At 40.3% G+C, this 288,358-nt stretch overlaps 1 protein-coding gene across 2 annotated transcripts; it reads right to left on the minus strand.

Moving 5' to 3' along the window:
• Nucleotides 1–43,952: 43,952 nt before the first annotated feature.
• Nucleotides 43,953–238,248, minus strand: LOC104567929 (single-stranded DNA-binding protein 2). 2 transcript variants are annotated; one of them, XM_088533147.1, is made up of 17 exons: nucleotides 238,138–238,248; nucleotides 186,759–186,831; nucleotides 182,203–182,264; nucleotides 180,355–180,439; nucleotides 111,081–111,170; nucleotides 90,961–91,020; nucleotides 85,979–86,045; nucleotides 85,712–85,782; nucleotides 81,708–81,775; nucleotides 74,476–74,524; nucleotides 70,667–70,702; nucleotides 66,594–66,648; nucleotides 61,938–62,008; nucleotides 60,613–60,691; nucleotides 57,529–57,557; nucleotides 46,193–46,291; nucleotides 43,953–44,263 (listed from the first exon to the last, which is right to left on the minus strand). In XM_088533147.1, the coding sequence occupies exons 1-17, from the start codon at nucleotides 238,194–238,196 to the stop codon at nucleotides 44,234–44,236; spliced, it is 1,083 nt and encodes a 360-aa protein (XP_088389273.1). In that variant the 5' UTR covers nucleotides 238,197–238,248; the 3' UTR covers nucleotides 43,953–44,233. The 2 variants fall into 2 exon arrangements, with proteins under 2 accessions (XP_088389273.1, XP_088389274.1); XM_088533148.1 differs by lacking the exon at nucleotides 111,081–111,170.
• Nucleotides 238,249–288,358: the final 50,110 nt, after the last annotated feature.

A 288,358-nucleotide genomic window follows, 5' to 3' on the forward strand; every position in this document is an offset into this window, starting at 1 on the left:
AAATTAACCTCTCCATTGCTATCAAGCTGTGGTGTACCTTGGCAGGGGCTTTGCACAGAAGGCTCAGAGCCCAGAGAGTGCAAATATGCCTATTTTTGCTTGACTTCCATGGGCAGAGATCTAATTTACATGTTGTACCAAAAGAATGTATAGCTTAAGAAGTCCTAAATGACATGTCCATTTAAACTTAAATAAATTCGAATAGTCATTTTTTTAATGTTGTATTCATGTATTTTCTGGCAGAAAAGAAGTTCCGTGTTCACAGGATTAAAACTTTACTGGTGATGCCACTGCTAATAGCGAATCACTTCCTGCATTATAAAGCTCCAACTATTACTCACTTACTTTTAGAAATAATAGAAAAAGATCCAACAGCATTTCTGGGAGTTGCTGACAGCTGAGTTACAATTAAACTTTAATGACAAAAATTCTGCACTGAGGCAACATTTAGGGTGTGCCCTAATCCATCTAAGTTCAGGCTCATCACTATTAACTTTACGGCGTGGACACGATCTATGGTCCAGAATATCCACGCTAGGAAAACCATACTACTAAATGCAGTGCATCTAGGAATGAACATATGTTTTCTCCTTTGCTTTCCACTGCAACAGAGTCTAGGCTGTTTCACTGCTCTGTTGGTATGGCCATGCCTATCGCCCACACACCTCTGACATTTCAAATTCAGTTTGGACATTTCAAATTCAGTTTGGACATTTCAAATTCAGAGATTGTAATATCAAGAGATAATAAAATCCCTACAGGTTTTACAAAAATTAGTGGCTGGGAAAAGGAGGAAGACCCAAATCAACTGCTCTACAGCAAAATGTATCTGTTAAAACATTCTGGATAGCAACACATGATTGGCAAATCAGCTCACACACAGTCAGTCCACGCACTTTGCCTTGCCCAGTGACAAAGCAAAAGAGGACACAGAGATGCTATGGGCACTGGATTTGATGCCACAGGGAAGGGAAAAGACAGGACACTGGAACGTACGTCTGCAGGAAACCTGTCTTCTTTAGTTCTCCTGCTTGTGGGACGACTTGTTAAAAAAATTTGCAGATTCTATCTTAGAGTCATTTTTATGCTCTGTATGAAACTCAAGGTAACATCTGATAGAGGTATCTACTCTCTTAACCTTTTTTTTTCCCAGAAGAAAAAATAAATTTTATCTAATTACACATTTATCCACTACTCCATAATTACCACAATACTTAAGTACAGCAGGTTCACTATGGAAACTGCCAAAATTTGTACAACTGTTGTGCACATCCAAAATGTGAACAAATAATACACCATTTTATGCAGGCAGACAACAGGACATGGTCGCTTCTCTCCCAGAGATCAGAAGGCATGTCTTCCTTAGCAGAAAGCATGCATTTTCTAAAACAAAGTTCAACAGAAAATAGTAGCATGAATTAGTTCTTGCACTTTCTCCAATATGTGTTAATAACAGTCACTTCTATAGGCTAAAGTGGCTTCTAAATACTTCAGAAATACTCAAACAGTCTTCAGTTGCAAGACATATATGCAATACGCCCATTCTCTTCAAAAATGATGGGGAAATCAAAATACACTAGAGCTAAGAGCTAACTATTGACTTTGAGGAGAGGAATAGCCCCTAATGATTTCAAGGCAACTTGGGCAAAAAGATTTGAAAAATTAAGCAGTGCAACAAGTATGTTTGAGCAGATTTTGACAACTTAGCAAATAATTGCTTTTCCAGATAATATATTAAAAATTAAAGACTTTTCAAAATCAAGTTCTCCTTGTAACCCAGCCATACCTGGCTAGTCGAATTCTCCTTTGTGCAATAGCTCCACGATACCGCCTCATGCCATCCTTGTCAAAAAGAAAAGCAGACAATGAGAAACCTGATTAAATTAGTGCACATTCTATTTTGACACTTTTGTACAACTGAACAACAACTAAAAAATATTTCTTCTAGGTGGACGGATCCCAGAGAGGTATTAAAAATAAACTGGACACTGTACATTGGACTTTGCCCAGTTTAACCAGAGTCAGTGACTTATTTTTCAGCTGACAACATCCCCTAAGTTGGCAAATCAATCCAGTAAGAAAGTATCCTCAGAGCAGCACTATCCTAGCACTTTAGTCCTAGTCCCAGGAGAGCTGTGCTGTGCAGTGCTGCACAGAACAGTCTGTTCTTCTCAAATAATCCTTGTCTATGCAGGCTCTCAAAAAATCATATAATTGGACCAATAAGTTGACAGGTGACAAAAGAGCAAACAATTCAACAATATTTGCACTGTTCTGAGTGCTTACTGAACCATTTGCAGGGAAACACTTGCTGAAATCTCCATGTCCAAGAACCAGACTGTCCACTCTGTCATGGGAGTGGATTCCCATCGACTTCTTAACTAATTCTGTTTCTTGTGTTTATTAAGAGTTTATAAAAGTAACTTTATCCACTTAACCCTTAAGAGCTTCAGTCACTTTCTTGCTGTCTCGGCATCTTCTGCAGTCAGTGGAAATGGTAACAGACCTGGAAGTACAGACAGGTGCTTCCAAAAGGCAGATTTGTCCTCTCTTTTCATCATCTAAAGACTCTTCTCCACTAGACTACTCAGATTCAGATGGCTGAAGTCTGACAAAATTCTCACTTAACTGCAAACATTGCATTGGGATGCTTTCTCAGCCCTCTAAATGAGGCTGTGCCTTCCCCAAGAAGATGCATTTCAGTGTACTGCCTTGCTGAGTCCTTGCTTTTCCTGGAAGACTGTCAGTAGCTGGTTAAGTGACACACAGGCTGCTGGGCTGGACCACATAATCCCATGTACATATTTGTGGGAAACTGAGAAACCATGAGAAACCGTGGGAAGCTGTGGGAACAGTGAAAGTTAGGAGTGAGAAACTGTGAAAGTTAGGAATAACAGATTAGCAGATAGAGAAACCTAAAACACAGGCTGGACGCACCGGTCTCTGGTTGGTTACCTGTTGTCCGTTAGCAGGATTGGACCCAGATAGCAATAGAGTCAAGGAATTGGCTGGAGGCAGGGGGAGGGAGCACGTGGTTTGGTCTGATGCTCAATAAAAGGGCTTCTGGCTCCTGGTCCTAAACCTTAAGCCCCTGCTCCTTCAATGATTCCCACACATATTCACCCTGCTGAGAGCTGACCTTTGTAGTAGGTTTAACTCTGGGGAAGGTGAGCAGCTCTCCTTTGTCATTTACAGCATGAAAAATGAGAAAAGCACTGTTAATATGCTGTGCTTGGTCCTTGATTCATTCTTCACAGTTATAAGCCTCAACACGGACACCAACCTCCACACAGAAATAAGAGTTTAAATTAATTATTGAAGTACTAAGTGATGCAGAAGTAGCCCTGAGACATACTAAGCAGGACTGCTACAGACCTCAGGGGTGCAGGAAGTCTGATTCAAATACATTTTGTAGCACAGGAAATAAACTACTCAATCTGGACAGACATGTTTCAGAAGTGAAATAAAAGGTGGCTCTAGATAAACAGCTCTAGTAAAATGAGAAGAAAGGGAGCCAAGCAGCAAAATGTAAACGCCAACGAGCAAACTGAGAAGAGACAACAAAAGTCAGCAAGATGGTATCGATTTCAGAATCTGCAGATGCACAGCATGAAGGTGCCCTACTAGCCCTCAGGCAGGACCAAACATACCTACAGTGAAAGCAGCCACAAAACAGCTATGCCAGGACAGTGTTGGTCCCACAAAAGGTAGAGGAGGGATTGCTTCAGCTTGTGCCTCTGTGTATTGTCTTTCTACAGTTCATGACCTGCCCTGTGTGACTATGTCCTGCTGCTCTGGAGTAGGGCCCAGCTGAAGGAAGAGGGCTCAATGTAAGTTGTATCATAGCCAGGGTACAGGCCCAAAGGTCCTCTCTTGGCCCAAAGAACCATATCCGTGACTGGGAACCACTCCCAGCCTAGTAGACTAGTGTCAAAGTCACAATTCCTTTACCAGAGTTGAGGGGAGTTATTCTGTGTGGTGCAAACCCAACAGGAGTCTGAAATCTGCACAGGAGACAGCACATATGCATGGGAAAGAGAAAAAGCTGGTAACCATGAGCAAGCAGAATCTGCAGAAGACTGGTAAGAAGTCACAGCTGAATCCCAAGAGCAGGTGTTTAGCTTCCCCAAATGCATGCTCCACTCTTAAAATGACCCTACTCCACACCTTGCCTCTGTGAGGAAGGTAAAGGTTGGCTTTAGGCTGTAGCCATTTATTTCAAACGGCCACTGACAAAGCCTCACCCCTGCGTGCACTCAAACCATGAAGAAAAAAAACAAAACAAAACATGAATTTTGCCAAACGCCAGCAAAAACACAAACCCCAAACTGTCAACAAATGGCCAAACAGGAAGGGCCTGGCAGCAATCTGTAGCTTTCTGATCATTCAAGGCCCTAAGAGCAAAATGTCTCCCAAAAAACCCTGAAGTCTGGAGTCAGAATTTGCAGGATGAGGATTTGGCTATGAAAAAAATATTTTGAGAGTGAAAGTCAAAATACATTTTAGAAAACTTTCACTCAGAAAAGTTTTTAAAAATGCAAAAAAAAAAATTTCATTCAGTAAGGCAAAGCCCATTGACAGCTAAAACCTAAAACATGCAGTTAAGCTGGTGCTGGAGAATCAAGAAACAAGAAGCACAAGTACCTTTACCTATTCTGAAATGTATTGTTCAAAACTGCATTGAAGACAAGGTGGTCACCCACAACGGATGGTCCCTGGAACTTAAACATATTGACCGATTTCAAGATGGGATACGAACGGCAAAGGCAGCTGAAAGCAGAAGAGACACAGAGCAAAACAGAGTCTTGCAAAAAACACCTTTCTTGGGTTGACAGAAGGTAGTGATTACAGCAACAAGTTTTGCATAGCCAAGATCAGTGTATAACTAATCCCTTCCATAACCCACGGAAACACAGCTAACATGTTCAGCTCCAACAGCATATAATTTGGGCCTCAAATGTAATAATACTACTTATGTCATGCTGTTTTGTCTTCAACACACTTTACAATCACTAATTAATTCTCACTGCTTTTTACTACCTTGTTTTGGAGACAGATAACGAGTCTCTTGCCTACAGAGTAGCTACTTGCTTCACAAAGTTTCATTAATTTCCATATGACTGCATAGGGAGTAGGGTATTGCTCAGTACATAAAGATGCCAGATCATAAAGCCTTTATTCAATTAAAGAAACCTGAGCAGAAATGTTCAGCATCAGAAAGACTGTTCAAGCAGCAGAAATTTCAATCTGTCAGTTCTTAATATTTTGTAATTTTCTGCTTGTTTGTCAAATTGTTTCTGGTTTCCCAAACACACAAAGGAACAGCAAGATGTTGAACGGCTTCCTTATCAAACTATAAACCCAGAATTATTGTCCTGATCTTTTAAAATTTAGTCAAAGTAGTGCATTAAATATAAACAAATCTTAATATTTTTGTTTCTTTTGTCCTTCCAACTGCATATTGCATGCACTCACCTGTCTCTCATTTCAGAACTGATGCTGTACAGCATTCAGTCACAAGCAGCCAGGTTCAACGGAGTTATCCTATGGATCTCTTTGAATTGCCAGTGATATAGGCTGTAGCCACTCTGGTTAGACTTTGCTGGACTAGTAAAAATGATTTCTTCTGCCAGGAGAGTGCCCTTTCCAAGACTGTACTAGGAAAAATGCTCTTTGGACCAGTATCGTAAAAGAAAAACAGACTCACTCCTGATCCCAATTACACTGCTAAAAGAGTAATCCTGCAATGTTATGGCATCTACACTAGGGAATTCCACTGATCCTCCATTCCTCTGACATTTATAGCCCTGACAGAAGATATCTGCAGTGTAGATGATACATCCTAAGAGTTTGCAAGCTCTTCGGAGCAAGTAACAGTTTAAGTGCAACCAGAGCCACACTCTTAATTGGGATCTCTGTGCATCACGTAATTAGAAGACAATATAAAATAATGCCATTTGCTTTTAGCCTTTGGAAAAAAACATACATTTTACCCACATGCATGTAAGCAAAGTCCTCTAAGAATTGCGCATGTACATGGGAATAGATTTTCACTGTGCACTTTTAAACTTGAAAATACAATTTTGTGGTGTTCTTAGCTTCTAATTCAATTGCATTCTGTAAACTAATGTACCGGTATTGTTAAGTGTGCACAATTATCTGTAGTTAAATGACTGGTACAACTTGTTAATAGACTTATACATTCAAACGACTTTGTAATTTCATTAAGAATAATTTGTTCTTCTTATTTAAAATGCTAAATGTTGACCTCATTTACAACATTCACAATAAAAATGCAAACATTGTATGACTGAAAATAAGAGAGGAACAAAAGGAAAGTTTAGACTAAATATCAAGCACATTTTTCCTGGAAAACTAAGCTCTGAATGCTTTTATTGAAAGTATAAAACATCAAGAAAGGGCAGATCTGTAAGATGTTCAATTACTGTCCAACTAAAAAAAAAGTGTTTTAGGGATAGGTGGGTGGGAAAATAACCTTTAAAATACTCTTAGAAATATATTTTTCAAGAATTACCCCTCCTCCACCATTTCTCCATCAGAATCTGGGGCCATAGCAACTCTTAACTGGCACCTTCAAAGGTCAGATCTAATTATGAGTTGCTTCAAAAAAGGACTGTAGTGAAACTAGCTATTTCTCAAGCCTAAAATACAGAATCTCTGCTTTCATCCAGTCACTGCCATCAGCTATTATTCCTGATATTTGCAACATGACAAATCATGTTTGGCATTCATAGTTCCAAAGAAAATATTTTCACTACCTGCTTTGTTGATGTTTCCTTCCTGTTTTTAAACCTAAATGTGTCTCTCACTAGGTCAAATTTATCAAATGAAAAGAGGTAAATATTATGGGTCAGATTATGGCCCAAATCAGAAACATTCCATTTGAAGTCAGGGAAATTACACACTGGGGTAAGGTCGGTGCATTCTATTGTTAATAAAAAGAGCTGTTTATCGAACCACTACAGAAAATCTATTGTTATCTGTACAACTACTAGCTACAAATCAAAACTACATGAATAATGAATGGGAAAGTCATTTAATTATTAAAGTTAAAAAATGAAAACGTGTCTAAAATCCCTGCAGTGAATTAGGTCATTTGGCATGCAAGGAGAATTCCAACGGAAACTCAAGTCTTGCTTACAAAGAAGCTTTGTATAGAGTCCAAGAGCAAAGAGGAAAAAAGCAACAGTTCGATTTCAGAGAAAGAAATTAAATGATTACATGCCTCAGCCATAATGGCAAGCAATAACAGAAAGTGTCACAAAAAATGTTTTGCACTTTTCACTTGAAAAAAAAACCTTAAAAAAAATTTTTTTAAGGGTCAAAACCCTTCAAATTGCTGGAACATTACAACCCACAGAACGTGGGACTTGGCATCCCTATCAGTTTTACCTTTCCTAAAATATTACTTCTGCTTTTAAAACACTGCACCAACCATGAGGAGGCCAGGTTTCTATTCCTATTTTTGATGATGACTGTCTGCAGAGAGCTTCAGGTAAATAATGCAGTCTCTTCTGCCATAGAGCCACTGTGTAACAAGGAGAAAAAAATTATTTCATATCCCAGGCTGGCTGGGGTCCACAGGAATGGATGCCATAGGAAATGTGCCAAACAAACAGGGAAGAGACCTGCAGTCTTAGGAGGAAGAGAAGTCACAAAGATTTGGGTAATTTAAAATAAATCCTGGTAAAGCCCTTAACTTTAAAATTGAGGAACACATCCACTCAGAACCTTATAAAAAGACTGTGACACAGAGCAGTACCTTGCCAAAATGCTAGCCACCATCTCCATCCAAGCCATGATCTGGCCACCAAAAGCATTTTTATGATGGTTTGCACAAGGAGGCAAGACAAGCTCAATACTCTGCACATGAGCAAGCTCAGTTGAAACCGCATCTTCCTCTTTAAGAGAATCTGAAAAAATAGCAGCAATGTATTAATGGTTTATTTCAGATCAGCTGGTAAGTCACATAGCCAAAAAAAACAGCAATTCTCCATTACTGAAAGGTGTCATTTGCATCAGGCATGATGAAAAGAAAAATCCTTAAAGATATGTAATGCCTCTGTCCTTTCCCAGGGCTGCAAGAGGCTGAAAATTTGCTCTGTCCTGCCAAGAATAGGTGGGGACGGAGCATGGCTGGGTGTATCACAGCACAGTGATCCCTCCTAGCCACCCTCTGGCCCTCAACAAGCTGTGTCAGAAGCAGTAATGTGGAAATCAGCTACATGAGAGTACCATGGGCCACTTGGCCCAGCACACATTTATGATGATTCATGGCTGCTAGGCATGACCTGTAAAGGACATTTAAAGCAGTTTATTCCTTATCTTATATTCACAGAATCACAGAATAGTTGAGATTGGAAGGGACCTCTAGAGATCATCTAGTCCAACCCCCCTGCACACACAGGGTACCTAGAGCACGTGGCACAGGGTGGCATCCAGGCTGCAGCCAAGCGGGTTTGGAAGATCTCCAGAGAAGGAGACTCCACAGCCTCTCTGGGCAGCCTGTTCCAGGGCTGTGTCACCCTCACAGGAAAGTTCTTCCTCACATGGAGGTGGAACTTCCTGTGTTTCAACTTGCACCCGTTACCCCTTGTCCTGTCAGTGGCCACCACAGAGAAGAGCCTGGCCCCATCCTCCCTACAATCACCCTTGAGGTACTTGAACATGTTAATCAAATCTCCTCTCGGCCTTCTCTTCTCCAGGCTAAACAGGCCCAGCTCGCTCAGTCTTTCCTCATATGACAAATGCTCCAGTCCTTTAATCATCTTTGTGGCTCTCCACTGGACCCTCTCTAGAAGTTCCACATCCCTCTTGTACGGGGGAGCCCAGAACCGCACCCACTACTCCAGGCGCGGCCTCACCAGAGCTGAGCAGAGGGGCAGGATCCCCTCCCTCACCCTGCTGGCAACACTCCTCCTGATGCAGGCCAGGATCCCATTGGCCTTCTTGGCCACGAGGGCACATTGTTGCCTCATGGGTAACCTGTTGTCAGCCAGGACTCCCAAATCGCTCTCTGTGGAGCTGTGTTCCAGCAGGTCAACCCCTGGTCCTCCCCAGGTGCAGGACCCTGCACTTGTCCTTGTTGAACCTCATGAGGTTCCTCTCTGCTCAACTCTCCATCCTCTCTAGGTCTCTCTGAATGGCAATGCAGCCTTCAGGAGTGTCGGCCACTCCTCCCAGGTTGGTGTCATCTGCATACTTGCTGAGGGTGCACTCTGTGCTCTCATCCAAGTCACCGATGAACAAGTTGAACAGCACCGGGCCCAGTACTGACCCTTGGGGGACACCACTGGCCACAGGCCTCCAACCAGACTTGGCCCCATTTATTGCCACCCTCTGGGCTCTGCCATCCAGCCAGTCCTCAATCCACCTCACTGTCCACTCATCCAGTTCACGCTTCCTGAGCTTCCCCATGAGGATGTTATGGGAGACGGTGTTGAAAGCTTTGCTGAAGTCAAGGTAGACAAGGTCCACGGCTCTCCCATCATCCATCCAGCCGGTCACCTCATCGTAGAAGGCTCTCAGGTTCTTCAGACACAACTTCCCCATGGTGAATCCATGCTGACTGCTCCTGATCACCTTCTTTTCCTTGACATGCCTAGAGATGGTCTCTAGGATGAGCTGCTCCATCACCTTTCCAGGGACAGAGGTGAGGCTGACTGGCCTGCAGTTTCCCGGCTCCTCCCTCTTGCCCTTTTTGAAGACTGGAGTGATGTTGGTTTCTTCCAGTCCCCGGGCACCTCCCCCGCCCTCCATGACCTCTCGAAGATGATCATAGAATCATAGAATAGAATCATAGAATGCTTACGGTGGGAAGGGACCTCTAGAGATCATCTAGTCCAACCCCCCTGCACACGCAGGGTCACCTAAAGCACATGGCACAGGACTGCGTCCAAGCGGGTTTTGAAGCTCTCCAGAGAAGGAGACTCCACAACCTCTCTGGGCAGCCTGTTCCAGTGCTCTGTCACCCTCACTGTTAAGAAATTTTTTCCTTAATTTCATGTGGAACTTTTGGTGCTTCAGTTTGTGGCCATTACCTCTAGTTCTGTCAGTGGCCACCACTGAAAAGAGACCATCACCGTCCTCTGCACTCCCTCCCTTGAGGTATTTATATACACTGATTAGATCCCCTCTCAGCCTTCTCTTCTCCAGGCTGAACAGGCCCAGCTCCCTCAGCCTCTTCTTGTAGGGCAGATGTTCCAGGCCCCTGATCATCCTTGTGGCCCTGCACTGGACTCTCTCCAGCAGCTCCACATCACTCTTATACTGTGGAGCCCAGAACTGGACACAATACTCCAGATGCAGCCTCACCAGGGCTGAGTAGAGGGGCAAGATCACCTCCCTCGACCTGCTGGAGACGCTCTTCTTAATGCACCCCAGGATCCCATTGGCCTTCTTGGCCACAAGGGAACACTGCTGCCTCATGGTCAACTTGTCGTCCACCATGACACCCAGGTCTTTCTCCGCAGAGCTGCTCTCCAGAAGGTCAGTCCCCAGCCTGTACTGGTGTCTGGGGTTATTCCTCCCCAGGTGTAAAACCTTGCACTGGGCCTTGTTTAATTGCATGAGGTTTTTCACCGCCCAGTTGTCCAGTCTGTCCAGGTCCCTCTGGATGGCAGCGCAGCCCTCTGGGGTATCGGCTACTCCTCCCAGTTTCGTCTCATCAGCAAACCTGCTGAGGGAGCACTCTGTGCCTTCATCCAGGTCATTGATGAAGAAATTGAACAGGACTGGACCAAGGACTGACCCCTGGGGGACCCCGCTAGCTACAGGCCTCCAACTAGACTCGGCACCGCTGATCACCACCCTCTGGGCCCTGCCATCCAGCCAGTTCCTAATCCACCTCACTGTCCACTCATCTATCCCATACTTTTCGAGCTTGCCCAGGAGGATGTTGTGAGGGATGGTGTCAAAAGCCTTGGTGAAGTCAAGATAGATGACATCCACCGCTCTCCCGTCGTCTATCCAGCCGGTCATTTCATCATAGAAGGCTATCAGGTTAGTCAAGCAAGATTTCCCCTTGGTGAATCCATGCTGGCTACTCTTGAGCACCTTCTTGTCCTCCATGTGCCTGGAGACAACGGCCAGTATGAGCCGTTCCATCACTTTTCCGGGGACGGAGGTGAGGCTGACTGGCCTGTAGTTGCCTGGGTCCTCCTTCTTGCCTTTTTTGAAGACTGGCGTGACATTGGCCTTCTTCCAGTCCACCGGCACCTCCCCTGTTCTCCAGGATCTTTCAAAGATGATGGAGAGCGGCTTAGCTATGACCTCTGCCAGCTCACGCAGCACTCTGGAGTGCATCCCATCAGGGTCCATGGATTTGTGGGTATCGAGGTTCCTTAGGTGCTCTCTGACCCAATCTTCCTCTACCCAGGGCAGGTCTTCCTCTCCACCAGCTTCTTCTCTTGTCCCTAGGGCCTGGGGCTCTAATGGGCTGCCCTTGGTAAACACCGAAGCAAAGAAGGCATTCAGCAACTCTGCTTTTTCTGTGTTATTTGTAACAAGGGTGCCCATCCCGTCCACCAGTGGACCCACGTTTTCCCTGATCTTCCTTTTCCTGTTAATGTATTTGAAGAAATTTTTCTTGTTATTTTTAACGTCTCTTGCCAGATTGCGTTCCAGACGTGCCTTAGCTTTCCTTGTCGCATCTCTGCATTCCCTGGCTACGTTCCTGTATTTCTCCCAGGGGGCCTCTCCTTTTCTCCACATTCTATATACCACCTTCTTCTGCTTGAGCAGTGCCACAAGCTCCCTGCTCATCCGTGCAGGTCTCCTGCCCCCTCTGCCTGACTTCTTACACACAGGGATGCACTGTTGCTGGGCGTGGAGGAAGTGCCGCTTGAAAACTAACCAGTTCTCTTGGGCCCCCCTGCCTTCTAGAGCTCTAGCCCATGGGATTCTTCCGATGAGGTCTCTGAAGAGGCTAAAGTTGGCCCTCCTGAAGTCCATGGTTGCAAGGCTACTTACAGCCCTGCCACCTCCTCGTTGGATCCTGAACTCCACCAACTCATGGTCACTGCAGCCGAGGCTACCCCCCACCTTCACATCTCCTACTAGGCCCTCCCTATTTGATAGCACGAGGTCCAGTAGCCCACCTCTCCTCGTCGGCTCCTCCACAACCTGCGTCAAAAAGTTATTGTCGACGCTCTGCAGGAACCTCCAGGACTGTTTGTGCCTGGCTGTGTTGTCCTTCCAGTTGATGTCGGGGTAGTTGAAGTCCCCCATGAGAACCAGGGCCTGTGACAATGAGGCAATATCCAGCTGACTATAGAAGGCCTCATCAACTTCCTCGTCCTGGTCAGGTGGCCTGTAGCAGACACCCACCATAGTGTCTCTCACATTAGCCTGCCCTCTAATCCTTACCCACAAGCTCTCAACTTCCTCATCATCCACTCCCAGGTTGAGCTCCATGCATTCCAGTTGCTCTCTCACATAAAGAGCAAATCTACCACCTCGCCTTCCCAGCCTGTCCTTCCTAAAGAGCACATAGCCTTCCATGGCAGCGCTCCAGTCGTGTGAGCTATCCCACCATGTCTCTGTGATTCCAATGAGATCATGACGCTGGGACCGTGCACAGATCTCCACTTCGTCCTGCTTATTCCCCATGCTTTGTGCATTGGTGTACAGGCATTTCAGGGAAGTAATCGAGCCTGCAGGTTTCCCAGGATGGGTGAAGGAGGACCCTCTATAATCATGTCCTATCCTCACTTCCCCACTACCATACTCCCGCTGGATGCCATCTGACTTTGGCCGCGTGGTACTGATTGCCCTGTCTGTGTGACACTCCCCTTCCCCCTTCTTGCTTAGTTTAAAGCCCTTCTAACCAGGCTGGCCAACCTTTTGGCAGATGCATGTGCCCCTCTTGCTGAGGTGGTTCCCATCATTCCCCACTAGCTGATGGTCATCAGAGTCCCATGGTCATAGAAGCCAAAACCCTGTTGCCAAGACCAGCGGCGCATCCAGTTGTTAATCTGCCATATCTGCCTTCTCCTTGAATCCATTCCCCTCGTTGGTAGGATAGAGGAGAACACAACCTGGGCTCTCATACCTTTGACGGTCATCCCTAGGGCTCTGAAATCTTGCTTGATAACCCTCAGTTTCCCCATGGCATCATTAGTTCCCATGTGAAACAGTCAGACTTCTGGTCAAGCCTTGGGAGGCCTTCCCCCTTCTTGTCTAGTTTAAAGCCCTCCTAACCAGGTTGGCCAGCCTTTTGGCAGAGAGACGTGTGCCCCTCTTGCTGAGATGGGTCCCATCATAATGGAGAGCAGCTGAGCAATGACCCCCACCAGTTCCCTCAGCACTCTTGGGTGCATCCCATCCAGACCCATAGATTTATGGGCATCCAGTCTGCCTAAATAATCCCTAACCCAGACCTCCTTGACCAGCGTAAAATCGTTCTCTCTCTTGTCTCCGGGCTCAGTAGTTCATGGGGACTGGCCTTAGCAGTAAAGACTGAGGCAAAGAAGGCATTTAGTAACTCTGTCTTCTCTGCATCCTCCGCCACCAAGGCACTCTCCCCATTCAGCAGCGGACTAACATTTTCCCTAGCCTTCCTCTTGCTGCTGATGTATTTATAAAGCCCTTCCTCTTGTCCCTGACATCTCTCACTAACTCTAATTCCAAACGGGCCTTGGCCTTCCTCGTTACATCCCTGCATTCTCTGACAATGTTCCTATATTATTCCCATGTGGCCTGGTCCTTCTTCCACATTACGTACATGTTCTTTTTCTCATTGAGTTTACCCAACAGCTCCTTGCCCATCCACGCAGGTCTCCTGCCCGCCTTGCTCAACTTCTTTCTTATAGGAATTCACCGATCCTGAGCTTGAATAAAGTGGTATTCAAATGCCTTTCACAGACTTTGGCCCCCATGTATGACCTGCACCTCTGCTAATGGGTCTAATGAAGGGGAGAGTGTGGTGATTACTTTATAACCTGCTACCTGCAAACCTTGTGATTATTAGGGACAACACACAAGATGCACACATGTTAAAGAGATAAATATTGATCTAAGTTAGTAACTGCCTCCCATTATCTGATCTTTTCCAATTCCACTTTCAAATGCTTAGCCACACATTCTGTCATCTTTCTTTTTTCAGTTACATTTTGCTACATTATGTTCAAGCATGAGATGGTGTCAGTCACTTAAAAAGCACTCACCTGCACTGCATGCTACTTGACCTGAAATTTACTTTTGATTTTTGCCCTAAATAACCTACCCTCCCTTCTAGCTACCCATAAACTATTTGTTGCCTCTTCTGTACTGACCACAGCAACCATCTTCCTTATTGCTCTCCTACATCAGGTTCTGAAAGACTTTCTCATAGTCCTGATGGATTCTCCTTCTCTCAGTAGCGAGGCTATATTCCAGGTGGAGCAAACAAAAAAGCAAACAAAAAAAAAAAAAAAAGAAGAAAGAAGAAGAAATCATCTTAATTGCATAATCATAACAAGGTGCACTCTGAACTCATAATGGCTCTTCAGATATAGTCCGAACAAGAGTTTGCATTAGCATTTGCTACAATCCTTTGCTATCAACTGTCCAAGATGAGTTGTTAATATTGATAACAGCAGTCAAAGTTCAAGGTAATGCAGAATCTCTTTCTGCCCCTTTCCCCTTTCATAACACGACTATTTGTTACAGCTCAGTGACAAAGTGCATTTACTTTAAAGCACATATGAATGACAGCATGTACTGTTTAAAACAGTTCTCATTAAAAAAAAGGGAAAAAGAAAGAAAATAAAACTTAATTTGAAAGCATAAAATTTTCACATCAGCAAAAGCAATCCAGGCACACTGAGCAGTGGTGCAGAGTGTGGGGAAGTATACCCCAAAGTCCACTCTCACTCACTCCACAGGTAGCTTCCTCTCACTCCTACCATTCACTCCATGCCCACACGGCCTGTTGCATCTACCCCTGACTACCTGAGCATTTGCACAGGAATGTTGGTTTTCTGAGGGGGTGGTTGGGGGATGCACAAACATACAGCAGTTGGTGCAGCTTCTGACATTACAGATTTATGCCCTAAATACTACTTGTGCCCACACGCACATTCTTCTTTTGCCAAGATATGGTCTTTTGCTTCTTAAATGCAAATTTCATGCATTGCACTTCAGGGCCAAACTGAATCTAATCCCACACTGGATTCTGGAAAGTATTATATTTAGTTAAATACCGCAGAGGCAGTGGCAGAGGTGTCAGTGAAAAGTCACTGTGGGATTTATCTGTGAGGTCTTCTCAGGAACTCTGCAATAAAGCACAGGAACTGCAACACACACAAAAAAAAACGATCTTTGGTGTCCTGAAGCAGTGCTGCTATCCGTTCTGAGCCTTTGAGCCTTCACTCAACCTTCTTCAGTTTCTTTGCCCCATCTCTGTTCCTGCTCAATGGCTTCCTAGCTTCTTTTCTAGCTGGCTCAGCTAAGAGTTAGATGGTGAAAGAATTCTGCTGCTCTGTACGCAACTTTAGGAACATTCATTCAGAAACATGCGTTTGAAAAGAAGTGTTAATTTCTCCGAGATTTTAAATTCTCATTTTGAGCTGCTCTCAGGTTTCCTTTGGACATGCCTGTCTTAAGCATTAGTTAACTGTCCTAGTTAACTGCCAGCAAAGTAATACTGAAATAACCTCCCTGGAAATGTGGACAAAAGGTAAATGGGCAATGTCATGGACAATGCCAAACCAGTAATAAATAATCCTTGGACTATTTTAGTGCTCTCAGGTTAACCAGTTTAGCTGCTACCTTTTCACAAACAGACTATGCTTTAGTTTTGGAAAAAAAAAAAGTTTTAATCTGTTTCTTTGGCAAACTGTAATATATCATTGCAGAAGAGAAAGCAGAAATAGTTGAACTGCTCACAGGATGATTGCTGTCTGCCAATCCGCAGTGGATGCTAAAAGGACAGATGTGCTTTCTTAACTCATAATACAGGACAGGAAAGTGAGAAATGGTATACGATTCTAGTCCTTCATGTTCAAGAAAGTAGAGTGCTTGATACAAAGGGATATTTAGAGGATCTGAGGAATATGTAGCCAACTGGTTTGGCTACATATATTGCATATGCCACACTCACAAGTTTTTCTACATTAGCCAACGTATCCTGCACTGTAACCTTGATGCCAACCTATAAGGAAGGAGGTAATGGGAGATGGGGACAAAAAGTAAAAAATATTACATCATTTTTAGCTGAGCTGATAGAAAGCAATGCAGTGTTTAGCAAATCAATCATGGCCTGTCTCTAACACCTAAAAAAAAAAAAAAAGAGGAAAAAGAAAAAAGGAAAAGAAAAAAAAACACAAAGACAAGACTACCGTGCTATCATCAAACATTTCTGAACGTTTCAGAACGTCACAAGATCCTCTCAGCCTCGGAAAAATCTTTAGTACCACAGGTGTACATGAATGTTTAGTTTGCTCATAAGGTAAAATATTAAACAGGACAAATTTCAGGACAAATCACCCAGATTTGGCTTTATATCTGACACGTATGAAAGCTTCTACTTTTTGAATTTTTAAAATCTTTTGGCATGCTGTCTCCTGGAGACATGCTCACGTCACTCCTATCAATACTTATGGAAAACGGTGATGGATGCCAGGTGGAGCAAGACCTCTCATGGTTCAATCCTGATTTCAGGTCAGTGATGAGGCAATGAATCTCCATGCCTGTTACAATATGAGCGGTGAGAACATGCACACACCTGAGAGAAATACCTTTGCGCCAGAAATTTCCAAAATATTTAGACCACCACCTATTCAGTGGACTCTGGGCTCTGATCCAAATACTGTTCAAACACTGGTGAATATCTTAGGACTGACCTACACCAACCATCTCATCCTGTATATTATACCTGCTAAAGAGGTTAAGCCCTCAGGGTCCAATTACCATTCTGCCACAAATTATCTGACAGATAATATGCAAATAAAAAAGTCATTATGAAACCAGAATTTCATTAGGAGGCAATATTGTTTAGACACCTGCACAAAGCTCTTTCTGAAATTAATAAGCACCTGACCACCGTTGCCTTCTTCCCCTCCCACCTTCCTCCTCTATTCCTCAAACATGATTAGGAATAAGAGTGATGCTCTCTCACCTCCATGCTGGTACTGAATGCTCTGTTCACTTTTGCTTTGATGGTAATAATTTGTCTAACCCTGTTAAGAAGAGTATCATCTTATGGTTTGTAATCACACAGCTTAATAAGGGGTTTGGACCTGGTTCTCAAGGTACTAGTAATAAAAGTGCTCTCTGGGAAAAAGTCTCATTAGCTGTGACCAGTTTATATCCACCCTAGACTACTGGAAATACAGTGAAAAAGGTTTAGCACAGTTCTTCAAAGGGCAGGCCTCACTGGTGCTTGGTGAAGACTGGCCCCATTTGAAAAACTGTGTAAACTTAATAGCAGCATTGCTTCACCTTGCTGCAAGCTGCATGACACCATGTATGATCCAGGCCCAAGGTTCATAAGAGTTGGATCCCCCTAGAAATTTTGGTCTAGACTATTTTTGCTCAAAGACACATCTTGCCATGAGTTAGCAAAACACTCAGCACATCTAGTTGCAAGAATGAACAAGATGATACAGATGCATGCACAACAGGAAGTATTGCCAGAACAAAAGTTGCTCTTTGACTTCTTTGAAAGCTGAGAACAAGCTTATTTTCCAAGTTTTGGCCAAGAATAGGGTTGCAGCATGCCCATTCCATCTGAATAGTAGCACAGTTGTGAACAACAAAACTGTAGCCTAATGTTTCCCATTTACCTACACAGAATACCTATGTAAAATTACATATATTTACCTGCATAGATTTAAATGGCTGAAAAAAATTATTTGTCTCTTTCCTCCTGGAGTTTCCAAAATGCACATTATGTGCTGATAACAAGAGTTAGCCTTGTCTGTAAAACTCTAGACCTTGCAAGTAACAGTGCTGAAACAGTGGGAATAAGGCAGTTCCCCTGAGTGTCTTATTGACTAGAACAGTAACAATACCCACTGTACGTGGTAAGTCAGAACCACAGCCCAAATAACTGGGCATCAGGCCACTGACTCCAGCTACTGATTTGGAGCTGCTAAGCATCAGTCCCAAAGCAGGCAAAGCGCAGCAAGCTACACCCATGACAATAAAATGTAATTCCAATTACTGCCCATTATCTATGAAATGGACAAATTCATAGCAGCTGAGGATTTGGCATTGTACGACCCCCATTTCTAAAACTGTTCTCTTTATAACTTCTTCTTAATTTAATGAGTAGGATCGTTATGTTTAAGGTAGCAAGGTAGCACTTATCTTACTCCTCTGACAGCCAGAACCTCAAATAGTTACTATCAAACACCAGGGCAGAAAATAAGAGACCTGCTTCTTTATAGCACCAGAGAGGAACAATCAAATATACAGAAACCTTTTCTTTCTCATTCTCACTAGAAATGCAAGTGGAAGCCTTTGAGAAGACAGGTTAAAAAAAAAAAGAAAGAAAGGTTAGAGGAAAGATTAATGACCATCTGCAGATATACCATCCTCCCTGCCTTTTGAGGAAGATATTCATGAGGAGTTTTTCCACCACTGCTTGCAAAGAAAACCAATGACATGATTAATTCTAAGTTGCACATTAAGGGAACCACCAGCCCAGCTGCAGAAAGGAAATGATGCTCAGAACAACAGTGCAATGTTTATATACAGGCTTGGAAAGAAATTAGAGCTATGGTCTTTTAAAAAAGGCCCTTAGAAAACTTGGAAACAGAGCTCAATCAAATACTTTGAACTCTTCCTCTCAACTCAAGAGAATTAGTTAGCACCCCAGTGCAGGTAATGACAAATACAGGGTGAAAGAATCATATTCAGTGGATAAATTCCATGACTGAACAAGACACACATTAATAGAAGAGTTTGAAGCTTTCCTTAAAAGGCAGGGTTCAGGGTCTCCATGGGTATTTGCAGAGGGTGTCAGGATCACTCTGCCAAACAGGTTGTGATGCCAGACTCGTGCCCATGGGGTCCCCTGCTCAGCACCTCACACTGACAGGTCACTGTTCTTCCATGCAAAGCTTATCTATCCAGCCCTGTCCTTGCCACTTCCCTGGGGACCATCCCTCCTCTCATGAGAGTGCTGCATGAGAGAGGCTCACAGGGCACAGCGTGGGTCTGGCCAAGCTTTTCCACAAACTACAGGCCAAGAACAACAGCAAGAAGCTGGGTGTGTGCCGAGGCCCACCCCGCGAGACGGAATGAACAACACTTCAATGTGAAGCAGGTTCAATTCGCTTTACTATTGTCTGCAACAGAGCTTTATACCTTTCCGACACCCGTACATGTGGACATGCGCTAAGCAACAGCATTCTCATTGGTTAGGCTATAGTGTCCATGCATAGCTAGCTTGCAGCTGATTGGCGCTCTTCTCGGTGCTCTGTTGCTGGGCCTCCCGGACGTCTATCTGGTTGTGGCCGGTTTAGTCCCCCTGAAACTGCCCACGAACGCTTTCTTCTTCTCTGGGTGACCTTGAATGCCATTACCTCATTTCCTTATATTCTTGCAAAACTGCCAAGGCTCCAACAGGTGTGATTTCACCCTGTGAAGTCAAGCCCACAAGAAGGTGGATTGGAACTTTGGAGATTGGACTCCCTACAGCCTGCACAGCCAGATTCCCCTTTCACTGCAGAAAGTAGAATCCTATGGGATCCCTGGCCATAGCAGAAAATAAAGATGTCAGAACTGAGATAGCAAGACAAGATGACAGGGAAATGTCTTTTCATGTACTTTTGGGAGCTGCTTCAAAATGAAGTGTTCCACATTCTATCAGCTACTCTGACTCTGGACAAACTGATTTATTTAAGCCAGGGAAGCCAATCAGCCCGGGCATTTAAATAGATATTTAAGGGCAAGAGTCACAGAACTTGGTACTTCCATTTGTAACTTACAGAGGGCTTCTGAAATATGCCAGAACAAACTGAGTAGGATTTACACATGGAACACTGACAAAATACATATAAATGTATTTTAAAAAATAATAATAATAAAAATCAAACAACATTCTTACTACCAATGAACTTCTGTACATTAAGACAAGGAATAGGGATTTAGCTGTTATCATGGAATAAAATTGAGTTTTGCAATATAGAGCGGTATTGTGAGAATTTCAGTGGGAATACATAGCAATATTGTGGGAATTTCAGTTTTCCATTTTAACTGGAAAGATATTTGAAAAAAATCTTTTTCAACTGAAAAGTATCAAATAGTTAATTGAAATAGTTAATAATAAAACTTATGGTAACCTGAAATAGGTGAATGAAACCTAACAGCAGGTAACTTACAAAATATTTTTTTATGTACTACTCAAGCTCTCTGTTATTCTTGCAAGACGTTTGTATAATCAACAAGATTTGGCAAAGTTTAGGAAATCATATAGTAAGCTACAAACAGGATGTTAGGTCTGACTTGAGGCTGAAAAATAATTACTGAAAACTCTTCATAGTTATAGCTCATATCCTAATTTCTTGTTAATAATGAAACATTGGCACCAGAAGCGAAAGTAGAACTAGAGACGTATTTAGAAATAGATTTAGAAGAAAAAGTATTTTCAGTACATTTTAGATGTCCAGTTCTGTCCTCAAACAAGACAGCAAATTGCTCTGAAGTTACTGAGTTCTAAAATCTTGAAATGCCTGAGAAGCAGGGCTGGTACTTGAAAATGCCCAAAAGACAAGCATTACCCTGATTGTAGGACCCTGTGATTACAGTTTTCATAGAGAGGACTTTTTCCTAAGGACAAAATTAAAAACACAGCACAGCCATGCTCAAGATAAAAACTTCAAAATTCATTCTGAGTTTTTTGAAACTAAGAACCTCTTGTGATTTCGAGATTCAGCATGACCACGTTCACTTACTTTTCTTACTGGTGCCAGTTTCCTCTTTTCAGTGGCTGCTAGTCTAACAATCCTGCTGTTCAAAAGTCTGCGTGCACTTATTTTACACTTACGTATTGCAAACAGTTTTAAATTGACATCACTTCTGCACCTCACGGACAATGTTGCTCAGCTCACAATCCTGACAACTGCCTGTGTCCATGAAACCAGGTCATTCCTACCTATGCATTGACCTAAACACTAATTTCTAGTTTGCAAGGCTGGGGGGGAATTCATCAGGTATCTTAGTTCCTCTTTTTCTTGTGTCCCACGGGGGCAGCAAACCAGATTCTGCAATGTAACAAACTTATTACACAGAGCCTTACTTAAATGCCAGCAAATCACGTTTTTTAAATAAACGCTTAAAGTCAGCATTAACTACAAGATAACGGTTTTCACTTTCTATTAAGATAAGATTTTGATTAAAACTTGCCATTTCTTCCCACACTGTCATACATCCCTCAGGAAATTATGAAAAACGGTTCAAGTTTTTGAAATTCTGTATCATCTTGTAGGTTCAGTAAATAGTCACTGTTCTCAAATGCAAAACACTTCTATTTTGTTACATGAACTTTAAGAGTGGAAAGAATGATATGGCTGAAAATAAACTGAAAGAACACTTGCAGTGATAAAGAAATCATGCAATAACTGCTGCAGGTCTGTATTCGCTATTTAACAGATAAGTAATGAACCATAGCGCTCATTTTAACCAGGGCCAAAGATCATTAGGCCATCAGTTTCTCACCTGGCTTCTAGTTTTCTGGGTGTATAGGAGATGGAAATTTCTATGATCTGTAGAGTCATAAAAATCTCCTGTGAGAAGCAGAGGCCAGACCTTGAGGAAAAAGATGTTTCCCTGCCTGGGCTGAGCGATAAGGAGCACGGAGGAGGCTGCTCAGCCCAGTTCACAGGCAGCCCCCTCCAAAACCCAGTTGAAGGCGGCCGTTCAACCAGGCGTGTAGCCAACTTAACTGCAGACGTCCTCCAAACTAGCTTTGGAGGCCAAACACCCGGAAATGAGGAAGAGGAGGAGGAAGGCAGGACCCTCGAATTGAGGGCTGGGACCCCCGACTGGTATGAGTGCCTGCGCACCCTGGGGGAGAGTTGCGCAACTGAAGGTGGAAAAAATTGAAAAAAAAAATGAAGAAAATGAAGTTTTGCATTAAAAAGGCAAGGATTAAATATAAATATACACACATGATTTTAAAAATTTTAAAATTACTGATTGTAAAAATTGTAAAATATTTGTACCAGAACTTGTACTATGTTCTTAATCTCCCAGTACTATGCTCTTAATCTCCCAATAAATACTTGATTATATAAAAAAATAATACCTCTTGTTTGTTTTAATTAGGTACCAAGGAGCTCCCTTCTAAAGTACAAGGGGCAAAATCCAGGCAAGCATGTCTGGAAGACACAACCAACTGTGATGACGGAAGGGGGCACTAACCGCTAAACGATTGGAAACATTGCTTTGACAGGTCATGCAAGATGATGAGTAAGGTGGTGGTAGATCATAGCCTCAAAAGTGGAGCAAGCAGCAGGATATGAAGTGAGGGAGCTGCAAAGCCCAGGCCTCTGCAACTGCACCAGCTGGTGCTAGTGTGGGGGAAAGGTGCTAAAGCTAAACAAATCCCTGCCTAGCCCTTGGAGCTTGCTGCGACACAGAAAGCAAAGTCAGGGAAGGTGTTAAAATATCCGAAGTGTGTGACAGGATTAACCCTGTGGCACGAATTAATGGCGCTGTCCGAAGACTAATCTAGCAAAAGCGATCACAAAAGGTGGGCTGAAAGCAAGCTGTGGTGGCAGATTCAGGACCGATGAGGATCAGGGCTTAACCCACGTCAAGGGAGCTCTGGCAAACGGCAACAGCCAGGCCCTGCCAATTCTGAGCAGGGAATCAAGCTAACAGGCTGACGCAACTAGAGTGGATCCTGTCTGTGCAGTACTGCTGAGGGGTACGTACCTGGCAGAAATCACTACTCATTAGAAAAAAAAATCTCCAGAAAACACGTGATTTTACTTGAAAGTTGCCATGTGCCAGAGTGAAGTAGATGCCAGTTCCTGTGCGGGACCGGCTCTCCAGCATCTTAACTCTTTCCATATAGGAAAAGTACACAAAATAGCAGCGCATTACCAAGCACCACAACACCTACCCAGCGGGAATACCGCAGTCACCGCATCATATGGAGCCGCCATCCAGGCAAGAGCTACCCAAATATATCCACGAGCTCCGCAAGGCTGATTATGGGCTGCTAATGTATGCAGCCGTACTTGGAAGCGGCACTCACTGACAACAGCAGCACCTCAAATATTCCCAGAGATCTGTATGTGGCTTGAACTTCTACAAGTTAGCTCGGGGATTTCTGAAGTTTTCGTTGCTGAACAAGCACAAAGCAAAACAAAAAGCACACCGTATCCTGTTTTATTTTTTTTTCTTTTTCTTTTTTTCCTGACGTTTTGTCAGTCCTCAGTTAGCAGTTTTCTCTTTTTTTCTGCCATCGTACCTCTAGTTTTCCTTCCTTTCCCCTACTCTGTTACTCTCCTTTTTAACCCTCACCGTTGCTACGGCCCTGGCTCTCCTCGCCCTGCCGCGTGCTGCCCTCCCCGCCGCTTCATGCTCCCTCTCATCCTCGGCCACCCAGCACCACGGCTAACCCCTCCACCCCACAGACACCCCGAGGGCTACCGGAGGGTAGCGCTTCACCCACGCCGCGGCTGCGGGAGGGGAGGTGGCGGCTGCGTGTGGGAGGGAAGGCGCCGGGGGGCAAATAGCGGCGGGACCAGGGCAGATCCTGGGGACAAATGGCGGCGGCCGCTGTCCGCGCGGTACCTGCGAGGCAGGCGGTGGCGTCGATCCACTTGAGGAGCTGCCCGGCACTAAGATCGCCGCGCTCATTGGCGTGTCCCAGGAACACGGTGTGGCAGCTCTGCGCGCCGCCGCCCACCGCCCCGCGCCGCTCCGCGGCCGCAGCTCGCCGGGCTCCCCGGGCCCCCCCGACGCTCTAATGTGTAACCGCCGGCGCGGCGGGGAGGCGGCGGCACCCCCGGACGCGCCGGGGGCCGCGCACGTGCTGCTCCTGAAGTATCTATAACGCTATGCAGCGCTCTGCAGCGCGGCTGGGTGCGGAGGGGCTCCCGGCTGGGCTGGCGAGGCAGACACATTTCCCACATCTGGTTTTCTGCAACTTTTCAGCACAGCTTTTCCTTTCTATGCCCTAGGTAAGGCTCCTTCCCAGCCGTTCCAGCCGCAGGCTTGCCATGTTTCTTAAAAACACACAGAAATGAACTTGTGCCCTGAATGTTCATCTAAACACTGTTAAAGATCCATCTTTACATAAAAGCAGGGAAAATCTGAATTTTAACCGACTAGCTTTGCCAAGATAGAGTTGCTCAGTGCAGTAGGGATTTTCTTTCTTCCCAAATGGTCTGTTACTATCATTACATCATGGCAAGATTGCTGTTTCTTTGTCATATACTCTTTTTGCAAGCAACAGCATGGCTGTACCAGCTGCCAGAGGATATTGGCTCTCAGCAACATGCTTTGCTGTTCCCTAAATTTACTTTTATGCTGCTGCTTCTGAAGAAAGATTGTGCTGAAATTTCTTTCTCTTTTTTGACTGACCTCTGCGAAGGAAAGAAGCAGACTTTCAGAAGTGGCAGCGACATAGCTCAGTCTTTACTACCATTTTCCTTCTTTGGTTTCTCAGTCCACATGATGAGAAGTCAAGTGTCAGCTTCTCTGCCATGGCTCCTGGATCTCAGAAGGAAAAGTCTTTAAACTGAACTAAGAATTTACTTAAACCAAACAAACAAAAAAACACTTGTCTTTTGGTTGCCTACAACAGCGATCTACAAATTTGTTCTCAAGTTCATCTTGTTTCGCTTATCACCTAGACTTTCTCTAAGATGATGCTTATGTGTTTTTCACCTCCTTCACCTCCTTTTAGCCTAGTCCCACTGATCAGGTATTTAGCCCATATGTACCTGTAGTCCATAGTGCAAGTAGGAGCAACAAAGCTGTTAGCATTACAAGTAATTGTAAAATCTAACTCTGCTCACTTTCAGAAATACTTAGAGTAGTACCTGCTTGGAGTGAATGGTCAGAAGACCTCTCTTAGGCTGTGTAGAAGGACATGAGAGAAATAGAGAAGGCAACTTGTCTTGTTTCTGCTGGGTTGAAGGGCAGCTGTTACTTGAAGACTGCACCTCAGGTCTGTGTGTATCTCCTGCTTTCTAAGGAAAGGATGCAATAGGAAGCCTGTTTTCCCATGTGCGAGCTGCCCATCAAGCACAGGTTTTACCATTCAGGATCTAAACCAGCCATGCGCATGGCTGTCCCTGTTCTGGGTACTTGGCAAACATGTCCTTTCCCACAACTAGTCTCTGTTTTTATCAGTTTCTGCATTCCTGCATTCCAGCTCCTCCTCTCTGACAGTCTGCTGAGGTAACCTGCTCAGGTGTCCTTCTTCCAGCTGGCTTGACTAACTTATTTCTCTGCATTCTCATATACTCCTCTAGGTTATTAGTCACCATTGGAGTAACTGAATATTTTACAGTCTTCAGTCTATTTATCCTCAGAAAATACCCAGAATGTTAGTCAGCTATGTTGTTCCCCTTTTACAGCTGGGAAATTAGTTAACCCAGGACCAAGTTAACACAGGAGATCGGGTCCACGAATGAACAATTTCCCTGTTGAAAGGTGCCTGCATGGCACAGCAGCCTATACCACAACCTCTGGATGTCACCACACAGGAGGTGGCTGGACCAACGCTCTGTGGTAAGGCAGGAGCCGGGAAGCCTCTTGGTGAGCCAGCAGATTTCTCGTTGTTGATCTTTTGTGAGGAGAGGCACAAGCAGTCAAAGACAGGTGGAAGATGCCCTTTATCCAAACCCTCATGTCACTGAGTTACAGTCTTCAGTAAAACTGCTCTTTTGAAATGAGAACTGGTGGTGAATTAGGACGAGCTCAACTTCAAAAGTTTGGTTAACTGATTAAGAAATTGGCTTCTCTTCAGAACTGTTCTTTCCTAATGCAATTTTTAAAAGTTTGTGTCAATAAATGGTTCTTTCTTAATGGCTTGAAGCTTCTTGTGCTGAACTGACATGGTGAAAACAACAACAGGTGCAGGATTGTTTTAAATACATTTACAAAGGAAAAAACAGGATGGATATTAGATTTTCATCTCCTGATAACATGCATTTGTAATCGAAGCAACATGATTTTAAAAACTTTGTGCAGCGCAGTAGCATATCTCCAGAATGCTGTGAAGTACAAGACACAGCACAGTGCCTTTAGAGAAATTGTGCCAGAAGAGGTAAGGCACTGCATTAATAAAAGATGAATTCAGTATTAGATGTGGATAAATATTCTGTAAAGTAAAGCCATTAGAGCTAGCAAGAAGCTGTACTCAGATGTACAGGAGGTAGACAGCTAGCAACTGGCTCAACTAACAACATAACTGCTCCAGACCAGAATTTCAGCCAAATTAGAATTCATTCCAAGAACTATTAAAGAACAAGGGGCTGTCAAAAGAGTTCTGGTTTAGAACCACATTTTCCTCACCATTTAGGAGAAGTCTGTGAGCTAAATTTGTGCTTGAAGCTTCTACCAAAATTCCTTTGGTATTTAAACAGATGTAAAATTGGAGACTTTTTAGTGTGCCTTGGAAAATTACATGTTTTAATTGTGACATAGTAACATATATAAAAGGCATTTACAAATCTTTCCTTACCAGCGGAGCAGTAGCATATGCCTCCAAAACGGTTCTTTTGTGTGGAGGCCTGCTTCAAGGGCAGTAGTATGGGATGTCTTGTTAGTCTTGTTAGTAGATAACCAACCTCAAGGATGGCAGTGCAGATGTTCTATCAGCAGACAAAGCAAAAGCAACTGTACGGCTGCTGTGTGACCAAGAAGCTGATTGGATAGTTTTAATATAATCCTTTAGATTATTATCTTATTTAGTAACTGTGTTTCCCATACTTGTAGACAAATAAGGTATTGTATCTGGTACAGTACAGTATATAAGTTTTGTCTCATGCTCAATAAAATGTCTTTGGTGCATTACACTGGAGTCCGTTCCTTCGCAAGTTGCAACAAATGGCGCCCAATGTGGGACCTGAAGACTAACTGTCAAATCAGTTGCATCGCCCAGCTGAACTCCATGATTCATGCTGAAAGGAAGCATCCTTTGTGCATGCACTAAAGTCCTTTTGAAAGGAAAGAGGTAAGCAGCTGGGAACTATGGAGTCACACCTAACGAAGGAACAGAAGGACATTTTAGAAGCTTTTCTCGAAATACTGAAGCAGCAAAAAAAAAAAAAAAAAAAAAAAGGTGGAGAAGATCTGCAAAAGGTTTTTGTGTGGGCTTCTAAAAACGATCCTTTGGTAAATAGTAGAATATTTTTGATCTAGAGATGTGGGACAAGATTGGGGTCCACTCGTGGGATAAAGCGCTATGCATGCCCAGATCCAGACCTTACAGGATCTGACTCGTCAATTGAGAGTTGATGATGATTGGAGTCCATTCGGACAGTGGAAGTGGGGTTGGCCGTGGCTACAGAAACTGTTATTAGAGCTATTATTTCTATTCGCTATATTCGTCTGTATTATATGCTGTATCCCTTGTAAAATGATGCTGACACGAGGTATGGTTGAAACTGCTATGAAAACGTTATCTGTTTGGGTCCTTCACTACAATAGATTGACCTCTACAGATCACAGAGGTGGAAATTTGTATGATCTGTAAGGTCATAAAACTATTGTGCAAAACAGAATCTAGACCTTGAGAAAGAAGATGTCTGCCTGCCTAGCCTGAACAATAAGGAGCACGGAGGCAGCTGCTCAGCCAGGTTCACAGCCGACCTCCCACAAAAGCAGTTGAAGGCGGCTGCTCAACTGGACTTGTAGCCAACTTAACCACAGACGTCCTCTAAACTAGGTTTGAAGGTCAAACGCCTGAGAAGGAGGAGGAAGATGAGAAAGGCAGGACCCTCAGGCTGAGGGCTGGGACCCCCTACTGGTATGCGCACCTGTGCACCCAGGAGGGAAGGTTATGTGACTGAAGGTGGAGTTTGTCCGCCCCCGGTCTGCCTGCTGGCACATACTGGCCCTACGTGGCAGGAGGCACCGGGCATAAAAAAAACAGTGCGGAGAGAGGAGGGGGAGAGACTCCTAACACGGAGGCCCACGTTGTCTCTGCGGGGACGCCCACCGAGTTAGGAGCCTGTCAGCAACCCTCTAATCTGCCAACTCGAGAGGATGTTCAGTCTCAGTATCCTGCCGGCAAGTATTACCTCATGAGTAACTATCCGTATTTTGCTTCTCTGTTTATGTGTTTTCACCTGAATAAATGCTTGACGTAGCCACCTTGTTTTGTGTGATTATTGCTGAATCCTGAGCCCATCCGCAATATAATTGGCGACGAGGATGGGATTTGGCAGTTGAAACAGTGGAACTCACTAGTGGAGTGCACAGCTACGTGAGGTTGTGCCTCTGGATAGGAATTGTGTTCGTGCTGTTTGTGTCTGGGGTCTTTATGTCTTTCTTGTGTAATATATATAAGCAGAGAGGGCTGAATAAGCCCAACAAGAAAGTGCAGAATTCTAAAGAAGGAAAGCCGGGAACAACTCAGACTGCGGCCCCCCACTACAAGTGGATCAGATGTTCCAGAGGAGAAGGAGGACTGGGAGCTGTACTCTGACCTGTATCCTTGGAGAGAGACTAGGGAAATAGTTCAGCATAGGAAACAAGAATGAAGCGACAGCCAAGCTCTAGTGCAAAGGGCACGGAAGGACCGGCGACCCCATGTAGAGCTTCAAATATTTTGAAAAAACGGTCCTCACAAATTGTAAAAGCCTCAATTGCTACTGGAGCAGAGGCCTCCTTAATATATAGATATCCCAAGAAATTTAAATGACAACCTGTAATTATTACTGGTTTGGAGGGCGAAAACAAGTTGAAGTTGTGCAAACACAAGTAGAAATGAAAATAGGCACCCTCCCAAAAGGATTGTATTCAGTTATGATTGTTCCTGTCCCTGAATATATAATTGGAATGGATATTTTAAAGGGACTGACTTTGAATCTTTCTGATGGCTTGTACCAATTTGGAACAAAGAACTATATTAGTGCCTGCACAATCTTAGTCAGAAAAGTAAAAATGCCCCCTGTGTAGATTCCTGCCGCAACTAAATTGATGGCCATGAAACAGTACAAGATTCTGGGGGAGTATGAAGACATTTCACAGACAATTAAAGACCTAGTGGATGCAGGAGTTTTAAACCCACTACCACAGCTTGGAATAACCCTGTCTGGCCCATCAAAATGAGTGACAGGTCATGGAGAATGCCTGTGGATTTCAGAGAATTAAATTAACACACCCCACCTCTTACAACAGCTGTACCAGATATTGTCACCTTGATGGAAAAAATCCAGAAGCATTCTGGAACTTGGTATGCAGTAACTGATTTGGCTAAAGCTTTCTTTACCATACCCATGGCTGAGGAGCACTGGGATCAGTTTGCCTTTACCTGGCAGGGGCAACAATATACGTTCACCAGGTTGCCCCAGGGGTGGTTGCACACTCCAACCCTCTGTCATCAAACAGGGGAACAAAATAACGTGTCCCTCACTCTTAGTTGCACCCAGGCCCAGACATGGGTGCAGAGTGTCGTTGCAGGTGTATTGAGAGACGGAGACAACGGAGTCCTCCCCACCGAGATCCAAAAGATCATGTGGGACGTGGCCACGGAGAAAGAGTGACAGCTTCAAGTGTGGTGGAGACCTGTGACCTTCACCCACGACCAGGTCCTCAGCACAGTCATCGCCTATGTACTGACCCTGGCGGATGCCACCATGGAGAAGCTTTACCCCATTGCAGCCCTGGGAATTAACACCAACGAATCTGTGCTCTACCCTGTGCCCCCGCCCCCGTCCACCGAATGTGGGCAAGGGTGTCTGATAAAAAATGGCAATTGGTAGATCTAGAAGTCTGTACTTTAGAACGGGGGCTGGGGTTCATATGTGAAGATGATGCCTCTAAGGCAAGCAATGTTTGCCTTGATACCAAGGTGTGTGATATTTTGAGATCAATCCACAGACTAATAACAAAACTGCATTATCTTATGTAGGGAAAAATGTGCATGTTTTAGAACAATGTGTAAATGCGTGCTAATTAATGAAATTTATAACCAGACTGTGCTTAATGACTCTAATACATGTGCTTGTCATATAGTTATGTGATAATAAAATGTCTTCGGTGCATTACACTGGAGTCCATTCCTTCGCAAGTTGCAACACTTTTGGGCAAAATCTTAAATGTAGATGTCAGTTAATCAACTATATGCAGCTGTGCATCTTTATAGACTACATATATATATATTCTAAAAACAAATGTATTACTGCCTGAGCTTGTAAATATTTTAGAGGTTAATATTTCTGTCATAACCCTTTTCCTGGAAAGGATTTTTTTTTTGACACAGCCTTTGAAAGTACAACTATTTCTTGCAAAATGAAACTTTATTCTAAAATGTATCCAAAATTGCAAGACACAAGCACCATTAAACAGATAAATAGACATATATTTATGTACAGAGAATCAAAACACAAAACAATTGTTAATATAATTCTTATACCATTTTAATGAGTATCCATCAATAAAACTTTACAATTTAAAGAAGACTTTTCAGTTGCAAAACAGTTATAAAATCATATGTATAAATTATGTTTACTACAATTTCAATAACAGAGGCAAAGTAAAATACAAAAATAATCAATACTGCAAATTCAAATACAAAACCCGAAGAAATGCTGCACAGGTACATATGTACACTGGATGAATTCATGCAGCTAGGCAGTGCAACAAATTAACTGCTTAGTTTAACTTATCACAAAATGGAACAACCAGGTCGGCAAACAGAGGAAAATATACTTTTGTAATAAATCATAGTGCATTTTGAAGTTAGACTTTATAAAATACTTGTTGAGTGTTAGACTTCTAAAATTTCCCGTATGATCTGACATTCCCCAACTCTTCTCCCACAAAATAAAATAGAAATGACAAAAGCTAAAAACCCCACTGTAGCACAGTCTGATGCACTGGTATCATCTTGCTTTTTGATTCTTGGTACCAGACTTGTTTGCAAGTGTCCATGTCCATAGGGACATATGTTACTCCTTGCTATTAAAAGTAAACCACGCTCCGGTGCTAGCTGCATATACTGCATAAACACAGCTGAGCTTGAGAGAAGGACTCTTAAATCCCTACAAATTAGAGAGAGTAAAATGTTGGATAGAGAGACCTCTTTATTCCTGTAGCTCCTATCCCTAATTACTTTGATTACATAAACACAGAATAACATAAAAGACTTTTATGGCTTGGATGAAGTTTCTGCTAATTTGCTGGGCAAGCACAAAGCCCATGTTTCTCCACAGAGCTTGCCTTTCACAGTGTAGAAGGCTACAGACTATTTTGGTTGGTGAAAGGAAGCCAAGCCTCAGGTAACTGTATAGAAAAATACTTCAGTGGTGAAATTGTTTTAGAAATAGTGAAACAAAATTTAAAAACAATCTCTTGAAAACTGCGATTTCTTGTGTAGCTGTGATACTAAAACGTGGCTGTTCACCTTTCATTTTTGCATTGGTTGCTGTATCAGAATCAAACATGTAGATACAACTGAGATTCATACCTCATTAAATAGTACTGGTGAGGTGTCAACATCAGATGAGATACAATTACAATTACAGCCTGACACTTTTATCTTAGAATCTGAACTGATAAGCACACTCAGTGTTTTCACTAGGAAGTCATTGCTAAAATGCTACATTTCTTTGTTGAAAATACATTAATTTACAGCAGCCTGTAAACTACTGAAGAGCTGCCCCCTGTACTCTTTCCGCTTCCAAACCTCCCTTTAAAGCCACCAGTAACCTTCATGTTAATGGGAGTTTTGGGCAAACAAGAGATGCAGATGAACACCTATATTAGATAAACAATGTAGCAGTTTATACAGAAACATTGATAAATTTTCCACATGCAGTCATAGGTAGAGAGAGAAAAAAGCTAGAAGATGGCATGCACTGCAGTGATATGCCATTGTGTTTATGCCTGGTGGAGAGTACTAAAGCATTTTCAGCTGGGAAAATATACACGTTAGCCCCAGCAGACTCAAATATCCTCTGTTAATGAAGCCATCAGTTACTAGGTAGTAAAGAGTATCCTAAAAGAGGGAAGAAGCTTGTCTGCTTGTAGTTTATAGATACTGAAGCTGAAGAGAATTACAAAGGCACAATACAAGCCTGTATTTCTTGTAAGTTATATATATTCATATATTTTTGCTCAAATGACCTCCAGATATTCAATGACAATAACTGAAAATATGTTAATTGAAAGTTAAGCTCTAAAAATAAACAAAGGCTGGAGAAGAGAAGAGATTAATTGCTACATTTCTGCAGTTCTTGGGTGGAAAGCATGTCCACCTCTCCTCTGGTGGCTGACAGAGATATTCAAGAATATGGTTATCTACCAGGAAAACTGAAAGAATACCAGCCAAGAGACAGAGTGATTTTATGCATCTGCAAAGTAGTCAGTAAGTGGCTACCAGTTATCTTGCCTGTTGCAACAACTTTACCTTTGGCCCAGAGTCCACTGAGACCCAGAAACAGCAACAGAAAATTCTTACCCATGTTCATGCAAGGACGTTGCAAAGGTAATTCTTGAACATAATATTTTGGTGAAATTTAGCTCTTAAAATATTGATCAGAGCAGAGATTGTACTAGCAGATCATAAAAAAACTTTTTACATTTTTTTCTATTCATAACTACACAAGATGCATATCATTTTCATCACCAAATGACTCACAACTCAGAAAACACATTTGTATACAATATTCATATTTTTTAACCTCAAGTGTTTCTCAGCTTGTAACAAGAATCGGCAGGACCATTGTTAAAATTCGGTAGCAGTGGTTAAGGAAGCAGGAGAGCAAGTTGAATGAGAACAAGGTATGTGGATGGTGCAGGCCAGCAGTAGCACCTGCTACAAACGGGGTTTGCTCTCCCAGACAGCAACACTGTCTGCAAGGAGCAGAAACCTCCATTGAAACTGTCTGCTTCCCCATCTCCAAATCAGGGTGTGAAATAACATACAGGAAGCTCACAAAAAACATAAACCACCATTTCTCACAATTCTAAATTATGAGCTGCTAGATTTCTTCTTTACAGCTCCTAGGAGAGGAATGTTTAGCCATCCTTAGGAAATACATACATTGATACCTTAGTTAAAAGCTCATGGCTGAATTTAAGAGCAGCATATGCTATTGCTGGTGTTGATTCATCTATGCAAGGGGTTCTTCATATGCTGCTCTGAATGAAAGGATCTCTTTGTGCTGCCAAGGAGTGAGAGAACCAATTTAACAAATAAAGGCTAGAATTTCTAGCCAGGGGTAAACCTCCCAGAAATGTTTAAACAAGTCAATTCAAGTTACACCTGTTTATAAAAAAAAAGGAAGTAGAGAATAGCAACCTATGGGGCAGAAATCTGATGTTTTTGATCAAGGGATTCAGAAAATTATCTGGAAGTCACACAAATGCAAATTCTTGAAGGCTCTGCCCAAGCTCATATGGGGCTCCAATAAACAGACTTTTGTATATAGGGAAGTGAGGCTAAACATAAACACTTAAATTCATCCTACCTAATTTTAGGCCCCTAAAACCATGCAGGATCCATTAACTGAGAGAGCAATTGATGCCATAATAAGATCTTCTGGAAGCATCTCTTCTTCTGACTCCCAGTGACTTGCTGAGGAAGCCTAGGCTGCTAATTTTAAGGCTACTAAAGTTAGGGTAGGATTAATCAGACTACAGGGTGAAATACAAACAAATGTGGCCCAGTGGTATGATAATATCATTACAAAACATAGTCTGTAATAATATTAATGACAGAGGCCCCAGCGCAAATATGCTTTGTAGTAAATGACCTGTGTGATCCATGTCTTTGCAACTCTCCAGTCTTGCCTGGAACTTTTTCAAAATGAAACAATGAAATTTGATTTTATGACCTCTGTGTGACTTTCCCATGTCTGGTCCTTGGACAAGGAGGTCTCTGAGCACAGAGAGTCCTGAGTGTTGTGCTACACGGGCCTTCAGCGACACTTTGTGTGTGGGAGGATTTTCTCAAGGTACATCAGAACATCTTGTGGTACAAGAAAACTAGTACCACCAAACCTCTCAGTACCTCAGCTGCTGTGGGAAGCAGCTGAATTATTTCAAAAAAGTTTTTTTTGGGAACAGCAAGCCTTCAGTGGAAGGTCTGTTTTCTGATGCAGTCAGAAGGCAAGTTGTGCTCCTGGCACAACGCCTTTCAAGGGTTGCAGCTAAGAGGGTGAGCAGGCCCTGGAGTAAGACTGTCAGGCATTTGGAAAGCGATGGTTGTCAGGCAGCTTGTTGGCTCCCTCATCAACACAGACTGCTGCCCTTTGGAAACGATCTGCAAGGGTGTTGCTAAAAGTTACAAACAAGCTCTGGAGAAGTTTGCAGTTGGAATGAGTATTCATCCTAGCACAAGACACACATGGCTGCATATGGATGAGCGTGGGGGACGTCTCTCTTCCTGTGCTTTTGAACTCGGGGTGTGACATGGATTGGCTCCTTGTCAATAACAAAGATCAGGCACCCTCCGAGGAGAGGGACAGCTGCTCCAAAATGCACCAAGTCTACAAGACTCCCACTTTATCAATATTAATAGTTATTCTTTGTCTAAAACATATCTACCTAATTATTCAGATGTGACCTGCAAATACTTCTCTTTATTTGGGATTATGCTCTGTTGCTCTCTGTAAAGGGCTTAAGTAATCTCTAGAAACTTTTTTTTTTTTTTTTACTTTAGCAATACAAGGAATTTATCTACAGTCTGGCTTGGAGGTGTGAGGAATATTTACTGCAAATACTCAGAGTTTTATGTGAAAGGGCGAAGGTGCAAAGTCGCTAACAAAGACTGCCTTTATTCAAAAGGCTAACCTCGTCATTGAAACTATCAACAAAAACAAGTAAAACACAATTTAAAATCAGGTACGTAAGAATCCCTTTCAACTTTCTCAGGTTGTGTTGCCAGATTTTTTACTCTTTTCCAGTCATAAAATCTTTCAGTCTAGACAGGATTTGAATTTCTGATGTCAGGAACAAGTAGAGAATACATACATATTTTCAGGTCTTTGTAGTATATCATAAAATAACAATATAAATGGTGGAGTTCAGAGGGTTCTTGTTTGTTTGTTTTATTTTGTTTTCCCTCTTTCTCAGTAAACAAAGAACAAATTTTTCTTAAAGACGCTGCCACACATCAAACTTGCGGGAGCTGGGGACAAGGGCACGATATAAAATGCTTCCTTACCTCCCCTCCCTACTCTGCAGCTGGGTTTCTGTTCTGGCACCAACACAGAAGTGCAAAAAAATGACAGGCTAGAGGAGAGGCCAGTACAGCAATGCTTATGTAGTGCAAGGAAGCCTGTAGGCTGGAAAAGCTCTCCGAGCCAGGCTGCTGAGCTCCTGTAGCCCCCCTTGAGCGGGGACATGTGGAGGGAAGACTTTCCTGCCCATGTGGTTCCCTGCCCAGGCAGGCTCTGCATGGGTACCTTGTAGGCGAAAGCACAAGCTTCACCATGAAATGTGCTGAACTGCAGCTGCCTCTTGTCCCCTCAAATCTAACCCCAAGCTCTCCAAAAGGACCTGAACTGTGTCAAATTCTCTTTCGTTACAGTTGAATTAATATTCCTGCAAATGGCTTATATATTTGCTGTTTGAAATAAATTTCTGAAACCACTAAGCGTGCTTAGCAAGGCTTTAACTATATGTGAACAGCAAGTTTTGATGACAGAACAAGTATTATTGTAGTATATAATACACATGGCTGTACAGTCAAAAGCCACCCTTTGCTTCAAAACAAGAATTTACAGTATTAAGCAATGGTGACAAGGTTTCTTACACAAAACCTACAGGAATTTACAGAATATGCATGGATCACTGAAATTATAATGCCAGCAGTAAAGAAAAAATATACATCTCTACACAGATTATCTTGTGCAATGTGAACAAAGTTGACAATAGTTTACCAATGCTTTAAGTAATTCAGATAAATACAATAACCCACCAACTATCAAATTTTCCTCCTCTCCCCACCAGAAATGAGTCTTTGCCAGATGCATGTATAGCAGGCCATAAAAGGCTTTTTGTTTTTTGTGGTTTGGGGCAAACATGCACAAAATGGATGCATCACAATAGTTTTGCACAGGGATACTTGCCACAAAAAAAGTCTTCCAAATGGTCATCAGATATATGCAGCATTTTGATTTACATTTCTCTAATAGCCACCACAAGGCTAAGAAAGCTTCTTCTAAGGATTCATTTTTGGGTTTGTCCTGAAAGAAAAATGTCAGTTCATTCCCAAATAATGAGTGCTCCAGCTTCCACTTTGCTCATGCCACTGTTCAAGTCTGTATTTCAGGCTTCTTTAGAAAGTTATATTACTCTTACTTAACCATCAATGTAAACACAATTCAAACGAAAACCGGGCATTAATTAGAAAATGAGAATAGAGCTAGGAACTTTTGAAGGTCATGTTTGTAGATGGCATTGTAAAAAACTGCTTTCCATTTTTGCTAAACTATTCAATGTGCTGCGTGTTTTTATTGGAGATGGACTTCAACACCAGATGGATGGGCACTTGGACTTTACTCATCTGTAACACATGGTGAAGCCTATGGATATTACAGCCCCTTGTCTATAATGTTCTTTCTAGACCAAGGAACCTCACCTTCCTGCAATCTCTTTGCTAGGGGTAAGACTGCAGGCTGCACCTCCACGTTAAAAGGGAGAGGAGCTACTGAATCGTAGCCATCAGTTTTGTTGATGGCTGCTGCTAACAAACTTATCATTGATTACATGCTTTTCAAATTCTTGTAGTAAATTATATATTTAGGAAATTTCTGCTTCAACTAAGTAGGCTTTATTTGGATTTTATTTTCCTCCATTCTGCGTGGCAAATATCAGCTTTTGTTTCAAGTGATTTTATGTGATTTACAAATCATCTCATCCAGTGCACAAGCCTCTGAGATGCTAACTTTCCTAATCTCTAACATCGAGGACTCTCAGGATCTTGCACAGTCACTCCTTGTTTGTTATTATGCACAATGTCTCTAATGAAATAAACTCCCTGCAAGTAAGACTCTATTTATGGATGGGAACAACTTTTCGTATATTTATTGAGAAAACTGTTCTTATTTTTGTGCAAACATCTGGCCTACTACAAGCAATGGGAAAATCCAAATGAGAGAGAAGAAAACACCAAGATTAAGCAACAGAAATAAAGCCTACAAATATCCAGTTTATCCAGCTGATAATATGGCTCCTCACTGATGGGAGCAGCATTCTGTAGTAAAAATTGTTCATATCCAAAATGATTATTGATGATTTCAGTTGATAGGGACAAGCATGGTTTCAGTCATGGCTACTGTTAAAATACTCTCCAGTTCTAAGAACTGTAAATATCTCTATAACAGACCAAACTTTTAACCTGTATGGTTTCTTTTCTAGCACGAGGGGACTGAAAAAATGTGCAGTCTTTCAAAAACCCCATGTTTTCAGATGATTCCTTATGAAAACTAATGCTACACTGCCAGAATTTTTGTCAGTAAAATCAAATCTCGTGTTCTGGCATTGTAAAATCTTAGGGAGTTCCCAGACCTAACTGCAAGAAAGCAGATTATAAAACTTCTTAGGAGAACAGTGATTTACTGCCAGAATATCCTGCTACTGAAGAGGAGGGTGCACTTTGCAGGTGTGTTATCCAGTACTTCATTAGCAGACTGTGTGGATAAGCCTGCTGGAACACTCAGTTTGGCCTCTGTGAGACAGACTCTTACACAGCCAAGGGACGCACTGAATCAGCTGCTAGATACGGTGAAAACATAGAGCATACAAATTAGACTATTGGTGAAATGAGCTCTTATAAAGTCATATGTATCAGATGTTAGGAAATCCACTTTTTTTTCTGGATGTGGAAGGGGCTTTCGACAAAAAGTTTAGTTTTTCAATTCATAGCAAGGATGTTTTGATCTGATGTCCTCCAAATCATGTCTTTCAGCAAATATTTATGATGCTGAATTAAAATGACAAAAAGATATTTGTTTTCTCAATTTCTTTTGCACATAGAACTTAAATAGTGGCTAGAAAGTGACCATTTCAAATTATAAATGAAAACTGTATTTTTATTAAATGTGAAACATGTACCCAAGAAAACCTTTATACATTTTTATGGCAAGTTTTCCCATTACATGAGAGGCTTCCTCACATATTTTAAGCTTAAATGAAGAACAGAACCAAACAGAAGTTTGGACTAACATTGCAATGCCATTAGCTATGTTGAGGGAAACTATGACTGCACAATTTAAAACAAGATGAAGGACAAGTTCACAAAAATAGTTCATGTAATAGTGAACAATGCTCTAACAAAATAAGAAACAGAAGAAAGCCAAATCTGTTCCATATATCAATACATAAACATGCTCCTGCACTTGTATAATCTTTAAAAAAATAAAAATGAAATGAAATAAAATAAAATGTCTATTTAGGGAAGACTTAATTTGAGCTTCTAGACTGTCCACACTCAAACACTATTTAAGCATATCAGCAGTCCAACTGTTCTGAAAAAACTACCTGTGTTCTTAAAATATGCTTAAAATTAAACACATATAGGTTTTATTTCAAACAAATGTGAATGTGTTTCAACGTGCTGAGTAGATGATCCACTTATGTACTCTAAATTCATTGTCATAATTTGTTTCCAAGATGACAGCACTGGCAGATAATTTGCATGCATGCATTCAAAGCAACATTTTAGATCAGTTTAGGACTTTTTCTCTCAGTTTTTCAAGTTGAAGCATCATTTTTAAAATTTCAACACACCTTTTGTGTTTTAGTGAATACATTTGCCAATAAAATCACACTTCGAATACACTATTTTGTCCATTTCAGGGTGAAATCTTGCAAACAATGAGCTTATGCTAGTGGTTTCATCAAAATTTCAGGAGGACAACTGGTATGAACAACAGTTTGTAGGACGGAGCCAATAATGTCTGGAAAGCAGAGGAAGCCGCACACAAATTTTAAATCTATCTCATTTGTATTTGACTGTACTGATTTTTTATAGCTGTTTCATACTATTAAATCCTGAATTAGATCCTTAGTGTGATCAGTTTGCTTGAAGAGAAATGAGCTGTCACTGTAGTAAGAGATTTTTGTTTTTTATTTGAAATATGTGCTTCATCAAAGTCCCCATCCCTGGGGTCCACCCAAACCCAAGTCTGTTTGGAGCAGGAGCCCTGCATCATCTCTTACAGTGAAATAAAGAAAACTAATTTTACCTGTACTGATCTTTTTTAATCATTAAACTCTATTTTAAGATATTCTCCAAATGCAAATGTATAGGGTCAAATCTTGAAGAATTCAGCCCATATTTAGCAACAACAACAACAAAGAACCAGACATGTCTAGGAGCAGGAGATAATATTAAAAACAATTAACTGATCTGAGAAATAGAAATCAATGCAACATTTATCAGCTGAAAATTCATTTTAATTAGTAAAAGAAAAAAAGAATAAAATGTACAACACTGAATACTGTAACAGCTGGTTTCTCATTAAATTACCCATCTAATTCCAAATCCTCTTTACGTGCAGTATTTCATTTGCTAACCACAGAACAGGGGAAAATTCAAATGATTTTTAGCCAGTTCAAGCAGCTATCCCTCTGATGCAGGGATTCTAAATTGCTATCCATAAAAAAGTAAGCTCCGCTCACTTCCTATTTTGAATTATTTAAATTAATCAGTCTACATACTTTCCGTTTTGTTTTAAAGGGAGAGAGATGGCTGCATGTCTTCACATGATTAGTCATGGGATATGGTGCTTTTAACATTATATTTTGTCCATCAAAATGGGAGTAGGCCAGTAAGTCTGGCAGTTGTTGTTGTATACATAGCACATAGGTGATCTAGGCTCTAATCAGAAAGCTTCTAAATAAGAATTGGCAATCGTGGCATTCAGCAGATTGAATGGTAACTTACTGATCTGGACGCTGACCTGTTCTGGCACTTGGAAAAGGCAGTCACTCCTAGTGAAGCTTGGGGCACAGTCTATTGGACACCGAAAGCTATGTCAAAGACTAGACTCAAGGTTATTTTAATGTCTTTCTCATGCACCAAATTCACTCTGCAATGAAGTGGGAGGAGAACATTGTGTTCAACTGCAGGTCTTCCACATGCCCAAGCAATTAATAAAATAATGCAAGCTATACATACAACTACAATGTATGTTTTTAATGCATGTCAGGCCACATGTTTTAGTTGTGATTCATACAACTTTCTGCTCACCTCACCCCCTTGTTCTTGTCTCTACAAGACTTACATATGGAAATAAAATCCAGTATGAATACTCCTTTTCATGGGTTTATGTGGCAAATAAAATACTTGTTTCACTAAAGTGCATCAGAACTTCAGGTGATTTCTACACAGCCAGAATTTTTGCCAGAGTTCTTACAGTAAGAGATCCACTATTCTGCTATTTCTGCTTCTTCTAAAGCTTTAATCACTTCTGTTTTAAAAAGCCTTACTTTAATTTTTCTTGAAAGACCCATTTAGAGGATCGTGATCTATTTATTTCTATATTAAAGAGAGAAATCTATCTAAAACCTCACTGTGAAAAAACTATCCTGCACCACTTACATATTTCTCCCAGAGCTGGACAAGTTCTGATATTATCAATAATGCTGTTGCATAAGCACAGAAGCAGTTACATTGATACCTAGTGCAATAACAGAAATATAATTGGGAGTAAAAACTTACTGCTTGCAAATATTTTTTTTTCTATACTAATACTCCTATATATGACAAAATCCTGTAAGGGTTTATAGGCAAAAGAAAGAAAACAAATGAACAAACAAAAGGTCTTATACAAATTAAAAAAAGTAAAGGAATACTCATAGTAGGGTCAATATTTAGCATGTAAGATTGTTTTCTATGGTTCAGCTGCAGAATCCAGGTATGGTTATGATCACCCAATCTTACCAACACACATGTATATCACTTTTTACCGATGTATGTAAGCACAGGTTCATTCCCTACAGAAGGCAAGATGATTAGGTTTACCTATATCTGATAAAATTACTGGTAAGATATGCACTGAGCATTCAAGCAGATCTCCCAAATATAAGACTTTGCAAACTTGCACATATTTATCCCACTGCTCTGTGGGGCTACCTAGGTATGAAAAGTGCTGGACCTATGCAGTAATGTGCAATATCAGGGCCCAGAATGACAGCCTACAAGAAGCAGGGCTCAACACTGCTCCTCTTAAAGCCAGCAACATTTTTGCTGAGATTAATATTGCAAGATCATTGCAACCACATTTAATTAAATATAAATGTTTCGAAAAGAAAATGGAAAAGAGGAAACAAAGATATGCTAGGAGTGAGAAAAATTACATAGAGGGACTTCAAAAGAAGAAAAATTATGCACCTGAAAGGAGTACTTAAATTAGGGTAGAATATTTTGATGGTAATATCCAATATGTATTGGCAGTTCCATTTAAAGGGGCTCTTATTTTTGTACTCTTATTTGCACAGTTTTTAATTTAATGATCCTACTTTTTCCTTAACAGGTGTCTATAAGCTAAAATATTGCAGAAGTCAAATTCAAAAAGAACAGAATTTCAGTTTCTAATTGATACTAAACCCTGCTTCTGCCTAATTTTGGCAGAGCGAGAAACTCCAGAGGCTGCATGCAGGCTGTCACATGAGAGGGCCCTCAGCGGTGGCATCAAGGCAACTTGCCACGTGGCCCCTTGCCACGCTACATGTTTGCAGGAGGGCCCTGGCTTGGCTTGGACAGTGCAGGGTGTTTCCCTAGGGACACAACAGAGCCAGGACACACTTGCAGATTGAGAGCTCACTCAGGGGCACACTTACCTGGTATGTGAATGGGCTCATCTACCTTAGTCCGGTTGCAGTGACATTGTATGACTGAAACCGGGCGGAAAAGAGTCCTGAGGTCCTTCTTAGAAGGCTATGAACAGGGATAACATACATGCCAAATGAAGGCTGCGAGGACACCTGAACTTTGCACCATTCGTGAAAGAAGCTGGAGTGTACTGGGGACATTGCCACTGACATCAGTGGGATGACAGCCAAGGCCAGGATCTCAGGAATTGAGACCTGATTTTGTCTTTTTATAATCAAATCACTAGTAGGGGCTTCTGTCATGTCTTAAAACATCAACAAATTGTTTTCCAATGATATGCAAATGAATTCAACCTTTGCAATGACTGAGAACAGTCAAAAAACCCACATAAGGATTATTAGTTTATGATTACAACAGCTCAAAGTAGTTATTCTTAATAAAATTAATGTTACCAAAATCTTTGTAACATAATTTTAAAGTATGTGTCTGTCTCCAAGAGTTTCATTTTTGAATATTCCTAGCAAGAGAATAAAAACCATTATATCTTTTTATTTTCATATATATATTATATATAAAAATAAAAATGAGTGAAGAGATTGTAGTACTCCCTATTACATTCTGTTGTGTGCATCTACCTTCACAATTAACCTGTTACATGAACTTCTTCATCACAATTTCATGAAAAAAATCTCTGTAGCCTGCATGGACATACCATATCTCAGAATTCTTTCCTCTATGTAAGTGACTCTTCTGTATGCAAAGTCCAGATCTTTACTCTTTGTTTGCAGCAGGAATTTTAGTTTAGTCACTCTGTACTCACAGACCATCTAACTTTTGACTGCTACACAATTGCAAACTTTTGTTTTCTTTGGGGGGAGCTGGATGTCATTAGAAACTAAATTTACTGCTATACGTGTTTTTGAGCTATGCTGAAGGAGACTGAGGACTGCTTCAAGAAGCTTTTTTTTAGGGCCATATGCCTTTCCTCAGTTTTTTTCCCAAGCTTCTATGTCCAATACCTACTTAAAAAAAAGGCTTAGAGATTTGCTTCCTTTCAATCTGTGGCAAAAGATGGGACCTTCACAAGACTAGCAGCCATCAAATGTTCACACAGTCATTCTGGTTCACAGAAATGGCTGCTTACTGGAAAGTTTTGGGCAATTCATACTAATAAAACCTAGTAAAAATACATAATGGAAGTACCAGGGTGATCTGAGTCTCCACTTGGCTTGGGAGGTGCTCTTCATAATCAGGACACTAGATTGTTATGATTCAGCTGCGAATCATTAAAAAAGGGGAAACATAATGGCAAATTGTTAGAAAAGGTTTCAGTAATAAGGACTCTACTGTATTTCCACTAACTATCACTCCTATGGAAGATCATGCTAAATAGAAAACTCTTTTCCAAGGGCAGAAGAAGCCCTGACACTTTATTGCTAGATTCTATAGCAATTGGAGCTCACTTACAGTAACCTTATAGTATTCTATATAATCTGAGAAGCTTGTATCAAATTCAGGCTTCCATTTAAAATAGATATTGTAGATATTAGGCTTCAATTAAAGAAGAAAAATAACCTTCAGTGCTTTTTTTTTTAAAGGCAAAGTATAAAAAAAAATCACCAAACTAGATGAGAATTATTAAATTTCTCCAAAAAATTAAGATGAGCTTTCTTCTATTTCTTGAGACAGTACAGTTTGTGATTCACAGGGTAACTGGTATCAAACACAAGTTAATGAAAGCTCTTATAAGCAATTTTATTCCTATTCATAATGGCAGACATTTACAAAATCAGAAGAATTTATCATTTGAGTTCACCTTAAAAAATAACTTATAAAGCAGTGATATATGTAACATAAAACAGTTCAGGAGGGGAGAGGGAAAGCAAATTTTAATAATTAAAATGTAAATGTGAAAAAAAGATGGAATAGAAGTCCCTACTTTTCATTTCTACTTAAGATGCCATGTGATAATATTTTACAATGTCCCGCAGGCCTATATATGTATGTGTGTATTTCCATATCACACACATACACCAACTCATACATGTACATACACAGATAATTGTTTGCAGTTCCATCTTGGGCAGTTCTGTTACGCCACTCTTTACAGTTATCTCAATCATGTTTGGGACCCACTTTCTTGACAAAACTGGGGAGATGGTAGGAAAAAAAAGGTGGGTCTGATTGTATTGTATCTGAGATCCTTTTGTTAAACTGTACATGGGGACGAATAATTTTCTTCTGTAGTAGCTCTCTGAAGAGGGCCAACTCACTGTGGTCTTCATGAGGAGACTTGATAACGGATCACACACTCATTGTCATGCTAGGGGAGTACTGAAAAAAGAGGAATCCACATTTTAAGAACAGTTCTTTCCCAGCTTTCATTTCAACCAGTTCTGGAGCACAGCAAGTAGTTTAAATAATGCCAATATGCTATTCGAATTTTCTCCTTAATTTGTACTAGAGCATATGCTAAGGCTGTAGTTCAATTTGTGGTATCATAACTTCTGTTATACTTCTCTCCTTAGGTAAAAATACAGCTATTGGTGATGAGATCAATTCACTTGAATTCAGCTTCAGTACTGGGTACTGCAGCCTGGGTGTTGGGGTAAAAGAGTATTTCACTGATGCTTTTCACACCTTTAACTTGTTGACTACTGGGAGAATTTAGTTGAGAAAATAGCTAATCTCAGGTTGACATCTGCAGTTACTTGAGCCACTTAACTATTTTGGAGAAAAAGGGAGTGAATATATATCTCTCTCGAATTAAAACAGGCTTAAAACAGGTTTTAAATTCTGCATGATAGACTTTAGGAGGCAAGCTGAATCAAGCATCAGTGGTCATTCTTCTTTATGTGAACTGAAAATACAGTTACCACATTACACTATTATTGTAACACAAATTGAACTGTGGCTCTTAAACAAGCTACAGTTGCCCTCATGTTAGCAATACTTCATTACCAATAATAAATGGGACACCACAATGTACATTTATACCATTTCAATTCTTATTTTAATTGAAACTTGCAGGTTGCAGAAATATTTAATTGGCCTGAAATCTTCTAAGTAGAGGAAAATGGTCAAATACAAAAAGTATTGATTACATTCATAAGTGTGATGAAAACTGATACAAGAAACAGAATGATACCAATTTGTCTTTTCAAAAGACAGATACGTAACAAGAAACTGCCAAAGCTAGAGTTTGGAGCTGGCCATGTCTAAGTGTCCAAGCATATGCAGAAAGCATTTTAGACCGATCTTCTCTTTCATATTAGCTACACAGAATTGACCACCTGGGTAAAATCCATTTTGCCCCATGTCATGTGTCTGATGATTCCTCTGCTTTAGGGCTTACTCCCATCATGTGCTGAGCCCTCTCATACTGAGCCTGCAAAGTTAGCAAGAACGTGCTTATCCAATGAGGGAGACCAACTCAAATGCTTTAAATTAAGCACCTATTCAAATGATTTCCTTATCAAAGCCAAAGTTATTGGTTCTTGGGTAATCACTTTGGACAAGCAATAAGTGGCATTTTAAATAGTGTTCTGTAAAGATAACCCAGTGCAATTAAACCAGTGTTTATATGTGATTTGTGAAGAATATGAAAATAAAAGTCTTATTCTGCAATATATTTTATATCATGTTTTGCAGCCTCAAATATTCTCTATTTTTAAAAATGTCATTTGGCTGATAACAAACACTAGAGGGCATCTTTGCTTTTTTTTTTTTTTTTTTCTGGTTCTAAAAGCATGCTGCATCTCCACAACATGGGATCTCCTGGACCTCTCATTATACACTTCAGTGTGAATCTCCTTCATAAAGACATTCTTGTCTGGCAAAATGCCTTGTTCAGAAGTTAAAAGTTGGGCCACTACTAGCTGAGACACTTAAATGTAAAAATGTGCCATCCACGCATATCTAGGTTCCTCTGATATTGTCCATTGTGTATTACTATGTGTGGCATGATCGTTACTGCTTGATACCTTTCCTTGACAAAATGACCTATCAATCTAGAAGAAGACTTTCTGCAGCAAATGTACACCTCTCCCACTTTGCAATTACAGCTCAACTTCTAACAGTATTTGGCACAATTCTTTAGTAAATCAATATCATAATTTCAGGAGCTAGTAAAAAACATGTAAGGTAAAGCACTGCATTAAAGGTATACTACCAAACTCTTTGTTTTGTTATTATTATTTTTTAAACAAATAACCAGAGATTAAAGGTTTGCAAAGTAAAAAAAGTGCTTAAAGAAATACTTACGCTCTCGCTCTGAAAAGGGTTTAGGAAGTTTCCACCCATCTCACTGTCATCCCTGGGAGTTCCAGGCTGATTACTCATGCTCATATTACTGGGAGAGTTCTGTTAAACAAGATTTTAAAATACAGATTTCAGCTCTTTTCCCAGTTTTACCAAGTGTGTCAAAGTATTAGAGTGTGTCCATATAATGCACTGGGATTTCTGAAGATGAAAGATAAACCTCTGCAGAGTTCTGTACGTTTTAATTACTAATTTTAACCTGCATTTTCTCTCCTGAAATAACAACCATTTACCTTTAATTCTTGCTTTCAGATAGCCAGCATCATCTTCTACTGCATTCAGGAAAAATTACAAATGGCTTTGTAGGAATAACAGTTAGCTCTCTAACTACATTAAATCACTACAGTTAAATTCAGGAAAGAACACCAGCATGTGTCTTGACATATGTGATTCTGGATTATGTTCTTAAAGGTAGACAAGTGAACAGATCCAGGCCACATGGACCTTTGCAAATCAAGATCTCCATTTGGAGTCTTTGTTCATGGTGTCTGCTTTGTTGAAATAGCTTCTAACTCAAATTTTGAGTTTCTAAATCACCAAAAGCAGTTATACACAGAATCTATAGATAAAAGAGTTAACAGAATTTTAAGATAAAAGATGCCTGAATAGCAGCCAGCCACTGGACTAGGTTTGCTATTTGCTTGCACAGAGCATAAGGCAGTAGGGTCTTAATTTACTTTTCGAGTGTTGAGGTGCTATAAATTGCTAATAAATAATGACAATAAGAAGTCTTACAAAGAAAAATTCTTTTCTGCTCCTGCACTACCACCTCTACAATGTTCAAAAATATTTTCACAATTCAGATAGAGAAAGAGCAAAATAATTCATAGCATCATAGAATCATTAAGGTTGGAAGGGACCTCTAGAGGTCATCTAGTCCAGCTCCCCTGCACATGCAGGGTCACCTAGAGCACGTGGCACAGGACGGCTTCAAGCGGGTTTTGAAGATCTCCAGAGAAGGAGACTCCACAACTTCTCTGCGCAGCCTGTTCCAGTGCTCTGTCACCCTCACTGTTAAAAAATTTTTCCTTAAGTTCCTGTGGAACTTTTGATGCTTCAGTTTCTGGCTGTTTCCTCTAGTTCTGTCAGTGGCCACCACTGAAAAGAGGCCAGCACCATCCTCCTCACTCCCTCCCTTGAGGTACTTATAGACACTGGCAGGATCACCTCCCTTGACCTGCTGGAGACCTTCTTCTTAATGCACCCCAGGATCTCATTGGCATTCTTGGCCACGAGAGCACACTGCTGCCTCATGGTCACCTTGTCGTCCACCATGACGCCCAGGTCCCTCTCTGCAGAGCTGCTCTCCAGAAGGTCAGTCCCCAGCCTGTAATGGTGTCTGGGGTTATTCCTCCCCAGGTGCAGGACCTTGCACTTGGCCTTGTTGAGTTTCATGAGGTTTTTCACTGCCCAGTTGTCCAGTCTGTCCAGGTCCCTCTGGATGGCAGCGCAGCCCTCTGGGGTATCGGCTACTCCTCCCAGTTTCGTCTCATCAGCAAACCTGCTGAGGGAGCACTCTGTGCCTTCATCTAGGTCACTAATGAATAAATTGAACAGGACTGGGACTGACCCCTGGGGGACACTGCTAGCTACAGGCCTCCAACTAGACTCTGCACCGCTGATCACTACCCTCTGAGCTCTGCCATCCAGCCAATTCCTAATCCACCTCACTGTCCACTCATCTATCCCACACTTCTGGAGCTTGCCCAGGAGGATGTTGTGAGGGATGGTGTCAAAAGCCTTGGTGAAGTCGAGATAGATGACATCCACCGCTCTCCCCTCGTCTATCCAGCTGGTCATTCCATCATAGAAGGCTATCAGGTTAGTCAAGCATGATTTCCCCTTGGTGAATCCATGCTGACTACTCTTGAGCACCTTCTTGTCCTCCACGTGCCTGGAGACAACGGCCAGTATGAGCCGTTTCATCACTTTTCCGGGGACGGAGGTGAGGCTGACTGGCCTGTAGTTGCCTGGGTCCTCCTTCTTGCCTTTTTTGAAGACTGGCATGACATTGGCTTCCTTCCAGTCCTCCGGCACCTCCCCCTGTTCTCCAGGATCTTTCAAAGATGATGGAGAATGGCTTAGCTATGACATCCGCCAGCTCCCACAGCACTCTGGGGTGCATCCCATCAGGGCCCATGAATCTGTGGCTATCGAGTTTCCTTAGGTGCTCTCTGACCCAATCTTCCTCTACCCAGGGCAGGTCTTCCTCTCCACCAGCTTCTTCTCTTGTCCCTAGGGCCTGGGGCTCTAATGGGCTGCCCTTGGTAAACACCGAAGCAAAGAAGGCATTCAGCAACTCTGCTTTTTCTGTGTTATTCGTAACAAGGGTGCCCATCCCGTCCATCAGTGGACCCACGTTTTCCCTGATCTTCCTTTTGCTGTTCATATATTTGAAGAAGTTTTTCTTGTTATTTTTAACATCCCTTGCCAGATTGCGTTCCAAACGCGCCTTAGCTTTCCTTGTCGCATCTCTGCATTCCCTGGCTACGTTCCTGTATTTCTCCCAGGGGGCCTCTCCTTTTCTCCACATTCTATATACCACCTTCTTCTGCTTGAGCAGTGCCACAAGCTCCTTGCTCATCCACGCAGGTCTCCTGCCCACTCTGCCTGACTTCTTACACACAGGGATGCACTGTTGCTGGGCGTGGAGAAAGTGCCGCTTGAAAACTGACCAGCTCTCTTGGGCCCCTCTACCTTCTAGAGCTCTAGCCCATGGGATTCTTCCGAGGAGGTCTCTGAAGAGGCTAAAGTTGGCCCTCCTGAAGTCCATCGTTGCAAGGCTACTTACAGCCCTGCCTCCTCCTCATGGGATCCTGAACTCCACCAACTCATGGTCACTGCAGCCGAGGCTACCCCCCACCTTCACATCTCCTACAAGTCCCTCTCTGTTTGTTAGCACGAGGTCCAGCAGCCCATCTCTCCTTGTTGGCTCCTCCAGAACCTGCGTCAAAAAGTTATCATCAACGCACTGCAGGAACCTCCAGGACTGTTTGTGCCTGGCTGTGTTGTCCTTCTAGTTGATGTCGGGGTGGTTGAAGTCCCCCATGAGAACCAGGGCCTCTGACTGTGAGGCAACATCCAGCTGACTATAGAAGGCCTCATCAACTTCCTCGTCCTGGTCAGGTGGCCTGTAGCAGACACCCACCACAGTGTCTCCCACATTAGCCTGCCATCCTTACCCACAAGCTCTCAACTTGCTCATCATCCACCCCCAGGTTGAGCTCCATGCATTCCAGTTGCTCTCTCACATAAAGAGCAACTCCACCACCTCGCCTTCCCAGCCTGTCCTTCCTAAAGAGCACATAGCCTTCCATGGCAGCGCTCCAGTCGTGTGATCTGTCTCCATGTGTCACCGTGTCTCTGTGATTCCAATGAGATCATGACACTGGGACCGCACACAGATCTCCAGTTCGTCCTGCTTATTCCCCATGCTGCCCACATTGGTATACAGGAATTTCAGGGAAGTAATTGAGCCTGCAGGTTTCCCAGGATGGGTGAAGGAGGACCCTCTATAATCATGTCCTATCCTCACTTCCCCACTACCATACTCCCGCTGGATGCCATCTGACTTTGGCTGCGTGGTACTGATTGCCCTGTCTGTGTGACACTCCCCTTCCCCCTTCTTGCTTAGTTTAAAGCCCTTCTAACCAGGCTGGCCAACCTTTTGGCAGACGCGTGTGCCCCTCTTGCTGAGGTGGTTCCCATCATTCCCCACTAGCTGATGGTCATCAGAGTCCCATGGTCATAGAAGCCAAAACCCTGTTGCCAAGACCAGCGGCGCATCCAGTTGTTAATCTGCCATATCTGCCTTCTCCTTGAATCCATTCCCCTCGTTGGTAGGATAGAGGAGAACACAACCTGGGCTCTCATACCTTTGACGGTCATCCCTAGGGCTCTGAAATCTTGCTTGATAACCCTCAGTTTCCCCATGGCATCATTAGTTCCCATGTGAAACAGTCAGACTTCTGGTCAAGCCTTGGGAGCCTCTCTGTAAAATCCCGTATTTGAGCCCCTGGCAAGCAGCAGACCTCTAAGAGCAGACCTACTCTACGCAGACCTGCTAAAGTAAGTGTCTCAGGAAATACTCAGGGTCAACAGCTAATACATGAGTATTGTAGACACTATAATTAGTTAGGTGTGTTTACAAAATTGATTTGTGGTAGGCTGCCATGTCTGGAGCATGGAAAATTCCCTCAGTGCTAGATTCCTTGTAATATAGGCTTTGTGGTGCAAAAGGAATAATCAGGGAAAAGGAGTGAAATCATGAATTCCACCTAAAACGTTTACTATGTCTACCACAGTTCTTCCCATGAATTTTTTAAATCCAGAAAGTTTAAACACAATATTGCTGTTGAGATTTTACATATACAAATGCAGCAGGCTTAAAGTTTGATGTGTCACAATAAACTTAACACAAACCTAATATCGTCAATAGGCAAGCCTAAGGAAATGCAACTCAAAGTAATACTTTTGATCACAGAGATCAAATGATACCAGCTGTAAGAACCATAAGTCAGTTTGTCTTCTCTTTCTTATGTTAATTCTCAATTACAATGGTAAGACAGTAGTTATGAAGCTTCTTAAGATATTGTCCTTAGAAAATAAATGCATGTTGTCTTCATTTAGTGCAACTAAGACTGCAAGAGGGCAAACTTGGAGTGAAGAATTTTGCATGGTTACTGAAAGGCTACTCTTAAATTTTAACCATAATCCTTCAAAGGAAGGCCACCATTTTCACTGGACTTAGCAAATATGTTTCTGGGTTCAGCTTGATGTATTTATTTTCAAGTATAGAGGAAATATAGAATTAATTACATAACCCCATGAAGGCATAACTGATTTTAATTAGTCCCTGAAACACAGCTTATAGTCAAGATATAAGGGGTCAAGATGCCTGCCTTAGCCCTTTGGTTTTCTTCATGGTTTAGATCACCGGTTTTTAAACTGTGATCCTCAGATCTCCATGAATTACTGGAGAACATCAGAGGGGTCCATCAAAGGCAATTAAAAGAATTAACTAGTTAACTAATATCAGGCAATTAAGTTTGCTATACATCAAAGTTAGTATAGCAAATATTTATGAATGCTCAACTTGGCAAATGCTGGCAGCTACTGCTTTAGTTCAACCACAGCTATTGTCCTTGAAGCAGAAATAAAGTCAGGGAAGTCCTGTTGCCTGTGTGTTATGCAGGAACTTATACTAGACAATCATCTCAGTCCCTTCTGGCTTAAAATCTACAAAACGCTAATAGACTTTAAAAACTGCTAGGGCCTTGTCACGATTATGTTATATGATGGTCCCACCTTTTTTTTTTTCATTCCTTGGTGATTTATCCTTATTTTATCTTGGTCTATATAGTACTAAGCTTTGAAATTTTGCAATTACTACAGTGTGGCACCCCAAAGGTTCAAATTCCCAAAATAAACACTTTTATAGCAACTCCCCTGTGTTGGGGCCTTAGTAAGAATATATAGGAAAGTGGAGTTTGTGGGGAACTGGACCGACGCCTAGCAACCAAGCACCTGGAGGAGAACCAATCAGCTGGGAGCCTGTAGCCAATGAGTGCTGCTCCTTAGCACATGCCCACCTGCACGGGTATAAAGCCCTGCTACAGACAACAGTGGAGGGGAGTTGACCTCACTTTGTGTGGAGGTGTTGTTTGCTCTGGCTTGTGGGGAGGGCCCTGGCACTTGGTGCAAGTGACCCTTGACATCTGGTGACCCCGATGTGATCGTGGGCGACGTGATTGTGCGAGAACGCGAGGGATCTTACTGGAGAAAAGCGGATTGTGACCACGACCTGGTGAGTCAGAATGGGAATTGGCGCATCTAGAGTGGAAGTTGCTGCAACAGCAATGGAACATGATACTGTTGAACGCTTTGTAAGGCTTGCTCAAAAAACTAAGATTGAGGTCTCGAAAACCGAGTTAACTGATTTATTGCTATTTTGTAAGAAGAGAAAAATCATAGAAGAAGCTTCCCAAGCATATAAATTTGAATCATGGGAGCGAGTAGGAAAAGAACTATGGGATGGTGTACAATTAGGCTCAGAGGAAGCGTGGCGCCTCACAAAAACATATCGTCTCATATGGCCTATGTTTGAGCGGTTAGTCGCTATTGCGTTCTGGGAAGCGCTCCATGGAGAAGAAGAGGAGAATGGGTCTGAAAGTTCTGAGTATACTAACAATACTGAGCCAAATCAGTGTGAGAAAATAGATAATAAGAAAAAGGTAACCTCACCTAAACAGGCGTGTCCGGTAACTTTGGCCGAACGAGAAGTATGGGGGGGAGTGGATGAGTATCTCCCCCTGTGGGAGGGGGAGGAGCGACCACCTCCCACAGCGCCCGAATGGGAGGGGGAAAAGCGACCAACCCCCACAGCACCCAAAATGGAAGTGGACCCAATTAAAGCACCGATCCCAGATGGATCGGACGATGATAATGCTGTGGTTCAAAAAATGCGACAAGAACTTCGGGGACAGGCAGAGAGAATGACAGAATTATTAGAACAAATGCGGCGACTAGACTGCGGGTCCAAGGCCAGAGATGTGAAGGCAGCCTATAAGGCTGCCCACAGGGCTATAGTGGAAGGGTTGGAAAATGTAGACAAACAATTGGAGCAGTGGGAGGCATGAAAAGATGCTCCTAAGATTCAAAAGAAAGCAGCTGGAGGAAGTGACCCAGCTGAAGAAGGATTGTTGCTGGAGCTCCCAGCCACTGCAGGTGGAAGTAATGATGAGGGAATGCCACCTGTTGATCCAACATTTAATGCAGGAGCATGGTATAAAGGACTCATAGAGAATGCTCAGTTACAAGGAGAATTTGTATTAACACCACTAGCAGCTCCTGTAGTAATGGGAGCCCAGGGCCCTAGGTGGGAACCTCTCGATTGGAAACTGGTTCAAGACATACAAAAAACAGTAATGCAGTATGGGCATGACAATAAGTTGGTGAGAAATCAGGTCTCTGCTCTGTTTAAATATTCCCATATGGTGCCTGCGGATAGCAGAGCGATAATGGAGCTCCTGCTTTCCTCTACCGCTTACATGCTTTGGTTAGCAAAATGGCAGGAAAGATTAGAGGAAAAACAATTGGAGAATCTAAATCGCAGTATGGATGATCCATTAAGGGTTGCCACCCTTGATCAACTGATGGGGAATGGGCGTTACCGGGCAACCAAGGCCCAGGCAGCGCTCTACCCCAGGATACTACAGCAATCAAAAAATGCAGCGCTAGCCACTTTTCTTGCACTACCACAAATAGGAACGCCACAGTTGTCATACACAAAAATAATACAAAAGCCGAATGAGTCTTTTTTCAACTTTGTTGATCGACTGAAGGAAGCCCTGGATATGGCACCTAATGTGCCTGTGGAAATGAAAGCAATATTGGCAAAAGATCTAGCAGTTCAGAACGCAAACCAAACTTGCAAGCAACTATTAGCTACTTTGCCACCAGGAACTTCAATTGTCCAAATGATAGAGACCTGTGCCCGAGCGCCAATGATGGAGGAAGAACAAAAAGCAAAAATACATGGTGCGGCTTTGGCTGCAGCAATTAAAGGAGAAAGAATGTCTAGAAAGGAAGACAAGAGATTTCATGGAACATGTTTCCTATGTGGTCTATTAGGACACATGAGGAGGAAGTGTCCTAACAGATTCAGGATGGAAGGTATGGGCCCAAGAGGATTCAATGGGACCTGTGCGAGATGCCAGAGGTTCGGGCACAAGGCAGCGGAGTGCCGATCACGGTTCCGCAAGAATGGCATGCTGATACAGGGAAACGGGAGCCGCCGCGTTGAGGGACGCGGCAAACAAGTATCCCCAGACGATGGCTGCCTCTGCGAACTCTCCGCCGCAACCCGCGGAAGCACAGGAGTCGACCTCTCTGTGGCAAAATCCACAGTGATTAGAGACTGACGTGCACATATTAGAATTGATGTGCACTGGTCCCCTGGGGAGGAGCTGAGAGCCAGCGACCCCCCCAACTGCTGCCCTCTTCTCCTTCTCCTGCCCCCCAAGCTGCAGTGTCGCTGGGAGCAGGCCAGGGTGGGCGGACAAACCGGGCAGGATAATGAGCAGCGGATGGAAGAGCAGATTTGTGGTCCTCTCGGAGGTGGCAGTGAGGTGCAACTTTAGCACGGGAAAATGAGTGAGCTTGACCAGTTACGCCAGGAGGCCGAGCAACTGAAAAACCAAATCAGGGATACTAGGAAAGCATGTGCTAATGCCACCTTGACTCAGATCACAGCCAACATTCTCCCCGTGGGGAGAATTCAAATGTGTACTAGAAGAACACTCCGGGGACACTTGGCTAAAATTTACGCAATGCACTGGGGGACTGATTCCAGGCTTCTAGTCAGTGCCTCCCAGGATGGCAAGCTTATAATCTGGGACAGCTATGTCTCCTCCTAGCTGGTTATGATGACTTCAATTGCAATGTCTGGGATGCACTGAAAGCTGATAGAGCAGGTGTCCTTGCCGGTCATGATAACCGTGTCAGTTGCTTAGGTGTGACTGATGATGGAATGGCAGTGGCAACAGGATCGTGGGACAGCTTCCTCAAGGTCTGGAACTGAAAAGAGCGGCAGACTCTGTGACTGGAAGAACTTTCCAGCGGTTGAAAACTAAAACTGATAGCATATCCAGTCTGACCATACTAACTTGGACCCCCATCCTCCCCAGCTCCAAAGGGCAAGATTTTTTCCTTCTCCTGTTGCTGAAATGAAGAGCACAATTACCTTTCCAAGAAGAATTTCTGTGGTTGTAAGCAAAATGAAATTGTGTATTCCTTTGGGACCATTTTCTTTTGTCTTGGGAATTTAAAAATGAAACACTATCATAAGCGTGACCAGAATGATTATATTTGTGTTTGCAACTATGTTTTTATTTGTAATATTTGATGCATGATATTGCCAATTTTTTTGTCTTTGTAAAAAGAGGGGAAATGCTGAGGCTTACAGCTATGTTAATTTGTTTTTTGTAAATGTTGCAATGTTTATTGCTAATTTTTCTTTTTTGGAAAAAAGAGGGGGAGATGTTGGGGCCTTAGTAAGAATATATAGGAAAGTGGAGTTTGTGGGGAACTGGACCGATGCCTAGCAACCAAGCACCTGGAGGAGAACCAATCAGCTGGGAGCCTGTAGCCAATGAGTGCTGCTCCTTAGCACATGCCCACCTGCATGGGTATAAAGCTCTGCTGCAGACAACAGCAGAGCGGAGTTGACCTCACTTTGTGTGGAGGTGTTGTTTGCTCTGGCTTGTGGGGAGGGCCCTGGCACTTGGTGCGAGAGTGACCCTCGACACCCCTGGGCTGCTTTTATGGTCAGTATGGGGTCTAGAATTGTTAGCAGTAGCTGAGTTTTTTAAGAGCAAGCATTTCTTTGAGTGCACAAATTCCATGGGCACTGCAAGAAACACTGGTTATTAGTCTTTATTTAATATGCATAATTTCAATTCATTTACTCCCCCCATCTCAATCTATTTTGTAAGAAAGAACTTTACGTTTTGCCATTGTGCCAATTAAAATCTCTGCTGGAAAATGTAGCTCTGAATTCTGAGAACTGTACTGATTCTACTGAGACTGGATTAATTTTCTATATTTCATGGGGATAGACAATCAGCTCCTCTAACATGCATTTTACTTCAACAAGATCCTGTGCCTGCACTTGAGCATCTAGCACCACATGCCCCAAACTGTGTTACTTTCAGAGAACAATTTGTGCCACATTAATCGGTGGTCTGGAAATCTACTTGTGAAAAAGCCAGTAGCACAACTAGCTGATGATGTATAAAGGGAGATGGAGCAAGTACAATCCTGGTAACTGTACAAAACTGGAAGGCAGCCACATATTAATTTTGCATGCATCAAACCCCAGAAACCTGCAGACATATATACTGCTGTGGTCCTACTCTCCAGGGAAGGCCATGCAAGGTTGTTCTGAGGCTATAAATCACCTATCAAATTTTAAAAGAACGGTGTTGCCCTATGATGAATTTATTCTGATGCCAGCTTATGGCTTCTACATTGGCAGGGACTGCAATCTCATTGCAAACAACACAGCATAACTCCACATGTAGACAAGCACACTTTTATAAGCTACACCTCTCCCATCTCCCCACCAAACTGGGGAAGAGTGTAAGGTTCTCCAGGTTCTCCACCTCCTCCACTTTGGATATACAAGTACGTGTCCCTATCTCAGTGGGAGCCTTGGATGTATCTACAGTGATATCCTTAGTGTGACCAGAGTATGTGCAGATGGGCCTTAGGCAGATTGGAAGTGGCAAAGTCTGTGCAGAGATGTTCAGCCACAGTACAGCACTGCTTAGCCCTGGCTCACCCAAGAACCACCAGCAGGTAGTTCGTTCATTCCAATCAAAACGCCATGTTTTTCTTTTGGAAATGGATTAGAATTGTTACAGTAATTTCAAATTAATGAGTTATGAAATTTTAACTGTAACAACTCTTTCAATGTCTATATTTATAGACTGAAGTGCAGGAGATGATTGTTTTAGCGGTATTTTTGCTAGTTCCTGTCAGTTACATCTGTAGATGCTGAGTACAAAACATTGTGTTTTACAGGGACAGATTTCTACCATTTTATCAACACCGAATAAGGTCATTAATTCCTTATTTGAATAAATTCCTAAATTAATAATGATCACAGATGTAGTAGGCTTTTATTTTTACAGAAGAAATGACACATTCAAGCATGATATACTTTTGGAGATATAATCCCCTGCAGGTTCAACTCACATTGCTATTTAATATACTCACATATACTATTTAATAGTTGTGGTATCAAAACAGTGCTTCTTCTGCAACTACTTTTAATCTTGCTTTTAGGGACTTAGTGATTAAGATATTAACATTGCTTTACAGAAGTGACAAATGCAATTATGCAGTGCATAAAAGTAACATCCTAATGACATTTTTCAAATTTATGTTTAACTAGAATTGATTATTAGACTGATACTCATTTGTCTTACCAGCATGGAAGAGTATAACATGACCAACCAGATTGTGAACTGTATATATATTAATCACATTAACTAACACAGGCCATTATGCAATAGGAAATAAGTCTGCTTATACTCTCTATTGATTATAGATACTGTTTTAAAACTTTTGATTAATGCTAATTAATGTCTTCACATCCTCCAAAGAATAGACAATCAAAAAATGTAGATACATAACAAAAATATTAACAAAGCCTAGCACGTGTTTAAGTATGAAATATCATTCTAAAAATTCCAAATATTTTATTAGATACTCACTTTGGAAATACTGTCCATGTCTCCTGAGCCTTAAATTAAAACAGATCATTATTCAATTAGTTTTGAACAGAAATTAATCTATGATATTGCCACATTTAAAAGTAGAACTTAACAGCAAGATTAACAGCAATGTTAAAACGTAAACATGCTTGAACCTTCTTCCATCCCATTGTCTCTCAGAGAAAGTTTACACTCAGTTGTTAAATGATGGTAGTTCTTCTTTGTGTACACATCTAGTACAAAAAGTGGGAAAGAATGAAGGATACAGTTCTGATCTGTATCAGTTCCTTCAATAGCATCCTTTAGGATGAGACAGCCTGGCACAGCGCAAGAAAGGATATGCCCAACCGCCCTGTTATCTTTAGCCATGGTAGGGTACAGCTATTGCAGCTCATTTGGAGGACATGCATCCAAGGGAAACATTGCTTCAGCTTGAGAAGAAAAGTAAAATCATGGATAACTAAAAAAGTTACTGTCTTGAAAAAAAAAAATGACCACCCTTTTTACTGAACTTTAGCTATCCAAAATTCCCTAGAAAACTGCTAGTGGAAGTAGCATCTTCAGGATCAGCTGGGGGTAGTGGTATTTCATCAGTGTCTTTGCCTCAAAAAATCTAAGTCTACAAGTGAAATTGGCTGATATGACATCACCTTTGGATGCAGTACAAATACTGATGACGATAATTTCTTTCAGAAAAAAACAGGTGATTCTAAGAAACAATGGAGTAATACAAACTAAATAAAACTTAGAATCATGTGTGCAATATTAGTAAAAAGAATTTTTCTAAGATGCAGTGGCTCTCACTTGGCTGAAGCCAAGAATAAAGGAAATACACTTTATCAATAAAAGTATTTCTAGCAGCATCAGACAGTAAACAATTCTTGTAATCTATTTTCAGGGAAGACAAATTCAAACTGGAAGAGTGTCAGAGAAAAACAATCAAGAAAATGGAGTTGTGGGAGGAGTGGAGTTGTGTGGAGTTTCAGGAGACTGAAATAGCATGGTATACTTAGCAAGGCAAATTAAGGCTGAGAAGGAATATGATTCCTCTCTCTAAGAAGTACTCCAGGTACTCCAGATACATAAACTCTGGGAAGAGTCATTTTATCATGGACAAGTGGATAAATTTTGGTGGAAATAACAGAAAGATTTCTTCCCAACTGTAAAAGCTGGGAATAGATATCCAGTAGCAGGATTGTGATCAAAGAATCTTGAAGTGTTCAAGATGGAGTCTGACCAATGTATGCTCTTGAGACAGAGTTGCCTACTGCAGCATGGAATGAAATGCAGGAGATCTCTTCCAGTCCTAAACTTCTAAGAGAACTCAGGTTCCATTCTAGAAATGAAATTAACCTTAGAAGGCAGTTGTAGCTAATTTGACTAACCATGTAATTATTTTCATTACAGAAAATAACTAACCAAATACTAGGTAGACATAGAATCCTTCTGAAACTGTTTCGACTGTCATTTTTCTTTAGCTAAGAAATAATTCTCAGGCTATAAGAAGAAACAAAAGAAGAAAAAACTTTTACCATTTTTTTCATTTGCTTTAATGTGCATCATTATTAATTAAAGCAGCAGCTTGTATCAGGATTGTAATATGTAATAAGAAAAGCTATAAGGTCACAAGATGGCCTTATGAAAGGTAATCTAGGAATTTCAGAAACCTGCTTTCCCAGAAGGAAACCTGTTCTATTGCTCAGAATATGTCTGTTTAGTGAGGTTTGATGGTCTCCAGTTAAAGCTTTTCTTCTTGTCATAGCTTTTTCCAATTTCTTGATTATACATCTTGTTTTATAATCTCCAGATTCCGGGCTATACCTATGGTAATTTTTCATCCACCATGGCAATATGGAATGACAAAGCGTTAGCTGTAGTAGGGAATTTAAGCTGGTTTGTGCTGGGAAGATGATGGAGCTTTTCTTCAGGGATAGAACCAGGGGGAACTGTGATAGCTTGGCATGTGTGTGATCATCATATATGTAACTTGCTTGGGTTTTTCACCATAAAGGAAAATGCTATTTAGCAGTGTTGCTGGCACCTTGTGGATGCATAAGATCAGCTCCCAGATGTAAAAGAGAATCTTGCTGGTTGGAAATGGAGATAGAAGAGGAAAGAGATGAGAACTCTTTCCCCTTTCGTTTCCCCTTGTCGTTGCCTGCATGACCTACACTGCTTAAGTGCAGGTAGAAGCAAAGAGAACACGGAAGCAAGCTGGATTCAAAGTTACTGGCCTGATGTTATGCTATAAGCACCAACAAATGCAAAGGATTTATTTATCTTGTCAGTAAGGAAGAGGAAGGCTTAAATACAATTTATTGAGTTGCAGCTTGTCTCTCACATCTCTTTCAAGCATCATTCATCCTTCCAGCAAACAGTAAGAAAAAATGTTCACTAGGCTAGTCAGAGGATAAAGCAGTGCATGTTTTGTAGACATGTGAAAGGCTTTTCTCCCTTAGATAAGCACCCTTCAAAAATCACTGTCTCAAAAGTCAAACTATACAGTCTTCTTCCTGCCTCTGCATACCCACATGAGAATGTATGTTCTTTACTGGTGTGTTAAATGATCACCATGAAGCTGCTTGTGGAGAGGGAATAATAAAACTAATATTTAAGAGACAAAAGGCTAATGTTGGAACAAGTGGCATCAGGCTGTTGGGATTACAGCCGCTTAACACATAGATCAATACATGTAATAACTTATTTCCATGTACTTGGTAAGACCTGGCACCAGCATGTCACAAAGAGATCTTCTCAAGTGTTTGAAAGAGGAAGGGAGGTAAGGAGAAAAGGGTCTTATGCCATCACTTCTACATTATTGTGATGATATGGCTTTAGAATAGCTTTGGTCAACTGTTTTACTGTTATATAGATAACATTCGGTAATTTTCTTCCAGAGATGCACTATATATGCCAATTCATATGCTTAAAAAGTATCTTAATATTTAATGTTTTGTTATATATACAGCTTCTTAGTTTCTATAAGATTTTTACATAGTCTTACACATAATTCAGAGAACTAGTGACAGAAAATGGCACTAGCCATTGAAAATTCACAATGTTCATAATACTTATTATCATTACCTAATGATCCATTCATATGATGTGAATCCATTCCACCCAATCCACTCATAGGTCCATCTGACCCTGGCCCCATTGGAAACTAAAAAAGGATCAGACATAAAAACTAGTGTTACTATACAAATTTATTGTAGATAATCTAATAAAAACATTTCCCAGAAAAATAGCAAAGAAAAAATGCACAGCTCCATCTCTGTATGTGAAAGTACAGTGAAAGTGAAGACTGCAAAGCTTGTTATTGCCTTTGTTTACTTCTTCTAATGTCGCCCTCATGATTTTTGGAGAATCTCATCTGTATAGGCTGGCATATGACTTAGAAATGATTTATGCTATATTTTTAATACTTTGTGTGTCAATTTCCAATATGTTAATAACTATATTCTCTTTGAAGTTAAAGACAATTTTACTACACACTTCTATGATTAAGTAATATTTTTCAAATCCCACCTTGCTTATACTGGAGTACTCTGCATTATTTTTGCAATATGAACAATTTCTATCAGATTTCAGCTATTAACCTTAAATTCAATGCATTAGCATTACAGTGCATTTGCTAAATTCACTGATTTTGCAATATCTAAATATCTTTATTCTTAAAGTTCCACTGGACATTTTTTCAAAAGGCCCACAACATAGACAAAATATTGTAGTAATCAGATAAATACAACTAAACTAAACTGAAGGCACAGAAATAGATGAGAAAAGAAACAAGTTCTACAAATCCATATTTTCTGTCAGTTCTAGAATTACTAATCATAGACAGTAGAGGAGTTAAGGAGGCAAATACTTGCATGTTATCATTAATTTTCATTCTTAACACCTTATTCAGATAAACAGGAAAGTTAATTTCTTCTTAATTATCTTATTATTAAGATACTAAATATATCACTTTTCATGGAGAGGTAGGGCAACATAACACTGGGTCCCTTTCAGTGGTTTGCATCTCCCTCTCCAGGAGTAGAGACTTTTTATAATTACAGTTTAAATCCTGCAGAAATTAATGTTTGATGGCAGCTCCTAGAATGGTTGCACTGTACTGAAGTCTACTGCACTGTGACAAACTAAGTTATCTCCAAGATTCACATGCACACATTTTAAAGGTCTTTTCGTTGAAAACAAAAAAACAAACAAACTAAAAGGCTCCAATGATTACTCTGTATGTATTAGCATGACCGATTTGCAAAACATTAAAAGTACTGAAAATGACACTTAGGTGTCACCCGTTATAATGGAAAACTTAGTATATTAATCATATGTAATGGAAATGTAGCAGTTTGGATAAAACGAGGCTGTATAATTCAAAACAATATAACTAGATTTATATTTACATTAGGTCTGTTGGGTCCAGGTGGTACTGCATTCATCAAAGTGTACATGTTGTCTCCAGAGTTGGTTGAATCTGTAATAAGAGATTATTATAAGTGCTAATATATACCTTTCAATAAAAAGACTCACCTAATACATTTCTTGTCATTTTGTTCATATTATTTCTGTGCCTGAATCACTGATACGCAGTGGCAATATAATGGAAGATTTCATTCCCTTGTTATCTATTTCTACCACAAAACAGAACTATGAAAAGAAATAATTGCAATGGTCCCTAGGTGACTACTTCTAGACTCTAGTTTTATGCGTGACTGTTAAAAGGTTTTTAAATCACAAGTATCTGTAACTATTTAATTCCTTAAACCCTTTTTTCCTGAAGTTTTAAATTACTTCACTCATCTTTAATATTCTCTATAAAACAGGAATTTCTGTCTCATAAATACTCCCTGAATTTTTTATTCCATCCGTAATAATCCATAAACAGCTCATTATACAGACTTCACATTTGTATAGCCAATGAAAATCTTTTGTTCTCATCTGTGTCATATGTGATGTGACACAGATGAGAACATCATGAGTTCACAACACAGATGAGAGATCTGTCATGTGATTTATTTTGGATATATCCAAATATTCAGTGGAATACTATGCGAAGGACAGCTGTAGCTCATTTATCCTCATGGTACAGGGTGGTGCAATGTTTCAAGACTGGTCCGAGTCCAAAAGCAACAAAATCATGTTGGCACTGGGTGATGTCCAACCTAGTAAGTTCTGCCAAGAGTTTTACTGGGCCTTACCAGACATTGACAGAGCCCCTATTGCTTCTTGGCCTGGGATTAGCTCCCACAGAACTGGAGGAGAGCTGTGTCCTTTTCCTCCACTCAGCGTATGTGAACTTTCAAACTGGATCACCTCCAGCATTGAAAGGCAAGGTTGATTGAAGAAGACATACAGAGCACAATCCATTTAACTCTTCTGGTTGAACTTAGAAGAAACCTACACCTACTGCTTACACACACACAGTCTTAATATTCTTCATCAGCATTTGTAAAGAGGAAAAGGCAAAAAATGCAGATCAGTATACAAATTAGGCAAAAGACCTTTCACAAGGGAATAGACAAGAGATAGGGCACATAACAATAAAGTTTACTGAGAAGAAAATGACCTCAGAAAAGGCTAAATAAATCCCTAAGGGGACTGCATATCTTAAAAAACTAAGCAACTCTGAAAAAAACAGTATCTCTACAGTGGTTACAAGAAGAGTAAAAGAATAGCTAAGCAGCTCAATACCTGTTTCCTCCAAAAAAACATTCCACCTCTTTGAACCATGAGTTTTGAGCTTAACAAAGCACAAAACACAGCTGAGCTGTAAAACTTTTTCCAAAACAAGAAGAGGGGAATTTTGAGTCAGAACTAGGGAAAACAAGAAAGCCTAGATGAGACTGAAATGTGTTGGAGATGGGAATGCAGCCTGAACACATGCAAGAGTGTATTTGTGCATTCACAGGACAGTTTAAATACTAGTCATTGACTATTCCTTTACTTCTCAGAGAGAGTTTTCTAAGCTTTAACTGTGGTGAATAAATAATTCAATTATATATGGAGAAATATAGGCTTTTATATATCCAAGGCTTTTGACAACATCCCTCACAACATCCTCCTGGGCAAGCTCTGGAAGTATGGGATAGATGAGTGGATGCTGAGGTGGATTAGGAATTGGCTGGATGGCAGAGCTCAGAGAGTGGTGATCAGCAGTGCAGAGTCTAGTTGGAGGCCTGTAGCTAGCGGGGTCCCCCAGGGGTCAGTCCTTGGTCCAATCCTGTTCAATTTCTTCATCAATGACCTGGATGAAGGCACAGAGTGCTCCCTCAGCAAGTTTGCTGATGAGACGAAGCTGGGAGGAGTAGCTGATACCCCAGAGGGCTGCGCTGCCATCCAGAGGGACCTGGACAGACTGGACAACTGGGCGGTAAAAAACCTCATGCAATTCAACAAGGCCAAGTGCAAGGTCCTGCACCTGGGGAGGAATAACCCTAGACACCAGTACAGGCTGGGGACTGACCTTCTGGAGAGCAGTTCTGCGGAGAAAGATCTGGGCGTCATGGTGGACGACAAGGTGACCATGAGGCAGCAGTGTGCCCTCGTGGCCAAGAAGGCCAATGGGATCCTGGGGTGCATTAAGAAGAGCGTCTCCAGCAGGTCGAGGGAAGTGATCCTGCCCCTCTACTCAGCCCTGGTGAGGCCCCATCTGGAGTATTGTGTCCAGTTCTGGGCTCCACAGTATAAGAAGGATGTGGAGCTGCTGGAGAGAGTCCAGCGCAGGGCTACAAGGATGATCAGGGGCCTGGAACATCTGCCCTATGAGGAGAGACTGGAAGAGCTGGGCCTGTTCAGCCTGGAGAAGAGAAGGCTGACAGGGGATCTGATCAGTGTCTATAAGTACCTCAAGGGAGGGAGTGAGGAAGATGGTGCTGGTCTCTTTTCAGTGGTGGCCACCGACAGAACCAGAGGTAATGGCCACAAACTGAAACACCAAAAGTTCCACAGAAACTTAAGGAAAAATTTTTTAACAGTGAGGGTGACAGAGCACTGGAACAGGCTGCCCAGAGAGGTTGTGGAGTCTCCTTCCCTGGAGATCTTCAAAACCCGCTTGGATGCAGTCCTGTGCCACGTGCTTTAGGTGACCCTGCGTATGCAGGGGGGTTGGACTAGATGATCTCTAGAGGTCCTATCCAACCTTGAGCATTCTATGAAAATTTTATGAAAATTCTATGAAATATGCATCACTAGAATATTCAAATATACTTCTTGAAGAAGAGGGAATCCAAAAGTTTTCTTACCTAAAATTACAAAAAGTAAAATTAGCATGTAAAAAGTTATTTATAATGTTCATGGAGGTTGAGAACAAGTGCTTTGACTACCAGATCCCTTTGAAAAAAACACCTTGGCTCTCCAGAGAGAAATGCATCCCTGTGCTCTATTGGATTTTGTAAAAAATATATATGGTTCGATTGGACCATGGGAACATTCAGAACTGGATTTTTTTTTTTTCTCAGAGGTGAATGAATACCTTTGCGAAATTCCCAGGTTGCCAACGTGTAAGTGTTTTTATACTTTGGAAAAGAGGAGCCTTAAAACACCGTAGAGTTTCTTCAATTGAAAATGGAAACAATTCCTTAACAGAGACTTTATTCAGAGTGCACACAGACAACTTACTCATGTCATAACCATAATGCTCATTCTTTCTAAAAGTGCAGGCCCTCTGTTGGTTTGTTTCTATGTTAAAAGAGATTTTAGTTTTTATCTACCAGCTCACATTAATTATCTTCTTCACTAATTATATGAACAAGGAAGTCCTACTCTTTATCTCAAATTGCATTTTTTTAAAGCTCTGGAATTGTATATAATGAAGGTTTTATAGTGGTATAGAAGATTTTATAGTGGTATAGAAGATTTTATAGTGGTGCAGGAAGTTTTCATAGGAAGTTAGAAAACTTCCCCTACCCTCTTGTGCTGTAAATAACAGCAAGAACATGTAGGACTGAGGACTTAGAGCATCAGGTGAAATGAGGTGAGATGGCCCCTTTTAGCTGGTGAAAGACACAGATGTTTGCCAAACACCTCTTACACACAGATGTTTGCTAAACACATCTTACAGACACAGATGTTTGCTAAAAGGAGCCCAAATAGCTAATGAATATTGGGTTACCAAAGATGTAACTAGTTTCTTTCCAACACATTTCTAATGCTATCCAAGGGAGAAGAGCATTCTCCCAATCTTGCAGTTTCTCTCTTGTGTCAGATATGTTGCACAACACTGATGGAGGGAGATACTGGCATCTAGCTGACCAACTCGGAGCCCTGAGAACCTAGTTGGCAGCCTTGAATGCTCGCATCCTTCTCCTTGATTCTTTAAACTTGAATAGGAATGGTGGCCAACCTTCTGGATGGCCAAGTTTTCCCTGCGGCCAGAATTTCAAGATACAGATCATGCAGCTGGGGGAAAACAATGCAGGAGTGAAGTGCTAGGAACAGGTCACAAATAGGACATGGCAATTGTCCCTCTGGGGCTTTACTCCTCCATTGCAGGATGGAGCAGAGCCGCTGTCCAGCACTCCCCTGCTGTCAGCCAGATGAGGTAGCCAGAGAATGCAATGATGCTTGCGGTTCATACGGAGCTCAAGAGCCATACACTGATCAGGTCTACCCACAGGTTACTACAGGGAAACTTGCACAGGATTCAGAAATTGCCTGATTTCCAAACTGGACTTGCCCTAAAGGATATGAGCAGAAACAAATACATATTCTGTCTTCTTTTCTTTTCTTTTTCTTTTTCCTTGCTATAGCTAAAATGATGCAAGAAAAAACGGGGTCAGGAGCCAGAAATGTGAATTGCTTTGAACTGTAGAGATACGGTACAATGCTTTCTATCTCTGCAACATAGCAGGGAGGGAAAGAATGAGCATTAAGAAAAACTGATACAGAAAGTACAAAACTAATACCTTTTCATTAGCTGCTCCTTGCTGAAAAATGTACATAAATTGGATCTATCCACTTGTCTGCATTAATAGCATAGAAAAATATGAAAAAATGAATTTGTGTACTTTCTAAAACCCTTAACAACTTGTTTTTATTTTTTTCTGAGTATATTTCAATACCTGCTGGACTAGGCATGATGGGTGTTCCTGGTGGCCCTCCACCTCCCGGAGGACCCTAGAGTGGGTAGAAAATTTCAGTTAGCATGAAAGGAAAAAATAACAACAAGAAAGCAATAACAAAAAACAACAAAACAAATAAACAAACAAGTGAACACAGTACAAACAAAAAAGAAGAATCATCAACGTCATGAGTTATTCTAGTAAAAACACACACATTTTTCTGACAAGCTAACAAAACAACCTATTAAAAGATTGAGACAATGTTGTTGGTCCGGTACAGAGTTCTGGTATATAAAGAGCTGTGGATCCAAGAAGATCCATTAGTCAAGAACGTTGAATCATGTCATGAGTCAGACGAGAAGGACACTTGATAAGGTCATAAGACAATTGTATTTAATTCCTTCAACCCATTTTTGTTACCACTGTTTTTTCCTATGTCCACATATTGATGGCAGCAGAACAGTGCTGGCAAAGCATAAAATAAGGTATCTTTCGGGTACAGAAGAGACTAGTTATCTAAAGATGCCCTAACAATCTTAATTCAGTCTGTATAATACTCTACAATTCTTTGATCCATATCCATAGATATAATTCATTCACAAATTAATGATAAAGGAATAAAAAAGTGTCAGGATGATGCCAGCTGCCAAATTGGGATATATTCATATCACTTGCCAACACTACTAAATCATAGAAAATGACAACAACAACAACAACAACAAAAAAAAAACCAAATAAAAAAACACAGAACATCTATTTTCTTAGTTTCAGGTATTTCTGTGTTACAAATCTATTTATGTACAAAGACTGTTGTAGTTGTTAAGCAAGCTTTTTAAGATTCTTTAAGAATGTCTCAAATAATGTTATTCTAAACATGCTAATAGTTTAGTAAGAACTGAATCATTGAATCATAACTTCTTGCTTCCTCCATTTGTAGATGCATTAATACTTTAAGTAACAGGAAATACTATCCTCATATAGCTTGATAAAACTATTCTAATGTCAATAAATAAATTGACCCCCCCATTTTTCATAATAGAAATTATGCAGTTCACTTACAGAAGAAGATTTTCATTGTTATATAACTTTTATTATATCTTACATCTTTGTTTTATTTAAAAATAAGATTTAGTTTTTCAAACAGATAATTTTTTTCCAATAGCACTGAATATAAAGGTTTGATTATTTCTGTATGTTTAAAAGGACATTGCTGAGATTTTTCCATGATACATATTCATTGAAATATTCTGGAAGGAGGCAGAGAACTTATAGAATTAAAACTACAGACTCTGTTTCTCAATGACCTACTAAAAATAACATTACTTACAAAACATTTAGCAGTAATACACTAGTGAACAGTATTTTCAGACAATTAAAATCAGCATTGCAGCAGCTTTCTGACTGATAGCACTCCTCCCCAGGTTCATGCAAGTAAAATATATAGCACTTCAGGGGGAAGCACCACGTCTCCCAGTCAGTCATTAAGTATGAGTTAATTGCAGATAAAAGAAATCTTTTACCCAGCAGCAACCAATACACATCTATACACCTCTATGCCCTTACACATAGCACCACCTTTCAGTTCTTCATAGTTCTTCATCTTGTGCTTCCCCTGTATTGTGAGCTAAGCAAGATCACAGAGTCTCCCTTTCAAAATCTCTCAGAAATAACTCATAATAATAAACATGTTAAGATGGGTTTTGCCAACAGTGTTTGAAAGGCTGATTCAGCCCTTGGCAATGGAAATTTTCTCCATTGAAGAGTTACAGACTCTAAATTCAAAAGGGACCTTTAGATCACATATTCTGACCTTTTGGGTATCACAGGCTGCGACATTTTATCCATGTACTTGGACACTCAGCTTACTAACTTCAGTTTGCTAGGTTTATATATATTTTCCAGAAGGATATCAAGAGATGTCAAAACATTAACTGGTGATTTATTGCAAGGACTAATTATCCACATTATTAATATTTGCATCTAATTTTCAATTTTATATTAACTTTACTAAGCCTCTTGGTATCAAGTTTATTTTCCCTGAGAATGTATTTATATGCAATTAAATAGTTTCTCAAAAATTTGTTTGATAAACTGATCAGATTAAACCTTCTAAGCATGTAGCTCAACATCACGAATCCGTCATCTAAAAGCTCATCCTAGAGCTGCCCCTTGCACAGCCTTGTCCCCAAGCCCTTGCTCTTGCTCACGGTGTTGGAAGTCACTGCCTCTCAGTTTTGCTTATTTAACTGTTTGCAAGGTATGTTTGCATGTCTTCCATTTTCCCCAAAAGTGGTGACTCTACTTTAAGCCTGATCACCTCCCTGTGAGAGGGCACACAGGCTGTGTGCTGTGCAAGCACCTCTGCTGGCTAAAGCACTTTTCAACCCCGGCCCAAGGGAGCTGCTCCAACACGACGCCCTGCTAAATCATTTACCCTTGCTGCCTTTTGGCTTGATGTGAATACACCAAGAGAATCCTGCACTACAGCACACTTTACTTAGATTTGCTTCTTTAAAATAAATTTCTGTAGTGTCTTTTTCTAATTTCTCAGGCCTTGATACTTCTTATAAAAAAAAAGGTCAAACATTCCAAGAAATATCTTCAAAATCTGCAATAAAAACTGATCACTAATGTCTGTGGCAAAGCCAACAAAGAATATTCTTCTCTCAGCAGGAAGACCTTTTCAAAATTCTTAAATAACTGGCTTGAAGATCAGTAGATTTAGACTGTTTCCACTAAACATGTAGCAAATAATTTCTAGAACTATGGACACTTATGGGAAATGCAACCCTTTTAGCAGCTATCGGTCTGAATAAGAGACAAAAAAAAAAGCTATTTAAATAAGAAAGGACATCCTTGAAAACTTTATCTCAACTCAGCACTAGCTAGTACAGGATCACCTCTCTAATGTAGACTAAAAGAAAACTGGAAGTAGCCCAGATACCACTGGTATACTGCCCTCCTCATGAAAGGCCTGCTACTTCCACATTCTGGTCTAGCTTTAGATTCTAGCTTCATCTTTCTTATGCTGATTTAAACCTTACAGTGCAGTTGTCTAATCTTCAGATGATAAAACATGAAATATCAACAGAAGAGACTACTACAACCTGACCCAGAAACAGAAGTTTGGAATCCAAGAACTAGTGAACAAAAATGGCAAATGTCAAATGTCTTCGAAGGGGAAGATAAAATTGTCTCCCATTACATCTTGACTCCAGTACTAAACATGTGATACAAACATGAAACAATATTCCTCAGAAAGAGTACATCAGAAATGCAAATAACCCAAGTACAAGAATAACAATCACCAAAAAATGCTGAAAGAAGAAAAAAAAAACTTAATCTCCTGGGATACACACACACACAAAAAAAAACCCACCAGTATGTACTCCAACAGAAAACACTTTGTTGATATGTAAAATGTGTTTCTGAGATTTCAGAGACTATTAGCACACTATGCTCTTCTGAATGAGAAATCGGTGTGGAATACTATTCTGAAGTGTAAGCTATTTCATTCTACAGTAGATACCAAGAAAATACAATGATATCAACTAATCTGTAATAAAATAAGACAATGACTATGAAATAAAGACCATGGGGAAAAAAAAAAAAAAGAGTTTTCATGTCTCCAGAAGGTAATTGTTCAAAAAAAGAATAAAAATATCTCTTAAAATGTTAGGTATGGGGACTCTTTTATATATCCTTGGTGAGAGAAAATCTTCTATTTTTTCAAATACTTTTCCTGAAGAAGTTCAGATATGCATACAGTACTATAACACCAAAAAGCCGGGGAGTTTTGTCCTTTATTATTGGACATAAGATATTGCATTGGTTAAAGAAACACATGCTGAAGTAAAATACTGCACTTAGAGCAACTTTGACCAGACTGCTAATGATTCTAGTAATGAACATCAACATGTGCACCATCACTGGCGGACAAAACAAGTAACTGTAGATCAGATGTTCAGTTCTCAACTCATACACGAAGGTTCTTCTTAACATCTGGATGATTTCTTTGCCTAAGTAAAACGTAACATTTATTCTAATGAGCAAACACATACAAGTGTACTTACTACATAGTTCCCAGGAGATGCTGAAGAATAAGGTATCTGTAATATAAACAGAAACAAGAGAGTAATTTCTTCAGCACTGAGATGGAATTCATATCATAGAATCATAGAATGCTTAGGGTTGGAAGGGACCTCTAGAGATCATCTAGTCCAACCCCCCTGCATACGCAGGGACACCTAGAGCACGTGGCACAGGACTGCATCCAAGCGGGTTTTGAAGATCTCCAGAGAAGGAGACTCTACAACCTCTCTGGGCAGCCTGTTCCAGTGCTCTGTCACCCTCACTGTTAAGAAATTTTTCCTTAAGTTCCTATGGAATTTTTGATGTTTCAGTTTCCGGCCATTTCCTCTAGTCCTATCAGTAGCCACCACTGAAAAGTGACCATCCCCGTCCTCTGCACTCCCTCCCTTGAGGTATTTATAGACACTGATTAGATCCCCTCTCAGCCTTCTCTTCTCCAGGCTGAACAGGCCCAGCTCCCTCAGCCTCTCCTCATAGGGCAGATGTTCCAGGCCCCTGATCATCCTTGTGGCCCTGCGCTGGACTCTCTCCAGCAGCTCCACATCCCTCTTGTACTGTGGAGCCCAGAACTGGACACAGTACTCCAGATGCGGCTTCACCAGGGCTGAGTAGAGGGGCAGGATCACCTCCCTCGACCTGCTAGAGATGCTCTTCTTAATGCAGCCCAGGATTCCATTGGCCTTCTTGGCCACGAGGGCACACTGCTGCCTCATGGTCAACTTATCATCCACCATGACACCCAGGTCTTTCTCTGCAGAGCTGCTCTCCACAAGGTCGGTCCCCAGCCTGTACTGGTGTCTGGGGTTATTCCTCCCCAGGTGCAGGACCTTGCACTTGGCCTTGTTGAATTGCATGAGGTTTTTCACCGCCCAGTTGTCCAGTCTGTCCAGGTCCCTCTGGATGGCAGCACAGCCCTCTGGGGTATCAGCTACTCCTCCCAGTTTCGTGTCATCAGCAAACTTGCTGAGGGAGCACTCTGTGCCTTCATCCAGGTCATTGATGAAGAAATTGAACAGGACTGGACCAAGGACTGACCCCTGGGGGACCCCACTAGCCACAGGCCTCCAACTAGACTCTGCACCGCTGATCACCACTCTCTGGGCCCTGCCATCCAGCCAGTTCCTAATCCATCTCACTGTGCACTCATCTATCCCACACTTCCGGAGCTTGCCCAGGAGGATGTTGTGAGGGACGGTGTCAAAAGCCTTGGTGAAGTCGAGATAGACGACATCCACCGCTCTCCCCTCGTCTATCCAGCCGGTCATTTCATCATAGAAGGCTATCAGGTTAGTCAGGCAAGATTTCCCCTTGGTGAATCCATGCTGACTACTCTTGAGCACCTTCTTGTCCTCCATGTGCCTGGAGACAACGGCCAGTATGAGCCGTTCCATCACTTTTCCGGGGACGGAGGTGAGGCTGACTGGCCTGTAGTTGCCTGGGTCCTCCTTCTTGCCTTTTTTGAAGACTGGCGTGACATTGGCCTTCTTCCAGTCTTCCGGCACCTCCCCCGTTCTCCAGGATCTTTCAAAGATGATGGAGAGCGGCTTAGCTATGGCATCTGCCAGCTCCCGCAGCACTCTGGGGTGCATCCCATCAGGGCCCATGGATTTGTGGGTATCGAGGTTCCTTAGGTGCTCTCTGACCCAATCTTCCTCTACCCAGGGCAAGTCTTCCTCTCCACCAGCTTCTTCTCTTGTCTCTAGGGCCTGGGGCTCTAAAGGGCTGCCCTTGGTAAACACCGAAGCAAAGAAGGCATTGAGCAACTCTGCTTTTTCTGTGTTATTTGTAACCAAGGTGCCCATCCCGTCCTCCAGCGGACCCACGTTTTCCCTGATCTTCCTTTTGCTGTTAATGTATTTGAAGAAATTTTTTTTGTTATTTTTAAAGTCCCTTGCCAGCTTGCCTTCCAGACGTGCCTTAGCTTTCCTTGTCGCATCTCTGCACTCCCTGACTACGTTCCTGTATTTCTCCCAGGGGGTCTGTCCTTTTTTCCACATTCTGTATACCGCTGCCTTCTGCTTGAGCATTGCCACAAGCTCCCGGCTCATCCACGCAGGTCGCCTGCCCCCTCTGCCTCCCTTCCTACACACAGGGATGCACTGTTGCTGGACGTGGAGGAAGTGCCGCTTGAAAACTAACCAGCTCTCTTGGGCCCCCCTTCCTTCTAGAGCACTAGCCCATGGGATTCTACCGAGGAGGTCTCTGAAGAGGCTAAAGTTGGCCCTCCTGAAGTCCATCGTCGCAAGGCTACTTACAGCCCTGCCTCCTCCTCGTTGAATCCTGAACTCCACCAACTCATGGTCACTGCAGCCGAGGCTACCCCCCACCTTAACATCTCCTACTAGGCCCTCCCTATTTGATAGCACGAGGTCCAGTAGCCCACCTCTATCTACATTTATTGGCAGAAAGATTATTAAGGTAACATGCTTTATAAAGTGTTAACTTTTTAGCAGCACATGCTTGCATTTTACTCACTGGACTTCAAAGGCATCTGGAACAGGAACTAAATTTGTTTGTTCCTGCATGTACTGAACCTTTATTAAAATCTAAAATCACTCTATTCTTTCAGCAAGAAGATACTCATTTTAGCTATTTGTACTATTCTGTCTTTTTACAAAAGGACAGTGTCCGAATTTGATTTCAAATTCAATTGTGGCATTTGTTACAGAGGATATTTGGAGAAATCCAGGTGCCTGTGAATAATCTAGTTTTCTTTATACAGTAGCCTTTGTGAAGATTTTGGAGGGGCAAGGAGTAATACCATTATAGTAGGACAGGGAAAGAATTTAGAAACTGAATTAAGAGACTACAAAACTATTTTGTTGAAAATCATCTTACAAGATTGTAGACAATCTATCAGACAACTAATTTTTACAAAGGCATCTAGTACTGGACTTCTCAACTAACTTCATAGAATGAAAACATTCCAAGTATCAGTCAAAAAATACCCTAGTATCTGTCCATTTTAGCAGATTAGAAAAGAAAGCAAAGAATGAAGAGGAAGATTTTCAGCATTTTTTTTTCCTAACTGGAATTCACTAGAAATAAAAAATCAAAACTGAGAACAGCAAAAAGAGCCTATACCCTCTGGCAAGCCAGACCCATCTTATCCAACTGTAAATGCCAGAAAGGGACACATTTTAATACTAATGATATATGTCCATTGAAGTAAAATGAAAACTTTACCTATGGGCTTTCTAAAGAAAAAGCAGCCAATGCTGTCCATGTGATATGCTTTACGAACTGCTTCTTTCTTTAAGCTGCTATTAAACAACCTCATTTTGTAGTTATTGGGACATAATCAAGAGAGTACACTGATTTTTACCAAAAGCATATCTAAATGTCTGATGCCTCATAAGGATTTCCTTTATGATTTCATGCTTCCTAGTTAAGAAGAACAAATGTGATTTGGTCTATGCAAAATATGTGAGCACACATTAGGGATTATCTTTTCAAGCTGTGATTTCTGTAGAACTGACTGGTCAGATACCATTGACCTAACTTTTTTGCCTTACACTAAAGGAAGCAAAAATATATTTTAAACATAATCCAGGATGACTTATTTGTTAAGGAAGTTTGGAAATGTTGTAGAGATGCAGAGGAATGACAGAGCTGAATATGTATGAAAAGAATGGTCAATGAATTTTCTGTTAAAATGTGATCCTTAGTGCACCTATGCTATTTGTTGAGCGAATTGGATTTTTTTTTTGGTGGTGGTGGTTTGGTGCACAGATGAGAGATAACTCCTTGAATATAAGATGGTATCTAATATATTTAAATATTTACTTACAGAATTGGCATTGGTCGGGTTTGGCCAAGGTCTACCACCCCCTGGGCCCCTGTAACAGAAGATGAGAGTTTAATTAAAAAAATAAAACAAAACAAAACAGGACAGACAACTCCCCTGCCAATTCTGACAAATTCTGAGGAAGCAAATGCTTCAAAGTAATCCATTCCCAAAGCAAGTTAGGAGACAGCTTTTTTTTTATTGCAATAAAATGTGATCATAAAGTGTAACTACACAAGTCATAAATTATTGTTGTTGCACTAGCTTCTTCATTTAACAGTTTATAAGATGATTAAAGATATCACATTTATTTTTACAATCCTGCCATTTATATTTAAGACATCTCAGATCCTCACTCATTCTGTAGACTTCTGTATTTTTAGGACACTACCTGCTAGAAGCCAAAGGTCTGCAGAATCTATAGGGAAGAGTGTTGCACTTGTCTTAGAGCACTTGAAGGTGTAGGAAGCATCAGATCTTCTCTTATCGTGTTCTCTGTAGAGTGACTTGAAAGCCACTGCAAATTTGTCTCCTATTGTGTTTTCCTCTTGTCCAGGGAGAACTTAATTCCATGTTATATAAACGTGACATTTCATTGTGGCACAGGTTTAAACAGTGTGAAAAAACAAGTTCCAAAATTTTTCTCATGAGGAGTGTTTTTCTTTGCACTTTGCACTTATTAAAATATTTGGAGGTAATATCACATGTTTTGCAAAAGTCTGCTTACAGTATGGATCAAAGCAGAAAGGTACTAAATACAATTGCAGTCATAGAAACTGCACTCTTGCTTACATAATTAAAATAACTTCCTGAAGGATTGTAAAAAAAAAATTTATTGATTATAGATCTAACACACCTGTGGTAGAATAAGGTTTCATTAGTAAAGGTTATGCTAGTTCCTTATAAATGTTTTGATTTAAACATTTTTTAGAAAAACAAGCCATTCACAGTAGAAAACGTTGCTATGATCTGTACCTAAGGAGCATAGCAATTATATATATAAGTTTACATATTTTATACATTAAAAATTGAAAACGTGCCTTTTTATACACACTTTTTGACATTGAGATAGGCATCTAAGAATAGTTTACTGTTGCAGTCAGCCTGGGGCCGGTGACTGGCAATGTCTCCTCGGCAGATGAGGGGACTAAGCAGGAGAGGCGGGAGCTGCAGCCACGCAGCTAGCGCGTGACCAGGCAGCTCATTGGACGGCCTCGCAGTGGTCGGCACAGGATCACCTGCCTGATTGGCTGGTTGGGTTGCTGGGCTCCGCGTGCTGCCGGGCAGGGCGGGGGCGGCTCCGGGGGCGGAAGCTCTGTAAGTGGCCTTTAACCCTAAATAAAGGTCTGTGGCTTACGCTTACAGGGACCCTGCTCCTTAATATGTCTGTAAGTGGTGTCCAATGTGGGGCCTGAAGACTAGCTGTCTCTGGTTGCACTGCCCAGCTGAACTCCGGCATTCACCTTGAAAAGAAGCGTCCTTTGTGCATGCACTAAAAGCCTCTTGAAAGGAAAGAGGTAAGTGGCTGGGAGCTATGGATTCATATCTAAGGAAGGAACAGAAGGACTGAGTCTGTTCCTTCACAAGGTGCAACAGTTTGCTGCTGTAGGGATTAAAGAGTTAATATAGAGTGCACTAATAAGCTAGTCAATACTTAGTCTCAAAGTGCAGGAGTTCTTGATATATGGCAGGTCAGGATGTTCTGCATGGAGGGGTTGCCTATCTGCAAGGATTCCTGATATATGGCAGGTCAGGATGTTCTGCATGGAGGGGTTGCTTATCCAGAGGTGTCCCAGTCGGCAGTAAAATATAGATAACATTGACATGAAAGCAGAACAGGAAAACGGGAGGGGGAACATTTTTGGGGTAAGAACGGTATAAAAGAGGGACGACCGAAGCGGTCGGGGTCCGAGGTGTGACCCCTGCGTGGGAAAGCCCGGACCCTAGCTAGCTGGTAATACTTATTATCTTTCTCTTATTATTAAAAGGCACAAAATATCGATGGTGTTTGCCTCTTTCTCTGTCAATTCAAAAACCGGACCTAACACTGCTTGGCTAGAGCTACATTATCTCCATAGAAATCACAGCCCTGTGACATGAACTGTAAACCTGGCAAAATGGAGCTTTCAAAACTGCCTGGCCTCCTTTGGTTCCACCTGGCCCAAAAGGGATCTTTTCGATTAAATAGCGGTGTCCTAGCAGCAGGGACTGGAGAAGAACAGGCAAAAGAAGCGTTTGATAAAGCTAACTCAGACTAAACATCAGACAGATCCTAAAAGCAGAATGGAGAAAAGAGAAAAGGAAAAACTCCTTTCCTGACAACAGCCAGAATCGTGAGAAAAGAATTGCTCTATCTCAGCTTTCTCAGTTTTAACTGAGTTCAGTAGAATAGTTTGGTGGCTGGGCTTCTTCTTTTAATAGTCTTGAGGCAACTAAACCACATGGAAGTTAAAAATCTCAGTGTTCATAGTCATAACATATGAATAACTATAATGCTGGTAGCATTAAGCATTCCTAGCTATTTATAAATAGGATGAAATCACTTTTTGAAGGCCTTGACAATGGAAAGGCAGAGCAGATGACAAAACTTTTGCTCTTAAAATGGGATTTTTGGCCTTACTGGCTTTAGAAAAGCTACATTACCCACCACTGCATCCCCAGCATGGCAGAGTGATTTAAATACTCAGAGGAAAGCAGACTTTAATAAAGACACCAGGCAGCTTCCTTATACAGAGTTTTGAGAAACTAAAAGCTACTACATAGGTATGTTGCCTTAGGGATTTAATATTGAATCTTTCTTATCCTTTTATTATGTTATTGATAAAACTACAAAGAAGTTGGCTAAAACAATCAACTAAAAGAAATAAAGTGAAAATTCAATGAAGCATTTCATTTATGCTGCTAAATTATTTGTGGAAAGTTGGAAAGACAGAAATGTGGGATTTTTTTTTTTTTTTTTTTTTTTTTTTTTTTTTTTTTTTGCTAAAATTTCCGCCCTGTTGGAAGAGGCAAATGTTCTCGAGTGAGCCCCAAACGTGTTCCTTGTCAGCTTAAATGGGTTATGCCTTTCATGGAAGAACTATCACTTCTATAGCTCTCCATGGGATACACTCTTGTTGGAAGATATCTCCATGAAGGATTTGAACAGTGGGGGTGGCAGCTGCCTTATCCAGCTGTGGGAGAAGGGAAGATAAAGAATGGAAAGGCACTTGGACTCATGCAAAAAATGCCCAACACAAGTAATTTTTGCAGACGTGATGCTCAGGACAAAAACCTCAACACTTTCTCTGCTGCTAAGAATGAAAGGTGAGATAATTAATGGGTTTTTTCCTTCTTTTCTATCCTGTACAATATTTGACCTCTCAACTCTTCTTTTGTCTGTGAAATCAAGAATATACATAAAAATACTGGAAGCTTCTTTTCATCCCCAAACTCTGTGATATTAAGTAATAAAAAATGTACCTGGTAAAAAGCATCAAACCAGATAATGCTGTGACTGTAAGGCAGCTTACTGGGAAGTATAGAGATATGAGAAAGCAAATTTGGATACCCAAGCTTAGCCACTGCAACATCGAAATGCAGACAGGGTCCATGAGGAGACTGCAACCTGAATTCCTGTTGGCTTCATGGTGCTTCTGGGTAAGCATGCCAGTTGTGGTTAGAGCTGAGCTGGGATAATGTCTGCTTTTTTCCTGCAGGCTGCACTGCAGACTCTCCTAAGAGGAAGCTCACCCTTCAGTGAAAAAGCTATTGGAATTTGCAAATTTACTGAAAGTCATGGGCAGCTCTAAGTATAGACTTAGAAAACTCTGCAGCAGATCCTGCTTGAAAGCCATATGGTTTATATAGAGCTGAATGTCGTTGGGTTTTAAAGTGCGTGCATGCGTACACACACACACAAAAAGCTATCCACTTTTTTTTTTTTTTAAGCAATGCTTTTTCCCTTTTAATAAAAGTTTATTTTGGATGCATCAACAGTCATAAAACATTACTATGAACACACCAATTCCAAATAGAGTAATTTGCAGAGGATCTACTGCTACGACTAATTACAGCTGCATTCCATCCTTTAAGTAAGTCCTATACTGTTAATCCCAGTATTTGGGAAAAAATAATGTATTTCAGTTTCCTAACAGGCAAAAATATTCCACCAGGAAATTAAACATCCAGACACAAATTTGCAAATTGAAGTCAAAATACAGTGACTTTTTTTTTCCTTTATTTCCAGGCATGAGTGAGATATTCTTAGTGCTTTATATGGTACTGCAGGTCACACAGGCTATTAAAAAGTGTCAGTGAAATTTAACACAGCTCCCTAAAATTTATTGTTTTGTTCCTGAAGATGGCATTTTCCATGAAGAAATAATATCTTACTAACAACTGCTACACCAAAGTTCAGCTTAAAAATCTTAGAGGTAAAATAAAGTTATTAGAGGGGGGAGAGGGGGAGGGAGATGAGAATATATATTATATATATATATATATATAAAATATAATATATATTCTCATCAACTCTTTTAAACGATGATTGGATACATATTAGCTAGGGTGGAACAAGTAGTTATTTATCAATGACACATTTAAGGAGTATGTGCTCTGAGACTGGAAAAAATTGCCTATGAGCTCTCTGGCTGGTTGTTGTAGCCATTTTTGACAATAGAGCACACTTTCATCCAGAAAAATGTAAAATTATATTTGGCAGATATTTTCCTCAAACAAAACTGCTTCCTTGTGGGCCTTCCCAGGAGAAAAGGCAGGATTTTAAAATGGCAATTGGTTTTGTAGAGCATACATATTTTTATATTTTACAGAAATCCAAAGTCATTGAGTACAACACAGGAAAATGTAAGAAGAAAAAAGTCTATGTGAAGACATGTAAATTAATATGTACAATACATAATATATGCAAGAAGAAAGTTCTTCATCTTCCATAGAAATGTAAGTACAGTAAATGACTTACATTGCTATTTCTTATGATTTATGTAATATGCAATACTAAGGGATAATATAAAGAATGAATTCTAATACATTTGGGTCCATTTGTTCCTACTGCCCATGGGCTTTTCTGAGGTGTACCTTGACTCATTCTGAATGTTGGAACTGCCCAGACACCAAGTTTTGAACAAGATTTCACAGTGGGAGAACTTACTACTATCAGATTTCATGCAAAATTGACACCACTAACTTAAAGTAAGAAGCCAAGCTGATGTTTAAAAAGAAAAAAGCGGTGCTGCCAAACCACCATTAAACCTTTATTCTCCTTTTGATGAGTATATGCCACTTTATATATCAGAGGAAAAAAATAATCTGTTTGACAGTAAAAAGATATGTTCTGAAAACATATGTGACAGGGCACATAACACAGCTCTGTACATGCTATGGCACAGTGCTCTTTTACTAGTGAAGCATTTAAAGTGCATTATATGGCATGGGACACTGTGAAACCTTGTTCAGAACCAGGAAACAGCTTCGTGTTCCTGCTTGCAGCTGAATTAGAGTAAAGATGAATTTGTAAGAAAGGTAAAGGAGCACAGCATATGCCTGACAGACACGCAGATATCTCTGGTCAACTACTCGATAGTTACTATTTTACATCATGTGACTCTCTAGAAGAACTCATACCCTGTATCAAAGCTCATGAATTTCCCAAGCAAGAGACTGTAGTTCAGGGCACCTGCTTCAGCAAAACACAGAAGTTCAAAGGAAAATGCACTTCCCACATCACTGAAGTAAAACAACACCCTCTAAGTATGTTTACTAAGCACAGGTGAAATGTGCTAAGGCTGCAGTGTGGAAATATTACTATTTCAACCCATAAGAATATTCTTCTCTGCTTTCTGGAAGACAAGCAGGTTGTGGGGTTTTATTTATATATATATATATATATATATATATATATATATATATATATATATATATATATATATATATCCAGAAAGCTGTTTGCTTATCTTTTATATGTAAATTCTCACTTATGTGGATAAATGTCCTCAAAATAGCTTACCTATCCTGAATCCAGAACACTGTATTTTAGAAGGTTGTTTTCTTATCATTATATTTCCTCCTAAGGAAATCTATGTACTGCTTATATTATACTTGCACTGAATTTCAAATATCTAAATATATTCTCTACATCAATTTTATTTAAAAGAAGAAATGCCTACCCTTGGGAAGATTCTTAGAATTGTCTTGAGTCTAATATATGATGTCTATGATAGAGTAACACCCAACTTTAGATTTTATTTGCTTCAAGAATTCAAAGTATGTCTGGAAATCAGAAGAAATTAAGGATATGCTGGATTAGATTTTTTTTTTTCTGAAAGTATTATCTAACTCAATACCTCTTTAACTGCTTCAGGTTGGTGTCTCTATTTGAAATGAAAATTATCATCTATTGCTTATTTCCTATAAAAATAAGAGTAAAAAGTTATCTATGATAACAAGCTTGTATAAAACCTGACTGCAAATCTATTCTTAAAAAAAAATAAGGCATAAAAGGAGTAAAACAAAAGTGTTCTCTGTTTTAGACTGTAATCTTACTACCTTGACTGTCACGCTGCTTTCTGTTATCCAACCAGCAGTTGCAAAGTGCTGGTTAAGAAACAGGAGTAATTTACATGGAGGTAGGGCCAAGATACAAGAATATCTTGATTTTTTTTTTTTTTTTTCCAAGGCTTGCTAATCATAGAAACACCTTTGAGCTACTGAAGCATTTAAAAAATAATAATAAAAAAAAACTCAGAAGATTACTCATTTTGGGCCATTTGTTACACTAAAACCCTGTTCTTAAATCTAGTCTACTTTAGATATGCTAACTTTATATCTGAAATTTTTTATGTGCTTAGAAAGGTTGGGTTGTCTACAGGAGAAAAAATAATATACTACAGTGACAAATTATCTTGCAGAAAGGAAGCATACTTGTACCACTCATTGCAAAGTATTTGATCAGCAGAACAAGAGAATAAATCTAAACATCATTTAGAAGAATATACACAAGTGAATATCGGTGACTATAGCTTTAAAATATTCCCAATATTAGAACTTTGACCTGTAGAAGAACCTCAGTATTTCCACAGACTTGTAGGGAAAGCAAAGGAGCCTGTAAGGAATGTATGCAGAAGAACAAAACTGCTGTAGGTTTACCTCTTTTTAATTGCATGTTACTACCCAAAACACATACTCCCTTGTCTTACACATCACAAATGTTACTTTGTTGCTTATTTTATTGTGCTTACATGTTCATTCCAGGCATCCCCGGGCCACCTAAAGCATTCAGTGGGGGTCTCATTGCACCTCCATAGTTCTGCAATGATAACCAAGGATCAGACTACCACAAAACAAAAAAAACAAAACCAAAGAAGAGGGGGAAAGAAAGGACAACAGGTTAATGATATCCCTACATAACTCCTGAATGGATAGGCCAATGTAATTCATCGTTTCAGGAGTTTCCATTCTTGACTTATAATTCTTTTTCCTTGGGGATAACAATATTACTTTTTTTATGTTCTATTCAAACAATAGGAACATGCTAAGAATACTTAAAAAGGCTGTTATTTCAGGAGGAATTACTTACATATGCAAAGGTTAAATCAATGTCCATTGTGGGGCAGGTTTTGTATGTATTCAACTTTGGTATCAGGAAAGCTCATTCAAAATCAGAAACATGGACTTTTCTGAGATTTCAACATTATGGAATTTAAATTATTTAAAATATTTTAATTAGATTCTATTAATAAATAGTACATCAATAAATGGTTCTATGAAATTACAATATATGATATCACTTTTATAACATACAAAATAACCACTACATATCGCTTCTAATGAACCTATCCTCATCACTTTAAGGTAACTAGTATGAAAATTATTTAATATGGTATTGAATGTCATAACAATGCTAATAAATGAATTGCCCAAGGTCTATATAATCAGAGCTCATGCTTTGATGATTTTATGAGAAAAGTCTAGCAATTTTACTATTTATAAAAAAAAAAAAAAAAAAAAAAAAAAAAAGGAAATTAGATTTTTTTTTTATTTAAATGAATGCAAGCTGAATAATCTACCTCATCTCACAACATTAATTCACACACTAGTTTGTGTTAATCCTGCTATATTTTTTCTGATATTCCAAAGGAATAATTCCTTTAGTGAATGCGTATGCTCTAAAATGAACAGCTGGGCACTTGGAAAGAGGGCAAGAAAATCATTTACTTATAAAAAGTAATTGCTGCTGTTTTCCAATAAAAACAGTAATAGTTATCCTACAAACTATATATCCAAACTATCAACTGCATAAACTCTATGACTCAAATCTATGGGTTTTCTCTACACTGGTATACAAGTACATGTTAACATGAAGTCATGAACCTCTGGGAGAAATGGGATCATGAGCTTTGGCCTGGTGCTGCATATACGTCGAGTGATTCAAGCCATAACATTTACCTAGATCTACAGCTGATCCAGAACCATGGGACAAGGTTCTGCTTCCTTATTAGACAGTCCCCAAAGTGTCTCATAGTTAGCTTGTTTGCAAAAATAGGTGAAAAGGCTGCAAACAGATGTCCTCTGCCAAATCCAACAGTGTCACCTGAAGATCACATCAGTCAATAGTTGCTGGCCATCAACCACTACTCATTTTTGCCTTTTCTTGTACAGCCAGCAAACTGATTGATGTGCACGCTGAGACAAAAATCAGATTAACTCAAAGCACTTAACCTGATTTATCCTAGATAATCTGCCTGATGCAGATTAGAGGACATTCACACTAACAACTCCTAGGTCATAACTGCAAGGCAATTAATTGTGGGTAGAAAAAGCAGCTGGGCACAGCAACAGCTTCAGTGCCACCACTAATGGATCGGGAAGAGGACACAGACTTATTGTAACAAAGTAGGACTTTTTTTTCCCCCCTCCTTCTTTTCATCTTGAGTTGTAGGGCTAAACTATTCTCCTTATTTGATCTGTCAGATGTCTCCTCTCTTAATTTTAGCTCATTTGTGCAGACTTGGGTTAAAGTTCTTTACTGAATCCTGCAGGACTGGAAAAGCTTCTTGCTCCTAAAGTAAGAGCATTTTCATTACGATCATTGACACACAGTTGCAGCTATGCTCCTTGCACAGGTTATTGCCCTAATTTGCTCCTTACAGTTATTTACTTGTAGTCACCATCGCCATGGTTGATCTTGTGGTTGAGTTATTTATCACTAATTTATCACAGATGTCACCTAACAGCTGGTGGTCAAAATAAGCCAGATCAATCAATATTTTTAAATATTTAAGATAACCCAGTTATTTTTGACTATAATACATTAGTTCACCAGCTAATATGAGAGATGGGGAATCAATAGCCAGGCACAGATCTGAGGCAGCAGCCTGTTCAGCTGGCATAACTGCTGCTTGAAAAAGCCTGAATCACATCCTTTGGAAGTGTTGACAGACTCATTTATGACCCTATACGGCTTTTTTTGCTTCACGTTGCTTAGTTTGAGAAAGTTTAGCCCTAATAAATAAATAAATAAACTGAGGTAACTCTTCTGTTTTGGGGAGACTTTAGTCACGCTACATGAGGTATGGCTTTATAATGAAAGAAACTGCTTACTGTCCTGATTTTTATTGCTATAAGTATATAGTGCAGACATCATATGGGCATTGAAAAGTTCCCACTGGTAGAACTTTGTATCAGCTGGGAAGCAAACAAATACATGCTGCATTTCACAGAATCCTTTCTGTATCCACACATTAAGAGTTTCCTTTTTTTTTCCTACTTAGGCAGTAAGGGAGCAGGGCTTCCCACTTAACACCTACTAACGAGGACCTGAAAATAAGTGTGAAAAATCTTATCACTTTGGTGGGTTTTTCTTTTCAATAGCTTTCAGAGAAGTTCCCAGCAGCAAGGTACAAGGATAGATGGTGATTCATCTGTAGAAAAAGATTGATTTGGGAACTTAAATTTGTGGTAGATTGGCTGTATTTTTCCCCATTTTAAGATGCTGTTCAGCAAAAGAAAGAAAAATCTTACCAAAAAACCTAGGATTTTAAGAGACAGCAAAAATGGAAAAATCATCCTTGTAAAAACTGGCATGAGATTTGTCTGCTGTGTGACTAATGGTGCTGCATAAAGTATCAGCTCAACCTCATATGGCAGCACTGCAAAGCTTTGCTTTCTACCTCCAAAAGGCAAGTGGTAAATATACTTCAAACCTACAGAAAAACTAACAAATGTATTTAATAACAGTTTGTTGGTCACACAACAGATGTTGTGTAGAACTGCACAATTAGTTTCTATCACGAAGACCCAAAACTGTAAAGGCAGTTATGAACAGAAATAAAGGCAAATCTATTTAAGCATTTAAAATTCAGTTGCTATTCCAAGGAACAAAGAAGTCACTAGAGAAATTATCTGAAATTGGAAAATAAAAATTTAAATGTGGGCACAATGAGCACACTGGAGAACAACATACTAGCAAGACCTGTAAAAACACCATCAAAGTAGTATTTCACCAAGAGAATTAACAAAAAAAAATCTTTTGGATTCATTTCTCAGGTATACATCAGTGTTAATTTATTTTTTATCTTAATTTTTTATTAAACCGTAACACTGATATCCATTGATATTTTTATACTTTCAAAGAAAAAATTCATATACAAACAGGTCAGCACTGGGGGGAAAGTTGATTCATGCAATTCAAGGTTGCTTCACTCCTTGAAAACAGATCTATGCTTATGATTGATAAGGAGGAGAAATGGCAGCATAAACTTTAAATTCTACAGCAGAAGATCTCTGGCACTCACCAGAATTCTAGCAGATGAAGAAAAATCTTTGCAGGAATTTTGGGGGATTTTTTTTTGCTACAAGGAGTTTAACTAATTTAGTTGTATTGTGAGATGGATTTTTTCCCTCCCAAACAGTTACATTAATTAGACTGGGAGGATAAGGAAACATCTCCTCAATCCCTGTACTCCTTTACAAATTTTACCTTTGATTACAACATACACAGGCTGTGGCACAAACATAACTTTTCTGAAGCAACTTATAATTTCAATTGTTAATTAAAATAACTGTTTTTTTGAATTTGAGATTCTATAGAACTGCAACTCAGAATTAACTTTTTTAAGAGAGATAAAATTTATTTTAAAATGGAATTAGACAAGCAGTTTCTAGCACACTCAGTCTTCAACTCCAAAAACACTATAGTGATAGATCCTGTCAAAATAAACAGACATATATCTGTGGAAGGTACCTGTGGTCCTAAAGGAACCATTCCTCTTGGAGGAGTCATTCTCTGCATTGGCCCACCCATGTTTGGATGCCCTGAAACAAAAATTAAGTATTCTGAACAACCATGTAATTTAGAAGCATCTTTGGAAAAAGCTTTAACAAATCACTCTTTCTTAGTTTAATGAAGAGCTTAGAAAACTGCAGTAAACTTTTAAACATAGAAAGAATAAAGTCTGAGATCATGGTACTTTTGAGCTTTCAATATAATTATTCTATAAATGTACTTTACCTTGCTGCCGTGTTGGGTCCATCCCACTAGGCAATAATGGCTGACTTCCTGGGACACCTCCAAGTGCCTGCAGACATAGAAAGTTGTTTTAAAAAGAGAAAATCCACTGTCACTTATGTTAGAATCAATTATACTTATTTTGTTTTTAATTCTGAGATGATTCTTCTAAATAAAGAGTAATATGTAAGAGTTAGCTCTTCTAAATGACTAAGATTCTGACTATGGTTTTGCACATCCAACTTTCATGGCTTGCATGGAATTAGGGATAAATAAATTTCCAATAATGTTCCTCTTTTTTTTCCCCCAGTTCTTCCTTCACTTTACCTTACTATTTTCTACTCCCAAACACTACCTATTTTGCAGTTACCTGACAATTTATCCTAAGCTTAATTTTTTTACCGAGCTTTTCCTCTTAACCATTATTCATAGAATCATAGAATGCTTAGGGTTGGAAGGGACCTCTAGAGATCATCTAGTCCAACCCCCCTGCATACGCAGGGTCACCTAAAGCACATGGCACAGGACTGCATCCAAGCAGGTTTTGAAGATCTCCAGAGAAGGAGACTCCACAACCTCTCTGGGCAACCTGGTCCAGGGTTCTGTCACCCTCACTGTTAAGAAATTTTTCCTTAAGTTCCTGTGGAACTTTTGGTGCTTCAGTTTGTGGCCATTACCTCTAGTTCTGTCGGTGGCCACCAGTGAAAAGAGGCCAGCACCATCCTCTTCACTCCCTCCCTTGAGGTATTTATATACACTGATTAGATCCCCTCTCAGCCTTCTCTTCTCCAGGCTGAACAGGCCCAGCTCCCTCAGCCTCTCCTCATAGGGCAGATGTTCCAGGCCCCTGATCATCCTTGTGGCCCTGCGCTGGAATCTCTCCAGAAGCTCCACATCCCTCTTGTACTGTGGAGCCCAGAACTGGACACAATACTCCAGATGTGGCCTCACCAGGGCTGAGTAGAGGGGCAGGATCACCTCCCTCGACCTGCTGGAGACCTTCTTCTTAATGCACCCCAGGATCCCATTGGCCTTCTTGGCCACGAGGGCACACTGCTGCCTCATGGTCAACTTATCATCCACCATGACGCCCAGGTCTTTCTCTGCAGAGCTGCTCTCCAGAAGGTCGGTCCCCAGCCTGTACTGGTGTCTGGGGTTATTCCTCCCCAGGTGCAGAACCTTGCACTTGGCCTTGTTGAATTGCATGAGGTTTTTTACCGCCCAGTTGTCCAGTCTGTCCAGGTCCCTCTGGATGGCAGCGCAGCCCTCTGGGGTATCGGCTACTCCTCCCAGTTTCGTCTCATCAGCGAACTTGCTGAGGAAGCACTCTGTGCCTTCATCCAGGTCATTGATGAATAAATTGAACGGGACTGGACCAAGGACTGACCCCTGGGGGACACTGCTAGCTACAGGCCTCCAACTAGACTCTGCACCGCTGATCACCACTCTCTGGGCCCTGCCATCCAGCCAGTTCCTAATCCACCTCACTGTCCACTCATCTATCCCACACTTCTGGACCTTGCCCAGGAGAATGTTGTGAGGGACGGTGTCAAAAGCCTTGGTGAAGTCGAGATAGATGACATCCACCGCTCTCCCCTCATCTATCCAGCCAGTCATTTCATCATAGAAGGCTATCAGGTTAGTCAAGCAAGATTTCCCCTTGGTGAATCCATGCTTACTACTCTTGAGCACCTTCTTGTCCTCCATGTGCCCCGAGACAACGGCCAGTATGAGCCGTTCCATCACTTTTCCGGGGACGGAGGTGAGGCTGACTGGCCTGTAGTTGCCTGGGTCCTCCTTCTTGCCTTTTTTGAAGACTGGCGTGACATTGGCCTTCTTCCAGTCCTCTGGCACCTCCCCTGTTCTCCAGGATCTTTCAAAGATGATGGAGAGCGGCTTAGCTATGGCATCTGCCAGCTCACACAGCACTCTGGAGTGCATCCCATCAGGGCCCATGGATTTGTGGGTATCGAGGTTCCTTAGGTGCTCTCTGACCAAATCTTCCTCTACCCAGGGCAGGTCTTCCTCTCCACCAGCTTCTTCTCTTGTCCCTAGGGCCTGGGGCTCTAATGGGCTGCCCTTGGTAAACACCGAAGCAAAGAAGGCATTCAGCAACTCTGCTTTTTCTGTGTTATTTGTAACCAGGGTGCCCATCCCGTCCACCAGTGGACCCACGTTTTCCCTGATCTTCCTTTTCCTGTTAATGTATTTGAAGATTTTTTTTTGTTATTTTTAACGTCCCTTGCCAGATTGCGTTCCAACCGTGCCTTAGCTTTCCTTGTCGCATCAAACACATTAAAACACAAACACATTTCCTTGTCGCATCAAACGTTATTCTAACACCTTTCTTTAAGAGACCAGAATGTGGAGGCTGCTACCTTTCCTGAGAGCGAGACATAGCTGAGCCAGCTTTGCAGTATGCGGAGGGTAAGATACAGCATGGCTGTGGTGTGGCAGATATTTTAGCTTCCACTCTGCTTTTCACTCTTTACTGTTGTAAGAAAATTAACACCAAGATAAGCCATTTATCCATCTACAGAAGATGAAGGAGTCGCGAAGCTCACTCCTAAATCTTGCCTTCAAGCATGGAGATGCATTGTGTTGTTGTATCACCTCTGGTCCAAAGCAAACCTATTAACTCCCCAAATTTTTATCTGCCCATTGGGTTTACACTAAGTGGTTTAGGTTTAAGGCTAATTTCTCTATCTTCTTACCTAAGGTTTAGTCAGCTAGGAAAATGTTGTTATAAATAGATCTTTGCTGGTAGATCATTGTGATAGGCCCACAAAGTGCTATTTAATATTTCAAAACAGCAATGTATTTTCAAGAAAAAATTATCTGCAGTGAGTAAATCTGATATGATGGAACTGATATACTCAGGCAATATAGGTGTTGCTTACTGAGGGAAAGTGGCAGGTATTCTTGACTTGGAAATACTGAGGTAGTCAGGGACACCCTCAAAGGGGAACTTACCTGCATATATTTTAAGGTTTATTTTCACAAGAGGTATGAAATTCAAAACTAAGATACACATTGTTACCTCATTTAACACCTAATCAAAAGGGACTCTGTTTTAAGACTTATGGAATATACCTAATCTGAGATTACATCATTCAAATCAGAGCTTTACACTTACTTCAGCATCTTAAAGTCAAGACGATATGAAAGAACATGTGAATTACACAGAGAAATGTCAAATCCTAGCTAGGCAGAACTGGTCACTTCTGTCAGAGATGCCAGGTGGCAAATAAGGAAGAGGAGGATGGAGCTGATCTAAGCACACAACTCGGGCAGTAACTCTGGTGTGGATAGTTACATAAGGGCCTGCAGTTCCTTTCCAACCTATCCTGCCACTTTTCAGGATATCTGGGTGCGCGTCTGTATAGCACAATGCACTGCCCAGAGCAGAGGCTTTTGCAAGATGAGATGTTCGTGTACAAGTGGTATCTCAGGCACACCAGTGTGTCACCCAGCATTTGCTGACTTTCCCTGCTAACAAGCCTACACCCAGCTCACGTATCCCTACACGTAGTGCAAGGCTTTGTGTTACTCTTCCTTGCCTTTCCTCAAAATACAGTCCCTGCTGCAATGTATTGATGGATAGAATTATAGTTATAATGGGAATTTTAACTGTGATTTTTACTGACTTTCATGTAATCAAAGCTTCAACCTTAAAGCTGCATTACAATAGTTTATTACTTCCACATACAGACCATATATATTGTAACTTACAGTATGGCAGCATTGCCAAAAGCAATAATTCATGAATGCAGCATAATGTAAATGAATCACAAGAGCTATAATTCACTAAGATTATGCTACAACTCTAAACTGGAAATAATGTAATGTTCAAACAAAAATAGCTTTTGAAACTAAAACTTCAGGTTGACAGAGCTTTTATGGCATTCACCACATCCAGTTTTACCTGCCAGTATTTACAGAATTCAGAAATGCAGAAAGAGAAATAAAAGAACAAGTGAAAGCAAAATGCTGGTGTATTTTTGGCAAACATTATTGAAAGGTGAAAAAAAGGAGGAAGGTGTTTAGTACAGAGTTACAATATATCTATAACAAATATTTAACTAAGGCACTAATTAAATCACACTCTTATATTGTCCCTTGGTGATCACTTCAAGAATATTAAGTTATGCTTTTCCTTTTTGCAAAAGTAGCTATGCTGTATGTAACTTAACCTGCTCTTTAACAGCAACAGAAACATTTGAAAAAGTCTTGCAACCTGAAGTTTCTAGCTACTTAAAAAAAAAAAATCAAACTTCAACTTTCTGGCAGCCATGTGCAGTGCTCAAGACCAGTTTATTGACACTGCATCATAACATACACACGCACACACACACACACACGCACACACAAAATAGCAATGGCTGAAGTTGGAGCAGAAGAGTCTCCTCATCAAGGTGCAACCACAAGAAAGGTAGTTCTGGAAGGCTAAATTGTGTGCACGTGCACACACGCACACACACGATTCCACTATCCTATCAACCTTTTCCAATCTTATAAAAGACTCAGTTTCTTTTTCAGATTTCAGCTGATATTTTTCTGTCTGCTTATCTCTAACTTTTCATCTGCTGATAACTGCTTTCTCCTCCCCTATCTATACTTAAGGAGTTCAGAACTTAAAAATACAAATGTTATCTGCTTCCAGAATCATCTTTTCACAGATGGGCCAATAAAGGTCTCTGCTGACGAGCAGCAGCTCATTACTCATTCACAGGCTTAATGCACAATAAAGTCTAAGGTGTAGACACCAATTAGGCATAAGCATGAGCTGAGAGTGGAAGGGGGTATCTATCATGCACTGTATGAAAATACACACTTAATGGTTAGATGAAATAGGATGGAGAGAAACTAAGCGAGTTCTGTATGTTAGTGAAAAATGTATGCTAGAGCCAACAAGAGAATATCCCCTGTTCTCAAGACTGCCCACATCCCTGGAACACAAATGCACATTAGAGACACATTCTTACCTGATTGGGTATTCTTAAATGTGGCCTTGGACCTCCAGGGTACCGAGGAGACATGAAAGGCTATAAAAAAAGAAACATTGCTGAATAATTCAAATTAGCCTGTAAAAACTGTATTGAGTCATTGGGCACATGGTTTGTATCATGCTCACATCTCAGGATTCCAGCTTACATATTTCCACAGAGCGCTGAGTACATTATTTTGCAGTATTTAGCAGAACTAAATAAATTTAAAGATGCTTATTGAATGTAGCTATGAAGATACATTATTTAAATTTTTGCTGCAGCTATTGTGAAAGCAGAATATAAACAACTTAATGCATGAGCTATGAAGAATAATAAACTATTCAGATCATAAAAATCACACATCTAATCTTTTCACTGGATTAAGGGTAAAGAATCCTGGAACACGAAAGAAAATTGTTCTTGGAAGGGTCAAGAAGTAAATAACAGCATAATAATTTGGAAATACTTTCCCTTCACTTTTTCATATTCACGTAGTAAAAGTAAAATACAAGATTTGACCTGTGAAAACAAACATTTCAAGTTTACGTCATAAATATCTAGAACTTTGGTGGTTTATATGAGCTATATTAACTCAATGTTGTATCTGTCTCATCCCTTTATATATAACTCCATGCTCAGTAAAACTCTTCCTCTCTCAAAGCCAAGCATCCCCTCAATTCTGTCATCCCATCCTGATCTCTATGATGCACTATTTGCGTTCCAGTGGCTCTTGCCTATACTACACTAGTTTGTTGTAGCCTAAAAACAAGGTCAGACCCTTACTTTAAAGCCAGAAATAAATGAATGTTTGATCAGCAAATAAATGTAAAATCTCTACTTGTTCCACCTCCAAGAGTGACAGCAATCTAGACATCTAAAAAGCAGGGAGATTAGTGGCAAGTTTGAGATCCATAGGAAAAAAAGGCACAAACATCTGACTAGACAGATGATGAAGAGGATTATTTTGGCAAGCAAATGTACCTATAACTCCAGAAGAAAACAAAGAGCTAAAAGTATGCTTTGACTGTGAACACAGAGATTTAAAAAAAAAAAAAAGAGAGAGACTTTTAAGCTTCTTATAAGAGTAGAAGGAAAAAAATACAAAAAAAAATCTTTCCTTCCATGAGGTTTCCTCTCAAACCTTCTACTAATAAACTAGCATCTTCTCTCCTATGTTTAAATTGTAAGGCACTAGCCAAGCAAAAATGCCATGCAACTATATATTATGAAACAGAAGCTCACTTCTGCTCATGACACTGCCTAAAGAGTCATAGGAGAAGTGAGAAATATAAAAGAAAGGATGTTTCCATGGAACTTCCCAAGAGGAATATCTTCTGAGAAATAAGCTATTGCACAAATCCAGTTTTTGGGGCTTCTTGGAAAAGAAACATGACTATTTCTTTTGTGAAATTTTCTTGGGAACCATGTGGTCTGCTATAGCTAATGGCCACAGACAGCTCACTAAAACTCTGGTTGACATCATCCTTTCAGGAATGAATGGCTTATTTGGGCTGTCAGTTGTATTTGTGTTTTAAACTAAAATGCCAGTGATGATCATTATTAGTAAGACATGTAAGGTTATTAGTAATAACTAGTAACACAGCTATAATCATATTACTAATAATTAATAATCTTTCCTTTTGTGTGATCTGCAGAAAAAAATTAACTTTCATTTCTCAGAATCAGACAAAACTTTTAGTAATAATCTGCTACAGAAACACATGCTCTAAATAGACACTAGAAAGTAAATTTTTAAGTAAAACTTAAAATACAGAGGCTTTGCAAATTAGAAAAGTGACAATTATGAAAAGACTGCGTAAGTAAACAGTTCATTTGAAATTATGCATTACAAAAGAAGGAGGCTTTTTCATGTCTTCTATCCATGAGGGCATATCTATGAGGGTGAGATTCTATTATAAGAAAGGGGGGGGGGGGAAGGAAGTTGTGTATGTGGCAAAGGATGTAAACAAAGATGCTCGTGAAAGAGTAAAAGCAGGAGAAAACTAGAAAATTATTTCCTTAAAGGTCAATCAATTGCATTGTATGGAGTTATATGGAGTGCATTGTATGCACTGGTGATTACTGTATATTCGGTTTACTACATACAGCAAACAAGACCTTACATTTATTTATATTTGTACCTCTCATAAAAAGAACAGGGTAATGTCTGTCAAGTCAAGCACATTTTAACACAGCATCACATTACAAAGTACTAGTAATACAATTACATAGTACTATTAATATATTACTGCATTATTCACAGAATGTCTACTCTCTCAACCTTCACATTTTCTTTCAAGCAAGATGGAAATATTTTATCACCTTTAACCTAATTATGTCCTCCTTTCTCCCAATGGGTTCATCATTCTATTCATTTTTATAAAAATCCTAAAAGTGATCTTAACATACTTCTGAATAGCAACAAAAGTATATAAAAAGTGCTTTTTATGTCCAATGCTGCAGAGAATAAAGGAGCACAAAGTTCTGAAACAGATTCCTTCCCCTTTTGCATTAGCCAGAGCAAGAGGTTGTTCAAACAAAAATCACAATTTTACTTTTCAAAACTTTTCCAATATCTAACAATTAGAATCCCTACTTTTTTTGGGTTTCAGCAGTTGCTTTGGATATCTGAGTAGATCCGGATATAGGAATGTACTTTTTTTAATAAAAAGCTCACAGAGTAAGTGTAGAACTCTTTTCTGGCATGATCTAACAAGTTACCAATTACTTCTTTGGAGGCATTGTTTCTAAACACGCATTTAGGCAGACTTTGATTTGAGCACTAACGTATATATTCCTGTTTATTTCTGTACAGTTTGTTAGTTCATTGCATGGAATAAGTATAGGAGCCTTTAAATATTTATATATTTCCCTTAAATTTATCTGTGAAAATTTTTAAAACTTCTCCCATTCTTTAAGCAATTCAGCCCAAGAGGAACTGAGATGAACAACTTAATTGCTAAATTTCAGCTCTTGATGATCCATGGATATTAACACTTTACAGTCCTATAGAGTGAGCAAGAAAATATATTAACAACTGGGAATCACAGTTAATGTTTCTCAGAATATACAGAACCAATATATATATTCTACCAACAAAGTATCCAACAAAAGATATATAATATATATATATATATACACACATATACACACAAAAATATCAGTGAAGTGCCATATAGCATTAAATAAAATGGCAAGAGAGTAATGTTAAAGGGCAAATCTAAAAGATTTTTAGCTGTGTGGAAGCAATATTTAGTATTCAAGGTTACTGCAAAGCTTCTATAATCAAAAGAAAAACTTTAATATTTTAAATTTTCATGTTACTTATTCAACTTCTCCCTTTCCACCATAAATGTGGTATTTGTCCCCCTAAAAGTCCTCCCAAGACACCAAAGAAATTCTGTCAAATAGTTTAATGAAAATGTATTCAACACCAACAGCTTCTCAGCCAGTTAAGTGATTAGGACCAGCTTCTTCACACTCAAGCCTGACACACATGGGACATCATGAAGCCTTAGCCATTCCAAGAAGGTAGCACTCATCATGCACAGCATTTCACCACTTCACTGACAGCTGATGTTCAGACCCTTATCTAGTTTTACATTAGTGCTACAGAGTAGCGGGAAGGAGCACGGTTTACGGAGGACCTACGGTGGACTTTTGTTTCTAACAGTTAGGAGCGCCCTCTTCCCTTGAGTTCTTGCAAACTTTGTCTTCTCTTAAAGATATTGCAACATATATATCACAAAAAGTAATAGGTTCAAAACAGGAGTAGTAAATTAAAAACAGTGACCATAGAATTTAAATCACCCTATGTATCTCTTGTGTTTTGAAGGCAAAAAAATAAATTCTTTGTATGAGTCAGACATCTCTCTCTGCTAACTCAGCCTTGTGTCAATTCAGAATTCAACACCTTGATAGTCTAAAACCTTTAATGGATGCCCACACTAAATTCACAGCAAGACAGCCTTCTTATTTGTCCCAAGGTTCAACTAAGGGGACTGGTTAGGTGCTGCATCAATGAATCAAACACTTCCCTGTTTACCCTCTCTGGCAAGTAGTGAGAGAGCCTATCTATCTGCAACGCATAGATTAAAAGATAATTTCCTCAATATATACTGACAGAAAGGATTACAAATATGTAACTCATCAAAAATAATAAAGATAAAAGTAGAAAGAAAAAATGAAATAGAAAAATATGCCAAAGATAAGTACCACAATTTAATAATACAGCAACAGATTTACCTTTCAGGTCTGAAGATGACAGGAGGGCAAAAGACATATCTCCCTGGAACTTTCTTTATGCATTAGGATGTATGATACTTTTCAGCCAACATATATCTGCCATTTCACAGCCAGATCTTGCTTAGGGAGATCTTGTCTAAGGGAAATCTTGAGCTATGTATTTGAGCATACAATCTCTCAAGGAGTAGATCTGACTGAGAAGAGAGATATCAACACAGTGGCTCCATTCCCCAGTAATTTCCAGATGCTGAAACAGCCCTCAAGGGCTTTTAGTAATTATGACTGCCTTCCAGAGCTCCTGGGGAAGGGGAGGCACAGGCAATGATTTTGTGCCCTACCCTAAGTTACAACTAACTCCTAAAATGCAATTCAGGAACTGCCACACAACTTCACTACATTATTAATAAAAGCAAAAACAAAACAAAAAAAAAAAAACAAACCAAAACCAAATAAGAAAATGAAGAAAAAAAAAAAGATGTAGCTCAGCATGCCTTATCTAAGGCACATTTGATAAAACATCTCTAGATGGAGATGCCACCAACATTTAAAAACATGTGAGTCACAGAACTTGCAGCAACACCAAAAGTGTTTTTGGGAACAGCTTCCTAAAGACTTCTGCAAACTCTAGTATATTGTAATTACTGCTGTTAGGTAGAAAATTCAATAATCTGGTTTCACAAATAGTATCTTGAAAGCTGTTGTCATGCAGCTGACGCCAAAGGAATATAAATGGTTTCTATTAAACTGGGAGAAAAAGAAATGGAATAGGAAAAAACTGTCATACAATTACCACAGAAAATATATATATTCATCATTTTACAGCAAATAAGATATTAAAGAACTGATACTACATAAAATAAAATCAAGATGTGAGGTATTAAATTGTTAGCTCTGCTCTAATCATATCCTATTATGGCAAAAATATTAAAAAAGCTCTGATATTCAAGAAAAATGGTTTTCAGATAAACTATAAAAATGAGATCACGCACACACAAAATTGTCCACCAAGAAGCTGAAGACATAAACACATGTTATGAAGACATAAACAAGCCCGTTTCTGTGCTAGTTGGGTAAATTTTATTCTGTCTTCTTTTAGTTGTTTTGGCTACTCTGGAATACAATGTGTTTTAGTTTTCTCCTACATAGCACTGGGAGAATGAGTTTTAAATATGGTATTTCAGTAAGTTACAAATTTCAAGAAATGTATTTTTTCCTTAAGCTTATTTTTTTCTAAAAGTTGGGAATGTAATGGGTCTGCTTCCAAATACAACTAAACTAGCTTTTTGGATTGACATTTTGAACTCTTACTTTACTTGCACACTTAATTACTCCATTTTTTTCCACACAAATTGCATTTTTTTCAATAATCCACATTCAAATAAATAACCTTGAATATTGTTCACATTTGATTTCCTATTTCTTGATCAGTGAGAAAGACTGAAGTAAATATCTGAACCTATCCTAATATTTATATATTACATGATCTCTCTTTATCTGTTAATCCGGACAGGAAAACTTCATGTAACCAATAAACCGTGATAACATCTAACCGTAGCTTAAGAAGAATTATGAGAGTTCCTGGGCCTGAGTAGTGGTGAGGTGGCACACATCTGCTAGCAGAAAAACACCAAGAGACAAAATGAGAGAAAACAGAGCTCAGGCTGCTTCCCTGAGGAGAATAAAATGGAGAGCCTGTCAGCACTGTATGGAAAAATACTTTTTCACACAGGTAGCTTAAAATAACAACATTCATCTACATTCACATTAACATCTTCCTAGCTAGCTCTATTAAGAGGTTTGTTTTAACTCCAGTGAAAATACAGATGTGTGGTCAAAGTCGGATGGCAGGTATGTTTTTAAAATGCATCACTGACCTGTTTTAACTAAATGTATTTCAGCTCAACACAGTCAGAAGAACAGGACTTCAACCAGCCTCAGCCGCCCAGAAGATGAGTTCAGGGGCCGACTGGCTGGTGCTACAATTACTTGCTTAACAGCAGACATGACGGGTATAGGAATTTATGTAGAATTTGATGCAGATTCCCTCCACAAATTCAGGCCATTTCAGATGTTGTGCACCCAGCTCATCCCTCCCAGGGGCCGTACTGGTTTGCTGGAGGTCAGTGTTTCCATGGAGAGCTTGGGAAAGGGACGGGTTTGGGTTTTCCTGTGCTTCACCACAACGCCACAGGCGCTGACCCTCGCCCTGTATCACAGCACGACATGTGGGGCAGCATCAGCTCTGGGTGATGGAGGCTCCAGCACTTGGATGGAGGCTTCGTAGATCCCCGGGCAGGAGGTGGCTGCCTCCAGAGGTGCTTCATCTCAGCTCTGGTGCAGACAGGGAACCACAGGCTGCCCCAAACCACTTCTACATCAAAGTTTTTAAAGGAAACAACAAGAAATGCTAACTGCTCTTTAGCATACTCTTTGTAAATGCACTGCCAAATTTAGAGTAATCTTTTACATTGTACACCTAGCCACTTTGAGAGGCTAAGGATATTCCTAACCTGAGGATGTCTCTTAAGGAAATGACAGGGCATACAACAAACTAAATAACCCAGGATGAAGCACAGCTTTAGCACTCAGCAGGGAAAAGGACCTGAATAGTTCTAATTGCTTTCTATGATTCAGGCCCCCCAAATCAGCACAAATGAAGTCTAAATACTATTTATCATGGGAACCTGTAAAATGGGATCACAACCCTAACTAGTCCTTCCCTTGTGACATATTATTTTAAGCAAATCATGCTGCTGTTTGCTAAGCAGGATGCTGGGGAGAACAATTTACTTCCATGGAAGTCAGAGATGAATCTTCATAAACAGCAAAACTCTCCATTTACTCACTTCAAGTTCTGGGTGAATGGCCTACAGTTTAGATAAAATAATCAGAAAAAAATCTTTGTTCTTCTCTCCTCCAGGAGAGAGAAAAAAAAAAAAAAAAGATCAAGTTACATATTCTGTCCCTGAAAATCTGACTATCTGACTCATGCTCTTTTTCGTCTTCAAACTCTATTCCTGGTTAAAATGATTGACATCATAGAATCATAGAATAGAATGCTTAAGGTTGGAAGGGACCTCTAGAGGTCATCTAGTCCAACGCCCCTGCACACGCAGGGTCACCTAAAGCACGTGGCGCTGGACTGCAGCCAAGCGGGTTTTGAAGATCTCCAGAGAAGGAGACTCCACAACCTCTCTGGGCAGCCTGTTCCAGTGCTCTGTCACCCTCACTGTTAAAAAATTTTTCCTTAAGTTCCTGTGGAACTTTTGGTGCTTCAGTTTGTGGCCATTACCTCTAGTTCTGTCGGTGGCCACCACTGAAAAGAGGCCAGCACCATCCTCTGCACTCCCTCCCTTGAGGTACTTATATACACTGATCAGATCCCCTCTCAGCCTTCTCTTCTCCAGGCTGAACAGGCCCAGCTCTTCCAGTCTCTCCTCATAGGGCAGATGTTCCAGACCCCTGATCATCCAGCCCTGCGCTGGACTCTCTCCAGCAGCTCCACATCCCTCTTGTTCTGTGGAGCCCAGAACTGGACACAATACTCCAGATGCGGCCTCACGAGGGCTGAGTAGAGGGGCAGGATCACCTCCCTCAACCTGCTGGAGACGCTCTTCTTAATGCACCCCAGGATCCCATTGGCCTTCTTGGCCACAAGGGCACACTGCTGCCTCATGATCAACTTGTCATCCACCATGACGCCCAGATCTTTCTCCGCAGAGCTGCTCTCCAGAAGGTCAGTCCCCAGCCTGTACTGGTGTCTGGGGTTATTCCTCCCCAGGTGCAGAACCTTGCACTTGGCCTTGTTGAATTGCATGAGGTTTTTTACCGCCCAGTTGTCCAGTCTGTCCAGGTCCCTCTGGATGGCAGCGCAGCCCTCTGGGGTATCGGCTACTCCTCCCAGTTTCGTCTCATCAGCAAACTTGCTGAGGGAGCACTCTGTGCCTTCATCCAGGTCATTGATGAAGAAATTGAACAGGACTGGACCAAGGACTGACCCCTGGGGGACACCACTAGCTACAGGCCTCCAACTAGACTCTGCACTGCTGATCACCACTCTCTAAGCTCTGCCATCCAGCCAATTCCTAATCCACCTCACTGTCCACTCATCTATCCCACACTTCTGGACCTTGCCCAGGAGGATGTTTTGAGGGACAGTGTCAAAAGCCTTGGTGAAGTCGAGATAGATGACATCCACCGCTCTCCCCTCATCTATCCAGCCAGTCATTTCATCATAGAAGGCTATCAGATTAGTCAAGCATGATTTCCCCTTGGTGAATCCATGCTGACTACTCTTGAGCACCTTCTTGACCTCCATGTGCCCCGAGACAACGGCCAGTATGAGCCGTTCCATCACTTTTCCGGGGACGGAGGTGAGGCTGACTGGCCTGTAGTTGCCTGGGTCCTCCTTCTTGCCTTTTTTGAAGACTGGCATGACATTGGCCTTTTTCCAGTCCTCTGGCACCTCCCCTGTTCTCCAGGATCTTTCAAAGATCATGGAGAGCGGCTTAGCTATGACATCCGCCAGCTCCCACAGCACTCTGGGCTGCATCCCGTCGGGGCCCATGGATTTGTGGGTATCGAGGTTCCTTAGGTGCTCTCTGACCCAATCTTCCTCTACCCAGGGCAAGTCTTCCTCTCCACCAGCTTCTTCTCTTGTCCCTAGGGCCTGGGGCTCTAAAGGGCTGCCCTTGGTAAACGCCAAAGCAAAGAAGGCATTCAGCAACTCTGCTTTTTCTGTGTTATTCGTAACCAGGGTGCCCATCCCATTCACCAGCGGACCCACGTTTTCCCTGATCTTCCTTTTGCTGTTAATATATTTGAAGAAGTTTTTCTTGTTATTCTTAACGTCTCTTGCCAGATTGCGTTCCAAACGCACCTTAGCTTTCCTTGTTGCATCTCTGCATTCCCTGACTACGTTCCTGTATTTCTCCCAGGGGGCCTGTCCTTTTTTTCCACATTCTATATACTGCCACCTTCTGCTTGAGCTTTGCCACAAGCTTCCTGCTCATCCAAACAGGTCTCCTGCCCCCTCTGCCTGACTTCTTACACACGGGGATGCACTGTTGCTGGGCATGGAGGAAGTGCCGCTTGAAAATGAACCAGCTCTCTTGGGCCCCCCTTCCATCTAGAGTCCTGGCCCGTGGGATTCTTCCGATGAGGTCTGTGAAGAGGCTAAAGTTGGCCCTCCTGAAGTCCATGGTTGCAAGGCTACTTACAGCCCTGCCTCCTCCTCATGGGATCCTGAACTCCACCAACTCATGGTCACTGCAGCCGAGGCTACCCCCCCACCTTCACATCTCCTATAAGTCCCTCTCTATTTGATAGCACGAGGTCCAGTAGCCCACCTCTCCTCATCGGCTCCTCCACAACCTGCATCAAAAAGTTATCGTCGACGCTCTGCAGGAACCTCCAGGACTGCTTGTGCCTGGCTGTGTTGTCCTTCCAGTTGATGTCGGGGTAGTTGAAGTCCCCCATGAGAACCAGGGCCTGTGACCATGAGGCAATATCCAGCTGACTATAGAAGGCCTCATCAACCTCCTCGTCCTGGTCAGGTGGCCTGTAGCAGACACCCACCACAGTGTCTCCCACATTAGCCTGCCCTCTAATCCTTACCCACAAGCTCTCAACTCGCTCATCCTCGACTCCCAGGTTGAGCTCCATGCATTCCAGTTGCTCTCTCACATAAAGAGCAACTCTACCACTTCGCCTTCCCAGCCTGTCCTTCCTAAAGAGCATATAGCCTTCCATGGCAGCGCTCCAGTCGTGTGAGCTATCCCACCATGTCTCTGTGATTCCAATGAGATCATGACGCTGGGACTGCACACAGATCTCCCGTTTGTTCTGCTTATTCTCCATGCTTTGTGCATTGGTGTACAGGCATTTCAGGGAAGCAACAGAGGCCTGCCGGTTTCCAGACATTATTTAACTATTTGCAATCCAAATGGTAAGAAATGCTTACTTGATCATTTTCTTTCATTTTCTCATTATGGTATCTGTACTGAAAAAATATTAGAAAGCAACATTTTAATATGTCTCCTTAAGACTTCTATATTTTATAAAATAGAGATGCTTGACAACTACTTTTAGTGTAAGTGCTTCTATTAGCCATGATTTTTTTCTCTTTAATCTTAAGGAGTACATTGACAAACCATAAAATATGTGTGAACTGAATTTACCTAAGTATTTATAATTCATGTATTTTCATTTATTTAGTTTCCTCTCTTTTCTGTGGACAACTCAAAATCTTACCAAATATTTGACTTGTAGTCAAATATCTTGTAGTCTACAAGTAAATCAAGCAATCTGTTTTTCATCTGCACTATTTCACACAAAATGGTTTGCGTTAGATTCTCAGCACAGAGAAACAAAGTACTCCTCCTTATGCTGGCCTTTCCTGATGACCAAATCTAGTCTCACAAACAAGTACTTCATTGCACTTCAGCTGAAGATGCCCATAAAAATCATTTCCATATTTATGGTTTGCTAAGAGCTGCCTGGTGTGGTCTGGCAACCTATAAATGGAAACTCTAAGAGGTTTTATTTAATTTGGAGTGTAGAGCACAATTAAAAAAGAAATGGAGAAGCCTTCCACAGACATCTGTGTTACCACCCTTTAAGATTCCAAAAGTTATAACACAAGCAACACTATCTCTCTAATTAAAATTAATTATTTACCTCTCACCAACAAATTGTTCCACAAAATGAAGGAATACTGCAAGGCTGTGAATGTACTCCTGCAAGGGAGAGTATATCTTGTACACTCGGCACACATAAATGAAAAGCAAAACCTCCAAAAAGCTCCTCTGTCAAAAATCCTTTTGTCCCTAGCTAAACATCCCTCCGTGACTTTTAGAAGCAGGATCTTCCTGCTAGCCAGGCTACTTCTCCAGAAATGTGAGAAAGTATGTAACACTCTTTTGGTTGATATATGATCTTTAGGAATTGTATTGTTACTGAATCTGTGTCGCTTTATAGGAAATGCTCACGAAGATTTAGCAAGTGGGAGAGAAAGAGGCTAAATTATGCACATGATATTTAAAAGAGATTTCAAAAGCAGCACAAACTGAAAGTGGCTGTGAAACATATGTAACTTAAACAAGGTTAATAAAAATGGAAATTAACAACTTCAAATTTTACAGAAAATAGAACTAATTTCTTCAAGCCTTATTAAAGCTAAAATTGGAAGGTCGGGAAGTTTCACCCTTTTAAAAAAACATATTTTTATAATTCAGACACTTTAATCACAGCTCACTAAGTATGACAAAATATTTCCTCAAATTTAGCAGTTCTAGTCTCCTCTCACTATGACTTATGATTGATCTTTCAGAATACCTTGGAAAATGACAAACAAGGGTTTGTTAATTACTGCTGTTATATTTAATAAATATATTATTGTGAGGCTAAATGCATTATCTTCTTCCAAAAATTTTAGTTTAAAACCCAAGCACTTGTGGCTCCCGTAAAGAGCAACAGCCAAGATATGACAGGAACTGAATTAACCTCAACAGAAGGAAACCTATATAAATGACATCCACTCCCTCTTCTTTTCAGGACACTCCAGAAGTTAACTATAAGGCTTGCCTGGGTGCATGGGCAGTGCATCACAAATGGCAAATGGATTTTCTGGCTAGGGTTGGGAAAGGGGAGAGCAGATCCCTTGGATATCCATGATTTATCCCCAATCCCACCCCTCCCTTGCCTTCGCTCTAATCCCCAGGCAGCAGGGGCTGCTGGAGCCAGGGCAGGTGGAAGGGGAGGCAGGGGAAGTGTGGGCTCAAAGCTTATTTAGTTACTCAAGCTGAGCAGTTTTAATTTGCTCTAACAGTTACGAGCAGTAAAACCATTACCACAACTGCAGGATTGAATTATCAAAGCCAGCAGATGTCAGACACCTTTATCTTTTTAAAGTTGACTTTATTTCTGTTATTTAGAGAAAATGAAAGAAAAAGAGAGGCACAAACACAAACTACCTACAGATCTCTTTAGATGCTAATCTTTCCCACTTAGTCCAAAAAGTCAAATTAATTATTAAAGTATTTTAAATTATAATGCAACACTGACAAGAGCAAAGCTGCACAGACTCCAATTCTGCAAATAATTATACATACAAATTTTTTTTTTATATTATTATGACTTGAGTATTCCCAGCGGATGCAGGTCTGCAATACCGGGATGGATGCATTTACAAACAACAGAGATTCCAGAGGTACAATAAATTTCTCCTTACTCGCATTAATTATATAGATACAGGAGGGAAAATAAATCCTCTTTAAAATCCACTTTTATATTTTCAAAGCTTTTCAAGGCCTACCGAAGCCGATAGCTTTACTTAGAAGCTATATTTGCAGCTTTGATGATCTTTCATTTGCTTACAGTAACATTTAACAATCTATGATGCTTTTCGAAATGTCTGGGACTTCCCTCTCTCTGCTATACCCAGGATCCGATTCCTCGAGGCTTCACTTTTTGCAACTGCACCTAACTCATTAGCCCCAGGGGTTGAGATCTGGCCTAGTTGTGAGTATGTGTGGCTAGTTCTGCAGTCAGTTCATTTTTAATGACTTGTATATTGATATTTTAGCAAAAGCTATATAATACAGTAGCTATTTGATTTTGCAAAAGACACTTGAGACTTTATCTTTACAGTTTGAATGAGGACATAATGTCCTTACTTTCCTAAGCAAAAATGATGGCCTTTCTGTATCAAATACAGCTTTATCTATGTCATGAGTAAATTTTACTAGGAACTTAAGATTTCCATGATTCAGAGTTGAAAGATATAAGCCAGATGATTCTTTCAATCTTTACCCAAAAGACAGACAGACTGCAGGCTTTGCATCAAGGAGAATATGGATTTCCCAACTACCACCCATAAATTGTTTCCTGTGAACAAGTTTATAATTGTTCTCAGGAAGGGTAAGCAGACAGACAACGCTGCAAAAGGGGGGAAAACACCAAGACCAGCAGTGAAAGATAAGTAACTATGCAGGATGCTGCCATTGTTAAACTAAGTGTGGTTGCTTGAAAGAAAAATCAAATGGGGATAAAAAAATGGTAATGCCCACAAAAACCAGGAAACTACATGAAGATTAAAGGAAAACAATAGTTGAAACAGTTCAAAGCAGTTTAAAAAGAAGCAAAATATTTTCAAAACCACTGTAGATACAGCTCCACGGTGTGTATCTTTTAACTTTAGCCATATCACTTAGCTACCAGAATTAGGGTTTCTTATTCCTTGCACAAATAATGACCCCTCAGCAGACAAATCACAGAAACAACACAGTGACCTCAAAATGGCTTTACAGGGACACCAGAGGATTTATCTTTCCCCCTATCCCTTACTGTTGGATGGCTGTTGAAATTAACAGCTTGGGAAGATACTCCATGAGTATCAGGGGGACTAACAGTGCAGATCTCATAGCCAGCAGAAAAGCTTCTAGGAGCCTCACACCTGTGAGCTGGATAAAGGACTGCCAGGACTAAGAACACCTGTAGCTGGGCTGCTTTCTCTCTTAGCTGCCTTAGAAGCAGAAGAGATGCAAAGGTGCCTGCACTGAGGAATGACTTTAAAAAGGACATCTTCTATTCTTCCACAGAAGATTACAGAAACATTTTCTGTTTTTGTATAAATAGGTTACTGTTTCTGTTTTAAAGTGCAAAGCAGTGCATGTTATTGTTTTTTAATTCACTAATCTATTTTGTTTATTTTCAATGCCTAAGTGCTATTTAAACTCATTTTTTTTATATAGATAACAGTAATGCTAGGCAGGAAGAAAAATGGAAAAGTTCTTTTTGCTCATCTGCCTTGCTGTAAGAATGCTCTCCTCAAGCATTAGGTCAGCTCTACTAAAGCACAGCAAGGCTAAAAATAATACATTAGTATAATATGGATTGAGTTAGTCTGAGAATGTACAAGTGCCACTAGATGGCACGACAGCCTTATATTCCTTTGGTGGGTTGAGGCCTTTCTTTCCACCCTCCCCCTTTTTTTTTTTTTGGCTTTATATAAGAACAATATGTAACATTTGTATTTCAAACATGCTATCAACACATTTTTCCTATGCCTATCCAAGCATTTCTGATTATCACAAATCAGTGTATGAAACAAACTATATAACAATTTCTTTAGATTATATATGCTGTTTAAAAATAAGAGTTAGTGGTAAACTGAACTAAAACAAATGTAAACAAATTTGCTAAGAAACAATAATAATTTTTTTAAAAAACTTATGTGTCTAAAAGGTGTAGTCAATGGTAGAATTTAATGTTACTTAACCAAACTAGAAAAGTGAGCTGTGAATTTCAAACAAATTTCAGCTGGCACTCAATGAGTTAACTCCTCAGTGTCCCCCAGGTGAGTTAAGTACAAACTCAATGTTATCTGCCTGAGTGCCTTTAAAAAAAGAAAGGTTCATTTGTACAGATGCAGACATGGCAATGTTTTGGTCAACCGAGTAATAAAAGAGGTGAAGATAACTGGGGTTTAATTAAGTATGCATTTAAATGTTTCTTAAAATTGCACTGCAAAATAAAGCAACTTGGGTCAGCTTTTCAGCAGTACAAATTGTCCCTAACTTGGAGAAAGACAATGGCTTCCACTGGGCTAAAACCTAGATCTTTATATTTAGCTGCTTGAAAAAATAATTAAAAGGCAAATAAAATCCCATGAAACCAACCCTTCTCATGCTTACCACCCTCCTACCATATCATGGTACATAAGCATGAATTTCTTCAGATCTCATTGTCTCTAGGATGAATAGAGTGAGGATAGTGCTTAATACTTGAAGATTTTCTTATGTCTGTATCTTAAAGAACTTTAAAAAATACTACTTCTGTATTGTACAGAACTAACTCTTGGGAGAAACACCATCCTCAGACCAAAAAACGGAAGGAAGTTTGGTTGGTAAAATCAGAGCCTCATTGAATTGTATGACCTAAGCCCTTTTGATCAGAAATGGATGACTTTACCTCATCTTGTATGATTTTAGTAACAGCCTTGTATAAAACTTTGGCTGCTGACTTTATATGCAACCCCTAATGTTTAAACCCAAAGGTAAATACATTTTTTCATGTTATCTAGGGCTCTAATGACAGGGATGAAGCCCAGGTTATGGTGTTCTCTGCGGGCAGCCATACCAAGAAATCTACAAAGAACCAACTCTTAGGCTTAAAAATGGCACAGAAAATGTCCTAAATGACTTTATTACCATAGTAGGTAAGTGCTTTCCTCACGTCTTAGCTCTGTATATGCATAGGTGCTCAATATAATGAATGTGGTTAAGAGAGGAAAAGTGGCAAATGAAGATCTCTTTCCGAGACTGACTAGAAGCAAGATTATAGTAAATGAGAATTTCAGATGTGAATATAGTCATCTTGTCCTCATGGAATCTGTCAGGCTTATGATTTCTATGGCCCAAGCAATTCATTATCTTCTAAAAGGATATCCCCTTATGAACTTCCTTTTTATAGGTGGAGAAACAAGAACAAATAGAAATGAAATCACTTACTTTGGGTAAAGGAAAAACATGGATAACTTTGGAAAGAATTGCACGTTTTTTAAAAGATCCAGTCCAGCACTCCAGTTTCTAACCATTACCCTTTCATGAGACCCCCTTTCTAGGAAAGCAACTTATTGTCAGATGTGCTGATCATCCAGATATTCCAGCCACCAAGCTGCATTAGACCCGCTGTCTCACTATATCAGCCTGATACAAAGTCAACAAGTTTTGTTTTGGTTCTTCTATTTGGGATTTAATAGCCTTATATCATAAAACTATTCTCTTCCCTCTTCCTGTATTCCTGCATATTCGGTTTTGCAGCAAACGAAGCCAAAGCAGGCTCAGTTACTCTATGGAGCAGATGCAGTTATTGTATAACCCCGTTTTATTTACAGAGGATTGTCTATCCTATGTACTGAAAGGAGATATGGTCTTGTGTAGACAAAAGAATCTAGCTATGAAATTAGAAGTTATATTGTAATACACACTAATAGATGAAATCGAGACACTTCCTAAATCCACATAAACTTGTTTTCTTGACTTCACAAATTTAATTTTCAAACTTTTTAAACCATTTTCTTTAAAAGGTCTAGGTAACAGTTATACACTACTATACTGCCTCCCTTTCATTATATCGTAAGTTTTTACAATTTTGGCCTTCAGGATTGTAATGTTGAACATCATCATCAGAATTAAAATACAGGAATACAAATACAGAGATACAATAGAAATTGGCTTCAAAACTCCTACTCCATAGACCAGGCACTCCAGAAACTACTGCTTAATGTCACTAGCAGTGGTCTACTATGTATACATGAATACCTCATTTTATAAAGAGCAGGGCAAAGCTTTTTGGTAGATTCTTTCTGAGAAATTATACTGTTCCCAGATTTTGCCCATGTGGGCATAGGGACATGCGGGACACAGGGCTATGTGGGGCACCGACTTAACGGCAGTGGTCAACAGTTATAGCAAAACTGGAACTTTTATAATGTTTCTTGGTTCCCAGGACAGTTCCCATCTAAGTTACCGCCTTTCCCTGAATTGGTGTTGAGGAGCAACTCTGTCAATCCTGCAGAGCTTTTGGCAAGCAGAGTTGGAAAGTAGTGCTTGTTGGTAGCTTTCAGCTTGGACCAATCCAAATATTTTCTTAAATGTAATGAAAGGCAACTTCATAAATTCCAGGATGATCCCGCTGATAAATTTTAGGTTGCAAAATGCTGAGCTGTTACAATGTTTTTGTAATGGAAAGTCTTAGTGAGAATTAAAAAGAGATAGAAATACCATTCAACCACTATTTCTATAATTTTCTGACTTTTAAGAAAACACAAGTGCTCGCTTTCACAATCTAGAAGACTGTGATAAGTCCAAGTGGACATTCCTGTCCCTCAGTGGAAGAAGACTGGTAACAGATAGAGAAGGGACTGGAGTTCCTCAGTATTCAGAGATAAATATTCCTGTGATTTGGTTAGTCTGGTGATCTGTCAGGTTCAGTGCAAGTGTAGAAGTGCATATAGAAACTGATTTACTGAATTGAATATATTAGAAAGAAAGCATCTATTAAAGAAGTGGGAAGTTTTGCCCATAATTTTCTTTCTTGCTTGTCTTTTCACCTGCATTTTAAGGCAATGGATGATGCCCCTCCATTTTCAAGGTTCACATTGATGCCTGCAAATACATTTTCTTGTCCTCAGACAAACTGACATCAGTAAGATTCAGCTCTGGAGGCATTACCATCACATATTAGCTGCTTCTTGACTAGAAGACACTTTCCCCAACATTCACAATTCCATCTCCACAGTACATTATCATGGGAGGTCTATACCTATATGCTTTATACACACCTTACAGTTTCAGCACACTGGTATGAACCTGCCTTCATTTTGGCTTAGCTCCTATTTCTTGGGATTGCTCCCAGTAATATCAATGTGTTTGCCATCAACCTTACAGCTAGATTTGCTAATTAAAATGGTGGGTTTTTTTGTATATATTCTTAAACAGACAAAAACTACAGAGAAAACAAATCATCTCTTGAAAAATATTTGTTTTGTTAACTAGGCTGATTGACTGAGGAAAACAGATCTCAATCAACTACAAAGGACACGAAATGACTCTTGCACGTTACAGAGGGGCACGATGACAAGGACTCAGCAGTTTCAAGAATAGGTAAATGATAATCTCTGGAGGAGTCCAAACTAATTGGACTGTGCAGATCAGTTCTTGGAACCTGTCTTGTAGAAGATTCATCAAACATATTGTTGAGTTGATTATGGCTCTGATTAATGTTACCAACTGTCTTACAGTGAAAATGGATTTTCCTCAGTATATTTTCAATCCCAGGCCTTGGAAGAAGACCAGGCTGTCTGTGGGGTTTCAAATAAGCCTGAATTCATATATTGATAAACCAGGATCTCTCTTTTTTTTTTTTTTCCCTGAGATATAAAGGCAGTACTTTATACCGGGAGGCTTATTTTGGAAGAGAAAGTAAACTTCAGAGAAACAGAAAAAGAAAGACTTTTCCCTATGGACAAATCTTAACAACACAGAAATCTTTCCTGTCTATTTTCCCTACAGTCTTAGGAAAGAGCACAGTCTTAGGAAAGAGCACATCATTGAAGTACTTTGAGCAAACCTTTAGTTTCAGATGAGAAAAATTAAGCTTACCCATACTTAACTAACTTTCTATCATCTTATCTCTGTTACTTCCAGCAGTTGAAGTATGTAGAAGCACTTTAATGCTTATCTACCTAAAAACAAAACCTCCACACCCTTCTCCTGCAAAACCTTTAGTATACTTATTCTCTCCTCTATACTTCTCACAACTGTTCTTCCTGAGCCCTTTCACTTATTTCCCTTTAAGAAAATAAAAATTAACTTTAAATTCTAGTTCTTTTAAATGTATGGCTAGAATGGGTAGCCAAAGCAAGAAAAAGTAAAATATTTACATGACACCAAAAAATAAGAAAAAAAGTGTTAAAAAACTCTACATAGCCAGCAGTTCATAACAGGAAAACCAGAAATAAAACAACTAATTACTTCTGCCAATTTCTTAAGATACTGTGACTGGCAGCTATATGATATTTTGTGCTTCACCTGCAAAATATCTTTCATAAACCTTGCCTCAGATTCTGAGTCAATTAAGCAAGCAACACGCTCATGCCACGTGCAGGATTTCTCTAGGTAGGTACCGTACTGCATATTGCCCTCTTTCCCTCTGTGACAGTGGGAAAAGGAGGGCTATGCAAATAAACTGTTGTCACTTACATTCAGAACAGATACACGAAATAAACTACTGATTAATTTCTAGAGGGCTAAAAAACTATCCTGCCATTTTTCTACAAGCACCATTTTGATAAGAGAGCAAAAAGCTGTAAAGATGTAAGACAGTAAAATATTTCTTCATTCTCAGATGAAATCTACTTCTCTTTTGTCTACATATCTCATGGAAGAAGGAAAAAGATGCTACTCTATCAACCTGGATTTCAACACTTGTTTTTCATAGAACAGAAACCTCCTGTCAAGATCTTCTTTTCCCCCATTACAATCCTGGAAATCTGGATTTTTCCTTTCATGTCATGAGATCAAGTTTTCTGTTTTACTCCATCTTAAAGAACTGTTTCAATTCTAGAGCATTCACATCTATTGCTTCGCAGCAGCAGTTAATCAGTGGAGAGAAAAAGAACTGAGCTTTGATCAAGTAGAGACGCAAACTCACTCATATGAGCAATCCTATCTTGGACTAAAATTGTTAGTTTGGCCTTGCACTGTGAAATGCATTTTTTTTTGCATGCTAATACTCTGTATTATCCATGTCCAAAGTGTTAGTTGGGTATTTATTTCCATTTATGACCTTATGAGAGGCAATGCATGCTCTAAATCCTTGGCTCATTTTTAGACATTGGAGTTGAGATCTTCAATGCAAACAGATGATCAGTAGGATATTCTATATTGTCTAGGTCTAATTCTCATTGAAATTTGAGTATCTTAAAAATCTTGTGGCTCTACCACAGAGCTAAACATTACCAACAACATTCTTACTTTAAAGTAGCAATGCAATTCTAATATTTTATCATAAGAAATTGTTATAAAATTATATTCAAGGGTTTTCAAGCTCAGACTGTAAACTGGCATCATTTCATATCCTTGAAATTTTGAAATGTGTTATGCTATTTTATTTTACAAATGGAATACTTGCTAGTCAGAGAGATCCATCTCTCTTTCCATCTATTTACTTTAATTAAATAAATAACTCAAGTATTGCACCATATAGTGACATATAGTTTAGAGCAGGACCTTTTCTACAGACTTTTAAACAGTAATACGAAGGATTTTCTATCCAAGAATTCCTGTAATCATATTTTTTCTGAATACCTGAAAAAAACCTGGTGGTACAGGACCTACTGGCATGCCATCTCCTGAGGGAATGTTTCCTAGCACTGGACTGGGAGCTGCTGCAGCACTCTGAAAAGAACAAAGGGAAAATAAACCTTTGTCATTGCATGGTAGGCACAAAACCCTCGCCAAAAAAAAAAAAAGACCAAAAAACCTGCTGTGACCAAAATGCAGAAAGCAATTCATTCTTTCATCTAAAGGTAAATGAAAATTGTATAATGTTTAGTCTTATTTTATACAAGTGTAACGATTTGTTAAAGATCATAAGTATACATTGAGGGGAAGGATGCTAGAGATTGCATAGATATACAGATATGTATTGCTTAGATAGATCTTGTCTAAATAAAAAAAACGTATCTGAAAATGTATGTCTATATGAACACGAGTATATAACTTGCACACTTTTGCTCTTATTATGTGAGTACAAACATCCCCACTCATGCACACCGATATATATGTAGGATAAGGAAATCAATTTATGCATTTTACCAGCAATTTCCAAGCACTTTAAAGATTATTTCAGCAGCCTGTAATATTCTTTCAGGACTATATTGAGCTTCAAAACAAGGTTCTGTAACAAGCAGCACACAAAGGAACGCTCATGATTCTGCAGGTAATGTTCATGATTCTACCAACCCCCAAAATAACCACCATGACAAATTAGAAGAATTCAGGTTACATTTTTGGAAAGGAAAAAAAAATGGGATTCTAAGAAGTGAATCAGAGGATGAAATTAGCTACCTTTACAAATCCTTTGGTTGAAATATGCAGATAAAGAATATTGCTTCTGGCAATTTATAAGCAGGAGATCATCACAAAAAGGGAAGCCAAACAGTTATTGTTGCCATGTATTGGAACCTCAATTACTTTTAATTTCTAGCAGCCTTCCTTCCTTCCTTTTAGGGCATAAAGCTGAATGACCTATAAAGACTTACAATATTTGTGAAAGTATTCATGCACGCACAATGCAAAGAGAGATGCTTGCAGTTCACTAATGATCTGCCAAAATCTGCCCTAGAGAATATGAATGACTTTTGTTCATTAACTGATCACTTCATTGTACTCTCACACTTGCTATCCAAAAGATGCCGATCTGTAAATTATATTCCCAGGTGTTTGGCACACTATCTAGGAAATTAAATAATAATGCTGGAAAGATTTGAAAACTGGCACAAAGACGAGCTGACCTTTTTAAACTAAGAAAAAAGGAAATATTCAGTTAATTACTGCAGATTTTTCAATGGCTTACACCATGCTTCAGAATCATTTTTTTTAACAACTACTAGTAATATATTTAGCATCTACATTGTATGCTCTTTTAAAACAAAAGTCCAGAAGACACTGTAAAAGTATGAAATTGTATAAAGTACTGTTTTTAGAACTGATTTCGAACATTCGATTCACTAGAACACAGAAATCATTAATGTAATAAGGACATGCTTATTTATTCAAAGATTTTTCTTTTTAGGATCAGCATTAAAATATACAATTGCAGTTGACCAAGTCAGTCACATGAATTGGCGGTAGCAACCACATTTGAATCATAAAACCTTTTTGTCAGGAACTACCATAAATGAATGAAGCTATTCTGTAAAATCGCAGCAAATAAAGATGGTTATCTGCTACTTCTTGGCTATTTCTTGGGCACTGCCTGAGGTTCTTGGGGCTGGAGTATCATGGAGCTTGACTCATGGGAAAGCACACTGCAAGATGGAGCCTCTCTGGTCCTTCTCCTAGATCTATAGCACTGGCTTGGACTCCGAAGCAGCGAGAAATATAAGTGGCGTGAATGCAGATAAATAACTTCTGAAGTACAATATAATTTTGTAATCTTCTCTTTTGTATGGTTTCTGTGTTTATCTACTAATTACTCTGAGAATAGCTGCATTTCCAAAGGAGAGTGGATGAGCCAATCATCTGGAGGCTTTTTAAGCAAAGAAATGGACTTGGTAAAACTGAACACCAGATCATAATGTCAAATTTTAATGGGTGCAGAAACAGTTTGAGTAAAGTATGTTGGATCCTTCCAGACATAAAGGTTTTCTAGATAAAGAATGACAGCAGTAACATCACTGATGGTGAAAATCAATGGTGTTAAAAGTGAAGGTGCAGCGTATGAAATTCATGGACTTCAGCAGCAGTGAAACCAAAGACCTTTATTTAGGGTTAAAGGCCACTTACAGAGCTTCCGCCCCGGAGCAGCCCCCGCCCTGCCCGGCAGCACGCGGAGCCCAGCAACCCAACCAGCCAATCAGGCAGGTGATCCCGCACTGACCACGTGCGAGGCCGTCCAATGAGCTGCCTGGTCACGCGCTGGCCGCGTGGCTGCACCTCCCGCCTCTTCTGCTCAGCCCCTCCGTCTGCTGAGGAGACATTCTTTGCTACTGACCTTAGGCTGACCTCCACATGAAGGCACCTTAAAATGTCCAGACTACTCTGCAGTGCAGTGTCAGACTAAGAGGGGACAGCCCATTAAAGAGATGCTAATAATGATGAACCTGATTACACCATTGCCCCTCTTCACATCCTAATGCCTTCTGGTCCCTCTGCCACTTCAGCTGTGTTCACACGAGCTGGTGGTCTTGCGTGAAGCACTGTAGCGTGTCCAACACAGTTGATGTTACAGAATAAAAGCATTTGAAGACACTAAAACAAATCGCTGGCAAATACATCTCAGCAGCAGTAAGTCAGATACATCAAATGCTGTAAATTGAGAGATTGCACAGAAAAGAACTAAGCAGCAACTCCTTTGATACACGATCAGTTTTCAGAAGCCTCCCACCCCAAGTACCAGATTCTTGCTGGCATTATTGAAATTATTATGAATGATTATATGAAGCATTAATGCATGTCAGAGTGCCATGTCAGAATGCATGTCAGTGGAGAAAGGGCTCTCAGATGTCCCTCTCAACTGGGGCCTCTGCCAGATGCTGCAGGTTATGAAACAACATTTGTAAGGGAAGGCGAGAGCAACTCCTCGCGACGCAATGTTCCCACAGGGATACGGGGATCTGTCCCGGCAGAGCACACTCTTGTTTGCCACACTTCACAAATCATTTCAAAAGGGATAGTACTGAACAGAGTGAAAAAAAATAAAAAGAGGTTATGTACCTAAGAATAAAGGAAAGGGGGATAGGAGAGCATCATTATTCTGAAGTGGCAGGGAGGGGGAAGGATGTAATTACATTTGTAAGATTTCTGGCAGCCGTTAAAACTTTCTATCAAGGATTTATTTTAAAAGGTGCCTACAGATAACACTTTGCTATATAAGGCTCAATATTTTAAAAATATATTTTGATTACAGTGTTGCTTTTATTTTTTAAATCGGCCTTAGCAAAGATAGAGAGGAATCCAGCTTTGCTCTCCAGCGAACCTGAGGGAATTGCACGCGACTCCCATGGCCTGCTAAAATGGCTGCTTGCTGTAATAGCAGGAGCTATGCAGGAAACTCTTCATCTCCAAAGCTAAAGACGTGTCTAAAGACATGTCTCCAGATCTATTGATATATAGAATGGTGCGGAATGGTGCAAGGTTTGAACTGCCCCAACTGCAAGTCAGTTGTGCCACCCCTTGCTAGAGAGCGGGAGTTAAGCACTGCTTTGGGAATCACAGGAATTTTGCAGTCGTGGGCCTTCCACTGTTTAGGTCTTGGTGGAACTACAATTTCTGTCTTGCCTTATGTAATGTACTGTATTTGTTTCTGCTTTCATGCTTGTAGTCTTGGGATTTTTTTCCCCAATAGGCACTGAAGCCTCAGGAAGAGAAATAAAGCATCTTCAGCATTTTAGGGAGACTATGTTTTCTAGTCTGTCTTTTCTACACTGTATGATGAAGTTTTTTAAAACTAATGCTAGGTAGATCAATAAACAAACCTGCAACAGCTGCACTGAAATATTTTTATTTAGTCTATTCCGATGAATTATTCAGTTCTCCTTTCACAGTCCCACTGCAAACCATAGCTTCTTTTCACATGCATTGCAAGTTGTTCATCATTCAAATTTCCATTTGTTTGACATTTTAAATATTTGCAATTTGCTTCCCCTGCTTTTCATAGAAAGATGATATAGGAAAATTTAAATTGTTTAATCGCTTCATACAAGACTTCACCTCCTTAAAAATGGAAAACTTTATTTGACTTTGCATCTAAAATACTGAGGCATCTCTTTACAATTGTTAATTAAAATGGTCTACTTGAATAAAAACTACCAGGAACTTTTATTAATTTACCCAAGCAACCCTAGACAATGCAAAAACAGATGATGATAGCAAAAAAATCTAAACTAGTCTCCCGAGTAGCTACTGACAGCCAAAGTTCAGACTGTATTTTTACCAATAAAGAAATTATAAATAAATAACAAATAAAAATACAAATAAACCAGTTATTCCATTCATTTAGTATCTGCAACTATTGGAACCACGCATAAAAACCCGCAGAACACCTTACAATACACAGGTCCTTTTCTGAAGCTATCAAAATAAATGCTTTGTGACAGAGTTCTGTAAGCGATCAAAATATTTTACAAAGAAAGGACTTGAGCTCATCCATAAAAATCCTACTTTGGCCTTTCACTATTATGGGCATTTAATTTTAGGTATTTTGTTTAGAGCAAGAATTCCGTTGCTTACCCAAAGAAAGGAGCTTAACAGATGTCACTATTTTTTCCTACAAAAAGGCAATCTGCAGTTTTTTTACACGTCTATTTGAAATGAGTGAGAGACAGTGGACCTCACATAGGAGGCAGACCTATGGCCATTCTCACCCGCTCAATTCCCACATCATCGGGCCTCTTTCATGGACCTCCTTAACATCAGCTCTAATCCTGCTCCTTAGCTGGACAGGGCAAGTTCCTGTTGGTGGGTGGTTGTGGGAAACTGAGAAACCATGAGAAACTGTGGGAAGCTGTGGGAACGGTGAAAGTTAGGAGTGAGAAACTGTGAAAGTTAGGAATAACAGATTAGCAGATAGAGAAACCTAAAACACAGGCTGGACGCACCGGTCTCTGGTTGGTTACCTGTTGTCCGTTAGCAGGATTGGACCCAGATAGCAATAGAGTCAAGGAATTGGCTGGAGGCAGGGGGAGGGAACGTGTGGACAGCGTGTGGACAGTGTATGCTCACATACTCGGAGAATATATAAGTTTGGTCTGATGCTCGATAAAATGGCTTCTGGTCCTAAACCTTAAGCCCCTGCTCCTTTCGATGACTCCCACAGGTGGTAGCCTCTTCTTCCTCAGCTGCATCAAGCAAGCCCTGCTAGTGCATTATTCAGAGGCAGAGGCCTTGTCCTCTGAGCCGCTGTGGCCAAGCGTGAGCACATTGGTGGTGGGCTGTGCTGTTCAGCCCAGCAGTCCATGCTGCTCTGCAGGCAGGGAGAAGCGAGTGCCTCCAGGCTGCACTGCAACTAGAGCAGCAGCACAGTGCCCGACGTGAGCGAGTTCAAACCACTGTCAAAGGCTCAGCCATGATAAAACTGCCATCAAAGAGCACCAGTAGCTCATTGAGAAAGTGGCAACAGTGTCAGGGGGAGGAAGTAGCTACATCAACAACTCTGGCTTGAAGAAGGCGTGGATCTGACCTGATAAGGCATAGATGATTGTCAGTATTGTCAAGTGAGTTAGTTTTATTCACTCCTCACAAAAGAAAATGGATTATTTCTGTACAAAGCACCTAAAACAACTAAAAAGACTTTTTCCCCTTTTAAATATGCTTCTAGCTATTTGCACATGGGATACAACATCCTGCACATTATCTCATATCACAGAGCATCCACAAGTGTGACTGAGAATGTTTTACTATCACCTGGAGCCAAGCTTCTTTTTTATATTTCTGGAAACAATAGCCTGTTGATATTCCCATCTGCAGTTTTCTAGCTGACAGAGCCTCTTTCTGATGGTACTTATCCCCCTAATTCTAGGGTAAAATCTTTTTTTTTGCTATACAACCTGATACACTGAGAATATGATGCACTATGAACGCATGGCATCAGTCAAGGCAGTGCCAGGTGAAAATATTAAAGTGAATTACCAGTATCAGTAGAAGTATGTAAAATTTTACATGCTGGTAACATTTTGTAGAACAAATGTGGTTTAGAAGGCATTCTGGAAGAAAAAATTCTCAACCTGCTTTCAGGAAGGTTCTACACGCTGAATGAATTAATCAAAAAAAAGCCTACAATCTGTTTTAATAAATTGTATGCACCAATTTTATGCAGTTCAGGTTAAGTAAAATCAAACCATCAAAAAAGCCCAAGAAACTCTGTGTTTCTTATAGAACTCAGAGCTCCGAGATCTCAGCAGTATCTCCTGAAAATATTCTATGGAGGAGGCACTCCTACAATCTATATTCCTTTTCTGAGATTCTATTCCCTTTAATGAAAAATTTGAAAGCTTTTCTTGGATTTTTCCAAAATTTCACATCTGATTTTGAATGAGAATCAGACAAAGCTGCTGATGTACTTCGATCTACTGTTAAGTAATGCCTGACATACTTTAGCGTTCTTTCCTCTTTCTAAATCCTCCTTCAGAGTGAAGTTAGGTCATGAGAATTTTGGCAAGATCTTCTGAAACACTTCAATAACACTTCAATCAGTTTCTCTGAAATTCAGATTTTTTTCATCAAAAAAGATATTTTCATAACAAATCTACTGTAGATAAATCCAGAGAGCCAGCTCTACTAGATATGTAGTATCATTTTACATTTCACCTAAACATTAATGTAACTAAGACAAAGTTCTCAAGCTCAAACACTGAAATGTAGATACAACTGGCACTTAGTCTACTGTTAAGGATAATTTTGACACTATAATAAATAAACTAATTATTATTTAAAAAACACTAAGCTTTATAACCTAAATGAATTTAGATGTCATTAAACAAATTATGATACAGAAATATTAATACAACTTTGTTATATAAACATATACACTTGAAACATACAGTAAACATACTAAAAAAATCTCATTAATATTTTTTAAGATATTAGATTCTGAGAAGTTTATTATCTCAAAGCATATTAATACAGTTGATTCAGATGAAATAGCAGAAGCAATGTTTCAACAGTCCACACTAGTTTTGGTTTATGTACCTGTGACATTAATACACAGATACAGATAATTTGCACAAACCTCACAGGGGATGTGAAGAACTCTTTCTAAGACTATGTTGTAACTTCATTTCACAACCCAACCCACCATTGGTTTTATGTGCTGCTATCACCAGCCAGCGGGTAAGCAGGGATACCCAGGGATACGCTAGACTAGGACCTCTCCAGCCTCTGTTTTGTAGGCAAAGAACAAAGAAATGTAAAACCATGAAATGATCCTTGCCAAAAAAAAGCTCAGGAGTGATAGGTGTCTATAGATGGTGGGCAAAGTACTAAGAAGGCAACCTCTGGTCAGCAGAGGAAACAGAAGCCTCACCAGCACATGTGGCTTCATCTCATCTTGCCTTCCTCAACTACCTTGACAAAAGCAGAGATCCATAAGGAGTGGTGCAAAGACAGCACAGGGGAATGACAACTGCTCTTGTGTAGAGAAATGCTGTGCTGAGGATCTGCACCACCTGTGCCTTGCTGATAATGTACAGGGGAGTGTTAGCGAATTGTCCTTGGCCGGCTGGGAATGAGGAGCTAGCTGGGAAAGAGTAGTTAGCCGTTTCGGGTAAACAACTTTGCAGGGCTGAGAAGAGCCTATGCGGCCGGGGCCTAGCAACCCTCCTAGCAACCAATCATAGCTAACCTGGAAATACCTCAGATGCTTGTAGGTATAAATATACGGGCACTTCGGCTAATAAACGGAGCAAGATCTAAACTCATATTGAGTCTGTGTCTTGTAATCCGGCTCGGCTCCTAACACTCTTGGTACTCAATTTGAAACACTGATGACAGCAGAATACTGTTAAGAGGAAAAGCAGAAAATACTTAATTTCTGGTAGATAGCTCCTTGAACCCCATGCTTATAACTCATATGGATACCAAGTATAAATAGGACTCTGCTAGTCACTCGATACCACTGAGATGTATGCACAAGTAAGTTCATGCGAGTCAGGTATCTTTCCAAATCTGTACTACTTAATTCATCACATCTAGAGACACCAATTATGAGAACAGTAAATACACACAGGAACAGAAGACTAGAAGGGGTCATCATGGTTAGTTGTGATCAGTCTCTGATGCAACAAGAGAGCAATATAAGTGCAAAATATAATCCTGAAGCCAACTGTCTGTTGTCAGTACTTTCTCATAGCCTCGTTTTTTCCAACATTTTTTGAGTTAAGCAGATTGTTGTGTTATGAAAGGATGGATATGTAAAATGCACCACAAATCTACTTCTTACTTTCTTACCTACTTATTACTGATTGTCTTATAAACTACCTTCTAGTTCACAGAATGTCATGCATTCTCCAGCTTTATGCAAACAAACAAAAAGACTGAACAGATACAGATGCAAAAAGCATATATTATGTATGTATTAAAGTACATGCTAAGTACATCATCCAGAATATTTCTGACATAAATAAATTGTCTTCTTTAGGAGAAATTTCAAAAAATGTCCTTTCTTTTTTTTTCTTTCCTCTCTGAATAATGTAGGATAAATTTGCAGTGCTATTTCTTTCAAGTTCATGACTAGGTTATTTAAATATTGGTGTTTTTTGTTTTGTTTTGTTTTCTTGGAAATGATCAATAATTATTATTTCCAATCTAATTTACTGTGTGCTTATTTTCTGCCCATTGACAGCTTCAAACTGCCAATAGCCAATATTGTAACAAGATCAGCAGATTTCCTTTTGCAAACACTTCAGGCTATAATTAATCAAGTCTTTCTAAGTTATTAGCAAGTTACAGTAACAGTGTTTCATTATTTTCTACCTACCAAAAACCAGAGAAGAACTAATAAAAAGTACATTAATCTTCTCATCTTTCTGAACTTTTTTTTAAATTGGTAATAAATGACTATTCCTCTGTAGAATCTTTGGACTTTCACTGGTACACACAAGAAACACATCTGGATTTGGAATGAGGAGGCGCAGTCCATTTACAATCAGTTGAAGATCTTACCCCAAAAGGTAGATTCATAAGTCGCATACAAGCCATTTGAAAAATCTGGCCCACAAAGCCTAATAAAATCTTCAGTACAGGTTCACTCATATATATATACACACCTAAAACTTTTTATTTCTGTTCTGTAATAGATAGGCATTCACATGGCAGTAACAGTCTGCAACGTGTAACTGTAAAGGTTCATAATTCTCATCTTGTAGCTTCTTGTTTTTTATCAAATTGCAAATCCTTACAGATTGACTGGGATTTTGAAATTACAGTTCTGTTCACTCTATCCTATACATTGCTATAAATGATAAACAATATGTAATTAACTATGGGTGGGTGTAATTCTATTAATGGCCAAGTTACAGGTCTGTTATCACATTTATTCTTCTGGGGAAAAAAAAAAAAAAAGGGATAGTTTACTTGGAGGTACTTGGAGGTAGCAGAGCTGTCTGGAAGTCCACCTGCCTAAAAGATAATTTTTCTCTCCACATGTTACTGTGGCGACCCAGACTACTGTGGCGACCCAGACTGAACCGCCACAGAAACATGCAGCGGTCCAGGCTTCTGGCTGCGGGGAATGCCTGGGCCTCTCCATGTTACCGGGGAGTGGCGAAAGCACAGCCTGCCTTAGGTGTGAGCAGGTGGATGACCTGCTCAGCCTGGTGGCGGAGCTGAAGGAGGAGGTAGAACGACTGAGGGCCACCAGGGAATGCGAAAGGGAAATAGACTGGTGGAGCTGCATCCTGCAGTCTTCCCAGGAAAGCTACCCTGAGAACTCCCCAATTCAGTCAGAAAGTCCAGTGCCCTCTTGCCCTAGGGTAGAGGGGGTGGACTTAACAGTATCCAGGGACGACCAACAATGGAAACGGGTCCCCACTCGAGGTGGCAGAAGATCCCCTCCACAGCCCACCTCACCTCCACCGGTGACCACGTTCAACAGGTACGAGGCCCTGGAACATGTGAATCAGATAGAGGAGGCCTTGAACCAAGGCCCGTCTAAGGGGATCTCTACAGAGGGGCAGTCTAATCCATGCAGCAAGGCTGCTCCCCCTAAAGTGAAAAGGAGCACCCGGAAGAAGCGGCGGGTGATCGTCGTGGGTGACTCCACACTGCAGAGCACGGAGGCACCGATATGTAGACCGGACCCCTCATCCAGAGAGGTCTGCTGCTTGCCTGGGGCCAAAATAAAGGATGTCACAGAAAGGCTCCCAAGTATTGTTCATGAGTCTGACTATTATCCTCTACTATTGATTCATGTGGGTGCTAATGATGCCATGGGGAAAATGAGGGACGTCAAGCAAGACTTCAGAGCCCTAGGGATGGCCATCAAAGGTACAGGTGCCCAGGTGGTGTTCTCCTCCATTCTGCCAACGAGGGGAATGGACTCAAGGAGGAGAAGGCGGATATGGCAGCTTAACAACTGGCTGCGCCGCTGGGCCTGGCAACAGGGTTTTGGCTTCTATGACCATGGGTCTCTGTTTGATGACCACCAGCTAGTGGGGAATGATGGGACTCATCTTAGCAAGAGAAGCACACGTCTCTTTGCAAAAAGGCTGGCCAACCTGGTTAGGAGGGCTTTAAACTAGGCAAGAAGGGGGAAGGGGAGTGGCACACTGACACGGCAAGCAGTACCGCACAGCCCAGGTCAGATGGCGCCCAGCGGGAGTATGGTAGTGGGGAAGTGAGGATAGGAAATGATCACGGAGTGTCCTCTTTCACCCCTCCTGGGAAACCTGTGGCCTCTGTTGCTTCCCTGAAATGCCTGTATACCAATGCGCGAAGCATGGGGAATAAGCAGGATGAACTGGAGATCTGTGTGCGGTCCCAGCGTCATGATCTCATCGGAATCACAGAGACGTGGTGGGATAGCTCGCACGACTGGAGCGCTGCCATGGAAGGCTATGTGCTCTTTAGGAAGGACAGGCTGGGAAGGCGAGGTGGTGGAGTTGCTCTTTATGTGAGAGAGCAACTGGAATGCATGGAGCTCAACCTGGGAGTCGAGGATGAGCGAGTTGAGAGCTTGTGGGTAAGGATTAGAGGGCAGGCTAATGTGGGAGACACTGTGGTGGGTGTCTGCTACAGGCCACCTGACCAAGACGAGGAGGTTGATGAGGCCTTCTATAGGCAGCTGGATGTTGCCTCACGGTCACAGGCCCTGGTTCTCATGGGGGACTTCAACTACCCCGACATCAACTGGGAGGACAACACAGCCAGGCATAAGCAGTCCTGGAGGTTCCTGCAGAGCGTCGACGATAACTTTTTGACGCAGGTTGTGGAGGAGCCGATGAGGAGAGGTGGGCTACTGGACCTCGTGCTATCAAATAGGGAGGGCCTAGTAGGAGATGTTAAGGTGGGGGGTAGCCTCGGCTGCAGTGACCATGAGTTGGTGGAGTTCAGGATTCAACGAGGAGGAGGCAGGGCTGTAAGTAGCCTTGCGACGATGGACTTCAGGAGGGCCAACTTTAGCCTCTTCAGAGACCTCCTCGGTAGAATCCCATGGGCTAGTGCTCTAGAAGGAAGGGGGGCCCAAGAGAGCTGGTTAGTTTTCAAGCGGCACTTCCTCCACGTCCAGCAACAGTGCATCCCTGTGTGTAGGAAGGGAGGCAGAGGGGGCAGGCGACCTGCATGGATGAGCCGGGAGCTTGTGGCAATGCTCAAGCAGAAGGCAGCGGTATACAGATGTTGCAGATAGTTAGGGAACGGCGGCCGGAAGATATCGTGCTGTACGGAAAGATAGGGCCCCTAGTAGCCAATAGTGTTTAGTCTATGGTGTAAGCAGACGGATGTGACGTTGTAAACCTAGATATATAACACCTTGTTTCCCATCAGTAAACGCCATTTGCTGTCCACCACATTGCTGTCAACTAGCTGATAGACCGAGTGGCTTGGGGGTGGTCGCCGTGCCGTCCCTGAACCAGGTCGCTGCAGCCATTTGAACTGCAACAAGTGGTGCCGAAACCCGGGAACGTCATCGCCTGGATGAGCGAGCAGCGTGAGCAGCAGCCAGAGCAAGTGGACCACCCCGGCGAAGGGGACACTACTGAATCAACAAGGAGGATGGAAGCCCTCATAAAGGTCGTATCGCAATTACATAAGTACTGGGGGATTGATTGTAAGCCAAAAGATTTTACTCTTGCAGTTACAAGGCTTTTGAAAATTAAGGCTATAGACCAGCCGGTGGATATTCTCCACCCTGAACTGTGGGACAAATGTACTATGGCATTAGCTGAGGAGACAATGTTCTCAGGTTGTGGGAAAAACCTTAAGGCTTGGGGAAAAGTTGTACAAGCCTTACAGAAAGCTATGAAAGAGCAGGAGACTTGGGTAGCAGTAAAAGACTGTTTATTGGCCACGTCCAAAGTGGGAATCGGTACAACTGCGCAGACTTTGGACCCCCCAGATGATGGCAATTCTGCTGAGCCTAAAGGTCAGCAAGAGGGTGAAACATCCCCTCCATCCCCGAGCCCCGCCCCGCTTACAGAGGAGCAGAAACAGCCGAAATCTGTTTGGAGCGAGGTAGCCGAGGAAGCTAGGAACATTGAAAAGAAGTCAGAGCATAATGACGTCTGGGCCAGGCCACCACCCTATGCCCCTCAAAATGGCGCCGAGCCACAAGGGGAAGGGCGGGGCGAGGGTGCCCCCGGCGCGAGTGAGGCGCCGGAAACCAATGGGAGTGACCGGACACCTGAGGGCGGCCCGAGGGAGGGGCCGAGAGCGAGTCCGAGGGAGGGGCGGAGAGAAGACCCGAGGGAGGGGTCGAGAGCAAGTCCGAGTGAGGGACGAAGAGAAGACCCGAGGGAGGGGTCGAGAGTAAGTCCGAGTGAGGGGCGGAGAGAAGACCCGAGGGAGGGGTCGAGAGTAAGTCCGAGTGAGGGGCGGAGAGAAGACCCGAGGGAGGGGTCGAGAGCAAGTCCGAGTGAGGGACGAAGAGAAGACCCGAGGGAGGGGTCGAGAGCAAGTCCGAGGGAGGGGCGGAGAGAAGACCCGAGGGAGGGGTCGAGAGCAAGTCCGAGTGAGGGACGAAGAGAAGACCCGAGGGAGGGGTCGAGAGCAAGTCCGAGGGAGGGGCGGAGAGAAGACCCGAGGGAGGGGTCGAGAGCAAGTCCGAGTGAGGGACGAAGAGAAGACCCGAGGGAGGGGTCGAGAGCAAGTCCGAGCGAGGGACCTGGAGCGAGCCCGAGGGAGGGGCGGAGAACCGATCAGAGCGGACATTTCAAAAAACGCCGAAGCCCAACGAAAAAGTACCGGAGCCCGGAAGTGACCAGTCAGTCGAGTTCCGACTCCGGATCAGCCACTAGTCAGGACGAGTGGCTCACAACCGATTCAAACTTAAGGAAGGAGAAAAAGAAGGTAAACATCCGAATTAAAGAAAAACCGGCGGGAGCATTCATGATTAAGCATGTTGCAAAGGAAGAGCATCTGACCCCAATTCAGGTGGCTGTTACCTTCAAAATAAAACTAATGAAAATTGTGAGTTTCTGTTCACAGGACCGGATCATCGGACACCCCCGTAACCCGTACACCCCGGTGACAAGCGTCCCGCCCGAGCCTGCGAGTTCCACGCTGACCGAATCCAGAAAACAACAAAACAGCCTCCGCAAGAGGGGGCCGCGATGCCTTTGCGTTATCTTAATTTTGCAGCTTGTCACTATAGGACAGGTAGAGTCACACCAGCCCTTTAAATGGGGTACTTGAACAGATCGAACAATCTCGAGCAATTAGTACAAAAATAACTACAGGGCCACCAGTTTTCAGTGCCATGCCTTGCCAACTAGCACCCATTGAACCCTGTTCCAAACGCAGCCGGTACAAAAATTTGTTCACCGGTTCGCCGTGGTTAACCACCCTGATATCCACCTTGATAGGGCTGATCACAATGATCATGATGACGCTAATCTTTGGACCCTGTATATTGAATAAGCTCATGCCGTTTGTCAAGAATCAGCTAGAGAAGGTTAACATCATGTTAGTAGAACACCAACAACTGCTTTAAGAATATATCCACTCAGTATTACCCCCAAGTTATCCCAAGGTACACCCTATTCCTACACCCTGGTATTACCTGTCATCCCCTATCTTCTACGCGCCTTCTTCTTTGTGCCTTATGTTTTATGTCAAGTTTATGATATGTAATTTTAAGATTGGTATAACTATAAGAATAGAATAAGATAGTAATAAGAATAAGATAGTTGTATTTTAGCTAGTTTTGTTATGCATAGGGAGGGGGGAAGTTGTTGCAGATAGTTAGGGAACGGCGGCCGGAAGATATCGTGCTGTACGGAAAGATAGGGCCCCTAGTAGCCAATAGTGTTTAGTCTATGGTGTAAGCAGACGGATGTGACGTTGTAAACCTAGATATATAACACCTTGTTTCCCATCAGTAAACGCCATTTGCTGTCCACCACATTGCTGTCAACTAGCTGATAGCCCGAGTGGCTTGGGGGTGGTCGCCGTGCCGTCCGTGAACCAGGTCGCTGCAGCCATTTGAACTGCAACATACAGAATGTGGAAAAAAGGACAGGCCCCCTGGGAGAAATACAGGAACGTAGTTAGGGAGTGCAGAGATGCGACAAGGAAAGCTAAGGCACGTCTGGAAGGCAAGCTGGCAAGGGACGTTAAAAATAACAAAAAAAATTTCTTCAAATACATTAACAGCAAAAGGAAGATCAGGGAAAACGTGGGTCCACTGGAGGACGGGATGGGCACCTTGGTTACAAATAACGCAGAAAAAGCAGAGTTGCTCAATGCCTTCTTCGCTTCGGTGTTTACCAAGGGCAGCCCTTTAGAGCCCCAGGCCCTAGAGACAAGAGAAGAAGCTGGTGGAGAGGAAGACTTGCCCTGGGTAGAGGAAGATTGGGTCAGAGAGCACCTAAGGAACCTCGATACCCACAAATCCATGGGCCCTGATGGGATGCACCCCAGAGTGCTGCGGGAGCTGGCAGATGCCATAGCTAAGCCGCTCTCCATCATCTTTGAAAGATCCTGGAGAACGGGGGAGGTGTCGGAAGACTGGAAGAAGGCCAATGTCACGCCAGTCTTCAAAAAAGGCAAGAAGGAGGACCCAGGCAACTACAGGCCAGTCAGCCTCACCTCCGTCCCCGGAAAAGTGATGGAACGGCTCATACTGGCCGTTGTCTCCAGGCACATGGAGGACAAGAAGGTGCTCAAGAGTAGTCAGCATGGATTCACCAAGGGGAAATCTTGCCTGACTAACCTGATAGCCTTCTATGATGAAATGACCGGCTGGATAGACGAGGGGAGAGCGGTGGATGTCGTCTATCTCGACTTCACCAAGGCTTTTGACACCGTCCCTCACAACATCCTCCTGGGCAAGGTCCAGAAGTGTGGGATAGATGAGTGGACAGTGAGGTGGATTAGGAACTGGCTGGATGGCAGGGCCCAGAGAGTGGTGATCAGCGGTGCAGAGTCTAGTTGGAGGCCTGTGGCTAGTGGTGTCCCCCAGGGGTCAGTCCTTGGTCCAGTCCTGTTCAATTTCTTCATCAATGACCTGGATGAAGGCACAGAGTGCTCCCTCAGCAAGTTTGCTGATGACACGAAACTGGGAGGAGTAGCCGATACCCCAGAGGGCTGTGCTGCCATCCAGAGGGACCTGGACAGACTGGACAACTGGGCGGTGAAAAACCTCATGCAATTCAACAAGGCCAAGTGCAAGGTCCTGCACCTGGGGAGGAATAACCCCAGACACCAGTACAGGCTGGGGACCGACCTTGTGGAGAGCAGCTCTGCAGAGAAAGACCTGGGCGTCATGGTGGATGATAAGTTGACCATGAGGCAGCAGTGTGCCCTCGTGGCCAAGAAGGCCAATGGAATCCTGGGGTGCATTAAGAAGAGCGTCTCCAGCAGGTCGAGGGAAGTGATTCTGCCCCTCTACTCAGCCCTGGTGAGGCCACATCTGGAGTACTGTGTCCAGTTCTGGGCTCCACAGTACAAGAGGGATGTGGAGCTGCTGGAGAGAGTCCAGCGCAGGGCTACAAGGATGATCAGGGGCCTGGAACATCTGCCCTATGAGGAGAGGCTGAGGGAGCTGGGCCTGTTCAGCCTGGAGAAGAGAAGGCTGAGAGGGGATCTAATCAGTGTATATAAATACCTCAAGGGAGGGAGTGCAGAGGACGGGGATGGTCTCTTTTCAGTGGTGGTCGCTGATAGGACTAGAGGAAATGGCCGGAAACTGAAACACCAAAAATTCCATAGGAACTTAAGGAAAAATTTCTTAACAGTGAGGGTGACAGAGCACTGGAACAGGCTGCCCAGAGAGGTTGTGGAGTCTCCTTCTCTGGAGATCTTCAAAACCCGCTTGGATGCAGTCCTGTGCCACGTGCTCTAGGTGCCCCTGCGTATGCAGGGGGGTTGGACTAGATGATCTCTAGAGGTCCCTTCCAACCCTAAGCATTCTATGATTCTATTCTATGATTCTATAGTGAAATTGTATTACAGAACTAAAAACTATATATTAGTTTAGAAATCTACTGTTAAGTATAGCAGAAGGGTTTTCTAAAGAAACCTTTGCTATGAATGAATGAATGAAAGGACTTCAAACTCTTGTCCAAAGACAACATTCAATTCTGTCTCTTAGCTCATCTTCCCTTGAATTATTTATATTCCCAGTGAAGGATTTCTTTAAAGAATGGCTATAAAGATAAAATTTGCTTAAAAATAAATTGTTACTATTCACTGGAAGTTATTAAAAGTCACCGCTACACAAAGGTATCAACAGAATGTTCACCAATTCATAAAAATGAGGAGAAATGCAAAAATAACTTGTGTGTTGAATACAAAGTCTATCAAATTATTGCCTACTTTCTATTTCAAAAAAACAGAACCATACTTAGAAGCTGAGTATTTGGCTCGGCTTTTCCCATTTCCTTATGAAGACACAGAAAAAAAAAAGTGTAATATTTCAAATAGTGTTTCCAGACAATTTGCTACTGAAATAAGGGCATTTCTTTCAGCTTAATTCCAAGCACTCCGTTACTTGATAATGTATATCTAGGTACAGAATCAAAGTACTAAACGCTAGCCACTCACTGAGTTATGCTGCACTTGTGTTAGGATGCAACAGTATTATCATGTTCATCAGTAATAACCATATTACCGACAAGTTAAAGGCACTTGAGGGGACACAGACACACACTGCTGTGCAGCTTGCAGCCAAGTTGCAGGGATATTTCAATGGAATGACTTATTTCCAGAAGTGACACTTACACCCCTCCTCCAGATTCCCTGGAGACCAAGACTGCTTCAGTCTGCTGGCTTAACAACCACAAAATACTCAATGCGATATTTTTCTGAGCTGCACCTCCAGATCACGGCTTTGTTGAATAACTGACACTGCAGGCCCCAGTTTTAACTCACTGCCTTCTCCGCCATTTGGAATCTGAATACAGATTGAAGATGCTTCTTTTAAAATGCTGTTGACAGGGAACCAGTAGAAGAAATTATTTAACTCATATAAGATGACACATATTACATGCATCGGACTGAATTTTCTCATCTGCCTTGTATGTTCAGAAACCTTAATTTTACATTTAAAAGCGCTGAAATACAAAATTGCTTCTATAGTTTTTCTCGGTATTTTTTTTCAACAGCTTTCATGGTCATGATAAAATGTCTGCAAAAAAAGCGACACATGCTTTTTTTATCCATTTTTTAATACATACACTCAAAGATGGCTAACTCCTGAAATTGTTATTCCAAATAATTTTAAATGGTTACCAATCATTTTTCATCCACTCTCCAAGCAGGTCCAAGGCAGATATCAAGAACTAATTTTTCCAGCTACTTAGCTTAGTCCACCTATAAATCATGAGTAATATTTTAACTATCACTGTGTTTAAGGCAGCACAAAGCTGGCTAATTATTGCTATTTTTTTCTTCCTGCTCCAAACATGCTTGATTCTGTTCTCCAACGATGCTCCACAGAAAATTCATAGTTGGCACAATTATGCCAGTGAAACTTATCTAATAGCCTCATTTTCCCTTCTAATTAAGCTATTTGGTGTAGTGTTTTTAAATAATATAATTAATACAAATATTAAAGACACTTTATTTTTCAAAGATTTTAGGACTGCCATGCTATGTATTCCAATTTTCATACCATTGTACTCCACACAATAATCAAATACTTTCTCATTTTAAAAATATAGTCATTAATAATGGTAAGATTAAAGTTTCCCTAGATCTCTGTTTTCTCCAAGTTCTGAAACATAAAAGAGCAAACATGCTATGAGTTATTATGTGGAAAAAAGAGGTTGAAAAAGTGACTTCTGAATATGAAATGGAAATTAGAGGTTTGGGGTTATTGCCAGATTGCCTGGGAATGATTTAGCAGTCTTGGCAATACCTGCACACCTTCAAAAGAAAACAACCTTACATAATTTCTTCTCTACCCAGATCAGATTTTAGGTTTAAGACAGAAAACCAAATCCTACTGCAGAGAGATCTGAACGGCAGAGTTTGCATCACGAAACTGCCCCTCTACTTACAGAAGGCTTCTTGTTTGGACCCTCATATCTTCATGTGCATTGATCTCAGTGACTCCTACCAAAATACAGACTACAGATATATCTTTGCATTTCTCACCATCATGCTGTAAATATTATTGCTCTGTCCTAAAAGTGCAACTTCACCAACATTTTAACATTGACATGCAATCCTCACAGACAGAATAGGCTGAAGAAGCCTTTCAGCTTATCATCATTCAATATCAGCTCCATTCTTGATAGAATTATTGGCATGCAACACAACACTTTACGGTCTCAAGAGTGAATTTCACAATTCTAAAATCAGTGAAATTTATCATGTAGGTGGGTGCTCAAGGATAAATCCTTAATTCTATATCAAGTATGCGATAATTTCAATCCACTGAGAAACCCTCAATCTTCACAAGCAGATGTCAGCAAGAAGCCAACATTTTCACAAAAATAGCAAGCATCTGAAAATTAAAGATACATGCTGAAATATCTCAATTTACATATAACACTGAATATATATATATATCACCTTATGAACACCTTTCCTACCATGTGAGACTAACTAGCCTGGCATGGCTCGTCTCCTCAGGCTCCCTCTCTAGCCAACACAAAGGGAAAGCTACCTTGAATCATATTCCGAGGAGTGGAGCTTTCTCCATCAGCTGCAAAGGATGCGAAGGGATACCAGCCTTCCCAAGCCTGGAGTTAGCGTTTGCGAAAATCCTCTACGTATTTTTAGGTTAACTAACTGAAATGTTGCATGGGCTGCAGCATTTATAATGAAACTGAGTCCACCAGCCTTGCCCATGAGAAAAGAAAAAATGATAAAGTTAAAAATACTTAAAAGCTAACCTGTAAAATATCTTATTTTTCTCCCATTATCTGAACATGTACCTTTGGATAAATGCAGTTTGTTGAGGACAGAGTTGATGTCTCTAAGTGTTAGAACAGAATTAAAATTAAAATCCATGAAGACTGAACATTTTTGTGAAAGAAGTTGTTTGTTACAGAGCAACTGTCTTGCATAGCCTCACAATAACAGGAGTCCAGCAGGCACCTCGGGACAGCAGAAATCAAGAGGGACAGAGATCAGTCCCACACTCAGTGAAAGGAGAGGGAGCAGGCTCAGCCCTCAGAGGACGTGACTGTCCAAGGCTTTTTAGATCTTCTTCTAAGGACTTTGGTATGGGAAATTTTGTGCCCTATCTAAGATACTTTCCACCTGCAATGATGATCTGATGCATCACAGAGACACTTTTTACATTTTGGATATTTTTAAAAAGCCACCAAAAGTTCTTTCTTACACTAAAGCCTAATAAATAGCATTTAGAACTTGAATTACTAAATCATAGAATCATAGAATCATAGAATGCTTAAGGTTGGAAGGGACCTCTAGAGGTCATCTAGTCCAACCCCCCTGCACACGCAGGGTCACCTAGAGCACGTGGAACAGGACTGCAGCCAAGCGGGTTTTGAAGATCTCCAGAGAAGGAGACTCCACAACCTCTCTGGGCAGCCTGTTCCAGCGCTCTGTCACCCTCACTGTTAAGAATTTTTTCCTTAAGTTCCTGTGGAACTTTTGGTGCTTCAGTTTGTGGCCATTACCTCTGGTTCTGTCAGTGGCCACCACTGAAAAGAGACCATCACCGTCCTCTGCACTCCCTCCCTTGAGGTACTTATAGACACTGATTAGATCCCCTCTCAGCCTTCTCTTCTCCAGGCTGAACAGGCCCAGCTCCCTCAGCCTCTCCTCATAGGGCAGATGTTCCAGGCCCCTGATCATCCTTGTAGCCCTGCGCTGGACTCTCTCCAGCAGCTCCACATCCCTCTTGTACTGTGGAGCCCAGAACTGGACACAGTACTCCAGATGCGGCCTCACTAGGGCTGAGTAGAGGGGCAGGATCACCTCCCTCGACCTGCTGGAGATGCTCTTCTTAATGCACCCCAGGATCCCCTTGGCCTTCTTGGCCACGAGGGCACACTGCTGCCTCATGGTCAACTTATCATCCACCATGACACCCAGGTCTTTCTCTGCAGAGCTGCTCTCCACAAGGTCAGTCCCCAGCCTGTACTGGTGTCTAGGGTTATTCCTCCCCAGGTACAAGACCTTGCACTTGGCCTTGTTGAATTTCATGAAGTTTTTCACCGCCCAGTTGTCCAGTCTGTCCAGGTCCCTCTGGATGGCAGCGCAGCCCTCTGGGGTATCAGCTACTCCTCCCAGTTTGGTATCCTCAGCAAACTTGCTGAGGGAGCACTCTGTGCCTTCATCCTGGTCATTGATGAATAAATTGAACAGGACTGGACCAAGGACTGACCCCTGGGGGACACCGCTAGCTACAGGTCTCCAACTAGACTCTGCACCTCTGATCACCACCCTCTGAGCTCTGCCATCCAGCCAGTTCCTAATCCACCTCACTGTCCACTCATCTATCCCACACTTCTGGACCTTGCCCAGGAGGATGTTGTGAGGGACGGTGTCAGAAACCTTGGTGAAGTCGAGATAGACGACATCCACCGCTCTCCCCTCATCTATCCAGCCAGTCATTTCATCATAGAAGGCTATCAGGTTAGTCAAGCAAGATTTCCCCTTGGTGAATCCATGCTGGCTACTCTTGAGCACCTTCTTGTCCTCCATGTGCCTGGAGACAACGGCCAGTATGAGCTGTTCCATCACTTTTCCGGGGACGGAGGTGAGGCTGACTGGCTTGTAGTTGCCTGGGTCCTCCTCCTTGCCTTTTTTGAAGACTGGCGTGACATTGGCCTTCTTCCAGTCTTCCGGCACCTCCCCCGTTCTCCAGGATCTTTCAAAGATGATGGAGAGTGGCTTAGCTATGATCTCTGCCAGCTCCCGCAGCACTCTGGAGTGCATCCCATCAGGGCCCATGTATTTGTGGGTAAAATAGAAGTAAGATTGTAAACCAACTCTTGTCTACTGTCCTACGAAAGGCTGCGTCCCACTGCATATGCAGTGCATAAAAATGTGTCAAACACAGCTTGCTTTCTCAGGAGATTCAGCCCCCCAGTCAGTTTGCATCCTAGTAGTCCTTCTACCACCCCCCTCCCCAAAAAAGGCCGTACAAAATGACAGCACCAATAGAATTAAATACAAATGGTTTACCAAAGAAAAGTAAGACTAAAAATGCTGAAAACTCTTATTTCTTTGGGAAGTAAGTAGTACCTTCTGTGAGAAAATAAATTCTGTGACTAGCATTCTCCTCAGAGCTCCCCTATGATAACCTTAGGACAGATAGCCTCACCAGCAAAATCCTTGATTTTAGCTACATTAATCTAGCTTGGTCTCACAGTTACACTTTAAATGGTGTAAAACTTGAGTGGTTATCTACTCAGGATACTTCTCCCTCAGGGCACCAATTATTTTCTACCCTATGGTGACAGAAAATCCATATCTGTGATAATGAGAACTTGAGAATTTCAGGGCTAACTATCTACTAAAGCTCTAAAAAATATTTTTAAGTCTTTATGCAGATCTTTGCTTATAACATCCATGCAAATTTTGGTGTGCTATAATGCAGGAAGAAAAAAGCACAGTCCTGGCTTTGATTTTGAAGGCTTCTGAAACATAGATGTGAGGGAAAACACACAAACCTAAAGGATGCATTGCTTTTCCTGCCCCAAACAAGGGCAAAGCCCACAGCAGCATTGTACCCAATGCTACCTGGGAGAAGGAGGCTTGAGCAAAGAGCTGGGTCTGCCACAGCTCGGACGCTCTGCGCCATTATGGCCTCTCCTCCACATGGCCACTGTAGAGCTCTAGACATGTGGAGTGGGGTCAGGCAAAAATATTTCATACCCATACTCCTTTCATACCCAGCTGCATTTCGAGACAGTGTCCAAGTTAATCTGAAAGACTACTGGTAAATACAAGTGATAGATGGTTAGAACAATCCATATCTCGCTCCATATAAAAAGCTAGTTTCCTCCTCTCACGTGACACTGAGAAGCTTGTATGAGGGCAAGGTACAGCTCTAGTTCAGATCTGCTCAGGGAAGAGAATTATCTAAAGTGGCAGAGAGCAACAAAAGTTACCACCGCATAAAGCTGTTAAGTTAGTTTAAACTCAGGTTTAACTACAACAGACTAAGAATTACATAATGATCTTGAAGGGAAGGGCTCTGGAGTGGACGCTCGTGCCGAAGCACCTTGTCTAGAGGCAAACAAATGCGGCAAAAGCCACGGAACGAGAAAGCGTAGAGAGCAAGAGGCAGCCCCAGAGGCGGCTCTGACTCAGAGTGGGTGGAGCCAGCAGGGCAGGCGGGAATTTAAAAGCTGCCCCCCCCCCGCTCCCCCCACCCCCTGTCCTGCCCAGGGAGCGTGAGTGAACAAGAGTGTGGTGTGGCAGTTAGTGTAGGCAGTCTCCTCCCAGGTGTGGAGAAAAATTCTCTCCACAGACTCTTCCAGCAGTGGGAGATCAGGTGAAGCCATGGTCTCTACTCAGCAGAGAGCTTCCACCAGGAAGGCTGTGGTGACGCAGAACCACCACAGAAACATGTAGCAGTCCAGGTTTCTAGCTGTGAGGAATGTCTGAGCCTCTCCATGTTACCAGAGAATAGAGAAAACACTGTCTGCCTTAGGTGTGAGCAGGTGGATGACCTACTCAGCCTGGTGGTGGAGCTGAAGGAGGAGGTAGAAAGGCTGAGGGCCATCAGGGAATGTGAAAGAGAAATAGACTGGTGGAGCTGTGTTCTGCAGTCCTCTCAGGAAAGCCACCCAGAGAATCCCCCAATTCAGTCTGTAAATCCAGTACCCTCTTGCCATAGGGCAGAGGGAGCAGAATTAACAGTATCAAGGGACGATCAACAATGGAAACAGGCCCCTATTCCAGGTGGCAGGAGAACCCTTCCAGGGCCTGCCTCACCTCCACCAGTGACCACATCCAACAGGTACAGACAGCTGGAAGTAGCCTCACAGTCACAGGCCCTGGTTCTCATGGGGGACTTCAACTACCCCGACATCAAATGGAAGGACAACACAGCCAGGTACAAGCAGTTCTGGAGGTTCCTGCAGAGCGTTGACGATAACTTTTTGATGCAGGTTGTAGAGGAGCCGACGAGGAGAGGTGGGCTACTGGACCTCGTGCTATCAAATAGAGAGGGCCTAGTAGGAGATGTGAAGGTGGGGGGTAGCCTCGGCTGCAGTGACCATGAGTTGGTGGAGTTCAGGATCCCACGAGTAGGAAGCAGGGCTGTAAGTAGCCTTGCAACCATGGACTTCAGGAGGGCCAACTTTAGCCTCTTCAGAGACCTCCTCAGAAGAATCCCGTGGGCTAGAGCTCTAGAAGGTAGAGGGGCCCAAGAGAGCTGGTCAGTTTTCAAGCAGCACTTCCTCCACGCCCAGCAACAGTGCATCCCTGTGTGTAAGAAGTCAGGCAGAGGGGGCAGGAGACCTGTGTGGATGAGCAAGGAGCTTGTGGCAATGCTCAAGCAGAAGAAGGTGGCATACAGAATGTGGAAAAAAGGACAGGTCCCCTGGGAGAAATACAGGAACGTAGTCAGGGAATGCAGAGATGCAACAAGGAAAGCTAAGGCGCGTTTGGAACGCAATCTGGCAAGGGATGTTAAAAATAACAAGAAAAACTTATTCAAATATATTAACAGCAAAAGGAAGATCAGGGAAAACGTGGGTCCGCTGGTGAACGGGATGGGTACCCTGGTTATGAATAACACAGAAAAAGCAGAGTTGCTGAATGCCTTCTTTGCTTCGGTGTTTACCAAGGGCAGCCCTTTAGAGTCCCAGGCCCTAGGGACAAGAGAAGAAGCCTAGAGAGAGGAAGACTTGCCCTGGGTAGAGGAAGATTGGGTCAGAGAGCACCTAAGGAAACTCGATACCCACAAATCCATGGGCCCTGATGGGATGCACCCATAGTGCTGTGGGAGCTGGCGGATGTCATAGCTAAGCCACTCTCCATCATCTTTGAAAGATCCTGGAGAACGGGGGAGGTGCCGGAGGACTGGAAGAAAGCCAGTTTTTTAGTACAAAGGAAAAGTTGACAAAATGCAAAGTGTCAGGTAACAGCAGATAATTAAGTTCCCCAGATGTAGTAGATCATTTAACTGTTTAATTTACCCAAGTAGCCTGATCTTTACGAAGTAACAGATGAAAGGAAAAGACCTAGATTTCTGGGACTTATGTCAGTTCCTTTTGCAAATTATTTCCTTGCTACAGGAAAACTTAACCTTGCTAACCTGCATGCCTGAAATTCTTCATTCCCCTTAGTTCAAGCAAACTGAAGAGCTGCTGTGTTTAATTTTCCTTGTGAATAATCTTCCCTGCTGATGCAATGCATCAGTGTATGTTTGTTTCACAAAATCTTGTAGGGCACTCAAATTGTAAACAGTTGGGTATACAGAGTCTAATGACTTTTCAGGGTCTGTTGTGTAAAACAAGGTCTCAATCCCCGGTGTCTATATGCTATATGTTAATTCCTGTGTTTACTGTTTCCTCTTTTACGACTACTAATGGAAGCAACAAAAATTATCAGAATGGATGTGCTCGACAAACAAAACAAACAGTTTAGGAAATTATTAATATCTTTGAAATAAGCCATTTCAAGACAAACTAAATAATGACATCTAAACTGTTAGGAATATACCAATTCTCCTGAGGTGTATTTCAGCTGCAGCCTAATGCAAATAGCTAGCCTTCCAGCTTGGAAATTCAAGAGAAAAGGTGCAAGGGTTGTATATAGCACAGGGATACCCAGAAACTTATTTTGTTTCTCTTAGTGGACTTAGCTTGGTGTTAGTCCAGTAAGGACAGCGTCCTAAGTGCAGAAACACTTGCACTTTAATGTTTGGATAGCTTCATACCTCAATAAATAGGGGATCTTGTAAGTGTTTGATGCACGTAATGTACTAGTGCCAAAATCCTGCAAGGTAGTAAGACTGACACTGTATTCCTTTAGCACAGGCATTTCAAATCAGTGAATGCATATTTATAGCCAGACTGAGTGAACCAATGTGAAATTTCCGGAGTAAAAAAGCTGATCAAAATATGGTAGCAACTCTGTAAATGTTGAAAAGTTGGTTTTAGATAGGGATATGAAGGTTGGAGAAAACACTTCTCAGACTGCTTGAGGTTTCTTTGTCACAATTTTTAAAATCCACAGTAATAAACTTATATAGACTTCCAACTATTTTTAAATCCTCCTTTATACATGGAACTGTGTGCAATATTAGCATGACAATTTTTTATATATATATATATATATGCAATCGATAAAGCTCCATTAAAAGAAGTCCATGTTTTATTATTTGATTCAGTGTAACCATTATAAAAAAAACTTTTCATCTTCTCATCCTCAACAATATTGGTGACCATTTACTGTAATGTTTGTTAAGCAATCTAATACTAAAGATATGGGTTGCTTTCAGGAAAAAAAAAAAAAGTTTTAAAGTAAAAACTAGAAGGTGTTTATGTCAGGATATTCTGCCAACACAAAATTACCAGAGACAAGGGTGGGCTGTTTCACATTTTCAGATTTAACTTGTGACTCAGCCAGCACACTAAGAAAAACACGTATGCCAGCAGGAAGACACTGAGCATATTCTATGTCTGAAGCTCAAGGTACCTTTCTTTAGCTACTGCAGAATTCTCCACTGGTTCCAGTGGAAGCTGCTCAAGTCTAAGCATTAAGCTAAAGATCTGGCCCTGAAGACTGGAAAAAGGTTTATCAGGGCTGACTGGCTGGCTTCTGGGGCCAATCCAGGAGAATAGCATATGCTAAAGAATCCTAAGATGGATGGAAATCATGGTAATGGCAAACGATCCATATAATGTACAGAGATTACCTTAGTCCTCAAAATTAAAGAAGAATAAAACAAAATTACCATGTAGGATATCGAGTTCAAAATCCCCTGCAAGCATCACATTACAAAGGATTTTTTAAACTGCTTGTTTGTCTCAAAATTTTCTTGTAACCACTCTCTCACTTCAGGCAAGCAAATGTTTTGCACAGGCACTCCTTCCTCCTCCCCATCCCTCTTAGACACAGTTGGTTTTGGCTGAGGCCTCTGTTACAACAGGAAATAAAAAATACATTACTCGGGAAGGAAGCTAATGAGTTTCCCCTCCCCCAAATGCCATTAGACACTTCCTGAATAAAGGAGAAGTACATTAATATAAAGAATGACGCTACGTAGGTAACAAAAACCAGTGCCTTTTCCTGAGTGCTTTGTCCATTCTGCTTTTAAATGACTCAAAAGCAATGATGGTTCCATCACTTCCTCTGGGAGACTATTCCAAGCTATAAAACAACTCCTTTGTAAGGAGTTTTTTTCCATGCATTTACTTACAAGTTACTCTTTTTATTTGTTATTTTGAATTTAGCTCTGTTTAATAGAACTCCAAACCTTGGTTTTGATTGTTTTGTAGATTTTGGATATTTCTTATGACTGAAGAATTTCCCAATTTGGGAAATAGCCAAAAATTGAAAAATAACCAAAATTCTCAAAGGCCAAATTTATGGCAGTTCAACGACTAACTCTGAGGAACCAGGTTAATTCTGACATATTATTAACCCTCAACCATTTTCAGCTTTAAAAAATGCAATAACTGTTTCACTGAGCATTATGTAAATACATAAATATTGATCTATGTTAAAGAAATGATATTAAGAATTAACTCAGAATCATTGTTCATCTGTAATCCACACATTTAATCTGTATAACATATTTTTTATCATTGTTACTTCAATTCCTTCTTGTTTCAAATCAAGTCACTCTCAAAGAATTTTAAGTTGGTTCTGCAAAAAACTAAGCAAAAACCTTCTAAGTCAGTAAAATACACCAGAGAAAAGTTTGGTAGCTGTTTAAAATCTTCACTGACTCACTCCCCAAACCTTCCCTGGAAAGAAGGGGTAGTCTTTCAATAAATAGTGGCTTGATCAGAAATACGTTTATAGCTATTCAGAGAAGTATTTTTTTTGAACTGCTTCAGTATGACCACTCATGAAAGTTATGCATATGTTTCTAGGATGAAGCCCCAAATACTGTAGGGCATTTCAGATCATACAGAATGGCATATAGCTGGGGCCGATTTACATCATTGTTGATAAATTGCCTATTTCCTTGATTTCTTTGTTTAAGAAGTTCTTCATCATTCCCCAACCCACTACCTTTTATCTCTTCTGATGTTGTCTAGTTTCTGAGATTTAATATGACACTAAAAAAAAAAATCAAGCTTTTGAGTTTAATTCTTAACTGGAAAAAAAGTGCAGAAGAGAATTGTACCTATTGGTACAAAGTTTGGATCATACACAAAAAAGCACACAGCCCTCATAAAAGAAAAGAGAAAATTAATAAAGAGACAGCAACTGCTTGCCATAGCTTTCTCTAATATTTGTATTATATGACTTCTTCCTTATTTAAAAGCTGAGTAAGAATTATTTTACATGTCATTTAGACAGCTTTAATTTCAAACACTTAAAATCTAGGAAACAAAATAATTAAGAGTTTAACTTAGATCCTTTTAATTTTACCTATCATCTTCATGGTGTTACAATACATGCAGTATTTTATTGTACTTATAATATAAAATAGGGCCATTTCATAATCACACTAAGACATTTTAGAGTGTGTCTCATGCTGTGATCTTAACATTTCACCAGTAACTGAGACATTTGGCTTTTAGTCTTCCAAGGAAATTAAGACACGGCAATATGCCAACATGACACAGAGCCTGTTGAGTCTAAAGATTTAATTGCAGGACCTTATTTTTTAAAGATAAATCACCTTAAAGTCTCTATACCATGTTTAAAACAACAAAAATGTGTCATTCAATGTGTTTTGATTAAATTCCCTTGCTACTCATTCCAGACAAACACTGTAATATTGATGCAAATGTGAACTACTCAAGAGGCAAAATAAATAAAATCTTCCTTTTCAATTTGTTTACCCATCCAAAAAATACAACTGTTATTCCAAGCCAAAACTAGCAGCCTTTGGCTACAACCATTCTGAACATACCTAATAGTGTTTTGAACAATAAAACAAGTTTAAATTATTGAAGAGAATTCTTCCACTGAGTAGAAAGACAAGCTGGACCGAGGCCAGAACTACTAGTCAGCTTTAACCAGATTTTGTTCACAATGACCCTACCTACGCTGCAGCCTTGCAGACCAGAACTCCTTCAGACCCTGCAGTGTGGATGGAAAGAATCAATAAATCACTCCCAGCAAAAGAGAAGTGCATATGTATGCCGAGCCTTTCATTTATCTTACTCTGTACAAATTAAATGTTAGTGAACTGTTAAACTTCAGGACTTGTTAATTCCAGGGAAAAACAGTGTATCTACAGTGTATCTACAAAGAATTAATGCTAAATTACCCTGAAAGTATAAATGTTTTTTTTCCCAAAACAAACTGCCTCTTTTTATGTTTGTCACACTCAAAATATCACATACTCAAGCTTTATCAACTAGTTTTGTGCATGACAGGATCTCATTGAGCATGTTTTTTATACTCTTCAGAAAGCTTCCCATTAATCATCTGCCATACATCTAGCAGTTTAGAACTTTTTATATAACAGAGTCATTAAATCCAAAGTCTCTGATACGAGTGTGTTATCTTAAAACCAATGTAAACTGCAAATAAATGGAAGACTACATACTGCAAATACTTTTCTCAGTTGTATCTAAGAGAAAACCAAAATTTAAACTCACATAAACTCCCAGATTGTTATGCCACTACCTAACTAGCATGTCTTCTTCATCCAAAAGCCAATAAACATTCAAAAAACTGTTAGTAAAACATTAAACTTTGCTTTTTTAAATACACCATAGCAAAGTCAGCATATGGGACCATGACCATCCCAAGATAAGAAAGGTAACTAGTTAATCCGGGCATTTTTGACTATAAAGTCTTCTCCAGAGGGCACCCATCTCCTTTCCTGCAGGTAGGCCAGGAGGCAGTTCTCTGGGCCTCCTCCTTTGAGTCTAGTAAAACAAGTTCATGTGAGAGTAGCTCTTTCTCTGCCTTGTAAACAACCTAATCCTTAAGAAATTGGAACAGTTTCCAGATTGTATGACTTTTCTTAGAATTTATGTGGTTGCTGGTAAAAAAATATAGCCAAGTAGAGTACAGGGTGGACAAAGAGGACTAGGAAGGCCACAGCCGAGGCCCTACAAAGGACAGGAAGGCTACTGAGGCCTGAGAACATGCTCCACAGGTTTAAACGAAAGTAGGGGAAAACTACTTGAATTTGTGAGGACAGAACCATCCATTTCAGCATGCGGCACTTTTCTAATAGCAAGATCGACTGAAAATCAATATTGGGAAATTTATATGAACTATCTCTATGGAGATGGACATGTGAACAAAAGACTAGAGGATACTCCATCAACACATCAGCAGCAGACATCCAGAAATGAGTCAGAGCAAGATAATTCTTTACACATATCACCTCTTTGAAAATACCATGCACTAATTGGTCTGTTAAAGTCCTAAAAGTAAGCTCAAACATAAAGTCTGGGCAATAGATAATAGAGAAATTTGAAGTATTTCAGAGACAAGGACCAAAGACAGTGAGAAAAACCTCATTGTGACAAGATCTGTTTTTTGCCTTGAAAGAAAGAACTTCCTAATAATGAAGTACTGAAGCAGTAATTATCCTCAGTACTTAGTTAGTGATTCATTTTACATGCCTTGTCATGCTTTTTATTGAGAAAGCTGTTCCTGTATGCTAAAAAAATGAGAATTACTACAAAATCCATTTGAACTCAGCAAGATTTTTCAATGTTTGGCCTATTTTACTGACACTATCTCTTAATACTCATATAAAGAACAACCTTCTGTTCACCCGGAGATCTGCTTACCTTAAGGTATTCAGCATCTTTGAAAACAGGATGTAAATATTCAAATAATACTTCCCACATCAAGACTAAAGATAGCAATGTTTCATTCACGTTGTACAGTTTGAACTTCAGAGCTGGCAGTTTGGGGATTTTCAAATTTCTAAGTAGTTAAGTGCACTGGTTATTTCAGACTACAGAGTGATTTCATCAAAGCTCAGAAAATATTTTTAACCCTTATTTAAAATGATTTTCAAGTCAGCCTCATATTTCTTGCTCAATCTCAAGGGCAGACTCACCCCTTCTACAGTACTTGAACAGCTTTATAAAGCATAAACAGGACATTTATGTAGCACTATATCACTGTTTCAGATTCATGTGATTCAGCAAAAACCTTTTGGACTATATTTCTAAAACCAGAAGATGTAACAGTCCTGAGAAATTGAAACAAATTGAGCCTAATGGCAACAGTCAAGACTTCAAACAACATTATAAAACCAGAAAAAATTAAAACTAGTGTTGTCTGTTTCTAGAGGTTTGTTTTAAAGTTAAATATGTTCCAATACTATAAGGCAATAGTACAGAATAGAAATGGCATGCTATATCCAAGTTTTTAAAAAAATGCCAAAATGAAATTACAGTCTTCCTTGATTTATAACTCTTTTCCAAAAATTAAAACAAATCCCACTGAGAAGCTGGCTTGTAATTATATGCCTTTTAAGAACTATAATCTTACACACCTATTATGTATTTAAAGACATAAATGTTCTTTTGGTGTAGTAACAATGAGGAGTATCAATATAAATCAGGAGTCTGCACTTGCAAGAAAAGTTAGTGCAAGCAGGATATAACTTCTCTAGAGACCAAGGAGGCCTTGTGTGTAAACTGTCAACTCCTTCCTCTTCCTTTAGCAGCAGGAAAGGAAGCATTAAGGGTGGGACATTACTTAAATGTCTTACAAACAAATGTCAAGGATCACAGAGATAATAAAAGAAAATCTGCATCATGGACAAATATAATTTTATATTATCCTAGAGAAGGGAAAAGAAAAACTTTAATTATTGGCTTGCTGACTGACACAGCAGGAGAAAGGTGAAATAAATGTATGCATCAATGCATCACATACATAAATATAAATATGTAAGGATGGACTGTTTGTATTGCTTGGTAACTAAGAGAAGGAAAGAAAATTAAGATAAAGTTAATCCTAAGAAATGTAGTACCTGGTAAAGTTAAAACCTTCCCAGTATTTGAGGGCAGGAAATTCACTTATGGCCACGCACGGTCTTTATATCTGTGCCAGCCAAATCTCACCCCACAGGATTGAAGTAAATTTCAGTCCCAAATAAGTTACATTGGAAAAGCAACTTCTTACCCCATAATCATTTAATTTGAGAGTTACAAGTCAGTCCATTACTGGGGTTCTAGGTGCTATGCAGACAAATCTGACAACAGAGAGCAACAGATCCTCACTCAGCCTCAGTTTACTACATTAACTCTGAAGTCACAGAAAGCAATTAAGAGTTAAAGAAGTAATTTAGAAAGGGCCAAAGAGTGACTCTGAAATTACTGAAAATGTTACTTAGAGTAACATTTGCTGTTCAGCAAGTTCATTTCCTGGTTTAACTTTTCTAGTTTTAACAAATTACAATCTCTATGACAGACATTCATAGGCCTCCAAGCCCGTACTGGTTCAGAGAACCCATTCAGAGAAATCTCCTTTCACAATAGGCTCCTGAATTTCAAGAGAGCTTTAAAGATTGCATTTGTTTCAAAGACATTTGCTTGAAGTCTTTGTTCATGGAAAGAATAAAATCGCGATACCAGGGAACTTTACCTCATGAAAGCCTACCTTCACTTGGAGGGGCTGACATCTGGGACCATTCCTTGCTTTAAGAACCACCAACCCTTAAGGGTTCTCGTTTCAGAATCAATGAGAACATGAAGATCTTTCTACTTAGGATTAAAAGATACTGCTCATTTTGCAGAGGTATCTCCAAATTTTTGTTAAAGAAACTTGATATAGCCTCACATGAGAGGCTTTAGAGATAAACATCAGGGATTATAATGACAAAATAAGAAGATTACATGGTATTTTACCAAAACTTGATTCTGGTTGATCACCACAACAGATGCTCTTTCTCATGTTCTGTAAGAAGCATTCAGCTAACATGCAATTCAGCCAAGACTCACAGAAGAATAACTGAGCATCCTACTTTAGTAGGATCTTGAGCCTACATTAGTGAAAGCAGACAAAGTCACACAATTTCTATTGATTTCTATAAATGTAAATAAAAAAGAAAGGTGCCTACAGACAGAAAATTCGCAGAGGAAGACAAGCAGTTGTTGCTACCTCATATTGGGGACAAGAACTAGCAAAGAAGAGGTATGGCCAGTGCATTACAGCTATATGAATCCAGTGAACTTCTACGACACTCTTTAGAAGTGAGGTTGCTATAAAGTCACTTAAAAATTACTTTCTTGAGAAGTTACAGTGAAAATACAATACAAATGCAGTCTGCATCCAGAAATATCACTTCCCAGTCTGTGCTTCCCACAGCTGTGCTATCACTCACCAGATTTAGGGATGGAGCATATCATTTTTATTTTTGCACAATACCAAGCTGAGTGCATTATTCATTATGGGAACATCATCTCAAGTGCAAAATTCTTGAGATTAGACTTCTCATCTCACAGAAATACAAAGGAAATGTAAAGCTACAATTTTATCATTCAAACAATTAGACAGCTAAGTAACCTTGAAACAAATATCATCCTTAAAACAATGTACCCTTGAAAAATAACAAAGATTTAAAAAACATGACCAGTAACCTTCTTGACTCTAACTTCAGACACCTGAAAACAAGCTGGATTTTCAGAAAGAAATTCAGAAATTTTCAGAATAGATGGCTAAAAGCAAAGACAATTATGGTGATGTTTCTGATTAACAGTTTCTCATAGAAGACATTACATTTCTAATCAAGCAATGATTAGAGAATCAGAAGTCCTGGGTAACATAAGTCTAGCAAACTATGGTTCTCCAGCATGAGAGGCCTTCTTAACAGACTTTCAAAGATAAAAGCTGTTGCAGTTTGTCCCGTGTGCACTGTTTTAAACACACCAAAACAAGTCTAAATGTTTTCCTTTGGTGGTCAAGCATGTTTCACAGTATGCTTATTTTGTGAAATTATAATACAATTTAAAAACACATCATGAGTGTTCCAATATGGCACTATGGATGCTGTATGAACATGCATTATAAAATTCAGAGTTGCTTTATAAATTTGGCTTTAATATATTTCAGAACATTTCTGTTTGTATTAAGGCATGAGCAATAGCGCTGCATAAGTAATATGACTGAAGTCAGAAAGAGTTAACATATATTTTGCCATACCACACATGCTTGCATTCTTCTATTCACCAAAACCAAAGACTGACCTAATCACTGCTGAATAAAACAGCTTCTGCCCATCATTTTTATCCTCAAAAATATGAAAAAATGTTGTAATGGAAACCAGTCTATCCCTAAGGTATACTGCATTTTGCTACATCCAAATTATACTTGTGTCCATATTTCCTTTAATAGTGGAGACAGCCTAAATTCTTTGCTATGTATGTCACACACATCACACTGAATGGAGCCACCACTCAGTATGACTAAAAAGAGGGTTTTTTTTTTTTAATACAGTATTAGGTAATGTTAAGGAATGTTATTTTTAAATTACAAGTTTTGCTAATATTTTAAGTTGTAAAATCTTCAAGCCTATGTGAAGATGAATGGCAAACTGCCAAAAGAGTTCTAGAACACCAAGTTAGTGAAAATACACACAAAATGCTTTTTTAGAAGAAGCTTTTTTTTCTTTATTTTTTTTCTTTATTTTTTTTTTCCTAGCCTTGTGGCTAATTTCCCTGCATATACTGATTCATTTCTGGACCTAAAACACTGTAGGTTCACTATACATTATTATATATTTTGTGTGCTGAGCTCAAAATCTTTAAATACATGAAAATGAAAGATGGAGAGCTGTAATAAGTGATCATATTTCTATAGAGAAAGTTCCCTATACGGAGATGTTTACTACAACAATATTTTGGAGCCAATTATTCTTATTATTTACTTCACTAGGACTTCACTGCATGAGCACAAAAATTAAAACATCCCTATAGCACCTACAGTCACATTTATACTGTGACATAAAGGAGTAGAAGGTAACAATAATCACATCAACTAGACTTAGCTCTAAACATACCCCGATCATTACCTGCAGTTCTGTAACAAGATGGTGTAGTATGTAGGTCTGTTGTAGATACCTTGCAGTATCCTTCTGCCTAATATATACCTACTTACCAGCTCCTTGCAATGAGTGAGCCCTTTTTCTCTCCTCGCCCAGGCCTTTTCTGACCCAAGGCAAAGGTCTCACTATCTCACTATCTCAATCTCCAAGTCAGCACATGCTAAGCATAAGGTAGCACCTTCTACAACTGGTAACCCAGCCAGTAGGGAGATGTGAACACCTTCCAGGGCACTGCAGCTACAGATACCCTAAAAAATATACCCAGTGTAAGTATCAAGCTTAAAGTTTGAATCAGATCAAGAGAACTACTCTAAGACCAGAAAAAAAGTGGAACACATTTCAATTTATGATAAAGATTTATGAAAGTTGTTCACTATGCCCAGACACTCTGTACAACACCTTTTAAAATAGCTATAGTTATGATGAATCATAGTGTTTTTCTGTTTCACAGTATCTTCCTTTTCTGCAGATATTTTAAAAGACCCAAATGAAGTTTTAAAAAGGCATACTTTGTGGGCATGATTTTACTTTTTCTTTCTGCATTTTAGATATTTGGTGAGAACAGAAACAGTAATGTCATATTAAGTATATTTAAAGATTAAAGCCTTACACAGACGTTTGTCAAAAATTGACCTTTGTGACACTAATAACATTTTTAAACTATAGGATATATCAAATCCAAACAAACTGTATATGCCATTTAATGGTCTTGCTTATGATGCTTCAAAAGTAACAAAACCCAGCTTTTTTATAAGCTGTCTTAGAACGGCCTGGAGCTTAAAATTATACCCATGATTATTATAGAGTTTTCTAATTTCTGTGATGATTCATTCAAGTGAATTTCCATTCTTGATTTGAGATATATTCATTAATACTACAACTAACAAAGCAGTAAATATTCTTTGGCTATAATAGATCACCAGGATGTTCTTTGGAGAACTGTAATATCTAAACAAATTACATCTGTTTCTTTTGAGAATCCTTCATTTATGTTATTTAAAAGTTACTAAAATAAATTAGATAACCCATACTTTGAAGTTCCTAGTATTATGGAAAGCCCCGTTCCAAGTCAGGATTTTCCCATAGTTAAAAAATACTACAACCTTTGGAAAAGGAAGAGATTAATAACCTTGTTCATTTATTTTCTGAATAAGGCAGCCAAAATATGAGGCATGCAATATCATTAATTGTGTGTTAAAAATCCATTCCTTTATTAAAAACAAAACCTGAACAAAATTAGTTGTCAGCACCACTTACTTACATAGATCTACAATTTGCTGCGAATTAAGCTCATACCTGCATAGTACTTGCCCATCACTACTACATTCTTGGGAAAAACAGGAATCTCTGAATTTTATATTAATGCCAAAACAAAAATGATGTCATTGTTTGCTCAGCTGTATTTAGCACACTTATCTTTTACAATGGCATTGTAAAGCATTGTAAAGTAACAGCTGTATGAAGAGTTAATACTGAATAAAACAACCATTTCAAAATTGTGCCATTTCCCCAGGAATGCATTTGCTACCTAAGCAAGAAACTTTGATGACACCAAGGTATCTCAGTGCTTTTGGCGCACTTTGCCGAAGTTTGCATTTCTATAGGTAGAAATTTTGAGTTGCTGAAATCAAATTTTGGGGTCTTTTTAATACTAGCCTAATTTGCTACTTCTCAAGTCAGAAAAGGTTGAACCAAAAGAAAAATAACTGTATAAAAAACAGGTAAGAAACATAGCTAAAACAGAACAATTTATGAGTTCGAGATTATAAGCAGATGACAGCAGGAAATAATAATGTAAATATTTGCAGTAGGGTTCATCATTCTGCCATAAAACATTGTTATGAGCTGTGTGCACATCTTTTCATTTCATACGACTATGATTCATAATGCATATCTAGACACATACATCCACAACTAACTCATTTTAGAAGTTATACATAAGAACAAACAACACTTCACTGTTACATTATGCTTTGGTTATCATAACACACACTATATTGAAAATAACGGTCCATGAAGGAAATTCTTAAGAGCTAGAATTTTCCTATCCTAGTCATTTTCCATATGTAAGATAAACGGTAGAAAAGCCACAGATGAAGCAGTGGTTCCAAGGAAATCTGACACAAGGGAGAGCTATCTGAACCCCAGCTGTGCACCCAGCTGGGCAGTTTGCTGCAAACCACTGGGTCGGTCAGTGTCAAGCAGCCCGAGCCGAGTGGAGATTCTGCAGCGCTAAATGTCATTCTTGCAAGATGTTACACAGAAGGCAACCATAGAACTAAAACTTAATTAGAGATCGTGCCCTTTCCTTCTCTATGTCTGGACTATGAACTGGAAGTACAATTCACACACTCAATTGCAGGCGATTGCTCAGAATACCCCCTCGTAAGTCTTCCTTGAAGGATTTGAATCACAAAGCTTGTGTTACATAGAAATGCTGATGAATGAGAGCAGAGCCAGTAATCTAATATACAGAATGCCTTCCTCAAGACTGCTTTTCCCTATGCTACATGTAGCAACAAGGATAACATTTGATTTGACCTAAGAGTTAGCAAAGTTACAGGAAGAATTTCTTATCCTATAGCTGTGCTGTAGCTATTCAGCAACACATCTATGTAGTTATGCATTTTGCTTTATGAGCAGGCTGTCTTCTTTTTCTGTAAATTAAATACATACAATGAAATAAATACATTAAATAAATCAAGCTGTATCTTTTCCTAAGCTAAAATGTGACTGAGTCAAATCTACATTATATGGATCATCCACTTCTAAAATATTTTTCTTTTAATATTCAATATGTATATTATAATTTGTTCAAATAGATTCCATAAATTCCAGACCAGTACCACCAATTTCTTGTAATCAGTTTTCTTCTTATTCTGAATACTTGCAAACCTTTAATATCAGCAATGCTTACAGAGCGAGTAACAGCACTGGAAGCAAGAAGAAACATCCTCATTTCCAGATTATTTTAGAATTATATAATAATTTAGTTTGGAAGAGACTCTTGGAGGTCATCTAGTCCAACTGTCTTCTCAAAGCTAATCCAACTACATCATAGACTTGTCCAGACAAGTTTTGAATCACTCAAAAAATGGGATTCCACAACTTCTCTGGAAGTTCTTCTCTCTTCCAGTGTTTTGCTCGACCATTTGTAGAAAAGACTTTCCTTGTATCTAGCTGGAATTTCCTGTGTTCTAAACAGACCTTAAGGCAATTTGTATAGTATCTGCAACATATTCTCTCATATTCTCTGTGCATTTTCTCATGGAATCTTTTTTTTTTTTTTTTTTTTTTTTACATCAGAGGAGGCAATGAATTGTAAGAATATTCTTGTAAGCTTAATGTGTAAGCAAGTTGACAAATCAAGTTCATGAGCAAAGAACTGTCTGCATATCTAAAGAATTTGGGAAGCTTTGTATTCATTCTTAGGGCAAAATTGATGGAAATGTGAGAAAAAAATCACTGTATTTAGTATTGTTCAGTATTTGAGGAAAGCAGCTACCTTCTACTGCCAGACTGAAACAGATACTACAGAAAGTTTAATGAATTTTTCTTTGCTTGCTATTGCTTGCTATCATTTGCTGCCAAAGCAGTCTTAGGAGGTTTTCAATACTGTAGCTAAAAATAGCTAAAAAAAAAAAAAAAGCCTGACATGAAAAGAAAATCAGGAAAAAAAAACTTTAATAGCACTGCTAAGTCGCAAATTAAAAATAAAAAAAGTAATTTTATTGCGATGGAAAAAGTACTGGAACCACGTAGGTGTTTTCAGCCAGAGCAGAACATCCTGCAGGGGCCGGTGTGTGGCAACAAGGTGCTTTAACCGGTGCCCCCGTCACTGCCTGCTGGAACCGCTCCTGCCTCGGCAGAAGACGATACCAGCCAGATGTACCGGGATGTGTGCTCGAGCCAGAATGTCTCTTTGGAAACAGTACAATATTTACACATGTCCTATGAATTTGAGTTCCAAATTCAGTCACAGAATAGCAGAATTAGGGGTGTTTTTTACTTTTTAAGTTTATGCTATTTTTTTCCCTGACTTTATTTGAATTGAGTATTGAACTGACTAATGAACATAACAGAAAGATAGTTTCCAATGGTTAAGGTATAACAAACCCATTCACATGTTTCACTTTTTCATGCAACTAAAAGAAGACTTCAGCTGTAAAATTTGTAAAAACTCCCATTGAGGTGTAGCAAGTTGAATTTAAAATCTTACTTCGCTGGAAATAAAAGAGCTATGTAAAAACATCTATTTATAACTCCAAAGTAAATAATTAGCACAGGTCGTTTCTTAAAGAACTAAAGTATCTTAATTTCTCTTATAAAACTTAAAGAAATAAAATTACTAATTATTGTACAGAGAGGAAAAGCAGATTTGAACTAGGCAGGGGGGGAATTAAGGACCAAGTACACACAAAATCTTTCAGTGGCCCTTCTGAGAGGCTTAATACCTTGTAATGATTTCTCTTGTCCCACCATATGCCAGTTTTGGCAGCCGCTCTAAGCCCACTATTGTCAGTGCAGCTGCCGTTACACCTCCTACAATCTGTGAGCATTAAGTGGAATTATGTTTTTATCATCTTCAAAAACACTTTTTTCTTTTTTTTTTTTTTTTTTTGTATTTCCATACATAAGTGAAAGGAACTGATTGAATGGCACTGAAATTAAAGTTTATCATAAAGGCACATTTCTCAAACCATGTAACTTGCTTATTTGTTTAAGGAATTTACTACATAAGATGAAGAGGAAAATAAGAATGCAGTAAAAAAAAATGAGTTCTGGCTTCCCAGAAGTGGAAGTTTTGAAGTCAGCTTGGCCAAGATCATATCTCTTTTTCCTGTGCTACCTTGAGTGAAATTCTTGCAGATGAACACTACACAGAAACTTAGAGGTAAATTAAATATAAACATCTATGCAGGTAGAGAGATACAGATGACAAAATAGGCAAACATTTTTTTTTTAGGCTAAACTGAATTAAAAAGTAAAATCCCCCAAGATCCCATTGGCCTTCTTGGCCACGAGGGCACACTGCTGCCTCATGGTCAGCTTGTCGTCCACCATGACACCCAGGTCTTTCTCCGCAGAGCTGCTCTCCAGAAGGTCGGTCCCCAGCCTGTACTGGTGTCTGGGGTTATTCCTCCCCAGGTGCAGGACCTTGCACTTGGCCTTGTTGAATTTCATGAGGTTTTTCACCGCCCAATTGTCCAGTCTGTCCAGACTGTTTGTTCAAAATTGTATTCTTCTATTTTATTTACTATACCTTTCAGCTTTGAAATATACTGTTTATTTTATCTGCTCATTAAATTTTAAACTCTAAAAGTAGTTTATTAAATAACTTTTTAAAAAGTTAATTATTTACAACAACTCATTTTATCCAATCCTCCCTGTGAACTATGACAATAAAGGTCACATTAGCTCAAGGAGAGATCACCAGTGCAAACCCTTTTGGACACCAGAAAACACAGGGTAATTAATTAGAAGTCTAGCGAGGACAACATAAAAGTGGAAGTGATATATTACTTCCTAATACAAAAAACAACAACATGGTCAACCTATGAAGATGTACTTATATAAACAGGAAAATAGGTGGAATTTAAATATTGAAGTTGACAAAGATGACCTAAAGCTCATCTCTGTAAACACTGAGCACCATACGAAGTTTACTGAAATCTTTTTGTAGTAGGAGTGTGCCAATAATATTTGGCAATGATGTAAAGTTGGGAGGTTTCAGAAGTGGAAGATCAGAATTCAATCAGTGAGGAAATAGATGGATCCTAACCTTTTAAGTTAGAACAGATATGATTAAGTTTTAAAAAATGGAAACTACAAGATGCATGGCATACTTACAAATTAGGATAGAATTATAAAAAAGTTATTAGTCTATCAGAAGATAAATATATAAAGACACATAAGCTCACAAAAGCAAATGCAATTCTAAAATGTTCTAAAGAATATAATACTGATAAGTATAGGAAAATACTAATGTTAATCCAAAAGCACTGGTTAGATCTAAAATACCATGAAAACTCTGATCATTCATTGTAAGGAACAGAAGCAGAAAAGAACTAGTACGACAACTGAGATAGGGGAAAAGATTTGACCATTACCAGCAGGGAAGATCTGATCAGGCTTATAAAGCCATTTATTGACCATGATTATCTTCATGCTGTAAACTAGGAATACTGGAAAAAAATAATTTTAAGATGGAGTATTTTAAGATGCGGTGTGTTGTTTTTACTTTGCCATCTTTTGAACCTACAGAATCTGCATAAAAATTAAAAATCTGCATAAAATTTTTTAAAATGACTGTCTTCCACATGCAGTCATTTTTCTGCATGTTTTTTGACAAGAGGTTCACTAAACCACATTACAAAATCAGCAAAGAAATAAAGTATACTAAAGAAGGGAAAATTTGTTCCAGCTTCCATATTTTGGTATTAAAGCATAAAATCAGTGACTCTGTCTCCTTCATATGTTCCATGTTCCTAAAATGCAGGAAAAGATTTTGAAGCTGCTTGTGCCTGTGTTCACATACTCTGCTGTTTCACAACAGTCTGTGCAGCATAGTCACAGTCTCTTATGTCCAAAATAACTCAAAATAAATCCCCACCAAACAGAACTGTAAATATTGTTGCACTACTACTGACTTTGATCAAGCTATAGTGAGTCACCTTGGCTGAAAAGCTGCCCCAAAACATTAATGTCAAATCCTGGCTCAAGTAGCACAGAACAGACAGAAGGAAACAAGACAGACAGATCATGTGCTCTGTCTACAATTAAACCAAGGGCCTTTTCTTGCAAGTTAGTACTCAGACTGGACTGTTTCCATTAATGCTTATATATAATGTTAGTAATGTATGTTCTTTCATGTTTAAGCTCATTAAAAAGCTCCAAGTACTTTTGAAGGTGGCAATTTTTACTTCCTCCATTTTATGGGAGCACAAAAATACAGCACATTTGAAAAAATAAGATCAGATAGCAGATCAGTCGCAATGTGAGGAGTAGACATGGAATCCCAAGCTTGCAATCCAGTATCCTCCATGCAACATCACCTCTTTGGAAAACTGTTAAAGCCACAAATATTTTTATCAGGAATAACTTCAAGATGCCATGTTTCTAACTTGTTTAAATCAGTGTTGTTACAGCGTTATAATAAAGTAACATAGATAAAATAATTTTCTATTTAATTCTGATCAGTCATGAGCTAACCCATGATAAAGCATGTACAGTCAGTTACATGTTTTTTAAATCTACATCATGGATTCAGTGGATAAAGCTGGACAACACGGTAATTTGTGCTAAAGCGCTGTACAGAGGCTTGGGCCATGCAATCTGTTTACTACTTTGGCGAGGAGCCCACTATAAACAAATGGTCAAAACCTAGTTGATGAATCTTTTAAGTAGTAGGCATCAAAACATAAATGGTACTGGATGATCAAACACACTTCAAACCTATGTACACTGAAGCTACCTGCTTACTGTGATGATCAAATATAGCTTCAATGGAGCTGCAAGTAGGAGAGCTTGTTGTATTAGCTTGGTTCCATTGAAGTCTAACCTCTATTAGGTTTGAAGCAGCCACAGGAACAAAATGTACTTGAACAAAATCAGAAAAAATAAAGGAAAATCTTTACATTCAGCAACAGATTAGCATTTATCCTGTTGCCACATTTCATCTACCATGCTGATGGATGAAACCTGGTCCTTTTAGTGTAACTGCTGTTCTGCAGGGCAGAGGAAGGTGTTTCCGAGCAAGGGTCTACTAGATGTGCCAGAACGGCGTACGCAGAAGAGGAGAGTTCAATTTCAGACAAAGAGACTAGCTTAAAAAAAGGCTACAAAATTTAGAGGATGTCCTTAAGGATTACAGAGAGTATAAATCTGCAACAAGATTTGGCAAAAAAAAAAAAAAAAAAAAAAAAAAAGCTTAAAGGCTTGAAATGCTTGAAATCATAACTAATTCTACCTTAAAATGAGTATTAAATACTAACATAAATTAAAATCTAATAATAAAGGCAGGACTGTATATATTGTTATTTACATCTCAAACATGAGACAAACAACGGTACCTCTTCTGCCTCCCCTCCCCTTTCTGGAAGAGGTTTACTCTTGAAGAGACTATCTGCAGTTACATTAAACATTACATTATCATTTTGCACAGGCTCTATGCATGAATACTGCCTTAGAACAACATGGAACTATTTCTTCAACTGACCAGAAATCTCAAAAAATCTTTTATATAAAAGCAAGCTGCAAATATCAAAGATAAAAGAACGTTTTGAAAAAAAATTAAAAGTACAAATATTTTCATTTAAAAACATTACAATCACATATTAGTTCTTTAGACAGTGAAACGAAAATGTGATGCACTGTTGCCATATGCCAGGGAATGATATTGTTTGATGAGAAAATGTTATAAAAGATAAAATTAAAGCGATATCAATTGTTGGCATGTACAACTGCTGAGCGAACGGGTTAAGCAAAAATTTTTTGCTCAGTGAATCTAGGAAATTTATTTTTCATTAGTGAGCATTAAAAATGGATCTTACACTAAAATTAGATGACCATGCTCTGGTATCAGAAGACTTCTGCATCTTTTCCTAGCTTAGGTTCTGCACAGAAGACCATCTAGTAGTGCACACACAAGCCGACTGGAGCTCTGAGGGCATTCAAGCCCTCTCAACGTCAATAATTTAACAGCCTGAGCTACCACTGCTATCAAGCATGTACATTTTCTAGAAAATTAACCTTCTCCTATTCAAAAGCAAAAAATTTATTCTCCTAGCTTCCAAATATTAGAATTACTCTATTTTTTTAACTGCTTCATCACACCTAATATTAGAAAACTTAGATCACTGGATAATATTTTTCCCATAAAGAACATATTAGTTGGAATAGCTGGTTACCATACTTTCTGGGTGAAAAAAAATAAAATTGAACCCAAGTTGTTTCTGCTTTAATTATGAATGATGCAAAAACCACTTCATTTATCAATAAGAATATGTCTGAGAATGTCAGGCAGAGGAAAATGAATGTTTGATGGCCGTATCAGAAATCTTAGTTTTGAAACACGGGCAATGTGCTTCCTGCATTAATGTTATCAAGAGCATTAATGTCAGCTATTTATCTAACAGTTGCATTCATACTTCATACTCAAAACTCTACTAAGTACTGTCTTTTTCTTCTCTTGAAGGAGAAAGCAGAAAAAACATGTAGAGAGCACAGGCTGCCGCCATCGACAAAAACTTCAGAGAAATCTTTTATTCTACCTTCTTCTTCCCTACATACTGTAAACCGAGTATGTTGGCCAGGGACCACAATGGTTTTCATGATTTTCTACAGAAAGCACTTTCTTAGTGATAATGCTTGAGAAACATACCTGGAAAAGGCTTAAAAAGAACAAAACCATTCACACTGCTTATACACTATAAATCCACGTCCAACTAAAACTTAACAACAGAGTAACTTTTATTTCTTCATTATAAAAGCTTATATTTCATTTCCATAATTCTGTATGTAAGTGGCAGTCAGACGTCACTTATGTGTTTTATAAAAGTCCTATCCATAGGCAGTTTGGATACTATTTATTGGGAAAGGTCAAAACTCAGTTTTCAGGATGCTGAATTTTACAAGCATTTGTTAAGTCTCAACCATGAAATAGGATTATAATAAAATAAGTTAATAAGTAGAGAAAGATCAAAATAAATAACAACATGCATCTTGAAATTAAGAAAAGCATATTCTTTCACAAATAAAAGCTTTTCACAAATAAAGCTTTTTTCCTATTCGAAAAATGTTTTTATAGTAAAATAATCAAAATTGATGGCATCAGTGGAGAAGGTTAGTATATATTTAAACAACACTTTCCTAAAAAATCTGTTTCAGAAAAAAAAAAAACTACTTTGTTCAGAATAACTGTACTGATAATTAATAATAATTAAGTAGGAGAGGTTACCATTATCACACACAGTAGCCAGATGAGGCCATACTATGGCATATTTTTTTGTAAATGTATTTCCCATACTGTTTTCTACCTCTTTCATTTTGATGCAATTTCAAATGTTGAATCTTTTTTTTTCAGCTAGCAGACTTTCCTAATTCATAGTTTCACAAATATTGTAAGCTGAAACCAAAGTAAGCCATCAAAAACCAGGCCTCCTAACAACAAGAGTGGTTTAAATACAAAGCACCTGTGTCAGAAAAGCTGGTATGCTTGATCCCTGGAACTTGTGTATCTTCTGAGTATTTAAGTAGAGTTTTTCATTGATGATGTGTTCTGGCAAACAAACTTTTCTATTTATGTGTATATTAATTTTTGCATTAATTAAAATAATACACATCTATTTGTTTATACATTAAGAATGATTACAAATTTTGAGTGATAAATGTGCAAACCAAACAGTGGTATGTTTGTAATTAGAATACTGCACTCAGTTCTTGAAAGGGTGGAATGTCCAAGGATAGTTACAAAAAGTGACTGAGTCACTTGTCAAAACTGAACAGTATTCAACACTAACTTTTCAGAGGTCATCTATAAAACTCTCAGTTCACTCATCAGGACGTGGATTTTTCTACGGGCTAGCAGTCTTTAAGCTGAGACTGGAGGTTTTCTTAAAACTATGCTCTTACTTTAAAAATAAATTAGTCAGTTTGGGTGCGGTGGAGCCTGAGTTCCTCTGTTTCTTTCCATCATTTATTTGGAGAACTGGATTGCCCTCAACATGCTTATAATGCTTGTAGCCCTGCATTACAGGCCAAATCATAATAAAATACTGTGCTTAATGGTTTTAGTTTGCTGCACTTTAGTGTTCAGGAGTAATAAAGAATATATTTTGGCTTGTGTTTTTTGTATTTTCCTTTTCACTGAAGTATGAGAGGCTGGCACATGATGAGGTACTGAGGTAACACACAGTATCCTTTTCAGAAGCTTGCTAGTGCGGCTTGTTTATGTGTTCAAATCACACACTAGTAGATTAATGGTTCAGACAGATTTTTTTCAGGACAGAAGACACAGAACAAGGGTATTTTTCATTACTTTCTGGAGCACAAGACTTTTTTTAATGCTACAGTCCTCTGAGAATGTCTTACCTGATCAATACCCTTCAGCACTGTAGGTTCCCTGGTCTCTTCTATGACCTATCTTCTCATTTAAGGGACTAATCACGTAGCCTAGCTAAAGTTTTTTCACTTCATACAGAGATCTTGGGTAAAACTTCATGGTCTAAGACAGACAGGAAGTCAGAGTAAACCATCTAATCTTCCCTTCTGCTTTTAATTTTATTTTAATCTCTTTTCTGGACCATAGCTACACACTAACCAGAAGTCTTCAGTGACTACCTACAACAGGCCAGCCCCTTTTCTCCATTGTCCTGGCTTCTTATGTAATTAATAGCTATGTATTATATGGATCAGTCCATATTTCTAAACAATGGAATATTTCTCAATTTAGCTTCTTTGGCCCTCCTAATTCTTCTGCAGGCTATCTGTTTTTAATAAACTTAAAGAATTGGTTTAGTTGTACACTTCTGTCCACATACTCTTGAAAATCTCGCTTCTCTTTCCCCTTAAGCTTTGCTTATTGATATTTATGTTCCTTTCTATGTGCTCTTCACTAAAATTTTCCAAATTCCCTTTTTTTTGGTTGGTTGGTTTGAATAGGATTTTTAACTATATTGGTTAACTATTCCCATTTTCCTTACCTTCTAGGTCAATAGTACACTGGCTTCTAAAGAACTGTTGTACTCCTAGTAACAGCCATCTGTCCAGTTCTTCCTAATTTCTAATCTCAGGGTATCATTGAGTACCATCACCTTCTATTGAAATCATTTACTTACTCTAAAGTTTAGTCTCAGTCCATGTTGTTTCTCGGTTCTGTTTCTCCCCGAGCATGTTGAATGCAATTATAACGCAATAATTATTAATGTGGTGCCTCAGCTATTCTGTCTTAAACTAACTTCAGTTTGCTCTTTAATATTAAATGGAGAATAATGCAGGCTCTTCAACTAGCTATTCTGAACAATGGTCCATTAATGTGCTAAAAAGTATACCTAAAATTTTGTGCTATTTGACCAATTTAGTTTTAACTGAAGTCCTACATTATTATAAGTCTTGCATTAAATAGTATAATTTAGTCAGATTTCATAGACTCTTCATCTCCCTCAGCTGTGAACCCAGGATCTTTTTCTTGATTGATGTGTGCCTATGTAGCATATTTCAGCGCTTTCAGTTGGGGATTAAAAAATGAAAAACTGTCTTTAAACGCATAAGCTACCAACACCCATAAGCTACCAACACCTGTGCAAAAGAATCAGTGGAAATCAAATAAAATTGCCATGCCTGATCGATAGTACTGCCATCCTCTCCTTTTCACTCTCACACAGAAATGTACACTATGTCTGAAAATACGGCCAAAAACTAGTGTACTCTGCCAATCTTTGCCTTCCAGGACTGATAAATTCCAGCCCACCCTAAGGTTTTTTTAATTTGCAATGAGATCCCATGCCCATTATTACTTATTGTTTGTACTTTAATAAAAAAATACTCAAGACAAGTCAGAATTTGATTATGGCAGACATGCTAGAAACAAAAAGCAGAAGACAATCTTTACCACAAATAATTTACAGTTTAAATAGAGACAAGAGATGCAAGAAAAGGGCAATTATGTCCAGTTTACAGAAGAGGAACTGAGGCACAGAAATTAAATGGTCTTCATAAAAGAAGTCTGCCACTGCTGGGAAAGCTGGGTATTTTCCTCAATCCATTTTATACATATGCACATATATATATATATATATTTAACTACATGATTATCATTTCTTTCTGTATCTGAAAGGAGAGAATAACAGGAATTGTTTGAAAGCCCTCTTTCTATCTCTGTATTTTGTGTACCAAGTGGTTTAATGCTCCATGGTAATCTATCCTAAAACAAGAGTCAAACTGGATTTCCTATATGTCAAACATGTTTAATAAGGTTAAATAAGTGATAATTGTCTGTGATGTTTTACTATATTTAGCTAGTATGCTGGATATTTTAGGTGGAAGAAATTAAATGCCAGAAAAAGTAAATGCAGAGCCATCAAGCTGAATACAGGTATGCATACGATCACTTAATGCAGCAGACAGATGTCCTTCATTAGCACTTTTGAGAGACAGGAATGGATTTCATTAACACATATGAGAATTAAAATAATGTGTAGCAACAGTTCAGTACCCTTCTTTATGCCTTATAACACACAGAAGTTTGCCACAAGAACTTAATGAAACTCCAACACTCAGGCTACTTTTAAAGAACAGTGATAACTTTTGCTTCCTTTATAAGCTGTCTGGACTTATTTCCCCTGTTCTTCCATAAAATAAATGTTAGATATGCAGTGATACCTTGTGGTTTTTATTCTGTGTGCTGTCTGACATATACCTGTTCTTTAATAGAAGATATATAGGAATGTTGAGATTTAAAAGTCACCTATTAATCACATAGACATGGACACACACAGACAGGGAAGACCCGGATTTTGAACACTGTAAACCCTTTGCCTATTACTGGCAGCTGTATTCATCGAGGATTTTATAAATCTCTGTGTAATCCAGGTAACCCAGAAGGGCTGTGAATCACCAATCACTCAACACAGGTGTACCTCCCCAAATAGTAACTATCATATGAGAAAGAACCATATGATTTCTTCCACACTTTCTATTTTTAAAGCTCTACTTTACACTTGTAAAACTAATCCTGTGAAACTACATATTGCATTTAATTTTCATCTGCATATCTAACATTAGCTAATCATTTTGGTATCCCAATGTTTTTGCAGTAAAGTACTCATAAATACCAGCTTTTAAAATGTATACGCAGATGTACTGAAGTTTTTATTTATGTCCTGTAGGCAGGTTAACTGCTTCCTTATGTAATATGTGATAAGTTTACTCAGTCCTACCCCTGTTGTAGAATGGAAATTAGAAGAATATCTAGCAGTTTATTTCCCTGTCCAGTGTAGCAAAAAAGGGAAAATATTGAGAATTTTGTTATTATTTGGGTAGGTTTTGCCTTGGCAAAGGGGACTGGCACATACTGGAAATAACTATAGTAATAGTATGAAGAATATCTCCTCTGAAATACATTGGTAAGAACATGAAATTACTACAGACCTAGCATTTAATTTATTCAATATTTCATAAAATATAATTTCTTCTGCACATTAATCTTAGACTGCTGATAATCACCCTCAGACTACCCTTAGGAACCTCTCACTTGACTAGTTAATTTCTGACATGACAAATGTTAAGCTGTGCAGGTGGTTGGCTGTTTGTAATGGACCAAAAGGAGCATTCTACTCTGTTTTCATACTCTTACTGATGTGTCCATGATCCACTTCCAAAGCTGAACACCTGTTACTTATTTTTGCTTTATTCTTTGGAAAAAACACAGGTATTTCTTCACAACTTAAAAAAAAAGAAAGTCAAAAAGCTCAAACTGCATCTAATAGTTTATAGCTCTCCAAGAGAATGCAAAGAAAATGTGCACAACAGTTTGGCTTGGAATTTTCTTCCTGCCCTCCACATGCCAAGCTCAGCACTAGCTACAATAGAATGATTCTCTAAATACCAAGGTGCCTTTGACCTCCAGGACACAGAACTGACTGCAACAGATTGACTAGTGCATCTGTGTACAGGAAATAATATGAAAAAAGGGAGGAAAAAAAAAAACACATTCAAGTCTCTCTTCTTGAAGCACTACTTTTCTTGAGATCACTGGTTAACATAAAATTACCATTGAAGAGGATATGGAAATTGTCACTTCAACTTAGTAATGCTTTTCAGGCACAACTATCTTTACATTCAGATTATATTATTGTTAATTGAAGAGGTTAAAGTTACCTTCAAACGATGATTTGTTTTGATCATACAGCAGTTTGGATTTTGCTATTATTACTGTGTTGCTATTCTACTCAGATGAGGTCTTCCAAATCTGCACAGAGAGGGATAAAGTATTTTTTTCATGCTGATGAGTGGAAAATATTTTCTCGTTTGCTTATTCTTTTTTTCCTGTACTGTACATGAGGAAGAATATCCAGGGTATTAAAATAACTAACAACTCAATCATTGTTTCAAAAAACAAACACACACACCCTAGGGGAATAATCCTTCCTGATTTTCTTCTTTAGATCTATCCAGATCCAATTCTGAGAACTCTTTTTCTCCTGCTGATGAAGGAGAAAGAGATATACATACTCTTGCTTTTTTATGTTTTAGCGTTTTTTTTCTATTTTTTTTGAGGAAACTAGTTGAAACTCTTGAGGAAGAGTTTCAACTATAAATAAACTATAAATAAACTATAAAACTATAAATAAACTATAAAACTATAAACTATAAGTTTCAACTATAAACTCTTTTCCAGCTTCTCTTCTCTAACAGGGATTATGTCTTGTTATCAACATCCTTGCTGGAAGACAAGGACAAATCAAACCAAATTTAAGTTGTGTGGCATTTTGTAATATGACACAGTGGGGCTTTGGACACACTGAAGTTTAGTTTGGAGGGAGCCAACATAGGTTGATTGGGGTGGTTATTTGCATTCCCAGATTAGGGAATCTGCTTGTTTCCCCTGTGTGGAATTGGCTTAGAGGTGGCAGCAGAGGCTCAGAGGAGAGGAGGAGACAGACACTTCTTTCCTCCAGAGTAAGACTGATTGAGTGACTTTTTGATCAGGGCATTTGAAACTGCAAAAAAAAAAATGAACTGAAAGAAGACAGTTGCATTTAAGTGAAGTAAGTTCCAGAAAGACAACTAATATGTTTAATAATGCTGGTATTCTCTAATTGCAATATTGAGGATAACCAAGGAAGTTTTTCTCTGAGAAGTCTGAAAATATTTAACTTTTTAAGAAGGGAAGACTAACAAGTAAATCATGGACATAAATTTATTTTAAAATTTCAAAACAATTTTGCTATCACAAATGAACCACATACCATACTACTGCAGTAAATTGGCAGACAGATTCCTAATACAACAGCAAATTGGATAACTGCTAAAATTGCTGAAATTCAAGTTAAGTATGACAGTACTCATAAAATCATCTCCATTTGAGTTTATATCATTCTTTCAAATCTCTCTCTCCATAGCAGCCTCAGTTCTGTCCCTATAATTTATACTTTTAATTTTTACCTAATTTTCAAAACTGTAATTCATACAATTAAAGACATAACATATCAGCTTCTGAAAACTAGTTATTGGGAAATTCAGTATTTTTCTACACAGTGTAGTAGTACAATGGGGTATGCCTTTGACAATGATTTATTTTGAACCAACTCACTGGTACAGTGAGCTACACTTCCATCTTCTATTGATCATCATCATCTGATTGGTCATCAGGTGTCATTTATTCTCTAGTCTAAGGAGTTGCAATATTAAACACAAAAAAATCTCTCTCGCAGTATCTACTATCTATGACATTTTCATTTACAAGACCTGAACAGTGCAACTAACATAGCTATGTACATTTGGAGAAGTACATATTTTTCCTACATAAATGGAAAAGAATTCACACTCTTCTGGTCTAAAATAAAGATAGCTACATTATCTATAATTACAGCCAAAAGTTTTGGCCTCACTATTACTGCTTGACCCTCCCCATACAATCATCAATTTTTACTTAATCAGTTTTACTCTGTTGTTTATGCATCTCTCTAACCCATATCTGACATATTTATTACCCAGGGAAAGATTTGGCTCAGAAGTGCCAAATCTCAGAAGAGAAAATAAATAACTAAATTGGGACAGAACCTCATCCCAAACAACTTACATTCCAAGTATCAGGCAAGAGTAAACAGATACAGAGACCTGAACTGGGAAAGGTCTCTGCTCCCTGCAGAGGAGACGCTCTCCATGCGCTCAGCCAGGTGAGACAGGAAAAGCTGGTGGGAGACTGTGTAACTAATGGGAAATGGACTGAAGATCTTGGCCTTGTTTTTGAAGATGAGAGGGACTAGGGAAAACATTGTTCTTTAAAGTTAAATGTCAGATGGGAATGGAGATTTAGAACAAGAGAAAGAATTTATATAAAGAAAGCAAGAGACAAGAGGAGCTGAAACCTTGAAGCGAGTGCAAGGGTTATTGAAGAAGAGCTATAAGCCCTTCCTGTATCTGTGACAGAACGAGAAGAAAACCAAACAAGAAAAGGGGGAAGGAAAGGCAAAGCAGGGAAGGGAAAAGGTCACACTCTATGTCATCATTTTTTCTTTTTAAGAAGTCAGTGAGATCGCACATGGATAGAGAAAAGGGGAGGAAACAGAGACTTGTATAGTGATTCAAACTTGGGGAAGAGACGACTGAGATTGCAAGTAGCCCAATGTGATACTGTCCGTGCAGAAAGCTGCCCAGAGATGAGGATGGCAGAGCTGAAAAACGGGAGATAAATCTGTAGCAAAAGGAAGTCGGGCTGGTCACAGGATTTCCGCTAGAGATACTGTGCTGCATGAGAGCAGGAAGCGAATGCTGGGAGACAGCCAGGGCCAACAGTAGGGAGGAGAAAAGGGGAGAATCTAGCTCACCTAAAAGCTCAGCTCTAATATGCAGTTAGCACAGAACAAACTCAGAAGTTGGAAGAACCAGAGGTCAGGACCCACAGTCTTTGCTCCCACAGAGCAGCATTTTTGCAGGGGCTGTGCAAAAATGGGGTTATTTGGAAGGTTTAGTCTTGCTCTCACTCTGAAAACTGTGGAAATGATTGTGCACACACAGAAAACTGAAAAGTTAATTACCTTAAAATACTAATTATCTCCAGGAAATCTCCCTTGGACTTGGGGAATCCCAACAGCATAGAGCCTATGTGTGCAGGACTAATGGTTTAGGAGATGCTAGTGCATGCCCAAGGCACAGGTCCCTTGATCTAGAGTAGTTTTGACCCAGTTACTCATTGTAAAAAGTTCTCAGTGTGAGTCTTGATTGTCAGTCTTCAGTTTTTCATATCAGCTTGTCAACATTCAAGCAGATTGTGTTCACATTGATCACGTAAGAGAAGGCTTAATTCTATGCCTACTTTGTCACTCATTAATAGGACTCATTAGTATACGAACCCTGCAACATGTGATTGTAACACAGGTATTACAGCTGAAAAATATATGCAGGACATTATTTCACCAATAATGTTTTGAAATTAGACACAGTTCCATTTAGAGACATACAGATTATAATGCCAGCATTCATCAGATATATTTACATACTTATGTTTATATATCTTGCAAATCTAACACCAATTTTACTGTGGTGCAATCCAGCAGTCAGCCCTATCTTAAAAAAAAACATTTCTAAAGAGCTACCCCAGAGAGTTCTTGTTTCAGCAATTATCTGCTATATCTTGAATTTTTTTTTTCAAGGATATATATTATTATCACTCACTTTGTGGAAAAGATTATCTTAGAGTTTCATCAATTGTATTAAGGGCCTAAATTGCCTTCTCTTCTGAAATCTCCCAACCATCAAAACCACTCGCAGTGGATCTACCTCCGAATCCTCATTACATTGGTTTGAAATTAGTGCATATGCAAATTAAGACCAAATCCTGACAACTTTAGTCTTTATTTACCTCTTAATCCTCCTGAAATTCCCAAGAATTTGGCCAGAATAATACAGAGTCAGATTTTTCTGGTGAGCATCTGATTTAAAATTTATTTCATTTTAGTCTTTATATTCTGAACACAGTTTCAGTACTAGATACATACAGAGACCAATTTAGCAAGCAAAAGGGGGTTTTGTACTGAAGAGTAGACAAAGGCTTGGCTCCAGATCTCACTACAGAAGCAATGCCGTGCCATAGATACAGGGTGTGTGCTAATTGCCTGTATTCAAAAATAAAAGGAAAAAAAATCACTAAATGAACTTAAATATAGAAATAAACTCTTTAAACAGCAGATACAACATTCTGGATTTCCTGTTGAATTGATTAGTTTTTGACTGGATAATTAATTAAAGAACTACTACAAAGTTAACAGATAACAACAAGCTATGAAAAATATGGATTTATATCTCATATATAAATGAGATTAAAAACATTTTCCATAGCTTGACATTCGTTATAGGGTCCATTTCTAAATTTCCTCCATTCCATAACGAAGGTTTAACTAAGGCACCTGCTGTAATACAAAAGCCCCTCGACAATATTAAACTGCAAACTGCTGAGCAACTAGAACAAAGAATATTGACAACAGTGTTTAGGTCCCAAAAAGAGTACATTTAGAAACTAACTGGAAACGAGACTTGAACCAATTTTATGGTTCATCAAACATATGTAATAATATGTTGATTCTAGTGGAGTTACAGGCAATGAATCTGCCTCTATAGAGCCCTCTTTTGTGTCCCTGCACGATACATTTAAAAGGGCATTTCAAGGAAAATGCATCTTTTAAAGGTAAAAGGACCTGAAGTAGAAGTGCTGGGTTCGAGGTTGGAACTACTTGTGTATTAACACACTTGGAAACTTTTGCTCAGTGCATCATTCTCCTCAACATTTTTTAAATGTGAAAATGGGTTTGAATATTTACATTGATGCAATATATCATACTTTTTTTTTTCCCTGCTAACAGACTGATATAATGAATAGATAAACCAAGCTGAAGTGAGTAGTTAATGGAAAACCTGCTAATGGGCTTTCCAATAACACACATCGGCATGGAGCAGGAAGCCAGAAGCTTACAGATCCCAGGTTATTGAAAATGGAGTATTTTGAAAACCTAAAGGTGAGATATTTGTGATTTCCACCACCTTCTGCTATATGATCCATTAAGCAACACAAAAATGACTTCTTTAGAGACTGACGTTTGATTGATTTCCCCAAAAGCAGCAAGATGTCAGAGTGACAGTAGTCGTCAAGGGAGTACTAGAAACTACAACTCAGTTACAGTATGCAAGTCTAGCAGCCAAAGAATTCTCCTGATAAGGAAAGGTTCAGAGTTTAAGTAACTAGGCCATGTGCTCACTAATTCACACCAGGAAAGGAAACACTAGATAATGAAATACCTCCAGGTTTACATTAATAGGTAATACCCAAAGAAACAATTTAGTGCGCAATGGTTAAACAGTAAATTGCAGAAGTTTTCTTCTTGATGTCTTCTATTTTAATGACATTGCAAAGAAGACACTTTCAAAAGCCACATGTTGAAAAGGGTAAATGGAGAAAATTGAGAAAATTGACACACGATAAATAATTACTAGCCTTCAAATCTCTCCTTTTTCTTCATTCAGATCTCCCACCAAATGAACTCATTCACTAGCTGTTGTAGATGGCTCTGTGCTGCGATCTATAGTGAGTCAGTTAAGCACTCATTCCCAAAAACTTGCATAGTGAGATTCTGTCAAAGTAGTTCAAAAATATTATAAATATATAGAATATTAAAAAATAAAACCCTCAAGTTTAGACATTCAACAATTATTCCATTTTACCCCTGCAGTTTGTGCAGTACCAATTGAATAGTATAAGAACGCATACTTTTACAGAGCAGCAAAACACATATTTGACTTCCAACAAAGCAATAGTATTTGATCCTTTGGGGCAGCAGAATTTGAACCGAAGACAACCAGAGAAATCAACTGGGCCTCAAAATAAATAAATAAATAAAATAATTTAAAAAAGAAAAAATGGGCTTAGAGATCTGTGGAATAAATTAAGGAGATTCAAAGATGCAAGAAAGTTGATAAGAAAGAACCAGAAATACACTCGCAGCAAATAAATTGTTTGAGAATAAGAACAGCCAAAGAAGAAAACAAGCTGTACATGAGAAAAACAGCACACCTTCTGGTTGTGTGGAGAAAATGAATGAAAGATAAAGAATCCTTAGTGCAAAGAAGGCACGAGGATTAAAGAAACTGAGGAAGGAGAATGAAAGCTATTTATTTTTGTCCATATCTATACATTTCCTGCACCAGTTAAAAGCTTGTTATTTTCTGAAACCTATTCAGAGTCCATACATCAAGCATCCCTGAAGAGATGAACTGTAAACCAGAGAATAAACTAGACTTCTGACAGTGAGAATATAAAGTGTCAGCATAGGTCATAAGAGCAAGAGGCACCTGGACTACAAGGGCTCATGTCTATAAAACAGTAGTATATTACACTCTTTTTGACCAAGGAAAGAGTTAGAGCTCACTTCAAAGAAAGTTTAAGGATTGACAGATTTAATGTCTTGGGAAATAAAAATAACTGGTTTTGAGAATTATACCAGGACTGTGGAACTGCACGACGTTTTAAAAGTTAAAATAAGGTGTGCTCTCCATCTTACAAAAGCATGAGGCATTTTAAAATTTTGCAGCTTCAACAGTTGCATAGTTTGCTTATTCAGCAAAAACACAACATAGAAATGACTATTAAGAAAAGTAATATTCACTTGGCAATTCTTTTTTCAGGAGAAAATTTAATATACAGTACACATTTAGGTAATGGTTATGTGTAACTGCACACAATAAGCACAGAAATAATAATTCAATTTCTGATGTTATCAAGGCAGCATCTAAACAGCTGAAACATTTGTCCTGTTTAATAAAGTTAGAAAAAAAATTTTGACACTACTTCTAGTCACTAATAAATATGAAATCAAATACATAAATGCTTTACAATCTATTTCTTGAAATATTTCCTTTGATCTTACTCTGAAATTCTGAAAACTGTGAGCAATCTGAAAATAAAATAGAAGAGGTATTCAAATTGTTATGTTTTACTATAAATTTTTAAACCCCAAAATTTCTGATAGAACCAGGTCTTTCATATGTCCAGTTTACCAAATCCCTTCAACTCATCTAGTATTACCCCTGTATCAAGAAATGTTTATGTGTTAAAAAAAAATAACTACTGAAACATGTATAAACCAAGCCATAGTTTGAAACAGTAAAACCCAAGATTTACAAGAATAAGTAACCACATATCTATATGTGCACTCAGCCTCTTAAATAGGTAGTGCAATTTACTATAGTTTGAGCACCTCTGGAATTCATCTGACTTCAATAAAAAGCTGCTGCATACTCTGAGATTTTGTGGTTAAAAAAAATAGGCTACCTATATGCATGAACTTTGGAGTCAATCTTTAGGCACCCATAGTTGCAGTTTAATTCATTGTATCAAAATCGCCAGAGCCCAAGTTACAAGCTCCTTCTGCTCCTGCTAGCTTTAAATCTATTTTTAAAGCAGATGATAGTCTTGAACACACTGTAGATAACAAAAACAGAGGTTTGAACTGTCAATCAAATCTAGGCTCAATGGTACTCATGTTAATAATGGTAACTGGGGCATGCGCAGTTAATGGCATTAACAAATCATCCTCTGCACTTTCTAGCAGCCCTGTTTTTGAACCAGCAAGGAACTGAGTTGCACAAAATCCTACTCTCCAAGAACTGGAGAGAAGGAATCTTGTCCTCTGCTGTTTCACAGGAACAGAATAGCTTGGACAGTTAGAATGCTGAGCAGCAGTGTCATTCAGTGGTTTTTTTTATTATTATTTTGTTTTGAAATAGACTTATTTGCATTTTGGGTAGCTGACAACTTAAAAAAATAGCAAAATAAATATATCAAGATGGCAATTTTTCATGGATTTTGGAGTCTCAAGCCTGCCTGGTTTTAAATACACGAACTGTTAAGGTTGTCTAATCTGGCAGAAATGTGTCTAATCTACAAAATGTGACTGCCATTGAAGAAGCACTTAAAGACCCCTGTAGAGTCAGAGAGGGTCTTGTACTAGGACTTGAGGGTTCCAGCCAAAAGAATTTGCATGCTTAACACTGGATTTAAATAGGACCTAGTCTTAAAAAAAAATACCTTCTAGAAATAGTGGGCATAGCTTTTTCCTGTGGGACTCTTTCTGCACAGACTGGGCTGGACTGCACAGTCCTCCAGCATAATTTATTTAACACCTAAGGGTGGTAAGGGAGAAGCATACTCAGTGCAAGGACAATATTTACAGATAAAGTGTTCAACATATTTACAAAACAACAATCCCAACCTCTAATGACGCTTCCAATATGTAGGAAGGTGGTATTGTCATAGACTATTTTGGCCATAGGAAGAACAGTTGTATTTTATCTACCTATCTATCTATAAATCCTCTGAGAATCGCTTTTGCTAAAAGTTACTAGGAGGAAAGGATTCAGCCTGAAGCAGACACCTTGAATAGAGAACTTCAACTGGAATTTTGCAAGTTTAACAAAACTGAAAATAACTAACAGACTTTTAGAAGAAGCTTAACTTATAGATTCCACTGCATAAATTATACGTATTATAAGAAAATATTACATTTATGTTTGTTGATGTGCTTCTTTTAAAGGTACTGTGATTACCTGTATGATGCGAGACAACCCCTTATAACAAAATAAAACGTGAAAACATAGTGAAGTACACTTTTGAAATCACTCTCCACTACACCTTTATTACCTTTTTCTTGTGGCAATTTGAATTTCAAGGAGCTGAATAGAAAGAGTGTAAATGTTACCAGGGAAATTTCTTTTTACAACACCTAATCATTTTCCATCTTTCTCTCAGGTTGTGTTTTCTAAGTAATCAAGCAAGCTAAGAAAGGAATTTCTTAAAAAAAAAAAGAGAGAGAGAGAGAGAGAGATGAGTTCCTCAAACAGCTTAAGGAACATGATTTAGGGAACAGAAACATGAGCAAAACCCTCCACACATTTTAGAGCTGCAGCAAGAATTTACAATACCAATTTTCTTCCAGAAAGATTCTAGAAATTATCAGGAAAGCAAGTAAGGATATAAAGGAGATTCCTTTTTCCTATTAAGTGAAATGGCAATTTTCCTGTGTGTCTCCTGTTGGAAAGGCATGGGATTAAATCTCAAATCTGAGTGAACAAGAAAACGCTTGGTTTCAAAGTCTGGACCAAATATGACTAAGAACACACAGTTTTAACTGTCTAAGAATTAAGAGTATTCAGAGAGTAACCAGAAGCTGCCCAGTCCCCAGAGAACTATGGAGCACAGCATCGAGACAGGCCCCTGACAACGGGAATACAGAAACCTGAGATGCTGCCTGCTCGGTAACTTCCTTTCTAAAGCTAAAGGTAAAAGTTTCCCAGAAGAGAGCCAGAGGAAGCCTCTTTTTTCCAGCATCAAGGAAGATTCCACAAGGCCTCGAGGGATGGCTATCACACACAGAGAAAGAACAGTTGGTAGGAGACTGTTTATTTTTAATTTTGTTTATCTTTTGAGGAAGGAGGGCAGTTACTGGAAATGCTAAATTAAACTATCTAACTAGCAGAAAGTAAACTATTCTAAATGAGTGAAAGCCAAGAGAGCAGCTGCATCTGACTTAGAAGTAGTAGGAACTATACTCTTGTGATCCATCATTCCCCAGCCAAGCACGTGCCCTCCATCTAATGACGGGGGAAAAGAAACTGAAGCAAGAAATATAGAGCAATTGGCAATAGGAATCAGAAAGCACTGTGTTGGTGTATACAGGATGGAAGGATGTAAAACCATAAAAATAGCGGGAAATAAACAAAATGTGAGAAATGAACTGTTGGGACTGAGTACAATCCTTCTGCGATGTTACACAAGAGTTATCCGGTGGACTGCTCCTCAGCAGAGTTTTGTCCTTACAAACAGATTTTTTTTTCTATGAAGACAGAGTCTTTCTTCACAACTAAGGGAATCAGAAAAAAGTCCCTTTGCAAATGAGTATTTAGAAATAATACAGAATACATAACTGAAGGGCTGGTTGCTATCTGAAGGAAGAGATAAAACTGGACAGTAAATAAAAATGACCCATTGCTTTCATACTGTTTCATACAAACCTGATCCTGCAAACATGCGTGGGATTTTAACGCAAGTGTTCACACTTACTGTGCTGTTCAGCCATGAGATTGTTTCACAGACTAGGGCCAAAGCCCCTCATCCTGGCCTCAGATCTGCACAGGCAAACCACAACTTCTGTGTCCATCTGTTACCAAGTCAATGGGGTCACACTCCGCAGGGATGCTTGTGTCTGTCCTTACAGAGCTCACTGAAAATCTTATTTATGTAGAATTGATTTACATGGCATAACACAATACTCCCCTACATGTACATAGGCTACCTGTAATACTTTTCCCCCCTCTCTTAAAACAGAAACTCACTTCAGAAGACGCACCTTAACTGTTTTATGGTTAAGAACTTTGTACGTCTCGTAGGCTAAAATTTCAGTTTTGTAATTCATTTATGGAAAGCGGATTCCAAAGCAGAAGTGGAAAATGTTTTCAAGACTCTCTACCGTTCAGCACATAATATTTATCATATATCTTATAATGAGTTTTGTCATCTTCCTCCTATGTCAGAGTGCTCCTCTTTTGTTGTCAATTATGCAGAGTACTGCTCCCTCGGCAGAGTAAATTAGCCTCTGATGGGTTACAGGCTGCTGCATCGGAGTTTTGTTATTGGTATCCTTGCTAACTGACATAAATCTAGTTTGTATACTTTACTGTGACAGCACTATGGAGTTGTCCATTAAGTTAAGGAGGGGCCACATTTGAACTGCCTAGGATAAGAAAGAGCAAAGCAAGAGTTTCACCTTAAACCTGACTTAATCTCCATTCTTGATTATACCACAATCTTCATTTTGATCAGTGCACATGTATGCATGTACAGTTTCTTCTGCATATTACACATGGGAATGAAATGCTTTACCTGTTTGCAATAAAGTTTTACATATTTTCAACAGCTAAGTTTAAAAAATGCATTTTTTGGAATTATATTAATGTAGAGATTAAAATAACCAAGATTTCAGAAGCCTATTTTGAAAACAGGTATCCTAATATGGATATCTGCACCACATTTCTTCTGAAGTAAAACAGATCCTGTGCACACTCAAGTAGCCATGTTAGCACAATTACTTGCAATAATAGGGCCTTAATTTGGTAGAAAAATTAAACAGACTATTATCTGTTCCCTGTGACTTGTGTTATATAACATGCATTTCATATTTAGTGTAACGTTTGGATGTGACAGTTCTAGTCAGCCATGGATATCCATGTTCCCTCAAGAGGCTTGCCTGCCTTTCCTCCTCATTACTTCGTTTTTTACCACCTCTCATAAGACATTTGTTGTTCAGCTGTTCTTATTAAGAGCTGCATGTCTCCCACAATTTGTGATCTTCATCTTTCATCGTATTAGAGAGCAGATGGATATTATAAGTCTTTGGATTTTCCAGGCATGTGTTAAGCAAGTCTGAAATGAGTCACTTACTTAGAAGTATTAAGAGAGCAGTCAAGCTTATTGCAAAATCTGCTTGGCATATTGCTCAGGAATAAGGCTCTCACTTTCACTTTTACTTTTTATGAGGCTGAAGAAGAACGTATTTAAGCAAAGTGACTCAAATATAGCCATATACTGTCATCAGGAAAACAAAAATTGTTGACATCAAGTAGTCCTGGCTGGTACTTTATTGCCGTAGCAGACAGGAACGTAGACCTTCCCACAGAGACACACATGGATGCCCACAGCTATGCAGAGTGCCCAAGATACCTGCTTGCAACCATCTAATAGAGAAATTTAACTAGCTAAATCAGAACATCAAAATGAAAGCATTTAACAGAAGGCATCCTAAATCTTTATCCCCATTTAGAATAATAAGCTGGAAATGAAATGCTGGTACAGAAAATAAAAGATCAGAAGAAAGAATAGCAAGAGGGATGAGCAGTGTGGGAGACGAGGGGAACATGCACAGAAAGTGAGTTAATGCAAGGTTTTAATCCAACATTTGCTCTCTATTGATCAAATGTTTGTTCAGTGCTTTACTGATGTAAAGAATTATGTAAAATCAATGTTAATGTCAGAAGGTCTTTAACCCTAAATTCAGACCATTTGTTAGCCAGTTTAATACTACCAGTGTTACCAAGCTACAGATTAACCTCCTTTAATAACTTTCTAGAGCACTGTAAAAACATACTGTTCACAATATGCAATGAACAGGAATAGATTCATATGTGAACAATGGTAATTATAACATTTTTAAATGCAGCAACTAAAACAAATATTTAGAAATAAGCCATTTCTTAAAGCACACTGTTTAAACTCTGGGTAACATGCTCATTCTTAAAAGCAAAACAAATTAAAAACAGGCCAAATTTCTACAACTTCAGAGGGAATATCTAAAACTAAGCAGGTCATACTTTCATGCTTTAAATGAATAAATGTGTATTATGAAATGTGTGTATACAAAGCACTTCAATTCTAAAAGAAAATTATACTCTCTTCATGGAAACCTTGATTTAAAAGTCTTGGAGTTCACTCTAAATCATTAAGTCCAAGATTTAAATTATAATACAAGCTTTGTTGTAGTAGCATAAATACTCCATTATAGCATATTAAAACACAAAATTGAAATTTGAATAAACACAGTTCTATTTCAAATATGTCAGGAGCTGAAATTTTCAAGATAGATATATTCAACAACAGCAGCTCTGAAAAACAGTTAAAGCCTTCTTCCAGACAATAACACGCCATAACTTTAGAGCAGAGTTAACTTGGATTTATTTTAATTATGAATAAAGTGTCAGACTTGAGAACACAGAGAAGCAAAAGATTCTAATAATTTAACAGTTTGTCTATCTCTATATATGCACGTTATATATATATATATATTTATATACACACACATCAAAATCAGATTTTACTTGTATATTCTAGAGACTAAATATTCCGGAAAATTGCAAAGCAAGCCAAGCTTTACAGTCACTTCCCCCAATTTTCTGAGCTCTGCTTTATCTCCTAGACCTCTCACTCACATCTCCCATAACTTGTTGCATGCTTATGCATTGCCTCCTTACCTCCAAGCAAAAGAAAACAAGCTTCCTCTTTTTGTCCTACCTATTTTACAAATTTGGCATGATGTTAAATATGTGTAGTGTATATAAATCTTTTAAATGTTCTGTTATGAACACATACTGTTTTTTCCACGAAATTCCATGAAAGTGCCTCCTCATTAGAAAGACTTATCTCCTTTCTTCTCAATGAAAATGAAGCATAAAACACTCTTAGAAAAGAGGCACTTTTTCAACATGTCCACTGTCTCCATTGGGAACGATGAAAAAGAGCTAAACTGCCCTTAGGGGAGATGGCAGTTCCTCACACTTTCAAGATTTAACCATTTTACTTCTAAATTCTGAGAAAATTAGATCTGCACTTAAAAGATAAGTGCTGAGATTTCAGGGAAGATATTATTCTATTTTTCTACCTGAAACAAATAGTTTAATCCTCATGTTAAAAGCACAGCACAAACTCAGCTGTGAAACTGTCTCTATGAAAAGAAAAAACTTGTGTGGACTGTAAGAAATGACACATTTCTCTCTCAAAGCTTACAATTAACATTTGTGGCATGGGAAGTCTAAGCCATTACAATATCCAGTCATTCATGGGAGGGAATGATGAAGGAAGGTAGGGGCAGAAAGGGTACATCTTTCTGCAGTGAAATGTGGGGAGAAGAATTTTAGGGAGGTTTCTTAACATGAAAACAAAAAGATAATAAATGTGTGTTTTCCTTCAAAAGGAGTCCCTAGAATTGAAGGAAAGTATCAGTTTCTCAACTTGGCAAATTTCTGAAGAGCAAACAAAACAGTTTCATAGATCTTGCAGATAACACTACACTGTTGTTCTGTGCTACTGAGATATTCCTATAAACATGCGGACCAAATCCTGATAAAAGTGAGTGCAGATTGCTTGCAGTAAGTGATGCTTACTTTGAGGGCTGGAGCATGCTTTGTAGTTATTCCATCCCAAACAATTGCACTTAGGAACACTCGCTATGTTAACAAACATAAGCACTTGAAGAGACTGGTAATGCTAAGCGGGACGTGCAGAGTTCTGCCAATCATACAAGGAGAGTCTCCAACTGCGAATATTAGATCGTCTCCTCCACACCTTCCAACACTCCCACACTATCCTTCCATGAGGACATGCACCTCGATTTATACGAATGTTCCTGTGGGATTTGCAGTCAGAAGGAAGACAAAGAATTCTAACCATTTATCACATTTTGCAAAACTAACTGCACTAACTGCAGATTTGTTGCTTGTCTTCCTGAAGGTCATTCATACAGAATATCACTCGGGCACTTAAAATAGTACTTCTTTACCTTTGAGCCTTACAGATTTTTTTTTTTTGTGGTAAACCAAAAGGTGCATCATCTTGTAAGACAGGTTACTTAAAGCATTCTGTATTGAATATGATTTCTTAATTGTTCATTTTATGTTTCTATGTTTCTAATAGACCAGGGCAGTCTTTAACCATATGGATTTAAATAACAGGTTCCAACATGAAATTTCAGAGTAAATGTCAGACTTCCTTAGTCTCCTTCCAGCTTTCATATCTAAGAATGTATTATACTATAAATATATCTAAGCACTGGGAAGTGAGATATATCTCTGTGGAATGAGATAGCAGGAAAGAAAGGCTTTTCATTCATACTTAAAAATGTTTATACAAAAAAAAAGTGAAGTACACTAACAGTGACAATATGGAAAGAGATGTTTTTCATTAAGAGGTCAGTATAGATTATGCAAAGAATGTTACAACAACTTTAAAAAATGCAATTTTAGAGTTTAAGACAAGGGCAGAATCTCTATAATATGACTTTGATTCAAAACAACTGTATGTCTCGAACATACTCAAAAGGCGAAATTACAGATACAGTGATGGCCACTGAACATGTAAATGCCTTTGCATAAATTTTGCAAAACTACCATAGGGGATTATCAAATGGCTTAGAACAGAAGCATTTCTTTTGGTAGGACAGTCCTTAAGCATTACTGGACAAACTAGGACAAGGCAAAATATGCAGGATACTGCACATACAACATAGTCAAAAGCAATCACATCCAACCACGGAATTGTGTTTGGGATTCTCAGCTTTTAATTTGAGTCCTTGGGAACATGGGGAACCTCAAAAATGCAAAAAGAAAATAAAGCAATGGAGAGAGATTCCCCTGGGTTTGCAGGAAGGCTAACCAACAGCTCATAGAGCTGTGCATTTTTCTTTCATCCCAGTTATGTATCCATATATTTCATGATTCCATGGTGACTGAATTTGGCCTTCTCCTAATGAATGACACCATGACAATGAACTCAGCATTTTGCACATGCTCTCTGACTTGTTTTCCCTCTGCCTAAACGTGCCTCTTGCTCTCCAGATCTTTTTATTTTATTTTAAAACCAGAAGGAATAAATGCATTCTCCATCCTCTGTTCCATGGAACTAGGCAGCTGGAAGCCTGACCTAGAATCCAATTTTCAGCAAGAAAGCAGGGAGGACCCAGCAATGCATGCTGGCTAGCTAGGCAGCCTGCAGAAGAACGCAGTAGCGAGAGCTAGTGAAGTCAAGAAAAAGGTAGAATAACATTTCCTGGGTTTTAGGTCAACAAAAACTTCACCTGAAAGACAATTTTGTGGGGGTTTCAATGAATAAAAAAGAAAATTTCATGAAAACAGAATAAAGCAGTCCTTATTGCAGAATACAGTCTCATACAGCTTGAGATTTATGGCCAATTATGGTCTTTTGGGCCTTTATGGCAAGGAAGTGCCTCTTTGTTCTACTGAAGAAAACCGGGAACAGGAAAGAGGAAAAAAAAAGTGTTTTTTTTTCCCCATAAAATATAGAAAAAAGCAGGCACTCAAATTGTTTTTATGAAATACTAACATAAAGAGATTGATCGGCAATCTCAAATGCCCAAGCACTATGCCAAATAACTCTAGAGAAATTTGATTTATATCACTTAAGATCTTAAAAGGGAATAATCTATAAGGAACTCATTAAAGCATGGTCTTTAAAATACCCTACAACCTTGAAGCTAAAAGACAGGGAGCTAAACTCCCTGTTATTTAGCTCACTATTAAAACATGCTAACAAATCAGGGGCAAATAGGAGAATGGTTACTATTGGCAATCAGAAACTTATTGGCAGGGATGGCTCTAAAAGTCACTTCATGTTCTTCCTGTCAGCCATGAAAGATTTTTCTCCTCTCGCCAGCTTGATAAAATCAAAAGTTGTATTAGTACCATCCAAAGACAAGGAAATAGTACTTCCAAGCACTGTCTTTGTGCAACAGGGATGCTACTGTATAGAGGCACATGCATATACACATATAACTGAAAATATAAAAAATATCTATCATCTAAGGGAGTTTTGTTTTTAATGTTCTAATATCAAGTCATGAGCATATTTAGTGGCATAAGCCGACAGGCACACACAGGCAAGGCTTAGTTTGCTTTGTTAGGCAAACTTTGTTAGGCAAACTGTTTGTTAGGCAAACTTTGTTAGGCAAACTGTTTGTTAGAGAGAACTTAATACATATTGTTTTATAAGAAAATGCCATACACAGATACAAAGAAGGATTTTCCTAGTCTTCCCCTCCAAATATATTGCAAATTTATCAAGTCCAGCTGCAGATATTTAGCTGTATTCAACAACAAGCAAAGCACAGCTAAAATCTTATGACAGATTAAATAATGAAATAAATCTCATAACTCATTTTTTCCAAAGAACAAAAAAAGAAAATTTACATGGCATAATTTTTCCTACTGCAGCTAAGATACTGTGAACCTTAACATAGAAAAGCAATCAACTCCTTCTTTATCTAATCATTTTATGAGTCAACCTGTGTACATTTCAGACTCACTAGCAACTAGGCTCTTTGAGGCAGCACTTCTTCAGAAATCATTAAATCATGTCCAAGTTCTCCCCTCCTCCATTAAACATTTCTAAATTTTCATTTTTTCTGACAGAAACAGACACAGAAGAGATACTGAGTCAACCACTTCAACCTGCTTAGTGTTAAACATGACTTGTCTGAGGCAAGAACTAGGGACCACTCACACATTCACCATGAGTAATGCTCTTAGGTCAAGAGGACATGCACTTGATTTAAAAAAAAAAAAAATCTGAATTGCAAGTATGAAATAATAAACAAGCCTCTGTGTTTTTTTCTGCATGACAATTACAACTTAAATATGTCAGTACAACTACAAATGCTGTATGAGTTATCTGCAGTCTACCAGCAGTGTTTCGATATGATCAGCCCCCTTGGCTCAACTTGACCTAGAAGCCAGACTTTGGTGACCGGTCATCACTGATGAAGGAATTTTGACCTCTCTGGAGTCAATGGCAAAACTCTACATGGGTCACAATTTCACAAAGCATTTAAGCAATGTTTACGGTCAACTACTGTGAAATACGCTTGTCTGTATTACATAACTTCTCACCCTGTGCTTTAATATGAATGTACCATACACTCATATTAAATAAACATAACATTTCAAAAGCATGCGCTTTTCATGATGCGGATTATTTCACCAAGCAAAAATCACATGACAGCAAGCAACCGCATCAGTTTTGCTAGATATCAGACAAGCTTATTTCATCTGTGACAAAAAACATGCAGCAGCTAGTTTTTCCTGTCACCTCAAAAGATTAACAAAGTGTAGAGGTTATAGAAATACTCAGAAAGTGTGTTTATAAAATAAATCAAATTATTTTAAAATAAACATTCATCCTTCCTTATTCAGACTGATGTACATACAGAAGCACATTATGACCTAATTTATACATCAAAAAAGACTCTCTACAGTAATTTAAATGCTCACACAAGCACCCAGTTGTATCACACACAGAAGTCATTGGAGTATTTTCTCAGTTATTCTATATTATGACAGCACACAGCAGACTGAATTGAGCAGTAAGACCATGCAATAAACCAAGGGCTGAAGAAATCATAAACACATTAAAAGTGATGTTAAAACAACATTTTTTAATTAAACATATTTTTGATTCATCTGATCAAATTTTTACACCTTAAAATTCACACTCAATATTGAACTCACCCCTTCTTTGATTTTCAAGTACTTGTCATTTAAAAATTCTTCTCACTGTTAGCTTCATTTCAAAATGATTTCACAACAACTTTTACAGATTTCATAAGTTTTTTGCCTTTGGTTATACGCACTATCTTATGAAGGAATAATACTTTGCAGAAGTCAGCTGTCATATTGTGCATTCTGATCACCACAAATTTACTTCATTACACTCATTCCTGACTATAAAACTATTTCTTCTTTAGTGTGGAATTCAATCTTGCTCTAACAACAAACATTCAAAACATCAGCAAAGCTATTGAAATAATGTATTTTCTCCACAAGTGCTTATTTAAAGCAGAAAAGGGATTAAAGACTGTAGAAAGTTTTCTTGCAAGGTGTTGGATTTGATTTGAGGAACACACTTTACCTTAATACTTCTGTGGATGGAAAACTTCCTCACATTTTTCCCCATCTTGCCCTCTCTCACACATTTTTTTTTCATTGATTATGACACCTGAGTGACCAATGCATCAACTGAGCAAAGTTAGCCAAGCTCCTCTATCAGTCAGCCTCTAAATCTATCCACCAATGACAGGGTGTTCAAGTGTCATTGGTCTGTAAGTAGAAAAAACTGACTAGCTCTGTGATGATGGTGCATCTGTTAACTACAGATAAAGCGAGATCACATAGGACTCATACTATAGGACGTTGAGCAGTCATCGGATTATGACAATTTGGGTAAATACCCTTAAATCAAATACGTTATGGAAAATGAACACTTTGCTTCATCTAAGCTTTTCCCAATTTGTGTTTGTAAGACATTGTGAAATGACATTCTAATTTTAATTTTATGTGTAGAAATATTTTTATTTAATAACTATAAATATTTGTAAGACAGACCTGGAAAGTACTCAAGTAAAGAGGTTTCAGATTATATCATGGAATAAAGTTATACTTTCCCTTTTTATTAAATGAATGGCTGAAAGGAATAATAAACGTGGCTCAGTCAGTCTCCTGTGGATTTCATCAATAGAAAGGAAATCACCAGATGGAAGAAAGCTGCCATAGTAAATGTATCCCAAATTCCATTCCAACACTGCCATGCAGATCCAAAGCTCTGAAGTTCCCCATTTCCATTATGGTGGTAGAGAAAAGGGAATTGATTATTGCAGTGTTGTGGTCCCTGAGTTCCAGAGCATTTCTTTGGGCCTTGCAGGCAAGACACCACCAAACTCCCCGCTCAATGGGGTCAACACTGGCATAATACTTCTGTCTCTTCCCCTCTATTTGTGCTGTTCTCTTGGACCAGATGATTTTACATTTAATTTGCTCCACAAGCGAGTGTGTTTATTTCCATGACAAAAATACTTATTTCAGGATACAAAAATATCTGGAAAAAAAAAAGCATACATAAAGGCAGACAACACATATCTGTGTCTCCATTTGGCCTGGGCCATTGCAACTGAGGCCAAGCTGATGTGTCCATGGGGGGGAGAGAGTGGGATGTTCTTTGTTCTGTATAAATATGTGGGACAGAACATTGAAGCTTTATCAAGAGTTGATAAAGCTTCAAAACATGACTTGTGATACGGGTTCAAAACATGACCTGTGATATGGGTTCCAGGAGTTTCCTGTATGACACTGAATTATCAAAGGAGTAGACAGCCCTAATTCTAAGGCACCCTGGAAGCAAACAAGTTACTTATATATGACAGACTCCCGTGTTTTTGAGTCACTGGACTACAGAAATACTTTTCTAGCACATCCATACATACAATTGATGAAAACATGGTAAAGATATAAAAAACTTACATAGTCATGAAAGGCTTTTGCTTCACTTGAGTGCTCACATGTTTCTCGTCTTTCTGGAGCTGCACAATAGAGATCCCAAAATACACTGCAAGTTAAGAAGTTACAGATATGATGAGAAGAAAATCATTATAATTCTTATATAAACTTTATGGAGTACACCACAAATACATGTGTAGAAATAGAAATAGTCCTACCACTGTCTAGCCAAGAGCTGAAAACACTTACCTCCATGAAAGAATTTAGCTTTGTAAAATGTCTGTGATGAATAAAGCCCTATTATCTGTTTTTCTGAGGCAAGCAGTGCTGTATTCCTTTAAAACCATGGTAGCATAAACTCAGAAGCAAGTCTAATATATCAGTTTTTGGAGTATAAAGCAAATTACTACAGCTCTGCATTTAACCTCATACCTCTGTGACTGCTGCAATTTACTGCCACAAAGCACTGGAAGGGAGATATTCTACAATAATACTGGGAAAAGGCAATAAAATGAAGAGAATGCTGGGAGTTCTTCCAGGGTCCAATACTGTCCTTTAAACAATAGCTCCTAGAGAAACAAGTGTATGGATAAGAATAGGAAATAGAAGAGCATGCTGTCTTAAAGCCCTGGCTGCTAGTGACAGAAATGAGGGTACTCCAATAAATCTTTTTTCCCCGCCTTTAAAATACTTCTATGTGAATAGATATACAACTCTAACACGATACATGTATATCTGAACTGTTAAGAAATAGTATGCAAGGTACTTAGCTGTGATAGCAGTGTCAGCCACAAAGTTCCTAGAATAAAATTATCAATATGCTCGAACAATTAAAATAATAAAATTTGTCAAGAGTTTCATTTTGTTTCTTTATTGTTTTAGACATAATCCTCTGTATCTCAGTCCAGCACCACAATACAGAATTGTGCAAAATTTAACCACTCCACTGCAAACAACTAAAATTAAGAATAATGCTGATATCACAGATACACAGAAAACGTTCACCTCTGCAGGCTTCCACCCCTCAATTAATACAGCTAAACAGCAGTGCATATGAGCACTCTTTCCCTTTGGAATTTTATATATAGAAATCTATCTCTGCACACCAATACATATAAGCAAGTAGTATCATGCATAATAGATTACAAGGGAGCTCTGTGTTCTACCCATATTCTAGACTGAGAGAAGCTGTGCAAAGGCAGCTCCTGCAGCACCGAGCCCATGCTCTCATACGCTGCCTCGCAGAAAGGCTGGTGGCTTTGGGGCAGCTAATGGCTTTCATATGCTTCTCCCGTGACTAGAAGGTGGACTGAAGCCTGGGGAAGCTCACATCTATTTGTAGAGGCTCCATGTGTACGTATAAACTCATATATGTTATACATATTACATTATTTATATATGTATATATAAACACACTTAATATATACATATATACATATTATTTTCAAACGCAGTTATTTAGAAAATAGAGAACAATCTCTTAAAGGCACAATCTAATGGAAGACAGTGAACAAAGAAATGTGTGCCATCTTCTTTCAAAGCTGTTGCTTTATCGATCTGCTATACAGTATTTCTTTTCATCCAGTGATGGAAAAAAAAAACAACAGCAACAAGAGCAAAGGAGTCCTTTTTTTTTTTTTTTGGACTGAATATGTACCTGATAAGTAAAACTGTAAATAACATTAAACTCTGTGATTATTTTAAAACATATTTTATCTAATTTTCTTTCTTTCATCACTTTCCAATAAAATAGTTCTTGATCCTCATCTTCACATCCTTTTCACGATGTTCTCCTGAACTTCTTGCCTCCGGTCACTGAAGTTCACAATCAGCATATTCTAAAAATCAGAGGAAAAGAAAATTGACACTTACCACCACCAGGAGTGCAAGAATCCTGGGGGCTCCCCTAGTGTGATGTTTTTTTCCCATCTTATCTAAAAACAAACAAAAAAAACAACAACAACAACAAAAAAAAAAACCTCTGAAAACCTCTGAGATCACTGTGACTATAAAATATTGCATAATTTATTCAGATAACAAATAGGGAAGAATAAAAGATTTTACAGCTATGAAAGGCTTTATCATTATCAATCTGGATGGCCATAGTGCTTACTTTATCACACATACTAGTGTAGCTGATACCTCTTATTTTAGCAATGCATATTTTAAAATTTCTTTTTAAAGATTTTGAATATAATTTCATTAAGAACACATTTGATATCCCTCCACCATTAAGGCGGCATTTATTTAAACTCAAAAAACACATTTAAGCACAAAAAACATTCTAGAAAAACAACACCCCTGAAAGTTATCTAAAAGATTTTCCAATCTGCCCTAAGAAAAACCCCTAAGATGATAGAGAACAAATTTGAGGGATTCAGCAGGTAGCAGTCTTCCCTCCACAGCCAAAGGGAGCCAATGTTTCAGAATCCTCAAGGAGCACTTCCCTGTTAGAGGGAACATCACAAATACAAGTAACATCAGAGCTCAAGCCTTGCTCCCACAGCCCAATGAAAATGAAAAACCAGCTTGCCTTGGTACGGCTGCATGGGCAAACCCTCTTGAATAGGGAGGTACTATTGAGGCTTGCTTTCCTATCTCAGAAGGTTGGTTGATTTAACGCTGTTTCCAAAGGAATGGCAGTTTAAGGATTCTTGCCTTCGGCTTCACGCTTTAAGCATTGATCAGCTAGTTCGCTAGACGGCACAACACACTGGGAGAGAATCCAGCCTCCCCGTGGTACTTTGTAAATCTCAACAATACCATGCAATCATTTTATTAACATTACATTCAGCAGCTTATTCTTAACTACTAAACTGAAGTGTTTGGGCTACAATAAATCCAGCAGAATGTTTTAAGGAACTCTGCAAAGAACAACTTAAGGTTCTGCAGAGATCCACGCATGGCTGTTAGGAAGCCCAGCTCATCTTAAAATGGGGTGCACACCAGGGCATTTCGTCTGCTCCAAGCTTCTCCAGTTGCAACTACACATAGCATGATGGCCTGTCCAAATTTGTAAAAAATAACTGTTTAAACACTTACCATATTCTGCTGTAGACACAGAAGCAATAGCACGAGAGCAGCCTTATTTTAATGAAATGTGTAAACAGTCTTAATATGAAAGGTATGTAAACACATACAAAGGTATTAAAATTCTTATACAAGAGGTTAGTGTCCATATTGCAGGAGACACTGGTCAAGCCAGGAATTTTCAAAGGAAACAAAATTTGGATTGTCATGTCCAACTTAATTTCCACACCCAACTCTTAAGAATTAATGAGTTAACTAATTTAACCATATATATGTTCTTTAAATAGCTTGCAAGAGAAGTATATAGGATTAGTGCCTAAAAGGTTTTCTTAGCATAAGCATAACATATGAAGTTACCTAACATAAATTCGATGCACTATGTAAATATGTACAACTATTCAAAAATCATTCTGCAATTTAAAAATAATTTTGAAAGGTAAACTCAGGATACTACCACTTCTGTCAACAAAGTTGGCAGAAAAAAAAAAGTGTGGAGCTTAAAACACAAAACAAATAAAATGAACAAATAAAGAAAAACATTATTCACATCCTATGTAACAGCAGTTAAAACATAAAAAAAGCACCTTTTAAAATGTGGAACTTCTGCCTAAACTAACTATGCTAGATAAAAATGTTAGAATGAAAGCACATGAATAAAAGCCAAAGCTACTGAAGAGGTATTTCACACTCTTGTTTGAAGGGTTTGTTTTGCTTTTCAAAATATAGGTGCTCCTGTTTCACTTGGTAGGTGTTAATCTGTCTGAATATACAGACCTAAAAAGAATTAGGAAGAGTTATTAAATAAAAAAGTAACCACATATTGTCAGCTTTATCAATTAAGTTGATTACCAGTGATCTATTAAATGGGAAATGCCCACGTATAGGGCCCAGCCAAGTTCATGGATCTATTCCTCCAAGGCTCCAAGCTAACTTCCAGGATGGTAAGTCATTATAATATATGTCCTAGGGACCAGCTCTTTAAGGAAGATGCAATACCTTGGACCCCACAGAAAGATTCTGAAGCACAGCAGCTTCTTCCCTTTCAAAAATTTGGGTACCCCATCTGAATGCCCCAAGGATTGGCCATTTTGCCTCTTAACACCACGACTATGTATTTTGGGATGCAACAGCTGTGGAGTTACTTCCATCAATGACTTCAGCTCATGTCTCCTGAAGGGAGGGAACCGCTGACCAAGAGACATGAGACATCCTTAATAAACTAAAGAGGTCTCTGCAATCCAGAGACCCAGGAAACGACTAGTTGAATTTGTGGTCCTACATTTTAGAGAGATGAGGCAAAGCAGAGCTTTGTGTGTGCTCAGCAAGGTCCACAAAGGCATCCAAACTACACTTGACCTTGTCATTGAGACAGCCCAGCAGAAGCCTTCCAGAATGAGGCCACTTGTGACTCAGCTCTATGAAATCTGAACTAAGCATTACAACAACGTAGGAATGCTCAAGCGAGCATCTCCACGTTATCTAACATCAAGGGCATTTCATGATATCCAACTTATTTTTTTTCTTTTTTTAAATTTCATTCCATTACTCTTAGCCACAGTCCCTGGCAGAAATCCAGGAAGGGCTTGTGACTGTGGTCATTTACACTTTTCTGCACTTCTCTCAACTGCCCCTCTCTCATTTTCATCCTCTATGCCAATACTAATTTTCTAACAACTACAGCTGATCTGCATGGGACATGGAAGGGTAAAAGCAAAACAATTCTTCTGTGGCTTTAATGGGCATTATAATGTAAAGGCCCATCTGCTCCAAGAGCCACCACCATTCTTTCCTGTTGCTCTTACCGTTAACTTTTGTGTTTTAGATTTTTTCACCCTAACTGTACTGGTGTCCTGCTTTTGCAATCTGAACCTCATTTTGAGGCTTCCAGTCCAAACAGCAGTTTTTTTTCCAGGTTCGTTGGTATAATGGCAGTGAAAACTGCCATTTGTTCCAACCTACAATCATTTACAAATATTATCAGCACAGAATTTTCCCTTTTGGACTGTTAATGAATCAAGTAAGTAGGCTCACAGTTCTGTGTGAAACCCAGCAGACACCTCATGCCAATACCTTCTTATTTACCCCTGTCCCCTACTCCTTCTCTTTTGTTTACTTGTAGTCTGAATTTGAAGGTTCAGTCGGAGAGTTTCTTTTAAGCCAAATGCTTTAAAAGCAAAGGTCAAAGACACCGTCTGAAATTTTTTTAAAAAAAATCCAAATGTTATACCAGTCAACTGCTCATTTTGCAAATATAGCACAAAACAAAATGAGCAAAGAGAATTTTACACTATATTATTTACAAGTGACTGTCTTGCAAAAGCCAAGATTACACTCTGATTTTCTTTCTCTCTCATAATTTCCCATTACTTTCCTAAGAGAGAAAACAATTGTCAAAAAACACACATTAATAGAAACTAATTAAATTAATACTACCATTAATGTACCCCCTATGCCTAGCTGTGTTATGTGAACTTTCTATGACAGCTACCACAAACAACTCTGCTGTTCTCATCCTCTCCTCTCCCTTATCACTAGGAGAGGATTCTAGAGCTTTTGAAGGACTATCAGTTGAAGCAGCTAACCTTCTAAGTATAACATTTAGACTTTTTTTTTTTTTACTTCTTTCTGCTCAGTTGTAATAATTACTTCAAAGGAAGATTAAAAACAATAATAACCTGAAAAGACTTCAATATGTTTGATGAACAGGTATTTATGTATCCCAGAATAAATACAGAATGCTAGATGAAGTTTTGGGTTTTTTTATCTTCAAAAGCTGTATACAAGTCTTTAAAAGACTATGAACAGTAATAACTGTTGTGTAATGGGAAAAAAAACAGTGTCTCCATTTAGCTGTTACAAAGTGTTTAAGAAATAGGCTCTGAATGGTTATAGTCATAACTGATTCACCATATGAAGAGAGATGGTTAGAAGGATGTAAAGAATATATGTTGAAATTAGCATGGGTTAGGGGAATAAGAACTGCAAGTAGATGACGATGGGATGTAAAACACTTGATTGCTGCATATTTAGGATGACGCATTATTCACAGTTGGAGGTATCAACAGTAAGTTAGAAGAGCATCAGAAGGGAGCACCCTCCCTCCGTGCATTCTCTAACAGGAGCATGTATTAGAGCAAACGGGGGGGAATCTTTTTCAGTGTAGCAACAAAGCAGAGAACAGTGGGTAACAAATCACAGCACAAGCAATTTACCATGGCATGTAAAACGGCTTGACATGCCAACTTTTACAGATTCTTTACAGAAGTCTGTGCTCTTCAATGTAAACTGAAACTCAAGGACATCACTGATGTTTATTTTAAAACAACATACACTTATTTTACATGCATTTTACTTGCATACACTTAAAAATGTGGAAAGAAAAAGTTGGGGAAACATACCTCTGATAAAAATGTCTGGGCAGATTTCTGTGCTCCTACATGGAGCAGATATTCATATACGTACAATGCTAATCTGAAAAACAAATAAGAGAATATTAAGTACCGTGCATTTGTTTCTTCTTTTTAGAACCCAAAGATTTCCGAAGTTAGAGGTACATACTATTCTCTCTCAGAAAACACTATGCACTACACGTCAAATCTGTTATCTGTACTGAACTTTTAAAACAAGAACATGTAGGTCAGTGTGAGCAGAGGTGTTTAAATAGTAGTTAATTAAATATTGTTTAAAACCCAAATTATTTAATGTCAATATTTTTAATGATATTTGGACAGGTGCCCGGTTATCTAACAACAGACCTACTGCTGCTCTGTATTTGCCCACACTATAGCATGCGTACAGTAAGTATACCCATACTGTAACACTGATTATTTTTTCACATCAGAGTTCTCGTATGTGAAACGTGTCACGATCGTAGCTCATTTGCACACTAGCCTGTGTTTTTTCAAAGAACACACAAACCTCAAACTGCACAGAGAAAGCACTGACAGAAGCCACAGCACTATTGTAGCACAGCCCCATCTCTTAAGCAGAGAGTAAACAGATTTTTAGATTTGTTCCAACATGTGCATCTCGGAGCATGACCACCCAGCTACAAATTACTGTCACACTTCCAAAAGGATCCTCAGAGAAAGTGATCTTCGGCAGCCAGACACAACTCCAACTAATTCAATGGAATTGCACAAGGATCTTACTGCAAGAAAAAAAAAAAAAAAAAAAAAAAAGTTTTATGCCCTGAATACCTAGGAGCTGGACCACTCAGTCACCAGAGCTTACACTGAGAACACCTGCACAAACACCCAAGAACAGCTAAGCAGGAGCAGCAACTTCGGTTCATACAGACCAGATTTGGATGAGCAAACTAAAGATGAAGCACTTCCTATTCTGCAGCTTATTCTCTAGAGAAGCTCCTGCCTTTTGAAAGTTTCACTTATTGAGATTTGCATCTCTCTTACTAATAATGATTTAATATAAATACTTAGAAATTGCTTACAATAAAAGTCAGCGCAAGAAAGAAAAGAAAGACAGCATTTCTTTTAAAACTGCTAGCTGAATTGCTTTTAAGAAGTTAAATCTGAGTGGACTTTGTAACTTACTGCTATTCCTATTTCAAACGCTTCGCTATTCATGTTCAAAAAGATGTAGTTTAACTAAACAAAATAGAGCAGCACAGCATTTCTATATTCCTGTTACTTCTCAAAAGGCAATAGATACTAGATAGGATAACTGCTGTAATGGCAATGACAGAACAGTAATTACTGTAGCAACCTGGTGTGAAATAGCATGAGATTTTAAAAGCTAGGAGAGGTATTTTGTTCGTACTTTGAACATACAATGCTCACACTACTTTACTCTCTCCTCAACATTAAAAGCAAAATTTGTGTTTTTTTCCTGTAATAAAAAATAATGGTTTTTATTCAAGCATATGATTATTAAGCATACGATTTGAAGCTTACCCACTGCTTAATTCTTATATTTTACAAAATAGTTGCATATTGATTTTATCGGTATTTTCAAATAAAAACATATTAATATTTATCAATAAATACCTATCTTGGAAGATAATGATAAAAGGATAAGGAGAAGAGTTATTCTCCTGGAGCACAGTCATGTTAGTGCTCAAGTGCCACACAGAGCATGCTTGGTACAGTGAATGCCTCCTGTAAGCACTGGGGAGAGAGATGATCACTTATGTTGGAGGCTCTCTTCCCAAAAGTACAACAGCACCTGTCAAAAAGAAAGTGAAATCTTGTCGACTTAATCCTTTCCAGTTGAACTATCATTAAGTTTTTAAACAATAAATGGTTGTAGACAAAATCTAAGATCAGAAAGATGTCAGAGGCACAGAAGAGGAACTATTTCTACAATAACCAAGATTACTTATTTTCCTAGCAACACTTTAAAACGTCATGTTGAGAACGCTTTAAAGCATCATGTTGAGATGCACATCTTTTTTTGTTCTTATCAAAACATGAAGCATGCAGTCCAGAGAAAAGGATTTGTGTGATCATATCCTTTCTAGCCAGCAAATGAAAGCTAACAGCAAAAGAACCAGAAGTTTATTGCAGATACACCATCTTCATAAGCCTGCCGTCTGTTGAAAGCTTTGGCAAATACTGTACCATGATACCCAAATCATCAGCACAATACTTTAATTCTAAGCAGCTTTGTACGCCTCATCCCAGGACTCCTGGATTGTATCTGCAGAGGAGCACGTGCCAGCAGTGCTCCGGGAGAGCAGCATCGCTACTGCCTCTGCATCCTAGCCTGGAGCCTTCAAAAAACACAACTTGTGTAAAACAACAAAAAAAGACAGCTTTAAAAGTTCAGTACAAATATACGGAATGTGCCAAGTCAACTGTAATTAAAATTATAACAATATCTTCTACTCTTTGGCATACATTTTGACATTGGTTTAACTATACTAACTGTGAAATGAACTGGTGAAACTATTTTATTTTTGAAGGGGGAGAGGAGATGACTTCAGGAAGAGGTAAACAGTGCAAGTTTTAGGCTTCCCAAATGATCCAGCTGCGACAAACTGCATCTGGGCAAGGGCCCTGCCTAACTCCTCCTGCAGGAAAGCCAGGATCACCTTCCCTGAGCAGATGCGAGGCAGATGGTGGAGCATAAACCAAGTGGACTGGTTCATGTTAGATCTAAATTGCTTGTCCATCAGCAGTTATTCTGTCAGGAAGCCTTTACAGAAGTTAACAACATTATCATTTCATTCAGAAATAAAGGCATTTGCCACAGAGATCAAATGAAAGATACTACTGTTTTACTGCATTAGTCACAGCAAAAGGATCAATGAAAACCGATGCTCTGAGGAAAGATAGCAAAGAAATCAAAAAAGATGCAATGCAGGGTAACAAGGATATAGTAACTTTATGGCATAAGAAAGATTAGAATAAGATAAAAATGGCCACAGTCCAAGCATATAAAACTAACATCGGAATACACTATTTCACATCTGAACAGATGTCTAAGAAAAGAATAATGAGAAAGTCTCCATCACCAGGGCTCAAAGTAGCATTTTCAAAGAGAGTATTTACTCAATAAACTGGTGTGAGAAACTGAGTGAGAAAGCAGCAAGCAGACATATGTTTTTTTTTTTTTTTGTATTTACATACTTCTTGACATCCTATGAGTAATGTGGGAGGATGTCTAAGTAACGGAGGATTCCCGATAGAAGATGGATACGATGAGCTGGACTAAGACCAAGGCGAAAAGATCGTGGGAAAGTCACCAGCTGGAAGAACACAGAAGTAGGAGAGGAAGAACCTGTAAACAAGTTTATCAGTGCATGATAGAGGACTGTGTGCGGGCCAATCATGTAAACGTGTGCCCCGGTATCTACAGCCAACCTAGTACGGTAGAAGACGCGTGGACAGTAGTATGCAACCAATCGCAATGTAAGCGTACGCGTGGCTAGATGACTTAACAGAAATGTAGTAGATAAATAGAGTGCTGTAACGCGAATAAAGTGATTTCTGTTAGACTCATATTGAAGCCTTCAGGAGTCGTGTCTGGCCTCCCGCAGAGTAATGTGAGAAGCAAATATTGCTAATCAATTTACGTGAATTCTGCCACAACTTTTGTTAAGACAGGCTGTGGGCTCTGTAAAAGTTACTGCCTGGTAACTGATGGTAAACTTCTTCAATTTCAAATCAAAAATTAAGATGACACCAAACTTTCTATAAAAGGTGCTAGTGAAAACCTGAAGCCTCAAGAGGACGTTCGCTGTGTGTATTTTCAGCACCGAACCTTCCTGCTCTGAGTCACATTCCCTGCACAACTCCAGCAGACTTCACCAACTGTATGTATGCTATTCCTCTGGCTGTTTACATGAATATATGCCAGCTGCCCACAGAAGGCAGCGTAGGTATAGAGCTGGGTCCTACTTGCACACGCACAGTTCTGACTGGCAAGTACCTGAAAGACACACTAAAAAGAAAAATTTGCTCCTCAGGTAAGAGTTTAGTGACGGCATCTGCTGGCACAGAAGCTGTCTCAAGGGCTCAAGTCACAGCAAGAAGTTATGGAGGAACAAAAATATTTGCAAAGGGGGACATGACAGCATCGTTATTAAGTTCAGCGAGAAGATGCATATTTAGAGAAAGTGTCTGTGTCTCACTGCAAGCCAGAGCATTAGCATTCAGCAAGGCTGACCCACCATGTCCTGTCTTGCCCTACAGGCCCCAAGCTTGGGTTATTGCTTAGAGCCCAAGAACAAACGCCAAGCGGCCGCTGCTTCACCCTGCAGGCCACAAGCTGGACTCAGAAGAGTAAGGAGCTGCAGTTCATCAGCTCCTGCTTTCTCCTGAAACAGCCCAGTAAACCTGCCAGGAGCAGGCAACTATTACACATAGTTCCACCGAGCTGGGAAAAGGTGTAGTTACTTTTATTGTTTTACTAGCCACATGCCATAACTAAATATATATATATATATATATATAAACTGATGATAAATACAGTTGTGCAACCATTACACAGAAAGCCATAAAATCAGCGTGGTAAGAGGGAAAGCCTCCAGCTCCCCAAGCTTGGCAGTGTGTCAAAGCATGTCCTAGGTCCTGCACTCACCTGCTGAGCTCCTCAGCACCTAGGGCAAGTTTGCCATGGGCCAAGCAACCAGTGCTGTTTTCACAAAGTCTATGCTGGTGAACTAGCCCAACTGCAGAAATATGTCAACTTATTCCCTGGATGTTAGCAGCAACTTTGCCAGTAATAGCCATCACACTGTTAATGTCGGATGCCGAGTTTTAAAAAAAATCATATATATTGTCAGAATGCTCTTGATCTGAATACTGTAGAAATACATTTATCATGTTGGGATTGTTAATAGACCTTTTTTAAAGCTAATTGTGTATGGAAAGTTCTGCAGACAATGTACAGCCCTTGTAAAATGCTTAATATTATAGTAACAAAAATTACATTGAAAACTAATAAATCAACATCCATAGATAATATTTAGTTCATGTATAGAAGAATGAAGCAGCTGAGCAACATTTAAAAGTAGTTCTGTAGAACAGATCTTAAAGGTTCCTTCCTGCGCTTCAGGAGACTTGGAGTATTATAGAATCACTACCGCTGACCCATACAAAGAAACAGATTTTTTTGTTTTGTTTTGTTTAAAAATCTCCTGGGAATCTCATCAATGTAATATATAACATATAAATCTCGTTCTCTAAAGAGACAGTAGCACTGGCCCATATGTAAAATACAATACATCAGCTAAAACAAACATTTCATATTTAAGTTTTTTGAGCAAAATTTCTCTTGAAAAACTGACCTGAAGCTCCTGATGGCAAGCTGGTTTGGGTCAATTTCAGCTAAAAAAGGCAAACAGTTCTTTTAAATGTTTCCTATTTTGAACAATCTTGTATACCATGGCCAGACCATCCTTTCCCCCCTACTTGATGATACTGATGATCATTTTCCCAGTACCTGCGGTTAGGATGATTCGGGCAGCTCTCCATTACCCATCAGAGCAGAGGATAAGAGGTAACAGAGGCTGCTGCCCCAAGTCAGCACTGCGGATTCCCCTGTGCACCTTCTCCACGCATCCTCATTGCACAGGGGCAAGATCAGCTTGCTTAGATGCAGCATCAACTCCAACTATATCCAAGAATTTGCTTACACTTTTTCAGTTGCTTCGGCAAGCACATTAATGACAGTCTCAGCTTTACAGTGATTTATGTGTATACGCGCCTTGGTGCATTAGCTCACCCAGGCATCCACCTACACATCTTTTATATTTTTGTTTGTGTAGCTTGAGGCCAGCAGACTGCTCTTTTCAAGAGCCTCTAATCATGCCATGCGCTTTTCCAGCTCAAAATATTATCTATGTTAATCTTAGTACTCTCTGTCCCACCAATGATGTGATGGGTTTTCTGAGAAACGCCTAGGTATTAAATAAAACACAACCATTGGTCTGAGGAAACGGTATGTCCCCAAAGAGACACTCAGTGTTGGTTCCACTATGTACACTGCCTTTTCTGAGCAATCCTACCACAATTCTACAAACACAGGCAGCATAAAAATGTACATATTTGACATTATCCATTTCCACTGATTTCTCCCTTTATTTGTAGACTGCAGAAAGTATTCTCCCTATACACAGTTAACACGGGTATAAGACCCACAGTTTGGGGCTGAATAACCGATGGACTCCGTGCCTTCTATTAGGCTTACAAGACAAAAGGAATAACTGATCCTCTTTCTAGTCTGGTTTTACAGAGAGTCTTCACACAGCATGTTTGTGGAAGGCACTTTCACTTCTGCTCTCTATGCTACTGGATTGCTTGGAGGACATCCCGAAACTATACCTCATTAATTCTGGTCTTCCTCTTCTTGGCTGTATATACAACTTCAAGTGCAAAAGACAGTTTTAACCTAGTAAAAGTACCCTCTTAATCTGGTGCTATTAAATATAACATTTTTTGTTTCGGTTTACCCATACACTTAATCTCACGAACTCTTTTTGTGGGGATAATTTCACGAGTTTACCACTTAATCTCCTCCTATCTATGGATTTCAGCTGCTAGCAAAACTGCTTCCAGCAACACATTAACTTCTGCACCAGTATCTAACTAAAATTGGACATCTGGTGTCCAGGGATTTCCTGAAAAAATCAGAGATACATCTTCTGGTGATGTCTGCAGTCTCTCTTACAAGCATTTAACTGACCACAGTTTTACATATTCTCATCTGCTAAGGATGTCTTGGTTTGTGCTAAAATGTCACAACACACAGTGCTCCAAATACTATTTTCATTTGATGCTGATTGAGTTTCAAATTTCTTTTTCTCTGAGTTCTCAGCTTGTAGGAATCTAAAATATTGCACTATTAAAACATTCTTCTGTAGACTTTATTTTGAATGGGACAATTTTCATTCCCAAATGGGAATTTCCAAATTTCCCAAATTCCATATGTTTTATCAAAAAGTAGATTTTTTCAATGGCTGCTAGGGATTTGAATCACAACCTTTGCTCTTTCAGTTTATTCAGTTGTCACTACCTCTGCTTTACAGATTATTCTTTTTTCTGCTGGTTAGAAAACTAACCCAGAGAGAGAAAAACAAACAAACACACAAAAAAGAACAGTTTTCTGATTTGTTAGCGAGCTGAACGAGCAGTTAGGAGCCAGAGCGGACTGCTGCAAAGCCAGCAGGAGCGGTCACCTGGCAGAGCAGGGCTTCCAGCACACCTCAGCCTGCACCTTCAGTTCCTCCTCATGGCCAGCAGCTCAGGTTTACCATTTTTTAAGTAATCTCAAAGTAGTTTCCCAGCCAATCATCCTTCCTTTATCCATGTTTCAGTTAAACGCATGACTTATTCCACCTATCATAGCTATCAAATTTGCTAACTGGTGGCTAAGAAAATGTTCAGCAACAAAACACGTTTTCAAATGAAAGCAAATTCAACACCTTTATAAATACACGAGCTTCCACCTCTTTCTGGTAATAAAGGTGCTAACCTTGGTCTTCCCTGCTGCTTTTGAATGGGATAGTAACAGGTTTTTACATGCTATTTTTCCCCTAGTATGTAATTTCCTATAGTTAAACAGTTTAATGCAATGCATCCTGCCCTGGCAGTAAGCAGAGCTAACAGCATGGAACTGTCCTAGGGAGAGCCTCTCACAGAGAGCAAAGCACAAACACCAGCCTTACAAACCCACAAACTTTCAAGCTATACATTTGCTCCAGGATTACCAGTAGGTGGTATCTAACTCAGCAGCTCGCATATGACATTTCTTTGTAGACTTAACCACTTGTTACATATGACAAAAGGTTGCTTTAGAATCCTTTATCAACAGCAACCACGCTGACACTGATCCATGACACTGAAAACACTGGATTTTGTTGCTTACTACCTGTCACTTGTCACTTCCTACTTACGAAGGAAAAAATAATTTGCAAAATTTGTCAGTAACTTAAATGACAGTTTTTTAAATTATATATGAAAAAAGAGATACCTTTGCATTTATACACCAATAGAAGAACAGTGACTGCCTTCTAGCTCCTCCCTGCGCAGCGTGCCCAGGTACTGGGCACCGGGCTACTGCCTGCCTTGTGCTCCAGCACCTGCCTAGCACAGGCAGGCGATGCCCTCTCAGCACGGAGAGTCTCGAGAAGCTCCTGCTCTCAGCTCTGTGCTGCACACAGGCTGTCCTCACTCCCCAAGACATGATGCAGCAGTGAGCATCGCAGGAGCCTGCAGCCTGCTCAGGGCAAGGGCGGCCACATCAGCAGCCATCACCTGCAGCAGCAACTGTAGCCAAGCTGCTAGGACTTGGCTGCAGCAGTAACTGCAAGCAGGAGAGTGGAACTAGCTTAAAATGCTACAGCTGTTCCTGGAGCAACTGCCCACTGTAGAGCAGAAAGGCCTCCCATCTTGTTTCCAGCAGCACCAGAAAAGGAGGGATGAGGGAGGCAGCATGGACATGTACAGGCAGTTGCCCACAAATGAACTGGATTCATCTCAAATCAGAGCTGGCTGGAAACTGCCATGTGAATCAGTCCCATTTTCTTCACCAGGCAAGTAGGATGTAACTTGATTTCATTTGGTGTCTGGCTCCTAGAAGAAGCCATGTTTTTTGCCAGTAGTTTGCTCTTTTCAGGAAGTGTATGTTTAATACTTCTACTAAATGTGATGGGTCTGCGACAAGGACTGCCAGGAGTTGCTACCAGAGCCCTCACAACTTCTCTGGGCAATCTGTTCCAGTGCTCTGTTACCCCAGAGTGAAGAAATTTTTCCAGCATATCTATATGAAAAGTAATGGCTGAAGTAATTTTGGTGAATGATTGTGAAATGAGAGCATTCCCTTCTAGAAAGAGGTAGCTCTGAAAGCATCAGAATAAGCTAATGGATTCCAGAAGTCAACAAATTCAGGGAATAGGAAGAAAGAGCTTCTTCAAAAAATAAATAAGCTAAAGAAAAACGTACAAATATTAAGTGATTCAGAGTATATTAAAAAAAAAATACACCAGGGCAAATATCACATGGAAGAAAGATAGGAAGCATAATATACAGCTACCCTGGCTGCATCCAAATTTCCTCAGTAATTTAAGAAAATGAAGTAACAACAAAAATAACTGAGTATTAAGGAATACCACAAGGGCATAGTAACTAAACCAGAGTGCAAAATCAGAATGGCTCAAGTGCAGAGGACACGAATAAGGTAGCAAGAACACACTTTGTTTCACCAAATAGATACAGTCCTGTTATTAAAAGGGAAAAAAAGCATATAGGAAAGACAATGTAGAGAAGCCTCAAACCTGAATGCCTGCTTTGCTTCCCCCTTCACAAAATAGGGGAAAAAAAAAAAAAAAAAAAAAAGAACCACTACTTAAATACAGCAACAGGAGTACTAACAGTCATAGGAAACACCTTAAAGAATATTTTGGTAAGACAGCTGTATTACAGGTGGGAGGGCTGGAAGACATTCCCTCAGCAGTGCTGAGATAAACAAGCTGAAGTGTTCTCTGAAGTTGGAAGAACCAAATAAAGGTAAGTCCAGGACGCATCTTTGGAAAAGGGAAAAAGGAATGGCCCATGGGTTTACAGAATACGCAGAAATAATCCTTAGCACCACAGAGTTTCACTTTTTAGGATCAGACAAGCTGTAAACAAAAAGATCACATTAATTCTACTTTAATAAAATAAAATTTTATATAAATTATTTTATGTAAATAAAAGGTGTGCTACTACTTTTGCTTTTCTAAACGCCATGGTCCAATAATGTGACAACTAGTCTCCAATTCAGACAGGTGCTTTTTCCTTCCCAAATGCTGCTGTGCTTGACCCTTGGCAAGGATCGCCCCATTGCTTTCCGGTCTGCTCTTCATTTGGGGCAAGTTCTCTGCGGGGGAACAAAGTGAAAGAACTCGAGGCATTTCCCTAAAAAACGATGACAAGCAGGTACTCTGGAGTACAGGCACAGAGAATTTGAGCACAAGCAGCTTGGTCCTGCAAAATTTCATGTGCAGGATGCCTGCCCAGACTGCTGCTGTTTCCCTCCATGGGTCGATCGCATGTGATGGGATAGTACCTGCCCCACCAGCTGGTGAAGGGCTGCCAGCCCCGTTACACCTGCCTGCTGAATCCCTGCACATCTGTCTGAGCTGCTGGAAGGCTGCAAGCATTTGCCTGCCACTTCTCCCTTCAGCTCATAGAGATGTGCTGAGGAAACAGCTGGGGGGATTCTCTTGCTGCTCCCCATCCTGGATCGAGGCCAAGAAGGATTAGCCAAGATCCCCAGCTTACAACTCCATTCAGTCACAGTTCCGGAAAAGCTTGAGCGCCCAGCTCCAACCTGCAGTCCATGTGTGACAAGTTTGTTGAGCTTCAAGTCTTCTCTCAGCCTGCTAAGGGCGCACTTACAACCCAAACACACGTATTTTATATTTTCATAGATAATTTGCGTAGACTCCAAAATGGAAGTTACAGAAAATATTTTCTTTTGAAAAGTCATTAAAAAATACTAGTTTCAATCTTCTCACAGATTTTTCTTTTTTTATGAGAATACACTCCAGACAAAAAGAATTTCATCAGGAGAGAAAAATATTTGAAAATCTGTTTGACAAACAGATATTCCACAAAAAGCAAAACAGTAATTGTAGAAAACCTGCAACTGCAAGGGCATACGTGCAGCTAGAGAACTTTAGTGCTACCTGACCCAATTCCTTCTTCTTGCTGGTCTTCCAGGCAAAGAAAGCGGGAAAAGAGGACTGACTACTGGATTCCATACTGGCAGCTGATATTTGGTGGAAGAACTGCTAACAGTATTCTTTTCATAATTAAAACAAAGAAAACCAAGCAAACCAGTTATGGGACAACCTCTGCCTAATCCTAACCCAAAATTTAAAGGATCCAAGCATCAAAAAGACTGAAATTCTACTATGCATAGGAGACAATTTGGAATCATTATTTTCTTGTTACCAGATACAAACGCAATTCCATATATCACCTTTTCAATTCAAATAAAGTTATCTTAGATGTTGCTTTTTTGTGTGCCTAGGTCCCCAAATTCTATTTGCTCAGCTTTGCAAGCAAGGATTGTCCCCCTGCTAGACACCGTGTTGCCTTTTGATGGCATGAACCAGTTCCGTTCCCAAGTTACCTTACGGACCCGTAGCACGCAGGCCGGTCAGGAGCTGCAGGCCACAAGGCCATGCCGTAACGGCGACGCCGTGGCGCATAGCCACGGCCTTAGCAGCCAGACAGGAGGCTCTCATAGGCTGCGGTCGCCTTTTAAGATGCCAGGACTTGGCGTCAGCTCCAGAAAGGGCTGGGTGTGGGTGGGTGTGTGGGAAGCAGATGGCCTCCTGTCAGCAGCGCAGTCTGAGCTTCCAGAAGTTGGCGTCACGGCTTCTGCTCCCATCGGCTGATGTGCCCAGCTATTAGCACAGCTCAGGGAGGCTCCACCTGACCCCGCTGTGGAAGCACGTTTAAAAGCACTACATCCCACTGGGATAACCAAACGTGGCAGAGCCAGTGTAGCAAAGAAGTGCTGCAGTTAGCTTGGGACCAAAAGGAAAAGGATACGGAAGGCATCACAGCGGACTCAAAGCATCAGATTTAAAAAATGCTCAAGGAGGTTTTTGGGTTTCTTTTTTTTCTTTTTTTTTTTGCCACAACTGTAGGGTGGAGGTAGCTTTGCTAAGGAGAGTTTCAGAACACATTTTCCATGATTTGATCAGTGCTAAGGCATTTTATGTAAAAATCCTCTGTAAAAATAGCACAAAATTCTAACACTCTGTTCTCTGATGCACTCAAGAATAGTTTATTTAAATATAAATACTACTTTGCCCACTGCTCAGGTTCAAACTACTGTTTGAGCAGTATTTCTAATTTCTTATCAGTAACATTTTTAAGGATTTTGATCAAATTATTTCTTCAGAACACAGGAAAGTTCAATAAAAAGACTCGCACAACTTTCATGCATTTTTCACTTCTCTGGTAAATATGAATATTTATATTCAGCAAATATTTGTCTTTAAGAAGCTGTTGACACACTACTCAAAACAGAGAAATAGACCCAAGTTATTTTTATGGTGTTAAAAGATCTCATCTTAAGCCAGGAAGCGGTACACATACACACTGCAATGGATTTGCTATCCCATTTTCCACATATTATCTTTGCCATCTTTACTTCATTTGCTGTTTGTTACCAGGACAAAAAAAGTCATCTTGAATTCTTGAATTCTTCTTGAACTCCTAGGAGCAGAGTCCAAAGTAAGCAACAGTCTGCTGGGCATCACAGCACTATGTATAAGACGAGGAAATCTGCCTTGCTGAATTTAATTTAAAATAAGACTTGCAAGACACCTAAACTTTAAACTTTTTTGAACTGCACCTGCAGAAGCAAGGGAAGAGACAATGTTTTGACTGTTTCTTTCTCCAGACTACCAGCCTTTATCTTTACTAAGCTGCAATGAAAAGTTAGTATTACTAGGAAGAAAAAAATACTTGACTCTTCAAGAGTTATTGTACAAGTTTCTTCAAGTACTGTCTGACAGAGAAAGCTAGGAAGTCTTTCACTCTTTCCATCAAACTACATTCTTCTCTTTACCATTTTACATTTTACAAAAACAAAACAAAACAAAACAAAAAAACCCTATAATTACCTGATTTCATGCCTTACACACATAATTATCTGGAAAGGCTGGATACATAGGGATTTTTCACAACCACTTGAATTTGACAATGCATCACGATCAAGCAAACATGAAACTATAATCTTGTGTTATATAAAAATTTAAAATGCTAAATTACAAAATTATATATTAAGTTATAAACTCAGCATGTATATGCTTTTCCCAAATAAACGTTAATTCAAGTTATTGAACAACTGCAATCTTTGAATGAAGAAAATTATGTTAAACTTGCAATCAATAGCATTAAAAAGGAAAGAAAGACAACAGAAAATACACTTCTGATACATTAGTGAAGTTTCCTGTATTTTGTATTAAATGTTCCCTTGAGTCCCTAAATGGGACTCAAAAATGTTCAGTCCTCACTGCAAACAGTTTAAATTTGTGGACTGACAAATCACCATCCTTTCTTCGCAAAATGGCAATAAAATCATGGTTATGAAACAGATTCAGCAAAAATCTTTGTTGTTTGATGAGAATTTTGAATGAGTCAAACCAAAATAAGGCTAACGGTGACAACACTTCTTCCTTTCCACCCTTCAATTCCAGTGAGATTCCGCAACATATGGAGGAAATCAACCTCTGCGCGTGATGATCTCGTACAAGACATTTAAAAAAATCTACCCTATTTTCAATTTATCCTGGGCCCTGTATAAACCATGAATACTTGAAACTGAACACAGATGATTGACACGAATAATTCCACTCTTGATGTTTTTGCCCGATTCCTCTCTAGAAAAAGAAAGTTGTTGCCACCTCTGCTTTTTTTCCAGGAAAAAATACACTAAGCAAAATAAGGCAAGCAGGAGGGTGCAAGAGAGGAAAAGGATATCCGTAAAGGCCGAGAATTCTCCACCCTTGAAGGCCTTCAAGACAGCTCAGCTAGACAAAGGGGATCTCCCCTTGAGCAGGGACGCCTCTAGAGGTCCCTTCCAACCTTAAGCATTCTATGATTCTATGATTCTATGATCATTATGAAAGTATTTTAGGCTTTGATGTTTTAAGTGGACGAACCTGGCATTTGCCGGATGGCAGTGTATGGTCATTTGGATCAAACATCTACCCCAACCCAGGTAGAAATTGGGAGGCTACAGTGCGTGTACTTCGCACAGCCCCTGCACTCCCTGATTCAAAAATTACTAACGTACCGCAATACCCAATTTCTGCTGCGGCATGGAATGGCATCTCTGAAGTCATAGCTGACTTGGAGAAGCGACAGATTATCTCTAGAACCCACTCCCCATATAACTCACCTGTCTGGCCGGTTTGGAAACCAGATAGGAGGTGGCAACTGACAATTGATTATAGGTGCCTGAATGCTAATACTGCCCCTTTAACAGCTGCTGTTCCAAATATTGCAAACTTAACAGCTACCTTACAAGCAGCTGCACACCTTTGGATGGCAACACTAGATGTAAAGGACATGTTTTTCATGGTTCCCTTACAAGAGAAGGATAGGGAGAAATTTGCTTTCACGTGGGATGGTATACAATACACGTTCAATCGACTCCCACAAGGGTATAAACATTCACCTACTATTGCACATGTTGCACTGGCTGAACTTTGGCAGACAGCCTCACTTTCTCAGGATGTGAAATTGTACCAATACATAGATGACATCCTAATTGGGGGTGATTCTCCTGAGAAGGTTGGGAAAGTAGCCACAGCAGTATCCCACAGCAAATCCTACTTGAAGCTGATAGAGGTACCACCTGAAAAATGTCAGGGACCAAGCAAAGAAGTAAAATTCTTAGTACTTGGTGGATAGCTGGCAGTGCAGGGATTCCTCCAGATACCTTAAGAAAAATTGGAGAGTTGCAAATGCCCCAATCAGGGAAAGAATTACAACAATTGATGGGAACTTTAGGATATTAGAGAAGGCATGTACCTGGATTTCCTATTATTGCTCGTCCATTGTATTCACTCTTAAGGAAAGACAAACCTCGGAAGTGGGAATTAGAACATAAAGAGGCAGCCAAAACTCTGACTGAGGAATTAAAAACATTTCAGAGTCACTGGGTCCAGTACACCCCCACAACCCTATTATAGCTGAATGGGGTTTTGCTGAACATGCTACTTCCTGTAACCTGTTTCAAACTGGCCCTGATGGACCAAAAAGGCCCTTATTGTTTAGTTCAACTGCATTTAAAGAAACAGAACTAAGATATTCTGAATAGGAAAAAAGGACTTTTATCCTTAGTCCGAGCAGTTAAACAGGTTGAGAAGATACATCAAGGACAACCTGTGTAAACTAGAGGACCATTTAATTTACTAGAAGCCATCCTAAAGGGGACTGCTCCCCAAAAGGAATTGCACAAAAACCCACTATCAGAAAATGGTATGCCTACCTAACAGGCGTTGCAGAAAATCTGCAGCTGACTGAAGGGCATAGTAAGGTTTCCAAATTGCAGATGTCTGTAAACACAGATCCATTAGCATTACAACAACCTTTTAAACCTTCGCCAATTCTGAATGCACCACCCCTCATTGACGGTGCACCAACAGAAAACATTTGGTTTACAGATGCTTCAGCAAAAAGGGTAAATGGTAAATGGCTGTATAAGGCTGTTGCATTAAATATTAGCACTGGCGAAGAAGTAGTAGAAGATGATGAAGGCAGTGCACAAGTAGGAGAGTTAAGAGCAGTAGTTTTAGCTGCACAAAATGGAGCAAGGGTTATATATGTAGACTCTTATGCTGTGTTGGCTGGTGCCACACAATGGCTTTGTCAATGGGAAACTCTTAACTGGGAAGTAAATAGAACCCCAGTCTGGAGAAAACAGGATTGGCAGCTATTGCTGGGTATAATGAGAAAAACACCATTCAAAATGGGATGGGTAAAAGCTCATGCTAAGGATAATATCAACCAGCCACAAAGTGGAATCAAAAAGTAGATGATATGACTAAAATTAGGAAAATCACCTTAGATCCTGAGTGGTATCGGTTGGGAGAATGGTTACATCAAGACCTAGGTCACACAGGTAAGGAAGCACTTTGCTGCACAGAGTAGAGGCTGGCCCATAAACAGGAAAACTTGTGAAACTATTCTCACAGAATGTCCTCAGTGCAGATTAAGGTTGCAAGCAGATCATCCTGCTAAAGCTCCACTTCTACATATCGATGAGGGAAAACCTTTGTGGTCTTCATGGCAAATTGATTATATCGGACCATTCGAATCCTCTGCAGGATATCAATACATCCTCACAGGAGTGGAAGTGATCTCTGGGTTGTTTCTGGTGACTAAGTGTAGGAAAGCCAATGGGCGGAGTACTGTGCAAGGACTATTGTCTTGGTTCTCACACCTACCTACTCCTGATATTATCCAAAGTGATAATGGCTCACATTTCTCATGTAAAGAAGTGCAAGACTGGGCAAAGCAAGAAGGAATTCAGTGGTTATTTCACACCCCCTACTACTCCCAATCAAATGGGATGATAGAAAGAGCTAATGGCTTGTTGAAAAAGAGCCTCAACCCACACAAGGCCCAATGGGATATCTGACTTCCCAAAGTGCTCCAACAATTAAATAATCGTTATGGGCCTACTGGTAGCCCTGTAAGCAGAGCATTCTTTGTGAAAACTGAGCTTAGTGCTCAACCTAGAGGTAAAACAGAATGTCCAACAACATTACAGCCAGGACAGCCTGTGATGGTCAATTTACCATCCATTGGTACTGTGCCTATGACTCTAACTAAACCTCATGGCCCACTTGCCTGGGAAGCTACTGATAGCAGTGGTGCAAAACACAGAATTAGTGCACGATGGATTTTTCCTTCTTTTTAAAATGGGGTAACCTGTTCGGCCTCACCCCACCAAAACAAGTTTCTATTTTTTTCTTGCAGCAGCACGCAGGATGGCAGATGGAAATGCTGTATTCATGTTGCTATTCCAAACGCTGGCAATACTACTGACCTGTGATCAAAGAACCCCAGAATGGCCATGGTCACATGCTTGTGTTAAGTATACTGGAAGTACAGGAATTAATTCTAATGCCTGCCCCCATTGGAATGAACCTTATGTTGGTGGGAAAGAAAAAAAAAAAAAAAAACTGCTACAACATGATGACCTGCATCAAGTACAGAAATGCATCCAGGGCAACGGACAAAGGACTCTAATCACTGTTCATCATGATACAGAAGAAATACACCATGTTCTGGAAAGAGTGAAAAGGGATGGAGAACACCACTGGTGGGAAACCCTTCTCGGATGGTCACCAACAGCAACGGGAATTTTTAATCTCATGCTTCATCCAGTTGTGATTTTACTAACTTTAGTGTTATTAGGTCTATTACTTATAATCATAGTGTATATAAAGGTCTGGTACATGACAAAACAAATAACCAAAATTCAACCAGCCAAAATGTATAAATTAGTACATAATAGCAATAGTTTATGCTAACTATGTTCACTTGCCATGGACCTGTAAATGCAAAAATTATTAATACACTATTTATGGCACAAAGGCAAGAGGTGACCGTACCACCACTCTGTGATGATAAGATGAATTGCCTATAGTCACGGGGTGGAGTGTGAGGGATATGCTCCTTCCCCAGCTCATCCTGACTTCTCACAGGTAGCCCTGTTCAGGTGTTAACTACCACATTATCTGATCCTGGTAGTTGCCTCCCTGATTTCTTCCCCCACCCAGACATTAACCATCAATAACAGTCCTGATGGCCCTATCCTGATGGGGAGATAAGGCTAACTGTGAGTACACCAGCCAACAGTCATTTCTGAATTGAAAGAATGACTATCAGTCAATCATCTTATCCCATAAATACGGGGACAGCCCAAGAGCCCATTGAGCTCTCCTTGCATGACAGCGGGCTGCAGGCTGGGATCTCCCCTTGAGCAGGGACGCCTCTCAAGGATACTCCTCGAGGTTAAGAGATCCTTCCCACTACAGATTCGTGGTAAGTGACTATAGCGCGCCTTTCTCTTTCTGAATTTGTAAACTTTACTTTGTAACTGTGCACAAATCCCTTAGACATAAACCAGGTCTGGGACTAGGACTGGATCCAGCTGCACCCAGACTCCTCTCAGAAGGAGTTTGGAAAGCAAGGGGGTCCAATGTGAACCTTGTGACCCAACGGGAGGGTGTCCTTGGTAATTCTGTGTGTATCTTGAACCTCCATGCAGTAACTAATAAGTGACCTTGCCATAGAATCTCGTGAAACCATTGCCATTACCAATAAAACCTATTCCTAGTTCTTTCCCACGAGTGAAGTGCATTGAGCGGAATGCTCGAGTTTGTGTATTCACCAATAAGGGGATTTCCCCACAGTCTGGCTGAAGAGCAGGACAAAGGGAGGGGAGACTGAGTGGAGCCATGAGCCGAGTGGGACAAAAAGAGCCATCTGCAAGGAGATGGGGGCCTTTACAAAGGAGGGAAATAGGGGAATTCCCCCACATTCTTCAGCAAGGGGGACAAAGGAGTCAGGTGACCTTAGGTGAGAACAGATGGCAGGAGGCAGGAGTTTGGTGTAGGCGGGCCGGGAAGGCTGTAACTGCTGAGTGCCTTGGCCAATGGGGAAAAGGAGAGGGCGTCCCTCGGTCGGGAAATTAGGATAAAAGGGGGGCTGCGTCCCCCAGCAATTTGAGAGACCCCACAGGGATATGCCCGGTGGACTCTCCCTTTATTCGAATAAAGTTTTAAGACTCCTCTGTCTCCTTTTTGGACATTCGGTTATTGACAGCGAGATTCTCCGCACAATTGGGGGCTCGTCCGGGATCCTTCCACCTTCCGGGAACGGCAGACGGCGATTGGAGTTGACGGCGCGCCTCACCAAAGCTCTTGGTGATCGACTCTCTTCAACCGCAGCCTGCACCGGATGATTGATTGGGTTCTTGAGACTGTCCGGAGACAGACGAGAAGCGGATCGGGGGATCCGCAGGTAGGACTGGGAAGGGATCCTCAAGTAGTCTGACGGAAAGGAACAGGTCTGAAGGAAAGGACCTCCGGGTAGCACTAAGTCCGACGGGAAGGACTAGGTCTGACGGAAAGGACCATTGAAATCTCACTGGTGAGTACTATGGGACAGTGAGGAACAAAAGGGGTGATGACCCCGACACGGACATCCAGGGAGAGCAGCGAAGGGAAGCCAAAAGAGGATGCTAGGAAAAGGAATGACGACCTTGACTTATCCCCATATAGGCCCTTGGGGAGACTTTTGAGGGTTTGGGATAACCTGTGCATTCCCCCCAAAATAACCAAGGAACTAATGATAAAATATTGTTGTTTTGATTAGCCAGAATATAAGTTACCAGGGGGATTTAGGTAACCCCCTGTAGGGTCGGATGACCATCCTAGTCTTTGTCAGGTTTTGTGCCAGTATTGCAGTGATACTGAGAAGGGTCTCATCGAGAAAGAATGTGCGTCAATATGGTTTAAGGGCAACATCTAGAGGAATCTATGTAACAAGAGAGGAGAAAAAGGGAAGCAGGAATCTGAAGGGAAAAAAAAAAAACAGATAGGGAGGTGTGGGATGTCCTCCAGTACCTTCCCCATCTTATCACCAAAATCCATCAGGAACCACAGCTCCTGTCCCCTCTGCACCTCCTGCTTCTAGCAACAGTGAAGAGGAGGAGGAACAGGACCTTTTGTCCCCTTCAAAAACAAGAAAAGGAACCCAGTACGAGGTACTGAAAACCTCTAAAGTTCAGAAAAATTCGGCAAATGCCTCTGCAACAGGTTCCACTGGGAGGTCAGGATGGGGGATTTGGATTTGTAATCGTGCCACTGACCACCCAAGATATAAGGAGATTAAATAAAGAACTACCCCCTTGTTTAGATGATCCTATAGGAGTGGGGGAAAAGATAGATGACTATCTAAGAAATGCAGATTGCACTTGGAAAGTTTGGAATTTTCTTTTAGGAATCCTTTTTGAATCCCAGGGAAAGAGGATAACCTTGCAAAAGCTTGTCAATTATGGGAGGACGAGCACATGCAGGCAGGTCAAAATGCAGTTTAGCCCGCCTTCAGGAGAGAGGAAGGACATTGGAGGAGGGAATGCCCACAGAGGCCAGTAGATCCTCAGGAAAAGGAAATTCACCAACTGAATTTTAAATGGATTGTTAGGGGTGTCGAGGGCTTCCATTATAGCAGGGACCCACTATGTGGGAGCCCTTGATAACACGTAGGGCAGTTCCAGACCGAGAGGAAGTGTGTTTCTGGATAGACACAGGGGCCTCTCGATCCACTTTGAACTTTATGCCAAAAGGAGGGCAATTGTCAAAAGGCTCCTTGGTTATCAAAGGGGTAAGCGGAAAAGACAAGCAAGTGCGTCTTCTCCAGCCCTATTAGTGGATGTGGATAATAAAGTTGAGGTGCATGATTTTCTTTTTGTCCCAAGCTGTGATTGCAATCTGCTGAGGGGTTGGAGTTGATGGCTGGATTGGGAATGTCAATTGATATTGTGGGGGACGATAAAGAAGTTAGCACTACTGTAACTTTGTGCAAAGTGTGTGATAAAGCTAGGCTGAAGTGAACTCAGAAGTGTGGACAGTTCCAGGAAAAATGATAAAACAGCAATTATTGACATGGACAGTCCTCCTGCAAGGATACACCAAGGCACCGGTCCTATTTGGACAAGCCTTGCAGAAAATACTGAAGGAATTTATCCCACCCCCAGGAGCCAGGTTATTGCAGTACATGGATGACTTGCCCCTATCAGGGGAACAAGAGAGGGTGGTGAAGGAAACTGCTGTGAAGTTACTCAATTTCTTGACCCAAAAAGGGCTTAGGTTGTCAGGAAAAAATATATATATATATTCTTGACAGCGAGATTTTCTGCACACATTGTGTCACTCACCCCCACCACCACTCGTTCTGTGACATGCATTCATTTTGTTCAGTGTCCTGCTCCACTCCACACCAAACGCCAATACATCTCTCGCATTTTTTTCTGAAGCAAACCCCCAAAGTAAAAATCCCTATGTATCTAGTAAAATAAGGTACCATCAATCTGTCAAAGACATTTCCTAGCACAATAGGTCTTCTGAACATGGCATGTGGTCTGGCATTTTTGCTCCTAAATCTAAAATTATTGTTAATAGAAGAGCAATAGTAATCATGAAGTTTTGCTATAGAGCTATTCCAATAAAAAGAGAAGGGAAGGCACATTAGAAACAGAGGAGATAAAGGTGGGATTACATCAGAAGAGCAGCTCAAATTTGTTCTTCCATTGAACAGCTGCTGAAAACCTCTTCCTGAATACACCCTGGAAAAGGGTTTCCCAAAAGGCTACACTCTGAATATCTCTCAAATCTGTCTCAAGGTTAGAAGGGACAGGCCTTCTAGAAGCTCCCTTAGCCCAGGGAACCCAGTTGAAAATAGCTTTGCACACCAGGTATAATATACTCCCCAAATTACTGGTGCTTGACTTGGTTCTGTGGGTATTTAGAAACATATTAATTAAATTTTTAAGTTTCCTTTTATTACTATATTGCAAGAAGACAGCTTGTCAGCACAGCATTAGGCCTTCGCAGTTGTGGATTTCGCTATTCAAAAGTGTACCCTGTTTCAGTCCCCGCTCAGCGGGGTTTTATTATAGGGCTGTAGCCAAATCCTGAGATTGCATTTAATATTTAAGTATTTATAAATCTGTATTAATAAATATTTTAACAAATAAGTATTCGTTGCAGATTTCAGTACAGCACAGTTAGTCAAAACACTATCCATAACACCTCCTACAGGTATTCTTACTGTCATATATAATATGTACTATTCATGCCTGTAACTTTATTTAATAACAGGCATTATTTATTTATTCACCCTCTATAAGCAATTTATAAACATACCCTTACTATAAAACATGAGGGGTTTGACATTACTGAGATCTTTATTTACACACAAAATATTCTGCAATATTTTCTCTGTTGCATTAAGAACTAAATCTTTTTTATAAGAATTTAACAGTAATACACATTTTGTGATATAAAATACAGTTACACAGTATAACCTATCATTTATTGTTAAATCCAGTAATATGTAATGGATTTCCCAGAAATTAATGCGAAACGATGAAATTCTCCTGTAAATGAAACTAAATGAAACTAGAATCATGTTTACATTACACAAAAAAAGTATTTTATACCTACGTTATTCAACTGTTAGATAAACCTAGGTTTTGACTTTGGGCATTTAACTACCCAATTTTGCAAGTAAATGAAGTGCTACCCAAGCCTAAATTCTCGTGAACATCCCACTTCCTCACTCTGTGATCTGTATACACCAAGATCTTTATGTACATAGCTGACTGGTTGACACCAATATAGTATTTATGAAACCCTCATACGTCTTCATTGCCTCGGCATTGAACTATAGTCAGTTGATATTTTTCTTTATTTTTTTTTTTACCCACTGTTTGAGAAGTTTGTACTGTTTCCTTCAGTGACTTGCAGAGACAGAAGCTCCATGCCATAGTGCTCCCCTACAGAAAAAAAAACGAATGCTGCAAAGCCTGCACAATTATTTTCATATTTCTCTCTAGGGCTCTATTTGAGGTTATCTTCTTGGCCAAGACTATATAGAATCTCTTTTTTGCTCTTGTCATAAGCACTCAGAATTTTAGAGGATTCATTTATTTAACTGTTCCCTCATAAAAAAATAAAATAAAATAAAAAATAAAAAAGCTTCTAATGTAGACTTTGGAAAGAGTATTGTATGTAAAAACATGAATGTCAATATTCACGTTTTCAGACTAGTTGGCATTCTACAGATGCTGAAAATTTGGCATTGTACAGATGCTGAAAAAAAAAGATAATTTTCTTAACAGAAAACATGCTTTTTAAATAACATTAGGAGACCTAAGCTCTACTTGTAAACAAAATTTAAAGAATGTCTTTGCACAGATTTTAATATGCTAGTCAGATTTCTGTTTTACACTGCGCTAAGCATCATCAAACTAGTCTGATGAATGAACTGATTATGCCGATGTTAAAGGTTAGAAATTGCTTATAAGGTTTAATTACCAACATATTTCCAGCATACCAAACTTCCCTTTCCCTTCCCTCAAATAAAATGCATGTCCATTCAAACTAGAGTTTATGAACTTTACCCATTATGAAATAGTAATTCTTGTAATCCACTGGACCTAGACCTGCTTCTCTAACAGCAAAACTAAACCTACTGTTAAGTAAACGGGTGAAACATGAAGCTCAAGTAGCACTAGCACTCTGTGTATCACACGCAGCAACACTTGGCTGCTATGTAAGAGTGGTCTCACATACCTTTGTAAGATTAAAAACGTGCTGAAAACTGGAACCAATCTTGCCTATCTTTGAAAGCATGTTCTGTCAGAGAAAAAAAAAAACAAACTATAAGGCCAAATGCGAAAAAAAAGGATGTCAGAAAGAACAGAGCATGGCCTCTTAACTCCTCGTTCCCAGCAACCTGGATTCATTAAGGAGAAAGACGCAGCATCAGAGGAAAATAAAATACATAAACAAAGACTCACAGTATAAAATTAATTCATGTAGTTCAAAATTACCCATCTATTTTAAGTAAATTAGAAACTATAAATCACAGCCAAAGCTGCTCTTTGTACATGTGAAAATTTCCTCTCTTAAATAATAAAATGTCCTTTTCAGATTTACATTATGCCTTCTATATGCCATCTCACATAATGCAAAAGGAAGAACAGTGGGGAAAAAAGAGCCATTGCTCATATGAAGTTCACAGGAGAGTTGACAAAGGCACTATATTATTTGAATAAAAGAGAAGAGGAAGCATAAATTCCATAAACGAAGAAAGACTACCAGGCTTAAGTTAAGAAAATATATATTTTGTAAGATATATGAGGGAATGACAAAACTCAGCAAAGACAAGAAAAGGTGCACGTGCGCCTTCAGGTACAGGAGGAATGTGCCAAAGGTGGAGCAGAGCCACTGAGCAGAACCGCAGAATAACACACGACACGCTGGGGCATTTTAAGACACCATGGTCAAAACGCCAGGCGAACAAGATACGGAAAGAGGTACCCGATGGGGTTCAGAGAGCAAACATGGTGGCTGCAGAAGCAGCGGGAATACTGCACTGCATGGTGACAGTGCTGAGTGGCAAAGCACATGTCATACAGGCCAAGAGTAGAAGACTGCAGGATTTTAGGAGCTTAACTCAGAAACAGGAATGCAGGGGAATAGATGGGTTTTAAGAATACTGCAGAGAAAGAAGTGTCCCTATGACAACAGTACTTCTGAAATGTCCCACTTCCAAAACTAATTCAAAGAAGTCAAGATAGATGTTGGCTGCATCTGCATTAGTGTTATGGTTCAAAGGAGCTGTGCTGTCCTGGAGCAAGTCCCCCAAGCAGCCTCACTAACCAAAGCTTTAGGTCACAGATCAGTTTTGGTGGATAAATTAGATTACTTAAAATAATCTAAATGCAAAGCTGTACTCTCAGCATTGGAGAACACATTTCACATAACGGTCTAAATCTCAGGTAGCTTGAATCTTCATTAAGTCCTTCGCTAAGGACTTTCACGGGCCAGACATAAATTTTACATATGGCTTCATGGAGTCTGTCTTTAGAATATATTTCTAATGAGAACCCTGCAGTTTCTCCAGCTCTCTCTGGACATGCAATAGCTACAAACCAGAAAAAAATACACCTTTCATAGAAGATGCTTTTAAGGAGCTGTGGTTGCCTGAGGACATCATTCATTGGGACTGTGTTTAAGCCCCGTGGGAGTAGTGCCTCTTGATGGGGAGCTGGACCTTGATGGTCTTAACTTCTACTAGGCCTTTTACTAAGGCCATCTAAAAATCACAAGAGCTATTTTCAGCTCCCAGATCTGTCTTGGCCAACAGTGCAAAAGCAAGGCTCGCTTCGTAAAGCCCGTACCATACGATCCCCATCTCCATACACAGGGGGTAAGGACCCTGTTGGTGCACGGAAAGATGATCCTGGCTGTTATCACCAGGATCACATATTTCCTGTAATGTGGTTTTGAAGGAGAGGTGAAAGCACCATGCTGCATGGTTCAGTCCAGCTGCTATTTCCTCCTCTGCATGCCCAGACGTAGGAGACACCCCTTATCTCCAGTCAGGTTGTCTCCAGCGAGGCCCACAGATGGGCAACTCCCACCTGCCTCTCACACTGCCTTTCTGAAGCACCCTAAGGGTATCAGGGGTAGGGGCTGCCCAAGGCCGCGTGCTGAGCGCACAGCCCCTTCACTCCTGCACTGCAGCCCCCCACCCCAGCTCATGTCTATGTCCTGCCCAGACACAAGGGTTTGGGAGCAGGTTCCACCAGGGAGAACATGGGACATTCGCAGGCCAACTTGGGTGCCCATTAAGCGCAGGCCTGGCAGCCACGAGGCGTAGCCCCAGCCCCTCGTTTGCTCACGGCTGCAGGAAAAGCACCAGGCAGTAGCTACCAGGTTTTTAGTTGCCTTTGTTGGGAAAGAAAAGGAAAAAGGGGTTTTGTTCTCTGTTTTCCTACAGTTTCGTTATTTTCCAATCCTTGTCCCCTTGTCCTCTGCTTGGATCTCATTCCCTAGCCCCATACTCCCTGACCTCTCATGTTTTGGTATATTTTGCATTGTGTAACTTTTGGAGGGGCTGTTTGACAGTAACAACATATATCAAACAACCTATAAGGTAGATGTGGATTTAAACATCTGTTAACAATTAGAAGTGCTATTAATAGCTCATGGAATAGGGATGATATAATCTTGAAATGAATATTGCCATCCTGGAATCCTGAAAGATAACACAAAAAAGTTCCTGTCATTGATCTCTCATGTTAGTTTTTGATTTCAATGTCAAATTTAATCATAAACTGAGTAGCAAGTTCTCTCAATGCTTCTATTCTATGTATTTTTGTGTATAACTTCCTAAAAAGCTCTTTTCAGACCCCAATGGCAGCTCTTTAGGCTGTTGCTCTTCTCTTTCATGCATATTCTCTCACATCTGGAGATAACAAAGATTTGCCCTCCAAGGTGCTTCTTACATAAAAAACCTTTCCACGTGTGGGTGCTAACTTTACAACAGCATGACTGAACTTCAAATATAGAAAGCTGGAACTAAAGACTAGCATGAAACACTTGATAACAACTTGTTCTACCGAGCACTCTGCTTTTCCAAACCTCAGTACCGGTTTCGACCTGCATTTTACCAAAATGGTGTCCATCTCCGAGCTGCTCTATACAGGCTAATGGGTTAGTTAATGCTTGGATGTGACTGCATCTTTCACACAAATACACACACAAACTTCATCTATGTGTCTATCTATCTATATATCTAGTTTTTCTGATTTTCCCAGTGGCCAAGTTGCTAATGTACTCTCCTGTGTTGTGCAGGAAAGCAGAGCTTCATTCCTGCTCTAGTTATTTCCCTCCCCGGGGCTTCCATGAATACGAGAAATGAAATCGTGTGGCCTGTGATCTTGTCAGATCTCATAAGCAAAGCAAGATTTGGCCTGGTCAGTACTTGCTTAGTAGATCTCTAAAATACGGTTGAAATAAGCCTCTGAAATGGGCATGCTTTTTGTATGCTGAGTTGAAGTCACTAAATATAGCTCCTGTGTGACATATTCCTTTCCTCCAAATGATTTATTGTATTGCTTTTCATGTTCAAGGACCAATGGACAGACTAGCTGTACAAATGGCAAAAAATAAGGTGTCAGGAGCTCCATTTATTTCTTGACTCTATAATTTACAGCAGTCCAAAAGAAATTGCAAAAGAAAGACATTCTGCAAAATAAAACCACCTTATTATATTATAAATAAATAAACCCAACTAAGAAGCCAACAGCGAACAACTAAAAGTAAGGCAATTTTTACTAATGCTGGGCTTCTTAACACTAAGAATAATATTAAATTAATCCAGCAATCACACTGAGAAACCCCAACACAGACCAGACTACATACACAGAGCTCTGGTGTACTTGCTCTAGGGCTTCCCAGCAGTATCAGGCACCTTGGGGCAGAGACTGACAATGCAAAATAAAAACAACTCATCTAAAATTACTGTTATAAAGTAGAATACAGAATATCTCAATAAAAAAGTACAAAAAGCAGCTGAAACCTAGGGGTAAAACATGGAATCTTTGTCATTAAAATGCCCCTGTATTTACAGCAGTACAATGTCAAGTTTCCAGAAGGGTTACAATTATCAAGAAAAAAATTCTCCATGGTGCTTAGAAAAGTACAGAAATAAACATTTTTTACAAGTGCATTGAAAAAAATGGAGCACATGTATTAAATTGCATCCTCAAAACTAAAAACACAGATTAACGTCTAAATAGGGAGTGGGGGCTACTCAATCTCAGGGAGAAGCAATGGTGTTCGGATTAAATAAATATATAAATAAAGCACTGTCTTAGATGCCAGATTTATAAGCATTCAGCTTTGCAAATGATTACTGGAAGGTTCAAGCTCCCTGAAGGAATAGTTGAGTGGTGAAGAGCTGCTGTAACGGGTAGTGTAGAGCTGCTGTAGACTTGCCAGTACATACTTGTATCCAGCTGGTCCCAATTAATAGGATATTAACCTGGTGGTTGTTGGCAGCCTTCAAGCTGCTCTAACTTATGCCACAGACCAGACTGGCAACCAGAGGATTCCAGAAAAGGTTCTGCTAAGATGACATAAAGTCACCTCCCAATCTGCAGAACTGAATCATATAGATAGCTAAATGGGTATGAATAAGAGTAATATAATGTATTATCATATACCTTTAAAACAGCTTAGAGGGAGTAATGAAAAAAAAAAAAAGGTTATATGGACAAATTATACCCAACAGCATATGCAGTTTAATTCTCACTTAAGCTGAGCATAATTTCACCTCTCCTCTCCAGCCCCTTCAGAGAGATTTCTCAGCCCCTTCAGAGAGATTTCCAGGTTATCTGCTGAAATCTCTACATTTCCATAGGACAAACTAACTTAAGCCTAATCAATAGCAAGCTTAACGATAATGTTCTCAAAGAAATTCAGAGACATCATTTGCCTAGTGATCTGAGCAGAATTACAATTCTTAAACAGATTATTATTTTTAATGCACAGAAATAGTCGCACCAAAGCAAAAAGCTACCCTTTGAACTTTAACCTGTAGCCTTGTTAGGAAAAGAACTGACGATAATAAAATCTATAAAGTTATGATTAAACACATTTAAATGGTTCTTAAATGGAAAAAGTGAATATGAAACAAATTTAGTATTTTATTTTAAAGTAACATTCACATAAATTTTATGGAAAGGTAAGTTTATTCAGCAATTTGAAAATGCTGTTCATACTGGCAAGTTCAGTATTTGGAATATTAAAGAGTTACATGAGATAATAAGCCAGGCAGTTAATAAAACAGCAACATTAGTAGCAAGACAGTCCATCCTGCTGCTCAAAAGATACTTTGGAAAAAAAAAGAAAGAAACAAAGAGAATATCAAAGAATTTTTATTTTATAACACAAGTTCCCATTTTATGTTTTTCTGCTCCTTTTAATTTATTCACTTCTAATCAAAGCATTTTTTTCTAAGCATCAATTACACAGATTTTTTAATACTAAATACTATGTCTTAAAAATAAAGAGGATGATTGAGTGAAAACATAGTTCTAGCACCACTAGCCAGTGAATGGAGTAATATGGCTAATTCAAATACTTTAGACCAGGACCCAAACTTGCCCCCGAATAAGTGTGAGCAATCTGGCAAGCATGGTCATGAATATATTAACTAACAAGAGCCATTTCTTCCCCCAATTAATATATATCAAGGGAAAAACGCGTAAAGAGACCAAAATATCTAAATATCTCAGGCTAAAAATATCAAGAACTCCCTCAGATGGAAGTTGTTAACATAGCTCCGATAGAAATAAGGAACCAGGACAGCATAAATTATTTCCTTTCTCTGCAGAAAATGAACTACATTTGGGAGGAAAGTATTCAAAACACAATAAAAGAGGTGACTCGCCCCGTGCACATATTGCACACACTGACCCAGAGGTGGGGGGATGGGGGGGAAAGCCCGTTCGCCCGCTCCGGATGCCACCGAGACACGCTGTCCTGTCCATCACGCAGCACTGGAAGGGACAGCGTGACCACTGCATGATAGACATAGCCCTCTGGCCCTGCAGAACAACCTGCACAGTTTGCAGCCCTTTGGAGAATGGTAAATGATCAGTGAATGATCGCTCTTTCTCTGCTCTGGAGCCTTCTGCCAAGGTTAAGGTTTTCCCTCAACTGGGATGTTCCTTGGAAGGCTCTCGCAGCTACTGGAGGGACTGAAAGGCTGCAAACATTTTCTTCCACTGATTCTGATCCAAATTCAATCCCCTAGCCAATGAGATTCCCAAACCTGGACTGCCTGCATTATTTCTTACCTATTTTTCAAACTCAGCGTGATGCAGTGAAATGAGCAAACCCAAAATTAGATCAGCCAGCTCTGCTGTGGTCTGCAGGTCCAACACACGCACATCGACGCGTGTTTCAGTTCTGTGAGCAAATAGGGTACTGAAATGCACGCAGGATCTACATATGTGTAACTGCTTCGGCACTCAGAAAAACACCAGCAAAATGGGGTCATGCCAATGCCCACAACTACAAGATAAACACAGTGACCACAATATTTTAGAACAATTAAGCCAGAAAGCAAACTAGGGTTCAAAAATATTGCAGAAGTGCATTTTGAAAGGAAATTTCTTACAGTGCTGAATGAACTGCATCAAGAGAAACCATTTTGCTAAGGCACATAACTCTCTGCTTTAGTATCTTTAATTGCCTATTTGTAACCTGTGCACCATATTGGGTCATACTCCATTACAGTGATGCTCAAATAGGTTTGAGTTTCTTAGAACCATCTCATGCATTTCCTTCCATGCTGCCACTGACAGAAGTGGAGGTTTTATGTGGAAATGACTATTTACTGAATCCAAAACTCTGAAAGGCAAAGAAAAAAAATCTAGACTATTATGCAATGATGCCTAGACAACTTTATTGGAGGAATGTCACAGAGCGACATGGGTTAAGGTAAGTTACTTAATCTTGTCTACCAATGTACAGAGACAATTTCTGGCTCTTATGTTTTGGACAAAAAAAAAAATCTGAGTAGCACAAATGTTGGGAAATTCTTTGAGCAAAATAGCAGGTTGAGAGAAAAGGAAGAGACAAACCTGGTTCAAGGAGCACCTCTGAGCAGCCAGACACATTATATAATAGTGTGGAGTCCAGGGCATCTTTATCTTATGGGGTTTACAGACATAATACTTTGGAGCAAACAGGGTTCAAAGATGACCTTGATGCTAAAGGTAGTTTATGTAACATTGGAAAAAAAAAAAAAAAAAAAAGAATCAGAACATCCACAAGGCTTGTCCCTGTGAAACGTTCCTATCATTTCTACCTATGATATTTCAAGGATAGCAGTTTTCTATCAAGCCTATAAAAATGCATCACCAATGTATTTTAAGTTTTTGAGAGGTGGAGGATTGTTTATGCTTGTTTTAACTAAAAGATCTGCTGATAGTTTACGAGCGCAGGTTCCGTTTCATTCACATGACCCAATTTCCCGCATCCCGTACATCAAGTATATCTTTCCCAAAGCAGGAGCTGGGAACCTATTTGAAGGAATTCTATCACACACAAAATACAACGCTGCCATATATGCCTTTTAAAAAGTTGCTGTAGTAAAGTTAACAGACAGGTCAACACACAGATACATAATTTTTGTAACCCGCTTGCCAACACTGAGCTAGGAGGTGAACGGCAGGTGAGAAAAACAACCAACACTGAGTACTTCATCTTAATCCTTTACTTAATCTTGCTTTCAGAATTAATGTAAATCAAAGAATCAGATTTTGAAGTTTTCCCATGAACAAAACGTGCTGTTCTGGATTATAGCCACCAGACTGTTTCAAACACGATGGTTTAAGGACTCTGTGAGGCCAGATCTGTAAGAAATATCAAAACTAGATCAAATCAATAGAGCCAAGGAAAAAAAAAAAGAGGAAAACAAAACAAAACAAGCAAACAAAAAGGATAAACCTTTGGGGCACAAAAGCTCCTTCATATCCATTGGGCTGCCAATGGGAAAGCACAAACTCTACCTTCTTAGGATGGGCTTATGTCAATTGCCAAGGGCTATCCAGGGAGACACACTGAGAGAGGCTTTGGGAAGAATCAGGAGCTTGTTTTACCAGACAAACATCAGGGGAGTTGTAAATTCCTAGGCAGAAAAATTATAAAGACAGCTTTTGTTGTTTTCAGATACTTTCTTTCAAATTGCTTTTGCTCTAAACAAATACTTTGCTTTAAGAAGTTTTGTTGTTGTTGCTGGATACTCCTGTCATTGCTCCAAAAAGAGAAGTAAATCACAGATGTAAGTTAGCCATAGTGAGGTAACTGCAGTTATTCCATGAGAGACCAGCTCCGGGCCATAGGTAGAAAGCAGTAAATTTCATGGGTCTGGCCCAGAAGACATGACCAGAGAGCAGGGGTGCAACTCAGCAAGCTAGAGAGGGAATCAAGAGTTAGTTTATTAACCGTGGAAATGCCTCTCTTAATTTTATTCTCTATTTGAGTCAAACAAGCTTTTTAATCAACCTACTTCTGTGACTCAACATGGGCCTTTAACATCCTGTTGACTCTTCTGAGTACCAAGAGAATATTAACCCTGCCCTCTCAGTTTAAGTGGCTGCACACACATATACCCACCTATACCTCCCACACTATGGAATGGAAAATGTGTACGTTCTCTTTTGCATTGTGAGAAAGCAATGGTCCTCCCTCTTCAGTAATGTTAATTCCTTAAATACACATTTTTATTTGAAAAAATGAAAATCCAAGGAAGTCATGGCCACCATAAAGAGGAGTTATCACAGAACTGGTTTAGACTTTAGTTGAAATCAATAGGGGAATCGCAAAGGTGGAACAGATATAAACACATCTCCATTTTGATGAGGAATTACTTTGTGGAATGATACCGCTAGCCTCTCCAATATGGTTTCTTGATTTCTTTCACAGCTCCTCTTGGATGCTTCAGAATAAGGGGTTAGAAATCCCATAGCATATATGGCACTGTTATAGGTTGTTTGCCTTCTTTTTCCTTAATGGTCTACTTGTATTCTGAATTAATGAGAATTTAAACCACATCCAAACATCCATGCTAAACAGACAAGTGTTTTCATCTGAATAAGCACACTAGTAAAGTTCTTCTCCATAAGAACTTGGCAACATAATGTACCAGAGAGCTCCTCTCTAATTTTGTATCATGTATAAAATGTATATACTATATAAAGAAAAATAAAAAAGAAATCCACACCAAAAAAAAAACTTTCCTAAGTACATTCTCTCAGCTGCATTTTTCATCACCCTTACTCTTGCGTTAACAGAAAGTTAATTTTGCCCTCCCTTCTTTTTTGTTTTTCCCCCTCTACCTTTTAGCCATTACACAAATGGGGGGAGGCCACAATGGCATATTGCACAGTGAGAAAATATATAGATAAAACCATTAGAGAACTAGCAGCACGAGAGCAGAAAATATGTGTAACTTCAGCTTGTGCACGTACAGCCCCCGTTTGTTTCAAAACCTACGACTATACCAAATGTTTTTGTATGGACATTCAACTGCAAGCACTACAAGTGTTTCAAGTACTTCAGCCATGAAAAGGAAGATTCTTACAAGTGCTTATGAGTTCCATAACCACTGGTAACTGTTAACCTATTCAGTGTCTATAAAGCTGGTGCTCCCTGTAAACTAGGAAAAATATTTTTGACTGCAAATGATGTTTCAGAACTTGTCTATTATTCCAAATCAGGCTAAGGAGGATCAAGATGTGATACAGAGGGAGACACAAGTCTATAGCTACTGCACAGAAGTGAGTTTTACTGTAGTCCCTGATACAGCCTGCAGTTCTGGGCAAATGTTCCTTGTCAAAAGTGTTTGTAGAATATGGTGCATGGCAAAGCTCTTGCATGCATGGCTACCTATCTTCAAAAATTTGTTTGGCTTGCAGTGTAAGTATTAAAACCTCTTTAAACTTTTTTTTTTCCAAGTATTCTAAGCATTTTACCAGACAGTAGTGAGAGAAACAGGCTCAATCCGGATATGTGATTTTATAGCAGAAAAATAATCACGGCTTTATGACAACAAATCTTTTCCTGTCTATTATGCTTTTTTGTTTGTTTGTTTTTAAATGAGTAATCTCATGCAGATTTGGAGGTTAATAGCTCAAAACATTATATTAAAAAATAAAAAAAAAGATTATAAACTAGGGGGGCTGTTTGGGAAATAATTTGGAACAAAAAATAACCTTCTCAATGGCTGGAATTACAAATGCATATAGATGCATCCAGTACTCCAGCCTGATGTTTTTTAAATCATCTCTTTAAGAACTCCTATGAAATCAAAATCTATTTTAATTCTCTTATAGGTTTCCCAATTGTACTTAGACAAATTATATATCAAGTACCTTCAAAGCATGAGATACAGCTTTCTGTTTTTGTTGCATTATATTCTCTTCTGTTTCTAAGAACGACTTAAAGCATGTATAACTACATTTGCAGTCATACATTTCTACAGATAATAGCCTCATAGGTGTAAACATCTCTCTTCTATAAAGAAGAATTAGACGTACGGATAGTAAAATTAAAAGTGACATTTGAATTTGACTAGCTGCAACAGAAGTAAGAAGCCCCAATGTGTTGCACCTTTCAGGTCTGCTTGTCAAGCATATTACCATTACTAGAGGCATATTTTCATGTTTCTCACACTGCTCATCTGATCTGAAGAATCCCTTTACTTCTCCTGGCTTTGTATTTTCTTATGAACTATCCTGTGTGCAAGCACTGCTCTGTATTTGTTTATTGATCAAGTGCTCTTCCTACTCCAGCCCAGAAAATCAACTTCCATTTATATTATTTCACAACATACATATGACACATAGGAAAAACAAACCTAATTCCTCAGGACAGGAAATATGCCTTTAAGTTTGTAAAACATCCTCTCCGTGTATAATACTCTATAAATATTTTATTAATGCTGGCATCCTCCTAGAAGTTTTTCTGATTTATAAAGCTGAGTGGAGCAGAAGGCAGCCTCCCTTTCGCCACACCACAGTCGTGAGAGGCACTGGCAGGCCCAGTGTCACTCACTGCCCAACGCCGCTACAACAGGCTGCCCAACAGCAACTCGCCCCATTTGGGAAAGCACTGGCAGAGCGTGCAATTAAACGAGCCAACTTTTCACTGTGTTATTCAAAGGCCTTGACTTACTATTCACATTTCAAGGCAGATTAAACAATATATACTGTTTCAAGAGGGCTTTAATAATAAACAATTAAAGGAGCTGAACAGTTCAAGAGATTGTCAATAGGAGTCATAAACTTCACTTCCAAGACAGCTCAGGATTCAGCAGAGGAGCTTCATTATTGCTGATACACCTGATGTAATTTCATTAACTCATCCATCCTCCCTACTGTAGAAAATGCTTTTATCAGCTCCCCCCACACGCCTCAAATCAAAGGATGACCTAAACTGAAATAAAAAGGGCTATCCATGACTAGCCCCCAATCCTTTGACATTTGGGAGGGAAGAACGGTAAATAAAATACTCAGCATTTAGTAAGCGCTGAGTGCTTTTTTTTGTTTGTTTATTAAATCTTACTGTTACAATCACAGGTATTTGATGAGGTACCACAACTTTTGTAGTTCTCGCATGGGGTGGAATCTCTGCTTCCAGCTTCATAAATCACTGAATATTTATGACACAATCATACAGCCTGTCAGCCACATGATCCATTTTGTCCTGAGACTGTCAGGAACAACATATTTATTAAGGAATTATAGTTCCATTTCTGCGCTCAAATCTCTTTTTCTGAAAGTGCAGTCCTTCCCCAGGAAAGCCAACATGACAACACAGGCAAGCGTAAGTTGCTACTGACTTTACTGTAACTTTTTTTTTAAGCCAATAAAACCAGGCTCCAAGACTAACACAGTCTGCCACTTTTTATGAGCATTAGGTTGATTATCACAGAAAACAAACAGTATAGATAATACTTATCTTCCCCTAACTAGTAATAAAAATACTTAGTACCAACAAGGAAACTTTATTAATTTTCCAAACTCATTACATGAATTTCAAAACCCATCCTTTAATAAAAAGACATTTACAATATCAGTCTAAAAAAAATCCAGCTTTATATGCACAACCATAGGATTTACATATACTATATTTTAAAAACATTGGGCTTTTTCTAGAAAAGTACCAGCACTTCAACTGGCAATCTAGGCTTGATCAATCCCACTGAGGGGTTTGGGTTAACATCAAGGGCTGCATTTCAACCAGACTTGCATAAACTTGGCAAAAAGTATTTGCTTACATATTAGTCAGCTGCTAGTTAAGTGGGTCTACCTGAAGAAATAAACTTCAGGCTAAAGGCCCAACAAGGATGGGATCAAAAATTCTGTGAATTCTATTCTAGGGGACACTCAAGAGCTACATGACTCTCCCAATCCACAACTAAGCTGCCAAACTGTACCTGTAATCAGAAGTTTGATTCTGACATCTACATTTTCATGAATTGATATTTTACTAATTGATATTTGCAGGTGAAATGAGAGAGAGAGGGGAAAAAAAAGCCTCCCTGGATATACTTAATGAAGGAAACCCAACCAGTCATTGCTCTTTCACAGGCTTGTCCAAATTACAGCAAAACAGAACACACACACACACACACACACAAAGCCATTTCAGATACACCTGTCCTAAGGGAAACAGTAAATGCTTTAAAAGAAATACAACAGACATGTTGTCCAGAAGAACAGAATGTTGTCCGGACTCTGGACAACAGAAATTATATTCATTTATACATTGGCTCTGTTATCACAAATGAAGTTTGTTTTCCTAAAAAAAAAAAAAAAAAAACACACACAATTGAAGTCAAAGCCGCATGAAAGTTTGGTTCTGAGGACTGGGAAGCTTTTTTCATTGGTCATTTTGTGTATAGGGAGTAGTGGCAAAAAGCTAAGTGAAAGAAGAAAGTCTCAAAGGGCCAGTCATAAAGATGGACTTGGAGCGCTCTGACAAATTAAGCTATGTACATAACCATGATTAGGCAAGCAATGAGCCTAAAATTTTCCTTTTTCCCTGTCCGGCACATGCAGTTGTCTGTTTTCTGGAGCTTGGCACCTTTCTCCTGCGTAGGCTACACGGCACATGGCACTTGAGCAAAGCTGCCCTTAGCCCCCTGAGGGGCCCGAGCCCACAAGCGCTCCAAGAGAGCAAGGGGATTTGTGTCACACTGTTATACAGCAGCCTGGGTGTTAGGGCTTTGACAGGAAAAAGGAAAAAAAAATCTGAATTTCCTTCCCAGTTCACATTAGATTCAAACTCATCTCCCTTGTTCCAGGACTCCACTTTAACTACCATGGCGTAAGGGGAAGTTCTGTCTTTGAGACAGAGAAAACGTAAGATTTAGAGGAACAGAAATGAGGTACCTAGCTCTGTCCAGCTGTCAGAGCACTCATGTAGGCAATGTCACAGTTTTGAAGGAAGCATCACAGTTTTGAATCCCTTTTCCTGAGGTGTTTTACATATATTAAGTAACTATTGGAGAAAACTAAGACAAAAAAAAAAGAAAAAAAGAAAAACCACCATGTCATAGCACATAAAAAAATTACTGCAGACATCAGCTTTCCTATCAAAAATATATACAGAAAACATTTCCAGAAACTAATTTATAAACACCTTTAGAAAGACCCAATGTATATCTAAGCTAAGAAAGAGCCAATATACCTCTGTCAAGAAAAACATCTGCTAACTCAGTTTGGTTTCTTTATTTGCAAGAGTAACTGCATGGTGGTAAGAAGAAATAAGCTAAGAGGGTATTAATAAATGCAAGAGTTTTGATGCTTAGCTTGCCACACGATACTTACATAAGCAAAGGGAACAGACATCATGAAATGAAAAAATGGTGTACAGTTGGTTGTCAAAATAATCAAAGAGTCTTTATCAGTGTGTTACTACAAGCAAGAACATTTCAATAAGGCTCTTGCTATCCTGAACCAATCCCATTAGAAGAGAGAAGTTTAATGAGTTGGATGTAAAAACATAAAAGTGTAGATGACAAGTTGGGAAAGATTATAAACCCTTTTGGGGACATAAACAGAGTAGGAAAGTTAATAAGAGAAAATTCAATACAGAGAAATGTAAAGTACTACGCTCAGGAATAAGAAATCAAATGCACAAATATGAAATGCGGAATAATTGACTAGGCAGCAGTATTGTGAAAACAAACCTGGAGGGCATGTGGACTGCAAGATGGATAATTTTGTTGGGAGGGGAAAAAAAAAAAAAAGAAGAAGCAAGTGTTCTGGGGAGTATTAGCAGCAATGTTTTTATAAGTAGTATATATTATATCAAAAGAGAAGTAATTATTTCATTCTGCTCTGTTCTATGTTCTGATCTGGATATGATAATAATAAGACAGAGAAAAACTGAAAAGAGCCTTAGCGGAATGCTCAAGTTTCTGTATTCATCAATAAGGGGGTTTCTCCACAGTTTGGCTGAAGAGCAGGACAAAGGGAGGGGAGACTGAGTGGAGCCATGAGCCCAGAAGGACAAAAAGAGCCATCTGCAAGGAGATGGGGGCCTTTACAAAGGAGGGAAATAGGGCAATTGCCCCACATTCTTCAGCAAGGGGGACAAAGGAGTTGGTGAGCTCAGGTGAGAACAGATGGCGGGAGGCCGGAGTTCGGTGTAGGCGGGCCGGGAAGGCTGTAACTTCTGAGTACCTTGGCCAATGGGGAAAAGGAGAGGGCGTCCCTCGGTCGGGAAATTAGGATAAAAGGGGGGCTGCGTCCCCCAGCAATCTGAGAGACCCCACAGGGATATGCCCCATGGACTCTCCCTTTATTCGAATAAAGTTTTAGGACTCCTCTGTCTCCTTTTGGACATTCAGTTCTTGACAGCGAGATTTTCCGCACAAATGGGGGCTCGTCCGGGATCCTTCCACCTTCCGGGAACGGCAGACGGCGATTGGAGTCGACGGCGCGCCTCACCATAGCTTTTGGTGATCGACTCCCTTCGACGGCAGCCTGCACCGGACGACTGATTGGGTTCCCGAGACTGTCCGGAGACAGACGAGAAGCGGATCGGGGGATCCGCAGGTAGGACCAGGAGGGGGTCCTCAAGGGGTGTGACGTAACGGACTAGGTCTGACAGAAGGGACTAGGTCTGACGGAAGGGAAAGGACTAGGTCTGAAGGAAAGGACCTCCCGGTAGCGCTAAGCCCGACGGAAAGGGCTAGGTCTGACGGAAAGGACCTCCGGGTAGCGCTAAGCCCGACGGAAAGGGCTAGGTCTGACGGAAAGGACCTCCCGGTAGCGCTAAGCCCGACGGAAAGGGCTAGGTCTGACGGAAAGGACCTCCGGGTAGCGCTAAGCCCGACGGAAAGGGCTAGGTCTGACGGAAAGGACCTCCCGGTAGCGCTAAGCCCGACGGAAAGGGCTAGGTCTGACGGAAAGGACCTCCCGGTAGCGCTAAGCCCGACGGAAAGGGCTAGGTCTGACGGAAAGGACCTCCCGGTAGCGCTAAGCCCGACGGAAAGGGCTAGGTCTGAAGGAAAGGACCTCCGGGTAGCGCTAAGCCCGACGGAAAGGGCTAGGTCTGACGGAAAGGACCTCCCGGTAGCGCTAAGTCCGACGGAAAGGACCAGGTTTGACGGAAAGGACCATTGAAATCTCACTGGTGAGTACTATGGGACTGGGGAACAAAAGGGGTGACGACCCCGATATGGACAGCCAGGGAAGGCAGCAAAGGGAAACCAAAAGAGGGTGCTGGAAAAAGGTATGATGACCTCGACTTATACCTATATAGTCCCTTGGGAAGACTTTTGAGGGTTTGGGATAACTTGTGCATTCCCCCAGAAATAATTAAGGAACTAATGATAAAATATTGTTGTTTTGTTTGGCCAGAATATAAGTTACCAGGGGGATTTAGGTGGCCCCCTGTAGGGTCGGACGACGATCCTAGTCTTTGTCATGTTTTGTGCCAGTATCTCAGTGATACTGAGAAGGGTCTCATTGAGAAAGAATGTGCGTCAATATGGTTAAGGGCAACATCTAGAGGAATCTATGTAACAAGAGAGGTGGGGGGGAAAGGGAAGCAGGAATCTGAAGAAAGAAAAAAAAAACAGATAGGGAGGTGTAGGATGTCCTCCAGTACCTTCCCCCACCTTATCACCAAAATTCATCAGGAGCCACAGCTCTTGTCCCCTCTGCACCTCCTGCTTCTAGTGACAGTGAAGAGGAGGAGGAACAGGACATTTTATCCCCTTCAAAAACAAGAAAAGGAACCCAGTACGAGGTGCCAAAAACTTCTAAAGTTCCGACAAAAATTCGGCAAATGCCCCTACGACAGGTTCCATTGGGAGGTCAGGATGGGGGATTTGGATTTGTAATCGTGCCACTGACCACCCAAGATATAAGGGGATTAAAGAAAGAACTACCTCCTTATTTAGATGATCCCATAGGAGTAGGGTAAAAGATAGATGAATATCTAGGAAATGCAGATTACACTTGGAAGGATTGGGATTTTCTTTTAGGAATCTTATTTGGATTCCAGGAAAAGAAAATGATCTTGCAAAAAGCTCGTCAATTATGGGAGGACGAACACCCGCAGGCAGGCCAAAATGCGATAGATGCACCCACTGTGGATGATATGATCCCAGTGGGAGACCCCCCCATTGGGATCCAAATGATCGAGTCAGTTTGACCCGTCTTCGAGATTATCGAGCATACATAATCAGAGCCATTAAAATGGCAGTCCCCAGAACTAATAATATGTCAAAGGCTATGACCTTGGAACAGGGAAAAGATGAGAGCCCCTCTCATTGGCTAGAAAGAATTAGAGATGCTTTGAGGAAACAGGGAGGACTGGACCCTGAGGGACCAGCCTTTGACACATTACTAAAAGTACAGTTTGTCACTAAATCTTGGCCTGATATAAGAAGGAGGATGCAGAAGGATGAAGAGTGGCAGGACAAACCATTAGAGGAATTGGTAAAGAGAGCACAACAGGTGTATGTGAGAAGGGATCAGGAAAAGGCAAAGACAAAGGCAATGATTATGGCTCAGTATATAAGACAATCACAAGGATCTGTGAGGCCCCCTGAGGGACCCCCAAGGGCCAGAGGAAGGGGTCGATCTCAAGGGCGTAGTCAAAGGCAGACCAGGGGGATGGTCTCTTCAACAGAAGATATCCATCTAAAACAAAAATTGGGAAGAAATCAGTGTGCATTGTGTAATGAGGAAGGACATTGGAGAAGGGAATGCCCACAGAGGCTAAGAGATCCTCAGGAAGAGGAAATTCACCGACTAATGGAAATGGATTGCTAGGGGTGTCAGGGGCTCCCATTATACCAGGGATCCACCACACGGGAGCCCTTGATAACATGTAGGGTGGGTCCGGACCGAGAGGAAGTGTGTTTCTTGATAGATACAGGAGCCTCTCGATCCACCTTGAATTTTATGCCAAAAGGAGGGCGATTGTCAAAAGGCTCCTTGGTTATCCAAGGGGTAAGTGGGAAAGACGAACGAGTGCGTATTATCCAGCCACTGGTAGTGGATGTGGGAAATAAATTTGAGATGCATGATTTTCTCTTTGTCCCAAATTGCGATTGCAATCTGCTGGGGAGGGATTTGATGGCTAAATTGGGAATGCAAATCAGTATTGTAAGAGATGATAAAGAAGTTAGCACTACTGTAACTTTGTGCAAAGTGTGTGATAAAGCTAGGCTGAAGTGAACTCAGAAGTGTGGGCAGTTCCAGGAAAATGATAAAACACCAATTGACATGGACAGTCCTCCTGCAAGGATACACCAAGGCACCGGTCCTATTTGGACAAGCCTTGCAGAAAATACTGAAGGAATTTATCCCAACCCCAGGAGCCAGGTTATTGCAGTATGACTTGCCCCTATCAGGTGAACAAGAGAGGGTGGTGAAGGAAACTGCTGTGAAGTTACTCAATTTCTTGGCCCAAAAAGGGTTTAGGGTGTCGGGGAAATATATATATATGTATATTATATATATTTGGGGCGTATTTTGGCTGGAGGTTTAACCCAAAACAGCCCCAATGTTGTGGTATGGACATGAGAAGGAGAACAGAGCTTTAGAAAATTAAAAGATAAATTGACCCAGGCTCCGGCCTTAGCTCTTCTGGACACAGAGAAAGAATTTGAATTATATGTGAATGTCAAACAGAGCCGTGGCAAGGAAATTTTAGTGCAAAAGCATGGAGGCATGCGAATACCAATAGCTTATATGTTAGACCCAGTGGCTAAGGGGTGGCCTTATTGTCTGCAGAATTGCGCAGGTACGGTCCTAATAGTAACTGAGGTCCGAAAACTGACCACAGAGGGATCCCATGATGTCAAGGTCCCATACCTTGTCAGGGCCTTGCTATCTGAAGGGGCTTCTAAAGCGAGGGAGGGTTTAACCCAGCTTCTTGTCTAACTGGTCCTGAGGGAGAAGAACCAAAGGAAATCCATGACTGTATTATATTTAAAGCAATATGTAGCCAGAATACTTTTTCTTGTGAAGTCTCTCCGACAGGAAGCCCAGCTCACACAGATCCTCCCCTTGGATTTTGCAGTCCATGATATCCAACCAGGGGATTGGGTCTTGGTACATCAGTCAAGACAGCTGAGCATGGATGGACTCATCACACCAGAGTTAAGATTTCCAAGACTCCAGAAGCCTGGACTTCTCAGTTGATCTGTACCGCTGACGGGGAGTGGGTCTGGAAAATAAACTCTGGGTTGCTGGGTCTGTGGGAGTTCAGGAGGATATGAAGACTACTGATGGGTACTAGACATACTGAACGCAGGTTGTTAGTTAATAAGCTAGTTTGTAAAAACAAATATTGTCCAAAGGAAAAAAAAAAAAAAAAAAAAAGAAAAAGAGGAGGGATTGAGCGGAATGCTCAAGTTTCTGTATTCATCAATAAGGGGGTTTCTCCACAGTTTGGCTGAAGAGCAGGACAAAGGGAGGGGAGACTGAGTGGAGCCATGAGCCCAGAAGGACAAAAAGAGCCATCTGCAAGGAGATGGGGGCCTTTACAAAGGAGGGAAATAGGGCAATTGCCCCACATTCTTCAGCAAGGGGGACAAAGGAGTCGGTGAGCTCAGGTGAGAACAGATGGCGGGAGGCCGGAGTTCGGTGTAGGCGGGCCGGGAAGGCTGTAACTTCTGAGTACCTTGGCCAATGGGGAAAAGGAGAGGGCGTCCCTCGGTCGGGAAATTAGGATAAAAGGGGGGCTGCGTCCCCCAGCAATCTGAGAGACCCCACAGGGATATGCCCGGTGGACTCTCCCTTTATTCGAATAAAGTTTTAGGACTCCTCTGTCTCCTTTTGGACATTCAGTTCTTGACAGCGAGATTTTCCGCACAAGCCCAGAGGCAAGCAACTAGAATAATAGAAGGTTTGGGAGGGAGGAAAAAGGCCCATGACAGAATTTTTCAGTTTATTTTCCTGAGAAAACAAAAAATTGGAAGGAAGCAAAACTGAAAGAAAAATGGGATGTTATGGTCTTGATTACTGCAACCTTCTAACTTGTTAGAAAGGGACCTTCATTAAAATTTAGTTTTCCATGTCCACCAAGACAAGAAGTCTTCATCTAGAGAGATTTCATGTTCTCACATATTATCTTTATGGGACTAGAAGACAGAAATATCCTAAAGCCTAAAGAAGTGTGGAGGTCATCTCCAATTTCTGAATTAACGTTTGCTGCCGTGTGAGAAAAATCCTCTCTTAGTAGCTGGAACAACAGCCTATTTATTACCGGACAGCTACTGACACAGAAACAAGTGGAACTCTGAGGCTCAGCTGAGCAGATAGCAGAAGAGTACAAGGAATGAAGTGGGTGCTGAGCTTCAGCTCGACCTGGGCTGCTTTCCTTCTGGTCCCTTTGTGAGCCAAGAGAGCAGGAACAGTAACCAAGGGGCCCCAACCGGAGACAGGAGAGCTGCGGAGGCTTGACGCCATCCATAGCGACAGGATATTCAGAGAGCAGGCCTGTCGCCGAGCTGTGCTCTTCCTGGTGCCCAAGGACATTTCTGTGGAGCAGTCTCAAGGTAACAATTTTTAGCAGATTTTAATTACCTACGCAGAGAGCAGCACAGGGCACTGCACAGGAGCCTGCCCCTTCTGCACCCTGCAGGCTCAAGCAGCCATCACCATTAGTGATTCTGCCCAATTACGGTGCCATCTAGCATCATGTGATCCCACATTTTTAGCCTCATTCCCTAGGGAAAGAAGGCTTAAGGGGCCACGCTGTGTGTGTGCGTGAGCGTCAGGGCACACCTGTCTGCCCACGATAACTTCAGAGCTCCTCAACTAATTTCACGTGGATGTGACCGAGGGACAGCGGTCTCGGAGCTGTGACATTTCTACAAGTTGCTTCATCTGCTTGCGTTTATGGAAACACTGCAGCATGAGCTCAACAAGATAAATGCCTAGGAAATCAGACTTCATTAGCTCTGTAGCTCTCTGAACGCTATGTTTCCATCTTTCTCTGGGATGAATCATGGCCCGGCTGCAGAGGACAGGGCCTGTGGCAGCAGCCATTCACTGCGCCACATGAAGGGTACCACGCGGGGCAGAGAGCGCACGCCAGGAGCGAGGGGGCCCTGTCACACGTGAGGATTCCCAAAACCAGCCCCAACAGTAGATTCCAACACTGCACGAGCCACAGGATTGCTCTGCATAGGAGGCAAAACATTTAGGACAGGCTTTGCCCAGAGGATGAGTAGCTGTGCATTCCCTATCTTTTGGATACCTGGCCTGGTAACACTGCATCACATTCTAAGAAGCAGTGGCACAAGAGACCATAGGAGTTGTACACACAGTATTAGTGGTTAATATAATGCCCAGAAAATAAATAAATAAATAAATAAGGTCTATATATCTCAAACTGGGCACCCAAAAACCTGTGAGTATTTCTGTCTTTCATCTGGAGTGGCTGGACACATACATTTAAGTGTTTGTGAAACTCGGATATCATGGTGATGGGCACCAAAGAAACAGTATATTCTTCCTCTAGGAACATGAGTGTTAAGAAACAGCAAGTAAGCCACAAGGCACATACTACATGACAAGAAAAGAGCAAATTATCAAATAGCTATTCGTTATGCAAACAATGCTCTATTCTAAACGATAAAAAAAGGCTTTTTTCAGAGAAATAAAAATACATCAATGAACATGCAAATGAGGACAAAGTAAGAACTACAGTTAGGATGCAACCATATTTTTCAAGTTAAGAGGGATTCTTGAGAATGCAATTAAAACATTCAAAAATGACACATGCTATTTCAACTAGTTTTCAATGGCAAATGCAATCTTTCCCTCCCAAGTTCCATCACACAGCTCATCATTTGAGCTCCATTTTACAGAACCACCACATACATCTTTGCCATTTCAGCTATGCCAGTATTTGATAGGTGTGTATAGGTTTGGTCTTCAGCGTAAAGCATTTTACCCTTGGTTTCAAAGACATTTTTGGCAGTGAAGGAACAGTCCTCTTTTAGCATCTGGAGAGAGTGTATGTTCCTCCTAAACCTGTGTCAAACTTAACAAAAATCCCCCCTTTCCATGTGTCTCTTCAAGATATTCTGTTTGTTTGTTGTTTTTTTACTTTTCCTGGTTCTACTTCTGCTTTGCACCAGGTTCACTTTTCCTGACTAGATTCACTCAGCTCCCACTCAAACCTCTGATCCTAATGCCAGTCTCCTTAGACAATAACTTCTTTTTATCACATCCCTACCTCTGCCATTTCTATCCTACTCCCTCCAGTCTCCTTCACGAGCCAAATCCCAGGTATCTCCTTATCTCCTTCCTGACTTCTTTCAGTTGTAGGCGCCCACTCCTTCCACCAATGCCCAGTCCCAATTTTTCTCCTCAAGCTTCTCTTCTGATTCCAGTATTTCCAAATTCTGCGGTCCCTTTCCTAGACCCTTCGCCTAACCACTGCCAGTTCTCTCCAGGCACACTCTGCATTCCTGTCAGACACTTCTTTCTATCCCAGGTTCAATCCCTTTCCCTGACAAACAGCAGTCAGCCGGGCTTCTCATACAAATTTCAGTTTTCTACCCATAAGTGACCTCTATCCCCTTTTCTCCTTCTTAGCTCCTGCCTCCCATCTCCTGTGCAGCTAGGTGCAGGTTTTTACCTCCTTGGAGGCTACTTTCACCCCCAGCCATTGGCTCCCGCGAGTCTATCACTGCGCGGGTCGGGATGTGCGCTCCACGCAGAGACCCGGCATTCAGGGCTTGCTCAAATCCCTGGCCATGGCGTGTGTGCAGTCTAGGCGGGAGGCACCTTTGCTGCCTTCTCGGCAAAGGTGAAGGATTTTAGAGATGGCAGGTAGCAAGCCCTAAGCATATACAAGTGGGTCTTTCTGAAAGACTTCTACCCTGGCTAAATTCAGACGCTTTGTCATGCAAATGGCAAAGGACACATCCCTGCAAGAAAACACCTCATGCTTTTTCAACCAAATTTCAAATCTTCCAAAGGAGAGAGGTACTACAGGTTTCCATTGCAAAAAGTTGCCAAAACTTTTAAAACACAGGAAAACACATTTTTGCATTTGTCTAATTTTCGAAACCAGACAGAACACTGCAGCTCAAATTTTACATACATAGCAATTAAACAAATCAGCACAATGTATAGTGTGTATATATATATATATATATGCACACATGGAATACAGCAGCCTGGATTTATACTTATATATTTTCTGTCCTCATGTATATATGTCAGTGCCATTATAAATTTCAGTCCAAACAGTTTGGCAAAGTTAAAAAACCTTGTTTGGCTACTTCAGCACTTGGTGATGTTATCATCTGCCTATAATTTAAGCAAAATGAATTATTAATATATACTGATTTCTGTTAATTACTGTCTCCTCCAGCAAGATTTAATTATCTCTAAACCAAGCCCAAATCATGCTCACTAGAGTGAGCAGTACATCAGCTGTGCAAAAGGGGTTTCAATGGGTTCCAGACGTTAAGTCCTGACTCTTCAGCAGCAAAGTGTGCTTAGCATTACAGAAGCTAAGAAAAGGTAGAATCAGACACCTCATGGCATTCACAATTAAGAATAAACACAGAAAAAAAAAAATACTTTTATGAGAAGACCAATCAAGTAAGGGAAGCAACACAAAGAGATTTTTTTTTCCACTGGTTCTTGCCTTTCTGGCCCAATAAAACACTTCAGCAAGTGCTCAACTATATGCAAACAAATGGCTCTGCTATAAGCAAAACACTTTAAAGTTTGGTATGTATTTCGGCACACTGCTATACTCAAGTTGGTTCCTAGAGTCCATCATCTCTATCATTGTGTCTGTCAGTGACCTGCTAAATCTACAGTCTAAGAGCAATTATTCTTCATGGTCTGAATTACAGCAGATAGGTTATTTGAAATGCCTAGGTACGCTGTTGAATGTATCTGCAAAATACAGAAGAGTGCCGGAAGCATCATGATTTACAATAATTACCAAGAAATATTTACCTTTTCCAGAAACTTCCTTTCTGTGCTCCTCCTTATTAAAAAACACATTCTTGTAAAGCTGTAAAATAAGTATGTTCAAAGACTCCCAAAGTAGTATTCCCACAACTTCTACACTACTTGTCTCATGTAGCAGGATGAAAAAGTTGTGTAACTGTCAAATTTAAATTTTGTATAATTGTCTTGATTAAATTATGAGTTCTGGGGGAGTTTTTTTTTTTTTGGCAAGAGGGGGAGGGATAAATATATCACCACTTGAAGCTTGAAAATCTACTTCACTATTTCCCAGTGATAAGTATAAAATTTATCATTGATGGCAATAAGTCGTAATCTGTCTTTTTTTAATGTAGTTTACATATATCATAGTGGCAAGTAGCAATATAAATCCATGCATTTTGAAGAAGAAAACACTCTCTATAAATCCAAAAGTCCTCTAAAAACTTAGCAAATCTCCATTGTTTACTGAATCACACAATCAAATAAGAAGAGCATTGGTTAGTTTTTGGGGGGGTTTTTTTTGTTTTTTTTTTTTTGTTTTTTTTTTTCCTATGGAGAGCTCTATTGACACCAACAAGAAAAAATGACAGAAATGGTGTAAATGCCTCTCTCCTCCTTGGGAAGAGTTGCATATCAAGGCAGGCACCTCAGCTGTTCCTACAAAGGCCCCATACATCTGAAGGGGCAGTCAAACTAAAAAGGCCGGAGGAGAAACAACAAAGGGGAGACCTGTTTCTCCAGAGCAGCGGTGAGCTGGGAAAAAGGGAGAAATGCCCCTCATGCATCCAACTCACACACAAGAGGAAGCAGAAGAGCACCTTAGCAGCAATCGCACACTTGCCCTCTCTAGGTCCCCAAGCTTCAATGAAGTGGTAACAATGTAGAAGCAGTAAAATCAGTTATTTTGATCATGGAGCCTTTTATATTAAACTAAATAGGAATGTCTAATCATCTGGCAATTTTTAAACAAAATCGGCACAGCTGCTGAATCCAAGGAGAGAAAGGCACCTGGGGAGAAACCTGGTGCAAAGGACTCCTGAGATCACTACACCTCAAGTCAAAACAGCTAGTGCTTTCCAGAATTTAACCCTGTTTATAACATATGCCCTTTTAACCAGCTTTCTACATGCCTTTTCTAACTTAAGCAATGTTAATATCTGTAAACCTGTGAAATGCCTGTAAAACTACTGTTTACAAAGGTAGATACCTGGATACAAAATGTGTGTGGTTGATTCTTCCTTCTCTATGATTAGCAGTTCAAAGCTTTGCCATTCAGTGAAATGTTGCTAGGTCCAAGATCCTAATCTGAGTTAATCCAATTTCAGGGAATAAGAGAAAAATCAAAAAGATACATTTGCTGTGAAGAGATAACAAAAGAAGATGTTAAGAAAAAAATATATATACTTTTTTTTCCTTTGACAATGCAGATGAGCCTCATTTGGCCCCGACTCAGCCCAGGTAGCAGAAGAGCTATTGTGTAATACAACTTTCCAATCCATTATGCAAGAGGGGTGGCCTGAACCCAGAATCAAGTCACAACCATTCCAGATTAGGAGGAAGAGGATAAAAACATTCCCGATTTCTCTCTTTTCATCTTCTTTGCACTACACTGGTACTGTGTCCCCATTTTTAGTATTTTTGTATTATTTTGTATTATTTTTCCTGAGTTCATCTATCCACACTTTGATTTGTTGTTAAACTATATAAAGTATGTAACTTGCCCCAAGGTCAGAAGGGAGGGACAAAGAGGAGGAGTATAAAATGAACTCCATCTTTGGAACTGAAAACTTGCCAAGTGCTACTTTAAGTGACTTGTAAAAACTTTGTTTCATTTAATAGAAATTAAATAACTCCAAAAGACTTAAATATTAAAGACAGCACCCTAAAAAACAATGTGGACCTCATCAGTATGTAAAATCCTACATCCTTGATTGCAAGAACTGCTCCACACCTTTTCCACGCTTGAAAAATACTTTGCGGACTTTGCATACGCTAGTCCTGTCTCTAGCACACAGGGGAAGAAACATTTTCCACACGATTAGGCCATCCAAACTCAAAAGTAATGTATTTTTTTTTAATTACACTTGCAATAACTGGGTAAATATATTTAGGAGAACTGTTACTCACTACCCATTTTAGATACCTAAAACCTGGAGGAGACCTGACAGAGCTGAGAGTGCATGCTGTGTTCTAAAAACTTTGAAAAGTCAAATTAAACATAATTACAGTTCTGCTCTTCCTGATTAAATAAATAGTTGATATAGCAGTCAAACATACATATTTCTTCTATGGTTTTCAAATTAACACAGTCCCATGCAGGAGTCAGAAAGATGTTTATTTTTGTAGGGATATTTTATTTTCAGGCAGAAACAAGAATTTGTGCATCACCCTGGGAGAAGCATTACAGGACTGTAAAAATATCATATGAAAGAAGAAAATTAAGTAATCTCAGCTCTTTGGCTGTCAGAAAGGAAGTATATGAAAATGGCAATGATGAGATCTGATCTACTAAGAAGAAACTTGAGGAGATGCAATACAAAAAAAAAATCAGGAATGTAGGCTATATAATGGCATTCCACAACCATAAGCCAAGTCTTTGGGCTTTTCTTGTTTTCTTCTTTTTTTCTTTCTTTCTTTTTTTATGAAAGGAAGGTTTGGGGGAGGAAAATGACAGAGGAAAAGGGTGTTTCTGAATTCTGGGTTGCGTTTATCTGTGAGTAGAAGCTACCCAAGGAGTTAGCGATCTCTTAAACCCCTGATGTACAAAGCAATCCACTTCACTGTTTTACATAATATAACCTATACATGAGCAATTCCTATTTCCAGCTGTTAGTTATAATGAGTGGGAGACAGTGTATTTAAATGAAACAGCACCATCTAGCAGGACCCCATAACTTTGCTTCAAGGGCAGTTACTGCTCAGCAATAGGTCAGTCTGGCAGGCCTGGCTTGAAAATTAAGGATTTTTACACTGCCTAAACTATTGTTGTGAGCTTTTTAACAGCAAGTGTCGGGAAGACAAAAAAAAATGAAAACATTCAGTGTAGCAGTGTATGGCATGTGTGTGCTAAACAGAATTAAAAGCAATATATGGGGCTACTGTTTGCAGCATCTGATTGCCCCACGTTCCCTTATCCAGCCCTGCGGTGCAATCCCACCACTTGCTTTGGGAATTTATCAGGTGCTTTGAAAAACAGGAACTACAAGGTTCAAAATAAAAACCTAAACCGTTTTTTATTTTGAAATAAAAAGTGCTACAACTTTACTATACCCAGCAACAATGTTTCACTTGGCCACCTAGGCAATTATTTTCAAACGATCCACACCATGGGACTAAGAAGTGCCACCAGTTGCTGAGATTTTAGTGCCCAAGTCCTGTCTCCCACCTCCCATCTCTGCAATTAACATTTCTGTCTGGGCCACCTCTGCCTTCCTATACCTTCCTGTTACAAAGTTACATGACATATTTCCAAACACAGAAGGATGTTTTAAGTTTCTCCCAGCATCTCCCTCTCCTCCAGCAGCAGAGGTGCCTGGCCTGCTCCTGCTCCAGGAAGCACACATGCCAGCCCCTGGAATTATGAAGTCTCTAAAACACTGTAGCAAAGAAAACTTTTAGGTGAAGGTTCAAGATAAACTGCCTGAAGGAAAACTCCTCCATCATGCCCGGACTACTCAATCTCGTGTTAAACGCAGTGCCGGAGCAAGGCGATTCTTGCAGAGGACACAGGCAGGCACGCTGGCCGGCTCCAGGTCTCCCGACGGTCTCAACGGCTTCACCTCTTCCTTGTGCAGGCCAGGTAGCCTTGGTCCGGTTACAGGGAGTGCTTCCTCCTCCCCTTGCGCTGCACAGCCCTCTGCTCATCACACACGGGCTTTTCCTCCTCCTGCACAGCCTCCTGCCTGGCCTGAACCAATCTCAATAATGCAAAGCGAAGCTGCAACTACAGCCAACTTAAAGAGACACTCTCTATTCAAAAGTCATTCTCGTCCTCGCTAAATATTTTAAGCCTCCTGCCACTGCGAGCAACGTCAAAATATGCGAAGGAGGGAGATAATCCTCTGAGCCGACAGCACCGTTTTCTGCCCCATCGCCACCGCTATATTTACTTTGGACACTGGCTGCATGTGCTACACGGTCACTGTTCACCGCTGAACAGTATTGGTTATTTTTTTTTCTCTCCCGTGTCGTTTAAATAAAGAAACCCTTAGGCAGTTTTAAACGATTTTATTCGCGTTTTCAGCACCTCGGCGTCGCACAAAGTAGTTCCCGCAGACTGTTTCGGCACCAGCCCATTTCGACAGGAACCAGCGCGCCGGGAGTCTCTTCAGCCCGCGCGCCGGGGACCACGCGAGGGCGAGAAGACCTCCCCGCTGCCCCTGGCCCGGGCCGGGCTCCGCGGCAGCGCGGCCCGCAACTCCCGGCGCCCCCCCAAAAAGCCATTCCGCTTCCCCCGCACCACCGTCGTTTGGGGGGGAGGGGGCGGGGGGAACACCCGGCACAAGCACGGGAGGGCCGGCCTGGCCCCGCTGCTCTCCCGCCGGCTCGGAGCGGACCCCGCCGCGGGCGGGCGATCCCTCCCCCGCTCGATGTAACCCCGTTTCCACTCGCGGAGAACAATGCGCCGCTCGGCGGGCCCCCCGCGGGCGCTCCCGCCGCGCCGGCCGCGGCGGCGCCGCCGAGCCGCGGGACAAATGGCGCGGGGGCAGCCGCAGGCGCGGCGCCCATAAAAAAAAGTTGGGAGCCGTGGAGTTACGAAGCGGCGGCGGCGGGAGCCTCCCGCTGCCCGCGGTGCCCGGCGGCCGCGCCGCCCCTCTTTGTTGCCAAAGTTGTCCCAACACCTTGGCCCGCCGCGGCGGGGGGCGCCGCGCGGCGGCCCTCGCGCAACGTCCGCACAACGGGCGGCGGGGGAGGGGTGCCCGCGGCGCCACCTGCGAGCCCGCCCCGCCGCGGGCACCCCCACCCGCCCCCTCCGGCCGCCGCCGGCGCCCCCTGCCCTCCGCCCCCGGCCTTTCTGGCCCTCCGCAGCCCGAACGGCACCCGCCGCCCTGCGGGCTGCCCCCGGTGCGCGCCCGCAGCGGCCGCGCCGCCCGCAGCAAAGTTACTTTGCGCGAGATCGGTGCGCGGCGAGACGCCCCCCGCCCCGCCCGGCGGCGCCATCCGTCGGGCTGTACTCACTTCTCCCTGGCCTGGCTGTCGGACGGGACGCTGCTGTTGCTCTTGCCTTTGCCGTACATGCCTGCAGAGAGCTCCGACTGTCACGCACCTGTCAACCGATCACAGCCTCCCGGAGAACAGCCCCGTCACCATGGCGACGCCGCCACACACACACACGCTATTGGTCGGCCGCGCGGGCGGGCACGCCCCCTTCGCCGTGACTGACAGGCGCAGACCAGGACGAGCTGCCGCTTCCTCCCCCCCGCGCCCCCCCGCCCCCCCGCCCGCTCGGCGGCGGCTCCTCCTTCCCCCTCCCCGCTCGCGCTCTCCCTTCCCCGGAGCAAGGGGGAATTAGAAACGGTTCTAGAAGGATTTTAAACAACTGGCTGTTCCGAGCGCGCGCCTCCCGCCCTCCGCCGCTGCCGGCGAGGGAGAGCGCGCCGGAGAGAGCCAAAGTGCGGACTGGAGTCGGCAGCCGGCGCCGCCACGGCTCCGCCGGGCGCAGCGGCCCCCTCGCGATCCCCTCCCCGTGCTGCTGCCGCCGCCGCCGCGCGGAGGCGCTCCCGCCACCCCCCGTGGGGCACCGGCGGCAGCGCGGCGGCCGCCCCCGCCGCCCCTCATCCGGCCGGCCCCAACGGCCCCAACGGCCGCGCGGGGGGGCGGGCTCCTGGAGCTCCCCCGCGCTCCGCTCCGCGCTCGGGCAGCCCCGAGGTGACTCGGGTGTCGTGGGCTGAGGGCCAGGAGCAGCCTATGGCTGCTGGAGGCGAGGGAGGAAGCGTTTCCTGAGGCAAAGCACGATGGCTTAGAAAAGCTTCACACACACACACGCACACACAAAATAATAGTAAAAAATTTTGGAAGGAAAATTCAGGGAAATGCTTTGATTTTTTTAAAGACACATTGCAAATAATGGCATACCTCGGAACGGGATGGGAAGGGAGCCCCCAGCAGGGCCACAGGCTTGGGAAGTAACCCCAAGCCTGGGTGGGGCTCAGGACCTTCTCTGCGCTCGCTGCACAGGCGCGATCCTGGCTGTGCAGAGTCTGGTGCACACGTCTCGTTATAAACACAGCGCTGCCGCTTCAACTTGCTTGCATGGGGAACACATGGCGGGTTTTGGTGTTCCGCATCAAGCATTCAGAGTGCTTTCTGGTTGTAAATACACCCATCTCCCCATTGTGTTTACAGGCAGAGGTCACTACCATAACGCGCTGCACTAAATTCGGGAAAGGAAGTTGTACTAGACGTAGACCACCAGACCACCAGCATCTGTTTATCATTGTTAGAGCTGCAGAAAAAATATATCCTCTGGATTTTCAGCTGCGAGAGTGAAAGAAACAATCAGTGAGGTGAAATTGGTTTGGGGAGATTAAGAGAATATTAATGAGCAACTGGAACAAATTAGTGGTGGAGCAGTAGAGACAACAGGAAGGAGTAAAATGCCACAGGGTCCCACATCCCTGCCATTACGCGAGCACTGCTCCCCACCGTGGGCCCTCATTCTATGTAGGGCTCATGCCTCTGCAATTAGCAGTTTATCAGAGTCTACCAGAACAAATGCCATCTTATACCAAGGTTGTTTTTCTTTTCCCCAATGTATTTTATATATATATATATATATATATATATATATATATATATACATACATATATTAACAGGCCAGTGGGAGGAAGCAGTTGAAATGGGTGTTGAGAAAGAAGTGAAACAGGCTCTCTGTTCAACTGGCTGCCTCTATTCTCCCCAGGCCTCCACGTGCTTGCAAGACCAGGGGTCCTGCTCGCTTGCAAGTTGCACCACCAAGACCAGAGAAAGGAAGACAAGGTGGCAAAAAGGGTGGTGGTGGGAGCAGGAAACCAGCAGGAAATTACAGCAGAAAATGAACATGAAAGGGGCGGACTGGAAGGGTAAGAGAAGGCAACAAAGGAGGAGGTGTCCATGACCATAGGTGAGCACGGACAAAGGGCATGAATCACCAGCACAACACTCAAGGAATTTGGGTGACAGAAGAGGGAAGGGGCTAGAAAGGGAGAAGCTAAGGGCACACGGGACATATTTTACCCTCATTCATACTGAATAATACTTACATATCTTGTACCACAGAGTTCACATGAGGGCTCGTCATGTGACCGATTGCATTCAATGCGAATACGGGTAGCAGAAAATGGTACGAAGAAAGGCAGGGAAAGAATCCGGGCAGAGAACAAAGAAGGACTTGGGTTATGAGTAAAATACAAAAAAAAATGAGAGTAGCTTAGAGAAGCAAAAGAGTGAACGTGGATATTCTCAGGCAAACACACAAAGGAGAGTGGACACTTATTTTGGTACGGAACCATCAGATCAGTACGGAACCATTTAGATCTTCATCTAAATATGTGCTTGCGCTTGTGGAAGAGCTGTGATCACCCTGTCAGATACACTGGCTATCCCCCGTTACAAACTTTATGCTGCCACCCACCAGCCAGGGGAGCAGCACATGAAACTGTAACAACAGTGAAGTCATCCCTGACCAAGGGCATCTTCTTCAGCTCTTCCCTTCTTGCTGCACAAACTTCTCTTGGCATATGTGAAATGGTTTGGTTTTCCTCAGTAGTTTTGTCTCATTTGTTTGTGGTTTGAGGGTTGTTCTGAGAAGATGGCCAAGACAGTGTTGTCAGTCTTGTATGGGGAAATTTTTCTGGGAAGGAACAATGTTGAGGTGTTTGCTGCAGATGAGGTGAGATTGTTCTAACACCCTTTGGATATTCATTCCATAATAAGATTTTCATAGCTGAAAATACCTTGTTCCCAATTTCCTTGTGATTTCTGTTGGCCTGAAGGACTGCAGATGCTTTAGATGTTCATAGACCAAACTCCAGTTTGGGGACTAATCCTGGCCAGGCAGAATGATCTTTGTGGGGGTAGAGATGGACACGCAGAAATGGCCAGGAGCAGCCTGTCCCCAACGACAGCTCTGCTGCAGGACCCACATGGTGCAAAGCTCCTTCTTCTTGTTGGTCTGGCTCCCAAACCGCCACTAACGTTCGGAGGCCGAGTTTGTAGCTTTGCTTAGAGATCCTTAGGTGGAAAATACAGAAATAGTACCAGTACTTGTTTATTATGATTTAAAAAATAGAGCGTAAGGAAGGATTAAGGTACTCAGAGGACTTTGTTGGAGATCTGTCAGGCTAATGTTACAACTGCCTTTGCAAGAACAGTATCATGTTGTAGCTATTACTACTGTGCAAACAAAACATAATTACATGGATACAAAAGTTTGGTTACTAAACAGGTAAATTAACATGGAAACATCCAAACAGTCTTATGAAGTTTCTTGTTATTAGTTCTCTTTAAAAATATTTATGCACATACAGTATCTGTGTATCTGTGCCCTTGATCAAATAATTTTGAGCACAAACACTGCTCTTAGCTGCAGCAATTGCATCTCATGAGGCCGATATTATAATTAATGAGTTCTGAAGCACATATACTGAGTCAAATTTAAGTTTTTCATATCATAAATGAAGATCCAGTGTTTGTTGAAAAGGAGGATGAAGAGGTGGCTGTACTTTAAAGCTTCTCAGTCCAACACTGGAAAGGAATTCACAATGTATTTTTAGAATGTTATAAAAAAGCTCTTACATAATGCTGATTAATTCTTAGGTTTTAGGGAAGAGCACTGGGCTTTGAGTATGAGACTGTTGACCAGCTAAGCCACCGAAAAAGTGCTGTTTTGGGCTAGATTTTTTTGACTTCTTAGATATAGAAAGCTGCAATTATTCAATTATTGCAAGATTTTGCTTTTGTTTGGGCGTGTATGAATATTTTTCTGGAAACTGCATCTTATTCTTGGAAGTCTTTATCATTTTAAAACATATGCTATGTTATATCACCCTGTCTGAGATATAGGATAGCTACAAACTTTTTTTTTTTTTTTTTTTTACCTCTCTCTTTTACTGCAGCTAGTTACATTATAGATTAATGTCAAGAATGTCTGCAGTGAAACTGTTACTTGTGTGGCTGCATCACCATTACTTACACAATGTTACCTATGTTTTAGAACCACCACTTTCCTCATATACTTAGATTGATACATACAGTCAATGTATAGTTCTGCCCATCATGTTTATTTTCCAAATCATTAATTAATCTAGTTGGCTGGTTTCAGACAGATTTTAACAAGGGCCTATTCAAGATATTATTGTCATGAGATGGTGCTCCCTTATTTTAATTCTAGTTATATATAGTTATTGTTTTGTAGCTGGCAAGATTTTTTCGCTGAGGTATCACAAGAGAGAGGCTTTTGCTTGGTGTTTTTCAGCTGCTCTGTGGCCAAGCCTTTCCTCAGATACCTTCCTCCTCCTACAGGTTGTTTAATCTTTCCGTGGAGTTTCTAACTATGAACCTCATTCCACCATCTTTCATTCTTGTGCCATACAGATGAATAAGAATTGCTCAGGTGAGTGAGATAAGCCCTGAATCGTTATTAGAGAAGGAAGATAGAAGGAATACATGGGTCAGAAGTGTAAAACAAAAGCTTTATTTGTCTCTGTCTTCCAGTTGGGAGGAAATAAAAACCTGGTAAATACAGCTCAGTGGTAGTGAGAGCAGTATAGTAAAAGAAGTCTCCAAGACAGGGCTCATTCATTAATAACCAGTTTATCACTCAGATCTCCTGCCAACAAGGCTCCCTCTTTCCCTCCATAATGTCTTTTATAGGTGTTCCTGCAGTACCCCTGCAGGGAGTCTCCACCACCACAGAGAGCTAATGCTGCTCTGCAGCATTCAGTTACCTGAGTTCTTCTGCGCTGAAGGACACATGTGCTGGGGGCTGTGGTGCAGCTCTCTGAAGGGAGCTAGGGGCAGCTTGCAGCTTGGAGCCACAGCCCTGGGAGAGAAGAAGCAATTCTGTATTGTGAAGCTGGCTCGAAGAACCTGCACTCTGCTGTGATCTCTGAAGCGCAACCTGTCCTCGCTCTCTCACTGTGCCCATGGAAGCTCCTAAGTTCTGGCCCTGGTTCCTCTTTACACTTTCTTTTTCCAATAAGAACCATGACCATAATTTCCTTCTGTCTTTGGAAAGGAGGGAAGGATTTGCTGCTTTAGGTAACGTGGCTAAAACCAGTCTGGGTGTTTTAAGATATCTGACTGAAATTGCATGTTACCAGACAATTCAGTCTGTGAAAACACAGTAAGTCTTGGTCATTATAGTGAAATAATAAGCCCCAATCATTAGAGAGAGAGATAATAGTTATCATTAATGACCCGATGATGTCTCACATCAGGAATGTGCTTCTGTGCACTGTGGGTGTCAAAAACCAGAAAAAAAAAAAAAAAAAAACAGCTTGAAAACTGGGGCTATGCGGTCTTCATTGGGTGCGTGTGAGGCTAATGTGGACTCCCTCCACAAAGCTCCACATGGGCAGAACTGTCTTTGCATGATGTGGGTAGCCAATGGTTCCTGAGTTGATTTGACACACACAGACTGACTTCAACAGACTTACTCAACACAGTAGCCATTCATTTCTTTTTTTTTTTTTTCTTTTGTTTGTTTGTTTGTTTTTCTAGGATTAGCCAAAATGCTGTGAGACTGTACTGGTGACATTTCACACCACGGCCTGCAGGCCAGGGTTGCACAGGAGCATCAGAGGGAAAAGATTGACTTGAGCCAGTAACTCATCATGACTAGGACAAATAACTGCCTGAGAACTCCCAAGATTTTTGCATTTATTAAATTTTGTTCATACAGAAGGTTCTAAAGCCACTCAGAGGGAAGATCTAGGGAAATAAATGGCCAAAGCCAACATGCTGTGACAGCCCTGCCAAATCTTTACACAGTTTTATAAAACAAATGCATAGGATGTTCTATTCCCTGGGTAACTCTTTACCAATGGATGTTCATACTTAATATAAAAGGTGAATAAAATGGTTCTATCTCTCCACATATTTACTTAGCACATATTGGTGAATTAAATATCATCCCCATGGTGTTCCACATCAGCCATGCTATAGCAACATATTAAACATAGCAGTAGCTTTGTGGAACTTCTCTATCTTCTCTGATGTGTGTAACGGTGGAGGACAGAGATCATTTCAGTCTATATTATGGGCTTATAGGGAGCTAGCTTCTCTGGATCTCAGAAATCACGGGAAATAAACCCATCATCTTTGGGCTGGCTCTTCTTTTTGAGAAGTATAAAGCATGCAAGTTAACTTGGATATCTGAGTGACTTAATTTGGTTGGTTTTAATGCCAACATTTCAGCACTTGCTTTTTCTAATTTCACAAACTATATGAGGTTTTCATGTTCAGTCAAGAATAGATATAACTGAAAACTGGCTAAAATTTCACCCTATTTTAGATCTGGGCCCCAGGGAAAGGGTGATGCTGATTAAAAACACTAGCATATACCAAATTGAAGCTGTACCAGACCTGACTGGTTGTTTAACAACTGGCCAATAGCAGTGCTAAAAGTTAAAAAAGAAAGACACAATGTTATTCCTTCAGAAATGCACTGATTAATAAAACACTTGAAGAGATTTGTATTTACACATGTTCTGCTTCTCTTAGACTTCCAGCAGATCACAGATTCATAAATAAACAAAAACACCGTGGAATATAATCCACAAAGCATATCAAAAAATCCAGCAAAATAACAAGGAGAATTGATTTAAATGCTTGATAGTACATGGAATCATGAAAAAAAAAAGTAAGGACATATTGCCTGTTGCTCAGAGAGCCTTTTACTGAGCCACACATACATGGAAGCTTGGCATTCTCAGCTGAGGCAATACACACTGCAGAGCTTACACTGTCGCTATTCCCTGATTTTCATGGATAGCTAGGCGACAGGAAGAACGGGGTTGTAGAGCTAATGCAGTCCCCGTTACAACTGCAGGCTACAAACACAATCACATCAGGGCAACCGAACTGCAACCCTTCCTTCTGCGTCGTGTGTTACTGCAGAGCAGCAAAGCGGGGCTGTAACAGGGCCACTGTTTCGGGAATGCTCCAGACTGGGAGGGGACCTTTCCGCTGCACGTCGGCTGTACAGAGAGACTGTGAAGATTACACCTTGCTTATGTTCATCTTTAATTGAGTATTTCTTGGTTCTGGACTAGGATTTTGACCAGGTAAACAGATAAAAGGCAAGCATATTCTGTAATGTTAACACATGAATATAGTTTTAGAGGTTTGGTTTGTTTTCATGCAACAGATTGTTTCGTGAGGCAGAGCCTCATATAGAAACCAGACTATTACTTGTATTCTCTGGCATTTCCATTTATAAAAGTTACTCATGTTTACACACATGCACTCACACACACACATTATTTTGTTCATATACATTGTTCATCTGGTAAGGAAGAAATAAAAAAAGAAATTGATATCAGTCTGTATATGTGTTCAAAAGCTTACTGAATTCTTCGGGCTCTGCTGTGGATCAGATTTCATGAAACTGCAATAAAAAAATCCTTCTTTGTCTTTGTGTTCTGAGGTGAGTTTGTAAGGTTTGAATTACTAGGTAATCACCAAGAAGTCTCCTTTTCATGAGCATGCAGCTGGGAAATGGACAGTTTAATATTAATGGAAAGAACAAACTCTCCATCTCCTTTCTCTCCTCTTTCTTCTATGCATTTCTGCTTCATCATTTTTTTCTCTAAGACCCCTATCCTGAAATTGCCGCTGTGGAAGTCCAGGAAGAAACCCAAAGCAAGAGGAAGGCCCATTTTTCAAAATCCTGCTTATTGACTTCTGTGAGAACACTAATGTTGGAATATTCAAGACAGAAAAATCCAACTCATTCATGTATCTGCAATTATTTATTCAACTAAGAAACTAATATTAAATGAACGTGCAGGCTTTCCTTACAAGATGTTTTGCCATCACCATGCCAGGGGGAGATATGGAAATGATCATTTCCACTTCTAAGAGGAAAAATATTAAGCGTTTATAGAAGAAGATTAGGCACAAATAATTGAACTTTAATAGCAATATATAATAGCATAGTGTCCGTAATATAGTATAGATCCACACCTATTCTGTCTATGCAGTGTGAATGTCTTTAAAGATGCCATTAACTTCCATCACTCAATGAAGTATCTAGGCAGACGTCTGGATGATGCACCCTCCACTGCTGTTCACCTTTAGTTCCATTACTGGCTTCACTTTCAAAGAAGTCGAGCGAGAAATTGAAGCTAATCACCAAAGTTTAACACATTGCCGTTTTTGCAGATTAAAAGATGTTTATTTATATTCTTTCTCACTTAAGCCAACCGCTGGAAATCCAGTGTGATGAACGCGAGAGGACAATCCCAAAGCAGTGTCCAGGGACCGCTAGGTCCAAGACAAATATAATTTAATTAATGTTGGGCTTTACAGCACAGAGAAACCTTTTCATTCAAAGGAACTTGGAGAGCCCATTGGGAGACATGGGACTGGGCTAGGCTGAGAGCTCTAAACAGCTTCCTGCTTCTCCATTTCTTGATATAATTGTTATATTTTACAGAAACCTTTGCTGATTACTTCCGGGTTGTCTTCCCAGGTGTGCTAGGCCACCGGTTTATGGTTGCCCTGTCTAAGCCTGGTGGTATTATATAGGGAGCTGAAGTGAGCTCTTCTCACCCCTTCTTTGCCCATGTTGAGCTGTCGCTGGAGCAGCTGGAAAGCCAGAACAGGAACCAGATGGAGCCCTGAGCAAGGGAACGGGGATGCCTTAGGGCTGTGCTAGAAACAGTGACTCTTCCCATCTGTTTCTCTCCTCTTGAGGTCTCCACATATTTTGCTGCTCAAAGTCTGGCTGGTGTGGTCATATCTCAGTTCTCTAGCATAGCTGGGCAAGAAGCCTGTAATTTCAGGGGAATAGTGTTATTTAAAATGTATTCTTATTGGTTTTGATAACAAGGTTGAAATATATAGCTCAGCTTCATGATGCTTACCTGACCTGTGGTAGCCCTTTTCCTTTGATGATTCAAAAGTGGGCTTGGAAAGAAAAATTCTTTTAGGTCTTCCATTTCCTTTTTTTTTTTTAATTTTTACTCTACTCCCAGAAATTTAGCCATCCTTCCAACTAAAGAGAGCTGGACACAGCTCCCTCCAGAGTTTACATTAGCTTACATTGATCTGAGGCTCAGCTAACACGATAAATGCGTGTCTAGAGCATCCCAAGGTATAGATTTTAGAAAGGAAGAAGGAAATGCATTTTTTTATATGACTGTTGCTACTATACAAGGCTGTAGGGTAGGAGGACAGCTCTGGCGAAGCTCCTTCCTGACCTATCTGGGCATCATGTCTGATGATGACAAGTTGCCAAATTCCAGATTGTGGTAAATGAACAGGGATGTAGAAGAGCATGTATGTGAAAGAGGAGGACTTTTTAATCTCACATGCTGGCCTCAGGGGTTTTGGTTCAGAAACAGATAGAAATTATATAGAGTTCCCAGAATACAGCTGGTGCACCCATAAGTGCATTTGCTGTAATAGGATTTTTACTGTGCTAGGAATTAAATATCGGGCTCTCATTGTCATCTTTCCTTGTGCAGCTGTAAAGAATTTATTTGTGAGTTTTACAATATCCAGAGGGGGTTCCTTTGTACCCTTTTTTAATAAAGTTGAAATGCCAAAAGTTTCTTATTACTCTCTTTGTCCAGCACTAAACCCTTGTAGCAATCCTGAGGCTGGCATGTCTACCTTATCCTGAATCACTTCTCAGAGAGACCAGTTTAATCCCCTGCAAAGCTGGTTTTTCTAAGGCCATGCTTAGCCTTAGTCCTGAGTCTTCCAGCCTGCTCAGTTCAAAAAGCTGATGGCAGAATAGTGACACCCCCATTGATGGGTCTAAAACCTGACGTTATTTACTCTATTCTTGACAAGGCTCTGCAATCTACCTCAGATTTTAGCCATTCCCTATGCAGCACATCATTGAAATTTCTGGTAAACCTGAAGCATCCCCACCTTAGAATGGAAAAATGTCACATGGGAATGTGGGAAAAAAACAACTTACTACACTGGAAAAAGATATTGTCCAGAATGCTACGGAATCACCCCGAATGCTAAGGAATCAGGGAGGCATTTTTATTTACAAAGGCTGGCTTTCTCCAAATGTCTACAAATTCCTTAGAGAGTTTGGCCCTGACTTCTCATTGCCTTAAGTGGAAGCTACATTAGGTCATTGGTCATACTTTCCAAATACTCCATTTTCCATCGCCGGTCAGGGGCTGCTCATGAGAATTATCTGGATTTTATACTGCTGTTTCAGTATATTCAGCCCTGACAACATATTTCTTATTTTGAAAGCTTTCAGTATTAAATATATCATTATTGTTAATGGAAATGACAAATTAAGTCTGGCAAAGAAATACACAATCATAAAAGGAGTCCATATTTATTATTTTTCTCTTTTTTTCCCTGTACACTGATTCTTTAAAATTGATTTTAAGAAATGCATTTTTTCCACTGAGATTTTTTTCCTCTTTCACTGTTTTTATATATCCCCTTTCTCCTCTATAGGTGCTTGCAATGTCTAGGGAAAAAATAAATTTTACATTCAGGTTTAGCAGATCTTATCGTGTAGTCCATTCTTGAACAACTTTCCCATTGAAACCAGGAAAGATCATGGTGTAGGACTTAGCTTTTATGCTCTGTATTGGAGATGGAAATTTCTATGATCTGTAGAGTCATAAAAATCTCCTGTGAGAAGCAGAGGCCAGACCTTGAGAAAGAAGATGTTTCCCTGCCTAGGCTGAGCGATAAGGAGCACGGATGCATCTGCTCAGCCCGGTTCACAGGCAGCCCCCTCCAAAATCCAGTTGAAGGCGGCCGCTCAGCCGGGCTTGTAACCAACTTAACCGCAGACGTCCTCCAAACTAGCTTTGGAGGTCAAACACCCGGGAAGGAGGAAGAAGAGGAGGAAGGCAGGACCCTCGAATTGAGGGCTGGGATCCCTGAGTGGTGTGCGCGCCTGCACACCCAGAGGGGAGAGTTGAGCAATTGAAGGCAGAGTTTGTCCGCCCCCTGGCCTGCCTCCTGGGTCATACGGACTCTATGTGCCAGGATGCACCAGGCATAGAGAGGACAATGTGGAGAGAGCGGGGGAGAGGAGAAACTCCTCACTCTGAGGCCTACGCTGTGTCCGCAGGAGCCGGTCAGCAACTCTCTCTCTCTGATCTGCCAGCTCGAGATGATGTTCGGGTCCAGTATCCCGCTGGCAGGTATCACCTCGTGAGTAGTTATCCATACTTTGCTGCTTTTATGTGCTTTCACCTGAATAAATGCTTGATGTAGTCACCTCGTTCTGCGTGATTATTGCCAAATCCTGAGCCCATCTGGAACACGCTCAGAAGAAAAAAATAACAAATTCAAATTTTGGAAAGAAATGAGTGAAACTGTAAAGAAAATCTTTTTCTTAACCCCTTCCAGGTCATCTGCCACATATATATATCTACAACAGCTATTACCCAACAAACTCCTTTTCATTCAAGAAGTACTTGGACAGATGGAAGTCAGAACAGTAGGGGGCTAATAAACTATTTCAAGCTTCCCAAATTAGGGCTGCTTAAAAATAAATAATGTATTTATAAATGTTAGCATCCAATAGGAGTATTGCCGCTGATTACTGTGGTTCTGGCAGTATCTGGCTCCTAACACAAATACAAATGTCGTAATTTGTTTTCCATTCTCTCTGATGTCAATGTAAGCAATCTTTGGGAAGGCGTTGGATATTTCTCTGCAGGAGCATGAAGCCTAACTCAACAGTATTGTGTTAGTTTATGAGAAGCAGAAGGAGAATATGACAAGTTTAGTGACATTGTCCAAGCTATCTGAAACATAGAAAATGTCTTACGTAATGAAAAGCACATTAGAGTTTGAAGTATGTTTTATATTCATTGTTTAAATGTACATTAGAAGCCAAATATGTAGAAACTCGAGCTAAAAATGACTGAGTCAAAGCAAAAAGCATAAAAATAGTCAACATACTTCATACTGGTCACTGCCTAAATCTTCCGAGGTTGATTAAATATTTCTTGATGATATCATCTTTTATCTTAAGATTTGTGAAAAAAGTCATTCTCTGTAGTATCATGTGTAATTCTCAAAGAAGGCAAGTTTCACTGCCACATTTCCTTTTTTTAAAAAGAATAATCTGATGCATCTTCCCCTGAATGTATCTTCCCTCTTGTCTTGTAATTTCAAACTGCATTCAGGCAGCTACATTTCCTGAGGAAGTCTCACATTCAGACTCGAGTTAGCATTTTTTTACTGTTTACGAACCATTCATCTATACGGGTCTTGAAGCCCGTTTTTTAACCAGCTTTTTTTGCAACATTCTAGGAGTTAATTTTTCAGAAGCAGTTCACGGAAGCAGATAAATGTCAGTGGCTACAGCAAACACAGGTTGCTTGTTTAGCGTTTCCAGGTGCTGGACTTGATGTGAGAATTCAGTGGTGAGTTTGCCTCATAACAAAAGACGCTCTAGCGCACGATGGGCTGTGCCGTATTTCTGTACTTGCCTGTAGGCCTAACTGCTAATTTTGAAGTCCAGTCACTCTGTGATCAGCTAACAACATTGTTTACCACAAAAGGTTCAGCAAAAACTACTGCTGAAATTGCTCGATGGTCAGTCATGTTTCTTTAAATTAATTTTCAGACTGAATAGCTGCCTGCTGTGAAGAGGTTTATGGCAGAATGTCTCTCCTGACTGCCAGAAGTTGCCTAGGACCCTTTGATACACAAGCAGCACATCTTAAAATATGCACTTCCTTAGGCACATTATTATTCCAAAAGTCTTGAAGTTATGTTCTCACTCTTTGTCACCATAGAAATAATTATACAATTACTTACATGTTTTTCCAAAGAAGAGCTGCCTATATATCTGGATAAAGATACAGTGTCTCCCCAAGGCATCGTAGATTTACTTAATTGCAAATAAGAGGCCATCTCTTCCTTACCCAGACACTGGTGGGAAGAAAGCTGGCATGAACCCGGCTGATGGAATGCATGTTAAAGGAAGGAGGCAGATTAGACTGTGGGTATGTCCTCCTCCAGCTGCACCGTTGCCAGCTGGAGACGCTGCAGCCCTCACGTGGCTCCCTGCAGCTGCCACCACTCTTGACACCTGTGCTTTTCAGGCCTGCCAAGTGATCCACCCAAGCACATACTGCTTAAGCCATTTTGGTCAAAATAACCTCACGTATGAGAGACCTACTAGTTAAGCTGTCATGGAACATGGCCCATATCGGCTGAAACGGGTGAGGGAGCACTCATAGGAACTGCTCACACTTCCTCTCTTACAAGCTGAGGTGTATGATGAAGAGGAGGAGTAAGATGAAGAACTGGGTGTAGAGAAAGAGCTGAGGGCAAGCTGGACACGGAAAGCTCCTCAGCTGGCACAAGGCCGATGGCTGAAGTGCACGTCCACAGCCTTTAGGAATATTTGCCATCTAAACACACTCTAGACTTGAATTAACCCTGCCCTTTTTACGTCCTCGTTCATTTCTTCACCCAAGTGGTCCAGAGCAGGGAAGCAAACTTGGCCAGGAGGCGCACACGCTTTCTGCGGGTCAGAGCGCAAGTTGTGCAGATTCAGCACAGCCCCAGGAAAGCTGCCAGGGCGGCTGCAAGGTGCATCAACACACACGTTCTCTCTGCTCTTGTGGATGCTGCGACGTCTCAGGAGCACTTCCCCATGACAAGCAGGGCATGGGAATCCCTTGCACTCGCATGGGCTTCACTCTTTTGGGCAGCTTTAGAGTTCAACTGAGATTCAAAGCGCTTGCGCAATGCCACCATTTAGCTAGTATTTACAGGTTAGAGAGAAGAACAGATATTGTACAATTTGTCAATTAGCCTGGGTTTCTGTTTCCTTTTTTTTTTTTTCCATCAGTTGATTAACTGCATGCAGAAGCACATCACGCTCTTCTTTACAGTAACTCCTGTTTCACTCAATAATATATCCAGTGCACGCACTCTCTTTAAACCTCTTCCAAGTTCAGGTGCAATTTCTGCCCCACTTTTATTTTTCTAGGTGTTCTGACTGTAGAAATAATATTTTATGTATTGCAGGTTTTGTGCCCAAGTTCCCTACAAGTCCTAAGAATTCCCTTCTCTGAGAAATACACACATTAAAGCAGTAAAGAGAGCCCTTTCAAATTCAAACAGATAAAAGCAAATAGGCATTAAAAATGCAGGAAAAGATGCATGTGAAAGGATGAGATTTCTGATAAGGGTAACAATTGCCTAAGAAAATAAAAATTATAAATCTTTAGAAAGGAAGATTTGAGGGTTTTTTTCTTTTCCTGAAGTGAAGTAGACTGACCAAGGTCTCAAAGTTCATCAGATGTTGTGCTAACTTAAGTGATATTCTTTAATGGCAGAAATTGTATGTCTGTCATATAATCATATGTCAGTCAACCATCTGTCAGCCTGGGACTCTAGAAGATGTGCCAGCAGATTTTCAGGAGCCAAAATTCTACCCTATAGTCTATATTTTTTTTTCTGGCCAGTTCAGCAGGGGAAATGGAAAGAATTAGTTAAGAATAAAGTTTGACCTAAACTGTTGTTTAACATTTTCTTTTTCTCTCTTTTTTTTTTTTTTTTTTTTTTTTTTTTTACAATCTGAAGCAGTTAGTGTACTTTTAAAGAAACATTTTTGTGCTTCTCCCTATTTCTAAGCAGTGCAGAAGTACTAAAATGCAGTGCCAAAGCCTTTTCTTCCAGTATTTCCATCCCATTAGAAAACACAAATTGCGGCAAATGATGAGAGCGAGTCTCATCTTGCAAAACTTCCAGTTCAATCTACTGAACAGAGAGGTTTGGATGAGTTTGATTTGCTTGCAAAGGTTCACTCAGTCCTTCATCCTTCACTGGTAGGTAAATTGAATCATGGGATTTATAAAGAATAAGCCTTGCCAGACAACCTTGATTGCATTTTTGATGGAATTTCAAAATTAGCAGATGATGGGAAAACAGTAGACGCAATATATTTGGATTTCAGGAACGCATTTGATACTGCCTCATGAAACCTTGCTTGAAAAACTACTTCAAATTGGCTGTGAGGAGAACACTGCCATGTGGAATGAGGAACTCTAATGTTACAACAAAGCACAGTGACAAAAGGCAGCACCCTGTCCTGGCACTATGAGGACACCACCCTTGGTCCTGTGAGACCAGATGCTCTGTGGGCTTCTGCTAGAGCCTGGCTCAGAGCTGCAAAACACAACCTGGCTTTCCAAAGAAAGCAAATATACCTGCCTTGTTGGGCAAGAGATAAGAACCGCTATCAGCTAAAATAAAGGAAACACAGATCTCTAAAGAACCCAAATTATCTCAAGCCTAGTCATTTCCTCTGTGTCAAGAAAAAGAGACTACACTATTAGACAAAACACTCTGCTGTGACTTTACCCTTGGTTCTAAAGGCAGCATTGTAAGAAAAATTTTTGACAAACAGAGGTAGTTTTAGAGAAGAGCAACCCCAAATGTCCAGATGCTGATGTGACAGAATTATATATATGTGGATAAAAACTGTTTTTTTTTTTTTTTTTTTTTTCCATATGGATTCCCCTGGCATCTGTCAATTCCTTGAAAGCTTATGGGAGTCTCAGTTGGGCTTGGTTACACCTCAGCAGAAGGCAAGCCCTTATCCATCCAATAGAAAAATATTTCCTCTGGCAATCTGCCACGTAGAAAACACATCTTAGTGTCCATTTCAGCTTTTTACGTTTCTCACATACCATTTCTCTTCCCATTCATTCTGCGTGCCTTTGCTCTCATTGATAAGAGCCAGGTCTGCAGATGCAGATGAGCTCAGTTCATGCTGTGCTCCTGTGCAGAAATCTTTTTCCAGCAGCAGCATACCCAGTTTTGCTTTGTAGGAAGCACTACAGAAACAGGGCTTCTTCATTGCAGCATCCTGAACATTATGGTTGCTGTAAAGGAGATCTAATCTGTTACCTAGTCAGAACAGACTTGGTCATACATGCTACCAATTTGTTTATCTCTGTTCAACTGTTAATCTTTTTTAAATACTGAAACCTTAAATCTAAAATTCCACTGCTTTCCTAAGACCTTTTAAGTAAACTTTCAAAGGTAGTCTTTTATTGTTGGGTTATAAACCCTTTCACGAAGGAAAGACTTAAGTCTGAATATTAAAATAAAGTTTTATAGTTCCTTTTTGGATTGTGAACCTATTATTAAAGCAGGATGGAAACTAGTTTGCAGTCTGCCTTTCATGCAGAGCATCCATACTACCAGAGTCCAAAATGAAATTACTTTTTTTGGATTAGGTGCAGACCACAGAAGGCTTAGAAATGCCACTCAATTAAAAACATTGGGCCTGGATCCTTCTTTCTTTACCCAGGTTAAATGGCCACTGAAAGCAATACTAGTTGAGATTGAAGAACAACAGCAAGTTCATGTCCCCTATTTTCTAATATATTTAACTGTTTATTGATGCTAGCAAAGCTTTGTGCATTTTGTACGTTTCAACAGTAAAATGGATGCAATTTCCTCTAACTTCAGTAGTGACTGTAATAACAGTTAGTGCTCTGTGAGGCCAAGCAGAACCTCCTTTCCTTGCCCCCTTCTTCATGCCATATGAGATCAACTGTCAATCCTCCAGTGTGGAAAAATGTTGTGGGCTTTCGCTCCACCGTTCTTGTTTTTTTTTTTTTTGAGGGTTTTTGTTTGTTTGTTTTACCCAGCTTTATCTGGTATATTTGTAATAATGCCTGTTTAGATGACAACCTTTACAAATCAGAGACTTTCAATCTACCTGCCTGTAAGACTAGAGCAAAATCAAGCCTTGATCCTACCTGAGCTTTATAATTTACATGTATGTAAATTTATATTTACAGTATAAATATTAATTATACACAGTTTTAATTCTTAAAAATATTATGTAAACTGTAGGGGCTAGATGCAGTAAAGCACGTAGGTACCTAAAGAAAGACATTGTTGCAACCAAAGCAGAATTCTGTCATCTAAAATATTCCCTTTCAACTGCTGCCAGCTATGAACTCAGAAGCGTGTTCCTTTTTGACTCAACATTTTGTCAAGCGCCCCACAGCTCACTGACATTGCTTGCCTTGAGTTCCACTGCAGTAGGGGAACTAGGTATATTTCCATTTAGGTTCCCTGGTAAATATTCTCAGAATATATTCCATAGGATCAGACCCTTCCAAAAATACCGTTCCAGCTGCGTTCTTTCCATGTAGCACAGGTGACAGAAGGGACGTGGCTTGCTGGAAGATAGGCTCCCCCTAGCATCTGAAGCTATTGGCATGCATAAACCCATACCAGATTCCAGGAAAATCATGTGCAAAAGGGAATATGAGCCTGCAAGCTAGTGATCACAGCATTTACCTTAGAGGTGAGAATCCTGACTCCCTGGACGGTTTCTGCGCTTTGCAGTTATGCTCTACTGATCATCAGACAGAAGCAAGAAGTGTTCCGTGAACATAGTTCAAAACTCATGAATCCCATGGATTTATAAACCGCAATCTCAAGGTGTCTTCCCTGTCAGTAACTCGACTCGCTCCTGGGGTGCCTCTCTCCTCACGCTTTGGTCAGGAGTCCCTGGGCTTGCAACACGTTCTAGAGTCCCCTCCTGGGGGTGAAGCTCAAAAGCCACATTGCTTTTTTTCCAGGTAGAATTTGCCTCAGCATCAGTGAATTCTTTCAAACCACATCTTTTTAGGGGGATGCCCATTTCACCATAAAGCTTCAGTGCCCAAGTTTTGATTCTTTCTGATAAGGACTCCCAAATGTGCTGAATCTGGCATGAGGTTTTTCTGTGCTCTTAGCAGACCACAAGGCAGAGGAGAAATGCCAACAGCTCATTAACCCTTGTATCCCTCTCCTTTTAACCATATTCATTATATCATTTACCAGTGCAGCCGAAATACTGCAACTGACTGTCAGGAAAGGTTTGAGGGTCAAGTGAAGCAGATAAGCATCCAGTCCTGGAGCTGCTCAAGTGAATAGCAATAGAGAAATCATCCATTAGGATGACGTTGTTCCTGCACCACACAAATCCATAATGTTGCTCAGTTGAACGGCAGCTTTTAATTTTTTTTTTCTTAAATCCTATAAGTCCTGATGTCATAGTCCTCATCAACTTATCCAAGTGCCATAGTTTCCAATATCCCAAAGTTGCAAAGTTGTGGGCAAAAAATTAGCAATGATCTCTGATTCAGTGCTGGTCAGATTTTCATAGATGATCATCTGCTTCTGTCTTAAGAAATATTACAGTCTGCAACAGGGTGGAAGAGCTATGAATAGGACTAATATTGTACAATTTAATTCCGTTTTTGTCAATGAATCAGCAGTATTAGAAGAGCAGTAAATCCTTGTAATTCTTATGTTCTCGCTGCTGTCGATACAGGATCATGTGTTGAGTGTCAGAGCCTCTCTGAAAGGGTGGTTCTGTGGACACTGTTGAGCCAGTGCTTTGTTAAAAGTCCTCAGGATTCTTGCCATGAATGTCAGGGTCAGATTCAAGAAATATTCCTTGGTGAAGTAAAATCTAACGTAACATTACACGATGCAGCTAAGGAATCTGTGTAGAGTCTGTGTGTGTGCTACATTAGGTAACAGTGCCTAACAAAAAGACTACCTGGTTTTCGTGAAGACACAGCAAAATAGCTACTTTTTATTTTCATTTGGGTTGCATGACTATACCGTGTGCTTATACCAAGTACAGGCTTTAGGTTTTAACTGTATGCAAAAGTTTCTCTGATCCCTTTTGGGTGCTGGAATGCAGGGATGGAAAAAAAAAGCAAAGTACTAAAAGGAGAAGGGTAGCTGGGGACCTTTTGTCTGCAGATACGTAGGGTTAAAACAACAAAGGGAATCTGTGTATTATTAGCTGGTTCGATTAGTAAAATCTGAATATATATGACACATTTAAGTGTTTAAATATCTCTTAAAATATTTTACTGGCAGAATTTTCAAGGCAAAAGATATTTATTTCTGCACCGAGCCATGTAACTGAAAAAAGTTATCTCATGATATTTTGGCATAAAAATGTCAAGAAAGGCAAAAGGGGGAGATTTAGTTATGGGAAACAAATGAAAAATCTTGTGTATGCTGATAATTCTTTATACCTGCATAGACATAGACACGTACTCACTCTGTGCAAAGCTATCTTATGCCAAAGAAGCAGAGTAAGGTGAAGCTAGGAGCAGAACAGACTTTGAATGCAGCAGCTATAAGCGAAAAACACTGAAAGTCAAGGACATTTAGGAATGAAGTCCAGATATGAGATAATACAATAAAGGCACAAGAGGGAAAGAAGGATGATCATATGCTTTGGTAGGGGAGGTGACAAGCCTGAGGAGCTTTAAGAAGATGGGTGTTAAACTTTAATATCAGGGGCCCCACACTGTGTTATTTGGAAGTAAGCCACCGCGGGGTCACTGGTAGCCAGCATACATGGTAAAAGGGAAGAACTTAGCTGATCTATCTTCCCACAATTATTCATATGCAACCAACTACCTCATGTTGTGGTAGCTGTCATGTGTGTTGCCTTGTCACAGAATTAGAGACTTGGGTCACACGACTGCCATTGTCTCCCATTCTCAAGCAGCAATTTAAGTGGCACCAACCTTCTCTGCAGCACATGAGCAGAAAGGGGCTGAAGAACAATGTGAGATTCACTGATAAACTGTGGCCCATATCCTGTAACTAGCCAGCTTCAGCATTTGAAATGCATGATAGAAAACTGTCCTAAATGATCACTGACCTTCAAAAAGAAGGGGGAAGAAAGCTAGACCCAACTTTGACATTATCTTCTCTGAAGCAAGAAAAACTGTTTTTAAAACATTGGATTCTCATGAAAGATCATGTGTGCCACAAGAAGATAAATTTGGAGTATTCTCAGTTTCAGAGTGAATATTTTATATAAATACAGTAAACAGTATGGGAAAAACACAGTGCTCGACACACCAGGAATGCTCAGTGAGCTAAAAAAAAAAAAAAAAAAAAAAAACGGACCGGGCCAGATCTTCGTTATAGTTCCCAGTGCAACCTATTCTTGAGTATAAACTCTCCTGAGAAATACCTTACATATCAGGAAATTAATTGTGGATAATCATGGAAAATACATCAAAGCGATTCCAGATATTTATACCACAAATGCACACTAAATGCTAGAAGAAATGTGTGTGTGAGTTACCATTTAGGCTTTCATTTTGCATGGACTGGAATATTTCTTCTGTAAGCAGGGTTTATAAATTCGGTAGGGCTTTGAGTTCTGACCAGTGTGCAGCATGTTATGTTCAGACCGTATGATCTCAACAGGAGAGCACAGAAAGGGAACAGATATAGAGGATCAGAAGCAGTCAGGGAACATTAACTGCCTACATGCATAATTATTAATACAGTGACCTGATTGAAATTTTGCAAGGATTTCAAAATACTATGGTGTACTACAAGCATGAATCCTTTCTCAAATCCTTGTGTGTGCATATTAACAAATAGAATGACAAATATTATTACAAATAATTATTAATTCATAACAGTCTCTCAGATTTCAGCAGAGATTTTCAATAGAAGGTAACTGGGGGCTTTGGTAACGGTAAAACAGTGCAGCGATGCATAAATCAAACTGAATGTTATGTCAGTGTGGTCCATACAGGAAGAACAATAAAAATAACAAAATGGAAGAGGGAGGCACTCTTGCTGCTTCAGCCTTCACAGGGATTATGTGTGTGTTGTGGATCTGTCTATCTGTTTTGTTTCTATATGTTTGTCTTTTGATTTTGCTGTGTTACAAAAGTATTAGGATAGCTTAAAGGAGGAAAAAAACAATTTCACAAATTTATTATACAATGCCTTTCAATACATTATGTAATGGTATTGAGCACTGCATGTTAACTTAGAGTCATAGCTCAGCTTCAGGGACTGTAGATTACAGAGTTTTAAAATATGCTGAAATTAATGGAACACAATTCACTGATCCATGGTTTTATACCAGCCTGTCTCAGTCTAAGGTCAAACTAGAAAAGTTTTCTGACAAAAGCTATAGGTCTGAATCTCTTTTTACTTTGCTGCTGAATTAGCTGGTCAGCTTAGTAAGTATAATATAGACAGCAAGATCCTCCAAAGGAAAAAAAAAAGGACTAATTTAGGTTAAAAACAAAAGTTATGGTAACATAAGTGTCTTTAAGTTTTGCAATAATCCTCCAGTACTTTCACATCCCAAAAGGCTCCAGATGTGACCAGCCACTGCGAAATGGTAAATTATCAGCATTCTACATTGCACCTGTAATTTCACTCTCACTTTGCATCAGCAAAATTAAGATATCTAGAAAAAACCCTACCAAGACAGATTTCTGCGTATTAATGCATAAGCATTTAGAGTAAAATGTCCTGTCTGTCACCCTCAAGGTGAGGTATACAGCATCAGATTCTTCTTCCTTCTCTGCTCAGTGCATGTAGCCCAATCCAACTGTTCCTTTCTGTTGGCTGTTAAAAGGTAGCGATCTCAAGCAAAAAAGAGAAACTGAATATAAATCAGTTACTGACAGCACTATTATTAAACACTTGATTTCTTTTGCTCTTTCCAAGAACTGTCTTACTAAGCCCACAGGCGATAGGGCTTGGCACTGCTCACCCATGGTCTTGCTGGGAGAACAGTCGTGCTGCACACACTGACCAGGTCCTGTAAACTTTACTTGGGTGAATAACCCTATGCATGGAGTGGTCACATTGAAATGGTAATGGGTTCCAAACACCTGCAATTATTGGCAGATTTATTGTGAGTGTGTGTGTGTGTGGTGGGGGAGACACTGAACACTTGTATAGAATTTGAAAAGCTCCTATTTTTGCTCATGTTCCCTTCCTGATCTGGTCTATTCAGTGCTTTACTTAATTTTGGGGAGAAAAGTTTCCTCTTGATTATGTCTTTTTGAGTGCTATCTTCTTTTCTTGTAAGTGTTGAATTCTATCATTGATGAAAGCTATAAAATAAGCCATGCTATACTCAAGGGGCAGATATATTTTCAGAAAATCACCTATCCATTTGCGAGAAGCACCTGCCAATTAATATACTTTAAATTATCATTAGAGTTACGTAAGATCTTTAAAAATTCTTCTGCTCCTTGACTCCGCAGCACTTCACTTATTACTAAAGGTAATCAAGCTTGAACACACTTTAAAATAAACTCAAAACCAAACAGCCTTAATTCAACGCAAGCAAGAAATTCTTAACTTGTTCCTTTTGTGCGCAAGCATTTGAAGCTCTGTGTGACATGCTGCCTGATCTCACACCAGCAATCCTGCTGGGAGCTGCAACACTGCTTGACTGAAGCAGAATCTGTGTCCCTGGTCAAGAGCCCCCAAAAGTTGGTCCTGTTACGACTGGCCACACCACCATGCTCCACTAATGATGTATGATTTATGTGACACTGTTTACAGTTGATGGACACTGGGGTGCGAATGGCTAAATAAACTCATTGCATAGCAGATAAAGTCAACTGCCCAAGGACACTCTAATCTCCAGACATTTTGTCTAGCTACATTTTTTTAAGAGAAGAGTATATGGAAATGGCTCTTGGAGCAAGTTCTGCCAAATACCTTTCATGATAGGTGCAGTTTGGTGGGTAAGAATGACTTCATGTGATGTGGGGCTTTGCTACGAGTTATGCACACATCCAAGCCACAAAGAGCATAAGGGCAGAGTAAATATGTCCCTTATTGTACTTCCCAGTCCACGTGTACTGTGCTACAAAATCCATTTAAATATAATGGAATTTGTCTAATATAAATATTAACTCCTTCAGAATTACTGTTTAATATCTGGTCAGTGCTTTAGAGGCAGTTAGATGTTTTCCGACTTAAATTTATTGAAGATACTGAGTGATACATGCTATTTTCTTTTTCACCTGGTGCGGGCCACTAAAGTTAAGGGGAATTTTTCCTCTGATTTCTCCAAGTTCTGGATGAGGCCTTAAGTTTAAGAATTATAATTTACCAAGAAAAAAAAACTTCTAAAGGGCACTTTTTCTTTAACTACCCATCTAATTAGAGATTTTTGGGGTTGAACCTTTGACGCAGGAAGACCTATTTTTATAGTACAGGTACTCAAACAAAGCATCAAGAGCTTGTAAGCGTCTATTCTTTCTGCAGCCCTGCAACTTAAGTAAAACCAAATATATTTAGACTGATGACTTGATTCTCTCATCAGAAAGATATGTGAGTAAGAATTGTTGTGTATCTTGTAAAAACAGTACTACACTTGTACATGCATGTGTAGAACTGTTGCTGATTTTACAAGATACATGGGAATGTGTGCCTGCTTATCTAAGGAAAGACGTGCTCTCAATGCTAAAAAAAATCCACCCTCTAGCTGAGACCTTGCTGCCAAGTTTTAGCTGTGTATTCTCTGTTTGAGGTACATACTCCTGCATGCTGCATGCAAAGGTGAATATACTCTTTAATTTAGAGTGAAGATTTAGAACCAAATTGCATTCTCATTTACATAATCAAAATCCTAATGAAGCTGTAAATCAGAGTAAGAATATGGTTAAGGTCAATGGGGTCAGGGGGATTTAAATGAGTGTAGAATTTGGCCCTTTTAGGTGGAAATATAAACTGAAGACCAGACAAAAAGTAGAACACAAACAAACATAAATGCTGAAGGAAAAGGTTTCACATTCATATTAGGCTATGAACTTCAAGACTCATTGTAGAGGAATGGTTAGAGAGCCGCGGACATGGCTGCCCAGCAGGCCTGCTCAATTCCAGCCTTCAGGTTTCAGTGAAAGAACAAAGGGACTGCTAACTAGGAGATAAGGAAGTAGACCAAGGTCAGAGGGAATAAAAGAGCTGTTGAACTAAAAGGATGAGCTAAACAAGTAAGGGGGGCTGTAAGGGTCTTAGTTAGATCATTGTCTACCAATTAGGATCCTGTGTAATTACATCACTAACTGTTAGAATCATATAAATGTACTGCATGTAAGCTAATAGACGAAGTCAGTTCCAGCTTCTATGAAGTTGTTGTCTGGCATTCCTGACCCGCTCCAAGCTGCAACAAGTGGCGCCCGAACAGGGACAAGATTCCGAACAGGGACCAGTACAGGGACCTGGCACAACGGTGCGGGATTCCGGAGGACGACGTACGGGTGCAGACGAGTGATCCAACCAAGACGGGGACCGGAGCGGGTAAGCCGGCCGTGATTGCGCACACGGAAAAGACGGCGTTGGGGGGCAAGAAGCTGGGGCCCGTGACGGAAAGACGTCGTCAGGGAAGGGCTAGAAGCAGAGACCCCGGTGTACGTACAAAATGGAGCGAGAAGCTGCTGTACAATTGCTGCTGGACTTATTAGCAAAGAAGGAGGCAGCAGTGAGCATAAAGAAGCTGTATGAGCTGTATAAATGGGCTAGAGACAAGGGACACTTGCAAAGACCCAAGCTGAAGCAAGGGGGTTCTGAGACCCACCATCGCCCAAAGGACATCACAGGGCCACCGCTGGATCATGAGCCTCCCGAAGCTGCGAGCAGTGTACCTGTAAAAGCCTTGGCAAGCACTTCAGGACCGGGACCGCCACGCCACTGAAAACCGCTGGTGTCTGGAGATCCATTGCCAACCCCCCCCCCACATGCGTCCTCATCTGTGCCTGTGGTGCCTGCACTGTCTGTGCCCCCACTCCCAGACCCACCCCCCGTCGTGCCTAAGAACGGCCCGGCTGGGTCCAGGACTTGTTAGATCACCTTGAAAAAAGGAGAAGGGGGGCCAGGGAAGAAAAGGCGAATGAGATCAAGGAGACTTATGTTGCTGAGGGCTTGACAACAGCCAGGAGGGAGGTGCAGGGGGATTTTATCCGTCTTTTAAAGTGGGGGTTGAAGAATTGTAATGCTTTAAGTGAGGACAGAAACCGTTATTAGGGCTATTATTTCTGTTTGCTATGTTCATCCCTATTATGTGTTGTATCCTTTGTATATTGATGCTGAAACGAGGTATGGTTGAAAGGTGGAAATTTGTACGATCCGTAGAGTCATAAAACTATTGTACAAAATAGAACCCAAGACCTTGAGAAAGAAGATGTTTGCCTGCCCAGGCTGAGTGATAAGGAGCATGGAGGCGGCTGCCCAGCCAGGCTCACAGCCGACCTCCTCCGAAAGCAGCTGAAGGCGATTGCTTGACCGGGCTTGTAGCCAACTTAACTGCAAATATCCTCTAAATTAATTTGAAGGTAAAACATCCGAGAGGGAGGGAGATGAGAAAGGCAGGACCCTCAGACTGACGGCTGGGACCACTTACTGGTATGCGCACCTGCGCGACCAGGAGGGAAGGTTATGTGACTGAAGGCGAGTTTGTCCGCCCCCCTGGTCTGCCTGCTGGCACGTACTGGCCCTACGTGGCAGGATGCACCAGGCATAAACAGACAGTGCAGAGAGAAAAAGAGGGGGGGGTGAGACTCCTAACACTGAGGCCCACGTTGTCTCTGCAGGGACGCCCGCTGAGTTAGGAGCCTGTCAGCAACCCTCTAATCTGCCAACTCGAGAGAATGTTCAGTCTCAGTGTCCTGCCGACAAGTATTACCTCATGAGTAATTAGGCATACTTTGCTTCTTTAACGTGCTTTCACCTGAATAGCCGTAGCCACTTTGTTCTGTGTGATTATTGCCGAATCCCAAACCCATTTGCAACCTAATTGGCAACGAGGATGGGATTAGGCAATTGAGACAGTGGAACTCACTAGAGGAGTGCACAGCTACGTGAGGTCGTGCCACTGGATAGAAACTGTGTTTGTGCTGTTTGTGTGTGTGGTCTTTAGATCTTTATTGTGTAATATATATATCAGCAGAGAGGGCTGAATAAGCACAACAGGAAAGTACAGAATTTGAAAGAGGGAAAGCCAGGAATAACTCAGACTATGGCACACCCCGCCCCCAACCAGTGGAGGACTGGGAGCCGTACTCTGACTTGTATCCTTGGAAAGAGACTAGGGAAGTACTTCAGCATGGGAAACAAGAATGAAGCAACGGCCAAGCTCCAGTGCAACTGACACGGAAGGACCTGCAACAGTCCTTACAAATTGTAAAAGCCTCAATGCTACTGGAGCAGGGGCCTCCTTAATATATAGAAATCCCAAGCAATTTCTGGGGAGGAAACCAAATTGAAGCTATGCAAACATAAATAGAAATGGAAATCGAGGACCTTTCAAAATGATTGGGACATCTTAATAATCGATTTGAAAGATTGCTTTTCACCATACTATTGCATCCTGAGGACCATGACGTAGTGGAACGTATGAATCAAACGCTGAAATGCCAGCTATAAAAAAAAGAAAAAAAAAAGAGAAAAGAGAAAAAAAAAGAGAAAAGAGAAAAAAAAGAAAAAGAGAAAAAAAAAAGAAAAAGAAAAAAAAGAAAAAGAGAAAAAAAGAGAAAAAAAGAAAAAGAGAAAAAAAGAAAAAGAGAAAAAAAGAGAAAAAAGAAAAAGAGAAAAAAAGAGAAAAAAAAGAAAAAGAGAAAAAGAGAAAAAAAGAAAAAGAGAAAAAGAGAAAAAAAGAAAAAGAAAAAAGAAAAAGAGAAAAAAAGAGAAAAAAGAAAAAGAGAAAAAAAGAGAAAAAAAGAAAAAGAGAAAAAAGAAAAAGAGAAAAAGAAAAGGAGAAAAAGAAAAAGAGAAAAAGAGAAAAAAGAAAAAGAAAAAGAGAAAAAGAGAAAAAAAGAAAAAAGAAAAAGAGAAAAAAAAGAAAAAGAGAAAAAAAAAGAGAAAAAAAAGAAAAAAAGAAAAAGAGAAAAAAAAGAGAAAAAAAAGAAAAAAAAGAAAAAGAAGAAAAAGAAAAAGAAAAAAGAGAAAAAAGAGAAAAAAAAGAAAAAAAGAAAAGAGAAAGAAAAGAGAAAGAAAAGAAAAAAAAGATAAAAGAGAAAGAAAAAAAAAAAGGGGGGAAATTATGCCTGCAGAAAAATTGGCAAGAGCAGAATATGTTTTAAAATTTTGAGATTACCCCAGGACAGCCTAGTCCCTCTGATGGTCAAACACAGGGCTGGGCTAAAGGGAGCCCTGACAGAAATAAAGTCGGGTCCGTGTAAGGTGATACTGAGAGACTGGAACACCGGAAAATGGACGGGACCTTTAGACTTGATAACCTGGGGAAAAGGGTATGCTTGTATCATTACAGATGCTGGAACCAGATGGGTGCCAGCAAGATGGGTGAAACCCTGGCTGGAAGCAAACTTGCATACATCAGGTGTAGCAGGCAAGCAACCGGTACCCTAGCTGTGGAAAGTGTGAGCCTGCAGAACAACAACATGGGAGGAAGAAGTGTTACTGTTCTTATTAGCTGTATATTGTGGCTGTTAGGAGGTAACGTTACTTTTAATGCTATTATAGAAGCTGATGCTACTTTTAACACTAATGGATATGTTATGCTTCTTAGGCATATTGTTAATTATACTCAAGTTAAGAGTTGTTGGTTTTGTGGGACAGCAGACCAATTTGATGCACTGGTGTTAGGTATTCCTTTAAACAACTGAACAGTGTTGTAGAGCGACAAGAAAAGGATCTTAATAAGCTCCAGGCAGAGGTGGAAGATCTTGAAGAAAGGAACAGAAGTGTCCAGGCAGCACTTGGCAGTGCTTACAAGGAACTTGCAGATCTTTATAAACCTAATGCCACAAAGGACAGTGAGGCACAAGAGGCAGCCCTAAGTCAGGAAATGAAGGCAAAGGAAGAACTTGGTTTAGCTTTGGAGAAGGCCCAGGATGAGGCACGGCAGCAACAAGAAGCTTTGGCGATTCAGGTGGCAGACCTGTGGCTAGCGCTGCAACGTGCAGAACAACAGGTAGCAAGAAGAGAGGACTACTTACGGCAGGAAATCAGTGAACTACAACAGAGACTGCAAGAAGAGGAGAGTCGGAACCAAGAACCGAGCCAAAGTGTTACATCTGCTACACGGCCACTGCTTCGGCAGATAGAAAATTTGCAAGCCACGCTGGGAGCGCAAACCTCCTTGTGGGAAAAATTGGAAAAGAATCTTTCTAACAGACTTGGTGAATCTCAAGCCCTTTTGGCAGCAGCTGCCGAAAGAGAACGGGCTGCAACAGAAGAACTTCTTTCTACTAAAGTTCAGATGTCTTCTACTGAATCCCAGAATAGTCTTTTGAGGCAAGAAAATGCTCGTCTCCAGGCTCAACTAGAAGGGGAGAGAAACAGAGAGACTGAAGAAAATGGAAAATGAGAACAGTAGATACGAGGTTGAACTGGAAGGTCTCAAAGTTTAGTATGCAAAAACCCTTGAGGAGGCAAGAGGGGAAAAGGAATGGTGTAACGGAAATGTTACCCACAATACGGGAACTATCCGGCTTAGGAAGCTTCCCACCGGGTGGTTTTTGATATGTGGGAACCGAGCTTGGGCTGGCATTCCGTCCCAGCCTATGGGTGGGCCTTGCACATTTGGTCGCCTTGGTATGATTTGGCCACACGGCCCTCCGGGGAACAGCAAGACCCTGTTAAGGTGATCAAAAAGAGCAGCGAACTCTTTTAGCTCAGAATGTGAGGATAGCGTTGATCTCTGGAGCACTTGGGAGGCTGTAGCAGCGTCCTTCTTCGTCCCCGGGGTATCAGCCATGCGGTCACACTGAAATATTGAGCTCCTTGCCTGCTAGGCCTTGAAACAAGCGAATGCAACCAGTACTGTGCTTAGTGAGTTGTCAGATGACTTATCCCAGGTACAACACACTGTACTGGAAAACTGTGCCGCTATTGATTTCCTGCTTCTTGCTCACGGACATGGGTGTCAGAACTTCGACGGAATGTGCTGCATGGACTTGCAAGATCACTCGACAACTCAGCGATACATGGACAACTCCACGACTTGACCAAGCATACGGAGAAAGTAACAAAGGATGCGGGATTTTTCGGTCTAGACGGACTAACAGACTGGTTAGGAATTGGAGGATGGATAAAATCGTTGATGAAATCGCTGTTAATGTTGTTATTATGGGGACTGTTGCTTGTAATTGGCTTAATGATTGCTTGTATTGTTTGCGCGCTTTAATGTCACATTTGTTAACTGCTTTTTCACGCAATCCGAATCTGACACCACAAGGCTGGCTTGCTTCCTGGGTTCACCTAATCTAAAGAAAAAGGGGGAATTGTAGAGGAATGGTTAGAGAGCCGCGGACATGGCCGCGGACAATATTTCAAATATTATACAATTTGGAACGATTTGGCAATACCTATGCACTATGTTCACTGAGATTTGTTGTTGATTCAACAAGAGTAAATTTGGTGTTGAATTTGAAATAGAAGTATTTCTTATTTTGCAAAAATGCAATCTGAACTTGCCTGTTATTTCTTACAGTTGTTCCTTGAAATGAATATAAACTACAACTGGTAGCATATTTTACAGATGTAGTTACTGCTTAATAGTTTTCTAAGAAGTAATGCATTTCCAGAATGGTGTTGTGTGCCAAAGCAGCTGCCAGTCTTTGAGCTGCGGCAATAGAGCATGTTAAAGAAGGCACTGACTGTCTTCTACTACTTTTTCCAGCCTTTATCTCTCTTACCTACTCTCTTTCACTTCATGACTAGCAGTATTTCATTATATTTCAAGTCTTATTAATGCTAATTTATAATGTCTCAGCACAAGAAGGCAGAGTTTAGAGGCTGACAGGCCCAGATCACCGGTCTAAATGGAAGCTTTCAGTAAGCACCGCCTATAGAACCAGCCTCTGAGTTCAGCTGTAGCCAACTTGCTTTGGTATTCCTTAAAAAGACATAGAATACTTGCCAGGAAACACAAGAAAATAAAATGAATCACTAAAATAGTAGTTGTTTTTATTGAAAATTATTAAAACAAATGCTAATGTTATCATATATAAACTTTAATATTATCGTTCTAGACCATGATGATTTCTGATAATGAGTAGAAGCATAATATCAAGGACCATTTTGTCTTATAAATAATATTAATATGAGCTGATGCAGGTTTTGAGATAGCTTAATATAATTTTGCTGACACAGGACATGTAATGAGAATCTATGGAATACGCAGTATAAACCCATTATCTGGTGAGCAAAGCTCACATCCTCAAACTGCTCAGCAGCAAATCCATGATTTAATTGTGAAGCTCTTTCCTTACTGGCAGCATTAATTCCATATGCCACTGATGTTAATTATGATTATATTAGAGAGACCCAAACATGATTATTATTTCTTTCCTAAAATGTGAAGTGAAATGTTTTAAAAAAATCACAAAATTCTATTTAAGATTTCAAACCTGTAAGACAATTTATAGGTAAAGAAGGAATTACATTTAAACAGACCAGAAAACCCAAACTATTGGAATTTTTTCTCTGTTACAAACGTCATGATCCAGGTTCAAGATTCTCTGTTTTGTTTGAAAGTTGTGCAGTGTCTAATTTTCAAACATCTACCTAACAATATCACCCAATGCTTGAAACACAGACTTTAGGCTGAGTTTATGCAAAAGGGCAGTATTTAAGGGAACGGAAGAGTCTAGCTATTTAAACTGTACTGCTGAAAATACTTAATATCTAGAATTCTTGAGCTTCAAGGGGGGTAATCTTCAATGCCCTCTGCATAGTTGCTGTTTAACCCTGGAGTCAGTAGTTCCTAACTGAATGCAAAACCATATGTGTATATGCATATTTCCTGATTTAATGATTATATAATAAAACATATATTACAGTAAAGCTTATAATTAGATTTCTAGTGCAAATATTTACATTTGTGAGTAAAATATACTTTCCATAATATTTCTGTAATATTTGCTTAAAATATGCCTTTTTCTGAACAATCCTAACAGTAAACCTATTAGTTAAAATATTCACAAAAAGTAAACAAAAGGAGCATGAACATAGCCAAATCAAATTCTACTTTCTTTCTTAGGAAACCCTTGTGGAAACATTTTTAAAAGCATGTTTCCTGGTCTACTGCAGAGTCTCTCTGTGACAGGTACGGAATCTTTCAAAACTCTCTAAATAATATTCTATACAGTAATGAAATATATAAATATGCAGTTGTTCCCAGACAACAAAAAAACTTTTATAAAGATAATGAAGCCTTCAACAGCTATGATGAGGTTGTGAAACTTGCTTGTAAAACTTTATTTGCTACCCATAGGCATGGTGGTACACTTTAAAAGTAGCACTTTATGCTACTTTTTTCAAAGAAACACTGCTTTTTTAGTGCATAGATTAGATTTTTAAGCTAATAAATATATGTTCTCCCTCATTGTTCAATATAAGACCACAGTTTTATGTACTGCACACTTTTTAGACCCCGTTGTGAAAACAAAGTTATTAACTTTCGCCTAGGTTTTCCTGTGGCTTTCATTATTATAACATCTGAAGACACAGAAGAACTAATAAAGTAATTTTCAAAACACCCATGAAAATAGAAAGGATGCAAACTGAGGCAGAAAGAATGAAAAGGAAACACATTTTGGTGCCCAGTTTGAGAACATTCATGTTCTTTCTTCACAGTAATTAGCATTTGCATTATCAAGTATGTTCACTTCCATTAAGAGTCAAAACTCTACCCAACCGCCCTGCTGGTACCTGCATCTAAACACACCATCCTCAACTTCAACCCTCTTTTAGGGTAAATGTGTGCATAGACGCACAAATCTAGATGCATCGTTACTGTTAAGGTTATCTAAGCTGGTGTGCTGCTGGGCATGCCAGGAAACATGCGTGTCTTGACAACACTGTCAATTTGGAGATTGCTGCCCTGTCAAGACCTGCAGTCTAAATATTCCAGCTCCTGACCTCACCTATATTTGGTGTATTAGAAACTGTCACTATTGGCTAAATCAAGGGTCAGAGTCCCAGGTCTAAACCAGGCAACTGCAAGAATTCAGCCTGGAACTGTACACCAACAAAATTTCTAGGACTCCTCCTCAGGCGCAGAGCCATTTGATGCTTGAAAGATCACAATATTCCAAGACTTGATGTCTGAAGGATGACACTTCTAATAGCAGATTGCCTCCTAGTGCCATGCTAAGGTAATGACTGAGAAGGCGAAATACCAACTCACCAATATCAACTGAGATGTTTTCTTTTGCGTCTCACATTTAATTCATTACTAAACATAGTATCATAAAATCTAATGTCTGCTTGTATGAGTGGAAGGCCACTTCAAATAAAGAGAAAAAAAAAACCCAAAACCTTAAATCCACTTGAAAAAAAGCCCAAAAGACCTTTCATCCACTCCATAAAAGGTCATTTCTGGTTTCTATCAAGTGTAGAAATCCCATGTTTTGAGAAGTTTGCCCCTGGGGCTTCTGCATATCTTACCATCTAAAATTTTAATTTAGTTCATTTGACCATTTATCTTACCCTTTGTTCTAATAATTTTATATTTTAAATATATATAATGAAGAAAATGTACATACTTGTCCTTGGCCCCTTTCTTTTTCTTTGAGACTGAAAGTGTCTTTTGGAATTACATCTCCTCCATCTTTTCTCCAGAAATGCTATACATAACCTATACTTCTCCATGTTTGCTTGGCAGAAGTAAAACAATTTCTATCTTCCACCCTTCAGATCTTTCACTAAGAACAGGTAAGTGAATTTTCAAACCTCACACAATTCCAAAGAAATTACAGGCACACTGAGAACATTTGACTCACTTTGCTTCCGGGATAATATATTTTTGGTAAGAAGTAAAATTTACAGTATATAAAACATATCTTTGCAAATGAAATATAGCAGCAGAAGAGAGCATTATGTACTTTCAACTTTAAATATACATTGGAAGAAACATAAGAGAATGTCCAAGGTAGTATCTGGCAGCCTTAGACAAAGCAGAAAGAATTGCTCAGTACATGGCCAGATGTGTTGTAGAGGGATCAAATAGGAATATCTGCACAGATCAAAGGGGGCACAATGCAAGTCATAATCTAACACTCACCTCAGTTTACATAAAGATCACCATGATGTGGTGCAGACTTATCTGCACCACTCCACTTGCCAGCTGTAAAGAGAAAAGCACCATAAGTTAAAAACATCAAAGTACGTTTTGCAGTGCCCCAGTTACACAACCTACTGTGGAAACTGCAAGCCACAGAGTGGAGTCTGCTCTGCTCATGGTGCATGTGAGTGCAAACCTCCAGTGCAGGAAGGGAGGAAAGCACCCTAAGGAAAAAAAACAGTATTCCATATTTAAAACTGATGAAACTAGCTTGTGCAAATTACTCTGAACACTCCTTTCATTCTAACTCATCTGTGTATCAAAATTTCTTTAAGATATTATATGACGGGTACAACTCTGCATTTTGCACCAACAGCAAATGTGTGGATGCCACAAACAGAACAGCTTTAAACATTAGTGCAATTTCATTCTGAACAGCTCCTTCACAGATTAACCCCCCTTTGTTTCGGAAGCCTGATAACGCAAGAAGCAATGTGAACACTAAGTATCCTTGGGAATTAATGTTTATCTTTGGAAGGTCAAAACCCATCACAGTTTCAGTTTTCAACTAAACATGAGGAAAGAGTTCCTAAGGTTCAGCTCTTTAAAAATCTGTAATAAAACTGTCTAGAAGAAAAAAATTGACTTGCTCCCACAGGATTCATTATTTTCCAAATAAATGCAACATGGCATTTCAATGTTTATACGGTGACTTCACTATTTTTGTTATATATTTGAAATATAATAATTAATAGTTGTCCAAACCAGAATTCTTTAAAATATATAATAGTTACAGTATTCAGATATTAGACTTCGTTTGAATGAGAAAAATTATTAAAGTTTATGATTAGTTTGCATTACAGAAATAATATTTTACTGCCATTATCAAAATTACACTAAATACTGCACAATTTTAATACCAAATTGTCTTTTCACTAAAAATTTCTGTGTTGTCTATTACAGTGTATTGAAACCCCAAACACTATTTTCATATTAGATTATAAACATTTCCTGTGCAGTTTCTTCACTGTAGCTTTTTGGTTTTACCAGTGTGTCCTCACAATTGAGATGTACAAAATCGACCTGAACTGCAAAGAATGCTCAGAAGATAATGAAATTGGGATCTTTTATGCTAATCATACACATTTACCAACCTGTGTTTTACTATGCTTGCTTTTTTTATTTACTTTTTGTTAATTTTGTTAGTTTTTAGTGCATGTGGACCAGGTTACTGTATTAGGGCTGGAATGCCTAAGAGGGTGAAACTAAAGAAATGCAGTAAAAAGCTGTTGTCTTTGGAGTTGTAAATAGTTTCCAGCAGACATGTTGCTGCTTACTCTGTTAAGGCTCAATGCAGCAAAAAAAAAAAAAACAAAAAAAAAACCCTAGGCCCAGAAAAGCAGATAGTTTTATTTGCTTTAATTTGTGAGTGGCTGTTACTGCTCTAGGTCAGTTATTAATGAGGAAAAGAAGGCTAATGGAAATGAGAGATGATGCCACTCAAATGTTTATCTTTCTATGAAACTCATATAATATCAAATGAAAATGGCATTCATATCATGCTGATTGCAAAACCAGGTGCAATATCAGAAACATGTCTGAATTTAACCAGACTTTTTAAATATATGACTACAATAAGTAGTAGATATGCACAAAATGAATTAATGCGACTGCCTAATTTCACTACTTAAAATTAAATGCTAGAGAGGACTCAACATCCGGCGTGATGCTGTTTCTGACCAAGCTAATATTGCCATCCTCATGCAGAATATCCAGTCCTGAGGGGCGAATTTGATCCCCGTTCTCCTTCTAGAGAGGTTCTGTAAACAAGCTAAGGCAGTGTCTAGACTCTAGTGAACCACATTTTTGCCTTGTCTACCACCTTTTGGTCTAATTTGTTTATTGAAAAAGCTGCACCATCACTATGCGGTCAAAGAAGGATCAGGTTAGATACTAGGAGACTAGATGGAAAAGAAATAATGGAAAGGCCACTACAGGACCCGTCTCTTTGAAACAGGCAACTTAAGGAATGTCCCTCTCCGCAAATGGTGCAGTGCAATGAAGCAGATCTACAGAGCAACAGAGCTTGTGCTGAGGACTGATTGTCCGCACTATATATCTGAGGCCTTTACCTTAGACTAACTCTAGTCTGGTCCTACTGACTGAATGGTCCATTGAAACAAATTGGATGGGCTCTTAGGATGCATCTTTCTGTGTAGCTTAATCTGAAATGAATCCAATTTGCATGCTTCACCATGCAAATACGAGAATGGTAAATTAGAAGAACTGGAAGATTCACTTCAAAAGCAAAATAGTCAAATTTAGAAATGATAATGTGCATGCACACTTCAAGTCTCTCTTTAGTATGTGCTGTATCTAAGCTATTTGTGCTGCCTCATATATGTAAAGTACTGGAATAAAGAATTAAACTTACTCAATGGCTGAGTAAACACCTCTTGAAATGCTGAATTTCAGTGTAAGATTCCTTAAAAAAGCTCCTTAACTGCACAGGCATCAGAGTGCTTGGATTGGTCATCTTAGAGGAATAGGTTTGGAGTGTCATCACTGGAGCCATATCTCCATTTGCTGTAAACCAGCATAATTTTAGAATGGGCAGAGCAAACAAAGACAAGAGTGAGAAGCACAGGGCACACAACAAGGTTTTACATATTTAATTTACATGCCTGGGCAGTTGCTAAAAAATGAATGACTAATAGCAAAGGGAATACACATGTATCTCCACAGTGATTAATCACTAGCACATGATAGAAAGTAGGGAAATCTAGCATGTAGAGAAAAAATGATTTGCCATATCATTGATATCCCTAATGGGCAAAGTCATGTCCATTCTAGAGATTCCCAAATATCCATGCTGGAAGGATTAATCCTATTTCTCCAGAGCAGAATGGGGATGCACACAGGATCAGGGATGGCAACTTATTTTGGAGTACTTGTTATGTACTACAAGATGTCTACACACCCTTCTTTTAATTAGTATTAGTATTTATTGTCATTATTGCTGCTGTACTACCATAAAATTGAAAACATTCAGTGCCTGTTGCTGCAAAAACACAAATGAAAAGAGGGTCTAGCTCCAAGGATTTTACAAAGTGCAGCACTGCCCCTCTCTCTGGTATCTCTTCAGGGGATGTGGGGCTTGGTGCTGCATTTCCCTGACACGCTGTGTTGCTTTAGCTCACGAGCCGAGGTACTAGGTTAACCAGGTTGCCTTGGCAGTGTCTCCTGTCCTGCCTGTCCCTCGTGCAGTGTCTGCATGGAGGGGAAGGGGCTCTCTGCTTTTCTCGGAGCACAGCTCTGGCACCTCACATGCTGAGAGCAGAAACTAATGAGATTCTACTACTCCAGCTTAGCCTTTTAAACTAATACAGTTGGAAGTGTGCAAAAGTTTATTTGCATGAGGACAATCAGGGCTATATGATGTCTCAACTCTAAATAAAATCTAAGCTTTCAATACAAATTTATTGAAAATTACCTATTTTTTTTAGGATGTATAAGAAATTTTTAACTTCTGGTAATTTAGGACATATTCCAATCCAACCATCCAAAAAGGCCATATTATACATAATAAATGATTGTTGAGAAAGAGGCATCATGTTATCTGTCTTGTCCACAGCAAATTATAAAGCTATTCTAAACCACAAATGTTGAGTTCTTAATCAAAGAAACTACTTACAATAATTTTACTACAGATTTTTATATAGCTGTGAGGATTTACGTCTGACAGAAAGATAATAAAGTGTTTTTATAAGATCAAATATTACTTAAAATTCATATTGCTTTGTATCTTGAAATTGTACTGAAATATCTTTTCATTTTTTCTCCCCACTTCAGTATTGCCATAGGCTCAGTACTGAAGTCTTCACAAGCAAAAATTGCAGGCATGGTTTGCCTGTATCATGGGGGAGCATTACAGCCGCCTCCAAATAGTAAAGATCACAGTGAAATCCTGCTTCCATAATCGAAGTCAGTGGGAGCCTTCCTTGACTAAGGAGGTTAGGATTGGGTCCCTGAAAGGAAGAAGATAATGAGATATAACTAGGAATAATGGGGTGATATTAAGACATGGAAAATGTAGGTTGAATATCATTAAAATCTTCCTGACAGTGAGCTCTATTATACCAGGGAATAATCTCATTGACTTCAATGGGAGAACTGCTAGAGCAAGATCTGAGTAAAGGCTGGAGTAGCCTTGGTCCTGATCCAAAGCCCACTGACAGCAGTGACAATATTTCCATTGACATTAGCGGCATTTCGATCAGGCCCAGGATGAACAGTGGAGGTGTATTTGCCTTAATCTGTCCAATTCCCAAGATTTTTTTTTTTTTTTTTTACTCCGTGGTGAGTAGATGTTAGACATGTCCATTATGTTATTGGTTAATTTAAACACAGTTAAAACCTGTCACTTTAACAAGCATCTTCTATGCAGTGTCAGTATAAAGAAACTGCTAAGGACTGTGCAACCAGCTAATTTAAACAATAAAGGCCACTATGGAGAACACAGGAAATAAGGTGACACTGTTGTCTTATTGTGTGTTGCTTATTGGGTCTTATATATATAGCACAGAGGGGTATGGAGGTTAGACATTAATTGAATTAGACATTTATTTGATGTTTGTTTTCATGTCTATGAATGCAATGGGCAAAAAGACAGGGAAGCTAAGAGCAAGGAAGCACCAGGCACAGCACCAGGCATACATGTAGAGCAGTGCAAAGAAAAAGGGATCTTTTTTTTTTCATTCATCTTGTGCGCATTCTTGGTAAATAAACTGGATTGTGTCAGAGCTACCAGCTTCTCTCCTGTTCTCTCCTCTCAGACGCAACCTGCAGGATTTCATGCCTTTGCTACCACCTGGTTCAACTGGAATATTTCTTGCTTATGGCTTTGCACATACACCACAAGCTAGGCTCCTACTAATCATGTGTTGAGCATCACAAATGCTCGATATTAAAAATTAGATTTCTCAGTGGTTACTATGTTCTGTCCTTTAGTGAGTTGCGCTCCCAGCAGCTGGGACCTTGTTTGAGCCCTGCGTATCCATATGCTTCTTGCCTCTGCAACATGCTGCTGGTGACTTCTGTGAAGGCTTCTCTTGTCCACTAAAGTTTCTATTAGCTCATGGCTGAGTCAGTGATGAGAGCAGGGAAAGGAAGCACGAAAGAAGGGCTATAGCTCATCAATTTTTTATTCATTAATACTCGTACCACAGTCAAAGAGAAGTAGCTGTAGAGATCTGTGGCACTCATATGAGACTAATATAACTAGATTAGTTGTGTGCTGCATTTGTTCAGGTAAGTTTATTAAAACCCCTGAACCCATATAAGGGGCAAAATGAGTATAGAACTTATATTTTAACTTGCATCACTCATAGATTTGAAGATGCTTTGCAGTAGCTCTTGTATACTGATTTGGCTACTCTAATATTTTATGACTAATATTAGTTCAAACGAAAGGAAAACAACTGAAAAAATAGGCAGCTAAGGATAAATTGGGTTAACTAACCCCACCTCTTCCATAATACTTTAAAGTTGTTAAATCAGACAAAATAGGAGAAATATCTGAGCTATATCTTCTAGTCTGTGCCACTGCTTCAGTGTAGATTCCATTCTAGGGACATCATTCTGCACAGATGTTTGTCTAACCTGATTTCAGAAAATTCCACTAATGAAGATTTGGTCCTAAGCTATCTATTCCAGTGTTACACTAGCCTTACCGACAGAAAGATTTTCCTAATATCTAAACAGTATCTCCCTAACTGCAGTTTACTCTGCCAGTGAACATGGAGGAGAATGCATTGTTTTTCTTTTGCAGCTACTATTTAGCATTTTTAAGCCTCTTATGTTTCTCTCCACCTTCTCCTATACAGAGCTCCCATGCAGCTCTATTTTTCTCATAGATTATATTTTCTAGACCTTATTATCTTTGGTCTTCTCTAATTAGCTCTTGAATTTTGAGTAAATGCCTACAGAATATATCAGCAGAAGCCTTATCAACAGTGGGTAAAACACAAGGATTCCTTCTCAAGCCTCAAGTGCTCCCAAAAAACCATCTCTGAATAATGTCAATCTTTTCTGTGAGAGCCTGATGTTGACTCTTGCTAAACTTTGACTGTAGCTCAAGCATTTATTTCTGTAGGATAAAGCCTGTATTTCCTATCACATATTTACACTACTGATTACAACCACCCAACTGTGAAACTTTGCAGTTGTTCTTGTTGAGTTTCATCCTGTTTTTCAGATTATTTTTCTAATTTGTCAAAAATTTTTGAATTCTATCCCTGTCCTTGAACATGACTGCCACCCTCTTCCACTTGCTGTTATCTTCAAATATAAAAAAATATTTTCTGCTAAGTCATTACTAAAATTGTTAAATAGCACTTGACCAGACCAGACCCATATGAAACCTCATTTGATATGTAACTCTAATTTGAATATGCACCTCAGATACCTGGGATCTGAAAATATACCTTCTCTCAGCTGTTTTCCACATAATAATAATTTCATGGGTTTCTGTACCTTGTGCATGACAATTACATGATACTGTGCCAAAAACCTACTGGAGTCAAATGTGTATGATGCCTACTACTTCCTCCTATTCTTAATGCCTGTTGCTCTGTCATGGAAGAAAATTAGATTGGTTTGACATGATTTGCTCTTGACAAATTCATGTTGGCTGCTACTTATCTCTTTGTTGTCTTTTAGAGGCATGTAAATAGTTTAATTAATACGCCCAGGATTGACGTTAAGATAACCGATCTTTTAAGAGTTTCTCTTTTCTCATTTATAAATATAGGTAATATGTGTGCCCCTTCTCAGTATTCTGGAACCTCAGTCATCTCTCATGCTCTTTAACAAATAAGTAGTAAAAATGCTGCGACTGCTGCTGCTGTATCTCAAAATACCCTAGGCTGAATTTCCTCAGACTCATTTGGATACATCTAACGCTATTCAAGTATCTGAGATGTTTTCTTTCCCAAATTTAATTTCAGTTCTTATCCTGTTATCTTTGTTATTGATTATTTTTCTTGCCTGATCATGGGTTTTGGTGCTGTTAAGATGGAAAGAAAAAAACACAGGTCTTTTCCAGATCAGAATCTTTCTCTTCCTTTAGAGAAGCAGATCAACTCTTTCCATGGCTGTCTTCTTCTGGCTACAATACTTTTAGAATACTTCCCTGTTAACCTAGCTATTTATTTTTAGTTGCATTTCACTTTTTCTCTCAATCTTTCAGATTCATCCCCATGTTTTTATACTTACTTTACATAATCTGGCCAAGTTTCCAACTTCTTGTACTCTTCTTTTTTTGTGTTTTCAGTCATTGAAAAACTCATGATTTAGCTACATTTTTCTTTCAACATGCTTCTGCATTAGAACGGTTTATGCTTCTGCCTTTAATATAAGTTTTACAAGGAACCAACAAATCTATTGAAACTCATAGATTTGTTTTCCAGAAAATGTATCTTTACAATTCTGTGAACTTTTAAAATAATTAGTTATTGAGGTCCACTGTTTTTACTTTTCCTTCCTTGCTTACAGATTAGGAACTCTGATATTTAATGCCCAAGTTGCAAAGCAATTTCTCATTTTCATCCAGGTACATCCAGTTGGCTTGAATCAAATCTAGAAGAATCATCTCTTTTTCAAAAATTCTAAGGATTTGTTTCCTAGAACACTCCTAGAATTTGCTAGTTTGTCTCCTATTTCTCCGGTTTCCTAACAGATGTCCTGAGAAGTTAAATTCCTGCATTTCATCAAGTCAGGAGCCTTCACACAATTTTATCAGTTTATAAGAATGTCATTCTTCTCATCTTCTTTGTATATTCTTGATATGCAAGTAAACATCACCATTCCATATTCCTTCCACAAGTTATAACCTTCCATATTAATATTCGTCATGTAAATTACTCAAACAAGTGCCTGTTATGCCAATTTTGATTGTGTACTATCAGCTCTTCCTGTTAATCCCCACAGTTCTGCTATACAGGATTGTAAGGAGTTGAGTAGATTGCCTTGTCCTCCTTCTTATTCCTCTTCTAACCCTATTATGTATATCTCTACTCATCCTACTTTTAGACTTTGGACCTGATTTGCATTTTTTTTCCCAACACACATAGACTCTTGTCACAAATTAGCATTATATCTAATTTAATGACCTCCTGACTATGGTTGCAAGCCTATGCCATAACAATTAGCAATGATAAACCAGCACAATGCATTTTAAAGACCGTTCCTTCTCTCCAACTAACCTACAAGTGGTTTAAAAAGAAAGGAAAGGCGTGGCTAAAACAGGAGACCAATAACCTTTGGTAGGCTTAAAACACAGCCTTCTCATGGGGGAAGGTACTTGTTTGAAGGAACCAGACTGTGACAAGGGGGAACATCTGTGTCACATTCTGGAAGCGTAGAGGTTGGATAAGATACATGTTTGTAAAATGCCATGCAGTTCATGTCACGCATCACTACGCACTGCAGAAGCAGAGTTCCAGCGTGAGCCATTCTGCATCTACAGGCGAGCACCTTTGCACATAGAGTCATCGGATCTTCTTGAAACCAGGGGCATCTGGGGAGCTGATGTTCAGGCTTCATAAAGGATCAGGACTTAAGAGAACGATTAGAGCTAGACCAAGAAAATCGTACAGAGGAAACCAGGAAGAAGATAAAAATGCTCTTGAACTCTAGAATAACTGAAACCTGGGAGGCTTGTGGATAACTCATTTAGATCTCCAAAGGCAGTCCACATGACTGACTCAAAACGACAAATTATCATGAAGCGTATAAAAAAACACATATTCCAACACTGAGTTTTCTGCACTTTTTAAAAGGACGAGTAAGGCTTTCTTTTCTCTTTCATTTTTTTTCTGATATTTGCAAAGGCAGATAACTGAAAGATTCCCTTAATGTAATGTAATTTTACCAGAAGTCATCAAGAACTCTACTGAAAAAAAAATTGTAAAATAGGAGCATGACCTTTGGGCTAACTTGAAAGGGAGGTTTTTAAATGCTTGTTAAAATAAGGCCCAGTTTTGAGGAAATAATTACAATTGGGAAAATTTCTGCAATTTAATAATATCAAAATTCCCTGAGTTACTGAAGCTCCACAGATACTTACAGAAGCTATTAGGAAGAATTTGGGGGGATTTAAAAAAGCCTTTCAGCATCTTGTGAAAGTAGATTTTTCTACCAGATGTTTTTAAAGAAAAAAAAACATATTTGGATTCTATTGAGTCATCAGCTGCATGAGAATCATTGTCTTCTGAAAAGCCCCTTAAGCACTTTCACTGGATCAAATATTAAGAGGAAATTTTATTAATTATTTTTTTCTTTTTTTTTCTTTAGATGATAGAAACTGGCTTTGGTAGCTTCTCAGGGAATGTTCTAACAATTTAAGGGAAAGCTCCCTATATTCTGGGATTTTTCCAGAACATTACTATCTATCTAGGGTATGACAGTGCTTTTAAGCTTAGCAGAAGATTTTTTTTAAAATGTAGAATCCTCACTGTCACAGAATTATGTGAAAAATACCCACATAATATATTTTAATGCCACTGATAATTGCCATCATTTAGTAAAGTAAACCAAATTCATGTGGAAGAATTTGCTTTCTGACTATTCGGGCTTTATTCAGGCAAGATTTTGAAACTCTCTGTGATGATTTCATGCATAATTGCTGCTGTTGCTGCTTTTCTATGCTCCCACTTGATGTTACATTACTAATGAAAATTGATACAGAGTAGTCACCATGAATTTACCAGGAATTAGCATACAATTGCATCTGAAATACTACAGTTTCCACCTACCTAATGTACAAAAAAAAAAAATCAGAGTGGTTCAGAGGAGATCTGAAAACTGGATGGCCTTGCCTGCTATGCAACTTCAGGGGATCCTAGGCCCTGGTTACACATTTAGTGGCAGAGCTGCTCAAGCCCGTGTAAGCAGTTCTCCCACCCCTCCAGCTGCTTCTTCCCATCCCTGGGCCACCCACAGCCAAACAGCTGTGCCAGCACAAAGCAGCAGGCAGTACTGGAACAAGGGCTGAGAATGATTCTATGAATTCTATGAATTCTATGATTCTATGAATTTGAACCATTCTCAAAGAAACCCAGAGCAATTCATAGTTTATCTGGGAAATGTGACAATGTAGCCTCTCACAAACAAATTATGCCAAAGGATTGCTTTTAATGAAGCTATTATTTAGTATTTTATGCATATTTTAAAGTGTTTGACAAGTATGTTATAAAATACAGTATACAGAACAGTAAGGAAATGAAATCTTTTCTAACATAAACTCGTTACTGTAAGCCACAAAAATATGTTACTTCAGTGTAATCCCAGTATATAGAATGTGTAAAGAACTCATACACTTTCCAGTTTTATTCTTATTTTCATGGCTAGCAATAAATTGAAGAAAAAAAGTGAGATATTTAATTCCATTTTATGAATGAAATTGCTGGTATATTTTTAGTTATCATAGGCTGCAGTGTCAGTAGTTATGGAAAGCTTTAACTTCTGAGTAAAAATCATTGAAGACAATATCGCAGAATTATCTTTACTTTCGCAAAAACATATTTCTTCCTATAACCATATTCTGAATGACTGGAATCTTCAAATTATGAAAGAGACGGTGCATAATCATAAATATGACTGATTGAATTTATGGAGAATTCCAGAAGACTCCATCCTATTATTAACGTACAGGGGAACAATGCAACGTATAGTGTCCTGTATGCTTCACAGCATGTTGATAGTTCTGGATATAGGCCTCAACAAGTGAAAAGCAGCGTAAGGTGTTCAAACTTAATGAGGAGGGCTGCCTAAAATCACTGAAGAAACACATGTGATGTTATCATAAAGCACTAAAGTTCCTTAGGTGCTTTTTAAAACTGTGCAACTATCTCCATTCAGTCGGTGGGCACAATTCACCTGCATCACTTAAACAGCAGTTACGTCTATCTTTTCCTGGGGCCAAACCCTAGTATAATGGAGGGAAAAAAATTATCACGTGGCCAGGTGGGACTTCCTTGCTATTACTAGTCAATACTGAAGACTGAGTCCCTAATTTGTGTCCTCATACACTAATGAAACTTTAGATCACTGCATGGAACTGTAGAACCAGAGCTAGTGAGAGAAAAATATCCTATGGATATTAGAGCAAGTTTTGATTTGATGAAGATTTACTGCAGCATATGGCAAACCGTTAGTTTAGTGTGCTGGTATAACCCCTACCTTCATAATCACAGCAAAAATCTCAGTAATGACTAAATGGCTATGATATTGATAGGCAAAAGCCTTGTACCCTGTAAAAGTCATCTTCACAGGTGGAATTTGGAAATGTCCTAAAATGTGCATTTCTGCTGCCTACACTGGGGTGAATCTGAGGAGAAGAGGGAGATATACTGAAAAATGTATTGTCAAGTTTAGTGGCTATCATTTCTTTATTTTTTTTTTGCTTGGTACAAACATGGAGAGAAATTAGAAAGACAATCATCTCATCTGTTCAATAGCAGCAGTAACATATGTCTCTTCTGCACCACAGCGCGGATTCAACACAAGTTGTAGGGGGTGGAGCGGCTGGACCAGCAGGCTGCTAAACAGCTAGAAGATGAGAGGCAGCAGCGTGTAAGGGTGCAGAAACGCACTTGCACTTCAGCCAACCTTGTTCAGAGTCCAGCAGGGAACCCACTGCGAAGTACAGCCTGTGAAGCGGAGTGGCTGACAACAGAGGTGTTCTGCTATTTGTCTCCTGCACAGGGGCAGGAACACAGTCACATACAGGAGTACTCCAGGCTACCAGGGCTTTGTTTGCCAGCTGAGTTGACTTCCCCAGCTATTCACTTCATCCTGCAGCAGGAGGAATCAAAGCAGGTCATTTAGAGGCTGTTCCCTCCAGCAGCCTTAAGCAAGACGTGGTAGTTGTCTGCATCTCAAGCACTTCAGCAGGGGGGAAGAACCTTATCCTGGCCCTGAATACAGGGAAAGGTGAAACTGTGAATTTAGGGTACTACCTGCTCCACACCAATAGGGATGCCAGTGATGTTATCTAAGGCAGGTTACCCTTACACACAGAGGTACTTGCACACAGGAGTTGTAACTGCACACCCCGACTTCCTGTGCGGTAACTTCCTCATGTGCCTACATCCTAAGCTTAAAGTCCCAGGGTGGAAGTGAGAATGTTATAAGTTTCTTGGCCACGTGGTCACACATTGAAGCAACTAATTAATTTGCAATCTCTTCTTAGTTCAAAATAAACCTGGATGTATCACTTTGTGATAAGATCTATTCTCTTCAGATCTTTAATCTGTCTCAGGAGGAGCCAGAATCAGAAGTTTTACATAAAGGTTAAAGGAATCCTCAGTAAAGATGTGTCATAATCTGCCTAGTATCTCTCTTTATCTCACATGCTTATATTCAGATTGACTAAGGATCTGGAACCTCAGGTTTTGTATCTCCTTCTGTACATATTTGTTTTAGTTTAACTGTTATAGATTTAAATATTCTTGTTATCCATGCAAAAGGTAGGAGCTTTTTCCTTTGCTGTCTTGGCAAGTTCTTGACCTCAATTATCTACAGTGGCAATGAGTTCCTTTGTCTAAAATCATGCGGTTTGAAATAATATTTTCTTTTATTAGTAGTGGATTTGTAAATTTTCGTTTTCACTGACTGTTCCACTATTCTTATGTATCAGACAGTGGGAGCAGCAGCTCTCAATCTTTTTTCATTAACAAACAATGGAATCAGCTTTGGAAAACCAAGTGAGGGCTGAACTGCACTGAGCAGTCTTTATGCAGACATAACTGTCCAAAATGGTCCCAGCGTCATGATCTCATCGGAATCACAGAGACGTGGTGGGATAGCTCGCACGACTGGAGCGCTGCCATGGAAGGCTATGTGCTCTTTAGGAAGGACAGGCTGGGAAGGCGAGGTGGTGGAGTTGCTCTTTATGTGAGAGAGCAACTGGAATGCATGGAGCTCAACCTGGGAGTCGAGGATGAGCGAGTTGAGAGCTTGTGGGTAAGGATTAGAGGGCAGGCTAATGTGGGAGACACTGTGGTGGGTGTCTGCTACAGGCCACCTGACCAAGACGAGGAGGTTGATGAGGCCTTCTATAGGCAGCTGGATGTTGCCTCACGGTCACAGGCCCTGGTTCTCATGGGGGACTTCAACTACCCCGACATCAACTGGGAGGACAACACAGCCAGGCATAAGCAGTCCTGGAGGTTCCTGCAGAGCGTCGACGATAACTTTTTGATGCAGGTTGTGGAGGAGCCGACGAGGGGAGGTGGGCTACTGGACCTCGTGCTATCAAATAGGGAGGGCCTAGTAGGAGATGTTAAGGTGGGGGGTAGCCTCGGCTGCAGTGACCATGAGTTGGTGGAGTTCACGATTCAGCGAGGAGGAGGCAGGGCTGTAAGTAGCCTTGCGACGATGGACTTCAGGAGGGCCAACTTTAGCCTCTTCAGAGACCTCCTCGGTAGAATCCCATGGGCTAGTGCTCTAGAAGGAAGGGGGGCCCAAGAGAGCTGGTTAGTTTTCAAGCGGCACTTCCTCCACGTCCAGCAACAGTGCATCCCTGTGTGTAGGAAGGGAGGCAGAGGGGGCAGGCGACCTGCGTGGATGAGCAAGGAGCTTGTGGCAATGCTCAAGCAGAAGGCAGCGGTATACAGAATGTGGAAAAAAGGACAGGCCCCCTGGGAGAAATACAGGAACGTAGTCAGGGAGTGCAGAGATGCGACAAGGAAAGCTAAGGCACGACTGGAAGGCAAGCTGGCAAGGGACGTTAAAAATAACAAAAAAAATTTCTTCAAATACATTAACAGCAAAAGGAAGATCAGGGAAAACGTGGGTCCGCTGGAGGACGGGATGGGCACCTTGGTTACAAATAACACAGAAAAAGCAGAGTTGCTCAATGCCTTCTTTGCTTCGGTGTTTACCAAGGGCAGCCCTTTAGAGCCCCAGGCCCTAGAGACAAGAGAAGAAGCTGGTGGAGAGGAAGACTTGCCCTGGGTAGAGGAAGATTGGGTCAGAGAGCACCTAAGGAACCTCGATACCCACAAATCCATGGGCCCTGATGGGATGCACCCCAGAGTGCTGCGGGAGCTGGCAGATGCCATAGCTAAGCCGCTCTCCATCATCTTTGAAAGGTCCTGGAGAACGGGGGAGGTGTCGGAAGACTGGAAGAAGGCCAATGTCATGCCAGTCTTCAAAAAAGGCAAGAAGGAGGACCCAGGCAACTACAGGCCAGTCAGCCTCACCTCCGTCCCCGGAAAAGTGATGGAACGGCTCATACTGGCCGTTGTCTCCAGGCACATGGAGGACAAGAAGGTGCTCAAGAGTAGTCAGCATGGATTCACCAAGGGGAAATCTTGCCTGACTAACCTGATAGCCTTCTATGATGAAATGACCGGCTGGATAGACGAGGGGAGAGCGGTGGATGTCGTCTATCTCGACTTCACCAAGGCTTTTGACACCGTCCCTCACAACATCCTCCTGGGCAAGCTCCGGAAGTGTGGGATAGATGAGTGGACAGTGAGATGGATTAGGAACTGGCTGGATGGCAGGGCCCAGAGAGTGGTGATCAGCGGTGCAGAGTCTAGTTGGAGGCCTGTGGCTAGTGGGGTCCCCCAGGGGTCAGTCCTTGGTCCAGTCCTGTTCAATTTCTTCATCAATGACCTGGATGAAGGCACAGAGTGCTCCCTCAGCAAGTTTGCTGATGACACGAAACTGGGAGGAGTAGCCGATACCCCAGAGGGCTGTGCTGCCATCCAGAGGGACCTGGACAGACTGGACAACTGGGCGGTGAAAAACCTCATGCAATTCAACAAGGCCAAGTGCAAGGTCCTGCACCTGGGGAGGAATAACCCCAGACACCAGTACAGGCTGGGGACCGACCTTGTGGAGAGCAGCTCTGCAGAGAAAGACCTGGGTGTCATGGTGGATGATAAGTTGACCATGAGGCAGCAGTGTGCCCTCGTGGCCAAGAAGGCTAATGGAATCCTGGGCTGCATTAAGAAGAGCATCTCTAGCAGGTCGAGGGAGGTGATCCTGCCCCTCTACTCAGCCCTGGTGAGGCCGCATCTGGAGTATTGTGTCCAGTTCTGGGCTCCACAGTACAAGAGGGATGTGGAGCTGCTGGAGAGAGTCCAGCGCAGGGCTACAAGGATGATCAGGGGCCTGGAACATCTGCCCTATGAGGAGAGGCTGAGGGAGCTGGGCCTGTTCAGCCTGGAGAAGAGAAGGCTGAGAGGGGATCTAATCAGTGTATATAAGTACCTCAAGGGAGGGAGTGCAGAGGACGGGGATGGTCTCTTTTCAGTGGTGGCCACTGATAGGACTAGAGGAAATGGCCGGAAACTGAAACATCAAAAATTCCATAGGAACTTAAGGAAAAATTTCTTAACAGTGAGGGTGACAGAGCACTGGAACAGGCTGCCCAGAGAGGTTGTAGAGTCTCCTTCTCTGGAGATCTTCAAAACCCGCTTGGATGCAGTCCTGTGCCACGTGCTCTAGGTGTCCCTGCGTATGCAGGGGGGTTGGACTAGATGATCTCTAGAGGTCCCTTCCAACCCTAAGCATTCTATGATTCTATGATTCTATGATTCTATGAAAATGCTGCCTTGCTGCAGCCAGGAATCAATGAAATCATAAACTTTTGGAAATAGTATCTTAAAATGACTGATTTTTAGTTATGAATAAATAATAGAGCTCAGACAAGCATTAAAATAAGGTCCCCAAAAGGCCAAGATTCACTTTTCAGTCATGTTGTGCAAGTTTCTAAAGGTGCAATGTGAAAAATTATTTGGCTTTAGGCATTAGGACCACATACAGAAGTTCACCAATTCCTCATAAATTCCCTTCTTACCCTGCAAATGGAGATACTTGCACAGACTCCTCTGCAGGCTTCTGTAGGACGACTGGCTTCTTCCATGTTTATCAAAAAGACACTGCAAACAGCTCCTTCAAATACAAAATTAAAACGGTACATGTCATAGCTTGTCTCTCCTGCCCGAGGATAAAAAACACTCTTTCTTTCCTACTCCCATTAGACTTAGAAGCAAATTCCCAAACTTGATTTTTTGATGTGCTAAATCCCTGTGCTATCCCACTACTCCTTAATAGTGGATGATTTCACTTCATGTTCTTTAGGACATTTGGAGAGGGCAGTTCAGAGCCTCATGGAGCTTCAAGACTAAATTCCTCCTTGATTTACCCTCCACCTATTGTTCCAAGTTCCATGTTATTTAAATATGAGAAAAAAAAAAGGACATATAGTGGTTAACACTTGGAAGCTACTTGCACGGAAAGGGAAGACTGCAGCAAAATTCAAGGAGCTAATTGTTATAAACTGCAACTTTAGTGCTTGAAATAAAAGTCTCTAAATAGCAAGATCAAAGGTGTTAATTCTTCTGGGTTGAAGAAAAACTGGGAAAAAATAAAAGAATGAAAAATCAGTTTTGTATAGATTGCAGTAGCAAGGATTTGTCTGAGAAACCCTCTCAGAGCACATGAAATATGTAGAGGTGTTTCATCAGAATTATGAAATTAAATGGGATGGGTAAATTAGGATAAAGAGAAATTACTGTTTGATGGGTGAATGTGGAAAGTACAAAGTTCTGGGTACCACATGTGAAATCTTGATCTCACTGAAGTCAATGGGAATTTTCTAACTGATCTTTCAGCATCTGGATTTCATGTCATTTATTCTTCAGACACAGAAGAGTTAATGTTGGTATATGTGCATGTGTGTGTATCTAATCAAAGTTTTATCTTCTTTCGATAGAAAAAAAAAAAACTCAGGCATTAATTAGCAGCAAGTAGTCGAGCTGGGCACAGAGCTGTGTGGCAAATACAGCTGAAAGAGAAAAGTGCTCCTTCACTGCGGAATGGAGTTCACAGAATGAAATAAAGCAATAGGCTGGAATAGTGAACTATCCTGGACAGGGAATTAGGGAAGAAATGAAATAGGCCAGCTAGCCAGGAAGCTGCAGGGCTTACTGGACAGCTCTGATTTTAATGAATCTCTCACAGGCTATGTTTGCAGGATGTCAATAGTACTCAGGATGCATTTATTTCATTTATGAATAGATGCCTCTGTGGCGATGGTGAATAAATAAATAAATATCCTAGAGATCTCTAACACTCAACGCAACGTCTTCGCATGACGAAGCTGTGTCACAACACAGGAAAACGCGTCATGACACTAAGCAATGGCTGACATGATGATGAAGTACCAGGATACTGCAGTTAATGGCAATGATAACTCTGCAGATAGCACCGCTGATCTGACATGCATAAAATGTGAGTGGAGAGGCTGCCTAGTCTTTATGGGGGAAAGCACAATGGCTCAATGCTACTATTCCCTGACACGATAT

The sequence above is a fragment of the Tinamus guttatus genome, unplaced genomic scaffold, assembly GCF_059628265.1.
Source record: "Tinamus guttatus ecotype Peru unplaced genomic scaffold, ASM5962826v1 Tinamus_guttatus_pri_ptg000485l, whole genome shotgun sequence".
Classification (NCBI taxonomy): domain Eukaryota; kingdom Metazoa; phylum Chordata; class Aves; order Tinamiformes; family Tinamidae; genus Tinamus; species Tinamus guttatus.

What these genes read in the sequence shown, in the direction of transcription:
- LOC104567929 (XM_088533147.1), bottom strand. Translation starts at nt 238,196, where the DNA reads ATGTACGGCAAAGGCAAGAGCAACAGCAGCGTCCCGTCCGACAGCCAG. An exon ending in CAAAAGCCTTTCATGACTAT is followed by an intron (nt 111,171 to 180,354) that starts GTAAGTTTTTTA and finishes TGTTCTTTTCAG; the next exon opens with AGTGCTGCAGCAGCTCCCAG. An exon ending in CTGGACCCAACAGACCTAAT is followed by an intron (nt 60,692 to 61,937) that starts GTAAATATAAAT and finishes ATCCTTTTTTAG; the next exon opens with TTTCCAATGGGGCCAGGGTC.